General features: G+C 37.2%; 1 protein-coding gene across 5 annotated transcripts; it reads right to left on the bottom strand.

Annotated features, from left to right (window-relative positions):
- Positions 1–17,406: 17,406 nt before the first annotated feature.
- HisT (Histamine transporter) lies at positions 17,407–240,608 on the bottom strand. 5 transcript variants are annotated; one of them, XM_073991479.1, is made up of 12 exons: positions 240,543–240,608; positions 238,825–238,977; positions 134,568–135,432; positions 121,394–121,505; positions 106,722–106,824; positions 106,479–106,607; positions 106,062–106,157; positions 24,849–24,990; positions 24,568–24,764; positions 24,342–24,466; positions 18,154–18,264; positions 17,407–18,045 (listed from the first exon to the last, which is right to left on the bottom strand). In XM_073991479.1, exons 3-12 carry the CDS (start codon positions 134,695–134,697, stop codon positions 17,763–17,765), a joined length of 1,428 nt encoding a protein of 475 aa, XP_073847580.1. In that variant the 5' UTR covers positions 134,698–135,432; positions 238,825–238,977; positions 240,543–240,608; the 3' UTR covers positions 17,407–17,762. The 5 variants fall into 5 exon arrangements, with proteins under 5 accessions (XP_073847580.1, XP_073847579.1, XP_073847582.1 ...); XM_073991478.1 differs by lacking the exon at positions 240,543–240,608 and adding an exon at positions 239,460–240,034; XM_073991481.1 differs by lacking the exon at positions 240,543–240,608 and adding an exon at positions 239,662–239,977.
- Between the last annotated feature and the right edge of the window lie 11,792 nt (positions 240,609–252,400).

Genomic DNA, 252,400 nt, shown 5'->3' with positions numbered 1-252,400 from the left:
AGGGGTGGGTGGGATTTATTTAATGTCCTGTAATGAGGTTACTTTTTGGTGTTGTTGGTTGTTGTCGTCGTCGCTGTTTTTATGTAAAACAATAAACCTTGTTTGCTGTTGTGTATTTTTCGGCGTTTTTATTGTCATGTGTTGCTTATGTTGTTGTTGTCGTAATTTGAGATGTAATTGCTCTTTAGTTATTCATGTAAATGTAAAATTAGGGGGAGATTTTTTAATCAAAAGGTTTTTATGTATTTTTTAGCAACAGTACTTGTTGCTATGTATTATTCTTATCTCGTATGCCATTGCTGTTCTTTGTTTGAGATATTTCTAAAATATATTTGGCAATTTCTTGCAATTTGTTATTTTTTTAGTTTGTTACACATATAGTTAATATTTTTGTATGTATTTATGTATATTTGTTTATCTATATGTGTATCATTATGTCTTTATTTTTGTATATGTATGTGTGTATGTGTGGTATGTTTACTCTATTCTAATTGATATGGTTTATATTTTCCTTTCAATATCAATGTGTTTACAAAAAACTCCCTAAAATTTTCGTATTCGATTTTCACAATTTTTGTTTTAATTGGAGGTTTTGAAATTAATATTTTGTGAAATATTTTTTTTGATTGTTGTAATATAATTCAGCTTACTCTTAATTTTATTGTAAATTTTATAAAACAACAACTTTTTTAAGTGGGATGCAGTTAACATTGATTTATTTTGGGGAATGTCAGAGAAGACTAGTTTCGTCCAACGCCACTTGGACTCATCAGTTCTCTTAGTTCTTTGTATTGAAACAAAGAACGCTTCCCCAATTTTATGACGACTAGAGCTCAAGAATAATATTTTTTCAATAAAAGTTATTTAAAAAAACATTTCCGGAAAAAACAAGGGGACTGATGAGGATTAGAGTTGGGCAATTTAACGACCTAGTTCACTGTCCTAGTTCAAAAACGTATGTGTAACATCATACAAACTAACGTGAAATATTAAGTATACGCATTTTGTTCATACAAACGACAGGTGTCCATTGAACTAGATTTTGAACTAGGTCGTTCAATTTCCCAATGAGGATCAAAGGCTAGGTGCCAAGCAATAGTCTTTCCTGCCTTAACTTTTGGTAAACTATGTCAAAAATGTCCAATGTTCTACCGTCCAACTGCACATTTAGTGTCACTCATCTTTCCGGAGTCCATGGGGTAAATAATTTGGCCATAGTCTTTTATACTGCTGCGCAGAATATTGTATAATACTCCGTCGATATTTGCATACTCCTCGTACATAAGAAGGCAGTTGAAAATGTTGTCGATGATGCACAGTGGATCCACCCATTGGCCAAAAATAAAAAATTAATGTCAAAATTTTGGTACAACATATGGCAACTCTAACAGCTATGACATGGACCTTTTTAAACATATATTAATTTTTGTTTCATTCGAACGCGATCTTCTTAAGAATAGCTTTAAAAGTCGGAACATTTGACTAATATTTTTTGGTGTGAGTACAACCTATATTTTATGTGCAAGTAAATATATTCAAAATATCGCGAAACTAATACGTATAGCAAAATATTATAGTGGATTTGAAAGGAGGAGATAATAGCTTAATTTTCTTTAAAGAATAGTGTTTTAGAGTGTTGTGGATTTCTAGTTATCTGCATATTTTCTTAGTGTATTTTATAATGCCAATACGATCATATGCTTAAATTTGACCTAAGGTTTTAGTCATGATGCTCACCAGTGCCCACTTCGGGAATAATTTTCCAAAGTAGGTCATGGGTTTTAGATTATTCAGTATTAAAATCAGCTGCCATCTAGTGCCAGACTATAAATGGTGGGCTGCTGACTAAAGCTGCCCTAGAATAGGGTTTCTACGGATATATTAGCGTATACCTCTGTTATCTGAAAACCTACATAAAGATAATTGGTATCATTGGCAAGATGAAGAAATCTTCTTCCAAACTTGTCTTACGTTGGCGGTACGTGCAATCCAGAAAGAACGCTATAAGATCTATATTAAGAATTTTACCAATTTTCAGACAAAAATGTTGATTTTTTTAATCCGCTAAATTGGTTGGATTTTATGTTGTTTTGGAGATTGGTTTTGTTTCCCCAAGCCTATTTTCGCATCATAAGATAATCGGGACCTTTGTTCATGTCATTTTGTATTAACAGCATAAAACAATTCTTACCGTTTACCACCTCCAGAGGGGAAAGGAGGGGGGAATGTTACGCTCGTGGGTTCTTAAAATACTCTTCGCAGCAGCAAAAAGCTGTAACCGGCGCATTGGCTTGATTTTTACACTCTAAATATTTTTGGCCACTTTCTCCATACAAACGGATCCACTGTGTGATGGGACCCTTCGGGCACTATGATCGTGCAATTATCTGCATATGTAACAATCTCTGTCTTTTGGATGTCTTGAGATATAGATGGGTTAAACAGTTTCGGAGAGATCAATTCGATTTCTTCATACTGAATTCCACGCGCTATTGGCGTCAACACATATAATTCATCGACTTTTAGACGTTTGTGTGTGATGTCCTCAAACAGAGTGGCGTGTATGACGGTACTAAAAGCTTTCGTTAGGTCTACCGTCACCGGCACTATTCTTCGACTAATATTAGAGGATATGGTCAGCGAAATTTAAGCTGATAATCAGAAACTATATAAAGAGGAAAGAAGGGTCTTTGCTATCGACGATCAAACTGTTCTATGGCACGTTTTGTTGTGATCAAATCTTCGACTGATATATGTTCAGAAGGTATATAGTTCGGCAGCCGTACTGATAATAGCGAACTGGATAGATATTTCTAATGGAGTAAGGGCTAAAGAGTCTTGCCAAAGCGTTCTTGCCTGTCTTCACCAACAGGATCGATGGAGGTTGCACTCCATAGGTTCAGAACTTCAATAAGATACTAGACTATAACTAACTACCATCGAGGATCTGTCCGGGACCAACACATTTTAAACTGCCATGAAACCCCTTCGGCAGCGACAGATCTTATGCGACCTGTAACTCTCGGGTTGCTCTAGAAATTGTCGGTTAAAATAACTTCTGCCGCTCTTCAAATCAGTCAGTGTGACGTTGGGAACCGTGAATCTTTTTCCCGAGGATCGATATTTATTAATTCAAGTTTTTTTTGTAAGAAGATAGGAAGATTTTCTATATCTTCCTATACAAGGTGTTAATCAAGAAGACCTTACGGTTTACTATAAGAAGACCTTTTGGTCTTCTATATGAAGGCCTTTTGGTCTTCTATAAGAAGACCTTTTGGTCCTCTATAAGAAGACCTTTTGGTCTTCTATAAGAAGACCTTTTGGTCTTATATAAGAAGACCTGTTGGTCTTCTATAGGAAGACCTTTTGGTCTTATATAAGAAGACCTTTTCGTCTTCTATAAGAAGACCTTCTGGTCTTCTATAAGAAGGCCTTTTGGTCTTCTATAGGAAGACCTTTTGGTCTTCTATAAGAAGACCTTTTGGTCTTCTAAAAGAAGACCTTTTGGTCTTCTAAAAGAAGACCTTTTGGTCTTCTAAAAGAAGACCTTTTGGTCTTCTATAAGAAGAACTTTTGGTCTTCTATAAGGAGACATTTTGGTCTTCTATAAGAAGACCTTTTGGTCTTCTATAAGAAGACCTTCTGGTCTTCTATAAGAAGACCTTTTGGTCTTCTATAGGAAGACCTTTTGGTCTTCTATATGATGACCTTTTGGTCTTCTATAAGAAGACGTTTTGGTCTTCTATAAGAAGACCTTTTGGTATTCTATAAGAAGACCTTTTGGTCTTCTATAAGAAGACATTTTGGTCTTCTATAAGAAGACCTTTTGGTCTTCTATAAGAAGACCTTTTGGTCTTCTATAAGAAGACCTCTTGGTCTTCTATAAGAAGACCTTTTGGTCTTCTATAAGAAGACATTTTGGTCTTCTATAAGAAGACATTTTGGTCTTCTATAAGAAGACCTTTTGGTCTTCTATAAGAAGACCTTTTGGTCTTCTATAAGAAGACATTTTGGTCTTCTATAAGAAGACCTTTTGGTCTTCTATAAGAAGACATATTGGTCTTCTATAAGAAGACCTTTTGGTCGTCTACAAGAAGACCTTTTGGTCTTCTACAAGAAGACCTTTTGGTCTTCTATAAGAACACCTTCTGGTCTTCTATAAGAACAACTTCTGGTCTTCTATGAAAAGACGTTGAAGTCTTCAATAATCTGGTCTAGGATTCTATGCGAAGTTTTTAGGACTTCTACAAGACGATCTTCTGGTCTCCTATAAGAACTTTCTGGACTTCTATAAAATATCTTCTGCTCTTTTATAGGAACTTTTTGTTCTTCTTTAAGAGGATCTTCTGGTCTTCGTTAAGACGACCTTCTGCTCTTTTACTAGAAAATGTTCTGATCTTCTCTGAGAAAAGCTTCTGGGCTTCGATGAGAAAACTTGTCTTCTATATGAAGGCTTCCTGGTTTTCTATAAGAAGTCTTTCTGGTCTCCTTGAGAAGACTTTTGGGTCTTCTATGAGAATACCTTCCGGTAATGTATATGAAGATCTTCCGGTAATCTATAAGAAGACATTCCGGTCTTCTATGATATATTCGTACGGTCTTCTATGAGTAGAACTTCCTGTCTTCTATGAGAAGTCCATCCGGTCCTCCATGGTTATTTCTTCCAGTCTTCTAGGAGTAGATGTTACGGTTTTCCGTAAATAGATCTTCCGACGTTTTCTACGAAGACCCTCATATCTTCAATGAAAAGACCCTCAGGTCTTCAATAAGAAGAACCTCGGGTCTTGTATGAGAACACCCTCAGGGCTTCTATTAGTACATATTCGGGTCTTCCATGAGTAGTCATCTATGAAAAGTCCTTCCGACATCTTCTACGGGGATCCTAAAGTCTTCTTAAAAATACCCTCAGGTCTTCTATAAGAACATCCTCATGTCTTCTATGAGAAGACATTCGGGGCTTCGATTAATAGATCTTCAAGTATCTATGAGTAGACCTTCCGGTCTTTTATAAATAGTTCTTCTGGTCTTCTAGAAGTCGATCTTTCGATCTCCCATGAGAAGACCTTCCGATCTTCTATGAGTAGACCTTCGGGTTATTTATGAAAAATCCTTCCGAATTTGAATAGTTCTTGTGGTCTTCTATGAGTATACCTTCCTGTCATATAGGAGTAGATCTTTTGGGCTTCCAGGAGTAGATATTTAGGTCTTCTATGAGTAGATCTTCCAGTCATATAGGAATAGATCTTCCGGGCTTCCAGCAGTAGATCTTCCGGTCTTCTGTCGGAAGGCCTTCCGACGTCTTCTACGAAAGCCCTAAAATCTTCTATGAGAATACCCTCAGGTCCTCTATGAGAACACTCTCCTCTATGAAAATACCCTCTGATTTTCAATGAGAAGACTCTTCTACGAGAATACCTTCAAAGCTTCTTTCAGAAGACTTTCTGTTCTTCTGAAAGAAGATCTTAGGTTCTTCTATAAGAAGACCTTCTGTTCTTCTATAAAAAGACGTTTTGGTGTTATGTTATAAGACATTCTTGTTTCTTATGAAAATACTTTCAAGTCTTCTACGAGGAGACAATCTGGTATTCTATGGTTTTTAGGTTTTCAGAAGGTCTTCTGAAAGTCTATATGAAGACTTTCAGGTCTTCTATGAGAAGACTATATGGTGTCTATGAGAAGACCTTCTGGTCTTCTATGAGAAGATCTTCTGGTCTTTTACATGAAGACTTCCTGCTCTTCTATATGAAGACCTCCCGGTATTCTATGAGAAGATTTTCTGGTCTTCTATGAGAGTACTTTCTGGTCTTCTAGGAGAAGACTTTCTGTTATTCAATGAAAATACCATCTGACCTGACCTCTATGGGAAGACCTTGCGGTCTTCTACGAGAAGACCTTCTAGTCTTCTACGAGGAGACCTTCTGGACGTCTATGAGAAGAAATTTTGGCCTTCTAAAATGTGATTTTCTGGTCTTCTAAAGGAAGACACCCCTGTCTTATGAGAAGACCCTGTGTTTTCTGAAAGGATACTTATTGGTCTTTAAATAGAACAGGTTCTGGTCTTCTATAAGAAAACCTTCTGGTTCTTCTGATAAGACCTTCTGGAGTTTTATAAAAATCCCTCTGGCCTTTTATAAGAAGATCTTCTCTTTATAGAAGGGATTTGCGTTATTCTATAAGAAGAGTCCGATCTTCTAAAATAAGACTGCTGCTCCTAAAATTGTTGAAAAATTCACGTCTGTAGCCTTCTTAGTTGTTCCTAATGTTTTTGAAAAATCCAAGTCTTGTAGCCTTCTAACATTTTTGAAAAAATACACGTCTTGTAGCCTTCTTAGCCACTCTAAAAATTGTTGAAAATGCAAGTCTTGTTAGAAAAAATCTACGTCTTGTAGCCTTATTAGCTGCTCCCAAATTTTTTGAAAAAATGCATGTATGGTAGACTGCTTAGCAGCTCCCAAAACTGTTGAAAAAATGCATGTGTGGTAGACTGCTTAGCTGCTCCTAAAATTGTTGAAAAATACACGTCTAGTAACCTCTTTATCTGGTCCTAAAATTGTTGAAAAATCCACGTCTTGAAGCCTGATTAGCTGTCCCTAAAATTGTTGAAAAATGCACGTCTTGTAGCCACCTTAGCTGCTCCTAAAATTGTTATAAAAATCCACGTATTGAAGCCTGATTAGCTGCTCCTAAAATTGTTGAAAAATTCACGTCTTGTAGCCTTCTAAAATTGGTGAAAAAATCCACGCATTGAAGCCTGCTTAGCTGCTCCTAAAATTGTTGAAAAAATCACGTCTTGTAGCCTCCTTAGCTGTTCCTAGTGTTGTTGAAAAATCCAAGTCTTGTAGCCTTCTAAAATTGGTGAAAAAATCCAAGTCTTGTATCCTTCTTAGCTGCTCTAAAAATTGTTGAAAAAATCTACGTCGTGTAGCCTTTTTAGCAGCTCCAAAAATTGTTGAAAAAATTAATGGAATGTATACTGCTTAGCTGCTTCTCTATGGATAGCAGATGTTCTACAAGTCTTCTATTGAAAGAAGACGTTCTGCAGGTCTTCTAATTTCTTTTATGCATAGAAAAATTCTATGGATTTTCTATACATAGAAGGCCTGTTACGGGTCTTTCTATGGATAACAGGTCTTCTATGGACAAAAGACATTCTGCAGGTCTTGAGAGAAGACGCTCTGTTGGCCTTCTAGTGTCTTCTATGGATAAAATACCTGCTGTGGTGTTTCTATTGATAAAATACCTCTATATGTACATACATTCTTTAGATCTTCTATGGATAGAAGACCTTCTGCAGGCCTTTTATGGACAGCAGATCTTCTACAGGTCTTCTATGGGCAGAAGAACATCGGCAGGTCTACTATAGATAGAAGATCTTTTACTTGTCTTCTATGAATAGCAGACCTTTGCCAGGTTTCCTATGGCTAGAAGACATTCTACAGGTCTTGTATAAATCGCAGATCTTCTGTGATTAGCAAACTTTCTACATGCCTTCAACGGATATATGACATTCTAGGGTCTTCTATGGGGAAAAGACCTTCCACAGGCCTCCTTTGGAGAGAAGACCTTTCACATCTTCTATTCAGCTGCCTCTTCTTTAAAATTTGGCTTCTGTTTGAGTATTCGACCATGAGGTACGGGTATATAGCGAACGACAACATCAGTGAGGATATCCCAAAAAAATTGTTCGAATTTGGGATAAGTATACTTTCTAATGGCAAGTGAAAGTCGCCGTACTTTCAAAAGCTGCGACGTACCCAGGTGGTCCGGTCCCCTCGATATGGAAAATATTCATACATTTGTTTTAAATTTTCGCCAAATAGCCATTGGAAATGAATTTCTGGGTACGTTGATGGTTCAGTGGGGATTTAGTCGAATATGACTGTCAGAAGCTACTTTACCATTGCCTGATGTAACAGAGTCTCCATCGCTGTAATCCCGCAAGCCCGTAGCAGCCCCTAAAATGTGCACATTCCCTATATCGATTGCATGCCATCGATTTGTTGTGGAAGCTGATGTGACAAAACGAGCACATCAATACTGATCTGAATTTTTACTCGATCCGGTCTAGGCACAAATGAACCTGAAACTGGTACTTCCAATACAAAAACCAAGGCGAAAAAAACCCTCCGTATATTTTTTGTTTTATTCTTCACTTCCATCCTACTTCCCTCTTTCGTTATATGTATTTTTCTCTCAGATATTTTTATATTTATATTTTTATTTAACCCAGATAAAGCCACTGGTCGTTTAAACGCCACAAAAAATGGTTGCAAAAATTGCCGTAAAGCTCTGGTTTTTTCGAATATATTTGTAAGGTTTTTTGCATTTTGTTATAGTATTGTCAGTTATCTGTCATTTCAGGCTTATAAAGCTTCATTTGACCTATGCATTTCCACGCAATTGGCCTAAAACCCAAGCTACTCAAAAAAAAGTAAGAGTATGTTCTCAATCAAAAACCAAGGGATTGGCATATAAAGATACACCTATATCATCCTCGAAAGTTTTTTGCACTTTTAAAAGATTGCTGGAAAGCTATACGTTTTAGAGAAAAACGTTTTTTTAAGAAATGCTTAGAAAGTCTTCAAAATATATTTTTTATAAACAATTTTAAGTTTTACCGCAAACAAATCTCGGCGCTAGGTGGGTTAAACGAATAAAAATCAACCTCCAATTTTTTATTGTGAAAATCACATACATTTAATATTTTTATGAATTATATTTATATGTTTTAAGATATTTTTTCTACTATGTATTTATATATGTATAATGTATAATTTAGTTGTTGTTATTGCATTATGGCTTATTTTTTAAATGTTTTTTTTATACGTTATATTTTGTTTCCTTTCATTACTGTGGAATGTTAACATGTTTTTTATATTTTTTGTTGTTATCTTTCTATACTTATATAATTGTCACAAAACTGTCGATACATCACATTTCTTTGGTTGCTGCTTATCTAAACGTTTTTTTACCTTTTTGACGTTAGTTTTCTTTGAGATAAGTTTGGGTTGCAATAGTTTTTATTTTTATAGGTTGGAAGATGGATAAAGATAGAGAGGGGAGGGGGTTTCCAAAATCATTTCTTCCTTAATTTCCGTTAATGCCCTTAACATTTTTTGATATTTTATTTATATTTTCAATTTCAACAATATTCAACCAAGTTTTTTTTTTAAGTTTTCTTAAAATAAAGTTTTTTTCTAACACTTTTTTCTCTAATTTTCAAAAATAAAAGCTCTAAACATTTAAGTGACAGTTTGTTAATGGCCATTTTCTCCTGTTAAATTGTTGTGCCTTAAAGTGCCACTCTTTTTGTTTTGGTTTTTTTTGGTAGCTTCTTTGTTTTTGTTGCTTTGTAACTTCGATTGGCAGTGTGTAAACCTAAAGTTTTTGTTTTCGGCAACACAATTGTCTAAAAAACAGGGATTACTTGTTGCAGTTGTTGTTACTGTTTGTCTGGGAGTGAATGAGTGAGGACTGAGTGCATAGTGTTTTAGTAGTGAGTGTTGCATACAAAAATATTTCTAAAAAAATATTATAAAAACCATGTTTTTCCTGTTGTTTTTGTTTGTGTAAAATTGTGCCGCTACTTGGTTTAGGAAATCAAGTGCATATTTCGCATTGCTTTTTTGCATTGGTGGTGCCGTAGAAATCTTTACATTGCTGTTGTTGCTTTTTACTAAATGAATTGAAATTAATCTAAAATAATAAAATTTATATACAAACGTTTTTTTTTGTTTTTTTTACAACCATTTTCATTGACTAACTAAAATTTAAGAAAAAGAAGGGGGAAAAATCAAAACTTGTTGTTGTTTCAGTAACTATTTCAGAAGGTCTGCGTATATTTTTATTTGAAATTTATAAAAATATACCCAGTTCTTAGGAAGTTAGGCCTCGGAACATAAACGGCTGGATTTCTTGCTTAAGCCATTTATTGTACAGGACTAAAAAGAAAAGGTCAAGCAACCAATTTCATATTTGTCTCGGTCGTTCTATATTTTTTATCTCAGAAATGACTTAAGCAAGAATATTATTCTGCTTATGTTCCGAGGCGTTTACTGAATCTAGCGAATCTAGCTGAATTCTTAACAATATAAAAATCAAAATCGCATATTTTTTTTTAAATAATATAACATTTGTCTATTTAAAGCGGTGCACAGAACTGCGTGAACATTTTGAATCCATTTTCTGTTGAGGTTAATACTTACTTCTAAATATTTTTATATAAATGTAATCAGTAAAATCAATTTAAAAAGTGGAAAAAGGAGTGTCCAGCATTTTTGCCTTTCCCTTTAAGAACATCCTTATTTCGCTACTGAGTTAACAGAGTGATAAACAATCATTCCATGTCTAGGGGTGTCATTAAGCGTACTTGGTTACGCCACCACACTAACCGTATAAAACTATAGGAGAAAATGACTTCCGTAAACATTGGAAACGATGTTATACATACCCGCCTTGCACGCTGAGTGACCAGGTCCGATTCCCAGGTCAGGCAACATCAAATTTTCAACGGTGACAAAATACTCCTCAGTGTAATGTTGGCAACATTTCCTGAGTATTTCAGTCATGTAGAACTTCTTTACAAGTGGTGTCTTAAAACACGAACTCAGCGATAAACAGTATGTTCAATATCACTGATGTGAGAACTGATGTGAGAGAAGTCCCCCTTGTTTTGTGGAACAATTATTAAAGATTGGAAACAAAGTTAGCGTTACAGAATCAATCAATATATCATCATGCAGATAGTTGCTCTCTATCTGAAGGAAAGACGATAAGCATTTGCTTTGAACAAAGTCATAGGGGGACTGATAATAGGGGACCGATACAGCTCGAAAACGAAGTTGTGAGATAGGAATTCGATATCAGAGAAGATCAGAATAAACAAAACGAAGATGACATAAAAGGGTCGAACCGAATGAAAATGAAATTCAAAGAGGGAAATATCTGCATTAAAAGTGGCAAAAGGCGATGGATTTGTAAAAAAAAAAATCACAAAAAGTTGAGAGTTTGTTCGGAGGCTGGAAGTTCGGAATGGGTTGGTTCGGAGGTTGGAAGTCCGAAGTGGGGTGGTGGTTCGCTGGGTCTAAGTTCGGAATGGGGTGGTTCGGAGGTTGGAAGTTCGGAATGTGGTGTTACGGAGGTTGAAAGTTCGAAATGGCGTGGTTCGCTGGATCAAAGTTCGGAGTGAGGATCTTCGGAATGGGATGGTTCGGAGGTTGGATGTTCGGAATAGGGTTATTCGCAGGGTGGAAGTTCTGACGGCGATGGTTCTTAGGGTGGAATTTCGGAGAGGGGAAGTTCAGAGGAGGTGGTTCGGTGAGTGGAAGTTCGGAAAAAATAATTCGATCGTTATAATTTCTTGTCATTACCGTGTTTTCAGTATTTCCGAACAAAATCTCCAGTCGTAACGTTTTAAAAACTTTACTTGTTTTAACCAATGAACGGAAACAAACAAAACGATTCCCGTACCAATCACACAAAGCCACAAAATTTTCGACTTCTCTGAATAGTTTCATTCTCACAACCAAAACAATACCACAAACTTTTCAATGTAAAACAAGTATAAAAGTGTCAGTCGACTTTGCCGACAGATAGATACCCTCAGCCAATGTGAAGCGAAACTTTCACCTCCGGACAGATCGAATGTATTTAAGGTCTCTTTAGAATTTTGTGGCCCTTTTTGGACATTTGAACTTGCCGACAAAAATGTTGATTAGGAATTAACTGCACTAAGACACAAATGTTGAACTTTTGTAGGGCAGGTACCCTTAGGGAGGACCGATATGGGCCATTTTAAAAGTTAAACTAAATTTTGACAAAATATTAGGAGATCCAAAGTTTGGACCAAATTGGTTGCCCTATTCAAGTGATATCGTCCTAGCATTTTAGTGACATTTAAATATTGGGGAGAAGTACCGAAAGTTGTGGACTGGTATGACCCATGAAACTAAGTTTGGATATAATATGACGAAGACCAAATTTTGGACCAAATCGGTTGAACAGTTCGAGAGTTATCGTGCTCTCCGACCGCCACATATGGTGACATAGGGGTTTTTTACACCTTTCGGGCTGTTTTCCCAAGAAATGTGGACTTGCCCCTGAAAAAACTTTTACCGTCGTAATGGAGGTAGCGAATGCAAATTGCTTCAACAAAAATCAAAGTGATTCGAGAGCAGGTCTTAAAGTGAACTTATCCGAAATTTTGTGTGAGAGGTACCAGAAGGAGTAGACAAATATAGTCCATATTCGAACCTGATCTATATCTGTTAGATATTTTAGGATGTGCAATGTATGGATTACATCGGTCGCTCCCTTCAAAAGTTATCGTGCGCAAAATTTTTACGAACATTTTTGAAGTTTTGTGGGGGAGGTACCTGAAGGAGTGGACCAATATAGCTCATCTTCGAATATAAACTATGTTTTGATAAAATATTACGAAGGCCAAATTTTGAACCGAATCGACAGATCCGTTCGAGAGTTATCTTGCGCTCCAACCACTACATAAGGTGTCATAGGGGCTTTTTGCACCTTTCCGGCCATTTTCTCAGGAAGTATGGTCTTGCCCCTGATGAAACTTTTACCGTCGTATGGGGGGAAGTGAATACAAGTTGTTGCATTAAAAATCAAAGCGATTCGAGAGCAGGTTCTAAACTGAACTTATCCGAAATTTTGTGTGGGAGGTACCCGAAGAAGTGGGCCGATTGAGTCCATATTGAAACCTCATCTAAGTCTGGTAGAAATTTGACGATGTGGAAAGTATGGACCAAATCACATTTCGTCCAAACATACTTGGGGTCTAAAACCATTATTTCGATGAGGCACATTTTGCCCGTATGAAAGTGTATATACCCTTTCTAGTCTAAAGGCTGAGGGTATAAAAAGGAGTCTTCTGGAGATAAAAGACCTCTCCAAGGATCTTCTGTAAATAGAATACCTCTAAAAGGAGACTTCTAAAGATAGTAGAACTCCCAAAAGGGGTTTTCTAAATATAGTAAAATAGAAGAAATAAATAGAAGACCTCTTTTAAGTATAGAAGACCTCCCGAATGGGTCATCTAAAATTAGAAAACCTTCCAAAGGCATTTTCTAAAAATAGAAAACCTAAATCTACGACCGCAGGGTGTCCCAGAAAAAGTTCCTTTTTATATTGGAATAGATTTTCTCCAATTTTTCTATTTGAGCGTCGGCCCATTCTATGTACCGTATAGATCTGAAAAGACATAGACTTGGAGCCCTCACCACTGTCGTGGTCGTCTATATTTTTATTATGTTATCGGTATGTTCCCATATGCCTCCTCCGTATTCTTCTGCTCCGCACCGGTATAGAAAGTAAATCAACACCATAGTTCGGCTCCGTTTGTCACAATTTCATTCACCATAGTCGGTGAAATACAACGTCAGCCGTAAATGGGAACCTTTTAGGAATTGTTCAGACCATTTTGCGGCAGTAAAGCGATAGAGATTATGTTGCTTCATGCTGCACCAACTAGATCCCTAGTGAGTCTTCATCCTCGCCTTCAAATTATGCAACTCCCCCACAATTTCTACAACAGCAATACCAACCGCAATCGCTAACAGTCTGTCCAGTATAGAGCTATATCGCTAGAGTTTGACTCAATTCAAGTGCGGAACCGGCGAAATATAACAGCTGAATGTCTATATCCCGTCGATCAACAACTACGTTCCGCGTTATTCGCTTGACATCAGACCACTGTTGGAAGCCGATAACCGACAGGTTCTGGGAGATTCTAATGCGCATCATGAGCTACGGCAATCAATCATAAGAAATTACCAGAGAGGCATATGGCTGGCTGAGCAGAAGGTAGCTCCACATGAACGAGGATGCTCCCACCAGGCCTTTATGGAACTGTGGATATCGTGTCACCTTGTCCGACGAATGTCGTGACTTGGCAATCCATCATTTCCCTTGGATCGGATAGGGAGACATCCTCATATCTATCAATATACCACCCGACTTCATAACCTCTGAACGACAAATTGTGCTTAACCATGGGAAAACCAATTGGTAAGCATGCCGAGAATTAACCAACCAACTCTGCTGAGAACTGCCCAACCAGTTTTATGTTTGGGTAGCAAGTGGAATTTATGGGACATCATCACTGATGCAGCCGCTAACAATATTCCCGCCGGTGGAATATCTAAAATAAAACCTAATTTCCCAGCAGAGGTGCAGGGATTAGCGAATGAACATGATGAGCTTAGCGTACGAACAATAGTGATCTTAAAGTCAGAGCTGACATAAGTTAGTCGACAAACATAAGCGGAAAATGTGGTTAGAGCTTCAGAAATGCAGCAACATCGGAACCGGTAGTAGTAAATTTGAGGACAACAGTTAAGGCGTTAGATTGATGGGATTTCTATGATGTTTACGCCATGGTTGTGTCAGATCCGAAGAGGTGCTCGGGCTATATTGGCCGACAATTTATTGAACATCCGATAGCGATCGGACGAAGATAAGTGTTTGCATCGTTTGTGATCTCTTCCAGCCGAGAAGGAACCATCACAGTTTATGAGGGGTGATGTTATTCGAGGTTCAAAATCACCCAATGTGCTTGGACATGATGGAAACATATAGGTGGATCTCACTTTTGTTACCAGTTTCGAAGGTTATTACTCATCCTCAGCATCAGAGCGTGCGGATCATCTGCACGGGATCTGGAATTCGCATAGTACCACAGCAACACTACACGCCATTTTCACACATTTTAGTTGAGATCTCAGTCAGAACAGGCCATAGCATTGAAACCGATTTTAATAGGGTCAGCTATGCTAGGCTGTTGGATGTTGTCTGAAGTACTATCCTCTTATGTTATTAGAAACGTTGGGTCACCAGTGTGATCTCCAGGCACAGAAACAAATCAAACCCGTAGGGTGATATCGCTGGAACTATTTAACTTCTATATATAATTGTTCCACAAACATCCCATAAGGGACAATGGAGACTTCTCTCATATCAATGAGTGCACCCCGATTCATACTACCTCAATGATATGGGACCTACTGTGTATCGCCGAGTTCTAACAGCGTGTTTTACATGGCTGAAATACTCAGGAAGTGTCATCACTTAGATGGACACCGTAGGATTTTTTAGAGCTCTTGAATATTTATTCAGGAAGCATGGACTTTTCCACGAACAAAAATATATATGGCTGTAATCAGAATCACAAGGGCTTATTTCGATGAAACAACTCTCGAACGGCCCTTAATCGACAATAAAGCGAAAATTTTGAATTTTGTAATTTAACGATTTTGCTTGGAAACCGCAAGTCCAATCAAAATGGGTCTAAAGAAAATGTTGCGGCTATAAAAATTCTCTACATAATTGTCCTTTATGATAATTTCGTAGGTTTTACCGTTATTGAGATATAGAAGTTCAAATTGGGACAATGGATTGACTGTATCGCCTCCTTATAAAACAATGTCATAACTGCAATTTCCCAACTCAATCTTGTAGAGAATTTTCACAGCCTTGTTTTTGGATTTTTCTCACATATGAGCATTGCTGTTTTAAAATCCGCAAAAACTTCCCAGGTGTAAGCGGTTTCCAGGTTATAAGGTAGCGATACAGTCAATGCATTGTCCCATTTTAAACTTCTACATATATCTCAATAACGGTAAAACCTATGAAATTAACATAAAGGTCAATCTTGTAGAGAATTTTCATAGCTACAACATTTATTTTAGTCCCATTTCGATAGGACTTGCGGTTTCCAAGCAAAATCGTGAAAGCCTAAAAAACCCCTATAAATGTCAATTTGAATCGCGATTTATTTAAAAAGCGCTCCGGCGATTTTTTGATTTTTCTCATCTATGAACATTGTAGTTTCAGAATTCGCAAAAACTTCCCAGGTGTAAGCACCTTCCATTTAAAGTTACTTCAAGAAAAAAGTTATGATGTGCAATGGTTGAACCAATGTCGGTAACTCCTTATCGCGCCCACTTTAGAGATTTTGGGCCATTATGTCAGGAAGTATAGACTTGCCCACGAAAAACATATTTGGGGTTATTTTGAATGAAAACTTCCCGTGAGTTTTCTGATTTTCTCCGTTAATTTGGAACTGCAGGGAGACACAACTCACGCGGAGTTTTCATTCAGAATAACTCTTATTATCGCTATTAAGGTCCACAAGGAGTACGTACTGTAAAAATGTCCTGAGGATGCTCAAACAGCCCTTGAACTGGCATTTAAGCGAAAATATTTAACTTTTTTGTTAGGGGTGTACCCGAAGATGTTGGCCGATAAAGACCTGGACTTTTATGATGTTCAAAATATCTGCCAAATCGGATACTCAATTCGTATATTTTTCGTGCTCAAAAGCACGAAATTTGGTTTTTCCCCGAAAAAATGTACCGTCTCTATGGGGACCCAAGTAACATAGTACCTGCATCAAAAAAAAAAAAAAAAAAATAAATAAAATAAATAAATAAATAAAATAAAAACTGCACTTTTGAAATTTGTGTGCGACGTACCCGAAGGAGTGGACCGATATAGTCCATACTGAAACTGATATATGCCTGAATGAAATATTACGATGTCCAAAGTTTGGACTAAATTAGCTACTCCAACCAAAAAATTTTGAAATTTTGTGGGTAATACCTTACCCGAAGGAGTGGAGCGATATGACCCATCTTCGATGTAAGTTAGGAAAAAATATTACTAGGTGCAAATTTTGGACCAAATCTATTGAACAATTCGTTATTAGTGTGTCCAAAAAACCGGGTTTTTGAAAGAATATGGTTTTCGGTTAACCGAAATTTTTGCTTTTTTCAAAAACCGGTTTTCGGTTATTAAAATTTTCAAAAATCGGTTAACCGGTTTAACCCGTTTAGGTTTTTAACCAAAAACAGGTTAACCGGTTTCGGTTTTGGACACCCTACAAGTTATCGTGCGTTCCAGCCTGCCAGACAGGCGGACGGGCAGGGTTACATAGACTCTAAATTGTCTGAAACGAATTTCTTCTAAAATTATTTGGGGTATAAAACCAGTATATTTGCCTTCCTGAGGGTGTAAAAATAGCTCACACATGGATTCAAAATGTTGTGCATTGTGAAAGTCAAGGCGTGATTTTTGTGCACTAAGCGGTTTGAAATTCAACATCTATAACTACCCCAATTTCATTTAAAAACTTCTCCAAATTTAAGAACTTTGAGGAGTTTTTTTAATAAAATTGGTGTATTTGCTACGAAACCAGTACATCACGAAACAAAATTGAGTTTTTGTCTTTGGGGAGAGGGGACATGAATGAATCCCCTCCTTTCTTAGCCATTAACTCAGCAATCTTTCATGATATCTTCGGTATCTGGCTTCGAAGTTAATAGCATAGTTTTTCCTACTAAAATTCAATTAATCTTAATTTTAAAAACAAAACAACACAATAAATCATAATTATTTTTTTAAACTTATATCATTTATACACATATATACAAATTAACAAATTAAAAACAACAAAAATTGATAAATTAAAAACACAAATCAAAACTACATTAAAAATTAGATTTCTTTTGTAGTCCATTATTTTTTTATAATTAACGAAATTGCGATTTTGTTCGAGTAACACAATCAGTAAAAAATTTCAATGCATTCCCATTTTAAGCTTCTTAATTTCCCATGCCAATTAGCAGCCGGCGGCGGCGACTTCATGTTTATCGAAATGAAATTTTTTGCCTTTTGTTTCGTTGTTCCTTTCCGCTAGCGAAAAGGAAGAACAAACTTTGTGTTACTTAAACAAAATCTATACGATCCTATGGATTTCCTGTGTTGCCTGTCGCTTGGGCATTTTGACGTCTCAAATCGGAACCGATCAAGGCTGTTATAATGGTGCCCACTATCAGCATGACGGCCATGGTAACATTGGCCGTGATATCACCATAATCACCCAATAGCCATGAATACAACGATGTAAAGATAATGCCAAAGACTTGGGAGGCTGCATTCAGCAGACCCGATGAGGTGCCTTCCGGTTCTGGATAGGTTAGTTCGGCACCAAATTCAAAGCCCACCGGCAAATAGCCGGTCATAAAGAAGCTAAAGAAAAAAAAAACAAAAAAGGAAATAGTAAAATAAGAAAAAAAAAATTGAATTTGAACGCTTATTTATACATCTATTTGTGATGCTTGTGATGATGATACTTACCCCAACAAGGATGCCGTTACATAAACGACAGCAATACTTCCGGTATCTAAAGTAAAGGCAAACACCCACATTCCAACCATGGAAAATGCATACACAGCCAATGTAGTTTCTCTGCAGAATACAAAAAAAAAAAATGCAAAGAAAAATAAGTTAGAACTACCATTACCAAAAGAGAAATACCAGCAGACACAACAACGACAACATAAAAGGAAAGAGAGCTACCACACCACAGCAAATAATGTAGTTTTCCCTTTGGATAATATTTGTGTTGTAGCCTCACAAAACATAAACAAAAACAAAATAAAACGTAGTTCCAAACTGTGAAAGCATCTCAGCTTATTTTGGTCGTCCGCCTGTTAGAGTTCTTAGAAAAAGTTCCCTTTAAAGCTGAAGCAATGTTATGATTATGACTATGGTCATTTTCTGCTATAAATTTGATATCCGAATCTAAGATTGTGTTTTCGTTTGGACACAGCAGTCTGTCTGCTTGTCTGTGTTCGAGTTTTGTGTTCTTAATTAAGAAACGAAATTTAATTTTTTTGGAAAAGCTTTTAGTCCAGTCATATTTTTAGTTGATTATCAAATTTAATTAATATTGCATTTTATTTTTCGCAATTTCATTTTGGGAAGACGAGGGAGGGTCTACAAAATAAATTTATTATGTGGATCTTATTGTAGATGGATTTTTAAATAGGGTATAATTGGTCACTGTAGAATTTTTTACAGTTTTTGGGTCACTATGTCAGGAAGTATGTATGCACTTGGCCACGAAAAAAATATATCGTTGACAAATCGATCCTCGAACAGAACTTAAACTTCATCTAAGCGAACATTTTGAACTTTTGTAAGGGAAGTACCCGAAGGTGTTGTTCGATATAGTCCATCTTTGATCTATAAAGTCCATATTATGATGTGCAGAGGTCGGGCATACGTGACTAGTTTCGATTGTGCCCACCAGTCATTTTAGTTGGTCACTGTAGGATTTTTAGAGCTTCTGGATCAATATATCTGAAAGCATGGACTTGCGCACGAAAAACGTTAAATCGCTGTAAACATGAACCTAAAGAGTAACTTCGGTCAAAATTTTAAAATCCATTCCAAATTGTTCAAAAAGGATTTTGACTTTCGGATTTATAAGGAGCCTGAAAAAGTAAACGGGATGGAGGGAGTCTATATGGACGAACTGGAGAGAGTCTTTAAAGACGAGCCGGAGGGAGTATTTATAGACGAGCCGGAGTGAGCTTTTATAGACCAGCTAAAGTCTTTATGCTGAAGAGCTGAAGAGAGTTTCTATAGACGATCTGAATGAAGTCTCTAAAGACGAGCTGAAGGGGCAAATTTTTTTCAATAGAAAAAAGTGTACTCAGTAACCTCAGTCCTCAGTAACATGAGGAACATTTTTCTAAAGAAAAAACTGTCCTCACTAACTTGGGGAATTTTTTCCTATAGAAAAAAATTTTCCTTTTTCTATAGAAAAAACTGTCCCCATTTGAGGATTTTTTTTAAAGAAACAGTTTTTCTCTGCAACCTGAGGAATTTTTTTCTACAGAAGTGTTCTCAGTACATGAAGAATTTTTCTATAGAAAAAAGTGTCCTCAGTAACCTGAGGATTTTTTTCTGTAGAAAAAAGTGTCCTCAGTAACCTGAGGAATTTTTTCTATAGAAAAAAGTGTCCTCAGTAACCTGAGGATTTTTTTCTGTAGAAAAAAGTGTCCTCAGTAACCTGAGGAATTTTTTTCTATAGAAAAAAGTGACGTCAGTAACCTGGGGAATTTTTTTCTATAGTAAAAATTTTCCACATTGACCTGAGGAATATTTTCCAATAGAAAAAAGTGTCCTCAGTAATCTGGGGATTTTTTCTATTGAAAAATGTGTCCTATTATCTGAGGATTTTTTTTCTATAGAAAAAAGTGTTCTCAGTATCCTGAGAATTTTTTTTCTATAGAAAAAAGTGTCCTCAGTAACCTGTGGAATTTTTTTCTATAGAAAAAAAGTGTGCCCAGTAACCTGAGGATTTTTTTTTCTATTGAAAAAAGTGTGCTCAGTAACATGAGGAATTTTTTTCTATAGAAAAAAGTGTCCTCATTAACCTGAGGAATTTTTTCTATAGAAAAAAGTGTCCTCAGTAACCTGAGGAATTTTTGTTCTATAGAAAAAAGTGTCCTTAGTAACCTGAGAATTTTTTTTCTATAGAAAGAAGTGTCCTCAGTAACCTGAGGAATTTTTTTCTATAGAAAAAAGTGTCCCCAGTAAAAAGTTTCCTCAGTTACCTGAGGATTTTTTTCAATAGAAAACTGTATCCTCAGTAACCTGAGAATTTTTTTCTATAGAAAAAATTTTCCTCGGTAACGTGAGGAATTTTTACTTTTCTATAGAAAAGTGTCCTCCCTAACCTGAGGATTTTTTTCTTTTCTATAGAAAAGTGTCCTCAGTAACCTGAGGATTTTTTTTCTATAGAAAAAAGTGTCCTCAGTAGCCTGAGGAATTTTTTTCTATAGAAAAAAGTGTCCTCAGTAGCCTGAGGAATTTTTTTCTATAGAAAAAAGTGTCCTCAGTAGCCTGAGGAATTTTTTTCTATAGAAAAAAGTGTCCTCAGTAGCCTGAGGAATTTTTTTTTCTATAGAAAAGTGTCCTCAGTAGCCTGAGGAATTTTTTTCTATAGAAAAAAGTGTCCTCAGTAGCCTGAGGAATTTTTTTCTATAGAAAAAAGTGTCCTCAATAGCTTGAGGAATTTTTTTCTATAGAAAAAAGTGTCCTCAGTAGCCTGAGGAATTTTTTTCTATAGAAAAAAGTGTCCTCAGTAGCCTGAGGAATTTTTTTCTATAGAAAAAAGTGTCCTCAATAGCCTGAGGATTTTTTTTCTTTAGAAAAAAGTTTCCTCAGTAACCTGAGGAATTTTTTTCTATAGAAAAAAGTGTCCTTAGTAAGCTGAGGAATTTTTTTCTATTGACAAAAGTGTGCTCAGTAACCTGAGGAATTTTTTTTATAGAAAAAAGTGTCCTCAGTAAACTGAGGAATTTTTTTCTATAGAAAAAAGTGTCCTCAGTAAACTGAGGAATTTTTTTCTATAGAAAAAAGTGTCCTCAGTAAACTGAGGAATTTTTTTCTATAGAAAAAGTGTCCTTTTTTCCTTAGGAAAAAAAGTCCTCACTAACTTGAGCAATTTTTTTCCATAGGAAAAAATGTCCTCAGTAGCTGAGGATTTTATTCTAAAGAAAAAAGTGTCCTCAGTAAACTGAAGATTTTTTTTATAGAAAAATGTCTCCTCAGTAACCTGAGAAATTTTTTCTATAGAAAAAATTTTCCTCGGTTACCTGGGGAATTTTTTCTTTTCTATAGAAAAGTGTCCTCCGTAACCTGAGGAATTTTTTTCTATAGAAAAAGTGTCCTCAGTAACATGAGGAATGGTTTTCTATAGCAAAAAGTGTCCTCAGTAGCCTGAGGATTTTTTCTATAGAAAAAAGTGTCCTAAGTAACCTGAGGATTTTTTTTCTATAGAAAAAAGTGTCCTCAGTAACCTGAGGAAAATTCCTCAGGTTACTGAATACACTCTTTTCTATAAAAAAAAAATCCTCGGGTTACAGAGGACACTTCTTTCTATAAAAAAAAATCCTCAGGTTACTGAGGACACTTTTTTCTATAGAAAAAAATTCCTCAGCCTACAGCGGACACTTTTTTCTATAAAAAAAAATTCCTCAGGTTGCAGAGGAAAATTTTTTTCTATAGAAAAAATTCCTCAAGTTACTGAGGACAGTTTTTTCTTTAGAAAAATGTTCCTAAGTTAACTGAGGACACTTTTTTCTATAGAAAGAAATTCTTAAGGATACTGAGGACACTTTTTTTCTATAGAAAAAAATTCCTCAGGTTACTGAGGACACTTTTTTCTATAGAAAAAAAATCCTCAGGTTACTGAGGACACTTTTTTCTATAGAAAAAAGTGTCCTCAGTAACCTGAGGAATTTTTTTCTATAGAAAAAAAGTGTCCTCAGTATCCTTAAGAATTTCTTTCTATAGAAAAAAGTGTCCTCAGTTAACTTAGGAACATTTTTCTAAAGAAAAAACTGTCCTCAGTAACTTGAGGAATTTTTTCTATAGAAAAAAATTTTCCTCTGCAACCTGAGGAATTTTTTTTTATAGAAAAAAGTGTCCGCTGTAGGCTGAGGAATTTTTTTCTATAGAAAAAAGTGTCCTCAGTAACCTGAGGATTTTTTTTTATAGAAAGAAGTGTCCTCTGTAACCCGAGGATTTTTTTTTTATAGAAAAGAGTGTATTCAGTAACCTGAGGAATTTGTTCTATTGAAAAAAGTGTGCTCAGTAACCTGAGGATTTTTTTCTATAGAAAAAAGTGTCCTCAGTAACCTGAGGAATTTTTTCTATAGAAAAAAGTGTCCTCAGTAACCTGAGGAATTTTTTTCTATAGAAAAAAGTGTCCTCAATAACCTGAGGAATTTTTTTCTGTAGAAAAAGTAAATAAAAGAGTAATCTGATGATTTTTATAGAAAAAAGTGTCCTCAATAACCTGAGGATTTGTTTTCAATAGAAAAAAGTGTCCTCAGTATCCTAAGGATTTTTTCCTATGGAAAAGAAAGTGTCCTCAGTAAACCGAGGAATTTTTTCTATAGAAAAAAGTGAACAATTTTTGTCCTGGAAAAACTTTTCCTCAGTAACCTGAGGATTTTTTTCTATTGCAGAAAGTGCCCTCAATAACCTCTGAATTTTTGTCTATAGAAAAAAGTGCCCTCATTAACCTTAGGATTTTTTCTAAAAAAAGTTCTATAAATAAAAGTGTCTCAGTAACCTGAGGATTTTTTTCTATAGAAAAAAGTGTCATCAGCAACCTGATGCAATTTTTCCTTAGAAAAAAGTATTCTCAGTAACCTGAGGAATTTTTTTTATAGAAAAAAGTCTCCTCAATAACGTGAGGATTTTTTTATTGCAAAAAGTGTCCTCAATAACCTGAAGATTTTTGTCTGTAGAAAAAAGTGTCCTCAGAAACTTGAGGATTTTTTTTTTTATAGAAAAAAGTGTACTCAGTAACCTGAGGATTTTTTTTTTTTTATAGAAAAAAGTGTACTCAGTAACCTGAGGATTTTTTTCTGTAGAAAAAAAGTGTCCTCAGTAACCGGAGAAATTTTTTCTATAGAAAAATGTGTTCTCAGTGACCTGAGGAATTTTTTCTATAGAAAAAATTTTCCTCAGTGACCTGAAAAAAGTGTCCTCACTATCCTGAGGTACTTTTTTCTATAAAAAAAAGTGTCCTCAGTAACCTTAGGAATTTTTTTCTATAAAAAAGTGTGCTCAGTAACTTGAGGAATTTTTTCTATAGAAAAAAGTTAACTGAGGACACTTTTTTTCTATAGAAGTAAATTCCTCGGGTTACTGAGGACACTTTTTCTATAGGAAAAAATTCCTCAGGTTACCGAGGACAATTTTTTCTTTAGAAAAATTCCTCAGGTCACTGAGAACACATTTTTCTATAGAAAAAACTCAGGTTATTGAGGACACTTTTTTCTATAGAAAAAATCCTCAGGTGTCTCTTAAGGACTTTGGAATAAATTGCACAAACACTTCCTGCTCCCTCCCTCATATCGTCTGCTGCCTATGTCCATTGCAATGCAGAAATATTGTCCATAAAATAATAAACAATAATTCAATTTCTTTTTGCTTTATAATGTAAACAGACGGGTTATTGCAATAAACATGGTTAGCATCTGGTCGATGACAGGTCAGAACGGAAAAACTGCTGTTGTTGCAGCATTTGATTTGTATTATTAATGGGAGGATTTTTTCTCTCGCTTGGAGAAGAATCATTGACAAGGGCGGCAGCCGGAGATGGTGGAGAAGAAGATAATAAAATAGCAAAAATAATGGCAACAATTTAAAAACATTTAAAAAATCGGTTTCTAGAACTTATTACTTTTCGAATTGTGAGTATGATTAATATTGTGGAAATAATAAATTATACGCCTAGGCGTATTAAAGTGCATTATTTAATGCGGTACAATTGGGTGTATACATTACATCGTGAATAATATTAATCATACTCTAGCAAATAATGTTTATTTTGTGGAGCAACCCCAAGATATGAAAGTATGTTTTGAAGGTGTTTCTTTGAGGTTACGGTTTATTTCCACATTATTTTCTATGGCTAAAAAATAAGAACATTAAAAACGCATTTTACGACTTACTTAAATTTATGAGATTTATCCAAAACAATGCCCGAAACAACTGAACCCATCATGCCAGATAAGACAATGGCCAAGCCAATGCGTCCCGTATCCACTTCATGGCCAGGATAATATTTAAGCACCACCTACAAGAACAGAAATAAAGGTAAAAGGAAAAAGAAAAATTTAGACATAAATACAAAGGAGTCAGGACGAAAAGTGTTACAGTTGCGAGGACAAAACTTACCGGATTCAGTAACGTTGATATGGCATAGAACACTCCCACATTCATGCCATATGAGATGAGCAGCAGAATATAGTTGCGATTTAGCATTAAATTCTTTAAGGATGTCTTAAATGAGACTTGATTTTGTGCTTCAATTGAACCGGGCAAGGCCACCTTTTGGGCAGCTGAGGGTGGTGTTGGTGGTTTATCTTGGAAAACTGTAAACACAACAAACAAATAATGTGTTGTCGGTTAGATAGCAGATTAAATTTGTTGTTATTGTAAATTTTTCACACACTTACACAAGACCATTAAAATGGCCAAAACGGTTGTTACGCCGGCCACATAATTGAACATCCATTGCAAATCGTGACCAACCAAATCTTGATCTTCATTATTTGCAACGAGCATTGGAGGCAAAACAAAACCCAAAGCAACGCCCAGCTGGAAAAAAGACAAAAAAAAAAACGGGGTATAATTAAAATTTGTCCTTCTGTTTTTGGATAAATGTTGCCTTAAAAGCCATAATTTTTGGAGGAAATAAAAACAAAAACACACACAATACAAAATGCCAAAAGGCTTCTACCTCCTCCTGCTTCTCCGCTTTGTCATGACAGGAGTGTGGATTAAAAACTGTTGACTATTTTATGGCTTTGCTGCAGCTTCATGGCATTTAAATTTTTGTTGTTTTTTCTGCAACGAAACAAAATGCGTTATCGTCCGTTTCCCTGCTGCTTTGAAACGCATTGCCACATTCCGCTTTTAGCCTCCTGTGTTCGCTTTGGTTTCACGTTGGTTATTTTTTATTCTTCCCACCATGTTCTTCCTTTGGCTCTCTAATGTTCATTGAGCTATTGTAAAAAATGACAGTTTTATAGTTTGGCAAATTGTTGGGGGCACATGAGTGACACATCGTCCGATAGTCACAGTTCATAAAGAATAATGGCCAAAAGTAGTGCGGCCAAAACAAAAAAATTCTTTCATAAAAAATGAGTTAAGTTGCGAGAACCATACAACGAAAAAAAGCAAAACTGACCAGAGAATTTTATTTGACACTGATGTAGTGGTCAGTCAGTTGTGTTGTGATGTGGGTGAGGCTACAGACAAGACAGTTTTACTGGAGAAATAAAAAAACAAGTAAAGCATGCATGTTTGGAGGCAGCCTCATCATGCTGCACTAACAAAATAAGAAACCTATCAATTTATTTATAAGGTAATACAAAGTACGGTGGAGTAACACAATAAGCAATGGAAAAACATAACTGAAGGCTAGAAGAGAGAGAAAGAGGCAGAGTTCAGTGAGCTGATGTTAGTTTTTTAGATGAGCGGAAGGGAGTCTTTTTAGGCGAGTCAAAAGGAGTTTTTATAGACATGCCGGAGGGAGTCTTCATGGGCGAGATAAATTGAGTCTTTATAGGCGAGCTGAAGGGAGTCTTCATAGACGAGCGGAAGGCAGTCATTATAGACGAGCTGAAGGGAGTCTTTATAGACGAGCGGGAGGTAGTCTTTATAGACGAGCTGAAGGGAGTCTTTATAGACGATCTGAAGGGAGTCTTTATAGACGAGCTGCAGGGAGTCTTTATAGACGAGCTGAAAGGAGTCTTTGTAAACAAGTCGAAGGGAGTCTTTATAGGCAAGTCGAAGGGAGTCTTTATAGACAATTCGACGGGAGGCTTTAATATACGAACCGGAGGGAGTCTTTCTATAGACGAGCTGAAGGGAGCCTTTATAGACAAGCGAAAGGGAGTTTTTATAGACGAGCTGAAAGGAGTCTTTATAAAGGAGTCATATGGAGCCGTTATACACGAGCCGGAGGGACACTTTATAGACAAGTCGAAGGTAGTCTTTATAGACGAGCTGAAGGGAGTCTTTATATACGATCTGAAGGGAGTCTTTATAGACGAGCTGAAGGGAGTCTTTATAGACGAGCTGAAGGGAGTCTTTATAGACGAGCTGAAGGGAGTCTTTATATACGAGCTGAAGGGAGTCTTTATAGACGAGCTGAAGGGAGTCTTTATATACGAGCTGAAGGGAGTCTTTATAGACGAGCTGAAGGGAGTCTTTATAGACGAGCTGAAGGGAGTCTTTATAGACGAGCTGAAGGGAGTCTTTATAGACGAGCTGAAGGGAGTCTTTATACACGAGCCGGAGGGACACTTTATAGACAAGTCGAAGGTAGTCTTTATAGACGAGTTGAAGGGAGTATTTATAGACGAGTTGAAGGGAGTATTTATAGACGAGCTGAAGGGAATCTTTATAGACGAGCTGAAGGGAGTCTTTATAGACGAGGTAAAGGGAGTCTTTATATACGAGCTAAACGGAGTCTGAAGGGAGTCTTTATAGACGAGCTGAAGTGAGTCTGCATAGACGAGCTGAAGGAAGTCTGCATAGACGAGCTGAAGGGAGTCTTTATAGAAGAGCTGAAGGGAGTATTTATAGACGAGCTGAAGAGAGTCTTTATAGACGAGCTGAAGGGGGTCTTTATAGACGAGCTGAAGGGAATCTTTATAGACGAGATGAAGGGATTCGTTATAGACGAGATGAAGGGAGTCTTTATAGACGAGTTGAAGGGGGGCTTTATAGACGAGCTGAAGGGAGTCTTTATAGACGAGCTAAAGGGAGTCTGAAGGGAGTTTTTATAGACGAGTTGAAGGGAGTATTTATAGACGAGCTGAAGGGAGTCTAAAGGGAGTCTTTATAGACGAGCTAAAGGGAGTCTAAAGGGAGTCTTTATAGACGAGCTGAAGGGAGTCTTTATAGACGTGCTGAAGGGAGTCTTTATAGACGAGCTTAAGGGAGTATTTATAGACGAGCTGAAGAGAGTCTTTATAGGCGAGCTGAAGGGAATCTTTATATACGCGATGAAGGGAGTCTTTATAGACGAGTTGAAGGGAGTCTTTATAGAAGAGCTGAAGGGATTCTTTATAGACGAGCTGAAGGGAGTCTTTATAGACGAGCTGAAGGGATTTTTTATAGACGAGTTGAAGGGAATCTTTATAGACGAGATGAAGGGAGTCTTTATAGACGAGCTGAAGGGATTTTTTATAGACGAGTTGAAGGGAGTATTTATAGACGAGCTGAAGGGAATCTTTATAGACGAGATGAAGGGAGTCTTTATAGACGAGCGGAAGGGATTCTTTATAGACGAACTGAAGGGAGTCTTTATCGACAAGCGGAAGGGTTTCTTTATAGACGAGCAGAAGGGAGTCTCTACCGACGAGCTAAAGGGAGTCTTTATAGAGAGCCGGAGGGAGTCTTTATAGACGATCTGAAGGGATTCTTTATACACTAGGGGTTTCTTTATAGAGGAGTCGTATGGAGCTTTTATATACAAGCCGGAGGGAGTCTTTATATAGACGAGCTGAAGGGAGTCTTTATAGACGAGCTGAAGGGGGTCTTTATAGACAAGCAGAAGGGGGTCTTTATAGACAAGCAGAAGGAAGTCGTTATAGACGAGCTGAAGGGAGTCTTTATAGACAAGTGGAAGGGAGTCTTTAAAGACGAGCTAAATTGTGTCTATACAGGCGAGATGAAGAGAGTCTCTATAAACAAGCTGAAGATAGTCTCTATAGACGAGCGGAGTTATCGTGACTCCCGATAACTATCGAACGGATGACTGGTCCAAACTTTGTCACCTCGTAATATTTTTTCCAAACTTAGATCAAGTTTGAGGTTGGGCCATGCCAGTCCAAACCTTCGAGTACCTCCTCCACCCAAAAGTTCCAAATATTTCGCTAAACTGGTGTACACGATAACACCGGCAGTTAGTAGCTAATGTGGTCCCATCATTGTAAATTGTAGTAGTTCTCCCATACTTAGATATCAGGGGTAAAATTGAAAGGAAAAAAAAAAACAAATGAAAAAGTATCAAGGGGTGAGTACATAAGCTGCCTTGCCCGCTTGCCTTGCTTGCTTCTGATAAAAGAATAAAAAAGAAAAGGGCAACCCAGTTCCAAATTTGCTCGGAAATGAAGCAAGAAAGCAAGGCAATCAGGCAAGGCAGCTTATGTACGCAGGCCTTCAATCGGCTTTGCCGACCGATGTATACCCTTAGCCTATGTGAATTGAAACTTTCATCTACGGACAGATCGAATGTATTTGGGGTCTTTTCAGAATTTCGTGGCCCTTTTTGGACATTTGAACTGTTCGACAAAAATGTGGATTAGGATTAAAGTTCAAAAATGTTGCAGAGGAGCTACATTAAGGAATGGACCGACATAGTCCTTTATGGAAGTGTATTTTATTTTGGGAGTCATATTATTTCGATAGACATCGCACCCACTAGTCATATCAGTGGGTCATCGTATAATCTGTCCACGAAAACATAATACTTATCGCTGTAAATAGAACCACAACGAACATTTCCAAAGAACCTTCGGACAGACCCTAAACTGAACTTAGACACAAATGTTGAACTTTTGTGGGGGAGGTACCCTAAGGAGAGGACCAATTTGGGCCACTTTAGAAGTTAATCTAAATTTTGACAAAATATCAAGAGATCCAAAATTTGGGCCAAATTGGTTGCCCTGTTCAAGAGATATCGTGCATACCATTTTAGTGACATTTTTTAAATATTGGGGGGAAGTACCATCTTCGAACGGTAAGTAAGTTTGGTCAAAATTTGATGAAGGCCAAATTTCGAACCAAATCAGTTGATCAGTTCTAAAGTTATCGTGCTCTTCAGCCACAACATATAGGGTTTTTTTTTTACACCTTTCAGGCTGTTTTCACAAGAAGTATGGACTTGCCCCTGAAAAACTTTTGCCGTCGTAATGGAGGCAGCGAATGCAAATTGCTTCAACAAAAATCAAAGTGATTCAAGAGCAGGTTTTAAAGTGAACTTATCCGAAATAATGTGTACAATGGATTGGACAAATATTGCCCATATTCGAACCTGATCTATATCAGGTATATATATTATGGTGTGTAAAGTATGGACCAAATCGGTCACTTCCTTCAAGAGTTATGGTGCACATTCCGAATATTTTTGAACTTTTGTGGGGAAGGTACATGAAGGAATGGACCGATACGGCTTATCTTCGAACTTAAACTAAATTTGCACAAAATATAACGAAGACCAAATTGCGGACCGACCGATTTGTTCGAGAGTTATCTTGCGCTGCAACCACTACACACCGTGTCATAAGTGTTTTTTGAACCTTTAAGGCTATATTCTCAGGAAGTATGGACAAGTTGTTACAACAAAAAACAATGCGATTAGAGAACGGGTTCAAAGTGAACTTTTCCGAAATGTTGTGTGGAAGGTACCCGAAGGCGTGGACCGATTGAGTCAATATTGGAACCTTATGTTAGTCTGATAGAAATTTCAGAATGTGCGATGTATGGACCAAATCTATTACTCCCTTCAAGAGTTATTCGGTTCAGGAATTTTCCGAACATTTTGCGAGCTTTTGTGGGAGTGGTACCGGAAAGAGTGGACGGATATAACGCATCTTTGAACTTAAACAAAGTTTGGACAAAATATTACGAAAGCCAAATTTTGGACCGAATCGGTTGATGCGCTCCAGCCAGACAGACAGACGGATATGGCTAAGTTGACTCCTAATTGTCTGAATCGGATTTCGAACATACTTGGGGCCTAAACCCGTTATTTCGATGAGGAACATTTTGCCCGTATGAAAGTGTAGCATAAATGCTTAGGGTTTAAAAATTATGCAAAAGTTCAGTTAAAAAGAGAATGTCTCGTACAATTTTGATGTTTTGCAGCGGGTTTTCCTCGCGGTGCAAGTTTTTCGGGAGGCAAGTCCATACTTGTAGCGATAATACCCCAGAAGCTCTAAATATCCTGGCGGCCGCAACTGAACTCTCTGATGAGCACGACGACTTACGGAATGAGTTTTCGAGTCGGCCGAAACTTTTCTCTCATCCAAATATACACCAAATTAGAAAAATATCTATATAGGGCAACATCTTATGTACCTTTCTCTCAAATGGCAACATTTTCGTTTAAATGCAGTTTGAGTGCTGTTTAAAGATCGATTTGAAATTTTTACCATGGATACTTTTTGAGATTACAATTACAAAAATATAACAATTACAAAGATATATTTTTTTTCGGGGGCAATTCCGTGTTTCCTGAAAAAATAGTACTGTGGCCAACTGAAAAGGCTGGTGGGTACGATAACTATCGAAAAGAATAACTAACATTGGTCCAAACTTTGAACATCGTAAAATTTATCTTAAAGATAGGTCAAGTTCAAAGGTGGACTGCATCGAACATTCCGGAATCTGCCTCACAAAAGAGCAAAATTTTGGCTTACGTGCAGTATAAGGTCTGTTCGAGAAAATGTATTCAAATGTTCATCAAAGGTAGTCACGGTGCTCTTGAATCAAATTTAAATGGAAGGTGCTTACGCCTGGAAAGTTTTTGCGGATTCTGATACTACAATGTTCATAGATGAGAAAAATCAAAAAACTAAAAAAAAAATCGCCGGAGCCCTTTTCAAAAAAATCGCGATTCAGGATGACATTTTTAAGGGTTTTTTTTATGATTTCACGATTTTGCTTGGAAACCGCAAGTCCTTACGAAATGGGAGTAAAGAAAATGTTGTAGCTACAAAAGTTCTCTACAAGATTGATTTTTATGATATCTTCGTAGTTTTCATCATTATTGAGATATAGAAGCTCAAATTAGGACAATGGATTGACTGTATTGGCTCCTTATAGAACAATGTCATGACTGATATTTCCCATATATCCCATATATCTAAAAAACGGTACAACCTAGGAAAAAATTACGAAAGCCAATCTTGTAGAGAATTTTTAAGCAACAACATATTCTTTAGTCCCATTCGAAAAGATTTGCAGTTTTCAAGCTAAATCCTGAAGACCTATGAAAAAATCTGAAAGTTTGAACTGAATCTCAAAAATGGTAAAACCTAGGAAAATATTAATCAGCCAATATTTTACAGAATTTTCGCTGCTAAAACATTTTCTTTAGTTCCATTTCGATAGGACTTGTGGTCTCCAAGCAAAATCGTGAAACCCAAAAAAACCTAAAAATGTGAACTTTGATCACGATTTATTAAAAAATGCATCCAGCGATTTTTTCTAGTTTTTGGATTTTTCTGTTTCAAAATTTGCAAAAACTTTCCTGGTGTAAGCGGTTTTCATTTAATTTAGTTAAGGTGCACTGTGTATGACATTGTTTTATAAGGAGACGATACAGTCAATCCATTATCCTAATTTGAACTTATATATCTCAATAACGGTAAAAAGTACGAAGATATCATAAAAGTCAATCTTATAGAGAATTTTCATAGCTACAATATTTTCTTTAGTTCCATTTCGATAGATCTTGCGGTTTCCAAGCAAAATCGTGAAAACCTAAAAAACCCTTAAAAACGTCAACTTGAAAAGCGTTCCGGCGATTCTTTTAGCTTTTTGATTTTTCTCATCTATGAACATTGTAGTTTCAGAATCCGCCAAAAATTTCCAGGTGTAAGCACCTTCCATTTATATTTGATTCAAGAGCACCGTGTAGTCCATGTGATTCTGATTAAAACCAATTAAGTTTTTCGAGGGTAAATCTATGATTCTGATATGAAATAGTCCATTCTTCAGATGCCTCCTCCGCAAAGTCAAAACTGTAATAGCGGGTAGTTTAAAACTTTCTATGACATACATAAATATGTTACCATAACATCCCCAAAATGACAGGGATATTGCCTTAAAATGTCCCAATATTTAGGGCCACCCCTTTATACACCTCTCGCACTAAATTTTTTATTAGTCTTTGTGGTTGTTGTTACAACGCTATACTTTTATTACCCATACCACTTTCGATAATGGCCCTAATATTCCAAAAACCATGCACACGGTTTTTTGTGATCCAAGATTATTTAGGTCCACCACTTTTGTTCTTGTTGTTTTCTACAGTCACAGGATGAGAGTATTTAGTTTATTCTTTTTACTTGTTTCAAATGTCATTCGCTTTTTATACTTTTTCACAATAAACTCTAATGAAGTAATAAATGACAATAAATTCCCTTTCCTGGGAATAACACACTCCTTCCAACAACAGATTCGCTCGATACCAGCACCACACATGCGATGAACATAAATAGGAATAAATATAAATTATCGTCTATTGTTTTAGTTCATGAGATAATTAGGAGAAATTGTCTTTCTCTAAAGCATGACTAATGAGGGGACGGCAGAAGAAGCATGGAAGGAGTGAAAAGAAAATATTCTTAAAATTATGTGTGTAAAGGCGCAGGCATGTCCTTGAAAATTTTTTTACTCAAATTTAATACACAAACGGATTTTTTAGTATGATAAATTTCGCCATTTAAGTCAATGACAATTTCCCAATGGTCTTTAACACAAATCCATAGAATTAAAGTAATTTATCATTAAGGATATACCCTTAAATTGATTTGTAATGTAATAATGAAGATGTCGAGCCCAACATGCTGTTGGTTGATGTTTGCCTTATGACTACGTGAGGAAAAAAACAAGACATCAACTGGTTGTTATTAATCAACGGACATAGCGTAAAAGTGGAAGAAAATTAAATTCTTTTGATAATAAATAATAAATCAAAATAAACATAAAAGGGAATAGCCCGCCTAACCTTATTTGATATATTGTTTTGAACTTTTAGCTAAGCAATTCCATATTGTATAACAAATATGCATATGTAAAGGTAAATAATCTTCGCTAACATCATTACCATTTGTTTCCTTTTTCCTCTTTTGCATTATTCTCAAGTGCTTTGTTTATTACTTTTTCTAATGTGAGTGTCATTGTTGTTCAAATTATTATGGAAATTTATGTCAAGTTAAGAAAATCCTACAAAAATCTTACATTGATTACAAAATAATAATTGTCAAGAAGATGTCAGCACAAAATGTTTCCACAAGTGCCTCACTGCAGCCTCATTTCCCATTTGTCTCCGTATCTCTTGTCATGTTTTTGTTTGTTTACCTTCTTTAAGTGACAACAACTTCCTGTAGTGCAAAATACAAAAAAATGGGAAATACTCATACGCTCAAGTGTTCTCAGAAGACATTAACAAATATTGCTTATACGCCTATTGTGCAGAAAAAGAGGGGATATTATTGCTCATACGCCACCACCACTTCGGTTGTTGACACAATAGGAAACATTTACATAATGGGAAGAAGGAACATTCAATTTTGAGATGTTGACAAAAATTCTGAATAAGTATTTTTCTGACATTGATAGGTAATGCAAAGTATTTACTGGAAAGGAATGCGCATTTAAATGTTCTTGAATCCATGGTCTCAATAAAAAATGTAAAGAAAAAAATCGCAGGGAAATGAGATATGTTAACATACTCGGGTGAACATTGCAAGATGTAAAAGCAGTCATTGACATAATTCAGGAGGAGTGGGCCTGTTGGAAAGCTGTTACAAAATCAAATTGATGGTATCAACTGCATAGACGTCCAGCAAACTGGGATTGGAGGAAGGTAATTATACAAAGAATAATCGACACCTGAAGGCTCTTCGTCGATTAAAAGGTCGTCTTCAACGGGTAATTAAGATAAATGTTTTTCCTAACCGATATAAGTTTGGTATTCCTAAGGTAATTAGAATAAAGAAGATGAATGTTAGAATTTACCCTTTTTTGTAGTAGTAGAGAGATAAGAAACAAGTAAGAAAGAATCAGTCGGCTTTGCCATCAAAGATATACCCTCACCCTTTGTAAATTGGAGTTTTCATCTATGAACAGATCGAATACTGGCTACAAACAAAAATCCTTTTCCCCAAACAAATTTATTTCGGGGGTTTTAAGAAATTTGTGGCCCTTCTTGGACATTCGAACTTGCCGATCTTTTTTGAACACTGTGCCAGGAAGCATAGATTTGCCCACGAACAACAGAACCATAAGGAAAAGCATCGGTAAAGTTTTTCAAAGGATCTTCGAGAAGATCCTAAACAGCCTAAACAGCACTAATCCAAAAATATTGAATTTTTGTGGGGGAGATACCCTAAAGAAAAGATCGATATGAAACATTTCCGAAGTTAAACTACATTTGGGCAAAATATTAGGAGATCCAAATTTAGACCAAATCTGTTGCTCCGTTCAATAGATATAGCATATACCATTTTAGTGAAATTTTAAGTTTGTACCAAATCGGTTGATCAGTTCGAGTGCTGTAGCGCACTCCAGCCACTACACATGCTGCTATAGGGGCTTTTACAGCTTTCGGGTTTTTTTTCTCATGAAATATGGACTTACCCTTGATAAAACTTGCACAGCTGTAATGGGGGCTGTGAAAACGAGTCGTAACAACAAAAATCAAATCGATTTGAAAGCAGGTCTTAAACTGAACTTTTCCGAAATTTTGTGTGGGAGGAATCCGAAGGTCAATGAAATAATTGGCCCATACCTATGCGGCTTTAGACCTGGGAAATCCACCATTGACCAGATATTTACCCTGCGGCAAATCCTGGAGAAGACCCAATAGATGCAGATCGACACTTACCACCTTTTTGTTGATTACAAAGCAGCCTTCGACCCCCTACGCTCAAAGCCCCTACGTTCAAAGGTATTCCAAGCCATGTCTGAATTTGGTATCCCTGCAAAGCTCATCCAGCTTTGTACAATGACATTAACTGATACTCGATCGTCAGTTAAAATAGGAAAGAACCTCTCCGAAGAGTTTGGTACCAAAAGAGGTTTCAGACAAGGTGATGACCTCTCGTGTGATCTTTTCAACATTCTGCTGGAAAAGGTTATACGAGATGCGAAGGTGAAAAGAAGTGGCACAATATACACAAACAACCATACGTTACTTGCTTATGCCGATGATATTGACATCATAGGTCGATCGGTAAAGGAAGTAACTGATACCTTTGAAAAAGTCGAAAGGGAATCTGCTAAAGTGGGTCTGGCGGTAAACGGCGAGAAGACAAAGTTAATGGTGTAGACGCGCAATGCGTCCATAGAGATTGGGCCAACTGTTGAGGTTGGTTCCTATAATTTTGAGGTAGTAAGGGACTTCGTCTACCTCGGCACCGCCGTAAACACAACTAACAACAACAGTTGTGAAATACGAAGAAGAATAGTGTTGGCCAACAGATGCTACTTCGGGCTTAGTTAGCAGCTTAGGAATAAAGCCACATCTCGTCAAACAAAAACAACGCTTTACAAAACACTGATACTACCCGCGCTGATGTATGGTTCAGAAACCTGGGTACTTACGCAAGCAGACAAGGCAGTGCTTGGTGTGTTTGAGAGAAAAATTCTTCGAAAGATCTATGGACCAATCTGCGTTGACGGTGAATATCGACGTCGTATGAATAATATGCTGTATCTGCTATACAACGACATCAGTATAGATAAACGTATCGAGATGCAAAGATTGCGTTGGCTAGGCCATATCATAAGAATGAGCGATGATGAACTCGCTAAAAAGGCGTATAAATTCGAGCCACATGGCGGTGCACGCAGAATTGGCTGGCCAAAGAATAGATGGCACAAACAAGTGGATGAATAGATGACAAGGCGCGGCTTATGGAACAAATGTTCTGCAATGGGCCAGATAAGTTAGTAAGTTTCCGAAGGTGTGGACCGATAGAGTCTATATTGGAACCTCATCTACAAATGGTAGAAGTTTCACGATGTGCAAAGTATGGACCAAATCGGTTACTCCCATCAAGAGTTCTCGTGTTCACAATTTTTGCAAACATTTTCGAACATCTCCAGATTGTCTGAAACGGATTTCGTCCAAGCATTCTTGGGGTCAAAAACCATTATTTCGATGAGGCACATTCTGCCCGTATGAAAGAGTATATACCCCCGTTAGCATAAATCCTGAGGGTATAACAAAGAACACAAGGTAGAGATTAGTATACTGATTGGAGGCTTTGTTAGAGGACACCTTGGTTTTCAAGAGCATCTCCACAAAATATGTTTTGCAGAAAATAGTAAAGAGTGGACAAAAATGTCAACACTGTCAACACTGTCCTTCTTTCGCAAACTTTAGAACCCATCTCTTGGGAACCGAAATAATACCGAAACTTAACCAAATTTAAGGGATTTTGTCAAGATCGGCTAGGGCACGTCTGTCGATTAAATAGGCAGAGTAGAGATTCACATCGCATTAGAACTCTTTCCACTGAAGAACCGCCCCAGTTTTTCAGTGCTGACGTTGTAGAAGTCACACGGAAGGAAAGCAACATCATGTAAATCAATTGCCACAGACAGGATCTTCGTGGTCATGTTGAAGCAGTTAGGTGAACATAGAATTGAATATTAAATCAAGGTGTTCAATTTGTCGTTAGCCACAATACTTTCCGAAGTCTGGAAAATGAGTTGGGTGGTTCTGTTCTCTGAAATTTAGGAAATATGTGAGGAAGGCAGAATCTTACAAGCCGATCTCTTTTCTCTCGTCAGTAGCAAAGACTCCTCCCATGCCTTAGAGGAAGTTACCAAATAAAAGATTACCATCATCGTTTCCGGAAACAGCATAGTACAACGAATAACCTTCACGCCATATATGTATGTATCGAAAGCATTAGGAACGGTTAACGATTCTGATTGAGGACATTAATGCCACCAGCCGATATCGAAATGAAGGATCTTAAACTACATTTGCGGATGTCAGTCGTATGTGGAGGTTAGGAATACGAAGTAAGTAAGGAGTTTCCCAAGCCTGGGAATTTTTTAACCTCTACCTCTCTGGACCTCCACAACATTGTATACAAATCGTGCCTTATGTAGATGATCCCACCATAATGGGATCAGATCCAACTATAGATATATGAGATATGTCGCAAACCGTGCGAGTTTCTTCTACTCTAGGTATCTCGAAATATCAGCTAGTTAAACCACGAATAAGGGTAGGTCCTTCAATGTATAGGTATACGGAGTAAGAATTCTGACCACAAATTACATCAAGATTTTAGTGGTCACATTCCAAAATCTATTCTGATCATCTGATCATGCCACAATAATCTGCTATAAGCTAAGGAGAAGGAACAAGGTTCCCATGTCGCTAGGCATCAGCGCTTCGTGTGTAGATTAAGAAATATTGGTGACCACATACAATGCGATACGACAGTCTGTGTTGAGCTATGCGTTACCATTTTGCTTTGTTAACGTTAGCTGAGAAAGAAACTCTAAACCTTCTCATGACGCCAATTGATCACATGCATGGCTAGGCGACGGGGAGACCTTCCACTAAGAAATGTAAATCGAGATCTTCACGATCTACAGAAAGAAGTTCATAGATACAAAACAGAACCTCCAGATCAACATGCTTATACTGCAGGACAAAATGCTATTCCCATAGATGCAGTAAACAGCGCCATCCAAAAACCAGTAAGGAAAGGATCATAGTCGGGCGGGGCCGACTATATGATACCCTACACCACTGTGAATATGGAAAATATAGGAGATATATATCAATTTGAACTGATTTCTATATAATATGGTACACTTATTACTAGACAAAATTCCGTCACACATTCCAAATTTCATCAAAATTGGACAGATCGCGCGAGAATATATATGGGAGTTATATCCAAATCTGAACTGATTTCATTATAATTTGGCACACTTATTTCTATTCAGTAACACATTCTAACTTTCATTAAAATCGGACGTATATAGGGTGTGTAGTGCAGCAAATACATTAAATCGGCCGAAAATATATATTGGAGCTATATCCAAATCTGAACCGATTTCGATGTAATTTGGCACATTTATTTATAGACCGAATTCAGTAACACATTCCAACTTTCATCAAAATCGGACGTATATAACGTGTTTGGTGCAGCAAATACGTCAAATCGGCCGAAAATATATATTGGAGCTATATCCAAATCTGAACCGATTTCGTTGTAATTTGGCACATTTGTTTATAGACCGAATTCAGCCACACATTCCACATTTCATCAAAATCGGACGTACATAGCGTGTTTGGTGCAGCAAATACGTCAAATCGGCCGAAAATATATACGGGAGCTATATCCAAATCTGAACCGATTTTCAGCAAAAGCAATAGCGTTCTTCCTATGGCTAAAAAAATTATATTACCCAATTTTCAGCTGAATCGGTCAAAAAATGCTACCTGTACATTAGGTTGGGTAGGGTATAAAAAACTGTAAACAAATTACTGACTGCTTCGGAAGAAGTACAGCTTTCAAGACAAGAGAGCTTCAATTCATACTGGGATAGAATTGATAATACGACACAAAACATCTGCCCACAGTGAGCTTACGTCACACGATGCGCTATAACTTTTCAACTGCCCAGTAATACACACTCGTCTGAAAACCAGTGAAGATTGCAATCTTCCTGAACCTGGAAACGCAATAATAGAAAAATGTTCATTCATTCTCGCTACAGGAAATCATTATACCCTCAGCATTTATATACGGGCAAAATGTGCCTCATACGGGCAAAATGTGCCTCGTCGAAATAATGGTTTTAGACCCCAAGTATGTATGTTTGGACGAAATGTGTTTCAGACAATTTGGAGTTGATTTAGCCATGTCCGTCCGTCTGTGTGTCTGTCTGTCTGGCTGGCTGGAGCGCACGATAACACTCGAACGGATCAACCGATTCGGCTTTCGTAATATTTTGTCCAAACTTAGTTTAATTTCGAAGATGGATTATATCGGTCCACTCCTTCCGGTACCTCCCCACAAAAGTTCGGAAATGTGCGGAAAATTTGTGCGCGCGATAACTCTTGAAGGAATTAACCGATTTGGTCCATACTTTGCACATCGTGAAATTTCTACCAGACTTAGATAAGGTTCCAATATGGACTCAATCGGTCTACTCCTTCGGGTATCTCCCACACAAAATTTCGGAAAAGTTCAGTTTAGGACCTGATCTCGAATCGCTTTGATTTTTGTTGTAGCAACCTGTATTCACCGCCCCTCATACGACGGTATAAATTTCATCAGGGGCAAGTCAATACTTTCTGAGAAAATAGCCTGAAAGCTACAAAAAAACCCCTATGACACCGTGTGTAGTTGGAGCGCAAGATAACTCTCGAACTAACCGATTTGATACAACATTTGGCCTTCGTAATATTTTGTCCAAACATAGTTCAATTTTGAAGATAAGCCGTATCGGTCCGCTCCTTCAGGTGCCTCCTCCACAAAAGTTAAAAAATGTTCGGAAAAATTGTGCGCACGATAACTCTTGATGGGAGTGACCGATTTGGTCCATACTTTACACATCCTAATTTATCTACCAGATATAGATCAGGTTCGAATATGGACTATATTTGTCCACTCCATCCGGTACCTCCCACACAAAATTTCGGATAAGTTCACTTTATGACCTAATAACGAATCACTTTGATTTTTGTTGAAGCAACTTGCATTCGCTGCCTCAATTACGATGGTAAACGTTTTTTATGGGCAAGTCCATACTTCTTGAACAAACAGCCCGAAGAGTGTAAAAACCCTCTATGGCACCATATGTTGTGGCTGAAGATCCACTTCCATAACGGCCAATGTCGATCCATTCCTTTTAGTATCTCCTCCGCAAAACTTTTGATCTTTAATCCAAATCAACATTTTTTTCGGTTCAAACGCTCAACATTTTTAAACCCCCTAAAAGTTCAGCACTTTTGGGGGTTTAAATCCAGTGTATTGCCATTTCTAGGATTGTGTTGCGATTTGTACCGTTTTTGTTTTTTTTTATTCTAATAAAGAGGGAATATACACTTTGATACGACCAAAATTGTGTTTCATCGAAATAATGGTTCGTATGTTGGAAGATGGACCATATCGGTCCACTCTTTCGGTTACCTCTCCAAAATTTTTCAGTGAAATAGTCACGGTGCTCTTGAACCAAATTTAAATGGAAGGTGCTTTTACCTGGGAAGTTTTTGAGGATTCTGAAACTACAATGTTCATAGACGCGAAAAATAAAAAAGCCACCGGAGCGCGAATCAAGTTGACATTTTTAATGGTTTTTTAGGTTTTCAATTCTCTAGAAGATTGATCTTTGTGATACTTTCGTAGGTTTTACCATTTTTGAGATATAGAAGTTCAGATCAATATTTCAGATTTTTTCTTAGGTCTTTAGGATTTAGCTTGAAAACTGCAAATAATTTCGAAATGCGACTAAAAATATGTTGTAGCTTTCGTTATTTTTCCTAGGTTGTATCATTTTTGAGATATATAAGATAAAGTAGGGAAATTGCAGCTATGACATAGTTTTATAAGGACGCGATACAGTCAATCTATGGTCCTAATTTGAACTTCTATATCTCAATAACGGTAAAAACTACGAAGGTATCATAAAAGTCAATTTAGTAGAGAATTTTCATAGCTACAACATTTTCTTTAGTCCCATTTCGATAGGGCTTCGGTCCACTTCTTCGGGTACCACCCACACAAAATTCCAAAAAAGTCAAGATTAAGAGCTCCTCACCACCTAATTCACTTAAATGAAATAGAAACTACAACAATAGTATCTCCAGATATCTGAATTTGGTCCAGCTAATTATTTTGCTTCCACAAAGTCAGAATAAGATTTCTGGTAACTTTTCCTTACAACTCCTTCAATAGAAAAATTGCATGGTCAGTATTTAAAAAGTTTTACCTCGTCAACAATGTTTCTATAGAGACAGTAAAGTAAACACATTCATCAAAAATGTTCTGATTTATTAACACATTTGTGTACGTTCAATGTAAGTCCGTTTAATTCGATTATAATGGCGGATCATTGTCATTATCATGGCATTATAAGAATAATAGTGTGTGGATACAAAGTAATGCATTTCAATTGCTTAGATTTAAATACACTTTCATACACATTTAGACACATTCGCACACCTGCTTGACATTGCTAAGACAGTAATGTGAGCTACAGAATTACAAAATTGCATTGGATGTCTGTTGTTGATGTAACCAGCCGACAGCCAGCCAGCAGTCAGTCATGCATACATTTACACACACTCATATATATGTTCATCTATCTGAATGCAAGCTGTTACATCCTTGCATTCTCCGACGGCAAATCTGAGTTGTAGGGCACGGAATGTTGGTTCTACCAAGCGTGACATCACAACTTTCAAGTGTTGTTCTTTGACTTTTACAAGAATGTGTGTTAGTATGTTGTGTGTACGTTTGTGTGTGTGTGTGTGAATTCAAATAAGTGTTTGTAACAAATTAACACACATGACTATTTCTTTTGCGCCAAGTTGTATTAACACAGATGCCCTTATGTGACCTTGTGCATTTTTCAATGCTGTTCATGTTGTTGTTATTGCTGGGCGATTTTTGCTGTTTCAAAATCCTTCAATCTTTGGGTTTTTTTCTACAAGATATTCACAGTTGGTGGTTGAATGCTTTATTTTTGTGGTAAAAACAGAGATAACAATGGGCGGTGTAGACCCCATATATGGGTTTCCCCTCTCTCTCTCTCGTGTCTCTTTACTTCATCTCTTTTGTTTTTATTACAATTTTCTATTAATAAAATGCAATCCTAATTCTTTGTAACAAAAATGCATGTTACCACCATGACAATGGCATCGAGGCAAGTTGACTGCCAAAGAGACAGGCATGCATATAATGTTTTTTCCTTCCATACATAAATATGTATGTACATATGTATATATGTATGCAAATGTCGCCTGGTTTTGATATCAAAGTCAACATTAACACATCAATTTATTGTACCATCCGAATGCTGTTTCCCCTCTCTAATTCATTGAGAGAACGTTGTAGGAAAAAATAGCTGTGTCAAATGTCACACACACACCCACACTCACCCACCACACTTGTCTCTTTATTGGTATTTCCTTTCTACTTGACCTTGTTGTCACAGATGTTTCTCAACATTAGTTTTTTTATTCTCGTTGTCAACATTTGCTCTTCATTGCATGCACCATGGGTGTGTCTGTGTGTACGCTCTGCTGTGTAAATATTTCCACCAACCTTCAAATTTGATGCCACCATGGCAGGATAATGACTAGACAAATAATTTACTTTTCCTAATAGAAATTTAGTCAGTAAATTTGTAACAATTATCGACAACAAAAAAAGAAAACACATATCGATAAATTAAAAATTTTGCAAAAATTCTAAAAGGTTTGAACAGTATTGAGCCAAATATTGGGATGTTGGGACGTTTTTTCCCAAAAGTAAATTTGTAAAATTATATTATTATTGGATTCATATAAATCATATAAATAAATTATACATAAATAAATAAAATAACAAATAAATAAATACATAAATAACTAAAAAAATTAATAAAAAATAAAAAAATAAGTTAATAAATAAAATAGTATTTTCGTAGGTGTTATCTCAGGGAGAATTTGTTTTCCCTATTAATAAAAAATAATGTAAAAAAAATTAAGTTTCAGTGTTTTATTTAGAAATGCACTTAAAACTAAAAAATAATTTGTCGCTTAGCCTCAATAAATATATTCTTTCTCATGATGGAATCTCTCAAATAAAACGCTTGCCGTTTAATTTTGCCACCATTTATAATTTAAATGCCAGCGTTTTATTTGAGAGTTTCCATCATGAGAAAGAATATATTTATTGAGGCTAAGCGACAAATTATTTTCTAGTTTTAAGTGCATTTCTAAATAAACAAGTAAAAAAGTGTCAGTTGGCTTTGCCGACAGAGGTATACCCTCAGCCAATGTGAATTTAAACTTTCATCTACGGACAGATAGAATGTATTTAGCGTCTCTTCAGAATTTTGTGGCCCTTCTTCAACAATTGAACTTGCCGAAAAAAATGTGGATTAGGAATTAACACAAATATTGAACTTTTGTGGGGAAGGTACCCATAGGGATTACCGATATGGGCCATTTTAGAAGTTAAACTAAATTTTGACAAAATATTAGGAGATCCAAAGTTTGAACCAAATTGGTTGCACCATTCAAGTAATATCGTCCTAACACTTTAGTGACATTTTTTAAATATTGAGGAGAAGTACCGGAAGTTGGGGACCGGTATTGCCCCATGAAACTAAGATTGGATAAAATATGACGGAGACCAAATGTTGCACCAAATCGGTAGAACAGTTCGAGAGCCACATATGGTGACATAGGGCTTTTTACACCTTTCGGGATGTTTTCCCATGAAATATGGTCCTGCTCCTGAAAAAACTTTTACCGTCGTAATGGAGGTAGCGAATGCAAATCGCTTCAACAAAAGTCAAAGTGATTCGAGCAGGTTTTAAAGTGAACTTATCCGAAATTTTGGGTGGGAGGTACCCAAAGGAGTGCACAAATGTAGTCCATATTCGAACCTGATCTATATGTGGTAGATATATTAGGATGTGCAGAGTATGGATTACATCAGTCACTCCCTTCAAGAGTTATCGTGCGCATATTATTTCCGAAGATTTTTGAATTTTTGAGAGGGGGTACCTGAAGGAGTGGACCGACATTGTTTATCTTCTAACTTAAACTATGTTTGGGCAAAATATTACGAGATTTATCTTGCGCTCCAACCACTACACACGGTGTCATAGGGGTTTTTTGCACCTTTCAGGCTATTTTCTCAGGAAGTATGGACTTGCCCCTTATGAAACTTGTACCGTCGTATGGGGGACAGCGAATACAAGTTGCTACAACAAAAATCAAAGCGATTCGAGAGCATGACCTAAACTGAACTTTTCCGAAATTTTGTGTGGGAGGTACCCGAAGGAGTGGCCCGATTGAGTCCATATTTAAACTTCATCTAAGACTGGTAGAACTTTCACGATGTACAAAGTGTGCGCCAAATCGGTTACTCCCTTCAAGAGTTAATGTGCGCACAAATTTTCCGAACATTTTCGAACTTTTGTGTGGAGGTACCGGAAGGAGTGGACCGATATAACCTATCTTTGAACTTGAACTAAGTTTGGGCAAAATATTACGAATGCCAAATTTTGAACCAAATCGGTTGCTCCGTTCGAGAGTTATCGTGCGCACCAGCCAGCCAGACATACTGACAGACGGACGGACATGGCTAAATCAACTCCAAATTGTCAGAAACACATTTCGTCCAAACATACTTGGGGTCTTAAACCCGTATGAAAGTGTATATACCCTCGTTAGCATAAATGCTGAGGGTATAAACACTGAAACTTAATTTTTATACCCTCACCATTTATGCTAATGTGGGTATATACACTTTCATACGGGCAATATGTGCCTCATTGAAATAATGGTTTTAGACCCCAAGTATGTTTGGACAAAATGTGTTTCAGACAATTTGGATTCGATTGAACAATGTCCGTCCGTCTGTCTGTCTGTCTGTCTGGTTGGTGCGCACGATAACTCTCCAACGGATCAACAGATTCGATCCAAAATTTGGCTTTCGTAATATTTTGTCCAAACTTAGTTTAAGTCGGTCCAATCCGGTACCTCCCCCACAAAAGTTCGAAAATGTTCGGAAAATTTGTGTGCACGATAACTCTTGATGGAATTAACCGATTTGGTCCATACTTTGCACATCGTGAAATTTCTACCAGACTTAGATGGTGTTGCAATATGGACTCAATCGGTCCACTCCTTCGGGTACCTCCCACACAAAATTTGGGATAAGTTCAGTTTGGGGCCTGCTCGGGAATCTCTTTGATTTTTATTTCAGAAACTTGCATTTACTTTCCCCCCATACGACGGTACAAGTTTTATCAGGGGCAAGTCCGTACTTCCTGAGAAAATGGCCGGAAGGGTGGAAAAAGCCCCTTTGACACCTTGTGTAGTGGTTGGAGCGCAAGATAGCACTCGAACGGATCTGACGATTCGGTCTAAAATTTGGCCATCGTAATATTTTATCAAAACATAGTTTAAATTCGAAGATGGGCTATATCGGTCCACTCCTTCAGGTGCCCCCCCCCCACAAAAGTTAAAAAATTTTCGGAAATTTTGTGCACGATAACTCTTGATGGGAGTGACCGATTTGGTCCATACTATACACATCCCAATATATCTACCAGATATAGATCACGTTCGAATACAGACTATATTTGTGCACTCCTTCGGGTACCTTCAACACAAAATTTTGGATGAATTCACTTTAAGACCTGCTCTCGAATCACTTTAATTTCTGTTGAAGCAACTTGCGTTCGCTGCCTCAATTGCGGCATTAAAAGTTTTTTTCTGGGAAAAGTCCACACTTCTTAATAAAACAGCCCGAAAGTTGCAAAAAAAAACCCTGTAGTGAACCGAATACTGCGCTCGTCCACACTTTGGATGTTGTAATATTTCTTCGAATATTAGATGAAATTCGAAGGTGCTACTTATAGGACCACTCCTTCCGGCACCTCCCCCCCCAAAAGTTCGAAAATATTCGCAAAAATTGTACGCGCGATTTCACATGAACGTAGCAACCCATTTGGTCCAAACTTTGAATCTCTAAATATTGTGTTCAAATTTTGGCCTTATCTGGCCAATCCAACATTTTTGTGTGGTTCGAGGATCCTTTGGACATTTTACCGAAGGTTTTCCTAGTAGCCCTGTTTACAGCGATATTATGTTTTTCGTAGGCTAGTGTGTTAAAAAGACCTATCTATCGATATCCCCGCAAATGTTTGAGCTTTAATCCTATTCATACTTTTGTCGGTTTATACCCCAACATTTTGAACAATTTTCAATCCACACAGGCTGAGGGTATATATATCTCTGTCGGCAAAGCCGATTGATAATTTTTTATTTGTATTACTTTCTAATCATATTATTCTTACCAGATATAGATCGCGTTCCAATATGCACTATATGGGTCCACACCTTCGGTTACCTCCCACACAAAATTCGGAAAAAGTGAAGTTTTAGAGCTTCTTTCGGATTGTTTTGAATTCTTTTCAGCAGGTTGTCCTTGCAGCCTCCGTTTGCAACGGTACAATTGTTTCTGGGCGCAAGTCCATACTTTCTTACATAATGTCCTAAAAGCTCCAAGAAACCCGGACAGCACCAACTAAAATGGAAATTCTGCAAGATAACTCTCGCAGGGAGTTTCTGATTGGGCCAATCTTTGCACATCGTATTATTTCATGCAGTCATGTATCAGGTTGGAACATGGACTACATCGGTCCAGTCCTTCGGGTACCTTCCACTCAAAATTTGGGAAAAGTGCTGCTAAAAAGCTGATCTCGGATCGTTTTGCAATTTTTTCCAAAAATTTCTTCTTACGACGGCGCAAATTCTTTTTTTGGGGGCAAGTCCATGCCAACTAATCTGGGTAGTACGTAAGATAACTCTCGAAGGGAGAAACCGATTTGGTCCAAGCGTTGGACATTGTATTATTTTTACAGCCCCGAATAATGTCAGAATTTTGACTACTGGGATCGTTTTTAAATGTTTGGCAACATGTTGTGTATACGGCCGTAGTTAAGATGGTCTTTCGGGAGCAAATCCAAATTTCTTTAGAAATTGGCTCAAACCCTAAAAAACCCGATAGACACCAGAAGTATTGTGTGTGCTTTTTTGCTTTAGGTCCGAGGCTGAGTGTATACATATCTCTGTCGGCACGGCTGACCGATACTTTCTTATTAGTTATATTTAAAAAAGCTATTCTTATATAAGTTGTTCTTCTATTGTTAGCCTTAAACATAGATTTGTTGTGTGGCTGTTCGATTTTATTTTGAGAAACTCCGATGAGCATTCCATCCTCGAGAGAAATATTGCTTTAAAACAGTGTTATTCCATGATTTTGCTTCATATTTAAGTTAATTTTGTAATGGATGAGAGACCTCCCGAAATGGTAATGACATAGTTTCCTAGCTAAACACGCAGCTACTTAGCCCCATTTGTAAGAGTTTACTTTGCTAATAGCCAACTGTTTAACAACCCGTGTTTAGTCACGAATCGTGTTAAGGCTAATTCGAAGAATTGTTTCGTTTTACATTTGATGGCACCATCTACCGAGGCACTGAAGCATTTAGCTTTTGTACACCTCTAATGATTAGCAAATACTTGAATGTGTCGTCTCTGTGTTCAGTTGCTTATGGCTCACAGCTGCCTGTGCACAACTAGTTCGAGTATTTGTTTAAAAATAAAGTTCCATTACGGGGGCAGCTTGAGTTGATGAAGATGTTGGTAACAAACAATTTTCGAATGAAGATATAAAATTAAACCATAGAAAGCATCTGCTGCTATTACTCACGATTGGAATAGCCATAGATTACCTAAGCGGCCTCGTTATGTTAAAGTCATTTTACTTTCTAAAACGATTCAAAATTATGTCCTTGCCTCCATCTGTCTGTCCTTAAAATCTTTTTTGATTCCGAGCATCTTACTTACATGATCTTCTTTAAAGCCAATGATTTCAACATTAGAGATTGAATGTGTGCCTTTCATTCTCTGGTACTCTGCTGCTTCTTCTGCTGTCCATTAGCTATTCTCAACTGCTGTCAAATTGTACCTGACTTCATTTATGTTCTGTTTGAAGCCAATCCAAGCATTTGAAGCATCGATTCAAATGTCGACATTAAACATTCGTTGGAATTTAAAATCGAATTTGTGCCGGTAAATGAACATTGAATGGATTTTGGTTGGGTATTCACATGATTCGAAATGTCCAAATCAGATGACATGCAATTTAAGATTAGCAGGGAAATCTTGTACAAAGTCTGCATGCTCCCCGAGGGTAGCAAATTTAGACAGCGCAATCAAGGGGTATTTCTGAAAAGTCATGGTTTCCAATTTAAACAGGAAAAATGGACAGTTAAAGGTGCACTCATGAAGACATTTGAACATGAATAGGAGAGCAACAGCAATGAGGGTGTTTCCAAATTTAATTGAAGAAATCAATCGAGGTAAGTGAAAGTCATGGAGTATACATTAAGGAATAGGCAGTGATAAATGGAATTAAAAGGGGACAGATTTTATTAACAACTAAAAAACGGTTTTTCCAAATTGGAACTACAAGCTTCAAAATTAATTACCTTACTCATGGAAGAAACTATAAGAAAGTTTTTATTTAAAAGTTAAAAGAATAATTAAATTTCCATTGAACAAAAAGAAGTCATTAAAACTTCCACCACAGAGTTGCATATCTTTTGAGGAAATGAAACTACCTATCTCATGCATGGCGAATGCCATAAAACAATAGATTATATTTTGTGTGTAAAATCCATATAGAAAATGTAAACTAGTCTGCAAATGTGTGTGTGAGTGTGCTATGAAAATATATGCCAAAAGAGACGAGTAGTCGTCAACATTTGACATCAGTGCATGAAATTCCATTGTCCTGAATGCCATTGTTTTGTCACCGTATGGCATGTGAAGCCATTCATTCACAACTATGAAATAATTTATTTATATAGCTCTAGAGAGTAAAAAAAAACAAGAGCGAGAGAGACAGAGTGGAATAAAGAAATGCACCCTGGACATAAATGCATTACACAAACACCCACTCTGTGATATTTGTAGATGTAGCAATCCGTAGACAAACAACATAACTCAGCATCTTATGGCAGCAGCAGCAGCTAACAGTTGTTACCATAAAATCACTATAAACTCATACAAACACATTTCTTTGAGATTTGTAATGAATACCCATGTTAGTTGGTGTTTCACAGTCTGCTCAGGTTGTTTGTGAAATATATAAGATTTGTTTTTACTTATGTGTGTGTTAGTGTAATTACTCTTTTACTCTGACATAAATTTCTTCTCTAGATGTCTCTCCCCAAGATGTTAAAGAGATTTGTTTATAAAACGTTTAAATATAAAAATAATACCAGCAAAGGGAAATACACATAACAAATGCATGAAAGATGTGATGTGGACGAATGTGAGTGCAGTGCTGACTACTGTTTGCGTTGAGCATGAAGAATGCTTACTTGCCACACACACACACATACTACTTAGTTGTAATAATACAACAAGGAATAACAATAATCATGGTTAAACAACACTGACTAAGACATAAATTGAGGAGATTTGTAAAGAAATACATATGAAGATGTATGCTGGAGACTAAAGAATATTAATGTGGTTCAAATTTCAGTTATAAATTACCTTAAAATGATCGTTTAAAAGAATTTGCTTTAAATGTTGTTAAATTTTTGTAACTGTACACTTGTTCGTATGATTACGATCAACACGTATACGACACCCACACCATCATCACCTTAATGACAATATGTGATTAGGGGAAAATTTGTATATTAACTGGTCTCCGTTTGCGACGGAAATCGAACTAAAATGGATGGCAAATCATTTCTATAAAATTAAGTTGACTTTCCACAGCTTTAAACGAGTTAATACTATGCCTCAGGCAAGGGATAAACAAGTACAAAAGTATCAGTCGGCTAAGACGACGGAGATATACCCTCCGCCTGTGTGGATTGAAATACTTTTTTTTCGAAAAAAACTAATGTATTCAGGGGGTTTTCAAAATTTTGGGCGTATGAACCGACAAAAGTATAGATAGGATTAAAACTCAAAAATTTGCGGGGCTAACGAAAGATAGGGCGTTTTTTATCACACTAGCCTACGAAAAACCTAATATCGCTCTAAACAGCGCCACTAGGAAAATCTTCGGTAAAAATGTCCAAAGGATCCTCGAACAGAATCTTAACCATACAAAAAAGTTGAACATTTGTGTGGGTGGTACCACAAGGATCGGGCAGCTAGGGCCCAAATTTGAACATAAACTAAGTTTCGACAATATTTAGAGATCCAAAGTTTGGATCAGATCAGTTACTACGTCTATGAGAAATCGCGCGTACCATTTTAGCAAATATTTTCGAAGGAGATATCGGAAGGAGTGGACCTATAAGCACCACCTTCGAATTTCATTTAATATTCAAAGAAATATTATAATATCCAAAGTCTGGATGAACGCAGTATTCGGTTCGAGCACTCCAGCCACTACATATGGTGCCATATGGTTTTTTTTACAAATTTTGGGCTGTTTTCTCAGGAAGTATGGACATGCCCCTGAAAAACTTTTACTGCCGAAATTGAGGCAGCGAATGCAAGTTGCTTAAACAAAAATCAAAGTGATTCGAGAGCAGGTCTTAAAGTGAATTTATCCAAAATTTTGTGTGGGAGGTACCCGAAGGAGTGGACAAATATAGTCCATATTCGAACCAGATATATAGCTGGTAGATATTTTAGGATGTGTAAAGTATTGACCAAATCGGTCAATCAAGATTTATAGTGTGCACAATTTTTCCGAACATTTTTGAACTTTTGTGGGGGAGGTACCTAGTGGATCGATATGACTTATCATCGAACTTAAACTAAGTTTGCACAAAATATTACAAAGACCAATTTGTGGGCCGAAGCGGCAGATCCGCTCATAGGGGTTTTTTGTACCTTTCAGGAAGTATGGACTTGCCCCTGATGAAGATGATACCGTTATATGAGGGGCAGTGAATAAAAGTTGTTAAAACAAAAATCAAAGCGATTCGAGAGCAGGTCTTAAACTAAACTCTTCCGAAATTTTGTGTGGGTGGTACCTGAAGGGATTGACCGATTGAGTTTATATTGGAACCTCAGCTAAGTCTGGTAGAAATTTCACGATGTGCAAAGTATGAACCAAATCGGGTTTTCCCTTCAAGAGTAATCGTGCGCACAAATTTTCCGAACATTTTCGAACTTTTGTGGGAGAGGTAACGGAAGGAGTGGATCGATATAACCCATCTTCGAACTTAAACTAAGGTTGGACAAAATACTGCGAAAGCCAAATTTTGGACCAAATAGATTCATCCGTATCGTGCGCACCAGCCAGCCAGACAGACAGACGGATGGACATTGCTAAATCGACTCCAAATTGTCTGAAGCACATTTCGTCCAAACATACTTGGGGTCTAAAGCCGTTATTTCGATGAGGCACATTTTGCCCGCATGAAAATGTATATACCCTCGTTAGCATAAATGCTGAGGGTATTTGTTGTGGGACTTACCGGAAGGAGTAGACAAATAGAGTCCATATTCTAAACTGATCAATATCTTGTAGACATATTAGGATATGTAAAGTATGGACCAAATCGGTCACTACCTTCAAGAGTTATATTACGCACAATTTTTCCGAACATTTTTGAACTTTTGTGGGGGTGGTACCTGAAGGAGTCGACCGATATGGCTTATCTTTGATCTTAAACTGAGTTTTGACAAAATATTACGAAGGCCAAATGTTGGACCGAATCGGCAGATCCGTTCGAGAGTTATCATGCGCTCCAACAACTACACACGGTGTTATTGGGGTTTTTTACAACTTTCAGGCTATTTTCTCTGGAAGTATGGACTTACCCCTGATGAAACTTGTACCTTCGTATGGGGGGCAGTGAATACAAGCTGTTGCAACGAAAACCGAAGAGATTCGAGAGCAGGCCCTAAACTGAACTTATCCGAAATTTTGTGTGGGTGGTACCCGAAGGAGTGGACCGATTGAGTCCATATTGGAACCTCATCTAAGTCTGGTAGAAATGTCACGATGTGAAAAGTATGGACCAAATCGGTTACTTCATTCAAGAGTTATCGTGCGCACAAATGTTCCGAACATTTTTGAACTTTTGTGGGGGAGGTACCGGAAGGAGTGGACCGATATACCCCATCTTCGAACTTAAACTAAGTTTGGACAAAATATTACAAAAGCCAAATTTGGAACCAAATCGGTTGCTCCGCTCGAGAGTTATTGTGTGCACCAGCCAGACAGACGGACAGACAGACAGACAGACGGACGGACATGGCTAAATCAACTCTAAATTGTCTGAAACACATTTCGTCCAAACACACTTGGGGTCTAAAACCATTATTTCGATGAGGCACATTTTGCCCGTATGAAAGTGTATATACATACATACCCTCGTTAGCATAAATGCTGTGATACAGTGAATACAAGCTGTTGCAACAAAAACCAAAGCGTTTCGAGAGCAGGCCCTAAACTGAACTTATCCGAAATTTTGTGTATGAGGTACCCGAAGGAGTGGACCGATTGATTCCGTATTGGAATGTCATCTAAGTCTGTAAGACATTCCACGATGTGCAATGTATGGACCAAAAAGGTTACTCCCTTCAAGAGTTATCGTACGCCCAAATTTTCCGAACATTTTCGAATTTTTGTGGGGGAGGTACCTGAAGGAGTGGACCGATATGGCCCATTTTCGAACTTAGACTAAGTTTGGACAAAATATTACGAAAGCCAAACTTTGGAAACAAATCGGCTCATCTCTTCGAGAGTTATCGTGCGCTCCAGCCAGCAGGACAGACAGACAGACAGACGGACGGACATGGCTAGATAGACTCCAAATTGTCTGAAACACATTTCGTCCAAACATACTTGGGGTCTAAAACCATTATTTCGATGAGGCACATTTTCATCGTATCAAAGTGTATATCACCAATATTTTTGAAAATTTAACATAGCTGAAGCCAAGGTTTACCCTTTTAGAATACGCGACTTGTGGTTCTATATTATACAAATTAAATATTTTTGGATAAAACGTATTGTTGTTGGACGTGGAAAAAAATATTGGCTTTAAAAGATAATTTGTGTGGAAGCTGTGGCTATATTTATCTTAAAAAATGGGTAAAAATGGGTTGAAGCCACCATGTCTTTTTTTGTTTTCTCTCGATTTGTGAGTAAACCACACTTCTCTCGATTTTCCTGCCAAAGTAAAAGTAGGAGCAAACTAAATAAGGATCATCTCACTAATGTATTACTTTTCAAAATTTGAACTGCTTCTACCATTAAATGATGCTGACATTTTGAAGCCAGATTTACAGTGTTTTTTGAAATTTTCTTCTAATTTCATTCCGCAAACAGGTTTTTCAAAAAATCATATATATGATTGTAGTACTTCCGATTCTGAGTTATTTGATACGACTTATGTGAATGTAGTCTGCACAGCTTCATAGAAATCTACATCCAAATGCGGAAATTTTGTGTGAACATTTTTGTAAAAAACATATTTTTCGAGCCTAATTTTTACAATTGTCATTCGATTTCCTCGTACTTGATTGCACATTTTAGTTTTTTACGTTCCGGATCTAATAAATCATTCCCCGTGAAAATCCATCCACTAAAACGCGAGTTACAAGAAAATCCAAAGTAGAAAAATCACCTAAAATTGTTTTTGGAAATAGCGCGTATTTTATCGCGTTTTCTGCGGTTCGTTTCCACTGCAATGAAACAACTAATACAGCATCTTTTTTTTATCGGAAACAGAGATTTGAACACTTCACTGATAAGGGAGCTACATTCATTTTATCCCAAAAAATAGTGTGTAATGCTACATCCACGGTTCTTTATTGATCGCCTTGAAATATATGTATATCGATGTAGATTTTCATGGTGGACACTGAAATCGGATGCGGACAAAAATTGTATTCACTTTGCGCAAATTAGCGATATTTTATAGGCATTTTAATGCTAAGATGCAGCTGATGCTACATCTTAGACTCCAAATTAAATTTCGAAAAATATATACAAATTATCAGATATGGTCTTGCTGTACATGAAAATCACATGCGGACAAAATGATTTTGATAATTACGCGATTTAGACGTATTTTAAAATGCATATAAATAAAAATGGGTTATTTGACCTCCATTTCCATTTCAGAAGCTTTGACATATATCCTCATCAACCCAATTAGCTTAGCTAATGGGAAAGTTTTAATATGAATGTCAATAAAGCAAAATCCGTCTATTTTATTGCGAGATTTAAGCAAAATGAAGGAAGTATTCCTATAAATTTTTACAACATTTTCTACTACATAATGCATGTGAAAAAAATATTTTTTCAAACAAAAAATTATTTTTTGACCAAAATATGTGTTTATTTTGGCTGTAACATCCAAACTCTAACACCAATCTGTGTGATTGCAGTCTCATTTGATTCGCCCTGAAGTTTGGATCCACAACAATTTTTTATGTAATTATATGACCCCTAAATGGGCCTTAATTTTGAAAAAAGTAGACTTATATTCAATAATTGATCAATTTTATGTACATTCCGCGAATTCTGTGTAACATTTTGCAGGTATTATGCAATCTACTCGCTGAAGTCACTTCGAGAGAACTTTTTTGTAACAATGGTGCTCATTAAAATAATTAGCGTTTTTATAATATTTTCTTTCTTAAAAAGCGAAATAAAAGCGCCATAACTTTTGTCCGCAACAACCAAAAATTGGCTCGCGACCAGATTCGTACTGGGAATCTTTTTCTTAACCTACATATCAAAAATCGTTGATGTAGCGCGAAAAAAAAATTATCCTTTTTTTCTGAAATGGAATATGAAATAATTGACAATATTCCTGATATACCCTCGTTAGTATAAATGCTGAGGGTTTAAAAAATGTACCGTTCGAACTAGGCCGCATACACAACATATTGCCAAAAATTTAATAACGATCCGAAGTTAGTCCAAACTTTGTGTGAGAGGTAACGGAAAGAATGGTCCGATGTAGTCAACATTCGGACATAATTCGAAGCTGTTAGAACTAATACAATGTACAACGTTTGGATCAAATCGGTTTCTCCCTTCGAGGGTTAAGTTACGTACTACCCAGATTTTTGTCCTCTTTGGAGACTTTGGGGCATTATCTCAGGAAGTAGGGACTTGCCACCGAAAAAATAGCGCCGTCGTAAGCGCCCGCAAATATAAGATAAACTGTTATACTGCACTTTCCCCAAATTTTGTGTGGGGGTACCCGAAGGAGTGGACCGATATAGCCCATATTCCAACCTGATCTGCAGCAATCATAAACTCCCTTAGAGAATTACTTTGCAGATTTGTAATTTTGGTTGGTGCCGCCAGTGTTTCTTGGAGCTTTTAGGCCAATATCTCAGAAAGTATGGACTTGCGCAAAAAAATTGCACCGTCGTAAAGGAAGCCGCAACGACAACCCGCTGAAAAATTTCAAAACCATCCGAGAGGAGCTATTAAACTTCACTTTTTCCGAATTTTTTGTGGGAGGTACACAAAGGTGTGGACCGATATAGTCCATATTCGGACCCGATCTATATCTGGAAGAAATGATACGATGTGCAAATTTGAAGCAAATAGATTGCTCATTTCGAGAGTTACCGTTCACATCATTTTAGGGAAACTTTTTGAACTTTTGTGAGGGAGGTACCCGAAGGAGTGGACCGATATGGCGCATCTTCGAAAGTAAACTATGTTTGGAAAACTTATAACGATTGCCAAAGTTTAGGCTCGAGAGCTATAGTGCGCAGCAGCCAGCTATACAGACATTGCTCAATCGACACCAAATTGTCTGAAACAGATTTGGCACGGTGCTCTTGAATCAAATTTAAATGGTAGGTGCTTACACCTGGGAAGTTTTTGCGGATTCTGAAAATACAGTGTTCATAGATGAGAAAAATCAAAAAACAAAAAAAAAATCGCCGGAGCGCTTTTTAAATAAATCGCGATTCAAGTTGACATTTTTAGGGGTTGTTTAGGGTTTTGCTTTGAATCCGCAAGTCCTATCAAAATGCTAATAAAGAAAATGTTGACCTTAATGATATTTACGTAGGTTTTACAACTTTTGAGATATATAAGTTGAAAGCCGAGCTGTCCAGGACTGGAGGCGACACGCTGATAAGGTGGATGCATCAGCTAGTGCAGGAAGAACGCATACCACATGATTGAAACGTGAGCATTATGTGGCACGTTCACGTGAAGGGAGATAAGCCGGTGTGCTCAAATTATGTTGTAAGTAAGATAGTGTCCGTTATATTGTGTGAACAACTAAAGCCTACAGGTCAATCTACGTTGAAGGTGGATATCGTCGTATGAATCACGAGCTTTATCGGCTGTACAACGATATTAGCATAGGATCGCGTTACAACGGTAGCATTGGGTAGGGCAAGCATTTGAATATTAAGTCCACTCCTCTGAGTATCTCCCCCACAAAAGTTAAACATTTTGCGCTAAAACGGTGCGTGCGACAAGTCTTGAAGGGAATATTTCTTCCAGGATAGATATGGTTCGAACATGGACTATATCTTCGGGTACCTCTCACACAAAATTTCAAAAATTCAAATTTCAAAGAAATGACTCCAAAATTAGATTTACTTGCAAGGAAGTAAATAAGTTTGTATTTCCAAATATCAGTTGTCTGTTATTTTCCAGCAAAGCATATTTGAGGATTGCGAGTTAAACAATTAACATTTCATCTCGAAAGAGGAACAATCACCACACCCTATTATTTATACACAAGAAAACTATTTCTAATCTAAAATAGAAAATATAAAAATATCCTTACTTCCAATATATTTTCTTACAGTGAAGCTAACTAAGTGACGCATGGCTGTTAGTTTTATGAATAGTTTTCTTTTCTTCGAAACTATTTTCTATGTCTGTACGTGACAAGAATAATCTTGTTTTGTGGTTTTCTTATTTTCAATACACATTTCAGCTAGGAGCATTTCCTTGTAACCTTAAAAAGTTAACACATTATTGTAATACAACAGCGACAACTGAGGGGAATCATGAAGTGACGACATCACGACACAGATCTCCTCCCTGGTGACAGTTTATGAGACATGCAAAGTGTAAAAAAGAAAAAGCAAACAAAGACAAAAATGATTATGATACTCATACAGTGGTTGAGATTAAGCATTAATCCCCATCATGATGATGATGGTGGTTGGTGGCGATGATGTTGACATTAACATCGTCAACAACGCGACGTGTGTTGACAAAATGATTTAAAACTGGCAATCACATTTCCATAATAAGGATAATCCAGAAAACAATGAAAATGCTAAGTGATAGCTAAGGCAGGAGGACTAGTTGAAAAAGTGATTGCAAGGAAATCGGATTAAAAATTGATAGGATTTTAAAAGGCTAGCACAATAATTGAAAGGCAAAATATCAAATACAATTTAAGTCTAAAAAAGTACAGGCACAAACCATAAACAAATTCAGATTACTCGTAAGTATGCCAAAACTATAAACTCGAGACTGACACTTCGAGTTGTCAATGGGCTGCAGGCATTCGCGCAGAACTTTTACAAGACAAACATCGCGTTTTTTTGTACACCCATATAATTGTTCCTATTAATTTCTTTAAGTGCCTGCCATGTTTTCTAATATTTTACTTTTCTTTATGATGGAGGATATAAACAATCCGAGATGGTCGGAACTAAATCTCCTATACTCCTATATAATTAGCTCTTGAGTTGGTCTTCTTTAAAACGTTCATAGCAATCCTTTATTAACTGAAATTAAACAAATTCTTGGAACGCACAACCATTTTGTTCTATTTAAAATTATATTTAGAATGACTGTTTTTCTAGGGCATACAATCCTAGTTTACATCTAAACAAACACAATAAAAGAGAAAGCTACATAAAAGTTAACACTAAAACTAAAATAAAACTGCCTGTTTTTGTCATACAATTTAGTAGTCATGCCTTGAAGTTAATGACATTTTCAAAATGTTTTCTTTGTATTTTCTTGGAAAATAAGTTATACCATTACCATGTCTATAGGAGGCATGTAAGACAAGTTAACTATCTTCTGCATTAGAGTATACTACAGATAATACTCAGAAAATTCGTAATTGTTTATTAAAATTTTGTTTTTAACTGATTACACTATGCAACACTAAAAATTCAAACAACTTCTGGTATGCATTTTTTGAAAGTACATATTTAGACTACAAAAGCCCTAGTAGGGTTTTGTTCTGTCAGATCCACTTCGGATTTTATGGCCTCATCTAAACCGGGCTAAATCTACACTTTTTTGCATTTATCAGGCCTTTATCGCAGAAACGAATAGGAATTTGGCCTTGCTGTCCTCAGCACTATTGTAGCCCTAAACTAGTAGAACTTAGAAAAACCCACATAAGAAAAACCCCATCTAGTGCATCAAAATCTATAAAATATAGAACATATTACATAATTGCTGAAATTCTGGTCAGTATCGGCTAAACTATTGGAAATTGAACCAAGTAACCTTTTGCAAAAATCTTCCAAATAAAGTTCTCAACAATTCTTTAAAACATTCTGAAACTATATAATACTTACTTCATGTTGTTTCAGCGGTATTTTGCATCATATCTTTTACAATACAACACAGTTCACTGCAACAGTTTATTCTCGCATTTCGGATTTCACTACATTTTTAATATTTTTATTAAATCGTCGTTGAAAAATGTACTGAAAACAATGGCATAGAGGCATTTTACAAGCATGACATGTTCTGAGTGTGTATTACATTCCAGGGAATATTTTTCCATAAGAAAATATTCAGAAAAAATTAACGGTTTTGGAGATACGGTTCGAAATGTATAAAAATTGTGGAATTGTTGCAAATATTTTGAAGTTTGAGGCAATAAATGTAGTTTTTTGAGTTCATTATTTCTCCAAATATTTTATTCTTGTCCTTATCTACAAATTTGCTTCAGAGGTCAGAAGAAGATTCGCATTGGTTTCAGAGATATAGCCCCGAATTTCTTTAAAATCTCAATATTTATCCATGTTTAGATGGGGCCATAAAATACGTGCTGTTGTTTCATCCTCAGTTCGAATTGTTTACACAATATCACCTTGAAGATGTTGTACAGTGTTACTCTCCTTGTTTGTTCCATGAAGCGTATACATTGTGACGTCAATCATACGACCTCTTATTCGAAGATGATACGAAAACAAATTAGATAGAATTACAGTTGAAATCGACATCGTTTATAACAACATATCGGTTATATCGACGAAATCCAAAAGTTCATAATTTCTTTCCTTTATAGCCCACACAATAGGACGATTTTACCTGAATATTCAGTGTAATGACAATGATAAAAATAACAAGTAAGAAAGTATCAGTCAACTGTGCTGACAGAGACATACAATCAGTCTTTGACTAAAAAAGAAGCAAATATTAGCTTTCTTCCTTTACTTTTTTAATGTAAGGGTGGTAAAAGAGAAAAGTGTCAAAATTGCTCAAAATTGCTCTCTCATGAACATTTTTACCAGAAAAGTAAAGGAACGGAAAAATGGTAGATCTGGCAGCAATGTCAAAAAGAAACATAAAAAAATCAATTTTCGTCTTTTATTTCACAGTTTTTAATTTAGTTTTGTCAGCGTTCGACTTTTTCTTCTGTTTTCTTTTTCATTGTGAAATAATCGTCAAACAAAAGACGAAAAATCAATTCTGCCATTTTTTACCTGCAGAAATTTTGCTGGTAGCCTGTGGTAGAAGAGAACGCCCTTTTCCCTCTCTCTCCACTCTCACTCTCTTAAAAATTGCTTCCAGTTTTGCCACTTTTTTGCAGGTTAAAAATGGTAACAAATGGTAAAAATGTTAACCTCAGGTAAGTAAAGGAACACAGCTATTATAATTATGCCGTATACAAAATATTTTGATTTGATATCACGAGTTTGCTTCAAAATACGTGGGGTACCGCAATCCAAAGAGAACTTGAAATATTGAAATGGGCCAACATAGACCAAGGGGGTGCCATAGGGGGTTTTTACACTCTTCGGGCTGGTTTCTTAAGAAGTATGGACCTGCTCCTGAAAAAACTTTTACCATCGTAATTGAGGCAGCGAATGCAAGTTGTTTCAACAAAAATCAAAGCGATTCTAAAGCAGGTATTAAAGTGAACTTATCCGAAATTTTGTGTGGGAGGAACCGGGTGGAGTGGACAAATATAGTCCATATTCGAACCTAATCTATATCTGGTAGATATATTAGGATGTGTAAAGTATGGACCAAATCGGCCACTCCTTCGAGAGTTATCGTGCGCTCCAGCCAGACAGACAGACTGACGAACATTGCTCAATCGACTCCAAATTGTCTGAAACATTTCGTCCAAACATACTTGGGGTCTAAAACCACTATTTCGATGAGGCACATTTTGCCCGTATGAAAGTGTATATACCCTCGTTAGCATAAATGCTGAGGGTATAAAAATAGTACCCTTGTAATAGGGACCGTTAAAACAACCTTCTGAAAAAAAATCAAATAGATCCGAGACAAGTCTGCAAACTGCACTTTTCCTTAATTTTATGTGGGGTCACCCGAACGACACGATTGATGTAGTCCATATTCCAACCTCATATATGACTGGATAAAATGTGCACCAGAGTTATCTTGCGGATTTGCCTTTTTAGTAGGTTTCATCTTGTAGTTTTAGGCACTTTATTTCAGGAAGTATGGACTTGCCCCCAAAAAATATTCAACTTTTGTGGGGGAGGTTCCCGAAGAAGAGAACCAATATCCGCCTTCGAACTTAAACTAAGTTTAGGTAAAATATTACGAAGTGCAAAAATTTGGTTCAAATCATATGATACGTTCCAGAGTTATCGAGTGCACAATCCAGACAGAGAGACGGACGGACATAGGTAAATCAACTCAAAATTTTCGGAAACGAATGTCGTCCAAACATACTTGGGGTTATTTCGATGAGACACAAATTGGGTCCTATCAAAGTGCATATACGCTCTTTAGCCTGAGGGTATAAAAATCAAATTTGTTTAGATTATCTTCTTCTTCTTATCTTCTTCTTGTTTAGATTATTATCCTCTTAGATTCTCTTTCGTCGGTCCCCTGACCGTTACAAGTGATTTCCAGTGTACTACCAAACTCCTGTTTTGATTCATTATAACCTTAGTTAGCAAAAGTTGTGCTTCATCGAAATAATGATTTTGTACCTTATATATGTATGTTAAGGTGAACTACGTAATTCGATCTAGCCCCGCCAGTCCAGCTGCCTTTATGGTTGGTTTTATCCTGCGCTTTAGTCCAAACTTTGAACATGTTAATTTTGAAGGTGGACTCTTCTATTGGTTCACTCCATTGGGCACGTCTCTTAGAAAAAAATCGCTAATTTCAGACTGCATTTAGTGCTGTTCCAGAATTATATTTATTTTTTTATCGAATGTAAACATTGTGATCTTGATTATAAGGAGATAATTTCCAGAGTCCATATTTCCAGATATATGGGTTCGAAAACTCTACGCTAACCAGTAAAATTGGCTGATACGCACGATTAATCTCGAACCGAGTAACCGAAATTAAGTTGGTTGATCAAATTAATATTTCTCCCATACTTAGACTACTTCGATGATGGTCTATATGGGTTCACTGTTTGGGCTATCTATTCCACAACCATACGGCGCACTGTGGTGCCGCTTCCTTGTAAACGTGGACAAAAATGGAAGGAGTTGACTTAGGATGATGAATTTTTGTACAAGTACTTATGAGGGCATAAGTATGAAAAATACCAACTTTGGTCCATATTGGTTCAGATTTCGATATAGCCACTATATATATCATTCCCCGATATTGCTATTTCTCGGTCAATTTTAAAAGAATAGACATCAATCAACATAACGGTACTTTATCTATAAACATTTAATGTAAACTCTTTTGTTCACAAAAAAGAAGCATATTGGCCACTCTTTCATTCCCAATTCAAAAGTTTTAATATTTTCAATAACTTGTTTAAATACAGTTCCTTGAACATGTGGTCCTTCTTTATATAAATGTCAATATAATCTACCTACGAAATATTTTCGATGATTGAGGAGCTATAACTTTATAGTAACACCATATATCGACAAAGTTCTTTCACGATTGTCCTATTCGAAGTGTTCTCTATAAAATAAAACCATAAAATTATAAAAAAGTCGACAACATATTTTTTGAGTTTTGTCCACTGAGGCAACAATGTGCGGCGGCCGGTTCTATGCACCGGATTGACTTTGAAAAATCTTCGACCTAGGTCCGTCACTTCAACAATTATGTGTTGTCGTATTTTTTACCTTGGAAGCGGTAGTATATCCCGGAATACCTGCTCTGAGTTCGTTTGGTCCGTGCCGTCATAGAGAAGCACATAGAGAATCTTTTTTATTTGTCAGATTCATATCCGCCCCCTCAGTCTCCCCAAAAACCAACGCAGCATCTAACACCGAATATTATTGTTTAAAGTCCCTGAAATGCATTTTTCCTGCTCATTATGTGTCGAATCTCACTGGCATCTGTAGCTTGAAACGTAGCGATGGTTACAACGTTTTGCGGAAGTATCGCACAGGAAGCGGAGGAGGAGGTGATTCTTCCTTCCTTATACACCAGTCTGTCCAGTACTGACCTATTTCGCTTGAGCTTGACTCTACTGGCACATACATGGAATGTATGGAGGAAGCAATTAGGTGTGGAAATGCCGAGGTAGAGTTGCGTAATGTGTATATACCGCCTATAAATAGTTGTGCCATGCATTATATGCCTGATATAAGCCCGCTTTGACGGGCAATAACGGTCTGTGGCTAGGTGACTTCAATGTTCATCATAAGTTGTGGAATTTCGTGCTACCCAATGACCAGATGGGTACAGCCCATTCCCTAAGAATTTTCCGGGCCAGCATTACAGCAGCAGCCGCTCGGTACATACGTGCTAGTCGAGTACCCGAAATTAGTCCAAATTTCCCAACGGAGGCATTCCCGTCGTGTGATGATTTTCTTAGTGCGAACCCTGAAGACCCAAGAGTTGGGGAAAATACTCTTCTAGACAACAGGCTAGTAGGTGAAAATAAGTGGAAAAAGTGGCTAGACCACCTGAAACGATGTGGCATTCGTACAAGGATTTAGAAAATTATGGACTTTACAGTCATTTTCGAATCCGGAAAGAAAGATGGTAGGCTTGACAGTGACAGATATGAAGCTGTGCGCGTGCTATTTTAAGCGGCAATTTATAGAGGGACAGGTCGAATGATAGACCAAAGATCAGTGAGGTGATGTATAAGATCACACTCAGCCGAGGAGGTACTACCACAATTTTCGATAAACGCTGTTGCAGATGTTATCCGATACGCGAAATCATCCAACGCGTTGAACCCACACGGAATGGCAATGCTTAAGCAATTGTATGAACCCGGAGTTGAGTATTTGACAAGTGTTCTCAATTTATAGTTACCCACACATATTGTACTGGAAATCTGAAAAGTTGGCAACTAAAGCCAAGAAAGGATGCCAGCAGACGCGAATTGTACAGCTATTGACCTATCGAAGGCAAGCTGTTCGAGGACATTGCGAAGACTTCCCTCCAGCCGTGTTTGAAACGTGGACGTCAGTCGTTTGCAGAATTAAGAAACAAAAAGTATCAGATCCGTAGAGAGAAACAATGAGTTCCCCAAAGCGGGGTGATATCTCCGTAACAGTTTAAATTCTACTTTTTCGGAATTCCACAACCTCCTGCCGGCATAGAGATAATACGATCGGGTTCTACCGTCGATAGTTTATTTGATAGGTTAAATATCTACATATCTGTGCAGTTCTTCCATCGGAAGAATATGAAAATATCCTGCGCTAAATTCTCTGCCACATTGTTCAACATCCGGTTGGCCTTCATTTCTCCCCCTAAACATAGTGGTCGATGGCGTCCTGATTCCGACCACAAACTACCCCAAAATATTGGGTGTATTCGATATCATGTATATGTCGTCCGCGCAAGCCACAGCTATATGCCAGAAGATCAGAATTAGAAACAAGATCCTCAAGTCGGTCCTCGGCCGCACTTGTTGTACTGACAAAGAAACGTTGATCACATCGTAGAAAGCAATAGACCGGTCTGTGGTATGCAGCGCAGGTGTGGTATGAAATGTTAGCGTTACACAGTGGACGATTATTAAAACCTGCCAGAATGCCGGCCTGAGGACTGCAGCCAGTTGCAATGGCAAACACGAGTGGTTTTACACCGAATTGCTGGCACGATATCTAACAAATGTCCTGCATGTGGATTGGAACGCCCAACTCGTTGCATTTGTTTAGCTGCCCAGTTAAGCCCCACTCACCTATCTTCTAATTTTTTATGGACTCATCCAGCCCAGGTTGCAGAATTTTTGAATCTGAATATAGAGGATAACGGAATAAAATAAACGAACGAACATATTTGTGTTATTAAAACAACAACAACTAATGAGGAAGATAACACTATGCAACACTGAAAATTCAAACAACTTCTAGTATGCATTTTTTTAAGTACATATTTAGACTACAAAAACCCTAGTAGGGTTTTGTCCTGTCAGATCCAGTTCGGATTTTATGGCCTCATCTAAACCGGGCTAAATCTACACTTTTTTGCATTTATCAGGCCTTTATCTCAGAAATGAATAAGAATTCGGCCTTGCTGTCTTTAGCAATATTGTAGCCCTAAACTAGTAGAACTTATCTTTTGAAAAAACCACATAAGAAAAACTCCATCTACGGCATCAAAATCTATAAAATATAGAAAATTGTACATAATTGCTGAAATTCTGGTCAGTATCGGCTAAACTATTGGGAGTTGAACCAAGTAACATTTTGCAAAAATCTTCCAAATAAAGTCCTCAACAATTCTCTAGAACATTCTGAATCTCTAAAATGCTTACTTCATGTTGTTTCAGCAGTATTTTGCATCATATCTTTTACAACACATATTTCAAACACAGTTCACACCAACAGTTTATTCTCGCATTTCGGATTTCACTACATTATTGAAATCGTCGTTGAAAAATGTACTGAAAACAACAGCATAGAGGCATTTGACAACAATGACATGTTCAGAAGAGTTGTGTGTTACATTCCAGGGAATATTTTTCCAAAAGAAAATATTCAGAAAAAATTAACGGTTTTGGTGAGAGGGTGCGAAATGTATAAAAATTGTGGAATTTTTGAATATATTTTGAAATTTGAGGCAATAAATGTAGTTTTTCGAGTTCATTATTTCTCCAAATATTTTATTCTTGTCCTTATCTACAAATTTGCTTCAGACGTCAGCAGAAGATTCGCATTGGTGTCAGAGATATAGCCCCGAATTTCTTAAAAAACTCAATATTTAACCATGTTTAGATGGCGCCATAAAATCCGAGCTGGATCTGACACAACAAAACCCAACTAGTGTTTCTTGTCGTTTGGGTCTGTACTTTCAAAAAATCCTCAGTTCGAATTGTTTGCACAAGGTCACCTTAAAAATGTTGCACAATGTAAGTTACGAATTGAGTGTCCAAATTGTCACAGCGCAAATAAATGTTCTTCCAAACGTGCTTCAAATTCCAAGAAGGTATATTTCGGACAACACCTTTGGGTACCTTCCTCACAAAAGTTCAAAATGTTTGCTTAAGTACAGGCTAATGACTGTTCTAGGATTGCTTTGAATTTTTCGACCGAGGGTACTCCTTGTGGTACTGTATACAGCGATATAATATTTTTATACCCTCAGCATTTATGCTAACGAGGGTATATACACTTTCATACGGGCAAAATGTGCCTCATCGAAATAACGGTTTTAGACCCCAAGTATGTTTGGACGAACTGTTTTTCAACAATTTTGAGTCGATTGATCAATGTCCGTCCGTCTGTCTGTCTGGCTGGAGCGCACGATAACTCTCGAACGGATGAACCGATTCGGTTCAAATTTTGGCTTTTGTAATATTTTGCCCAAACTTAGTTTAAGTTCGAAGATGGGCTATATTGGCACACTTCTTCCGTCCTTCCGGTACCTCCCACACAAAAGTTCGAAAATGTTCATACTTGTCCATACTTTGTCCATCGTGAAATGTGTACCAGGGGTCAATATGGATTCAATCGGTCCACTCCTCCGGGTACCTCCCACACAAAACTTCGGAAAAGTTCAGTTTAGGGCCATCTCTCGAATCGCTTTGATTTTTGTTGTAGCAACTTTTATTCACCGCCCCCATACGACTGTATAAGTTTCATCATGGGCAAGTCACTACTTCCTAAGAAAATAGCCTGAAAGTTGCAAAAAACCCCTATGACACCGTGTTAGGTGGTTGAAGCGCAAGATAACTATCGAACGGATCTGCTGATTCGGTCCAAAATTTGGCATTAGTAATATTTTGTTCAAACATAGTTTAAGTTCGAAGATAAGCCATATCGGTCCTATCCTTCAGGTACCTCCCCCCCAAAAGTTCAAAAATGTTCGGAAAAACTGTTCGTACGGCAACTCTTGAAGGTAGTGGCCGAATTGGTCCATACTTTACACATCCCAATATATCTACCAGATATAGATCAGGTTCAAATATGGACTATATTTGTCTACTCCATCCGGTACCCTCCACACAAAATTTCGGATAAGTTCACTTTAAGACCTGATATCGAATCACTTTGACTCAACTTTGCATTCGCTGCCTCATTTATGTTGGTAAAACTTTTTTCAGGTGCAAGTCCATACTATGGTACCATGTTTAGGTGGCTGGAGAGCACGATAAATCTCGAACTAAACAACCGATGTGGTCCAAAATTTGACCTCCGTCATATTTTGTCCAAACTTAGTTTTAATTCTAAGATGTGCAATTCCTATCAACAACTTCCGTTACTTCCCCCTAATATTTAAAAAGTGTCACTAAAATGGTATGCACGATATAATTTTAACGGGGCAACCAATTCTCCCCAAACTTTGGATCTTCTAATATTTTGTCCAAATTTAGTTTAACTTCTAAAATGGTGCATAATGGTCCAAAAGTTATACGATGACCCACTGAAATAACTAGTGGGTGCGATATCTATCGAAAATATATGACTCCCAAAATAAGATCCATTTCCATAATGGACTATGTCGGTCCCTTGCTTTAAATACCTCCTCTGCAACACTTTTGAACTTTAACACTAATCCGCGGCAAGTTCAAATGTTCTACAAAATTCTGAAAACACCCTAAATACTTTCGATCTGAAAGTTTTATTTCAGTAGGCCGGGGGTATATCTCTGTCGGCAAAGCCGACTGATACTTTTTTTACTTGTTCGTAGGTAAGTCCATGCATCCTGACATAATGGTCCAGAAGCTCTAAACAAATTATATACATAAAATTACCTCCAAACCCTTTTTATACTCTCCACCATAATATGGAGGCTATAATTTTATATAGCCCCCCATAGAAGGGTACCTCCCGATTATCGGTACTTTGAAGGTTGTGGTCTTAATATTAGCCTTCGTTGTTGTGGGGATAAACTTTCCATCTGAAATTTGCCGGTATAGGTCTATGTCTTTGTATAGCCCCCATAGAACGCTACCTCCCGATATTCGGTATTTTCAAGGTTGCGGCCTCAGGTTGTGGCCTCAATATCCCATCGAAATGATTGAATTTTGAATTTGTCGGAATGGTTCCACGTTTTCATATAGCCCCCATAGAATGGTACCTCCCGATTTTCGGTATTTTGAAGGTTGTGGCCTCAATATCCCACCGAAATGGCTGAAATTTAGTATTTAGTCTTCGTTGGAGGGATAAAACTTCCCACCAGAAATTTGTCGGTATGGGTCCATGTCTTCATTTCGCCCCTATAGAACGGTACCCACCGATTTGCGGCATTTTCAAGGTTGCGGCCTCAATATCCCACCGAAATGGCTTGCCATTTAGTCTTCATTGGGGGTATAAAACTTCCCACAAGGAATTTGTCGGTATAGGTCCAAGTCTTCATTTAGCCACCAAAGAAGGGTACCTCCCGATTTTAGGTATTTTCAAAGTTGTGGCCTCAATATCCTACAGGAATATGGCTGAAATTTGGTATTTAGTCTTCGTTGTGAGTATAAAACTTTCCACCAGAAATTTGTTGTATACGTCGACGTTTTATATAGCCCCCATAGAAGGGTACCTCCCGATTATCGGTATTTTGAAGGTTGTGTCCTGAAATTTGGCATTTAGTATAGGCTATTCGGTTTCCATATTTTTGCTGTGTGCGCATTTTAAGAGATCTACCTGTGTTTTCAAATAGTTAACTAATGTTCCTTTCCACATCACAACATATCATGGGAATAAAAAGTACACACAATGTTGGTGAATGATAAAAATTATCACTTAATTTGCAAAGTTATTTCAACATATTTACAAGTTGAGTATACTCGTACATACATGTCCCTATGCACACACGCACACATACATATAAAACATGTTAATGTTTGCCTACATACTTTACCTAGAAACTTTAACATTTTACTGGTTTTTGACAGGCATATGAATATGCAAGTGAGAAACTATTTCAATGAATTACAACTTAAATACCTTTACCTCTCCCCCCCCCCCCCCCAACACGCACACATACATAAACATACTAGGACTTGAGTTAAACTTGGAGACATTTACTTTTTAACAACAACAAGAAGAAAAAAAATGCATATATTTAATTACAGCCACTTCCTTCACACATTCCGACTAAGTGAATTTGGGCAGGAGGTGAAGAGGTAAAGAGCAGACTAAAAGCTAAACAACGGAGAGGAATAACTTTTCTCATTAATGCTATTTCGTTTTTTCAGGTTAGGTTTTTCTATTTTTAGTTTCCCCACAAACTTTCCATGAAAAGAAATTGAGTAAAATTGCATTTTGCTGATTGTGGTTTTTGTTTTCCTACGACCATTCACTTAGTCCATTCTATTTTCTAAGTGAAAAGGATAATATCGGCTCAAGAACAGAAAGGCAAATGGCAGGAATAAAAATAACAGAAACTTTGAATTATGTAAAACAGAAACCACTTGTGGTTTGAAGATTCTTCTCAACAGGTATTCTGCCATTCAGCTCTCATAATTTCTTGTTGAGTTTCTGTTTCTGTTTTTTTTTTGAGTATTGGAAAGAATGTAGCCAAAGTAGGTGTTATAGGGTCATAAAGAAATTTACATAGAAAAACTTTGTTTCATGTCAATAAAAATGGGATATTTGGCATTTCGAAAAAGGGCTTATTTGGGGTTAGAGGACAGTTTAAAGTTTTATTTAATGGCATCGTAAGCTGGGAATTTGATTACAGTTTTTAGAAAGTTAAGCTGACAATTCTTCGAAACGACTATGGATTTGGGGTTTAATTTACATAAAGGACTTTTATTTAAATCGATTATGGCAATCACAACAAACAGTTTTTTGTATTAAATTCCAGAAAAAGAAAATATAAAGGCATGAAACATTAAAACAAATCTTTATATTGTTTTTTTTTTTTCAAGTAGAATGAAACACACAAATCTTATATTACAGCTAATTATGCTTAAGATGTGATAAAAGAGTGTTAAATCGCTATGTGGTTCCTATTTATTTAGAACGTGGACCTGTATATTTTATGCAAAATGGAACATTTGGGCATACAATAACGTTCATCATGTTTTCTGAGATCGATATTTACCGCATTTATGGCCTAATCGATGAAAAAACTTTACCAGTTTATCGTTGTGACTAAAAAACTATTTTAACAAAAAATTATAAAAACCGGATCAGATTTTGATATTGCTCCGGTATGCATATTTGGCAAATTAAAAGCAATTTGGCCCTGGTACAAAGTACTATGAAAATAAAGATGGGTCAGGGGGCACGGGTTATTGTTAACCGATCGTCATACATTTTTGTAAAAATCGTTTTTTAGCTACAACAATGAACTGGTAAAGTTGTTTTTATCGATTGGACCCGGCCTTTAGAGCACTTTATAAATATATGTATATAAAACTGTACATACAATAGGGTGGGGCGATTTGAACACCACCACGGGCGCCTGGATGTTCTGATTATTGGGATTGTACTGAGCAAAAAAGTCCACTAGACCATATGTCTACGGTGAAAATCGAGCCCCCGGATTTTGACTTGAAGTTTTTTTTCAAGGTTTTTTTTTGGATATTTTGGCATATATGTGACATCCAAACCACTGAGATTTTCGATCCAATACAAAGACAAAAATTGTAGCCAAGACAATAATTAAGAACTCTCTAGTACACACAAAAGCATTGGAACGCTCCTTCAGGCAGTTATGGCCCCGAGAATGTGCACATTTTTCGGAAAATATCGATAAATTACACTGTGCTACAAAATTTGACTCGAAGTCAGTGGGTGGACATTTCATTTTGGAGATGAAACCCCTTGGTGAATGTACTAAGAACGCAAAATGAAATTTTCAGGATAGGTCAAGTTTCTGAGATATGGTTTGGCCAAAATATCCTTGAAAAAATTTTCAAGTCAAATTCCGGAGGCTCGATTTTCACCGTAGACATATGATCTAGTGGACGTTTTTGCTCAGTACAATCCCAAGAATCAGAAACTCCAGGCGCCCACTATCACTTTTTTCCTTACATACAAATTGCTCCGGCCTAATATACAAGGTTTTTGGATCAAATGCAAAAAAAAGGGGGTAGGTCCTTCAAAAAAAAAAAAAGTTTTTTGGGCCGCCTAATTAACATACTTCATAGAGTCTACGTCGAATATTTCGATGTGGAGAGTAGTAGGTGTAGTAGATGACATGTATAAATATTTTCCTACAAACATCTACGAAGGGACAAGGAGTGCGCTCCCATTCATATTAGCCTAAAGATGTGGGACCTACTTTTTATAGTCGAATCCAAAACGGCGTGTCTTACGACACCACTTGTAGAGAAGTTCTCCATGGAAATGTAGACAACATTATGTTGAGTGGTAATTTGCCACCGCTGTGGTGTAACCTAGGGATACGCAGTGAATTGCAATAATCGGTTTATCGATTATTCGGTTTTCGTGAAAAACTTAAAACTCGATTTTCGGTTAGTCGATTATTTGAGAGTGTTCTAAAAGTCGACTTTCGATTAATCGTTAACCTCCGAAAACCGATTATAATCGACCATTATGTTTATGCGATCTGTGATGGTTATATGAATAAAAAAGTACCGTCGATTATGCGGATTTAGCACACCCAATAGTCTACTACGACTAATAGTCGACCACGATTAATAACCGACTACGAATAATAATAGACTACGACTAATGGTTGACTACGAATAATAGTTGACTCCGTCTTCCGAAAGTCGACTAAGAATAATCGATTATCCGGTTTTCGCACAGTCAATAGTCGACTACGATTTTTGGAAATTTTACAGTTAATAATCGATTAATCGATTGACCGAAATCGATTTTACGTATCCCTAGTGTAACCTGGCCCGGGAATTAATCCCGGGCATACAGTGTACGAGTTTGTTTTATTAACGTTGTCGGCCGTGATTTGTCAATAACAGTTCAAAGTGACCAAAAACGCATCTACAAATAATAACATATGTCAAAAACTTTTGCACCACAAATTACGTTTTCGACCTGAAATTATAGACCATTTAAAAATTATAGACAACGTTCTATGTTGTGAAATATCCCCCATATAACGTGTACAAGGCGGGTGAGCTTACCATTGCACCACGACGTCATCCACCTATGAACAGTCTTTAATTCGACATTGGAGCAAATGGAGATACAAATGTAATGTCACTAATCTTCTTATAGAAGAATAGTTGGTCACCTCATAGAAGACCAGTAGATCTTCTAATAAAATACCATTAGGTCCTCATATCAGCAGGTCTACACACAGAAAACCTGGAGGTCTTCTAACAGAAGACCTGGAGCTCTTCTCACAGAAAACCTGCAAGACCAGTAGATCATCTCAAAGAAGAACAGTAGTTCTTGTCACATAGGACCAGTGAGTCTTCTCACAGAAGCCAAGTAGACCTTTTCCCAGAAAACCTGTGAGTCATCTCATAGAAGACCAGTAGGTCTTCCAACAAAATACAAGTAGGTGTTTTCACAAAAGACCAAGAGCTCTTCTCACAGAAGACCAGTGGGTCTTCTCACAGAGGACCCGTAGATCTTTACATAGAAGACCAGTAATTTTTCTCATCAAAGGACGAAAAGTCTTCTCATAGACGACCAGTAGGGTTTTACAAAGAAGACTAGTAGGTCTTCTTTCAGAAGACCAGTTGTCTTCTCATAGAAGACCAGAATTTCTTTTCACATAACACCAGTATGTCTTCCCATAAAATGTCAAAAGATCTTTTCACAGAAGGTCAGTAGGTCTTGTCACAGAAGACAAATGGGTCTTCCAATAAAGGACCAGTTGGCCTTCTCACAGAAGACCAGTAGGCCAGAGGACCAGTAGGTGTTTTCACAGAAGACCAGTACCTCTTCTTGCAGAACACCAGTAATTCTTCTCACAAAAGACCAGTGGGACAAAATAGAAGACAGGTAGGTCGCATAAGACCAGTAGACCTTCTCAAAGAAGACCAGTAGATCTTCTCACAGAAGACCAATGGGTCTTCTCATAGATGACCAGAAGGTCTTCTCATAGAAGGCCTGTAGGTCTTCTCATAGATGGCCTGTAGGTCTTCTCATAGAAGGCATGTAGATTTTCTCATAAAAGGCCTGTAGGTCTTCTGACAAATGACATTTGGTCTTCTGGCTGACGATCAGTAGATATTATTACAGAAGACCAGTGGGTCTTTTCACAGAAGACCAGTAGATCTTCTCACAGAGATCAGTAGTATTCTTACAAAAGACCAAGAGCTCTTCTTAGAGGAGACCAGTGGGTCTTCTCACAGAGGACCAGTAGATCTTTACATAGAAGACCAGTAGTTTTTCTCATAAAAAGACGAAAAGTCTTCTCATAGACGACCAGTAGGGTTTTACAAAGAAGACTAATAGCTTCTCTTTCAGAAGACCAGTTATCTTCTCATAGAAGACCAGAAGTTCTTTCTATATAAGACCAGTAGTTCTTCCCATAAAATGTCAATAGGTCTTTTCATAGAAGGTCAGTAGGTCTTGTCACAGAAGACAAGTGGGTCTTCTAATAAAGGACCAGTAGGTCTTCTCACAGAAGAGCAGTAGGTTTTCTCAGAGAACACCTGCAGGTTTTCTCACAGAAGACCTGTAGGCCTTCTCACAGAAGACCAGTAGGCTTTCTAACAGAAGACCAGTAGGTGTTTTCACAGAAGACCTGTACATCTCCTCGCAGAACACCAGTAAGTCTTCTCACAGAAGACTAGTAGGTCTTCTCATAGAAGACCAGTGGGACAAAATAGAAGACAAGTAGGTCACAGAGAAGACTAGTAGGCCTTCCCACAGAAGACCAGTAGATCTTCTCACAGAAGACCAGTGGGTCTTCTCATAAATGACCAGAAGGTCTTCTCATAGAAGGCCTGTAGGTCCTCTCATAGAAGGCCTGTAGGTCTTCTCACAGAAGGCCTGTAGGTTTTCTCATAAAAGGCCTGTAGGTCTTCTGACAAAATAACAGTAGGGCTTCGCAAAGAAGACGTTAGGTCTTCTGGCTGAAGATCAGTAGATCTTATTACAGAAGACTAGTGGGTCTTTTCACAGAAGACCTGTAGATCTTCTCACAGACGATCAGTAGTATTCTTGCTAAAGACCAAGAGCTCTTCTCACAGAAGACCAGTGGGTCTTCTCACAGAGTACCAGTAGATCTTTACATAGAAGACCAGTAGGTTTTCTCATAAAAGGACGAAAAGTCTTTTCATAAACGACCAGTAGGGTTTTAGTAAGTCTTCTTTTAGAAGACCAGAAGTTCTTTTCAATATAAGACCACTAGTTCTTCCCATAAAATGTCAAAATGTCTTTAGAAGATCAACACGTCCTCTCATAAAAGACCACTAGTTCTTCACATAGAAGATCGACAGGTCTTCTTATACAAGACAGTAGATCTTCTCATAAAATATAAATAGGTCTCCTCATACAGGACCAGTAGGTCTTCTCACAGAAGATCAGTAGATCTTCTCATAAATGATCAGTAGGTTTTTATACCCTCAGCCTTTAGGCTAAAGAGGGTATTTACACTTTGATACGGCCAAAAATGTGCCTCATCGAAATAATGGTTTTAGACCCCAAGTATGTTTGTACGATATCCGTTTCAGACAACTTTGAGTCGATCTAGCAATGTCCGTCCGTCTGTCTGTCTGTCCGTCTGTCTGGCTGGTGCGCACGATAACTCTCGAACGGATCAATCGATTCGGTTCAAATTTTGGGTATCGAAATATTTTGTCCAGATTTGATTTAAGTTCGAAGATGGGCCATATAGGTCTACTCCTTCAGGTACCTCCTCCACAAAAGTTCAAAAATGTTCGGAAAAATTGTCCGCACGATAACTCTTGAAGGGAGTAACCGAATTAGTTCATACTTTGCACATCGTGACATTTCTACCAGACATAGATGAGGTTCCAATATGGACCCTATTGGTTCACTCTTTCGGGTACCTCCCACACAAAATTTTGCTTATTCACTACCCCCATTACGACGATATAATTTTTTCAGGAGCAAGTCCATATATCCTCAGAAATCAGCACGAAAACTGCAAACAACCCATATAATACCATGTGTCGTAGTTGAAGTGAAGTATGTCGAACGGATCAACATATTTGGTTAAAATTTTGGGTCTTTCAATATTTTGTCCAAACTTAGTTTAAATTCGAAGATAGACCATATCGGTCCACTCCTTCCGGTACCTCTCCCACAAAGGTTCGGCAAAATTGTGGGCATGATAACTCTAGGAGGGAATAACCGAATTGAGCCAAACTTTGCTGTTGGTAATATTACTTTCAGGCATAGATCGAGTTCTAATATGGACTATATCGGTCTACTCATTTGAGTACCTCCCACACAAAATTTGGAAAAAATATAGTTTAACAACTCCTCTCTGATCTTATTAATTTGTGACACAGCATGTTGCACTTGCGGCCCCTGTTACGACGTTGTAATTTTTTTTCCTGGGAAAGTCCATACTTCCTGAGATAATGACCCAAAAAGGTCCAGAAAATCCTACCGGCACCACCTAAACTGGCTTTTTTTCTTCGGGTACGTGGCTGTCGGCTCAGCTGACTGATACTTTCTTACTTGTTACATAGAAGATCAACAGGTCTTTTCATAGATGATCAGTTGCTTTTTCTCATAGAAGACTAATACATATCTAATAGGTCTTCTAATATAAGTCTTATACGTCTTCTCATAGAAGACCAATAGATCTCCTCATTGAATACTAATAGGTCTTCTCATAAAAGTCTTATACGTCTTCTTATAGAAGACCAATAGGTCTTTTACTAGAAGACGTATACGTCTTCTTATAATCTTCTCATAGAAGACCAGTAGTGGAATTCTGTAACTCATTTTTTTAGTTACCGACAAAAATCGGTAAAATTAAAACGCAAATTTATGAATGAAAAGTATCACTAAAAGTTGACAACACTGTTGTTATCGGTAGGACTTAGCGACAGCTTTATTTTGGTTGTTTACTTACCGACAAATTGTTTGTTTTGTTTATTGTTGAAGATTCAATCTCATTTGATTGCTTGAGTTGGAGTATTCCCCAATGGCTCAACTTCATTTATTACCCTCTATTACAGAGAGTAATGTTTTTCAAAACGAACTGACAGTGTTGCAAAATTTGATCGCTCCCAATATCATGATTTCATCCCGGCGAAGGGAATTATCAATTTGCTTCTCAGTTTTTGAAATGATGCCTTTTTAGCGAAAACCCGAACTCTTTAAGTGTCTAGTATTCCCATATGAATGAGAATCACACTCACTTTTCGTCTTTTCCAAAGAAACACAAAAATCAAAATATTCTACAACATGTCAGCACGTATCAACTAAGAATTCATCGAATTCTGTGAGTTGAAAAGAACATCAACACAGTTGCCTGTAAGGTTGTTGTTGGAATTTTGTTTTTAACAAAGTGCCCCTGCGCGTGCCTCCACTGTTTTTTGTTTGTTTTGTTTATTGTTGAAGATTCAATTTACCGACAAATTTTAATTACCGAAATTATGAGCATTTCGATTTTACCGATTTTGTCGGTAAGTCGAAAAATGAGTTACGGAATTCCACTACAGTAGGTCTTCTAGTAGGTCTTCTCATATCATATCTAAAGCTTTTCTTAGAAAACAGCAAATGATCTACGGATAGAAAATCAAAATCTTTTCACATTGAATTAACTTTTTGTAGAAATAAAACTCTTTTTATAGAAGACTAGAAACTCTCTCTTAGAAAACCAAACACTCTACTTATATGATAAATAGCTCTCTCTCTCTCTTTGGAGACCAAAAGTACTTCATTTAGAAAATAAATAATAATAGATTAGTCAGAAGTTCTTCTAATAGAAGACCAAAAGATCTTATAAAAAATAGTTCAAAATATGTTCTTAAAGAAGATCACAAATTCATCGTAGAACACCTATGGGTGTTTTTGTTAATGACTAAACGCTCTTCTGATAGAATTCAGAAAGTCCTTCATACAGAAGGTTAAAGGAATTTTTGAAGGAAACAAAAAGCTCTTCTCATAGAAAACCAAACGTTTTTTCTTTTAAGAGATCAAATTGCCTTCTTATAGAAATGGTATTATATCTTTGTGTGCAAATTAATAATTTAATGTGTAATTATTATTATTATTTATTATGAATGCTTAAAGATAGCTGGGCTCTTGCATCTCATTGAATTGTTGAAGAAAACAAAAGCTGATTGATTTCCATAAATAAAATGCCAGCAGCTCCAACCTAATCCAAACCAAGTTGGCAAGTGGCGTTGATTGAAGCATAAAATTGCAATTTGGGTCTGTCACCCCCCACAATTTTCTTTTATGGTAACATGGGGCGGCTTCGCCACTGGGGCGCCTTCGCCAGCACCGATTTTCTTGATAATTATAACTACTACAGAAATGCCGTTAAAGGAAAAATTGTGAGTTTAACTAAGATCTTTCATCTCCCAAAAATTGGCATTTCTATCAAATATATGATTGCTGATGCACGGGGTCTCATGTTTTTGAGGTATTGCGAAAAATATTTATGGTAGGTATATTTTGTGATATCTTGTATACCTTTTGTGATATCAAAATTATATTTTGTACCGTTAATAGACAACTACTGAAGAATATAAATCCAAATAATTTGCATGATAAAAGTAATTATAAATGTTAATATATTCATATTATGAACTATGTAGGGGGTGGGGCGGCTACGCCATGATAGGGGTGTTGTGGGTTAATGTGAGAAATATGTCAGGTTTAACTTAAATTGTTTATGCTATTGATATACCACGCTATAATGTGAAGTTAAAATCAAATATTGTGCTAAACCTATCTAATTTGGGAATATTTTCATTTTTATTCCTAAATTCAAGGTACCTACTTCAATTAACGGATAGAATATGTTTCTTTTTGTAAATTTTAGAATAATTTTTGATTATTAAATAGAAAACATGTTCCTTTTATGCATAATGTTGATATTTGGGGAGGAAGTATGGTAAATGCCAGTTTTAGAGTCCGTTGATATATGGCCTATGTCGATGGCGAAGCTACCCCATGGGTGGGGAGGCTTCGCCACTTTTTAGACATTTTGTAAATTCTCAAAAATAATATTTTAAAAACAAAAATATAATAATTTATATATCAAAACTTATAGTCAAGACATGCCAATATTCTTACCAAAAATAATATTTGGAAAAACTTTAATGATGTCGGTATGAGAACATTTTGAAAAAAACGTGGCGAAGGCGCCCCATGTTACCATATATCCTATTCTCTGGTAACCCTTTTTATTGCTCTTTTTGTTTTTTTTCGTTTTTTTTTTTAGTTTCAAATGGACTTTATTTGTTTGTAGCCAAGCCAAATGGTGAGTATGGACCAAAAACAATAATCATGTAAGCTGATTTTATGGTCAATGTAATGATGTTGATGATTGTTGAATGTTGGCTGCCATTTGGCAATGAGAGAACGAAAGGCATCAAATACCAAAAAATAAAAAGTCCGGGTGGCTTAGTTTAATCAACTGGATAGTAGTAAAGTCTTTTCTTTCGTTTTTTTGCATATCATTTTACCGAGTCCTTTTGCCAAATGAACTGAGAGGGTTTTTGTAAAGAAATGTGGGTCTCGTTTGGCTGGCTGTGTGTGAGTGTATGGGGTCAATCAATCAATGGTAATTTTAAGAAAAAAAGGTAGTTGGTCCCTTCTTTTTTTTTGCTTTAGAAACTAAGGCATTATTAGCATTTATTGGTTGCAATTGAGAATAATTTTGAAAGGTTTTTGTAATGTGTGAATGGAAATTCCTGGAAATTATTATCACTTTAACGATTAGAATGGTTGGATTAGAATGGTTTCTTTCTTTGGGGAATTCAAATTCTCTGCACTACAAAAAATTCCGCAGACAAAAAATAGGGTCATTAATGAGGAGTTTCTAAGATTACGTTTAGTAACCGAAATGATAATGAAGGGAATTTTACAGTCCTATATTTTTGCTGACACAGAGACATAACCCTAGCGATCATAACAAATTTGTTCATTTTATTTGTCACTTTTGTTGCTGATAATGAATAGCTTCACCACTTGTCCACTTCATATATTTCTGCACAAATATCCCGACATAAGGACTTATGACCAACAACTGATTTCACAGCTAGTTTTACATCGTTTACTGCCCACAAAATCATGTAAGGCCATTAGTCATAGTTGGGTTATGTGACCATAGTCACAATATGGTCCACTTGATCCGCACATTCACACATACAAACACACACATTTTTCTAATGAAATGAATGAATTTGTAATGGAGATTTATTTGTCAATTCGCTTGATTGCTAAACGAAAAAACAAAACTGGAATTGAAAACAAATTGCAGAACGACTAAAAATAAATTGTCGAGAAAATGGATGAAATTTATCATCCGTGTGACATTTGATTGATATCCAATGCAATTTTATATTAACACTCTGTCTGTTCGGCTGTCAGGCAGAGTGCAATTGCCATTGTTTATGTGTGGGATAGAAAATTAGAAATAAATCATGGCAGAACTACCAGGTAGTGGTATCACACCAGCTGATCGAATATGAAAAGTCAAATCCCTTTATAAAAAAATATTTTTGTTGTAATTTCCCCAACAACATAAAGAAAGTTTTGACATAACATATTCAAAATTTTACGATGCCACTACCTGGGTAATTGTGCCATGAAATAAATATTAAACATACAATAGGTCTGTTCTATAACCCAAAAGTTTGTAAAAATTTGTAGAAACTTTTACAAAATGCTGTTATATAACGAACTTGTTCAGTAAACAAAAAATGTGAAGTATTTGCAAGTACTTGCAAGAACTTGCAAATACTTTTTACTTGCGAAGTTATCGAACAGGCATAATATTAAGCACAAATAAAAAAGCATTAGTCGACTTTGCTGACATAGATATACCCTCAACCTATGTGAATTGAGGCTTCGATCTATCAACAGATCACATACCCGCTAAACAACCTGTTCACGTTCGTGAAACGCCGTTAATTCTGAATAAGGGGCGGCGAAACCGATCTGGCAACTTTGTGATGAAGTCTATGTTTTAATATGACAACCCTAAATGAGATGTCACTCGCCGGCATATTTTGAGCGAATTTGGATACATTGTTGCTGTATATTGTTATAGTTGAAGTTGAATTTTGTTGCTCGAGCGCGAAATCGTATTCGTCGAAGATAAATAAAATAACATTCGCTATTATTTTAAACTACAAATATCGTTTGTACTGAACTTGCTATACTTTAATAATAAATACAAATAACATTTTGTGAACTAAAAGCCGATATAGTTCGGAAACAGAAAAAAGTGTTTTTTCTTTCCTATTTTTTCTCTTGCTATTTGTGCCTTTTTTCCATTTTGGTTGTCTCTCATTTTGCTCCACCGAGCCGCTACATTTTTTGTTGTTGGAATTTTGCACAAATTGTTTTGACGATAAACACAACCGAAATCCTTTTCCCCAAGAACTGTTAATGTAGTGTTGTTTCAGAATTGTGTGCCTTTTTGGAAGTATGAGTATGGACGTTCCGTTGCGTGTTCTAAAAAAGGTGAACTTTTGCGGAGGTGGTACCTGCGGGAATCTACCGACATAGCCCATTTTGAAAGTGGATCTTATTCTGAGAGGCATTCCTTTCCATAGTCCCAGCCCACCAGCAAGCAAAAATTATATCGCTGTAAACAGGACTACCTTCGAACAGTCCTTACACTAAACTTAATAGAATTTATGTGAGGACCGTGCCCTTTACAAATAAAATGGTGCTTCTAAAGTCCCTTTCCAGAGGAAAGGGTGCTTCTAAAGAACCTTTCCAGAGGATATGGTGCTTCTAAAGAATACTTTCCAGAGGAAACGGTGCTTCTAAGGACCACTTTACAGAGGAAAGCCTGCTTCTAGAGACCATTTCCCAAAATAAAGGCTGCTTCTAATGACATTTTTTCAAAATAAAGGGTGATTCTAAGGAGCCTTTCCAGAGGAAAGCGTGCTTCTAAAGACCCTTTCCAGAGGAAATGGTGCTTCTAAAGACCCTTTGCAGAGGTAAGGGTGCTTCTAAAGACCCTTTTCAGAGGAAAGAGTGCTTCTAAAGGTCCTTTCCAGAGGAAAGGGTGCTTCTAAAGTTCCTTTCCAGAGGAAAGGGTGCTTCTAAAGGTCCTTTCCAGAGGAAAGGGTGCTTCTAAAGGTCCTTTCCGAGGAAAGGGTGCTTCCAAAGGTCCTTTCCAGAGGAAAGGTGCTTCTAAAGGTCCTTTCCAGAGGAAAGGGTGTTTCTAAAGGTCCTTTCCAGAGGAAACGGTGCTTCTAAAGGTCCTTTCCAGAGGAAACGGTGCTTCTAAGGACCACTTTGCAGAGGAAAGGGTGTTTCTAATGCCCCTTTCCAGAGGAAAGGGTGCTTCTAAAGGTCCTTTTCAGAGGAAAGTGTGCTTCTAAAGGTCCTTTCCAGAGTAAAGGGTGCTTCCATAGGTCCTTTCCAGAGGAAAGGGTGCTTCTAAAGGTCCTTTCCAGAGGAAAGGGTGCTTCTAAAGGTCCTTTCCAGAGGAAAGGGTGCTTCTAGAGGTCCTTTCCAGAGGAAAGGGTGCTTCTAGAGGTCTTTTGCAGAGGAAAGGGTGCTTCTAAAGGTCCTTTCCAGAGGAAAGGGTGATTCTAAAGGTACTTTCCAGAGGAAAGGGTGCTTCCAAAGGTCCTTTGCAGAGGAAAGGGTGCTTGTAAAGGTCCTTTCCAGAGGAAAGGGTGCTTCTAAAGGTCCTTTCCAGAGGAAAGGGTGCTTCTAAAGGTCCTTTCCAGAGGAAAGGGTGCTTCTAAAGGTCCTTTCCAGAGGAAAGGGTGCTTCTAAAGGTCCTTTCCAGAGGAAAGGTTGCTTCTAAAGGTCCTTTCCAGAGGAAAGGGTGCTTCTAAAGACCGTTTCCAGTGGAAAGGGAGCTTGTAAAGTTCCTTTCCAGAGGAAATGATGCTTCTAAAGACCTTTTTCAGAGGAAAGGGTGCTTCTAAAAACGCTTTCCTTTCCAAGGGAAAGGGTGCTTCTTAAGACCCTTTCCAAGGGAAAGGGTGCTTCTAAAGACCCTTTCCAAGGGAAAGGGTGCTTCTTAAGACCCTTTCCAAGGGAAAGGGTGCTTCTAAAGGTCCTTTCCAGAGGAAAGGGTGCTTCTAAAGGTCCTTTCCAGAGGAAAGGGTGCTTCTAAAGGTCCTTGCCAGAGGAAAGGGTGCTTCTAAAGGTCCTTTCCAGAGGAAAGGGTGCTTCTAAAGGTCCTTTCCAGAGGAAAGGGTGCTTCTAAAGGTCCTTTCCAGAGGAAAGGGTGCTTCTAAAGGTCCTTTCCAGAGGAAAGGGTGCTTCTAAAGGTCCTTTCCAGAGGAAAGGGTGCTTCTAAAGGTCCTTTCCAGAGGAAAGGGTGCTTCTAAAGGTCCTTTCCAGAGGAAAGGGTGCTTCTAAAGGTCCTTTCCAGAGGAAAGGGTGCTTCTAAAGGTCCTTTCCAGAGGAAAGGGTGCTTCTAAAGGTCCTTTCCAGAGGAAAGGGTGCTTCTAAAGGTCCTTTCCAGAGGAAAGGGTGCTTCTAAAGGTCCTTTCCAGAGGAAAGGGTGCTTCTAAAGGTCCTTTCCAGAGGAAAGGGTGCTTCTAAAGGTCCTTTCCAGAGGAAAGGGTGCTTCTAAAGGTCCTTTCCAGAGGAAAGGGTGCTTCTAAAGGTCCTTTCCAGCGGAAAGGGTGCTTCTAAAGGTCCTTTCCAGAGGAAAGGGTGCTTCTAAAGGTCCTTTCCAGAGGAAAGGGTGCTTCTAAAGGTCCTTTCCTTCTAAAGACCTTTTTCAGAGGAAAGGATGCTTCTAAAGACGCTTTCCAGAGGAAAGGGTGCTTTTAAAGACCCTTTCCCAGAGGAAAGGGTGCTTCTAAAGGTCCTTTCCAGAGGAACGGGTGCTTCTAAAGGTCCTTTCCAGAGGAAAGGGTGCTTCTAAAGGTCCTTTCCAGAGGAAAGGGTGCTTCTAAAGGTCCTTTCCAGAGGAAAGGGTGCTTCTAAAGGTCCTTTCCAGAGGAAAGGGTGCTTCTAAAGGTCCTTTCCAGAGGAAAGGGTGCTTCTAAAGGTCCTTTCCAGAGGAAAGGGTGCTTCTAAAGGTCCTTTCCAGAGGAAAGGGTGCTTCTAAAGGTCCTTTCCAGAGGAAAGGGTGCTTCTAAAGGTCCTTTCCAGAGGAAAGGGTGCTTCTAAAGGTCCTTTCCAGAGGAAAGGGTGCTTCTAAAGACGCTTTCCAGAGGAAAGGGTGCTTTTAAAGGTCCTTTCCAGAGGAAAGGGTGGTTCAAAAGACCCTTTTCGGAGAAAGGGGTGCTTCAAAAGACCCTTTTCAGAGGAAGGGGTGCTTCTTAAGACCCTTTCCAAGGGAAAGGGTGCTTCTTAGAACCCTTTCCAAGGGAAAGGGTGCTTCTTAAGACCCTTTCCAAGGGAAAGGGTGCTTCTTAAGACCCTTTCCAAGGGAAAGGGTGCTTCTTAAGACCCTTTCCAAGGGAAAGGGTGCTTCTTAAGACCCTTTCCAAGGGAAAGGGTGCTTCTTAAGACCCTTTCCAAGGGAAAGGGTGCTTCTTAAGACCCTTTCCAAGGTAAAGGGTGCTTCTTAAGACCCTTTCCAAGGGAAAGGGTGCTTCTTAAGACCCTTTCCAAGGGAAAGGGTGCTTCTTAAGACCCTTTCCAAGGGAAAGGGTGCTTCTTAAGACCCTTTCCAAGGGAAAGGGTGCTTCTTAAGACCCTTTCCAAGGGAAAGGGAGCTTCTTAAGACCCTTTCCAAGGGAAAGGGTGCTTCTTAAGACCCTTTCCAAGGGAAAGGGTGCTTCTTAAGACCCTTTCCAAGGGAAAGGGTGCTTCTTAAGACCCTTTCCAAGGGAAAGGGTGCTTCTTAAGACCCTTTCCAAGGGAAAGGGTGCTTCTTAAGACCCTTTCCAAGGGAAAGGGTGCTTCTTAAGACCCTTTCCAAGGGAAAGGGTGCTTCTTAAGACCCTTTCCAAGGGAAAGGGTGCTTCTTAAGACCCTTTCCAAGGGAAAGGGTGCTTCTTAAGACCCTTTCCAAGGGAAAGGGTGCTTCTTAAGACCCTTTCCAAGGGAAAGGGTGCTTCTTAAGACCCTTTCCAAGGGAAAGGGTGCTTCTTAAGACCCTTTCCAAGGGAAAGGGTGCTTCTTAAGACCCTTTCCAAGGGAAAGGGTGCTTCTTAAGACCCTTTCCAAGGGAAAGGGTGCTTCTAAAGGTCTTTCTTCTAAAGACCGTTTTCAGAGGAAAGGATGCTTCTAAAGACCCTTTTCAGAGGAAAGGATGCTTCTAAAGACCCTTTTCAGAGGAAAGGGTGCTTTTAAAGACCCTTTTCAGAGGAAAGGGTGCTTTTAAAGACCCTTTCCAGAGCAAAGGGTGTTTCTAAAGACCCTTTCCAAGGGAAAGGATGCTTCTAGAAACACTTTCCAAAGGAAATGGTGCTTCTAAAAACACTTTCCAAAGGAAAGGGTGCTTCTAAAAGTCCTTTCCAGAGCAAAGGGTGCTTCAAAAGAACCTTTTCAGAGGAAGGGGTGCTTTTAAAGACCTTTTTCAGAGGAAAGGATGTTTCTAAAGACCCTTTTCAGAGGAAAGGGTGCTTTTAAAGACCCTTTCCAAGGGAAAGGGTGCTTCTAAAGACCCTTTCCAAGGGAAAGGGTGCTTCTAAAGACCCTTCCCAAGGGAAAGGATGCTTCTTGAAACACTTTCCAGCGGAAAGGGTGCTTCAAAAGACCCTTTTCAGAGGAAGGGGTGCTTCTAAAGACACATTCCAGAGGAAACGGTGCTTCTAGGGACCACTTTTCAGAGGAAAGGGTGCTTCTAGAGACCTTTTCTCAAAATAAAGGATGCTTCTAAGGATATTTTAAAAAAAGGTGCTTCCAAGCACCAGAGGAAACGGTGCTTCTAAGGACCACTTTTCAGAGGAAAGGGTGCTTCTAGAGACCTTTTCTCAAAATAAAGGATGCTTCTAAGGATATTTTAAAAAAAGGTGCTTCCAAGCACCCTTCCCCTTTTCTCTGGTGCTTCTAAAATTCCTTTCCAGAGGAAAGGGTGCTACTAAAGACCGTTTCCAGTGAAAAGGGTACTTCTAAAGACCTTTTTCACAGGAAAGGATGCTTCTAAAGACCTTTTTCAGAGGAAAGGATGCTTCCAAGGGAAGGGGTGCTTCTAAAGGCCCTTTCCAAGGGAAAGGGTGCTTCTAAAGACCCTTTCCAAGGGAAAGGATGCTTCTAGAAGGATAGGGTGCTTCTAAAGACCGTTTCCAGAGGAAAGGGTGCTTCTAAAGGTCCTTTTCAGAGGAAATGGTGCTTCTAAAGGCCCTTTTCAGAGGAAAGGGTGCCTCTATAGACCCTTTTCAGAGGAAAGGGTGCCTCTGTAGACCCTTTCCAGAGTAAAGGTTGCTTCTATATATACCGTGTGTTTTCAGACGACGAGCATCGGCCATCTACACGTAAGATGATGATTCTGGAAGCATATTAAATTGTTGTTCACCGGACAGTTCCTACTGGCATCCCATCTGTCTGGCCATCTCAAGCCGGAAGGACTATAGATATTTCGCAATAGTCGCAGGTGTCGAGGGTATTGGCTTTTAGACAATGGGAGACTTCTCTCATACCAATGATTGCAGCCTGGTTCTGTATTTAGGACAAAGATATGGGACCTGATTTTTAGATGCCGTTCGAATGTCTAAGGACTCTACTTGTAGAAAAGTTTTGAAAAATACTTAGGAAATTTAAGCCAACATTACGTCGAGAGATTTTGGTACAGCTGAAAATATTTTAGCAAGTCGGACATGCTAACAATTGTCACCCATACTGATATAATATGTGTGTTCGTTTACTCAAAATTTGTACAAATTGTTACTGGATGTTGTTCGTTTACTCTACAGTACACTGCAAAAGTCCTTAGCCGATTACAAGAAGTTACTGAACTTGTAGGAATTTGTACAAATTGTTGAGTAAACGAACACACCTATTTTTAGTCCTAGTCACAGATTGTTGTTGTAAATTTTATGCGGAAACGGTAAATATGTTTCAATTTTTTTTTTCCCAATTTTATTCAGAATCAACATCTTTTTGCACTCTTAGCTTGTCGTGAATATTTTAAATTTATTTTATAATTTTAAAATGTATGTATTCAATCCTATAATCTTTTTAAAAAATTCCGGATTAAAATACCCTAAATTTGAAATGCAAATTTGGCAATGTTCTAAGTTTTTGGTCTCATTAATTTTAGATAATTTCCAAATTGTTTACCGTCATGGCAAAGTGTGTGAGTTTGTTTTTTTTTTGTTCGAAGTAGATAATGAAATTTTGCTGTTGAATGCCATTATCAATAATTCATGTTAAATTTTGCACTTAATAAATTTTCATTGTTTTCATGCGAAAATGGAATGGAAGAAACGATAAGGATAACACAGCTGTTAACTATTGAAAATAAAACAAGAAAAAATATTTAACAGCCACAACTGAAAGCGGCAGATGCAATAGAAATTATTGAAATAATGACCTCTTTACAGTTCATTACTTAAGTAAGTGGGCAGAATGGATGGTTGGTTGGTTGGTTGGTTGTCGATAGAGATGTGAATTCATAAAATCGGACGTTTTATTTTGGGATATTTTGAATTCCCAATATGTATACGGAGTGAAGAATTGTTGGTTTTTTATTCCCAGCAAAGAAAGGATTCATGATTTTTCAGCCTATTGGAAATGCAGATGGCAGCATATTTACATTACTTTGTAATGGTCTAATCGGCTCATGTGAGTCCATAATGTTGTTGGTCGGAAATCTTATATCCCGTCTTAAAACAATTCCCCACACTTAAATTCCTCCTCTCTTGCATAAATCGCTCTTTAAGAAAAAAGATGCCAAACAAAAAATCCTCCAATCCTTTTCACTACAAAAGAGAAGAAATCAGCAACACAGACACAAATGATGTGAAAAATAGTTTCCGTTTTGCGGCCGTTATAATTCCCCAAAAGCAAAGCAGAATAACAAAAGGACAAAGTGCCACGATTTTATGGCCAGAAGACGTGAGCAGTTACATTATTCATGTTGCCCTCTTTGGGGAAAAATCATGGAGCCACAGCTCTCCTTTGTCCTCTGTTGCACAATTTTTTCTTCTGTTTACAAAGCAAGCGGATAAAGCTTTCAAAGATACCTCAGAATTATTTTTAAAATATTTTTGGTTTTTTCGTTTCGGTTTTTTTTTGCAACATGGAAGAGTGAGGTTATGTTTCTTTCATGTCACATAATCGAAAGTATTTTCTTTTCTATTAAATATTACTTCTACTGATCGCCTTTTTTTCGGGAGCATCATAAAACCCAATACTAAGCAAATAAAGAGCAATGGTATGGAAAGATAGCGTGCGTGTGTGTGGTGACAGTTTAACCGCAATTTCCATGGAAATAATGATGCTGGCGATAAAGTGTGGTGCGGTTTTATGTATGTATATATACTCATATGTGAACGCATACATATAACAATTGGTTTATTCATTTGGAAAGTTTCAGTACAAAAATTTTCAAAGCTATGGGGTGAACTATTTATTTAAAAGGTTAAGTCCAACGTTAGCCGTTTCCCGAGCATATCAAATAAGCCAAAAAAATGATTTGCAAGTGGGATCTAACTATATGACACTACTTTCGAGAAAGTAGGTACCATATCATACATACAAATACATGTTCCCACAAACATCCCCGAATGGACAATGGAGATTTCTGTCACTTCAATGATTGCACCCCGATTCAGTTCGAAAGGCTTCCACTTGCAGATACGTTTTATTATTGAGCAAATATAGAATTTGGCTGCTCTCGTTAATGTATGAGAAGTCTATCTTTACCACGCCAGTTATCTTCGGAAAATATTTTCTCAAGTAACTGAAAAACGAAAAATAAGAAAGTCGCCCTATGACTCCAGGAAGTAATAAAAATTTTGATCTAAAAAAACGATTGGCAAAAAGTCATTTTCACCCTTTGAGATTCGCAAACTGATTTGCATTTTCAATTTTTTTCGCATGCCATTCAGTCGGTGATTTTTATCCTTTATTTCTTAGCCATCTATCTGTCTATCGTTGACATGTACGGATATTCCAAATGTCTTCCACGGTTGTGGGTGTGTGGATTTGTGCATCTCGCCTGCATATCAAAACAGTTTATCTGACAGACAACTGGCGGTTGTAACTAAAGCAATTGCATATAAATTGCATGTAGGAGGATGTGGAGGAGGAGCAGTAAGAATATGTAAATGTTTATCCTGAATGTAATGGCTCCTATCGTACATTTGCACATACATATGTATGTATGTCCTTTAGTAGATTACTGTGTTACGGATCCTGTATTTAACAAAGTGAAGAATAAACAGGAAGAAGTGTTGTTACGTTAGGTAATATCAAACATTTTATAGCTCCTACCAATGGTAGCGAGAATCACTGGTCCCCAGGAAAGCTTTAGAACTCACATAAACCGAATAACCTATTACAAAATAAAAAAATAGCCAAAACTACTTCTTCTACTCATTTGGTTTATACCTTGCACATCGTAATATTTCTACCAGACAAAAGATCAAGTTCGAATATGAACTATATCGATCCACTCCTTCCGGTACCCCCACACAAAATTCGGAAAAGTGCAGTTTAAGACCTCCGCTCGAACCGTTTTGATTTTCGTTGTAGCAACTTGTATTCGCTACCCCCATTACGATGGTATAAGTTTTTTCGGGGGCAAGTCCCTACTTCCTGAGAAAATGGCACGAAAGCTTTAAAAGCCCGCTACAGCACCATTTATTGTGGATGGAGCGCACGATAACTCTCGAACGGATAAAATAAATTAAGATCTAAGATGGGGCATATCGATCCACTCTTTCGGGTACCTACCCCACAAAAATTTAAAAAATTTTCTCTAAAATGGTGCGCACGATAACTCTCGAAGGCAGTAACCGATTTGATCCATACTCTGTACATCGTGATATTTCTACGAGATTAAGATTCGGTTAGAATATGGACTATATATGTCAACTCCTTCGGGCACCTACCACACAAAATTTCGGAAAAGTGCAGTTTAGGACCACCTCTCGAATCGGTTTGATCTTTCCTGCAACATGTTGCGCTCAGGTCCCTATTACTGTGATACAAGTTTTTTGAGTGGCAAGTCCCTACTTCTTGAGAAAATGACCCGAAAGCTGTAACAACAAGTAAAAAAGTATCAGTCGGCTTTGCCGACAGAGATATACCCTCAGCCTGTGCAAATTGAAACACTTTTTTTCACAAAAAACTTATGTATTTAGGGGATTTCAAAATTTTGGTCCTATGAACCGACAAAAATGTTGATTAGGATTAAAGTTCAAAAATTTTGCGGAAAACGTACTTAAAAGAATGGACCGACATAGACCATGGGGGTGCCATAGGGGGGGTTTTACACCCTTCGGGCTGTTTTCTCAAGAAGTATGGACTTGCCCCTGAAACAACTTTTACCATCGTAATTGAGGCAGCGAATGTAAGTTGCTTCAACAAAAATCAAAGTGATTCAATAGCAGGTCTTAAAGTGAACTTATCCAAAATTTTGTGTGGGAGGTACGGGATGGAGTGGACAAATATAGTCCATATTCGAACCTGATCTATATATGGTAGATACTATGAGAATTTGTAAAGTATGGACCAAATCGGTCACTCCCATCAAGAGTTATCGTGCGCACAATTTTTCCTAATATTTTTGAACTCTTGTGGGGTAGGTACCTGAAGGAGTGGGCCGATATGGCTTATCTACGAACTTAAAGTAAGTTTGGAAACAATATTACGGAGGCCAAATTTTTGGCCGGAATCGGCATTTCCCTTCGAGAATTATCTTGCGCCTCCACCCATAAACATGGTGTCATAGGGTTTGGTTTTCAACTTTCAGGCTATTTTTTCACGAAGTATGGACTTGCCCTTGAGGAAACTTATACCTTCGTATAGTCGACAGTGAATACATGATGTTACAACAAAAACCAAGGCGATTCGAGAGCAGGTCCTAAACTGAACTTTTCCGAAATTTTCTGTGGGAGGTACTCGAAGGAGTTTACCGATTGAGTCCATATTGGAACCTCATCTAAGTCTGGTAGAAATTTCATAAGGTGCAAAGTATTGACCAAATCGGTTACTCCCTTCAAGAGTTATCGTACTCACAAATTTTCCGAACATTTTCGAACTTTTGTGGGGGAGGTACCGGAAGGAGTGGACCGATATAATCCATCTTTGAACTTGAACTAAGTTTGGACAAAGTATTACGAAAGCCAAATTTTGGACCGAATCGGCAGATCCGTTCGAGAGTCATCTTGCGATCCAACCACTACACACGGTGTCATAGGGTTTTTTGTAACTTTCAGGCTATTTTCTCAGGAAGTATGGACTTGCCCCTAATGAAACTTACAGCGTCGTTTAGAGGACAGGGACTACAACTTGCGTAAACAAAAATCAAAGCGATTCGAGACCAGGTCCTAAACTGAACTTTTCCGAAATTTTGTGTGGGGGCTACCCGAAGGAGTGGACCGATTGAGTCCATATTGGAACCTCGTCTAAGTTTGGTAGGAATTACACTATGTGCAAAGTATGGACCAAATCGGTTATTCCCTACAAGAGTTATCGTGCTCACTAGTTTTGCGACAATTTTTGAACAATTGCGGGGGAGGTACCTGAAGGAGTGGAGAGACCGAGTGAAAGAGAGCGTCTATTTACTTGATCTAATTACCCTCTAACTATATTTCGAGATAATAGAAAGAGTGAAAACCAAGCAATTTAGCGCAAAAATGGTGACCAGGAAAGAAAAAAAAAACGAGAGGAGGAGTTTAGTTAGATTTGAGCGGTCATAAGTACTTCGATAATTCTGTACTCCATCCAGCTCCCCTCCACTACCCTCTTCGCTGCACCAACCATTTGCACTACCTACTGTTCTTTCCACGGCACCCTCTCATCTGTCGCTGCTAAAAAATACACCTCTCGGGAACCAGCAGAAATATTTTTTTTATTGTAATAAAACCTATTCGTTACTTGTAATAAATAAAATATTTCAAATAAAGACAACTTTTGCAACCATATCGTAATTTTTCTTCGAATATTAAATGAAATTCGAAGGTGGTGCTTATGGTCCACTCCTTCCGGTACCTTCCCCAAAAAAGTTCGAAAATATTCGCTAAAATGGTACGCGCGATATCTCATAAACGGAGCAACCGACTTTGTTCAAACTATGAATCTAGAAATATTTTGTCCAAACTTAGTTTATATTCAAAGTGGGTGCTATCGGTCCACTCCTTGGGGTGCCACCGACACAAATGTTCAACCTTTTTGTGCGGTTTAAGGTCTGTTCGTGTATTCTTTGGAAAAGTTTTCCAAAGGTTTTCCAAAAGTACTCCTGGCCCTGTTTGCAGTGATATTATATTTTTTGTAGGCAAGTACATGTATGCTCCAAAAGCTCTAAATGTATGTTTATTTACAAATCAAAAGCTCGCATGTCCAGTTTCGGGCAGAAGGCAAAACAAAACTGTGGTTGTGGTGAAATTGAAGATAAATTCTCCTTAACAGTTCTAAAACTAGGACATATATTTTTCGACTTATTTGTCTATAAATGTCCATAGAAAAACTGCATTTTTCGGAGACAACCTCTTTGTAAAAAACGGGTTAGCAGGTTGTGTTGTTGTTATTGTAGCAAAGCAAATATTTTAGTCCGTATGTCTTTTTCTTTTATCTAGTTCTGGTTCGTCTGTGTCCAGACTCAAAAATTCTGCAACCCGGACTGGCTGGGTCAGGAGACTGGTGAGTTGGTTTAGGTCGGCAGTTAAACAATGCAACGTGTCGTGTAGGTCCCAATACACATGCAGGGCATGTGCTGGGTATCGCGGCAATAATTCGGGTGTAATATGAAAAGAGACGTTGCATCGTCCGGATTTTAAATGAGATAAAACTACTCATGTTCGCCTTGACAGCTGACGTTCTTCCGATGCTGTGGATGGGGGGTGACCTTCGATTACAGCATTCACTCTGTACCTTTGAACTTCCATGCGCAACTGCATCATTGTAAATTCAATCCAAGCCTGCCTGATAGGCTCATTGATTTAAAGCTACTCCGTTGTGCCTTCTGACCCCCCTCTCTAGAACATAAAGATCTCTCCTGGCGTGCCTAGATGGAGATGCCTGTCCACTAGATTGTGGCAGGGATACTCACAGCAGTAACACCCAAGCAGTTATTGCAGGGACAACATCTTATTGTGCTGAGGCAGCGGTAAAATCATCGTCTCCCCATGAAGCTGGTAAACTGGTGTCATGAAGAGGCAACCCGTTGCAGTTTTGAGGGCGGCATTCTGGCTGATTTGAATCCACTACGAAACCCAAATATTTGCATACCACACTGATGCTTACCACAGACCGGCCTATTGCTTTGTAAAATATCAACAACAAGGTTTCATTGTCAGCTGTCGGACAGCAATTTGAAAACCTTCTTCCTATTTTTGATCTTGTAGCATGCTATCGAACGTTACACCCAATATTTGAGAATAGTTTGTGGTCAGAATCAGTATACCATTGACCAATATGTTCAAGGGATACCTCATTTCCGCCGTACATGTGCCATTGGAGTTAGCGGCAAATATTTGCATATTCCTCAGATGAAAGAACTGCACTAAGTCAGCTATGTAGATATTTAAAATATATATGTCATCGACGATAGAATCTGACGTCATGGTCGTACAATCATCCGCACACATTACGATTTCTATGCCGTCTGGAGGGTGTGGAATTTAAGGAAAGTAAATGTTAAACAGCTCCGGAGATATCATCCCGCCTTGGGGAACTTCCTGTAGCACTCTACGAACCTTTGAATTCCTATTTCTCAATTCCACCAACGTTTAAAATGCGGCTGCAGGGAGATCTTTTGTATGTCCCAAATAGCTTAGTGTGGTTGACGGTTTCGAAGGTCTTAGCAGGTCAAGAGTCACCATGACGGTTCAGTCACACAACCTGGTCTTGTTCAGTCCTCGATTGATATGTGTGATGTGTAATGCTGTTGTGGTATGGTGCATTTTCCGAAATCAATGCTGTTGTTGGGCAACTCGAAAACTGCTTCTCATCATTGAGAGGAGTACATAGGAGCTGGATCGGTCTGTAGGACTTGCTTCTGCTGGCATCTTTCTATGGTTTCTGTAGCAGGACCACCCTGCCAAGTCTCCTGGCTTGTGGAAGAATATTGTTGGCTAACTATAGATAGAAGACACGTGTTAAATACTCAACTCCGGGTTTATCCAGTTGCTTAAGCAGTACCATTGAGATTCCGTATGAGCCCAACACTTTGGATGATTTCGCGTTTCGGTTGACATGTGCAACATCGCTCTTAGTAAATTTTGGTGGTATTTCCTCGGCTGAGATGACTCACATACATCCCTATTACTCTTCGAATCTGTCACCACCGTTTTACAATCTTTTTCATGGATTCGAGAGTGATTTAACAATTACCAACAATTTACTAATCCTGTACCTATGTTGCGTTTCTTCAGGTGGTGTGGCCACACCTACTAACCTGCTGACTTCAAGAGTACGTTCGGTAACAATTGGGTCTTCAGTGTTCGTACGACGAGTCTCATTTACTCATTTCTTCGTCCCGTCGCTTCCGCTGGGAAATTTGGTATAATTTCGGGTATTCGACCAGCAGGTAGAGAGCGGCTGCAGCTGCGATGATGTCACGAAAAATTCTCTCAGCTACCATAGGATCTGAGGGAATTGACAGCTCTCTGATTGATAAATTCTCTAAGCCACTGCCAATTAGCGTTTCCATGGTTCAGACAGAGGCGGTCAGAGGTTATAAAATCGGGTGGTCTGTTAACGCAGACGATGATCGGAAGATGGTCAGCGCCAAGCAAAATGACAGTTGGCCAGGACATGTCACTTATCAGACCGGGTGCCACAGTTGTTGTTGTTGTAGCAGCATGAAGCCAACATTGAAGAATAGGGTTGATGGTGGGTTGGCAGCCGCTGGCCGAAACCCTATGGTTTCGGGTCAATCCGGTACGTAAGAACCCGCTGGCGTGGGCTTGGGGTGCCACAGTTGTGACGTTTGGCGAACTGTGACAATCTTCTCTTATTTCTTAGAAGCGTCTCCGTTCACCGTGCAAAATATGATGCTATCAATGTATTCGACCAGCGTTGTGTACCTCTTTTCATTGTCTATGACGGCATGCCAAAACTCATGATGGCCATTAAAATCACCTAGCTGCATGTGGTTATTACCCTCCAAAAACGAAGTTATATCTGGTATATAACGCAGGACACAGCTATTCATCAACGGTATGCACACATTAATAACCTCTACCTCGGCAGTCCTACACTTTACTGTTTCCTCCATATATTCCATGAATGGGTCTCTAGAGCGAGCAAAGAGATAGGTCTGTACTGGACAGCCTGGTGTATATGGAAGGTTGTCTTCCTTATATGCTTCTTGTAAGCATCGTAAAGTGGCAAGCTATAGGTGACGGTGTTTTCTGGATTGCGGCGACCATGAGTTTCATAGAAGTCTATCATTTCGCTGACTTTTTACGGAGACCGTTGCAATTGAATAGCAGGAACGATGCCTTCGCGTGGCGCTAAACAACAACTTGTGCTGTAAAATGCTGCGTTTTTGGTTGTTAAAGATACGCTGAGGTACAGCAAGCAGCAACACAATTCCTATCGTAGTAGTCCTGGAGGTGGCTAAGACCATAGAAGACTCGGATGTGCACCTATTCTCTATATTCATTACATCTCACTTATGTAGACATGTGTTGGATGCGGATCTGGCAAACGGAACAGATCCAGATAAGAACTCATATATTCCCGCATGGACCACAAGAACTAGGAGCAGGCATTGCGGGATATAGAGCTGCTTCCATGGTAAAAAATACAGGCGGCGTGGTATAGAGTTCTTGAACTGCCCCGGGATATAATTTCCAAACCTGTTCTCACACATCCGGTAAACCGCACGTAAACCGAATACATCTTCGAACTTTATCTAGGTTCGGGAGAAAATTAAAATTTTTATACCCTCAGGATTTATGATAACGAGGGTATATACATTTTCATACGGGCAAAATGTGCCTTATCGAAATAATGGTTTTAGACCCCAAGTATGTTTGGACGAAATGTGTTTCAGACAATTTGGAGTCGATTGAGCAATGTCCGTCCGTCTGTCTGTCTGGCTGGCTGGTGCGCACGATAACTCTCAAACGGATGACCCGATTTGGTCCAAAATTTGGCTAACGTAATATTTTTTTCCATTTTTTCCAAACTACCTCCTTCAGGTAGCACCCCCACAAAAGTTCGAAAATGTTCGGAAAATTTGTGCGCAAGATAACTCTTGGAGGGAGTAACCAATTTGGTCCATACATTGCACATCGTAAAATGTGTACCAGACTTAGATAAGGTTTCAATATAGGCTTAATCGATCCACTCCTTCGGGTACCTCCCACACAAAATTTCGGAAAAGTTCAGTTTAGGGCCATCTCTCGAATCGCTCTGATTTTTGTTTTGTCAACTTTTAATCACTACCCTCCATACGACGGTACAAGTTTCATTAGGGGCAAGTCCATACTTCCTGAGAAAATACGCTGAAAGTTGCAAAAAACCCCTATGATACCATGTGAGGTGGTTGGAGCGCAAGATAACTCTAGAACGGATCTGCCGATTCGATCCAAAATTTGGCCTTAGTAATATTTTGTCCAAACATAGTTTAAGTTTGAAGATAAGCCATATCGGTCCACTCCTTCAGGTACCTCCCCATATCGGTCCACTCCTTCAGGTACCTCCCCCACTTTGATTTTTGTTGAAGCAACTTGCATTCGCTGCCTCAATTACGATGGTAAACGTTTTTTCAGGGACAAGTACATACTTCTTGAGCAAACATCCCGAAGGGTGTAAAAACCCCCTATGGCACCATATGTAGTGGCTGGAGATCCACTTCCACAATGGTCAATGTAGATCCATTCCTTTTAGTATCTCCTCCGCAAAACTTTTGATCTCTAATCCTAATGAACATTTTCGTCGGTTGAAATTCCCAAAATTTTTAAAAACCCCTAAATACATACGTTTTTTAGGAAAAATTGTTTCAAATATATAGGCTGGGGGTATATCTTCGTCGGCAAAGCCGACTGATACTTTTTTACTTGTTTAGTTTTTTTTTACCTTGACGCACTGTGAAGGGACTCAACTTGGTATGTCGGTACGCTGGAACATTTGCATACATGTACGAAAAAGATAAACCAGCAACAATTGAGCTTCAATCGGACTCTGTCGGTGTTCTGAGGTCTGAAACTACAAAGATATCGTCATCGTTGCTGTTCTTTCTGTAATTTTCCTATCACTGGTTTGGAGAGAAGAATGGTTTGATCGAGTTTATTCTCGCCAGGTTTTAAGTTTCCTTTCCTGATCTTCAAGAGTTCCTCCTCGGTCATCTATGATAGGCCCTTTCTGACTGTAAAAACAGACCACCCCTTTAATATGTACTTTTATTCTTCTTCACCCCAGTCTTTTTGTTGTGTCTATCCGAGGTCAGATGAATCTTTCTTTCCATTTGGCGTTCATGTCTTCATGATGTATGAAGACATTCCTACTTGGATTAGACTAACTATTTATTTTCCAACAGTGTTAATAGTTTCGTCATCATACGACGGGGCATCTCTAGTTACAAGGCTAGGGGGTCATTAGGGTTTTGCATAGAAAAATCAAAGTCTGAGTGACTGCGCTAACGGATGATAACAACAAATAGGGTATAATACCTAAAGAAACTTTAACTCTGTAAAAAAGCTCGATACGTTCTTAACAAGCTTGAAACTGGTAATCTCCTCCTTGTCAAGGTCTTCATTGGTAAATTACCCACAAATTCCGTTAATTACCTATGCAAAAGCATATAAAAATTGTCACTTATCGATAGTTGATAGTAAATCTTTCGGTAACGAGTTACCAAATGGCACTAGTGTCCAAGACTGGGCCTCACGAAGTACATGCAGGGATATGTTTCGATGATTATATTATGTATTCGATGATTATATTAATAAAATTTGCCTCAAAATTTAAGTCAAGAAGCAACATGGGAGCATGCCCCAACTTCTACGGACTAGACCGTCATTCGGACTAGACAAAAATGGACATCTCAAATATTGTAAGAAAAAGGAATATTCTTGAGGCTTCGTAGAAGTTTTACATTATTCCTTTTCATTTTTGTAGCGGCAAAGAAAGTTATCATTAGGAAAACGTGAATTTTTCATATCAATATTTCGAACATTTTCCTACAAAATCATGTGGCATATCGGATGGAAACAGTAAAACAGTAACAAATATCCTGACAATTTTCTTAACATTGCATTCCCAACGATATAACAAACATCCAACAAAATAGGAAAAAGGATGAATGGACACACGTACGACATTGAAACTGTCGACATTGAAACACGAGCCCAACATGTGACTATCAGAGGATAACCTTAGCTTTAAATTATCACATGAATGGAGGATAACGGATATAGCTACATTTTTCTTAGTCAAATTGAGAGTTCTTCTTATACACAAAGAAATCCACTTTTCTTCCACTTAATCGTTGGAAATTGCAACACACGCACACACGCTTATGCGATAATAGAGTGTAAATATCTATTAGATACGTTTATATCTTCATCACGCACCATTAGTTGAGACACAGACACAGGGCTTTGATATTTTTCTTCTCAACTCGACTCATTAAAAAACACTTTAAAATATTGTGCAAGCGGATTTAATATTTTTCGCCATAATAATTTTCCATTGCAATTTTGATTGCATTTTGTCTATTTGTTTTTAAAGCATGAGTTGTGGCAGAAAGGGGGTTAAGAGGGGGTTAAAAGAAATCATCAGATTTCTTATGAAAAAATAATCACTGCATGATGGTAAAGTTTACTAAGAAATACAGCAAAAATAACAGATTCTCAACTCTTTTGCCATAACTTTTATAGAAATGAATTGAAAGAAGACAACAGCAAAACAAACATAGATATGTATGTAAAAATATAGAGAAAAAAAACGTAGAATTTGTAATTATTGCCTTATGTTTAATAGGATGTATTGCAGCAAACGTCGTTAAATATTTTCTTTCTCTGTTCTTTTAATCAGGCTATAAGGCAGAACATAAGACCACAAAGGAAACCATGTGATCATGTGAAGAACGGCTTATCCCTACAAGGTCATAGACCAAATTCGGGAATTTTAATCAAGGCATGAATATTTTTCTCGGAATTTTAAAATAAATTAAAAAGGTGAAATTCTTTAAAAATCAATATTTTAAAGCGTAGAAAGCTACTGGAATCACCTATTTTTGGAAAATTCTTACCTAATCGAAAAATATTCCATTTTTGGGCATAAATACGGAAATAAAAAATTATTATGATACTGCGGAAAGGGAACAAATTCCGCACGGATTTTTTTCATGATTGCCCTGAATATTTATACCCTCCGAATTTATTCTAACGAGGGTATATAATCTTTTATACGGGCAAAATGTGCCTAATCGAAAGTACGTTTTGACGAAATCCGTTCCAAACAATTTTGGAGTCGATTTAGCAATGTCCGTCCGTCTGTTTCGCTGGCTGGAGCGTACGATAACTCTCGAACGGATCAACCGATTCGGTCTAAAATTTGGCTTTTGTAATATTATGTGCAAACTTAGTTTCAGTTCGAAGATGGGCCATATCGGCACACTCCCTCGGGTACGTCCCCCCCAAAAGTTCAATTTTTTTCGCAAAAATGTTGCGCACGATAACTCTCGAAGGGACTAATAGATTTGGTCCATACTTTGCACATCGTAATATTTCTACCGGCCATAGATAAAGTTCGAATATGAACTATATTGGTTCACTTTTTCGGGTACCTCCCACACAACATTTCGGAATACTCGTAGTGTAGTTTAAGATCTCTTCTCGAATACTTTTGACTTCTGTTGTAATAACTTGTATTCGCTGCCGCCATTTCGACGAAGCAAGTTTTTTTCAGGGGCAAGTCCATACTTCAAAGAAAGAAAAACAAACCCCTCTAAAGTTGACGAACCCCGCAAATGTTTTAAGTACCATGATCTGCGAATCTGCACCTGGAATGTTCGCACTCTTTATAGAGAAGGTGCAGTTTACGCATTGGCAGATGTACTTGAAAAGTACAAGGCCGACATTACTGCCATACAGGAAATACGATGGAACGGGAAAGGCTTCACAACAACACTTAAATTTGACGCACTGTTTTATAGCTACAATGACGTAAAGCATGAGTTTGGTTGCGGATTCGTAGTTAGTCGGAGACTAAAACATCTGATATTCAGCTTCACCCCAGTGAATGAAAGACTTGCTGCAATTCGAATAAAAGCTAAATTCTTCAACATCAGCTTTATTTGCGCTCATGCTCCCACTGAAGACAAGGACGAACAGACCAAAGATATATTTTATGAGCGCTTAGAAGAAACTTATGACCGTTGCCCTGCCCATGACATTAAAATTGTACTAGGCGATTTTGATGCCAAAATTGGAAAGGAGAATAACTTTGGCCCAACAGTCGGGAAATTCAGTCTCCACAGTGAAACATCTGACAATGGTATGATGCTGATAGACTTTGCAGCTGCAAAAAATATGGTAGTTAGCAGTACCAGATTTAATCATCTCGATATTCATAAGGTCACCTGGCCGTCGCCAGATCAAAGAACAAGAAATCAAATTGATCACGTTGTGATAGATGGAAGACATGCATCGAGCGTGTTGGATGTACGATCGTTCCGAGGTGCAAACGTAGACTCGGACCACTACCTTGTTGCAGCAAAGGAACATACCAGATTAAACGTAGCAAACAAAGTGCGAACAGACACAACACGGAAGTTGGACAGCGGTAAGTTGCAATTACAACAGATTGCCACAGCATATTCCACTCAACTGGTCCAACTGCTTAATCAAAGCACTCCTCGTCCCGATAACATATCAGGACAATGGCAAAACATTGCCCTTGTTTTAAATAATTAGTAACAAATAGCCCATAAACATGTCTTGCATATACATATAACAATTTTAATATTGAATTTTTAGTTTCACATAAAATTTTTCAACCTGCGGGACTAGAGTATGTGAAATGGTACTGAATTGGCCGCGGGGGTACTTCGGTACTTTTTATAGTGAAATGGCACTGAAAAAAGTACTATTGTACTGAATTTTCCATCCCTGGTAGCAACGCGTAGCGCACGAGAGATGTATCGGGAGAAAAGGAGGGAGGAGAAACGTCTTTTCCGCAGGAAAAAGAGAGAGATGGTAAGGCGGGAGTGTGAACAAATCGAGATGTACAGGAGACAGAATGAAGTCCGATTCTACCAAATTCTACCAAAGAGTGAAACATCAAACTGATGGCTTTGGAACTGGCACATCCTCCTGTAGAGACCAGCAAGGTAATCTGGTAACTTATACAGATAGTGTGCTAAGGATATGGAAAGAACATTTTTCCAAACTGTTGGTATCCAATGGTAGCGAAGTTACGAAGGTACCACAGATCCAATCCCAGAAGATGGTATCGAATGTATACAATCCGGCCAAGATGAGGTAAATACAACAATAAACCAGCTGAAGAATAATAAGGCAGCAGGAGCTGATGGACTACCAGCCGAGCTGTTTAAAACCGGAGGCGACACGTTGATAAGGTGTATGCATCAGCTAGTTAGCTCCATCTGGCAGGAAGAACGCGTACCCGACGATTGGAACCTGAGCATCCTGTGTCCCGTCCACAAGAATGGAGATAAGATTGTATGCTCTAACTATAGGGGCATAAGTCTACTCCCTATTGCCTACAAGATCGTGTCAGGGATATTGTGCGAACGACTAAAGCCTATGGTCAACGAGATAATTGGACCATACCAATGCGGCTTTAGACCTGGCAAAGTCCACCATTGACCAGATATTTACCCTGCGGCAAATCCTGGAGAAGTCCCAAGAGATGCAGATCGACAACTACCACCTTTTTGTCGATTCGACAGCCCGCTACTTTCAAAGGTATTCCAAGCAATGTCTGAAATTGGTATCCCCGCAAAGCTCATTGGGCTTTGTAAAATTACTCTAACTGACACAAGATCTTCAGTTAAAATAGGAAAGAACCTCTCCGAAGAGTTTTGTACCAAAAGAGGTTTCAGGCAAGGAGACAGCCTTTCGTGTGATCATTCCAACATCCTGCTAGAAAAGGTTATACGAGAGGCAAACGTCAAAAGAAGTGGCACAATCTACACCAATAGCCACATGTTACTTGCTTATGCTGATGATATAGACATCATGGGACGATCAGTAAAAGAAGTAACCGATACCTTTATGAAGGTCGAATGAGAATCTGCTAAAGTGGGTCTGGCGGTAAACGGCGAGAAGACCAAGCTGATTGTGTCGACGCGCAATGCGTCCATTGAGATCGGACCAACTGTTGAAGTTGGTTCCTATAATTTTGAGGTATTAAAAGACTTCGTATACCTCGGCACAGCACAGTGCGAAATATGAGCACTTTAGCGGAACTTTGCTAATAACTTTTAAAGGAAAGGGCGTAGATTCCTAAAATTTTGCAAAAATGTATCTTATATTAGTGAATAGTGTTTGGCTCAAATTGGGCCACATAGGCCCGCGGTTTCCCGTAGCGTTCATGTAACTCCTGCTGCCGTTTTTACGTTTTACATTCATTTTTCAATCGATTTTGCTGCAAATTGGTATATTCAGTTTTCAGCGGATAGAAAGCTTATGTACAAAATGTTATCAATATAGGTTCGCGTTTAGGTATAGCCCCCATTGAACGGTACCGGTAGATGGGACCTATTTTAAATGTTACAGACACATTTTCCAATGTATTTGGTTGTATTTTAGCATTTTATGTTCTTCCACTGTGTGAAATATTAGCATCGTAGATACGCGTTTTTGGTATAGCCCCCATATGACGGGTTCCTTCATGTTAGGTATTTTAAATGTTGAAGACAAAAATTGCTACCGATTTTGATGCAAATGTGCATTTTAAGATATTAGCGAATAAACATCCTCCTCACATAAAATCTGTCAACATTGGTCCACTTCTGGGTGAAGCCCCACAACCCTACACATCTATTAAGGAGTAAAATGTCAATTTTTTGGTTTTCATTTGTATCTATAATGTTTATTGGTCCATTCAGCAGGTCTGTACCATTAATTTTGTTAATAATGTCTTTCAGATCAAGTTCAGGTCTGCACTGCATTACAATTTTTAACGTATTTTGATATTTGTACCGCAGCATCTAAAAATGTTGCACTATATGTAAATCACCAACATTTAGAGGTCAAAACTATCAAAAATTGCGAGAGGTTTCTTAATTTTACAGAAATTATCACTGTTAGAATTAGTGAGTACATTTCTTCAAAACACAGTCAACAATGGCGTTCATTGTCGCGTTTACCTTCCACTTTTGGAAAATTCAACAGAATAAAATTCCCGAAGCCTTTTTAGAAAATCTTGAATATCTCCAAAGACCGCGCGATACCGCACCAGTTTTATAGCTTTGCGAACAGAGGAGAATCCAATCTTTCAGATTATATATATCTTAACACGTGAATGTACGTAATTCACTTTTGAAATGACTACGGAAAACAAAAAAATTACAATTTTGAAAACTTCAAAAAATCACTTCTTTCCGACTAAAATTGCACGAAAACAATAAGGGTTTTTTGCATTTTTTTAAAGTGTAAAATATCATAATGGGTTTGTAAAATATTAAGAAAAATTAATCATGGCATACTGAGTTACCATATGTCCGCGCCACGCTATTTTTTTAATGAATCCAAATTACATATATTTCTTAGAAAAACAATTATGAAACAAAAGTGCAACTTTAAGTGCATTTTTAAGTCGTTTCGCGGAGTAAATTGCAAAACTGAGTATGGATCATTTGCAGTGGAGTACTTAGCTAACGAATTCAATTAAAATTTAATTAATTTTATGTACTTCAAAATTCCTTAAAGTTCCACTAAACTTTCCATATTTCGCACTGTGCACAGCCGTAAACATAACAAACGACATCAGTTGTGAAATAAAAAGAAGAATTGTATTGGCCAACTGATGCTACTTTGGCTTAAGTAAGCATTTCAAAAACAAAGCCACAACTCGTCAAACAAAAATAACGCTTTACAAAACACCGATACTACCCGTGCTGATATATGGTTCCGAAGCCTTGGTACTTGCGCAAGCAGATAGGGCAGTGCTTGGCGTGTTTGAGACAAAATTTCTTCGAAAGATCACGGACCGATCTGCGTTGACAGTGAATATCGACGTAGTATGAACCACGAGCTGTACCTGCTATACAACGACATCAATATAGTTAAACGTATCGAGATGCAGCGATTGCGTTGGCTAGGCCATATAATAAGAATGAGCGATGATGAGCCCGCTAAAAAGGCGTATAAATTCGAGCCACATGGCGGTGCACGCAGAATTGGCAGGTCAAAGAATAGATGGCGCAAACAAGTGGATGAAGAGATTACAAGGCGCGGTATTCCAAAAAAATTGTGCTAGTGCTAGAGAGAATTCGAGATCTTTTCTTAGTTCGGTCTATGAAACAAGTGTTCGGTAATGGGCCAGCTAAGTAACTAACTAAGTAAGTCTATACTTCCTGGCCTGAAAACTGTAAAAAACCATGTGTGGTGGATGGAGCGCGCCAAATGTTGACAATCGTAATATTTTGCCCGAAGTTAAATCAAGTTTTAAGATTTAGCTCCCACACCAAATTTCGGAAAAGTGTAGTTTAGGACCTCCTCTCGAATCCTTTTGATTTTTCTTGCAACAGATTTCACTCAAGGCCCCTATTACGGTGGTATAATTTTTTTTTTAGTGGCAGGTCCACACTTCTTGAAAAAAATGACCCGGAAACTGTAAAAAACCTTACGGCTAGAATGTGTAGTGGCTGGTGCTCACGACAACTCCCGAACCGAATACTGCGTTGGTCCAAACTTTGCATATCGTAATATTTCTTCGAATATTAAATGAAATTCGAAGATGGTGCTTATAGGTCCACTCTTTCCGGTACCTCCCTCACAAAAGTTCGAAAATATTCACTAAAATGGTAAGCGCAATATCTCAACAAGTAAAAAAGTATCAGTCGGCTTTGGCGACAGAGATATACCCTCAGCCTGTGTGGATTGAAATAGGTTTTTTGCAAAAAAAACTTATATATTTAGGGTGGTTTTCAAAATTTTTGGTGTATGAACCGACAAAAATATGGATAGGATTAAGCTCAGGGAGGGAGGTACCGGAAGGAGTGGACCTATAAGCACCACCTTCCATCTAATATTCGAAGAAATATTACGATATCCAAAGTGTAGACGAACGAAGTATTCGAACTCTCCAACCACTACCTATTGTGCCATAGAGGTTTTTTGGGGCAGTGAATGCAAGTTGTTTCAACAAAAAAATTTTGTGTGAGAGGTACCCGAAGGAGTGGACAAATATAGTCCATATTCGAACCTGATCTATATCTGGACATTTTTGAACTTTTGTGGGAAGTACCTGAAGGAGTGGACCGATATGGCTTATCTTCAAATTTAAACTAAGTTTGCACAAAATATTACGAAGGCCACATTTTGGACCGAATCGTCAGATCCGTTCGAGGGTTATCTTGCGCTCCAACCACACGGTGTCATAGGGTTTTTTTGCACCTTTCAGGCTATTTTCTCAGGAAGTATGGACTTGCCCTTGATGAAACTTGTACCGTCGTATGGGGGGCAGTGAATTCAACTTGCTACAAAAAAAAAAAAAAAAAAAAAAAATCAAAGCGATCGGAAAGTAGGTCCTAAACTGAAGTTTTCCGAAATTTTGTGTGGGAGGTACCCGAAGGAGTGGACCGATTGAGTCCATATTGGATCCTTATCTAAGTCTGGTAGAAATTTCACGATGTGCAAAGTATTGACTAAATCGAATACTCCTAAGATATCGTACTCTCAAATTTTCCGAACATTTTTGAACTTTTGTGGGGGAGGTACCGGAAGGAGTGGACCGATATAACCCATCTTCGAACTTAAACTAAGTTTGGACAAAATATTACGAACGCCAGATTAGGGATGGAATCGGTTGATCCGTTCGAGAGTTATTGTGCGCTCCAGCCAGATATACAGATGGACGGACATGACTAAATTAACTCCAAATTGTCTGAAACACATTTCGTCCAAACATACTTGGGGTCTAAAACCATTATTTCGATGAGGCACATTTTGCCCGTATGAAAGTGTATATACCCTCGTTAGCATAAATGCTCAGGGTATAAAAACGGAGCAACCGATTTGGTGTAAACTTTCGATCTCTAAATATTTTGTCCAAACTTAGTTTATGTTCAGAAATGGGCCCTATCGGTCCATTACTTAGGGTAACACCCACACAAATCATCAACAGTTATGTTCAGGTTCGGTTAAGGGTCTATGCGAGAATCCTTTGGAAAGGTACTCTTAGTAGCCCTTTTTACAACAATATGAAGATATAATGGTCCTATCGAGAGGAATGACTCCCAAAATAAGACGCACTTTCAAAATGCACTATGTCGGTCCATTCTTTTAGTTGCCTCCCCAGAAAATTTTTTGAGATTTTATCCTTATCCGTATCTCTGTCGGCAAGTTCATACGCCCAAAATTCTGAAGACCCCCTAAATACATACGTTTTTTGGGAAAAAGGTGTTTTAATTCAGACAGGCTGAGGGTATACCTCTGTCGGCAAAGCGGACTGATAATTTTTTCTTGTTTTATAGTGTTTCTGCACCCATCATTGCAAGTTATATATTTATTCCTTCAATAATATTACCTATCCATCAACCCTAATATATTTTCATACATCCATCTAAATTCTCCCCCGCTAAGTAAACATAATGTCAAAACAACAGCATGACATCTAAGTTAAACTGTCAAAATCAATTTCCACATATCAAACACAAGGCAAACAATTGCTGTGCAGATGAAGAGCGTGTTGTGATATGAGTATGGACAAGTTAAACAATATTTAGGAAAACGTTTATTGAGGTCAAACATTCCCACAGAGCTTTTGAAAAAAAAAAAACAACCCAAATGTCAACATTTGTGCGGTTTTATCCGCTTACAGCATTAGCATCATGCTCAAAAATAACTGTTGATACAACAAAATTAATAAATTGTTATGGATGCCTCGCAATGAGATTGTCGAAGAGCAAATGTTTGTCATTTGCCACCTGTTTGGAATAAAGTTGCGGTGGGTTAGGAAAGTACATACATATGTTCCTATGTTCGGTTAGATGAAAGTACTACATATGTACATATGTTCCTACAAACATCCCAATGACTGCATCCCGATCGATATTAGCTCAATGATATGGGACCTTCTTTTTATAGACGAGTCCGAACACCGTATCTTAAGACAATACTTATATAAAAGTTGTACATAACTGAAACTTCTGAATGTTATGTTTGCCAAAGTTGTAAATGTTATGTAATATACATTATTTGTTTTTATATAATTACATATGTATTTACCTTTCAAGTCATTAATTATTCAACCACACTCACACAAGCAAAACTGGAGAAGCGTAGCCATCTACCATTGTGTGTGTTATTTGATGCAATTGCAGAATAAAACTTTAGTTTTCCAAGAAACTCACCTGATTGCCGAATACACCAACACTGCAGGCTGAAGATACTTGATCAGGACCAAACCAAACGGCAGCTAAACGTGCAGGCAGCGATAAAATACACACCTATTTGAAATGAAAGAGGGGGAGGGCGGGGGCGGGATGAAGAGAAAGAATAAAAGGATACCAAATCAAATGTGAGCGAGAACAATGTTGTTGGAATTAAATCACATCGTCACATCATTGTCATCATCAACAAACAACAAATATTGAATGTCAATGGGCAAAGAGTTGACAATTGTTTTAAAATTGTGTGCAGCACTGCTTGAACTAAATGAGGTTTTCATGTTGATGATTTTCAAAATTTCTTTTCGAATGAATGAACGACTGAAGTTGAGGCAGATTCTAAATGATGGAATGTTGAAGTGTTGCGCATATCAAACTCACCTGCGATAATGCCACTATGCTTTGACCAGCAAAGCCAACCATAAATAAATCTGGTTGCACGGAAAACACTTTTACCCAGGCACCTATGCAAGTGCCAAATGCCCCCACCAAAGCTGTGATACGTAATCCCTGAAAAGACAAAAATACAAACAGTTTTAAATCACTCGTATTGTTGCCTGAACAAACGAAAAGTGTTATAATATTTATTTGGTAGATTATGTTGACGTTAATGAAATTCCTTACCATTTTATCTAGAAACCAACTGCCGGGAAATATCAGTGGTATATATAATATCATGTATATCATTGATGTCCAGTCGATCCATTTGTCACTGACACCATAGTATCTGCAAAATTAATAAAATAAACAAATATTGATGTTTAATATAATGTTAATTGTAGTTAAGTTATCTTTATATACAAAATAGCTTAATTTTAAATATGAAATGTGAATTTTAAAATACAAGATATAGAAATTAATATTATACTATTTTTTAACATATATGTATAAAAAATTAAAAACATGTTTAAAATATTAGAGTGCAAAATAAAAAAAAAAAATCAAAATTGAAATAAAAATTAATATTAAATATAAAAATTAAATGCAAAATATTAAAACACAAAATACGAAATATAAAATGTTAATATATAAAAAATTGAAATATTAAATGTAAGAAATAACCAGACAAAATATAAAACATAAAATAAGAAATATAAAAACTTAAAATAGAAGTTATAAAAAATTAGAAAACAATACGTACATAAAAAAATCTAATTATAAACAATTAAATATAAACATTACAAATTCAAATTATAAAAAATATGAAGTATAGAAAATAAAATATAATACATGAAAATGAAATTATAAAAATAAAAAAAAAAAAAAATACAAAAAATGTTGGAAAATACCACAAAAAAAAAAATTAAAATTACAATATGAAATATAAAGAAGTTATATAAAATATTAGACATTAAAAGATAAAAAAATTATGTAAAATAAAAAATATATATTACAATATAAAAAAATCAAATACAAGATATAAGGAAATGAAATACAACATACAGAAAAGTATAAAAAAATAAAATAGAAGTTAAAAAAATTTGAATACTATATATTATATATCTGAAAAAGAAACGCCAACAAATTGCTTTCGCAACCCCAAAAGAACAAACAGGGAGAAATTTAATAGGGTTTTAAAAGATAAACTTCCCAGCTCTCCTCAAAAAGGCGACACTACAACATGTATTGACAAAGCTGTATCTATTCTGGAGAAATCACTAGACACAGCCTTTAAAGTATCCTGTCCAATGACACGATCGAAAAAACACTATCCACCATGGTGGACATCCGAACTCTCTAAACTGCGTAAAGAGTCACGGAAAGCTTTCAACGCCAGCTACCAAATCCTGGCAGTCATACAAGGATAAGCTAAAGGAGTACAAAAAAGCCATAGCCATGGGTTGATTTTTGCGGATCGCTAGAAAATACCAAAGATACAGCCAGACTAAGTAAAGTTATGGCAAAAGGTCATTCGAATCCTACCTATATAAAGAGAAACAACGGCACCTGGTCCGAAAACTCAGCCGAATCTCTTGAAATCCTTCTTACCACGCACTTCCCCGGCTGCTCGGACAGTACCGAAGAAATGCGACCCACTACAGCTGTAGATAATAACAACAGTGAAGTTGATAAGATAAAAAGTCCGAATAAAGTCACGTGGGCTATAAACAGCTTCTCTCCCTACAAATCTCCAGGACCAGATGGAATCATACCAAAAATGCTACAATGTGCAGAGGAAATAATAAATCCCTGGCTAGTATACATCTATAGTAGATGTATATCCCTTAACTACGTTGCAACGAGTTGGAGACAGGTAAAGGTTGTCTTCATACCCAAAGCAGGAAAACGTAGTCACGAAAATGGTAAAGACTTCAGACCAATAAGCCTTTCGTCATTTCTACTTAAGACGCTCGAAAGACTCATCGACGTGCATATTCGAGAAAAGATGGACAACTCTAACATCATATCTCCCAGCAAACACGCTTAAATAAAAGGGCGCTTGACAGATACATCCCTACACGAAGTCGTTAGGACTATAGAGAGGTCCTTAGAGCACAAACAATTTACCTTAGCTGCTTTCATAGACATAGAAGGTGCCTTTAACAACGTCAGTACATCAGCTATAAAACAAGCACTAGATAACTTCGGCGTGGAACCACTCATCAGTAGTTGGATTACCACCATGCTGCAAAGCAGAGTTATTAATGCCACACTGGGAAACAGTACACTGTCAAAGCACGTGAACAGAGGAACTCCACAGGGAGGAGTTATCTCGCCATTACTTTGGCTCCTTGTCATCAATGAAATTCTCAATAAACTTGACCACATGGGGATTAAGGTGGTTGCCTATGCGGACGATGTGGTAATACTCGTCTCTGGTTTGTTTCCGACCGTAATAAGTGACATTATGAGCGGAGCCCTGAGATCGCTAGACACGTGGGCCACAAGATGTGGTCTGGGAGTGAATCAAGGGAAAACTGAGATGGTGCTATTCACCACAAAGACCAAATATGCAATACCTAATCTACCAAGACTGCGAGGTCAGGAAATACCCCTATCAGATCATGCCAAGTACCTAGGAATCATCCTAGATTCAAAGCTGTCATGGAAACGTAACATGGAACACCGTGCTCACAAAGCAACTGTTGCATATTACGCATGTCGCAAATTGTTTGGAAGCCGATGGGGCCTCAAACCTAAAATGGTGTCATGGATGTACACCAGCATAATCAGACCAATTTTCACATATGGAGCACTAGTGTGGTGGCCAGCAGTTGACAAGAAAACAACACAGAAAAAAGAAAAAAGTATACAGCATACAAAGATCTGCATGCATCGGGGCAACAGGGGCGATGCGAACGTGTCCAGCCGAAGCCCTCAATATAATGATGCACATTTTGCCAATTGATTTACACATCAAAGCAACAGCAACATGTAATGCGGTAAGACTCCGAGCTCTAGGAATGTGGAGAGACAGAGCTTACGGACATTCGTGCATGCTTCAAAAACTTCCGAAAGAAATAACAACCACTGCTGATTACTGCGTACCTACATTGGATTTTGATCAGCCTTTTGTAATCAAATTTCCAAGCAATCACGGACGGCTCCAAGATGAAATGTGGAGTCGGATCCGGTGTGTTTTCGGAAGACGCAAACATATACACATCTACAAAGCTACCTGAGTACTGTAGTGTCTTTCAAGCGGAGATACTGGCAATAAAGGAGGCCTGTACTGAACTTTTACAGCATCACACAGCAAACTGAATAGGAATCTTCGTCGACAGTCAAGCGGCGCTCCTAGCACTAAAATCCAACGCTGTCACATCAAAGCTAGTGAAAGATTGTAAAGAAGAACTTGCCAAACTAGGGCGTCTGTCAAGAGTAGTTCTCACTTGGATCCGGGGCCACAAGGGACTTGCTGGGAACGAAAAAGCAGACGAGTTAGCTAGAGCAGGATCCGCCTCTAACGAACTCCCAAAGGCGTCAGTCGCAATTCCAATGGGAGTAGTTAAAGGGGATATCTTCAAACACTATCTATCACTGGCTGAAAGTAGATGGGACAAAACGGCAACATGCAAGATATCAAAATTAACGTGGCCTCAATACAACGCCAAACGAACTAAGTTCCTAATAAATCAAACGCGACGGAACCTTGCAAGACTTATTGCAGTGTTAACCGGTCACTGGGCAATTGGTAACCATGCAAAACGTTTAAATCTACCGCACAATGACCACTGCCGTAGCTGCGGGAATGAAGAAGAGGAGGAAACTGTTGAGCACCTCCTCTGTTCCTGCCCTGCACAAATGCAACGACGATTCAAAGCTCTAAGACAACCGTTCCTTCGTGATATCACAGAGATAACAGAAGTAGGTCTGGGAGACCTTCTGCGATTCCTTAACTCATCAGGCTGGATTTAACTGCCAACATGCAACAACGAAATAGCAATCTCTGAACGAGTGGTGTGGTTTTTCAAAACGGTACCTCTTACATACTAATTGAGGCTATAAAGTATAGCCACCACGTAAACCAACCAACCATATATTAAAAAATTAAATGATAAGAAATAAATATAAACATATAAAATTCAAATTATAAAAAAATAAATTATGAAATATAAAAAATAAAATATAATACATAAAAATTAAATATTAAAAATAAAAACATAAACAATAAATAAAATACAAATAAATAACACAAAAAATTAAAATTAAAAAAAAATTATATAAAATGTACATTAAAATATAAAAAATGTGTAAAATATAAAAATTGAAATAAAAAATATAATGTAAAATTATAAAAAATAAATATAAAATTATAATTAATATAAGATATAAAGAATTTAAATAAAATATATAAAAATTTAAATATAAATTATAAAAAAGCAAAACTCAAATTATAAAAAATTAAAATGTGATTCATAAAGAATTAAAATGTAAAAAATAAGACATATAAATAAAAAAATAAATTAATATATAAAATAAAACTTAAAATATTAATCATTAAAATATAAAATTATAATGTAAAATATAAGAAAATAAACTATAAAATAAATAAAAAAAATAAATTAGAAAAAAATTAAAATGAATATAAAAATATAAAAGAATTAAATAAAAAAATTAAAAATTGAAAATGCGAAAGATAAAATAAAAAATAATATAAACAAGTAAAAACGTATCAGTCGGCTTGGCCGGCATAGATATACCCTCAGCATGTGTATATTCAAACAATTTTTTTTCCAAAAAACGTATGTATTTAGGGGGTTTTAAAAATTTTGGATGTATGAACCGACAAAAATGTTGATTAGGATTAAAGATCAAAAGTTTTGCGGAGGAGATACATAAAGGAATGGATCGACATTGACCATTATGGAAGTGGATCTCCAGCCATTACGGTGCCATGGGGGGTTTTTACACCCTTCGGGCTGTGTGCTCAAGAAGTATGGACTTGCTCCTGAAAAAGATGTTACCATCGTAATTGAGGCAGCGAATGCAAGTTGCATCAACAAAAATCAAAGTGATTCGATATCAGGTCTTAAAGTGAACTTATCCGAAATTTTGTGTGGTTTATTTATTTATTTATTTATTTATTTATTTATTTATTTATTTATTTATTTATTTATTTATTTATTTATTTATTTATTTATTTATTTATTTATTTATTTATTTATTTATTTATTTATTTATTTATTTATTTATTTATTTATTTATTTATTTATTTATTTATTTATTTATTTATTTATTTATTTATTTATTTATTTATTTATTTATTTATTTATTTATTTATTTATTTATTTATTTATTTATTTATTTATTTATTTATTTATTTATTTATTTATTTATTTATTTATTTATTTATTTATTTATTTATTTATTTATTTATTTATTTATTTATTTATTTATTTATTTATTTATTTATTTATTTATTTATTTATTTATTTATTTATTTATTTATTTATTTATTTATTTATTTATTTATTTATTTATTTATTTATTTATTTATTTATTTATTTATTTATTTATTTATTTATTTATTATTTATATATATTTATTTATTATTTAATTTTTTTATAAAAATTAATACATGCAATTTAAAAAATTAAAATAAAATATAAAAATTAAAGTAAAAAATTAAATATTCAGAAACAGTAAAATTTAAAATAATTTAATATTAAATTTAAAGAATTTATTGTTATACATTCTTAAATTTTACCATTTATTATAGAACTTCATTTTCTCTACTACGGCAAAACAAATATGGAACTTATCACGAGAATGTAAAACATTTCATCTTCTCTCCCATTGATAAGTATCATCACATTTCAATTCCTAATACTTTAAGACATCATTATCCTTAACATCAGCATTTCCATCAACACAACTTTGCCATCGTCCTCATCATCATCAGGTGCTTTTGCTACATATTTATTTTTCATTATCGTAATGACGGTGTTATTGAAAAAGTGGCACAAATGAGACAAACATACAGACGAAGTATAAAATATTCACTTGAATCCAACGACCGAAAAATAATATCACCAACAACACCACCACCGCCACAAAATACAATAGAGGACTGATTTCATCAGAATCCACGCAAATACGCAATTCTTCAACAAAAATGTAGCTTCTCGCCCACCTTCGAATTCACAACACAAATAATTGTTAATTATTTTAATAACATCCTTGATGGGAAAGGAAAATGCTGAGCACAAATATTTATCAACAACATTGGCGGCAGGCACTCCGCCCTCCGGCAATAAGAGAAAGTCAAATACGACGAAATGACTATCGGATGACGGTTGAGGAAATAATTAATGCTTTTCAATTCCAATTGTCAATGAAATGTTGGATGAAGGGAGGAGGAGGAGGTTGGTGCCGAAAGATACTCAAATTGAGGATGTTGTTTCAAAATAAATAAACTTCTATCAAATATCATCATCAGTGGAAGTATTTAAATACAAATTATGTCATTTTAAGAGAATCAATGAATGAATGTGGCGCATTGGTGTGAAAATCAATTTGGAAAAGTAACACCTCGATTTTAAAAGGTCCCTTAAATGTGGGTAGTGGAAGACTGTATAAGGGCTAAGCACAGTGATTCGGAATTTGATTTTAGTGGCCAAACTACTGAAACAAGAAGAGGGGAAGAGTTTAAAAAAGCTAAGAGTTTAAAAGCTAGGAAAATGATGAGTATTGGTGGCAAAATTCGAGACTACATACCTTTCTTTCCCTGTTTATATCGAGAGAAAAGTCACTTCAAAAACATTTTTGTTTAAAAATTTAAAACAACAAAACTAAAACTGGTATATATGTCGGATCCAAACACATTTTAGTATAGTCCCTATATAACGCTTTATTTTTATGAAGGCACCTATCAAATATAGTCCTATGCCGAAAAATCTTCGAGGGTGTATTGTTTTGCCTACCAAGAACCCTTAATGCGACTCTATGGGTAGAGATTTATGGTAGGTGGTAAACAATCGAAGGAGAAACCTAAATACAAAAATACAGCCAAGTTGATTGGTATATTTAGTTGAAATATTATTTTATTTCGAATAGTTTGATTTAAATTAAAAACCGTAAATAAATTGTAAAACAAGTAAAAAAGTACCAGTCGACTTTGCAGATAGAGATATACCCTCAGCCTATGTGAATTAAAACTTTCATCTACGGTCAGATCGAATGTATTTATGATCTTTTCATTATTTTGTGTTTTTTTTTTGGATATTTGAACTTGCCGATGAAAATATGGATTAAGATTAAAGTTCAAAAGTGTTGCAGAAGAGGTACTTAAAGGAATGGACCGACATAGTCCATTATGGAAATGGATCTTATTTTGGGAGTCATATCTTTTCGATAGATATCGCGCCCACAGGTCATCGTATAACTTACGCCCGGAAGCATGGAATTGTCCACGGAAAACATAATACCGTTGTAAGCAGGATAACAAAGGATTTTCAAACAGACCTTAAACTGCACTTAAACACAAATGTTGAACTTTTGTGGAGGAGGTACCCTAAGGTAACTCCATTTTAGAAGTTAAACTAAATTTGGACAAAATATTAGGAGATCCCAATTTTGGACCAAATTTGTTCAAGAGATATCGTGCATACCATTTAAATATTTGGGGGAACTACCGGAAGTTGTGGACCGGTATTGCCTATCTTCGAAGTGAAAGTATGACAAAATATCAGAAGGCCAAATTTTGGATCAAATCGGTTAGTTCGAGAGTTAGAGAGAGTTTTTTTTACAACTTTCGGGCTGTTTTCTTAAGAAGTATGGAAATGCCCCTAAAAAACTTTAGCCGTGGTAATTGAGGCAGCGAATGCAAGTTTCTTCAACAAAAATCAAAGTGATTCGAGAGCAGGTCTTAAAGTGAACTTATCCGTAATTATGTGTAATAGGTATCCAAAGGAGTGGACAAACATAGTCCATATTCCTACCTAATCTCTATCTGGTAGATATATAAGGATGTGTAAAGTATGGACCAAATCGGTTACTCCCATCAAGAGTTATCGTGCTAACGATTTTTTCGAACATTTTTAAACTTTTGTGGGGAAGGTACCTCAAGTAGTGGACCGATATGGCTTATGTTCGAACTTAAACTATGTGTGCACAAAATATTACGAAGGCTACAATTTGAACCGAATCGGCAGATTCGTTCGAGAGTTATCTTGCGCTCCAACCACAACACACGGTGTCATTGCACCCATCTTTCAGGCTAATTTCTCAGGAAGTATGGACTTGCCCCTGGTGAAACTTGTACCGTCGTATAGGGGACAGTGAATACAAGTTGTTACAAGAAAAATCAAAGCGATTTGAGAGGAGCTCCTAAACTGAACTTTTCCGAAATTTGGTGAAATATTGTCCATATTCTAACCTGATCTATGTCTCGTAGAAATATTACAATGTCCAAAGTATGGACCAAATCGGTTATGGCCTTCGAGAGTTATCGTGAGCACCATTTTAGCGAAATTTTTGAACTTTTGTGGGGGAGGTATCAAAGGAGTGGACCAATATCAGAACTTTATTTAGCTTTGGGCAAAGTATTACCATTGCCAAATCTTGGTTCGAATCAGTAGCTCCATCCACAACACATGGTGCCATAGCGGTTTTTACAGATTTTAGGTCATTACCTCAGGTAGTATGGACTTGTGCGAGAAAAAAACTTGTACCTTCGAACTGGGGGCAGTGAATACATGTTGTTACAACAAACATCAAAGCGATTCGAGAGCAAGTCCTAAACTGAACTCTTCCGAAATTTTGTGTGGGTGGAACCTGAAGGAGTTTACCGATTGAGTCCATATTGGCACCAAGTCGGTAATTCCCTTCAAGTGTTATCGTGCGCACAAACTTTCCGAACATTTTCGAACTTTTGTGGGAGATGTACCGGAAGGAGTGGACCGATATAACCCAACTTAAAACTTAAACTAGGTTTGGACAAAATATTATGAAAGCCACATTTTGGATCAAATCGTTTAATCAGTTCGATAGTCATCGTGCGCTCCAGCCAGCCAGACAGACACACAGATGGACGGACATGGCTAAATAAACTCCAAATTATCTGAAACGGATTTCACATATGTCGTATGTAGGGTGTGGAATTTCAGAATGGTAGAAGTTAAACATTTGCGGGAATTCCCTGTGTCACTCTACGGATCTTCCACTTCCTTTTTTCCCACCCACCACGAAGGACTGGCGTGCACACTTACAGTTGGTTATTCAACGATTTAAACATGGCTGGCGGAAATTCTTCATTGGTCCTCAACTGAGATCTGTGGATATAATATTCTAGGGCTTAAATCTAGTTTAGTAAAAACTCTCCGATTTTTTCGAAATTTTTTCCATAGGTAGATCTTTTTACGCTGATTACGGGAATGTAAAATTTTCTTGGGGGACGGACCCGGTTACCCGGTTATTCGACCCGAAAGTCCGGGTACACGGTACCCGATAGACCCGGTTCTACTGAACCGATTCTTACAAAATGGGTATCGTTGGAAAGCTTATGAAACTACCTATCCAACAAATGGTCATATGATGGGGTTTTCTCCAGGGGTTCAGAAGTTATAACCAAAATACCTCTTTTTGGACCCAGGTTTTTCCATAAAACCCTCAAAAAGTCGAAAAAGGGCCAATTATGGGTGCTCAATTAATTCACGTAATTTTATAGCTCATACTTCAACCTTTCCAAAATGGTGCCATTTGTTATAATACCTTCACTGGGTCCAGAGATATTGACCTTAGAATGAGAGAAAAATTTAAAATTTAGAAGAAAATGTTGTTCCCATTCCCTAGATTTGAACCTGTCCATAGGAGAAAGTCTTAAATCCCCGGCCGAAGGCCGGCTACTTAGAGAAAATTTATAATTTAAAAGAAAATGTTGTTCCCATTCCCTAGATTTGAACCTGTCCATAGGAGAAAGTCTTAAATCCCCGGCCGAAGGCCGGCTACTTAGAGAAAATTTATAATTTAAAAGAAAATGTTGTTCCCATTCCCTAGATTTGAACCTGTCCATAGGAGAAAGTCTTAAATCCCCGGCCGAAGGCCGGCTACTTAGAAAAAAATTTACTTAAAAAAAGTGATGAATTTAGAAAAACTCTGGACCCAGTGAAGGTATTATAACAAATGGCACCATTTTGGAAAGGTTGAAGTATGAGCTATAAAATTACGTGAATTAATTGAGCACCCATAATGGGCCCTTTTTCGACTTTTTGAGGGTTTTATGGAAAAACCCGGGTCCAAAAAGAGGTATTTTGGTTATAACTTCTGAACCCCTGGAGAAAACCCCATCATATGACCATTTGTTGGATAGGTAGTTTCATAAGCTTTCCAACGATACCCATTTTGTAAGAATCGGTTCAGTAGAACCGGGTCTATCGGGTACCGGGTACCCGGACTTTCGGGTCGAATAACCGGGTAACCGGGTCCTTCACTGGGTCCAATATCACTGGGTCCAGAGATATTGACCTTAGAATGAGAGAAAAATTTAAAATTTAGAAGAAAATGTTGTTCCCATTCCCTAGATTTGAACCTGTCCATAGGAGAAAGTCTTAAATCCCCGGCCGAAGGCCGGCTACTTAGAGAAAATTTATAATTTAACCCAGATATGCCCATTGCTTGATCGTGATCATTTTAAAAGTATTTTTATATTATTTTAGAAGCAAATGTGAAATAATAACAGTATGTTTATATGTTTTTTAAAAATTTTTTGAAAAAAGTGGGTTTTGAGGCCGCTTTTGGACACATGGTTTTATCTTATAACTGGGAGTTATGGGATACAAAACATTTGACATATAGTCCAAAGACACCTTTTCGGCATCTAGTTAACGTTTTTTCGTAGTAGGCTCCACATCGTGTATGTTTTCGTTATAAAATTACCCAATAATTAATCGGTCATAACGCAAATCATTGTAAAAACTAAGCGATCGGTGGCAACTTCGATGAACTAGACCTCAAAACACAAAAATAGTAGCTCAAAATAATGGAATCACATAATATCCCAAGAGCTACAGATGTGTACTGAGTATATCACAAAAATAAACGGTACTTTGATAAACATAACATATCAAATTAGCAAGAACTTTGTGTGTCCTATATATAGGACGCTGGGCATATCTGGGTTAAAAGAAAATGTTGTTCCCATTCCCTAGATTTGAACCTGTCCATAGGAGAAAGTCTTAAATCCCCGGCCGAAGGCCGGCTACTTAGAGAAAATTTATAATTTAAAAGAAAATGTTGTTCCCATTCCCTAGATTTGAACCTGTCCATAGGAGAAAGTCTTAAATCCCCGGCCGAAGGCCGGCTACTTAGAAAAAAATTTACTTAAAAAAAGTGATGAATTTAGAAAAACTCTGGACCCAGTGAAGGTATTATAACAAATGGCACCATTTTGGAAAGGTTGAAGTATGAGCTATAAAATTACGTGAATTAATTGAGCACCCATAATGGGCCCTTTTTCGACTTTTTGAGGGTTTTATGGAAAAACCCGGGTCCAAAAAGAGGTATTTTGGTTATAACTTCTGAACCCCTGGAGAAAACCCCATCATACCCCCCCCATTTGTTGGATAGGTAGTTTCATAAGCTTTCCAACGATACCCATTTTGTAAGAATCGGTTCAGTAGAACCGGGTCTATCGGGTACCGGGTACCCGGACTTTCGGGTCGAATAACCGGGTAACCGGGTCCGTCCCCCAAGAAAATTTTATATTCCCGTAATCAGCGTAAAAATACCTACCTCTGGAAAAAATTTCAAAAAAATCGGAGAGTTTTTACTAAACTAGATTTGTTCCATATTCTAGTACTGTGTATTTTTCTGCATCCGTGCTTCAGATAGGCAACTGGGAAACTGTTTGTTATCATGGGGTGGAATATAGCCTTCTCCGCGTTCCAAGTAGAGTTGGGCAATCTAGTTCCTGGAGCGGATCGATCTTTCTAATTCCTTTTCCCAAAAGGAACTAGTTCCTTAATATAGTTTCATTGTTCCAAATAGTTGCGAGAGCGACATGGTTCAATGAATATTTCTCTTCCATCGTTCCAAATAGTTCCGAGAGTGAAGTAGTTTAACGAATCTTTCTCTTTCTTTTTGTTTTTCATTTTACAGCGATGTGACGAGGATGTGAATGATGAGCGAATCGAACGTGAAAGATCGAAGTGATTGTGGAATTAAATTAAAAAATGAATTATACAATTGAACTATATGAACTAAAGGAACAATACAATTGCAAGAGCCGGATATAGTTTTAATAGTTCCTTGTCCGGAATAGTTCCTTGGAACTAGTTCGTTCCTGAACTACACAACTCTAGTTCCAAGTGGGCCCAAAGCTTTGGATGATTTCGCGTTTCGGATGACATCTGCAATATCGCTCATCGTCAATTGTAATTTTGACTCTATAAATTGCCGGTTAAAATAACACGCACACGTCTTCGGATTTAACCGTTCCCCACAATATTGCATTTTATTTACTTAATCCTGACCATAAGAATGTCTAGTAACTTTTTCCGTTTGTCTAGTATCTTGTTGATTTCAAGAGTGGGTTCTCTATCTCCTTGGGTCTTCTAGGTTAGTACGACGAAGCTCATCATTCTCATTTGATAGTTTAGTCGCATGGATTTGGATAGTTTACAACATCGTTGACCTGTACCGAAAAATTTCTGGAAGAAAGTATCGTAACTCCAACGAAGACTAAATACCAAATTTCAGTTATTCCCGTTGAATAATGTGGCTAAAACTTTCAAAACACCGAAAATTGGGAGGGACCTTTCTATGCGGGCTGTATAAAAACATGGAACAATACCGGAAAGTTTTATACCACCAACGGCTACTAAATATTAACACAACAACCTTCAAAATGCCAAAAATCGGGAAGTGCGGTTCTATGGGGTTTATTTGAAGAAAATGACTTATACTGATAATTCACTTCTGCAATATTTTATACACCCATGGCAGTTTAAATACTAAATTAAAGTCATATACATATATTGAGACCAAAACTTTCAAAATACCGTAAATCGGGATGTACAGTCCTATGTGCGCTATTTGAGGACGTCGACCTATACCGACATATTTCGGGTGAAATGTTTCATACCTCTATCAAAAACTTAATACCAAACATCAGCTATTTCGGTGGGGAGCGAAGACTAACTACCAATTGTCAGTCAATTCGATGGGATATTGAGCAGCAACCTTCAACATACCGAAAATCCGGAGGTACCGTTCTATGGGGTCTATGTATATGTAGACATAAACCTATACCGACAGTTTCAGGTGGACAATTTTGCACCCCAGCTAACACTGAATACCATATTTCACAAATTTCAGTGGGATATTGAGGACACGACCTTCAAAATACCGAAAATCGGGAGGTACCGTTCTATGGGGACGGACATGGCTATATCGATGTAGAATTGCACGCTGATCAAGAATATATTTAGTTTGTGGGGTCTACAATGATTATTTCGAGTAGTTACAAACAGAATGACAAACTTAATATACCCCCCATCTTATGGTGGCGGATATAAAAAGGGTTGGTCAACGATTTTCGTCGCCAGAAGATGCTGTTGAAGCGCTAAAAACAATGTTTTGGAGCTGTCTCGATCAGAATGCTTTGACAATTGGTTTGAGTACATGTAAAAGTGTATAAATCATGCTGGAGAAGACTTTGCAAAGCAATAAAACCATTTTTGATTATAAATATTAGCGTTGTCATTATTAGGCCAGAAACTTTTCTAGTAGCCTTCGTATGTACATCTGGGGATACATGTGATTGCATTTCGTTTGAACATTGCAGAACATCTTAGATTGGGAATTCTTGAACTATTCTCTTCTATGCTTCAGTGAGTGAGTATAAATACAGAAGAATAGCAGGTGAGTTGTAAATCATATCGCGAACTAAAACCGCCAGTATAGTATAAACTAATTCTTTGCTTAGTTGTGCTCAGTAGAGCAAACTGTGTGCTTAGTAAAGTGAAGTCGTTTACGAATAAGTGTAGTAAAGTCAATGAAGCATTGTAGACTCTTAGCCTACAATTAGGAACCCGCGTTTTATTTGGTACAAATCATATAGGGGAATACATATAATAGGATCTACATGGGGTTATGTTAAATCTAATTCCGTAACAACATGCATGCTAGCTGTCAGATGTTTTCGTCAATTTGCCCTTTTTCAAAGATTTTGTTCAATGAAGAAAAAGATTCGGATTCAGTTGGAAAGGTTGGAATTTAAATTGACCATAAGGGCTGATATTGTTTAAATTTTTCGTGGCTGTTATTCCCTTTATAAAAGTGCCTGGGAATATATATGATTTAATTTTTCCACCCTTAAAAATATGCGGATTCAATAAATATCTACGATTACCTAAATTCTGCATTACCTATCTTAACACTGTGCGGCTCAATATAATAATTAACTTGTTTCGCCTCATTAGCCTTGTTGACATTTATGTGCGAAAGAAGTACATAACCTTAAAAGCGATAACGACGACACCCTCCTTGCGCAACATAAACTCAAACTTTTCTTTTTAAAGTTCATCGAGTGTACCAAGACACGACGGAAAGGACCAAGTCGTTATTATGTCTGGAGTGTTTACCAAAAAATGTAATGGTGTTTATATAATTTATTAGGGTCATGATGTTCTATCATCAATTTTAATTTCATTATAGCTTGGAAACTCTTAAAGCAGCTCATGAATAAACACACACACAACACAAATGCAAAGTTTTAATTCTAACAACATTTAAAGTAAGTTATAAATAAGTTGCGGTTCGTTTTACAAGTTTAGTTTTGTTTTTAAATATGGTTAGGTAACAGCCGCTGTAACACGGAAAAACTCAATGGGGGAAAACTTAGGAAAACTTACCGACTGACAATATTGTTGATAATACTGTATTGGATCCATTGCATGGAATTTGAGGCTGAATAAAATGCAAACAATATTAAAACGGCCCAGCGGCGTTTGTACACTTTAAATTCTGGAAAAAACACAAAGAGATAGAAAGAAAAACAAAAACAATGAAACAAAGAAGGAAAGGAAAAGTTTATTCAGTCATCAACAATGATGGTAATACAAATTAAAAGAACATTTTTTATATATAAATATTTTTTTTCAAAAACAATAAGTGAAAACTTTGTTTTTCCAATACACATGCACCAAGCGAATCGTTTCCCATTTGTCCCCTCCCTCTAGTTTCCTACCCAAGAAACTGAAGAAACTTTTATGTCTGCTGGTGCCAGAGTCTGTCTTCGTAATTTCTGTTCTTGAAACACAAGACTGAGCAGAAAATGTTCAGTGAAGCATTACCAACGGCAGCAGCAGCATCAGATAGTCAAGTAATTGCACTTTTTACCCAAAACTAATGTAAAATAACAAAAGCCAACTAAAAGTTATGGCTAACCAGGCATATTCCCAACTATAAAAGCCGTTCTTTTTATCCTTCATCTCCTCAGCAGCATTAGCGTTTTAATATAAACCACATAGGATGGATGGTTGAATGGATGTATGAAAGAAGAAAATGTTGAAAAGATAAAAATTAATTTTGCCATAGATGCGGATAAATGGTTTCTAATTTGTGGAAATTGATTTAACAAGGATTTTCTAGCAGCTGTTTAACAAAGTGATTAAATTAAGGTTAGGAAATTTGGCATTTAAGAGGAGAGCAAATAAGTTTTGCAAGCTTATCAAGATACTACAGTTTCTCTGTTATGCTAATAGCCTAAAGCTCGAAAGAACTCCGTCTCTTCTAAAAAAAAATTAACGCTTGTTAATTAGTCATAGTTTAATTAAGGAAACTTGTTTGGGAAATTCCTTATCAAGCCATTATACCCCACAGCTGTTTAACTAGTGTTTAATTCAAAATGACATTTAACCAAAAGGCCAATAAATTTTTGTGAAACAATTTCCTCATTCGTTTTCCAATATGTATTTTCAAAATGCCATTCGTTTCGAAATACAGCATAGCTATCTGCTATGTACAATCATCATATGATTCTATTTTTGGCACAATGTTTATTTTATAGCAAGTAGTAGCCTAAAAGTATGCAGCAGTCATAGCAACAACCGCGCCACGCCACCACCTTTGCCCACAATGATGAAGGTGATGTACTCGTACACGGTACATGGTTGTGTTTTCTCTTCTTATTGTTAGCTGTTGGTTGGGCTCACTTGCCAAGCAGGCAGAGGCTGGTGGTATGCAAAAGATTACATCTGAAAAGGTAAGGTCAAGTGCTTTTTGATTTCCTATGAAAACGCCAGAAAGTGAAGAACGAAAAGGCAACAAAAGATGCTACAGAGAGGAGAAGAAGAAACAAAAGCTTCAACGACTGCGACATCGTAATCGTCATGGCCAATAATGACAATTTCGTAGTCTTGTTTTTATTATTTTTTTGTTGGTCTCTGTGCTCAGGTCAAGTTTTGTTCAAACAAAACACTCGGCCCGTTGAATAGGACAAATTGAGCAGAACACCAACGAAAAAGCGTTAAGAAAAATGTTGTAACAAAAAGAAAGACAACACTTACAAGCGAGAGGATATCAACGCTTGGGAGAACAGTGGTTTAACGTTAAAATAATAATGAGACAACGAAATAGAACCAGGAACTTGCCATTGGCATATAACTTATATGGAATAATTAATTTTTATAACCCCAACCTTTACGACCAAAATTGTGCCTCATCGAAGTAATGGCTTTAGACCCCAAGTCTGTTTGGACGAAATACGTTTCAGACAATTTGGAGTTGCTGGTTTTCTTCAAATTTTGGGCGTCGTAATATTTTGTACAAACTTAGTTTAAGTTCGCACGGTGCTCTTGAACAAACTTTAAATGAAAGGAGCTTACACCTGGGAAGTTATTTTGGATTCTAAAACTACAGTGTTCATAGATGAGATTAATCAAAAATAAAAAAACAAGTAAAAAAGTCTCAGTCGGCTTTGCCGACAGATATATGCCCTCAGCCAATATGAAGTGAAACTTTCACCTACGGACAGATCGACTGTATTTAAGGTCTCTTCTGAATTTTGTGGCCCTTTTTGGACATTTGAACTTGCCGACAAAAATATGGATAAGAAATTAACTGCACCAAGACACAAATGTTGAACTTTTGTGGGGGAGGTACCATTAGGGAGGACCGATATGGGCCATTTTAGAAGTTAAACTAAGTTTTGACAAAATATTGAGAGACACAAAGTTTGCACCAAATTGGTTGCCCCATTCAAGTGATATCGTCCTAGCATTTTAGTGAAATTTTTTAAATATTGGGGAGAAGTACCGGAAGTTGTGGACCGGTGTTCCCCATGAAATTAAGTTTGGATATAATATGACGAAGACCAAATGTTGGACCAAATCGGTTGAACAATTCGAGAGTTATTGTGCTCTCCGACCGCCACATATGGTGACATAGGGGTTTTTTACACCTTTCGGGATGTTTTCCCAAGAAATATGGACTTGCCTCTGAAAAAACTTTTACCGTCGTAATGGAGGTACCCAGCAAAAAAGTCCTCCCAAAATTATGGGTTTCGTAAGGGATTTTTGGCAGCCGTAATTACTCTCAAACCCCCTTTCTTCCCCATTATTTTTACAAGGACATGTCGCACATTATACAAGCTATGTATACAAACAATAAACTACATGTGCGTCACAACGGAACCACAAGTGATATATTTGAAACAAATACAGGTGTTAAACAAGGTTGTTCGTTATCCCCACTCCTATTCGCCGTAACATTGGATCAAATCATGCTACAACTTGAAACGAAGAAAAGGGGAATCGTCTTTAATTTGCATCTGCTTATTATCGCACAAATTCACCGATATGCAAGAAAAACTCAATGAGCTCGTCGAACTGGCCAAAAATGTGGGTCTAGAAATCAACATAGACAAGACAAAAGCAATGCGAGTAAATAACACCACAAATATGCATATTCACATTGAAAACCAACAAATTGAATACGTATCGGTTTTTTGTTACCTTGGTAGCGAAACATGGAAGACTACGTCACATATAATCCAAAGACTTCAGACATTCGTGAACAGATGCCTTCGTATAATTTGTCGCATATTCTGGCCAAACCGAATCACAAACACTGATCTATGGATAATGACAAACGAGGAACCCATAATCCGCCAAATAACAAGAAGAAAATGGAAATGGATAGGCCATACACTACGGAAGCCACAGTACAGCATAGCTAGAATGGCCTTGGAATGGAACCCACAAGGTAGCAGACGTCCTGGGCGACCAAGAAACACGTGGCGAAGAACGGTCCTACATGAAATCGAAAAGCAAAATATAAACTTAGATAATTTAAAACATATTTGTAACGATAAAGTAAGATGGAATTCTTTTGTAGAAGCCCTATGTTCCCAAGTGGAATAAAAAAAGGATAAAAAAAAAAAATGTCGCACTCAGTTTCTAGTTATTTTATGACCACTAGAATAAGTAGTTATTCTGTGGCCAATAGAAGTTGAAAAGTAAGGTGAAAAAATTCTATTTTTAGAACAGTTGATGTGGAGAATTTGTTTTTAATTTCAACACACTTCTTACTTTTATTTACTTTATTTCATTTCGCTCCCTGCCCGAGTTGTATACACGAACCCTCTGATTTCTAGTCAAACACACTACACACTGTGTCACGCACACGAACATTAAGGGTTGCTTAAGAACTTATTGCGCAGTGCACATGTGCACCACGAACTGTTATTTTTTAATTAACAAAAAGTTTTTGTTTTTGCCAAAAACTCACGTGCGAAGGTGAGCGTTGAACCCGCAACCCGTCGTCATTACTTAGTGAGGAGTAAAGTAAGTAGGTTTACCTTGTACATTTATTAAGAAGTAACCCATTACTTTTCAGATTACTTGTAATGCGAAAAGAAGCTTGTTTACATTACTTTGTAAAGGGTTACGTAATGACTACCGGATCCAAATTTTTGCTGGGTAGCGAATGCAAATCGCTTCAACAAAAATCAAAGTGATTCGAGAGCAGGCCTTAAAGTGAACTTATCCGAAATTTTGTGTGAGAGGTACCAGAAGGAGTAAACAAATATAGTTCATAATTGAACCTGATTTATATCTGGTAGATATATTAGGATGTGTAAAGTATGGACCAATCCGGCCACTACTTTACAGAGGTACCGTACGAACAATTTGCCGAACATTTTTGAACTTTTGTGAGGGATGTACCTGAAGGAGTGGTCGATATGGTTTATCTTCGAACTTAAATTATGTTTGGACAAAATATTACGAAAGCCAAAATTTGAACCGAATCGGTTCATCCGTTCGAGAGTTATCGTGCGCTCCAGCCAGACAGACGGACAGACAGATAGACGGACGGACGTTGCTCAATCGACTCCAAATTGTCTGAAACACATTTCGTCCAAGCATACTTGGGATCTAAAACCGTTATTTCGATGAGGCACATTTTGCCCATATGAAAGTGTATACACCCTCGTTAGCATAAATGCTGAGGGTATAAACAAAGCGGTAAGTTCGGCCGGGCTGAACTTTTTATACCCTCCACCACGAACTGTATTGAAGTGAATAGGAACAATTAGTTTAAATTCGTTTTATTACAGTAGAAGTCTCCCTTGAGAGAAGTCTCCCTTGTCCCGTATGGGATGTTTGTGGAACAATTATTACAGTAGTAGTACATATGTATATCTAAACTGATAATACCCCCTTCAAAACAGCCCATATGGGCGACATTTTTGTTCTTTCCAAAACATGAACCAATATTTACAATTTTCGGAATTGAGCGAAATACATAAAATTGGGCAATACCGACTAGACATAAACCTGGACTTTCTAGATTTGGATAGTTAACAACATCGGGAGCACCGTTCTATATTAAGACGTGGACATATACCGACAAATTTCCGCTGGAAAATTGTATACCCCCAACGAAGACTAAAGACCAAATTTCAGCCATTTCGGTGGAATATCGACGCAACAACCTTCAAAATACCGAAAATAGGGAATTACCGTTCTATGGGGGCTATACTAAGGCGTGGTCCTGTACCGACAAGTTTCTGGGGGAAAGTTTTATACCCCCAACGAAGACTAAATACCAAATATCAGCCATTTCTGAGGAATATTGAGGCCACAACCTTCAAAACACCGAAAATCGGGAGGTAAATTCTTTGGGGGCTATATAAAAGCGTGGACCTATACCAACAAATTTCATATGGAACGTTAAGTACCCTAAATGAAGACCAAATACCAAATTTCAGCCGTTTCGGTGGGATATTGAGGCCCAATCCTCAAAATATCGAAAATCGGGAGAAACCGTTCTATGGGGGTTATATGAAGGCGTGGACCTATACCTACACATTTCTGGGGGAAAGTTTTATACCCCCAACGAAGACTAAATACCAAATTTTAGCCATTTCGGTGTGATAATTAGGCAAAGACCTTCAAAATACCGAAAATCGGGAGATATCGTCCCATGGGAGCTATATCAAAACGTGGACCTATATAAACATTTTATGGTAGAAATGTTTCTTAGCCTCTGGAACAACAAAGTACAAAGTTACAACCGATTCTGTGATCAAATGAGACTAATACATTCAAAATATCTTAAAGTGACGCGTACTATATATGGGGCGTTATATGGGGGCTATAGCAAAACGTGGACCTATATAAACAAACTTTGGTAGAAAAGTTTTTTAGCCTCTGGAGACACAAAAAAAACAAATTACAACCAATTCGGTGGTAAAATGGGACAAATATCTTAAAAATTCCTTAAAATGACGACGCGTCACGCCTCACTTTGTATGGGGGCTATATGAAAAAGTGGACCTACATAGCCCGCTTTCAATAACAAAAGTCCTACGTAGATATAATAGATTTTACCAACATTTCATCCACCTACTTCAATCCGTTCGGACGCTAGAGTGATTTCCACAGACGGACAGACGGACGGACATGGCTATATCGATGTAGAATTGCACGCTGATCAAGAATATATAAAGTTTGTGGGGTCTACAATGATTATTTCGAGTAGTTACACACGTAATGACAAACTTAATATACCCCCATCTTATGGTGGAGAGTATAAAAAAATTAAATAAATCGCGATCAAAGTTCACATTTTTAGGGTGTTTAGGTTTTCACGATTTTGCTATCGAAATTTTATTGGAGAAAATATTGATTGACATTTATGATATTTTCGTATGTTTTACCATTTTTGAGATATAGAAGTTCAAATTGGGACAATGTACTGACTGTATCGGCTCCTTATAAAACAATGTAATGTACGATGCGAAGTTTTTGCGAATTCTGAACAGCAAATTTTATAGATAAGAAAAATCCAAAACCAAGAAAGAATCGCTTGAGGGATTTTACTTGGAAACCGCAAGTCCTATCGAAATGGGGCTAAAGAAAATTTTGTAGCAATGAAAATTCTCAGTCAAAAAGTGTAGCTAATATCTTCAAAATACCTAAAATAGGGCGGTACCGTTATACGGGGGCCATACGTAGTGGATTTAAGTAGACAATTTTTGTGACTTCTAGGAACCTCAACTGTCAAAATAAGTCAAATATAACCTCAAAATAACTTAAATCTGGAAGTACCGTTATATGGGGACTATACCAAAACATGGACCTAATTTTACAATTTTTGGTGGAGAAGTTTTGTGACCACTGGGAACCCCAAATGTCAAATTACAGGTAGTTCGGTCAAAATATGAATCGAAAATGCTCAAAATAAGTAGAATCAGGAGTTCCAGTTATATTGAGGCTTTACCAAAACATGGACATGGCGGTTGTGGAGTAGGTATGATAAACAGCGGGCCCAGTTATTTCACGGACATATTTAAAAAACACAATCTGCCACCCGAAAACCCTTAACCATTATTACTATTGCAAGAATTTCACATGGGTGAGGTTTTTGGAATATTCGGACAATAGTCAATGTCAACCGGTGAAAGCTGAGAATGGGGATCTCTGGATCCTCATTTTTTCCAAAAGGTATTCCAAAAAAGTGTGAAGAAGGCAAAAAAGTTGAAGACTGCAGCTAAATTCTTCGAGACGGTTGCTCTGGGCTCCTCATCTGCCTTACTACCCAAACCCCATACCAGGGTGATGGAGATGTGAGAGTTGCGTTCAGAGAAATCATTCGAGTAGACTGTTCAATGTGGATCTGTGACAGCGTCGACCACTTCAATGATCGCTTGTCTCCTTATCGTCGACTGAGGAACAACAGCCTGCCGCGAAGAAGTTGACACTTTCACAGCCGTTCCATTCGTCTGTGTCATATTCATCGGTGACGATGTAGGTTAGTGAGAGGATCATTACTGGAGAGACCAAAATGTCTTCAGTCAGTGCATGTTTGCAGAAACCTTGCACGTCTGCGAACGTGAGAAAGGTCAGTGTGAAACCCAGTTCTTTCGAGAAACCCTGCTTGTCTAACTCGAAGCATACTGATTATGCTGTGTGACGGTTGGTCTCCAATGAATTGAGGATTGCCATCACTGACAAGGCTGATTCCAATGAGTGTATAAGTGATAGTCATTGGTTGCTGACCGAGGATCATCTCAGAGACATCCTCATCAGCCGTAGCAGTTGCAGAGATCTCGTGTGGGATAATGACCTCAGTATGGGTATCTCCTCCTTCTGTGAAGCTAGACAGGATACAGAAGTTAGTCGAGTAGCAGAACTTCGGTTTTCGGATGAGAACTTGGAGAATTTTAAATTCATTTCCAAAGAATGGCGGACTTATCATAAAGTTTGCCTCCGATCATATTGGGGAAGATTATCTAAGATGTCCTGGGGGATGTTCAACTTCAGATTAGGAAGGATATACCTCCGAATTCCTTCGTAGCACCAGTAAGACGGAAGCTGCAATAGCTTCGCTGCAAAGCTGCATCTACTGAACTCCTCTCGACATAGCTTTAGTCCAGAAACCTTATTGTATAAAAATAAGGTGAGTGGACTAAGCGGCGAGACCAGTGATGTGTTCTTCGCCTCAAATGGGGATACGGTGAGAACGTATATACATAGTTGCTAAAAGAACCTTAACTTAATTTGAAAATTTTGCCTTTTCAGGCGAAAATAATTTTTAGTATTAATTTTTAATAAATTCCTGGTTGGAAATCGAGCTTAATGTTCAACAATGCATCTGAAAAGGAAAGCCGACGACTCGGAAAAAATTTTGGAAAATCTCTCTGGAAAAGTCGGAAAATTGGAAAAATCGAAAATTGAGTTTTTGTATGAAATTTTATTCCTTAATAGCGAGACGAAGTTCGCCGGGTCCGCTAGTATACAATAAAATGTTGGTCCTGTGGCTACTAAAAAATGTATATAACATGGATCCACGGCAGCCCTATAAGCGAGAATAACAACGAAAAGTTTGTTAACCCTGTTTTCCATGCGTCAAAAATATTCGGTTTTTGTAACATTTGTTAAATATTTTCCCAAACAACTGGTCATTATCAACCTTTTTCTGCAATTTTAGTACACACTTTAAAATTGCGAACAGAATCCTGTGAATTGCGAACAGAATCATTGATCCTGTGCGTAAAAATATTATATTTTATAGCAAATTATAAACATTTAGCGCTAAGGAAAAACGCTATCCTAGAAAAGAGAAAACTGGTTATATTTCATTATAAAAACGGTAGAAATAAAATTAAATTTAGCTTATTTTTAAATATTTAGTCGAATATAGTTGAAATCATGTGCAAAAGTCACGAAAATATATGAATAATAGATTTCGTGAAACACATAAACCAGCCAAAACCAGGGACTAGGAGGGAAAAAAAGGAATCTTCTGAAAAATTACTGCTAAATTGCCCTTAATTTTCTTGAAATTGGTCCCCGAGTCCTAAATGACCCTCAGAAGATAGAAAATATGCACTTGCATTCCCAAAAATCGTAAAGTGGAGTAAACACGATCAGTTTTGTCTGTCTGTTTTGCTCAAAACATCGGTTGCTTGCCAGTGTGGCCGTTCATTTTTGTCAGTTATCAGGCATCCACAAAATATTTTGTGGTTGCTGGACAGTTTTACATTTATCGATATTTCCGAAAAATCGACAGTAAAAACTGATCGTGTGTACCACGCTTAAGATTAAAGCTTCTCATATGCTTGTAACACATCACAAACCATCGGTTTATTTACGTAAACAAAAATCTAGTTCAAGTTTCGCCTTGGTGCACATACAAAACTTGATGTACATAAAAAAAATTTGGTGAAATGGAGTTAGTTTTGAATTCCTAAGCAGGAAAATCAGTATAACACCAAGTTTCCGGCCATTCTGTGTACTGCAACATAAAACGTACAAAGAATTTCTAGGATACATGTATTTACTAATGACTTATGATGTGTTACAAGGCTATGAGACGTTTTGTCCTTATGATTTTTTTGGAATGTAAGTGCATATTTTCTATCTTCTGGTCATTTAGGACTCGGTGACCATTAATTAAAATTAAGCTATATTTCATTTTATTTCTACCGTTTTTATACCCTCAGCATTTATGCTAACGAGGGTATATACACTTTCATACGGGCAAAGTGTGCCTCATCGAAATAATGGTTTTAGACCCCAAGTATGTTTGGACGAAATGTGTTTCAGACAATTTGGAGTTGATTTAGCCATGTCCGTCCGTCGGTCTGTCTGTCTGTCTGGATGGTGCGCATTATAACTATCGAACGGAGCAACCGTTTCGGTCCAAAATTTGGCTTTCGTAATGTTTTGCCCAAACTTAGTTTAAGTTCGAAGATGGGTTATATCGGTCCACTCCTTCCTTCGAAAATGTTCGGAAAATTTGTGCGCACGATAACACTTGAAGGGACTAACCGATTTGGCCCACACTGTGTACATCGTGAAAGTTCTACCAGACTTAGATGAAGTTCAAATATGGACTCAATCGGTCCAATACTTCGGGCACCTCCCACAAAAAATTTCGGAAAAGTTCAGTTTAGGACCTGCTCTCGAATCGCATTATTTTTTGTTGTAACAACTTGCATTCGCTGTCCCCCATACGACGGTACAAGTCTCCTAAGGGGAAAGTCCATACTTCCTGAGAAAATAGCCTGAAAGTTGCATAAAAACTCCTATGACACCGTGTGTAGTGGTTGGAGCGCAAGATAAATCTCGAACGGATCTGCCAATTCGGTTCAAAATTTGGCCTTCGTAATATTTTGTCCAAACATAGTTTAAGTTCGAAGATAAACCACATCGGTCCACTCCTTTAGGTACCTCCCTCACAAAAGCTCAAAAATATTCGGAAAAATTATGCGCACGATAACTCTTGAAGGGAGTGACCGATGTAACCCATACTCTGCACATCCTACTATATCTACCATATGTAGATCAGGTTCGAATATGGACTATATTTGTCTACTCCTTCTGGTACCTCCCACACAAAATTTCGGATAAGTTCACATTAAGACCTGCTCTCGAATCACTTTGATTTTTGTTAAAGCGATTTGCATTCGCTACCTCCATTACTACGGCAAAGTTTTTTTTTCAGGGGCAAGTCCGTATTTCTTGGGAAACATGCCGAAAGGTGTAAAAACCCTATGTCACCATATGTGGCTCTCGAACTGTTCTACCGATATGTATTCGTCATATTTAGTCAAAACTTAGTTTCATGCGGCAATACCTGTCCCCAACTTTTTTGTATATTCGTTACAGAACATACAAAAACATAAAACACAGTTTTTTCTGAGCAAACAGGAGTAAATGTCAAAAATGACTATGAAAACGCTACAAAATATACATAGACGGATCCAATAGGAAGTGAGGCACTTGCGCCGGCGTCTTTTGCGAAACTCCCTTAATGAACCACTAATTTAAGCTTAATGATAACTGTAGCGTCTTTTAAGCAGAGATTTTTACTACCATGAAATCAGCAGAGTTGGATAAAGGACTTGAAAGCAGCCTCTCAGGACTCGTGTCTATATATTTACTGGACGTGGGATTATAATCGGAAACGAAACGAATGAACTAGCTCAAGGTGGCTCTACATAAGCAAACTTCGTCAGGAACCGGGATGCAGGATATGCATAGCAATTTAGGCTACGATTTCTCAAAGTAGAACTATTTACCTTATGTTATTGATGAGAAACACTGTGGGCCTTATTACGGATGACTATAGGGTTAGATGTCTAACTTCAAGATGGAATGACAGTGGCGTCGACTACAGTAGATTATGTATTGTCCCTTGTTGCAAACAAGTGTTTGCATTTCTGGGATGAGGTACGCCAAGGAAGAGAGAACCAGGTTCTTCTTTGGGCCATTATGTCAGGAAGCATGGTCTTACCAACGAATTTCCACAAAAACTACTTTTGATGAACATTACAAAAACATCCTCGAAGAATTCTTAAGCGACACTTAAGCGAAAATGTTAAACTTTTGTGCGGGAGGTACCGGAAGGAGTTGTATGATATATGTAGTTCAACTTGAAATTTGATTTAAGTTTGAGAGAAATATTACGAAATATATAACAGGACCATAAGGAATACTTTCGATTAAGCCACTAAGCGAAATTTTTTAGAGTTAGTGAGGGAGGTACGCGAAGTTTTTGACCCATATATAGCTATTCGTGGAATTCGATGTACTTTGGCAGAATATTTACGATTTCCAAAATTTTAGGGCCACAAGGACAATCTGCAGCGAAAAATTCAAAAACTATTCCAGACATGTTTTTTAACTGTACTTCTGTGAAAATTTTTAAAATGTTGTGTAGTTTGTACCCGATGATATAGTCCATATTCAAACCTAATCAATGTTTGGAAAAAATATTGCCAGGAGAAAAGTTTAGACCAAATCGGTTACTTCCTTCGAGAGTTATCGTGCACACCAGTTTAGCGACGCATTTTACTTTGTGTGCAGATACCACGGTGTGCCCTAACTAAATTTAAATGAAAGGTGCTTACACCTGGGAAGTTTTTGCGGATTCTGAAACTACATTGTTCATAGATGAGAAAAATCAAAAAAAATTCGCCGGAGGGATTTTCAAGTAAATCGCAGCCAAAGTTCACATTTTTAGGGCTTTTTTAGGTATTCACAATTTTGCTTGGAAACCGTATCGTATCGTAATGCGACTAATGAAAATGTTGTAGCGTGAAAATTCTCTTCAAGATTGGCTTTTATGACTTTTTCCTAGGATTTACCATTTTTGAGATATTGAAATACAAATTGGGACAATGGACTGACTGTATCGCCTCCTTATAAAACAATGTCATGCACGGAGCGCCTTAACTAACTTTAAGTGAAAACAGCTTACATCTGGGATGTTTTTGTGGATTCTGAAACAGCAATGTTGTTGGATAAGAAAAATTCGAAAACAAGAATACATCGATGTAGGGATTTTAAAAATAAGTCGCGGTCAATGTTCACATTTTTAGGTGTGTAAACTAGTCTGACAGACGTACCGATAGGGCTAAATCGACTGCAAATTGTCCGCAACGGATTTCACCCAAAACGTACTATGGATCCAATTGTTGGAGGTCTAATAATGAGCAGTTTCGGATAGTTGGTCTAATATTTGTACTTCAACTGCGGCAACTTGGGGAGGAAACCAAGTTGTGCGAGGGATCAACTGTTCCACATATCAATGGCTATACATTACTACTGCAAAACTCTGTAAGTTGTTGGAAAAATGTTGTTTTCGCTTATTTTGAGATTTTCCCATTTGTTTGCAGATATTTATTACCATAATGCAGATCAAAGGCTCTTAGAAATATCAGCATTTAATTCGAAAGAATTTTCAAATTAATATTCCACTACGTTGGCTAAATCGCATTCCCTTATCTTTCCAAGATGTTACTTCATAAATCACTCTATTACAAAGTTTCCACAGTACCACTGTCACCAATGAATGTTTCACTCTCCCTCATGGGCCTTGTTATCAAAGGTTAACTACATACATTTTTTCTATAAATTATTCATTCACAGGCAATGACACTGCTGCAAGTCTATAATCCCAGTTCCCTTCTACCCCGTTTTATCATTGATGGCAATTACACTAACATCACCTTTACCCCCATCTATCCCCCCTAGTATTTCCGTTTATCTACATGAGCTCTTTCATTATTACCTTCATTATTCGGTGCTGTTGAAGATGCTTCCTTTTCCAATGCATCCTTTGGCTTTATTAGATCCGTTGATTTGCTTGAGGGTATATATGGATCAGATATTTCACTTATACTTGAGGTTTTCAAATCCATTATGGAGCAGCCAAGTCGCCAAGGCTACAGTGCTGCAGTGCAGTGTTGGCTAGGGACGTCTGCCCGTCGTTGACGGGAAATTCTTCTTCTTTAATTTCCTTTCACTTTGGCTATTATTATTGCGATTATTTTACTAGGACCTCAAGGAGGAATGTGTGTAAATCTTGTACACGACTGACTGTGCGTGTAAGCGGGGTGTGGGAGTGTGTTTGATCTCAGGTAATGGACCAGCCAACAGGAGTATTACCACATGAAAATTGAATTGGATTTTTTTCCTAGTTTCTTTTTCTCGGTTTTACAAAAAAAGATTTCATTCGTTGCGAATGTTATTTGAGCTTCGTTTTCTCTTTGGCAGGCAGTTGGAATGTAGGTGAACTTGCTGGAATGAATGATGGTTGCTTGGTTGTGGTGTGGTGTGCGTTTGAAGAATATTTTCCACTAGCTAGGTCTCAACTTGGGCGGCTATATTATTAATTGACGTAGGTGGTACACCGTGTGGGAACTGTATCTGAAGCTGTTGGTGACTGTTGTAATGTTTCTTTTTTCCTGCAGTCGACCACCTTTTGTGAGTGAGGAGACTTTCTGACTGGTTGTTACTGGTTGTTGTATGCAAATATTTAAGTAATCATTACAAATGTTGGATGCTGCACATCTGTCACAATCACTTGCCACTTTAACACTGCTGCTGGTGTTCGTTATTCTTTCGTACTTTACTGTGCAGCATAAGTGGTGGATCTGAAAGTGGAAAAACAAAAGCGGAAATCTATTGAATAAATTGAATAATTTTTTTAATTATTATATTTATTTCCATATAACACGCTGAGAGTAATAAATTATTACAATAAGACATTTGAGCTATTGTAAAAATTATACAGTGGAACAGGGTTAACATGAATTGTTTGAAAATTTAATTTTAGTAATATGTTACAACTATTGGAGGTCTTGGAAATATTTTTAACAATAATTTTTAATTTCTTATCATGTTCCACTGTAATGTAAATTTACGTTTTAGTTATCTTTAACAAATCAATTACAGTAGTCACAATCGTACAGAAAAAGTGTCATTATTTTTTAATTGTGGCAAATCTTTTCTAATCTGTTGAGGAAATGGCTAATTTTAATCTATGGGATTGACAATTTAATAACCCTTGGGAATATTCCCGTGGTAGTTCTGATTCGTTTTGTATAAGGTATTTAAAATAGCAAGTTGTTAACATGATATCTTGGGATTATTATTATCTAATAATTATAAGAACTTGTTATGAACAAAAATTTGATGACGTCATATTCATCGAGTTGCACTCGAACGAATTACATGCACAAAAGGTAAGCACGAAGCAGGCACGTGTAGACATCTATAATTAAGATGGAAAACATAATAGGGAAACTGAAATTCATTTTGTACTTTGTTTGACATTTCAAATATACACAGATACATTTCTATACAAGAGGTACCTCCTCCGGATCTTTTTACAGAGCCAAAGAGAAATACATCAAATGTGATCTTTTAGATAAAATAGATTCTAACTTTAAACAAATGAACAATAGTTAAACCAAATATTTTCCCAGAAGGAGCAAAATTCCCTGGAAATCGACATCTGTCAAACTAAGATCTTAAACCAAATTTTTTCTTTTCAGTTGAAAGTCTGACATTGACGAAAACAGACCGCTTAACTATCACACAACGCATAAAAAAATATCAAAACCTACTACAAAAATGGTGATTTTTTAAAGTGATTTTTCGTGATTTTTGAACAAATTTTCTTCAGCGATTTTTCGCTCGGTGGGTATGTTAATCCACAAAATTGTTGTATTTGGGGTTCGGAGAATCCTCAAGGAATTGAAGAGAGGCCACTGTTGTGTGTGGGCCATCCCTGTACATTCCCTGATAAAAATCGGTTCAGTAGTTTTTTCAGAACAAGTAAAAAAGTATCAGTCGGCTTTGCCGACAGAGATATACCCTCAGCCTACGTGACATTTGAACTTGCCGAACATAGTCCATTATGGAAGTAAACCTTATTTTGGGATTGATATCACTTGGATAGATATCGCGCACACTTGTCATTTCTGTGGGTCTTCGTATATATTTTGGACCAGTATACCAGGAAGCATGGACGTGTCCACGAAAAACATAATATCGCTTTAAATAGAACCATAACGAACAGCATTGGTATACATTTCCGAAGGATCTTCGAACAGATCCTAAACTGCACTTAGGCACAAATGTTGAACTCTTTTGCGGGAGGTACCCTAAGGAGAGGACCGATATGGGCCATTTTAGAAATTAAACTAAATTTGGATAAAATATTAAAATATCTAAAGTTGGAGCAATTAGAACTGAAACTAAGTTTGAAAAAGCTTTTGCCGTCGTTATTGAGGCAGCGAATGCAAGTTACTTTAACGAAAATCAAAGTGATTCGAGAGCAGGTCTTAAAGTGAACTTATCCGAAATTTTGTGTGGGAGGAACCTGAAGGAGTGAATAAATATAGTCCATATTCAAACCTGATATATGTATATCTGGTAGATATATTAGGGTGTGTAAAGTATGGACCAAATCGGCCACTCCCATCAAGAGTTTTCGTGCGCACAATTTTCCGAAAATTTTTGGACTTTTGTGGGGGAGGTACCTGAAGGAGTGGACCTATATGGCTTATCTTCGAGCTTAAACTAAGTTTGCACAAAATATTACGAAGGCCACATTTTGGACCGAATCGGCAGATCCGTTCGAGAGTTATCTTGCGTTCCAACCACTACACACGGTGTCATAGGGGTTTTTTGTACCTTTCAGGCTATTTTCTCAGGAAGTATGGACTTGCCCCAGATGAAACTTTTACCTTCGTATGGGGGGCCGTGAATACAAGTTGTTACAACAAAAATCAAAACGATTCGAGAGCAGGTCCTAAACTGAACTTTCCAAAATTTTGTGTGGGAGGTACCCGAATGAGTAGACCGATTGAGTCCATATTGGAACCTCATCTAAGTTTGGTAGAAATTGCACGATGTGCAAAGTATGGACCAAATCGGTTAATGCCTTCAAGAGTTATCGTACGCACAAATTTTCCGAACATTTTCCAACTTTTGTGGGGAGGTACCGGAAGCAGTGGACCGATATAACCCATCTTCCAACTTAAACTAAGTTTGGACAAAATATTACGAAAGCCAAATTTTGGACCGAATCGGTTGATCCGTTCGAGAGTTATCGTGCGCACCAGCCAACCAGACAGACAGACAGACAGACGGACGGACATTGCTCAATCGACTCCAAATTGTCTGACCAAGGTATTATAGGAAAAAAATCAAAACCTTCATCGCGCTATATCTCAGAAAGTTGACCGAAAGTTGGCGAAATTTTCCTTTTGGCCTCTTAGTATACTCATCAAGGGTTCTCATATCCAAAAGAAATTTTCCACCCCCCAGACTTTGAGGTCCATTTTGTGTCACAATGTTATTGTTTAAAAATAAAAATATATATATTGAACGGCTTCACCAACAATTCACGTGTCCTTTGAAGTGGAATTAATTATATCGTGATTTTTAATGCATTGCTGAAAGCCGTTGAAACTTTGTTGCTTATTCTCTTTTCTGATATGTGTTGATCATATGTGCTGTGCGTGTCCGATGCTATTTTATTATAGCAAAAATATCAAATAGCATCAGCATCGCTAGCAATATTTTTGTGAAATTTGTTGCTACATGTTGCCGTTGTTCATTGTTGCTAAACATATTTCGAAGAAATTTTTGCAGGCAAAGCTGCAAATATTCGCTGCTTTTGCTAATATTGCGTTAGCATTTTAAACCCTGGTTTTATGTGTTTCATTTTCGTTTACTTTTGAATAAGAAAATTCGATCTCTATTATGGCTAATCCTGCAGTCATTAGAAACACGAAATGCGAAAAAGTAGAGGGAAGAATCTTATTTTCCAAACATATAAAATGAAGCAAGTAAGAAAGTATCAGTTGGTTTTGTTGACAATATTTATCGTCAGCCTATCACAGTAAAAGTCTTCGACCTATTGGCAGAACCAACAGTGACAACAAAATCAAAAATTATCCTTCACTAGCAGACCCCGGTCCGCGTTGCTGAACCATCATAATGAGTTTTAATGACATCTTTTTATGGACTTTGTGCTTGACAATTTAAAAATAGGTATTTTCTACCTCATTTCTTCGGTCCATTGTCAAATCGAGGAGGATTTTAAATTTACCAACAGGTTTTGTTTGTAACCTTTATTTTCACTTACGGACCGTCGGATTTTTTTCGCCCATTGATGCTGTTTATAATTTATTATCGTCCATGTAGCCTGTCTTTATCCTAAAGCGATCTAATTATAAAAGTTAAAAAAAAAAAATGATTACGTCGAATTTTCCCGCTTATTGAGACCTATATAAAAACATGAACCTATATTGACAGTTTTTGGTGGAGATGTTTTGAGATTACTGGGAACCTCAAATGTTAAATTACAGGTAGTTCGGTCAAAAAATTTAGCTACAATCCCCAAAATACCGATAATCGGGAGGTACCGCTATATGGGGGCTATATCACAATATGGACCTATGTTGACAATTTTTGGTGGAGATGTTTTGTGACCACTAGGAACCTCAACTGTCAAATTATAGGCAGTTCGGTGTAAAATTTTTGGTAAACTCCGCAAAATACGGAAAATCGGGAGGTACCGCTATATGGGGGCTATACCAAAACATGCACAAATGTTGAAAATTTTTGGTGCATATATTTTGTGACCACTAGGAACATCGACTGTCAAATTACAGGCAGTTCATGTGGTAATACTCCTTCCTGTTGGCTGGTCCATTACCTGAGCGCAAACACACTCCCACACCCCGCACACACGCACAGTCAGTCGTGTACAAGATTTACACACATTCCTCTTGAGGTCCTAGTAAAATAATCGCAATAATAATAATAGCCAAAGTGAAAGGAAATTAAAGAAGAAGAATTTCCCGTCAACGACGGGCAGACGTCCCCTAGCCAACACTGCACTATAGCCTTGGCGATTTGGCTGCTCCATAATGGATTTGAAAACCTCAAGTATAAGTGAAATATCTGATCCATATATACCCTCAAGCAAATCAACGGATCTAATAAAGCCAAAGGATGCATTGGAAAAGGAAGTCATAAAGGCCAATCTTGAAGAGAATTTTCACTGCTACAACATTTTCATTAGTCGCATTACGATACGAATCGCGGTTTTCAAGCAAAATCGTGAAAACCTAAAAAAACCCTAAAAATGTGAACTTTGGGCGCGATTTACATGAAAATCCCTCTGGCGATTTTTTTTTTTTTTTGTTTTTTGATTTACTCATCTATGAACAACGTAGTTTCAGAATCCGCAAAAACTCCCAGGGGTAAGCACCTTTCATTTGAATTTAGTTAAGGCGCACCGTGATACCCGAAGGAGAGGACCGATATGTCCCATTATCTAACTTGATCTAAGTTTCGACAAAATATTGCGAGGTACACAGTTTGAAACACGTTGATTTGTTCGAGAGTTATGGTGTACACTAGCCTGACAGACATACCGATAGGGCTAAATCGACTGCAAATTGTCTGAAACGGATTTCGCCCAAACGAACTATAGATCCGATTGTTGGAGGTCTAATAATGAGCAGTTTCGGATAGTGGCTGCAACTGCTGCAACTTGGGGATGAAACCAGGTTGTGCGAGGGATCAACTGTTCCACATATCAACCCTGCAAAAATCCTCATTACAAACCTCCTTTCCCACCCATTATTTTAACAAGGGCATGTCGCGTGAAATATCTGGTTATTTTGTAACCACTGAAATAGGTAGATGGTAACCACTGAAATAAGTAGATACTGAGTAGATTCTGACTACTTATTTCAGTGGTTACAAAATAACCAGATATTTCGCGCGACATGCCTTTGTTAAAATAATGGGTGGGAAAGGAGGTTTGTAATGAGGATTTTTGCAGGGTTGATATGTGGAACAGTTGATCCCTCGCACAACCTGGTTTCATCCCCAAGTTGCAGCAGTTGCAGCCACTATCCGAAACTGCTCATTATTAGACCTCCAACAATCGGATCTATAGTTCGTTTGGGCGAAATCCGTTTCAGACAATTTGCAGTCGATTTAGCCCTATCAGTATGTCTGTCAGGCTAGTGTACACCATAACTCTCGAACAAATCAACGTGTTTCAAACTGTGTACCTCGCAATATTTTGTCGAAACTTAGATCAAGTTAGATAATAGGACATATCGGTCCTCTCCTTCGGGTATCACGGTGCGCCTTAACTAAATTCAAATGAAAGGTGCTTACCCCTGGGAAGTTTTTGCGGATTCTGAAACTACGTTGTTCATAGATGAGTAAATCAAAAAACAAAAAAAAAAAAAATCGCCAGAGGGATTTTCATGTAAATCGCGCCCAAAGTTCACATTTTTAGGGTTTTTTTAGGTTTTCACGATTTTGCTTGAAAACCGCGATTCGTATCGTAATGCGACTAATGAAAATGTTGTAGCAGTGAAAATTCTCTTCAAGATTGGCCTTTATGACTTTTTCCTAGGATTTACCATTTTTGAGATATTGAAGTTCAAATTGGGACAATGGACTGACTATATCGTCTCCTTATAAAACAATGTCATGCACAGAGCGCCTTAAGCGCGGCTTATGAATGGTTTGAGGATGTTTTTGAAATGTTCATCGAAGGTAGTTTGTTTGGTAGTTCGTTGGTAAGTCCATGCTTCCTGATATAATGGCCCAAAGAGGAACCTGTTTCTGTCACTTCTTTGACGTACCTTATCCCAGAAATGTCAACACTTGTTTGCAACAAGGGACAACACATGATCCACTGTAGTCGACGCCACTGCCATCCCATCTTGAAGTTAGACATCTAACCCTATAGTCATCCGTAATAAGGCCCACAGTGATTTTCATCCCTAACATAAGGGAGGAAATAGTTCTACTTTGAGAAATCGTAGCCTAAATTGTTTTGCATTTCCTGCATCCCGGTTCCATAAGTCATCCGCGTTGCATTTTTTGAAGGTAAATCTGACATAGTTTGCTTATGTAGAGTCACCTTGAGCTTCACCTTTTATACCCTCAGCATTTATGCTAACGATGGTATGTACACTTTCATACGGACAAAATGTGCCTCATCGAAATAATGGTTTTAGACCCCAAGTATATTTGGACGAAATGTGTTTCAGACAATTTGGAGTCGATTGGGCAATGTCCGTCCGTCTGTCTGGCTGGCTGGAGCGCACGATAACTCTCGAACGGATCAACCGATTCGATCCAAAATTTGGCTTTCGTAATATTTTGTCCAAACTTAGTTTAAGTTCGAAGATGGGCTATATCGGTCCACTCCTTCCTGTACCTCCCCCACAAAAGTTCGAAAATGCTCGGAAAATGTGTGTGCACGATAACTCTTGAAGGAAGTAACCGATATGACCCATACTTTGTATTCATTGCCCCCCCATACGACGGTACAAGTTTTATCAAGGCAAGTCCATACTTCCTGAGAAAATAGCCTCAAAGATGCAAAAAGCCCCTATAACACCGTGTGTAGAGGATGGAGCGCAAGATAACTCTCGAACGGATCTGCCGATTCGGTCCAAAATTTGGCCGTCGTAATATTTTGTCAAAACATAGTTATAATTCGAAGATAAGCCATATCAGTCCACTCCTTCAGGTACCTCCCCCACAAAAGTTCAAAAATGTTCGGAAAAATTGTGCGTATGATAACTCCTGAAGGGAGTAACCGATGTAATCCATACTTTGCACATCCTAATATATCTACCAGATATAGATCAGGTTCAAATATGGACTATATTTGTCTACTTCTTCTGGTACTTCTCACACACAATTTCGGATAAGTTCACTTTAAGACCTGCTCTCGAATCACTTTTATTTCTGTTGAAGCAACATGCATTCGCTGCCTCAATTACAACGGTAGAAGCTTTTTCAGGGGCAAGTCCATTCTTCTTGATAAAATTGCCCGAAAGGTGTAAAAACCTCGTAGCACCATATGTAGTCGCTGGAGAGCACTGATCAACCGATTTGGTCATATTGGCTTTCGTCATATTTTGTCCAAACTTAGTCTCAGTTCGAAGATTAGCAACAACTTCCGGTACTTCCCCCTCAATATTTAAAACATTTCACTAAAAATGCAGAATGGAATGCAAGATGTCTCTTGAACGGGGCAACCAATTTGTTCAAAACTTTGGATCTCCTAATATGTAGCCCATATTTAGTTTAACTTCCAAAATGACCGATATCGATTTTCTGGTCCAAAATTTATGCGATGACCCACTGAAATGACTAGTGGGCGCGATATCTATCAAAAATAAGATCAACTTTCGTAATGGACTATGCCGGTCCATTCCTTTAAGTACCTCCTCCGCAACACTTTTGAATTTTAATCCTAATCCACATTTTTGTCGGCAATTTCAAATGTCCAAAAAGGGCCACAAAATTCTGAAAAGACCCAAAATACATTCGATCTGTCCGTAAATGACAGTTTAAATTAGGATAGGCTGAGGGTATATCTCTGTCGGCAAAACCGACGGATACTTTTTTAATTGTTTTTATTTGAAGTTGTTTAGATTGAAGAGCTCACCAAACATGCAATTTTTTTTAAAGGGACAAATATCTTCAACGAAATTTGTAAGTTCTCATTCACAGAACTGTAAAACATCTCTCTCACTTTTGCTTGATAATTTACTTATCGAACAACATTCAGTATCTGTTTGATAATAATAACGTTTCTCACTACTCTGATTGTTAATTTATATTCTCCCGCCTTATCTGACAAGTGATTTTACAAATAATTTGCAGCGTGAACACTTTTGAAAATGTTTAGGCAGGCCCCTAATTTCATTTTTTTAAAAAATTTATATGGCTAGTGTTCAATGTAACATTACTGTGGTAGGCAGGTGTCATTTGCGTTGCATTCCATTCTATTACAACTCTTTATTGTTATTAACAATTTATGTGTAAAAGAATAAAAATGCCACATGATCTCAGTCTTATTAAAAGGTCATGTTGAATAATAAATTAAAAAGGACTTAAACTGATTACATTTCACATAGACTACACACAAATGTAAAGAAAACAGAAAAAATATACGAACCGAGCGTTGTGACTACAGATGCACATAGGGTAATAACAGAAAAACATATTGATATTGAATTGCAAAAATTGTGTAAGGTTCATTAGAAGTAAAGCAAATGAGGACGAACTATTTTAGTACAGAGTAATATTTATTTACCTCTCCACTATCATCTAAAGCACAAATAAAACAATATAGACTGACTCGAAATTTGTCGATATGGGTGGGATACTTAGAAGCTTAAATGCAAATGTCTCGAAATGTTATCTTGCAATTTCTGTTTTAAAAAAATAAACATATTTGCAATTTTTTTGATATGCATTTACGTGTGTCGTCACTTAGTTTAAATAACTAAAATTGTTGCAAGTTTATCTATTATTTAATAAATTAATTGAACCATAACAAAAAGCATTATCACATTTCACATGAAATTATTTATTCATGCTTGCATTGAATTATTATGGCATTTAATTAAGTCGATACATTTTGTTTAATCCATAAATACTAAACATTTTCAAATTTATATGTGACATACATACAGTGTTGCGCATATCAAAAGCAACAAATCCAGGATTTTGCATTATTTCAATTTTTCGATCGGTTACAATTTTTTAAAATGTAATATTTTGTGCCCAGTTGTTCTTTGTTATGTACAGAAGGCTTTCAACAAGTTGTTTCTGTACTTTATAGTTGGATGGGATAACAACAACAATATTGACTGATCCTCGAGAATGGGAAATGCAAAACAAAAGCAACAATAGAATATTATAAAAATTTTATTGTAGTCGGTGTTAATTAACTGTACTTTTGACTTAAATTTGTCTTTTGGAGCATTGCTGTGTAATTTTAGAAAGAATTTGCATTGTTATCCTAACAGGGTTGCCACTTTCTACCACTTTTCCCATGGTATGGGGAAATATCAAAATACCCTCAAATTAAAAATTTTTCCCTCATATAAAAATTAAAATTTTAAAATGTTCATTCAGAAAGTGGATTAAAATCAACCATTCTTATGTTTGCCGTGTAATAAAAACGCTAAACAACCGAATATTGGTAAACACAATACATCCTGTTGTAAACCCCTTGAGGCCATCGGCACATTGTGGCTAAAAACGTTGGGGAAACTTCAAAAATAATGCGAATAGGAACTTCCAAGAATTAGTTGGGTATCTTATTTACGATATATGGGCCAGGGTACTTCGCAGAAGAAGTTTTGCAAACAATTTGAAAAGTTATACACTGGCCAAGAAACCATTGTCATACCCAAAGGGAAGACAATTTGGGAAACACTTGTAGAAAATGCAATATTTTATATGGTTTAAACGCACAATATGATTTTTTTATTTAATTTTTATTAAATTATACTTTAATATAAGATTTAATAACAAAAAATATAAAAAACTTGAATTATTCAGCCATATTATGACATTTTACCCATTGTTGGTTGAAACAATGGGTTCTTGACCGTTGGGTAGTTTGAGTTGGGGGCTGTGTAGCTTTTCAAATCGTTTTCAAAACTTCTTTTGCGAAGTACTCTGGGCCATATATCGGAAATAAGAGCCCCAACTAATTCTTGGAAGTTCCTATTCGCATTATTTTTGAAGTTTCCCCGACGTTTTTAGCCACAATGTGCCGATGCCCTCAAGGGGTTTACAACAGGATGTATTGTGTTTACCAATATTCGGTTGTTTAACGTTTTTATTACACGGCAAACATAGGAATGGTTGATTTTAATCCACTTTCCAATGAACATTTTAAAATTTTAATTTTAATATGAGGGAAAAATTTTTAATTTGAGGGTATTTTGATATTTCCCCATACCCTGGGAAATGTGGTAGAAAGTGGCAACCCTATTAGGATAAGAAATGCAAATTCTTTCTAAAATTACACAGCCATGCTCCAAAAGACAAATTTAAGTCAAAAGTACAGTTAATTAACACCGACTACAATAAAATTTTTATAATATTCTATTGTTGCTTTTGTTTTGCATTTCCCATTCTCGAGGATCAGTCAATATTGTTGTTGTTGTGATTACATCCAACTACAAAGTACAGAAACAACTTGCTGAAAGTTCTCTGTACATAACAAAGAATAACTGGGCACAAAATATTACATCTTACAAAATTGTAACCGATCCAAAAATTTAAATAATGCAAAATCCTGGATTTGTTGCTTTTGATATGCGCAACACTATATGTCACATATTATTATTTACACACACATACTCGGTTGTGCATACAAATTTCTTCTTCACATGATTTGATTTAATTGTCAAGTGTTTAAGCATAAAAATGTGGTTGTTTGGCATTTAAATGATTACAAATCAAGTTTAGTAAAATGTGAGTCAAGTTTAATTTAATGTAAACCCCTTTCCTCATTGTCTACCTATGTATGCCTATCATTTACATTTCGCCTAACAAGTTCATCTGGCTAAACAAACAAAACCACAAATCATAAGATTTCCATTGATTTCCTCAAAACGCATTGACTTGCCTCCAAAACGTCTCTATCCGTCAGTCTGCCAGTAAGACAAGACGTTCTCGCACAGATAGCTTTATGATAATGAAGACATTACCGAGCATATTGAAATTCATAGCTTTCAAAGGTCATTGGGGAATAGATGTGTGTGGTAATAATAAAGAGCAGAACTACATTAGTGGAGAACTCGGGCAAGTGGTATGTTTACAGATACAATAAAAATACATTTGCTTGGTAAACAGCACACAGACACAGGCATGTCATATAGTATCGAAAATTTACATATGCTTGTGTGAATCATGTTTTTATGTTTGTAAGAATGTTGAGCATTTGTATATTTTTATTAAAGCTCCTTGGAGAGATATTCTCAATGTTGCAAATAATCATACAAATGTCGAAGATATCAACACATAATATTAACACATTTTTGTGTTTAATCTATACACAATATGGGTAGGAAGAGGCCACCGAGTATATGAATATGGAACCAATATTTCATGGTTTTACAAATTATTGCCATTTTAAATTGTATATATTTTTATGCCAAAATTGACAAGTAAAAAAGTATCAGTCGACTTTGCCGACAAAGATTTTCCCTCGCCTGTTGAATTGAAACACTTTTTTTCCAAAAAAAAATCTTATGTTGTTAGGGGGTTTCCAGACTTTTGGGCGTATGAACTTGCCAACAAGGTGGTGCGCACGACAACTCCCGCACCGAATACTGCGTTGGTCCACACTTTGTATATCGCAATATTTCTTCGAATGTTAGATGAAATTCGAAGATGGTGTCTATAGGTCCACTCCTTCCGGTACCTCCTCCACAAATGTTCGAAAATATTCTCTAAAATTTTAATCTCAATATCTCATAAATGGAGCAACCGATTGGGTCCAAACTTTGGATCTCGAAATATTTTGTCCAATCTTAGTTTATGTTCAGAAGTGGGTCCTATCGGTCCATACCATAGGGTACCACCCACACAAATGAGCAACATTTTTGTTTAAGTGCGGTTAAGAGTCTGTGCGAGAATCCTGTAGAAATTTTTACCGAAGGTACTCCTAGTATTCATGTTTACAACGATATTGTATTTTTCGTGGACAAGTCCATGTTTCCTGATCTTTATCCTAATCCATATCTTTGTCGGCAATTTCGTACACCCAAAATTCTGAAGACCCCCTAAATACATACATTTTTTGGGAAAAAGGTTGAGTAAGGTTATACATATGATACTTTTTTACTTGTTTTGATTGGAACTCCCATCCCCTAATTGTTTTCCATTTGACCCAAAAACCTTATATATGAAATTTTATGAAGATCGATTAAGGCTGACCGTGGCAACCAAGCGATCTTTGTTTCCATAGTAACTTGTTTGTGGCCAAAAGTTCATTCATTTTTGTGGCTAAAAACGAATCCTTTAAAAAATTGGCAAAATCGGATCGGATTTTGATATAGCTCCGATATACCGATTTAGGCATTTAGCTATATCGAAATCTGATCTAATTTTCAAATTTTTTTGAAAATCGGATTTATACGACTTCGATATTCCACATCAACGCAGGCAGATCGCCCATAGATCTATCAAGGAATGTTTCTCTCACACACATCAACATGTACAGCTTTCCACAAGAACCCATTAGGGTGGTTCTAAAAAACCGATGTTGGGTTTTTTTATGCGGCACCCCCCTAAAGTGTTTAGTTTTGTTAGATTTTAAGATTGCCAAAGTTTGAGTACAATCGGAATATGTTAACACGTGCCACTGGGGGGCTTCAAAGTTGCCATGGGCCTTATATATAGCTAACTTTAAAATCCGACCCGATTTCAAAATTTGTTGTAGGATTACTTGTTTAGCCACAGAAATGAACTGGTAAATTTTTTCAGCGATTGGACAATAAATGTGGTCTGTAGGTCGATTTGGTGAAGGTCCCAGTGGTACGTGTTAACATATTCCGATTGTGCTCAAGCTTTGGCAATCTTAAAATGTAACAAAACTAAAAACTTTAGGGGGTGCCCCATAAAAAAATCCGACATTGATTTTTTCCCTTTGGGTTAAAACTAGTCTAGTACCCATGCTTCGATCCCACACGATAGCTCGGGAGTAGTAATGTCTCGAAGGGCTCGATGTTTATGGATTGGCGAGATTTGGTTTTATTTCTAAAACTGCTTACTGGACCGGAAAAGAATCAGTTGATTAATATTATACCATAGGTAAAGAAAAGAATAGACACCAAAAACTTTAATTTTCTGTTCCTAACAGATGTCACACAAAGTGATGTTGAGGCTAGTCGTCTAATTCACGCCTAACAGGGGCTAGTGAAATCACTCGACTTCGAAGACACTTTAATCGTTTTTCTACAATTTTGCTCCTATCTTTATAATTTTTTTCAATTTCATCGTGTATTCTACAAGTTAACCCACTTAGCGCCGAGAATTTTTTGCGAGAAAACTTAAAATTTTATATGAAAATTACATTTTTGAGGCTTTTTATGTATTTTTCTCTACAGCGCACACTGGTCCAAACCATTGATCTAGAGGCGCGAAAGTCAAAAAATCAAAGTATGAAATTGCGAAATGTTTTCCATTGTATCGATTACAGACACTCTGCTGATTAAAAATTTGTTTTTACTTTTGTTGTTGTTGTAAATATTCATTCAGTTATTCACTGTCAAGTGCAAGAAATTTTGATGCATCAGATTTTAACAAAATTGTTGCTAAAAACCTGATTTCATATTTGTTTAATTGTTAAATAAATTCGTAATAAAACTAAGCAAAGTTTATTTTTTATTGATAGGGAAGGGTGTAAGTTAAATTTAAGAAAAAAATGGGCCTGAAGTTACATATTTTTATAGAAATAAATTTTCAAAAATTATTATTTTTTTATGTTTTTAGAGCAATATACTTTTGTTGAATGGAGCGTAACTACAAAGGTCCTATAACGTTCAGTGCAATTTTAATTATTAATTTAATTTTAATAATTAACTTGGACTTCCTAGATTCCGAATGAACCCAATTTACCTGCAAATAGCTGCAAATCTTGCTGATAAATGGTATTGAAAAATAGCCTAAATCCTCAAAATAGCCAAAATCTATCGTTACAGTTGTATGGGGGCTATATCAAAATGTAGACTTATGTTCACAATTTTTGGTGGAGAAGATGTATAACCAACGAGAACATCCTATGCCAAAATTCAGCTTATTTGGTCCGAAAATGTAGACAAATTCCTAACAATACCGAATATTGGGAGGTACAGTTATATGGGGACAATATCAAAACGTAGACCTATGTCCACAATTTTTGGTGGAGAATGTTTGTGTCCACTGGGAACCGCAAATACCAAATGACACCTAATTTGGCCGGAAAATGTAGCTTTAAACCCCCAAAATACTGAAAATCGGGAGGTACCTTAAAAGGGGCCTATACCCAAACGTGGACCTATGTCCACAAATTTTGGTGGAATGGTTTAGTGATCACTAGAAACTCCAAGTACCAAATTACAACTAATTTGGAAGGAAATGGTGGCTTAAATCCTCAAAATACCGAATATCAGGAGGTACCGTTATACGAGTATGGGGGCTATACCAAAATATTAGCCGATGTTGTTCATATTTAGTCCATTATTACCCACGGACACATACTACGTTTGTGCAAAATTTCAGAAAGATGTCTCCATTCGTTTCCAAGTTATTAATTTCGCGCCGCCAGATCAGTGATTCGGACCACTGTGCAGCGTATAGTTTTCCTGTAATCGGGCCTTCTTTTAAAAATTCCGAAAACTTGGAAAGGTAATATAGGTGTATTCATACATGCCAATCCCTTGATTTTGATGGGCAAAATACTCTTACTATATTCCTAACAAATCCCTGAATTTATTTGAATGTATCATTTGATTAAATTTATATGGCATATTTAAATTTTTCATTAAAAGTCGAAAATTACAAAAAAGTCGATTTTTTTGAAATGCTTGCGTTATAGGCAAAATGCGAGAAAATGCATTGGCCAAATTAAACTTTATAAGCGTGGAATGAAAAATAATGGACAATACTAAAACAAAATGCAAAAAACCGCACAAAAAATATGCGAAAATACCCGAGTTTTATGCCAATTTTTGCAACCAATTTTTGTGGCGTTTAAACGATCAGTGGCTTTAAGTGGGTTAACCAAAAGATCCTTTTCGGTGAATAATCTTTATAAATAAAAATCAAATGTCGTTCGTTGGTAATGGAATCAGATGAGAACAACTGGACCGATTTGGATAATTCTTATTTAGAGTTGGGCAATCTAGTTCCTGGAGCGGATCAATCTTTCTGGTTACTTTTCATAAAAGGAACTAGTGCCTTTATATACGAGGGCGGTTCGGAAACTTCTTAGCCTATCAACGAAAGAGAATAGTTAGGTTTTCAAAAATATTTTTATTTTTCAATATAATCTCCTGAAACTTCAATACACTTAGCCCAACGCTTTTCTAGCAATTCTATCCCTTGATTAAAATAGTTTTCCCTCAAGGTCTTCAAAATAGTGGTTTACAACTGTAATTGCATCTTAATTTGAGGTAAAACGCTTGCCAGCAAGGATTTTTTTTAGATTTGGGAACAAGTAAAAGTCACTGGGAGCTAATTCAGGAGAATAAGGTGGGTGGTCAAGCAACTCGTACTTTAATTCGTTGATTTTAGCCATTGTTAAAACACTCTTGTGCGCTGGTGCGTTGTCTTGATGAAAAATTATTTTTTTGTGTTGTAAGCCAGGACTTTTTTCTCGAATTTGTACATTTAATTGATCCAAAAGGTTGCAATAGTACTCTGAATTTATTGTTTTACCCTTTTGCAGATAGTCAATCAATAAAACACCTTTGAAGTGCCAAAAAACCGTTGCCATAACCTTACCAGCCGATTGAATTGTTTTTGCCTTCTTTGGGGCACTTCCTCCAGCTTCAGTACATTGTTTGGATTGTTCTTTTGTCTCTGGAGTATAGTGGTGGATCCATGTCTCATCAACAGTTATGAAACGACAGTATTAAAACGATCCAAACAAGCTTGAGAAATGTTCATTCTTATGCGTTTTTGATCGACTGTTAACAAATGCGGCACCCATCTTTCAGAAAACTTTTTCATCTGTAGTTCTTCATGCAAAATTAAATGGACTCGATCATTTGAGATGCCCATGATATTAGCAATTTCACGCACTTTTATTCGTCGATCATTTAATACCATATCATGCACTTTGGCTACAATTTCTGTTGTTGTTGCTGTTTTTGGACGTCCACTACGTGGTTCATCTTCAATGCTTGTACGACCACGTTTAAATTCAGCAACCTGATTTTTTACTGTTGCATATGAAGGAGCACTTTCACCTAACACATTCACCATATCACAATGAATTTCTTGTCCCGATAAACCTTTTTTTGTAAATATTTAATGACAGCATGCATTTCTAATTTTTCCATCGTAAAAAATTGCGGATGCGTCTTTTTTGAACACCTGTTTCTATATGAAGGAGTTGCCAGATCGAAACAAAATTTAACATGTGTTCATAACAGAGATGGAAGTTTCCAGAACACTTAACTTTTTTCTGTTTATACCGAACTGCCCTCGTAGTTCCAAATAGTTCCGAGAGCGATATAGTTCAATGAATCTTTCTCTTTCACCGTTCTTTCTGTTTCCTTCGTTCCAAGTAGTTCCGAAACCGATGTACTTTAATGATTCTTCCTCTCTTTCGTCGTTATTTTTATTTGCTTAGTTCCAAATAGTTCCGATAGTGAAGTAGTTTAACGAATCTTTCTCTTTCTTTTTATTTTCATCTTTTGGTGGATAAATTGACATTAAAACAAGTAACCTGCAGCGATGTGATGAGGATGTGATTTACGTTTATTTGTTCATTTAACAATGTGGTCGCATCTGAATGATGAGGGAATCGAACGTGAAAGATAAGTGAGTGTAAAATTGAATTAAAAAAATGAATTATACAATTGAAAGGAATTATATGCATGACTGAAACAATAGGAACTATAAAAATGCAAGAGCCGGATATAGTTCCAATAGGAATAGGGCGGGGTACTTCCCGCCGTCATAACCCAACTTAGTTTTTTATGGAACGAAAATTTAACTGCGCTCACTTTTTTAAATTTTCATTTCAATTTAAAGTTTTTTTTTGCAAAAACTATTAAACCTATAATCCTAAAATTGTCAGGGAATGTACACGGATGGCCACCGAAAACAGGCTACATATTTTATTGAATTCCTGAGGGGCGGGGTACCTCCCCTATGCGAATTAATCTACAATGTAGTACTTCGTTGGGGCCTAAAAACCCGACCTCGCCTGTTTTTTAAATGTTATATATCCAGTACTACTCAACCGATTTCCATCAAATTTGCAGCAAAAGTTTAGTGTTTGCCGTTGTTATGTACATTTTATGAATTTCGGAGGATGTGGGGTACCTTCCCCACGCCTTTCTTTTTAACGCTATATGTATTAGTCAAACTTATGATTATATCGGATTATATATCGACACCTCCAAATAATAGTATGCTAAGTCTAAAAAGTGAGTTTTGCTGGAGAAGCTCTCAAAGTGTGGAAATTTTTTTGAACTTCAGTACTATGCTAAGTCTATATTTGTTTATAACTTCTGTTCGGATTGACCGACCATTACCAAAATTTGACAGAATTTAAATTAAAGGACGTTCGACACCTCTAAATAATAGTTTGCTAATTCTGAACAGTGAGTTTTGCGGGACAAGCTAAAAAATCGCTAAAACTTTGGAAATTTCTTAGACCTTCAGTACTATGCTAAGTAAATATTTGTTTATAACTTCTGTTCGGATTGTCCGATTATTACCAAAATTTGACAGAATTTAAGTGAAAGGACGTTAAATATAAAAATGTAAAGAACTTGAAAACATGCTAAGTCGACTTAGCTTGGAGGCGTCGATATGATTATAAGTTTTATTTCAGCATACATTTTGGGAGGCAATGGGGTAGTGTGTAAGGTACATATTTGGAGCCAAAATACCGGACCACGCCCACTTTTTTAAATAGGTTACATCTTGAAAACTGATGACAACGCCAACTCTTTTCAATACATTATTTTTCCAAAACTTGCTTACTTAGCTGGCCCATTACAGAAGATTTGTTCCATAGACCAAACTAAGAAAAGATCTCCAATTTTCTCTGTTTAGTGCTTCGCTTTTTGGAGTACCGCGCCTTGTCATCTCTTCATCCACTTCTTTGCGCCATCTATTCTTTGGCCAGCCAATTCTGCGTCCACCGCCATGTGGCTCGAATTTATACGCCTTTTTAGTGGGTTCATCATCGCTCATTCTTATTATATGGCCTAGCCAACGCAATCGCTGCATCTCGATACGTTTAACTATATTGATGTCGTTGTATAGCAGATACAAATCGTGGTTCATACGACGTCGATATTCACCGTCAACGCAGATCGGTCCATAGATCTTTCGAAGAATTTTTCTCTCAAACACACCAAGCACTGCCATGTCTGCTTGCGCAAGTACCCAGGATTCTGAACCATACATCAGGACGGGTAGTATCAGTGTTATTTTTGTTTCACGAGTTGTGGTTTTGTTTTTAAAGAGTTTACATAAGCCAAAGTAGCATCTGTTGGCCAATACAATTCTTATTTTTATTTCACAACTGATGTCGTTTGCTGTGTTAACGGCGGTGCCGAGGTATACGAAGTCTTTTACTACCTCATAATTATAGGAACCAACTTCAACAGTTGGTCCGATCTCAATGGACGCATTGCGCGTCGACACCATCAGCGTGGTCTTCTCGCCGTTTACCGCCAGACCCACTTTAGCAAAAACCTTTGATCGTAGCGGGCTGTCGAAGGCTGCTTTTTATATATATACATTCAATACCATTTTCTGGGATTGGATCTGTGGTATCTTCGTCGACTTCGCTACTATTGGGTACCAACAGTTTGGAAAATGCTCTTTCCATATCCTTAGCACAATATCTGTATCAGTTACCAAATTACCTTGCTGGTCTCTACAGGAGAATGTGCCAGTTCCAAAGCCATCAGTTTGATGTTTCGCTCTTTGGTAGAATTTTCGGACCTCATTCTGCCTCCTGTACATCTCGATTTGTTCACACAAATTTCCATTTCTCTCTTTTTCGTGCGGAAAAGACGTTTATCCTCTCTTCTTTTCTCCCGATATCTCTCTCGTGCGCTATGCGTTGCTACTGGTTCTAAAGTAGCCCTATATGCCGCATTTTTCTCTTCGGTAGCAGCACGACACTCCTGGTCATACCTTTGATTTCTTGGTGGAGGTCTCTGTTATCCAAGTACTGATTTTGCGACTGTTTGCATGGAGAGGGCAATGTTTTGTCATTGTCCTGATATGTTATCGGGACGAAGAGTGCTTTGATTAAGCAGTTGGACCAGTAGAGTGGAATATGCTGTGGCTATCTGTTGTGATTGCATCTTACCGATGTCCAACTTCCGTGTTGTGTCTGTTCACACTTTGTTTGCTACGTTTAATCTGGTACGTACCTTTGATGCAACAAGGTAGTGGTCCCTGTCTATGTTTGCACCTCTGAACGATCGTACATCCAACATGCTTGATGCATGTCTTCCATCAATCACAACCTGATCAATTTGATTTCTTGTTTTCTGATCTGGAGACAGTCAGATGCCCTTATGAATATCGAGATGCTTAAATCTGGTACTGCTAACTACCATGTTTCTAGCAGCTGCAAAGTCTATCAGTCTCGTACCATTGTCAGATGTTTCACTGTGGAGACTGAATTTCCCCACTGTTGGGCCAAAGATATTCTCCTTTCCAATTTTGGCATTAAAATCGCCTAGAATGATTTAAATGTCATGGGCAGGGCAACGGTCATATGTTTCTTCTAAGCGCTCGTAAAATATATCTTTGGTCTGTTCGTCCTTTTCTTCAGTGGGAGCATGAGCGCAAATAAAGCTGATGTTGAAGAATTTAGCTTTTATTCGAATTGCAGCAAGTCTTTCATTCACTGGGGTGAAGCTGGATACCAGATGTTTTAGTCTCCGACTAACTACGAATCCACAACCAAACTCATGCTTTACGTCATGGCAGCTATAATACAGTGCGTCACCTTTGGGTGTTGTTGTGACGCCTTTCCCAATCCATCGTATTTCCTGTATGGCAGTAATATCGGTCTTGTACTTTTCAAGTACGTCTGCCAATGCGAAGACTGCACCTTCTCTATAAAGAGTGCGAATATTCCAGGTGCAGATTCGCAGATCATGGTCCTTAAAACGTTTGCGGGGTTCGTCAAGGGATTTGTTTTCCTTTTCTTTCGTTTTTTTATAGTAGGCTGTTTTTTCTAGGGGAGGGTTACTAACCCGACGCCCAAACCCAAGTTTTTAACGTTCTTATGGGTGAACCCGCGGCACATGTTAGCTCACTACCTTTAACGGGTGTTAAAGGCAGTTCCCCAGGTGACACCACGGGGAGGTCAGTGTCCACTTGAGATGAAAGAGGGACCAAGATAAATCCTGGGCTTTGCCATGTTAAAACCGGTCAGGACCGTTGCTTGGTATCTTCCCTCCCCTACGTCACCCTTTTGAATACGAATTCCAAAACACAGGCATGGCATAAGGGAGGAATTCAGTTTTACTGGAAGTTTCTCTCAAAGAGCGTATTCAAACAAAAAATATTAAATATTTCTTCAGGCAACTAGTTGATATAGTACATCATCGTAATAATTTGTTAAAGTAGCTCAAAAAATGTTGTCGGACCAAACCCCTGCGTACGTCCTTGCTGCAGACCGTACCATTTCATCACCTCTGAACGCCCCTGAACGACTTTATCGTGTATCCTACAAGTTAAATTAACCAAAAGATCCTTTTCGGTGAATAATAACTTTATAAATTTTATTCATTAGTCTATGATTATATTTATTATTTCGCACAATATAATGCTGTGATAATAGCTTTAAAACAAAAGAATATCTCATCCAAAAACTTTCGTTGTTATGGAGCAACTATCATATTTACCGTTCTCCCCAAAAATATCATAAGTTTGCGTAGATTTTATCGCCAAGTTATTTAACATGACGTTTATGTTGATTTATTATCTGAAAATAGTAGCTATTCGCATTCTTTGTTAGATTTTCATTTAGATTACGAATAGACCCGCCGACGCACATTTCTCCCATAATATTTTATCAGCATTTTTGGGAATATTTTGTGGTTGTCATGTTTTTCCCTTTTCTTTTTCAAACAGGTGGTTTTATCGAAATGTTGGTCAGTGTGCTATGCTGGCGGGGTGGGACGACAATGTTACGAAAAATAAACACAAAACAAACTAGGTACATAAAATAAATAGTTTTGATAGCAGTTGTTGTTCGTTCAGTTGTTTTGCCACAACAACAACGGAGCAACAAGTTACAGTTTTGACTTTACTCATAAAATTCAAATCGACAATGAGGTTAAATTTAAATTAAAACGCTGCGAACGAAATTATCAAATCAAATTGAAATCGTCATTTGGTTTAGTGACGAGATTTTATGGCAGACATTTCGTCGAGTGATTGAACACTGGAATGTGTAACCGCACAATCTTATGATGACTTTTGTTTTTGTAACCCTTCTTAAATAGTGTAACAAAGTATTGGCAAATGTCTGAGAGATAAGCAACGCCTTGACAATTGATAGGGGATTTTATGATTTGTTTGATATTAAATTGTTTTATTTCAATTGCATTTATTTTTGTACTTAGTTTTTGATGATTCACACACGTTTCGATATGAAGTACATTATTGAATTAAAATAACAAAAAAATCACCTTTTAAACGCTTTGTAATTTATTCGGAATTTGGTTTTGTGTTATTCGATTTCCCGCGTTTAGTTGAAAACAAAGCGATTGTTTTGTTAATGTAATTAAAATTTGTTAAAACTAAAATACTCGTTTTATTTGATGTCCATATTTTAAGTTAGACGTCTGGCACGTTACTGAGAAGCGTCAACACACCATTGCTTGATTTTTCCAAAGTCACAACAGAATGCCAGAATAAAAACAAAACGAATAACCAGCAGTGGTTGGTGTGAAGTAAAGGGTCGAAGTCGACTTTGTAGTTCCCTGCAATATGAAAGAGTGAGCTGATATTCTAATTGATTTAATGACGAAACGGCTTAACCCGACATCTTGAAATGGTACATGATGGTCTGTAATAGAGGTGATGTATGATGGGATATTAGGAAATTCGTATTGTAATTTTATTTGATATTGAGCAATCGGAACGATCATTTGGCCTGCTTTTTTATATATTGGTCATAAATAGTAGTAAACGTCTTAAACCCTAAAATGTTTCCTAAGATGAATTAAATTCTTTATTGGTTTCAGATGCCTTAGGAGCGGGGCTTTTATATCGTACGCATCCATTTCATGCTTGTTCGACATGAGGCTATTGTGACTCGGTTAACTGAAATGTGAAAGTTGTAAAACCGTCAGCGGCCAACTACAGCTGATTCTCAAATTATGGAATATGACTGCTAGAACTCCCCTAAGGATGTATTTCCTCGATCGTATGTTGAGAAAGGAACTATTTCACACCAGAGTTATCCAAAGGAGTGGCCCTAAATATCGCGACTCATATCTCTCATACCTCTGGATTGGCCTCCCCTAGCAAAACAAAACATCATGTTGTAGGCGTGATCACAACGATTAACCGTTACTAAAATTTCAACACGACCCGAGAAGTGACTGAAGTAGCCTTAAAGTGATTTAAATTTAAACACTCTTCGGAAGTGAAACCTAATGGAATTGACATATAATACATCTTTGAACTGAATCTAATTTTTGGTGTCATTCCTTTCTGTAGTTATTGTGCCAACCAGCCATTTAAGTTGACTACTGTTTGACCACAAAAAATGTATATAGTTGTAATCGGAATTCTTCGATGAAAATTTCAAAACAATCTTCGCTCGTAAACTGCACTTAAGGAAAAATGTTGAACTTTTGCGAGGGAGGTACCGGAAGAAGATGTCCGATATACATAGACTTCTTTGGAACATGATGTACGTTTGGAATAAATTCTACAACGTGCAAAATTTCAATCAAATCGAATTCTCACTACGTAAATTATTGTGCTCATCAGTTGTTGTTGTAGCAATGTGGTTTCTTTGTGCATACATACACATGAATTGGCTGCGTCCATAAAGAATCGGAAAACAGGTGAGTAGTGTGTTTAGCATGGTAGTTAAACAAATGCAACGTATCGTGAAATCCCAGCCCACAAGTATGGCATATTCTAGGTGTCGTGCTGTCAAATCCGGTCCACTTTGAATTGAGGTTGTAGTTGTTGTAGCGGCATGAAACCTACGTCGATGCATACGTTTAATGCTGGATTGATAGCCGCTGGCCGAAATATTTTGGTTTCGGGTCAATCCGGTACGAAAGAACTCCCTACCGTGGGATTGTCAATTTGAGGGATCAGAGTCTGCCAAAGATCCAAAAATGAAAATGCAATCGGTTTCCGAGATATGAAACATAAACTAAGGTTTTTGGAACAAATGGAAAAAAATTGTTGTCGTTTTTTTGGGCCGCCCTATGTATGCGTTTTCAAAAGAACCAAGTTGTAAGCGAAAAATTAAGAATCGTTGAACGATTAAAGTAAATGGAGAACTATGAACTAGATTACTGAACTAGTTCAGTTAAAAAAAAGCTGAACTATATGAACTAGATCTTTCAACTGAACTAGATTTTACAACTCTAAACCACACTATCAAAACAAAGCACATGTGCTTTTATTCGAGTGGCATAGAAAACAAGTAAAAAAGTATCAGTCGGCTTTGCTGACAGAGATATACCCTCAGCCTACGTGGATTGGAACTTTCATCTACGAAAAGATCGAATGTATTTAGGGTCTTTTGAGAATTTTGTGACACTTTTTGGACATTTGAACTTGCCGACAAAAATGTGGATTAGGATTAAAGTTCAAAAGTTTTGCGGAGGAGGGAATGGACCGACATAGTGCATTACGAAAGTGGATCTTATTTTGGGAGTCATATCTTTTCTACAGATATCGCGCCCAGTAGTCATTTCAGTGGGTTATTGTACACCTGTTGGACGAGTATGCCAAGACGCATGGACTTGTCCACAGAAAACATAAATGACTGTAAACAGGACCACAAAAAACATTATCGGTATAAATTTGCAAAGGATCTCCGATCAGACCCTAAACTGCATTTGGACACTAACGTTGAACTTTTGTGGGGGAGGTATCCTAAGGAGAGGACCGATATGGGCCATTTTAGAAGTTAAACTAAGTTTGGATAAAATGTAACGAAGGCCAAATTTTGGACCAAATCGGTTTATCAGTTCGAGAGTTATTGTGCTCTCCACCTACTACATATGGTGCCATAGGGGTTTTTTTACAACTTTCGGGCTGTTTTCCTAAGAAGTATGGACTTGCCACTGAAAAAACTTTTACCGTTGTAATTGAGACAGCGATTGCAAGTTGCTTCAACAGAAATCAAAATTAGTCAAGAGCAAGTCTTAAAGTGAATTTATCCTAAATTTTGTGTGGGAGGTACCCGATGGAATGGGCGAATATAGTCCATATTCAAACCTGATCTATAGCTGGTAGATATATTAGGATGTGTAAAGTATGAACCAAATCGGTCACTCCCTTCAAGACTTATGGTGCGCACAATTTTTCCGAACATTTTGGAACTTTTGTGGGGGAGGTACCTGAAGGAGTGAACCGATATGGCTTATCTTCGAGCTTAAACTAAGTTTGGACAAAATATTGTGCAGGCCAAATTTTGGATCGAATCGGCAGATCCGTCCGAGAGTTATCTTGCGTTCCAACCACTACACACGGTGTCATAGGGGTTTTTTGAAACTTTCAGGCTATTTTCTCAGGAAGGTTTTGCCCCTGATGAAACTTGTACCGCCGCATGGGGGCCGTGAATACAAGTTGTTACAAGAAAAATCGAAACGATTCGAGAGCTGGTCCTAAACTGAACTTTTCCGAAATTTTGTGTGGGAGGCACCCGAAGGATTGGAGCGATTGAGTCCATATTGGAACCTCGTCTAAGTTTGGTAGAAATTTCACGATGAGCAAAGTATGGATCAAATTGGTTACTCCCTTCAAGAATTATCATGCGCACAAATTTTCCAAACATTTTCGAGGTACCGGAAGGAGTGGACCGATATAACCCATCTTCGAACTTAAACTAAGTTTGGACAAAATATTGCGAAAGCCAAATTTTGGACCAACTCGGTTGACCCGTTCGAGAGTTATCGTGCGCACCAACCTCAATCGACTCCAAATTGTCTGAAACACATTTCGTCCAAACATACTTGGGGTATAAAACCATTATTTCGATGAGGCAAATTTTGCCCATACGAAAGTGTATATACCCTCGTTATCATAAATGCTAAGGATATAAAAAGAGTTTCACTCTCTACTTGAAATGGAGCGAGCACTTCGGAGCTCCGGTTTAACCCACTTAGCGCCGAAATTTTTTTTCGCGAGAAAACATAAATTGTTTATGATAATTATATTTTTGAAATTTTTAAAGCATTTTTTTAAAAAAATAACTTTTTTCTCTAGAACGTATAGTTTTCCTGCAATCTGGCCTTCTTTTAAAAGTGCCAAAAACTTTGGAGGGTAATATAAGGTGTATCCTTATATGCCAATCCCTTGGGTTTTGATTGAGAAAATATTCTTTTTATATTCCTAACAAATCCTTCACTTTATATGATTCAAAAGTCGAAAATGACAAAAAAGTAGATTTTTTTGAATAGCTTGGGTTTTAGGTCAACTGCGTGGAAATGCATAGGTCAAATGAAGCTTTATAAGTGTGAAATGACAGATAACAGACAATACTATAATAAAATGTAAAAAAAAACACAAAAATATTCGAAAAAACAGAGTTTTACGTCAATTTTTGCAACTATTTTTCGTGGCGTTTAAACGTCCGGTGGCTTTATCTTGATTAATGAAAGCTAGTGTAAATGCGCTACGATAAGTTCAAAAAAGTAAGAATTGCTGAAGTCTTCCGGAATTTGTATGTCAACTTGAGTAAAGAAGAACATCTCCAATATTGTTATTAGAACTTGAAATAGGGCATACAATATAGCCACCTAAACAATTCAACATCGTCACATATCCTCTGTCGTTGTTGTCAAAATTCTCCCAGAGGATATTCTTCACTATAACAACCCAGCAAAAAAGAAAAAAATCATTAACAAATAATTGGTTTTTATAGTACTTTTAGGTAGTCGTAACTCTTACAAAACCCGTTATTTTAACAAGGGCATGCCGCTCATAATAACTAGTTCTTCTATAACCACTAGAATAACTAGTTATTATATGCCCACTAGAAGTTGAAAAATAAGCTAAAAAATATATGTTCTATTTTTAGAACAGTGGAGGTGGAATTTTGGGTGCCACCGTGGTGCAATGGTATGCACACCCGGTTTGCACACTGAAGGTTGTGTGTTTGATTCCCCGGCCAGGCAACATCAAATTTTCAACGGTGGCAAAATACGCCTCAGTGTAGTATTGGTGGAATTTCCTGAGTACTTCAGCCATGTAAATCTTCTCTACAAAGTGGTGTCTTAAGACACGCCGTTCGGACTCGACGATAAACAGTAGGTCCCATATCATTGGGCTAATATGAATGGGGGTGAACTCACTGATATGATGGAAGGCTCCCCCGTACCGTCTGGGATGTTTGTGCAATAAATATATAGGTATGTAGAGGTGGAATTTGTTTTCAATTTCAACACACTTCATATTTTTATTTTACTTAATTTTATTTTTCTCTCTTCTGATTTGTAGCCGAACACACGAATTATTAAGGGTTGTTTAAACGCTTACATGTGTATCACCAATTGTTCTTTATTTTGTCAACAAAAAACTCGCGTGTGGACGGTGAGCGTTGAACACACAACCCTCGGATATGTATTCGGACACACACGCTCTGTGCTACCGTACTAATTGCTTAGTAAGTAGTAAAGTAAGTAGTTATTTTTGTTTACATTACTTTGTAATGGGTTACATTATTATTAACGGATACGAATTTTTGCTGGGAAGAAACAATTGCAGTCTTTGTGTAGACTAACGGTCCAATAAAACCAGCCATTATAAATATTCGAAGGCTTTGTATGTTCCTAAATCTAATGATTGCTTGATTTGATTTTGTAATATCCGAACTGCAGTCCAGTTGGTTGTTAGGAAGTAAAAAGACTTTAATTTCGGCCGGGCCTAACTTTTTATATCCTCCACCACAAACTGCATTGAAGTGAATATGAACAATTAGGGTCCTTTCACTTACGAAAGTACTAAGCTCTTCCTCTTATTCCTTGCAGGGGCAGAATATCTTAACTGATAATATTTCCTTTAAAAGAGATCATATGGGGCGCCATCGTTGTTCTTTCCAAACATGAACGAATATTTACAATTTTCAGAATTAAGCTTTTTTATCCTCTTCTTCCTTGCGGTAGCATACTATCTTTACGGATAATATCCCCTTAAAAGAACAACACACAATATTAAATAATAACAATCTCGGTTCGAAAGATTGATAAAATTGTGCAATACAGGCAGGACCTAAACCATCAATTTGTATCGCATAGTTTTTTTTCTTGCGAGAAAGTTTCCTATGTTCTGGGAACACAAAATTCGAGTTAACAACCAATTCAGTAGAAAATGTGAATAAGATCTTCAAATAATCTTAAATAGGGCCTACCTTATATGGGTAGTAGGCTAAAACTTTCAAAATATCGAAAATCGGGAGGTTTTTTTCTGTGGGGCTACTTTAAGGGATGGACAAATTTCAAGTGGAAAGTTTTATACCCCCAACGAGGGGCTACATGAAGACGTGGACCTATTCTGACAAAGTTCAGGCGAACAATTTTAAACACCCAGCGAAGACTATAAATTTCAGCCATTTCGGAGTGATAACGAGGCTAAAACCTTCAAAATACCGAAAATCGGGAGGTACCCCTATATGGGGTATGGGGTACAAAAATTGGACTGATGTAGCCCAATTTTCTATACCAAACATTCCAAATTACAAAGCTCTATCTTAAAAATTGCTAGCTGCATCTTGATTTCAGCAGACGGACAGACGGACATTGTTATATCGACTTAGAATTTAATGCTGATCACGAATATATATACTAGGGTGGTTTTTTTTTTTTAAAAAAATCGATGTCGAATTGCTTTATGCGGCAAACCCCTTAAGTGTCTAGTTTTGTTAGATTTTAAGATTGTGAAAGTTTGAACACAATCGGAATATGTTAACACGTGCCACTGGGGCCTCAAAGTTTCCATAGTAATTTGAATGGGGCCAAAGGCGAATTTTCAAGAAATTGTCCTAAAGGCAATAGTTCATTGAAGTGGATAGAAATAAAATCCTAATAAAATTTATTTAAATCGGGATAAGATTTTCACAAAAATGCTTGTTTAGCCACAGAAATGAACTGGTAAATTTTTCTCTTCGATTGGACAATAAAATAAATTTGGTCTGTAGGTCGAGTTCGTGAAAATTCTGCTCCATACAAATTACTATGGAAACTTCGAGTCCCTAGTGGCACGTGTTAACATATTCCGATTCACATCGATTTTTTCCTTTTGAGTTAAAAGCAGCCTAATATATACTCTGTACTTAATTAACCTCCATATTATGGTGAAGGGTATAAAAATGTAAGAAACCGATATTTTGATAGTAAATTGTTACAAATCAAAGCAAAGAACACACAATACATTCACTTTATAGGGTAGCGCACAAAATAAAACAAAGCTAAAAATATGGCTAGGAAGTTATCAATCGCTGCAAAAACAATGCAACACAGTACATGTGTAAATAATAACAATAATAAAAAAATCAAATAATCAGAAAACGACGATTAACACGAAAGTGTAAAATGAAAAAGTGAAGTAATATATTAATCTATAATTATTTTATTAATACAAAAGTTTTGTAATATTATTAAATTACAAACTAAAAAGTTTTAACTGACCTTTTTATGCCCCCTTATGTTTGTCGTGCCATACAATAGCTGATAGTGAGTGACATGTAAGCGATAAGCTTGACATATAGCGATTGACTAAACTGCATTGCTATAGTTTCGTTGGAAATTAATTATGAAAGTGAAATGTTTACTTTTGTTTGACTTCTCATCACCATTATTAGTAGTGTAACGACATGTGGTGGTTGGTCATCTATTAAAGGCTTATCTTGTTCAAGAACTTTATTGCATTAAGATGCATCGCATCCAGTTAATGGTTAGCATGACGATCAATTACCACTGATTGTCACAGAATAGACAATATTTTAGAATCAAATGATTTGTAGCATATCCTCCGAATGAATCTTTAACGCGGCAAAGCCGTAGGAACCCATTACTTCTTTCGTCAACAAAATGCAAGAATGTTCGTATCGAGTACTGTTACCATTGAACACTTCAATAATAAAACAGCAAAAAAAAAATGAAGTGGTTAAGAATGTCACTTTATGCGATTTTGAAAAAAAAAACTTGTGCTCAATGGACGCCAAAGATAAGAGGCCAGATTATATCGCCATTATTTAGTAAACATTGAAACTAACTGTCGGACAGATGTTACTCCACATTCACTTGAAATTAAGACAATGATTGCATGTTTTACTACAGTATTTTTAATTTATATTTTGTCTTATATGAATTTCTTATTTAATTATATACATTTTCTCTGCTTTATATTTATTTATTTATACGAGTAATTGCGGATAACGGAAAAAGTCAATTCCAATAGCCACAAATAAAAACAAGAAACATTACCATTACATATTTATAATTGAATTGGCATTATCAAGCGCATTCAATAAAGTGGAAATCGATTGAATTATTAGTCGATTGCCAACAGATTGGTTGGATTCAGTCAGTCACAACTTGTTGGTCGTTTGTTGAGTTCGTCGTTTATTAAGTTGTGGGGAATTCTTTTAGTCATTCGGTTCTTGACTTGTTTGGTTACTCCAATGTTGTTTACAGCGTTGTGTGGCGGCCAAGGTTCATTTTAGACATTGACGCATGGGAATAATTATTGGTTGGTTATAAAAACAACATAATTCATATATTAATTTACAATATGGGAATTACATTAACACACTATAAAAAAATAAAGTGATCACATAAATAACCTCGATTACCATTTCACCTTCGACCAGATGTGTACCATAACCATAAGCTAAAAGCCACAAGATCGCAGGTCGATAATTATCACTTTTTGTTACATTAGACATTTTAAAGACTTGCTATAAGCAGAATACCTTGTTATGGTCTTCTATGGTCAGAAACCAACTCTACGGTCTTCTATACCCCGAACCCAGTACATAGAAGACGTTAAACAGAAAACGTTTTATAGATCTACGGTAACCAAAAGGCCTTTTAAGGTATTCTGTAAAAAGAAGATTTTATACGATGATAATAAACATAAAACTTCTATCTACAGAAGACTACTTGAAAGTTTTTTATAGACTTAAGAAAAGAGACTTTTTTCAAGGACTTCTATAGACAGACTGTTGAGAATATTCTATAGACACAATACCGCTTAAGGTATTCCGTAGACAGAAGACCTTTTAAAGGTCTTCCATAGACGGAAGACCTTTCGAAGATCTTCTATAAACACAAGACCTTTTAAAGTTTTTCTAGGTCTTTTAAAGGTTTTCTATAGACAAAGGACCTTTTGTCTTCTGTCTTCTGTCTTCTATAGACAGAGGCCACAGATAGAAGAGCTTTTGAAGGTATTGTATGGACAAAAGACCTTGTGAACGTCTTCTATAAACAGAAGAACTTTTAAAGGTTTTCTAGGTCTTTAAAAGGTTTTCTACAGACAGAAGACCTTTTGAGGGTCTTCTTTAGACAGAAGACCTTTCGAAGGATTTCCACAGATAGAAGACATTTTGATGGTCTTCCACAGATAGAAGAGCTTTTAAAGGTATTTTATGGACAGAAGGCCCGGGAGGTCTTCTATAAACAGAAGAATTTTTAAAGGTTTTCTATGGACAGAAGACCTTTTGAGGGTCATCAATAGACAGAAGGCCTTTCGAAGGTCTTCTATATACAGAAGACCTTTCGGAGGTCTTCTATATACAGAAGTCCTTTTGAAAGTCTTCCACAGATAGAAGACCTTTTGAAGGTCTTCTATATACAGAAGACCTTTTGAAGGTCTTCCACAGATAGAAGAGCTTTTGAAGGTATTTTATGGACAGTAGGCCTGAAGAAGGTCTTCTATAAACAGCAGACCTTTTAAAGGTTTTCTACAGACAGAAGACCTTTTGATGGTCTTCTATATACAGAAGACCTTTTGAAGGTCTTCCACAGATAGAAGAGCTTTTGAAGGTATTTTATGCACAGAAGGCCTAGAGAAGGTATTCTATAACCAGAAGACCTTTTAAAGGTTTTCTAAAGACAGAAGACCTTTTGAGGGTCTTCTATAAACAGAAGACCTTTCGAAGGTCTTCTATATACAGAAGGCCTTTTTAAGGTCCTCCACAGATAGAAGAGCTTTTGAAGGTATTTTATGGACAGACGAACTTTTAAAGGATTTCTAGGTCTTTTAAAGGTTCTCCAGAGACAGAAGACCTTTCGAAGGTCTTCCACAGATAGAAGATCTTTTGAAGGTCTTCCACAGATAGGATACCTTTTGAAGGTATTTTAGGGACAGAAGGCCTGGAGAAGGTCTTCTATAAACAGAAGAATTTTTAAAGGTTTTCTAGGTCTTTTAAAGGTTCTCTACAGACAGAAGACCTTTTGAGGGTCTTCTATAGACAGAAGACCTTTCGAAGCTCTTCTATAGACAGAAGACCTTTCGAAGGTCTTCTATAGACAGAAGACCTTTCGAAGGTCTTCTATAGACAGAAGACCTTTCGAAGGTCTTCTATATACAGAAGACCTTTTGAAGGTCTTCCACATATAGAAGAGCTTTTGAAGGTATTTTATGGACGGAAGGGCTATAAACAGAAAACCTTTTAAAGGTTTTCTAGGTCTTTTAAAGGTTTTCTATAGACAGAAAACCTTTTGAAGGTCTTTTATAGACAGAAGGCGTTTTGAAGGACTTTCATAGACAGAAAAACTTTTGAAGGTCTTTCACAGACAGAAGAACTTTTGAAGGCCTTATATGAACATTATACATTTTGAAGGTCTTCTGTAGATATAAGACTTTTTGACGGTCTTCCATACACAAAAGAGCGTTTAAAGGTCTTCAATAGACAGAAGACCTTTTGAAGGTCTTCATTAGACAGAAGGTCGTTTGCACTACTTTTATGGACAGAAGACCTTGTTAAATCCTTCTATAGACCGAATACCTTCGAAGGTCTTCTATAGACATAAGACATTTTGAAGGTCTTCTAAAGACAGAAGCCATTTTGAAGGTCTTCCAAGGACAGAGGACATTTCGAAGATTATCTAAAAACAGAAGTTCTTTTGAAGGTCCTTTGTAGACAGAGGACCTCTTGATGAACTTCTTTAGACAGAAGACCTTTTGAAGGACTTTAAGGTCTTCTATAGACAGAAGATCTTCAAAAGGTCTTCTATACACAAAAGACTTTTTGAATTACTTCTACAGGCAAAAGATCTGTCTTCTATAAACAAAATATCTTTTAAAGGTCAACTATAAGCAGAAGACCTTTTGAAGGTCTTTTAGAGATAGAGGACCTTTCGAAGGTCTTCTAGAGACAGCGGACCTTTTAAAGGTCTTCTATAGACAAAGGTTCTTTCGAAGATCTGATATAAACAGAAGACCTTTTGAAGGTCTTCTCTAAACCTTTTGACGGTGTTCTGTACACAAAATACCTTTCCAAGGTCTTCTATAGGCAGATGATCTTTTGAAGGGCTTCCATAGACAGAAGACCTTTTTAAGACCCTTTTAAGGTATTCCATAGACAGATGATCTTTTGAAGGGCCTCCATAGACAGAAGATCTTTTTAAGACCCTTTTAAGGTATTCTATAGACAAAAGACCTTTTGAAGGTCTTCTATAGACAGAGGCCCTTTCGAAGATCTTCTATAAGCAGAAGACCTTTTGAAGGTCTTCTAGAGACAGCGGACCTTTTAAAGGTCTTCTATAGACATAGGTTCTTTCGAAGATCTTATATACACAGAAGACCTTTTGAAGGTCTTATTTAGACAGAAGACCTTTTGAAGGTCTTCTTTAAACAGAAGACCTTTTGAAGGTCTTCTGTACACAAAAGACCTTTCGAAGGTCTTCTATAGGCAGATGATCTTTTGAAGTGCTTCCATAGACAGAAGACCTTTAGAAGGTCTTCTATAGACAGAAGATCTTTTACAGACAAAACCCCTTTTGATGGTGTTCCATACACTGAAGATCTTTGAAAGGTCTTCTAAGACAGAATACCTTTTAAAAGTCTCTTTTAGACAGAAGACCTATTGAAGGTCTTCTATACACAAAAGACCTTTACAAAGTCTTCTATAGGCAGAAGATCTTTTTAAGGTCTTCCATAGACAGAAGACCTTTTGAAGGTCTTCTATAGACAAAAGACCTTTTATAGGTCATTTATACACAGAAGACCTTTTGAAGGTCTTCCATAGACAGAAGTCCTTTAGAAGGTCCTCTATAGACAGAGGACCTTTCGCAGATCTTCTATAAAAAGAAGACCTTTGAAGGTCTTCTAGAGACAGCGGACCTTTTAAAGGTCTTCTATAGACATAGGTTGTTTCGAAGATCTTATATAAACAGAAGACCTTTTGAAGGTCTTCTTTAGACAGAAGACCTTTTGAAGGTCTTCTTTAAACAGAAGACCTTTTGACTGAAGATCTTCTATATTCAGAAGACCTTTTGATGGTGTTCCACAGACAGAAGATCTTTGAAAGGTCTTCTAAGACAGATGACCTTTTGTAGGTCTTCTATAGGGAGAAGACCCTTTCAAGGTCTTTTATCGACAGAAAACCTTTTTAAGATCTTCTATAGACAGATGCATTTTCGTAGGTCTTCTATAAGCAGAAGACCTTTTAAAGGTGCTCTATATGCAGTAGATCTTTTAGAGGACTTCTGTAGACAGAATACCTTTTGAATTTAAACAGAAGGCCTTTTAAAGGTCTTCTATAGACAGAAAGTCTTCTAGGTACAGACACTTTTTTAAGGTCTTCTATAGGCAGAAACTGACTTTTTTAAAGTTTTCTATAGACGGAAGCCTTTTTAAGATCTTTTTCTTATGGAGACCTCTTAATGTATTCTATACACAGAAATATTTTAAGGATTTTCCATAAACAGACGATCTTTTAAGGGTCTTCTATAGACAGAAGGCCTTCTATAGGCTGAAGACCTTGAAAGATCTAAAAGATTTCGTGAAGTAGTTCTGCGGCACCGAAGCAAAATTAGTGTATACCCGAGATGAAAGCGCCGACAAAATAGCCATATTTTTTCTACCATATTTTTTGTAACTTGCTATTTCGGGATGTCAATGAAAGGATTCTCTTCACGTTTGGGTACAAGCATGGCAATTTGTAATTGTATTCTCAATACATATTTTTTGAAACGAAATATTTTGACTTAATCGGAATTATGTTTTTGGATCGTACACATCTTTTAAATCTTGTGAAATCCTTTGCAGACAATGTGGAGTCGATTGAGCAGTGTCCATCCTACAGTTTGTCTATGTGGCTGCATCGTACGTTTGCAATATTACACATGGAACATTTCCTTCCAACAGAGATCAAATTCAATTTGGCTACATGGGTCCACCTCCCCCTGCAACTACGCCACCAAAAATTAAATCAAATTGCGTGTATTAACTTTTGCCTTCAAAATCCATTGAAATTTTACATTTGATTAAACCCATGACTTCCCACCACCTGAACGCCTCTAATCACCATCATCACACACATGAATGCCTCCATATTAAGTGAATACCTCCAAATTACGAGTGTGAAGTGTGATAATTAACATAATTAATAATTCCATGTAACAGTGGAAGCTCTTCACACACAAGAGCCACCCTTCTCGACATTAACAGCTCACAATCGTAACAGATGAGCTTCCATGAAAATTCCATTCCATTCAATTGTTGGCTGAACAAAATTTGATTTCATGATTTCAGGCAAATATTTAAATGGACAAAACGTCATAATTCACCATCCACTTTTCCGCAAAAAAAAAAAATATGCACAAGGACTGAGTCCGAAGAGCCATTATGCTATGATTGAACGTGATTTAGTCTGACAATTGCAGATTTGTTTGAGTGTTTTCGATTTATTTATTTTTTTATTTGTGCTTAAGAACAAATTTTGATTGACTGGTTGGAAATGGACTACAGCAACCGTGCAAAATGGGAAAATGTGTTGGATAGAATCATGCAATTTTTTTTTTGACAGCTCCTCCTCTATATTTTGGTGGGAGTGATGATTGTGACAGTTGTTATGATATTGGGTTTATTTGTCAATTTAGCACAAATATATATATTTTTACCAGATATGGCAATTTAGGTGTGGTAATGATGATGACTAAATTACATATGTATGCATGTACATATGTATGTTCGTTTATATCACCATTTATAGCGGTAGATAAAACGGTTTGATGGCTGAGGGGTAAATCAATTTATTCCAAGAAACAATTTGTGACACATGTATGGTGACGACATGACATAAAGCCCATTTATTATGGTCACAACCCTCAAGATAATAATAACTGTATTATTTCTATTATAATAAAATAATAATAATAATAATAAATGAACAATCATTTTACTAAGGAAAAGGTGGTATTCATAGGTGATTCTACTCTCGTAGCCAAATTTGTAAATGTCCAAGGGTAAATGTTTGAAATCCAAACCTCTAACCGGAAACCCAATGACGACTTATTGTATATGGTAAAAAACAACATTTGACGTTGTGTTTATCCTACAAAAATTTGAAAATACTTAATCGGGAAAACTTGAACCAAACGAGTTTAATCGTTTAATATTGATAAAAAGTAATGAGTAACTACTTTCTGTCCATTGTTGTAAGCCGAAAGAAGCAGTGTTATCAAGGATACACTTGTTGATCTTATCCCCATGGGAATTCAAGTTTGTTGTGATTCTTGACTTTTAGGAGGTCTCTGCCTACAAAAGATGTTCTAAATATCGTCGTCTGTTTACATACGATTTTAAAATGGCATTATGTTTATAGAAACCCTTTAAGATGCTGTTTGTCTATAAGATACCTTTAAATATATTCTCTGGATATATCTACGGTGACCAATATTTTTGGGTCAAAATAAAGTACCGCTACAAGGGGGCTATACCAAAACATTAGCCGATATTGCTCATATTCATCCAAAAATGATGCTACAGCATCCTCTGGTCAAATACAAAATCACTTAGATTTAAAAACTAGCAAAAGAGCGATTAACAAAAGAACGGTAGACGCCGGCTTATTCAGTCGACGAACAGCAAAAAAATACCTTTCATATCGACAAAAAAATAAGGGAGCCAGACTGGAATTCGCCAAGACCCATTTGAAATGGATTGTAAAAAATGGAGGACTGTGCTATTTTCCGATGAATCTATGTTTAATTTAAAGTATTCAGATGGTAAAAGGAGTGGACCAAATGGGCAACGGTTAAATCCTAAAAATTGCAAAGACACTGTAAAACATGGAGGTCGAACATAATGGTCTGGGATTTTTTTCTCGGGCCAAGGGATTGGACCAATTTATAAAATTAATGGAATATGGATCGTTTCAAGTATCGTAATGTATTAAAAGCCGCGATGTTGCCTTATGCCGAAGAAGATATGCCACTTAGATGGACCTTCCAGGACGATAACGAACCAAATCATGTATAGAAAGTGGTTAAGGAGTGATTCCAAAACAATTCAGCAGAAGTTCTCCATTGGCCTGCCCAATACCCTCAACTTAGCTACTGATTAGGACTTGTGGGAGATCGTTAACTCAAAAATCAACCGAAAAAAAATTGCAAAACCAAAGAAAATTTATTTGAATCCGCAAAAGTAGCTTGTGAAGCAATATCGCCAGCAATCTTTATATATAAAACTCAATTGTCGTTTGTTGGTAATTGAATCAGTTGAAAACGGCTGGACCGATTTGGATAATTTTTTGTGGAAATGTTAGTCATAGCCCAGTTTAGGTTTTTATGCAAAGAAAAATTTGCCACGCCCACTTTTCCGCCCACTTTTATAAATGTGTTATATCTACGAAACTACTCGACAGATTTTCCTGAAATTTTCAGGTAACGTAGAGTGATGGCCCCCTGTTGAAATAGGCTACACATTTGGTTGAATTTCGGATCGGGCGGGGTACCACCCCTATGCCCTATTTTTGTAAAAATGCAATATTTGCAACAATTACAAATGTATCGCTTTGAAAATTAATTTCCGAGTCAATGGCGATTGTGTCTCCGACCTTACGTGCTTATTTGGGGCATTAAGACTGGACAACGCCCACTTTTTTAAATATGTTATATCTACGAAACTACTGAATCGATTTTCCTGAAACTTTCAGCGAATGTACAGGGTTGGTCCCCGATAAAAATAGGCTACATATTTTTTGACTTTCGGATCGGGCGGGTACTTCCCCTATGCCCTATTTTTGTAAAAATGCAATATTTGCAACAAATACGAATGTATCGGTTTCGGAATTTTTTTACGAGTCAATGGCGATTGTGTCTCCAACCTTACGTACATACTTATTTTGGGACTTAAGATCCGACCACGCTCACTTTCTAATTAGGTTATATCTACAAAACTACTGAAGGGATTTTCAAGGAAATCGCGATTTGTCTAAACTTTTAAATCTTTAAAAATAAAAATCAAATGTCGTTCGTTGGTCATGGCATCAGTTGAGAACGGCTGGACCGGTATCGATATTTTTATGCAAAGAAAATGTACGCCCACTTTTTTCAATTTTTAATTTTTATCATTTCTACAAAAATTACTGAACCGATTTTCCTGAAATTGCCAGGGAATGTACAAGGATGGCCCCCGCTTAAATTAGGCTACAAATTCAGTTGAATTTCGGAAGGGGCGGGGTACTTCGCCTATACCCTACTTTTTTAAAAATATTATATTTACAATAATTACGAATGTATCTATTTCGGAAGACCTTACCCACTTTTTTAGGATCCAATGACTTGACCACACCCACTTTTTAAAATATATTACATCTACAAAACTACTGAACCGATTTTCCTGAAAATGTCAGGGAATGTACGGGCATATTTTCTTGAATTTTGAAGGGGGCATATTTGAAAAAAACGCCTTACCTTTATGAATAAAAATCAAATGCTGTCATAACCCAACTTAGGTTTTTTGGAAAGAAAAGTTAACCACGCCCCCCGAAAACAGGTTACATATTTTATTGAATTCCAGAGGGAGCGGGGTACCTCCCCTATGTGATATTTTTAAAAAACGTTATATTTGCAAAAATTATGCATGTATCGGATTAAAAATTTACGGATTAATCTACAATCTAGGTACTTCTTTAGGGCCTATAGGCCCGACCACGCCTGTTTTTTTAATATGTCATAACTCCAATACTACTGAAGGGATTTCCATAAAATTTGCGACAAAAGCTCAATGTTTGCCGTTGTTATGTATGTATATATTATGAATTTCGGAAGAGGTGGGGTACCTTCCCCATGCCTTTCTGTTAAACGCTATATATAAGCCAAATGTATGATTATATCGGTTTCAGCATACATTTTGGTAGGCAATGAAGTTGTGTGCACCCTAGGTACATATTTGGAGCCAAGACACCGGACCAGGCCTACTTTTTTTTAATGTGTTATATCTTGAAAACTGATGACCACGCCCACTCTTTTCAAAACATTATTTTTCCAAAACTACTGAACCTAATATTCAGAAAATGTTCAGGAATGTCCCGTGGTCCAAAATGCTATATATTTGTAGACGAATTTCGGGGCCTATTATTTTATAATCGCTATATTTGCTAACCTTATGAGTGCATCGGATTGCAAATTAGTTTTCGAGGCAACGGTGGTTGCGCCCCCGATCAAGAAAAACTATATATTTACAAATTATGGTGAGGTTCAACGGTCCATCAGCCATGAAGAACAAAAAGCATATAAGTCTCAATAAGCGGGAGAATTCGATTTAACCACTTCTTAACCTTTAAAATTAGATCGCTTTAGGATAAAGACAGGGACATGGACGATAATAAATCCTAAAAGTCATAAATTTGGCGAAAACATCCGACAAAGTCCGCAAGAGAAAAGAAAGGTTACAGACAAAAAATCCTCGGTTTGACAATAGACCGAAGAAGTGAAGTAGAAAATACCTATTTTTTAATTCTCAAGCCTAAAGTCGATAAAAAGTTGTCATTAAAACTCATTACGACGTGCCAGCAACGCGGACCGGGGTCTGCTAGTAATTAATAATTTAATATCCTCTATGCCTAAAAGATGTGCTTGTGTCATCCAGAATAGAGGATTCACAACGAAACATTGATTTCAATAGTTTTTGTTGTACTTCAAATTGACGGTGCTTTAGTTTTGTCAGCTTATATTTACGACCTAAAATGTTTTTTGAATTTTAACTCTTGTTTATTAAATTCTGATTTCCTTATTTTTGTTTTTTCCAATAATAAAAATAAAAATAAATAAAAAGAAAAATAAAAAAATAAATGAATAACTTCGTCTTCTTAAAAAATATCATTTAAAAAAATTTACTGAGGGGGTGCTTTAGTTTTGGCCGACACTGTATGTGTTGAGAAAGAGTGCAGCGCTGTTGTCGTGCTGTGCTGCTTACGGAATCCATGCTGATGATAGGCAACTGGATAGCTATTTCTGACGCTGGAGATGAGTAAAGCCTCCAGAGTCTTTGCTACGTTCGACAAAAGCGAAATCGGTCTGTTCAATTCACATTTGCTGGCATCCTTGCCTGCCCATTCTCCAGATGTGGGTGGCTAGCGACAAGTTGACTCCAGCTGTTTTAGCATTACCATGGAGATTCCATCAGGGCTTGGCATTCGTCATCACCCATTGTAAATTGTGGTGGTTCCTCCTCTGCAGGAAGAGTTATAAATCGATATAGTACTCATCTCTTCGCCCTGTCCCTCGAGGGGTGCTCGACAAATTGTTTATTAACATACCTTACGCTCCTCTTTGGATCAGTCAGCTTAACGCCACCAAACGCGACTAAGATGTTGTCTTCGTTTTTCCGAGGGTTCAAGAGTGATTTAACCGTTGCCAACAATTCACTTATTCCGACTCTAATGTTACAACTCTCCAAATGATTTAGCCACATGATCCTCTTATACTCGCCGACCAGCCTGTTAGTTTCCTGTGTCAGCTCCCCGACTGGGGTCATTGGGGTTGGCTTGACGAAGTTCATTACGCTCATTTACTATTACCACCGCCTTTGCTGGGAAATTTAGTCTAACTTCGAGTATTCGACAAGCAGGTATATGGCGAAATGCTGCAGCAGTGATGATGTCTCGGAACGTTCTTTTTGTTACCCGAACATCAGAAGTGTTGAGAAGATCTATGAACCGGTGATTAGTAAACTCTTACACTAGACTAATTAGCAATCCCATGATTGATGAAAGTGCATGAAATCGGGCGGCCTGCAGATCAATATTATTATGGAAAGATTGTCTGACCCAAGAGACAGGGCGTATTGCCAGGTGATGTCACTGAGACGATGTCAGGTGACACGATGGTTATATCTGACGAACTGTGACACTCTCCGCTAATTTTGTTAGAGGCGTCGTCATTAACCGCGCTAAACGTAGAGCTATCAAATTCCTTAAGACCTCATATGGACGAGTCCAGAGCAACCCCTAAGAAGCAACCACTCCCGGCATCTTTTGCATATCACCGAAGTTTGAGTGTGTTGTATGCTAATGTGACAAACCGAGCAGAAGAATATGTTGCTACCAGCACAGAACAATGATACAAATACAAATATCTGTACACTGAGGTGGCAGCCGCTGACCGGAACACGTGTTTTGTGTGGTTCCGGGTCAATCCGGAAGACGCTCATCAAGTAAGTTAAACGCACTATCGATTCGTGAAGCAAATACCGAGCGTGCCAAGGATGCGAAGCTTTTCCACAGTATATAAACCAGAATGAGTTGAAGACAACTAAAATCCGGCCGAAAAATAATAAGGCAGCAAGAGCTGAAGTTGTACTTACATTTCCTGAGTATTTAAGTCATGAAAAACTTTGCTACAAGTTGTGTCGTAAGACTTCGGATTCGGCGACAAATAGTAGGTCTCATATCATAGAGCCAATATGAATCGAGATGTACTCATTACTATGAGAGATGTCTCCTTAGTCTCTACTGGGACTTTTGTGGGAACTATTATTAGTCACCGTGGTGCAGTGGTAAGCACGTCCGGCCGTGGCAAATCCCCTGAGTATATGTTGGCATAAATTTCCTGAGTATTTCAGCCACGAAAAACTTCGCTCCAAGTGGTCTTACAACACCACACGCCGCCGTTCAGAGTCGGCGATAAAAAGTAGCCGTATGAGTCGGCGTATACTCACTAATATGAAGATTTCTGCCTTGTGCCTACGGCGATGTTGTATATGTGTACGTGAGGAAAGTACCCGAAGTTGTTGTCCATCTTCGAACTTAATTGAAACAAGAGATAAATATTGTCCGGTATGCAAGTAACCAGTAACTCCTGTCGTGAGTTATCGTATCCATAAGTCACTTAAGTTGGTCACCATAGGCTTTATCGGAGCTCTCGGGTCATTAGGCTAGGAGGAATACGTTCGAAGAATATTTCAAAATGATCCATAAGTAGTGAGGTACCAGAAGGATTTGTCCGCTATAGACCTTTTTGGAAGTTGATGTACGTAAAGATCCAACCGAATACTCATTTCGTAAGTTATCGTCCTATCAGATATTTCAGAAAGCTTTCGGTAGTGTAAGCTCACTCAGGAAAAATATATATAACTGTAATACACTGTGACATATTTATTTCACTGACAACTCGTTCAGATTGTACAATTTTTTTTTTTTTTTTTTTTTTTGAAACATCATCTCGTTCTAAACAGTGCAACACGGCTACATTCGGTAAACATATTAAGACGATCTTCGAGAAGCCCTTAAACAGGATACATTTTTCTTTGAAGGTTTGTGGCGGTTGTAACTGAGAGAGTAGACTGAAACTAGGCCGGCCCATGTTGAAACGTTCTTATCAGTCACTTGAAACTACATATTTATTTTGATTACATTACCCCATATAAACATACACACATACATATTTACACAGAAATATTTGTACATGTTTTCCTCTCTGCCATTGAGGTAAAAGTTTCCATTTTATAATTGAAGTTGTCTATCAGAAAGCGGTGATGTGTAACCAATATTTGTTTATGCTCGCATTACCATCACACGCTGTTGAAAAATAAAAGAAACAAATCCATATCACCTTTAGCATTTCCTGGTTCGAAAAAAAAAACACACCTAGAGACATATTTGCTCAGGTTTTTTTACCGCTTACTTTTCGGTATTTACATATAATACAGACATACAAAATCATTCTGCTGTCCTTTGGAAATGGGGAAAATTTCAATTAAATTATTCATCTGCAGCAGATAGTGGAGAAGAGACAGGCAGAGAAAGAGATTTAATCCTTTTGTGGCTGTTGTTGATAGAAGGCAGACACCCACACACACAAATGTTTGGCTGGACACAAAAGTATCCCGAAACTTAACACAGACATGTAATTAAAGTTGAAAAGGAAATCCTCTTAAACAGAGCAACAACAAAAGCAACCATGGACGAGAGTTGGTCAATTCATGTGTCAGCACAAAGTTGAGTTATTATTTTTAACAGGAAACGGGAATGCTGCATTTCAGTCAGGCGGCTTTATTTTTGCTGAGCCGCTTTTCTTTTCATTTTATTTAATTTTTTGATTCATCACTTTAGGTCAAGAGTAAATAGTTTTTGATTTCTGTTTTGTTCAACTAGTTGTCCAGTTAGTTTGAGAGTAGATAGGTAATTACATTTCAATTTCAGTGATAAAAAACAAAAATGATTTTCTTTAGAATTCCAACTTGCATTGCATTGTGTAGAAAATCGTTGTTTTTTTAAGCAATGACCTCCTGTCGGAATTTCTTTAACCGCAAAACATTTGTTGTTGAGCTCATTAGCATTTTAAATGTTCTTTTGTGGGACTTTATTGTATTGCCAGAGTAAGGGGTGAGTAAGGCGAGACAATCTGAGGGGATTTCCCTGGCATCTGGCTCACTTTATCGTTAAATGAATCGTTCGCTTTTTAATTTTAAACGAATGAATGATTATGCAAATCTCTTAGTAACGTGGTTGCTATTGTTGTTGTTGTAGACTTAAGCTGTAAATAAGTGATGGATTAATAAATTAATGTAACTGTATTTATAATGTACATTAGAGTGGGTACTCGAATAATAATTGAGATAAATTTGAGGAAAAAACTGATTTTTTTGTAATATTGACATAGGTTGGGTTGAAAATGTTGCAGCATCAGGCATGTACATACGGTTAAGACAGAATAGATCTGTTATGAGATATGAACTGACCTGTTAGCAAAATTACTAAACATTTTATGCACTCTACCATTAGCCTAACTGTGCTATATACACCTTGATACTATCAAATATAGGTCCCGTCGAAATAATCGTTTTTCATGTATGTTTCGACGAAATCGATTTCCGACAATTTGGAGTCGATTTAATCGTGTCCGTCCGTTTGCGTGGCTGATGCGCATGATAGCTCTCAAACTAAACAACCAAGTTGTTCCGAACTTTGGACCTCGTAATTTTTGTCCAAACTTTGTCGACTCCTTCCGGTACCTCCCAACAAAATTTGTTTTTTTTTTCGCATAAATGTAGTTCAGTTATTACGGTGGAACATTTTTTGACCAAAAAGCCTTAAACAATATCTGCCGGCATCAACTATATGACTGATGATGTGTTTGTGTTCTTACTCATGTTCACCACAGGAACGGTTTTATATCCCGGAATAGCTGCTCTTAGCTCTTTGGTCAGAGGGTGCTCCGGTCTTAGCCGCCTCTAGTACTTCGTTAATCGTTTTTTTATGTACACGTACACTGTACGTGAGAGAGAGAAGCAAATGATAAAACAACTCAGTGGGCGCCCTCACTATACTGTCTTTGCAAAGAAGCGCGTCCTTGCTCTAAATGGATCACCCTTAATTACACTGTGCAGCAGCATTTTTGGGGGGTGGAAAATTTCTTTTGGAGATGAAAGCCCTTGATGAGTATACTAAGAACCCAAAAGGAAATTTTCGCCATAGGTCAAGTTTCTGAGATATCGCGCGATGAAGTTTTTGATTTTTTCCCTTTAATACTTTGGAAAATAGCTCCATATCTCCGTTTGGCGTTGTTTTAGCTTCATTTTGAGGTGACATGTCTTCAGTCAAATCGATTGGCGAATCTTTTTGTAGAAGATTTCATTCTTCTAACTCAATGCCTTTCATGTCCTTTTCGTCCTTTATTTCTTGAACCGTAGTGAAAGTACCACAAGATGAGATTTTTCAGCATCCAAATATTCTACAAAAATGTTGCTCAGAAGATTTTAGGTACGGTTCACTTTGACAACTAATCGATTTTGTCCCGTTTTCATTGTCATTTTTGACATTTAATCGGTTTTGGTTCAGAAATAAACTATGTTTTGTTTTTCTGTATATTCGTCATTGGTTATTTATTGGCATGTAGACATAACCATTGGTCATTGCTTATGTAGACATCTGGGGTGCTTCTGAAATATTTACCACAAATAGCTCTTGTAATGGTGAACACGTTAATAACAAATTTTCTTGGAGGATAGATCCGGTTATCTCAATTTTTGATCCGGATATTCCGACATTAAAACGGTTTTTTGAACCGGTTTTAAGTAACCGATTAAACTTATATGTATACCGTTAAAACGCATATAGAGTTGTCAATCAAATTAAATTAATTCGCTTCTGAAAACTTTGTTAGTTGCAGTTCTAGAACAAAAAAACCGATTTCTTAAACCGTTTTTAGGGAAAAATATCAGTACGCGCAAATATGGAGATCAAAGGCTGGGGGCGAACAATTCTTTTTGCCGATGAAAGTCGATGAAGATAATATTACGAACCCGCAAGGACAGTCATGCCGTAGGTCAAACTTCTGAGTTATAGCGAAATGAATTCTTTCTAGACAAACTTACATACCTACATGACAAAAACCTAACGAAATTTTATCGCGTCATAACTCCGAAGTTTGACCTACGGCATAACTGTCCTTCCGGGTTCGTAATATTACCTTCATCGACTTTCATCGCCAAAAAGAATTTTTCGCCCCCCAGCCTTTGATCTCCATATTTGCGCGTATTGATATTTTTCCTTAAAAACGGTTCAAGAAAACGTTTTTTTGTTCTAGAACTGCAACTAACAAAGTTTTCAGAAGCGAATTAATTTAATTTGATTGACAACTCTATATGCTTTTTAACGGTATACATATAAGTTTAATCGGTTACTTAAAACCGGTTCAAAAAACCGTTTTAATGTCGGAATATCCGGATCAAAAATTGAGATAACCGGATCTATCCTGCAAGAAAATTTGTTATTAACGTGTTCATCATTACAATAGCTATTTGTGGTAAATATTTCAGAAGCACCCCAGATGTCTACATAAGCAATAACCAATGGTTATGTGTACATACCAATAAATACCCAATGACGAATATACAGAAAAACAAAACTTAGTTTATTTCTGAACCAAAACCGATTAAATGTCAAAAAGGACAATGAAAACGGGACAAAATCGATTAGTTGTCAAAGAGAACCGTACCTAAAATCTTCTGGCCAACATTTTTGTAGAATATTTGGATGCTGAAAAATCTCATATTGTGGTACTTTCACTACGGTTCAAGAAATAAAGGACGAAAAGGACATGAAAGGCATTGAGTTAGAAGAATGAAATCTTCTACAAAAAGATTCGCCAATCGATTTGACTGAAGACATGTCACTTCAAAATGAAGCTACAACAACGCCAAACGGAGATATGGAGCACTTTTGCAAAGTATTATAGGGAAAAAATCAAAAACTTCATCGCGCGATATCTCAGAAACTTGACCTATGGCGAAAATTTCCTTTTGGGTTCTTAGTATACTCATCAAGGGCTTTCACATTCAAAAGAAATTTTCCACCCCCCAGACTTTGAGTTCCATTTTGTGTCACAGTGTTATTAGTCACCGTGGTGCAGTGGTAAGTACGTCCCGCGGTGGCAAATCCCCTGAGTGTAATGTTGGCTTAAATTTCCTGAGTATTTCAGTCACGAAAAACTTCTCTTCAAGTGGCGTTGTAACACACGCCGCCGTTCGGAGTGGGCGATAAAAAGCAGGTCCCATATTATTGAGCCAATATGAGTCGGCGTGTATTCACTAATAAGAAGATTTCTGCTTTGTGCCTTCGGCGATGTGCTGAGAACATATTTATGTATGTGTGTACGTGAGGAAAGTACCCGAAGTTGTTGTTTGTTTTTTCACTCAGTTATTACGGTGGAACATTTTTTTGCATGGTCGAGTCCATACTTCCTGTGATAATGACCAAAAAGCCTTAAACAATACCTGCCGGTGTCAACAAAATGACTGATGATGTGTTTGTATTCTTACATTTTTCACCATGGGAACGGTTTTATATCCCGAAATAGCTGCTCTTAGCTCTTTCGAGGGTGCTCCGGTCTAAGCCGCCTCTAGTACTTCTGTGATAGGAATTATGTTGCTGCTTGCTGAGCCAGAATATCTCCCAGCGTCCCTTAACTTCGTCGTCGGCAGGGACGTACGCAGGGGGGGGGGGGGCACTGGGGGCCCGTGCCCCCCACCCCCCGAAATGGTTTGGTCGACTACAATTTTTTGAGCTACTTATCAAATTATTACCATTTATGCTATAAAATATATTTTGTTTTTAAAATTTCAAATGATAACTGATATTGTACTGAAGGTTCTGTACTGAAAATGTACTTTGTCATCAAGTTGTCTAAGAAATATTTAAAATTTTTTTGTTTGAATACTCTTTTTAGAGAAAGTTCCAGTGAAACTGGAAATGCCATGCCAGTGTTTTGGAGTTCTGTAATAAATATAAAGGTCTTGAGGCTTTAAACTCATTTTGTATCCAAAATATTTACAAATTCAGTATTGTGCGGATTAGAAGTACATAAAAGGAAATGTCTTTTGGACAATATATACGACATATCAAGGGTTTTCCGTGGAGTATATCTCGAAAAGCAGTTAGAAAATTGTTTTACTGCCTTAATAAAAATGTTGTATTCCTATTTTATATCAACTTGTTGCTAAACAGTGGGATAAAATAATGGAGAAAAATGTATTATTGTGCATAATAAAGTGATAATATCTGCTATAAATAGCGTGCCCATCTGAATTTTTTTCCTATCAGTAACAAATTTGTAGCAAAAAACTACCGTAAAAGAAATTAATGCTCAAACTTTCGTTATATAGTATTGTATTAAAATCTGCTGTTATTTGTATTGTATATTACGGTGCTCTTGAACCAACTTTAAATGAAAGAAGAAAATCAAAAAACAAAAATTGCATTTTTAGGGTTTTTTAGGTTTTTTCGGTTTTGCTGGGAAACCATAAGCCCTATCAAAATGGAACTAAAGAAAATATTATAGCAGTGAAATTTCTCTACAATATTGTTCTTATATGATATTTTCGTAGGTTTTACCATTTCTGAGATATAGAAGTTCAAATTTAAACAATTCACTGACTGTATCGTCTCCTTATAAAACAATGTCAGGACTACAATTTCCCAACTTAAGCTTATATATCTCAAAAATGGCACAACCGAGTAAAAAAGTTACAAATCCCCATCTTGTAAAGAATTTTCACAGCTATACGATTTTCTGTAGTCCATTTCGACTGTTTTGAAGCAAATCGTGAAAACCTAACAAAAAAACCTAAAAATGTGACCTGAACTTCTATATCTCAAAAATGGTGAAACCTAGGAACAAATCAAACAAATTTTCAAAGTTACAACATTTTCTATAGCCCCATTTCGATAGGAGTTGTGGTTTCCCAGCAAAATCGCGAAAACCTAAAATAAAGCTAAAAATGTGAACTTATTTAAAATTCTCTCCATCGATTTTTTTCTTGTTTTGGGATTTTTCTCATCTATGAACATTGCTGTTTCAGAATCCACAAAAACTTCCCAGTTGTAAGCTCCATTCATTTAACGTTGGTTCAAGAGCACCGTGATATTGAACCCGCAACCATTAGGCTAACGATAAAAATGTACCTCATCGAAATAATGTTCTTAGACTAATCATATGTTTGGACGAAACACGCGTCAAACAATTTGGAGTCGATTTATCCCAGTTTGTCCGTCTGTCTGGCTCGTGCCCATTATAACTCTCGAACAGATCAACAGATTTGGTCCAAATTTTGGATCTCGCAATATTTTGTCCAACCTTCCTTTGGACATCAGACTTCAAAATGTTTCCCTAAAATCTTGAGCAAAGTCCAATCCGATTTTTTCGAAACCTAGAGTAGGTTCGAATGTGGATTATATCGATTCACTCCTTCAGATACCTCCAACACAAAATTTCAATTATCCGATTTGACCGAAACATCCTAAAATAACGTACATATTAAATTCTGAAACTTCTTCGCTATACAATTCATAGAAAAAAATTGGCTATCTTACCCGTATTCGATCAGTCTATATATAAAAGTCTCAACTCACACAGGCTGAGGGTATATCTCTGTAGGCAAACCCGATTGTTACTTTTTACCTGTTTTACAGAAAACAAAAGTTATGAATTTTCATAAGTTTGTCTCCGCTGTACCGACAGAAGTGATTGGTCGTTGGAAAGTTTTTAAGGTCATCGAGTCCATAAACATCTAGTCGTACAATTAAGATAGAAATGGAGAAAAGGATGGAGTTTTTCGTCTTAAGCTATTTTTTCAGGATTTAGCTAAAATGTTGCCGATCTTTTTTGAGAGATATTTTTTCGACCATGTGTTTGCGTAGTCTCAAACAGTACTGCGAGTGGGATTCGGAGTCTATGAGTCGTAGATTGCATAGCCCGGCTCCTGATATTTTTTTCTTTTATTAATGTAATTTTCTGAATTATTAGTTGGCTTTCACGGACTCTATCACTTCTGGTAAAATAGTAAAGTTTTGGTGTTTTTATGCACTTAAAGAATATTATTTTCTTACAATAATACAAAACTTTTTAATGGCACTGAAGTTAGCGTATGATAAAGAAGAAACGGCGTTAGGTTCAGATCGAACTGTTTATATCCTCCAAAAAATATATATATCTATTCGATATATATATCTGTTCGCGAATGCAATCCCTGCGTTCGAACGTGGATCTATTTTCACCACTTTTTGCATGGAAATTCTCCCAACAAAATGATTTCCTAAATCCATATTACTGACGATATTTTTAAAAACTATGCCAATAGCCTCGAATATAGAAAATGTTTCGAAAGCTATTCGCTGCGGGATTTAGAACCCAAAATGTCAAATAAGAGCTAATGTGGTTGAAAATTCTGGGATACACCAAAACGTACATCTATATGGGTAATATTAATTTGAAAGATTTTTTAGTTATTGCTTCAGTTCTGTTGGAGAATTTGGTTAAAAACTTTTGTAAGGAAACTACGCCGATCGTGGTCTGATATGGTTCATCCAAGGACTAATATATTATAATCAGTCCCAAATTTCAATCTTGTATCTAAAATATTGTGATCTCTCTCTTTTGAATGTATATACTTTGTGGCAATATTGAATATACATAAAATCAATTAAAACCCCTTTAAAATAGCTTTACGTAACGACACACAACATTTTTAATTTTCATGATTTTTGGTCAAGTTGGCCCCCCCCCGAAATGAAATCCTGCGTACGTCCCTGGTCGTCGGAATACGAGACGGATCCGCAGTCTCCTCCACAACAACAAACGTAGGATCGTACACCCTCTGTTGTTCTTATGCTTTACGGAAACGCATCATTTCTGTAATTCAATGGCTGGTTTCCGCAGCAAAATCAGCGAAATCGAAGGCTGTATGAGTCGGAGAAACTTCATTGTCGATGAAGGAAACAAAGCTCACCTTCACCTGTAATTTGCAATGTAGCGATAGTTACAACGTTTTGCAGAGAATCTTACAAGAAATGCAGGCGGAGAAGGACTAGCTTTTCTGATACACCAATAAGTCCAGTATAGAGTTATTTAGCTTGAGCTCTACTCGAGTGACCCATGCATGGAATGCATGCGGATAGCTGTATAGTTTGGGAGTGCAGAGGTCGAGGTGCTTAGGGTGTTCATGCCGCCGATGAATAGTTGTGCCCTGCATTATATGCCCGATATTAGTTCGTTTTTTGAGGAAAATAACCGTCTGCTCATTATAAGCCTTGGGCATTCCGTTCTATGAGGGTTAAAGTGCTGGTCGTGGAAATTATAACTCCTATGTGAACAAGAGGAGATTAGTACAGATATCAGAATTGTAGGTCTGATACATTACGAAACATACAACTGGATATTTCGCTTGGCCAAAACCACCTTCCTACCATTGCCTACGATAAAAAATAATTCGACTTCATAACCCATCTCTCAGTTTCTCGGGCACCTAAATAATTATTCGGGTCATTATAACAGCTGCAGCAGCCCGAAATACACCTGATGGTCGAATAACTGGTATTATATCAAATATCCCAGCAAATGAGACGGGATTAGAAATTGAGCGTGATAAGCTTTGTCAGTTCTTCGGGTATCTAAAGAATTATTCGGGTCATTATAACAGCTGCATCAGCCCGAAACACATCTGCTGGTAGAATTATTGAACGTGATAAGCTTCGTCATTCTTACCTTGAAGACCCAAAAGCGATTTAAGCTATCGTTAGCCACTCATATTGTACCAGAAGCCTGGATAATTGGCAGGATGGCCCATCTACTGAAGACAGGCAAGGATGCCATCAAAGATATCTCGTAAAGGCCCATCTCTCTCTTATCGGTAGCGAAGATTCTGGAGGTATTACCCCTCTCCATGCTGAGAAACTGTTTGCTAGTTGCCCAACATCAGCATGGATTTCGGAAAATGCACTGTACCACAACAGCAATACGCACCAGAACAGGTCGTGTGACCGAACAGTCATGGTGGTCTGTGATGCCGCCAACCATGACAAGATGTTCAAGCTCATAAGAAGACTTCCCTCCATCCGTGTTTGAAACGTTGGATTATCAACTATATGTATGTGTTGACGCCAGTTGTTTTGAGAAATAAGAAGTCAAAAATCCGTTGAGTGAAAGGAGTTCGACAAGGCGAGGTGCTTTTTCCGGAACTGGTTAACCTCCACGTTTGCAAAATTCCACACTTAGAGATTGATCTCTACGCTATCCGAAATGTTTAATTTCGTATCATCGGTGATATATGTATGTGATAGGTTAAATATCTACATAGCGGACATAGTGCAGTTCTGCCATCTGAGGAAAATAAAATAGCCCCAGCTATGTTAATTGATGGTGTACCGATTTCGATAACTAAATACCCAAAAAAATAGGGTTTGAAGTTCGATAGCATGTTTGAGTCACGATAAGATCAGAAATAGTAACAAATTTTTCAAGTCGCTGGCCGGCAGCACCAGGGGTGTTCAAAATTTGTCTGTAAAATGGAGTGAACGATAACTCTCGAAGGGAGCAATCGATTTGGTCCAAATTTTGCACATCGTATTAATCCTTCCAAAAGTAGATTGGGTTCGAATATGCACTATATTGATTTACTCCTTCGGGTACCTCCCACACAAAATTCGGATAAAGTGAAGTTTAAGAGCTTTTCACGGATAGTTCGGAAAATTTGTGCGCACGATAAATCTTGAAGGAAGTAACCGATTTCGTCCATACTTTGCACATCGTGAAATTTCTACCAGACTTAGATGAGGTTCCAATATGGACTCAATCGGTCCACTCCTTCAGGTACCTCCCACACAAAATTTCGGAAAAGTTCAGTTTAGGACCCTTTCACGAATCGCTTTGATTTTTGTTGTAACAACTTCTATTCACTGCCCCCTATACGACGGTACAGGGGCATCAGGGGCAAGCAACTTGCATTCAGTGTCTCAATTACGACATTAAAAGTTTTTTTCAGGGGTAAATCCATACTCCTTGAGAAAACATCCCGAAAGTTGTAAAAAACCCCTATGGCACCATATGTAGTGGTTGGAGTGCTCGAACCGAATACTGCGTTCGTCCACACTTTGGATATTATAATATTTCTTCGAGTATTAGATGAAATTCGAAGGTGGTGCTTATAGATCCACTCCTTCCGATACCTCCCCCACAAAAGTTCGAAAATATTCGCTAAAATGGTACGCGCGATTTCTCATAGACGTAGCAACCGATTTGGTTTAAACTTTGGATCTCTAAATATTGTCGAAACTTAGTTTATGTTCATATTTGTGCCCTATCTGTCCAATCCTTGTAGTACCACCCACACAAATGTTCAGCATGTTTGTGTGGTTAAGGGTCTGTTCGTGAATCCTTTGGACATTTTTAACAAAGGTTTTCCTAGTGGCCCTGTTTACAGCGATATTATGTTTGTCGTAGGCTAGTGTGATGAAAAAGCCCTATCTGTCGATATCCCCACAAGTTTTTGAGCTATCATCCTATACATATGTTTTTTTGGGGAAAAAGGTATTTCAATCCACACAGGCTGAGGGTATATCTCTGTCGGCAAAGCCGACTGATACTTTTTATACCCTACACCACTATGTGGGGAGGGTATTATAAGTTGGCTTTGGCCAAAAAGTTTGTAACGCATCGAAATAATGGTTGTAGACCCATACTTATATATATCAAAATGAATGTCTCGACGAGCTGAGTCGATCTGGCTATGTGTGTCCGTCCGTCAGTCCGTCCGTCAGTCCGTCCGTCCGTCCGTCCGTCCGTCCGTCCGTCTGTCCGTCTGTCCGTCTGTCCATCTAAACCTTGTAATCACGCTACAGGCCACAATTTTGATCGGACCCTCACGAAATTTTGGATGTTGATGGGGGTCCCGGAGGGGAAGAAGCCTATTGATTTTGGTGATGGTCGGATAATATTTAGGGGTCGGAAAGGGCAAAAAACTTAGGTGGATAAAAAGACAACGTTTTTTTCCAAAGCCAATATCTCAGCTTCTATATGGGGTATACCAAAAGCAAAACCTGACAATGAAATCAGAGAATATCACCTTTCTAATGATGTAAAGTAGGTGCTCGTAGGTGATCAAACAACGAAGATATCGCAATAGTAGCAAATAAAACCCCAATTTTCACTTTTGCGATTTTAATTATATTGACAAATATCACAGCTTTGGTTGAACATTTTCCAAAAGCAAAGCCTGACTATGAAAGTAGAAGATCCCGTCTTTACAACGATGCAAACTAGGTCGGCGTAGGTAACCAAATAACGGAGATATCGCAATAGTCGGTAATACATCCCATTTTTCTATTTTTTTGGAAATCACGCTACAGGTCGCAATTTTGATCGGATCGTCACGAAAGTTTAGGGGTTAATGGGGGTCCCAAAAAGAAAGAAGCCTACTGATTTTAATGATGGTCGGATAATATTCAAGGGTCGGAATGGGCAAACACTTATTTGGAGAAAAGGTCTACGTTTTATTTCAAAGCCAATATCTCTGTTTCTTTAAGAGGTATATCAAAAGCAAAATCTGGCAAGGAAAGTAGAAAATATCACCTTTACAACGATGTAAAGTAGGTTGTCATAGGTGGTCAAATAGCAGAGATATGGCAATAGTCGATAATGCATCCCATTTCCGATTTTTTTGTAATCACGCTACAGGTCGCAATTTTGATCGGATCGTCACGAAAGTTTAGGGGTTAATGGGGGTCCCACAGAGGAAGAAGCCTACTGATTTTAATGATGGTCGGATAATATTCAAGGGTCGGAATGGGCAAAAACTTATTTGGAGAAAAGGTCTACGTTTTATTTCAAAGCCAATATCTCTGTTTCTTTAAGAGGTATATCAAAAGCAAAACCTGGCAAGGAAAGTAGAAAATATCACCTTAACAACGATGTAAAGTAGGTTGTCGTAGCTGCTCAAACAACAGAGATATCGCAATAGTCGGTAATGCATCCCATTTTCCGATTTGTATGTAATCACGCTACAGGTCGCAATTTTTATCGGATCGTCACGAATTTTTTGGGAGTTGATGCGGGTCCCACATAGGAAGAAGCCTATTGATTGTGGTGATAGCCGGAAAATATTTAGGGGTCGGAATGGGGAAAAACTCATTTGGAGACAAATTCAAAGTTTTATTCTTTGTGAATATATTGGCTTCTAGTAGGGGTATTCCAACGACAAAGCCTGTCAATGGAAGAAGAAAATATTACCTTTACATTGGTGTAAAGCAGGTTGGCGAAGGTGGTCAAACAAGGGAGATACCACAATAGTCGGTAATGCATCCAATTCTTCATTTTTTTTGCAATCAAGCTACAGGTCGTAATTTTGATCGGATGGTCACGAAATTTTGATTGCTTATGTGGGTCCCAGAGACAAAGAGGCATATTATTTTTGGTGGTAGTCGGTTTATATTCCCTAAAAGAAATGTTTACCAGTGAAAAGCTTCTGCACAGGAGTAGTGGTGTAGGGTATCACATGGTCGGCCCCGTCCCGACTATAGCTTTTGCTCACTTGTTTACTTGTTGTTTCTCTTACATGTCTCCTGATTCTTTATGGACGATCCAGTCTACTTTGCAGAATTTTTGAATCTGCACACGGAAGATTATACACGAACGATTATATTTATCTTGCTACAATTACAACAACAACAGTTGCAAAATCTAAGATCACTGATTGGAACGAAAGGAATGATTCCCGACTATGTCGATCCACTCTTCCAGAGTACATTTGCGTATTAACCCATTTCAAGGTCCCTCCTCGGATGGTTGAAATTTTAATATAGGGTAGTCGTTGTGACCTTTGCTACAATATATTTGTTTGCTAGGGGCAGCTAATACATCCTGAGATATGTGCCACGAAATCTCCAAACATTTAGAGCCACATCGTCGTACACCTCTCGCACTAAATTTTTAGTCGTCTTTGTTACAACGGTATAATGTTATTACTCATACATTTCGACATAATAATCCGTATGTCCCTGCAACACCTTGATGGCACCGCCCAAGAATATTTATGTATTTTGGTGTAGACGGAGTTGGTTGGGTCTGTCAGTGGAATAACTGTTTATGATACCTATCCATAAACGCCCCACGAAAAAGCTACATATTTATTTATTTTAAATTTAGGGATCTGTTTATAGTCTTAAACTCCTGTTATTGTTTTTTGTAAAGTCTTGACTTAGACATAGTTTATTGCCGAATTAGAAATCGGATACGCACACTATGTGACACCATTAATCATTACTTTGTAATGGGTAAAATAGGTGGTTTTACCATGCAAATCAAAAATAACAATTTTTTTTTAACTTTTAACGACTGGAAGAATACTTTCTTAATTACTTCGTAATGGGTCATGCGGCTTCCATATTCACTATTTTTAGTTACAATCAAAAATACAAGATTTAGCAATTTTATAGTGCTTTATACATACTTATAGCACCACTGTAGCTTTATAGTGTTAATTAAAAAATAATATTCTATTAAAAAACTAACAGGTGAGCAAATGTTGACAGTAATGATGTTTAGTCACGCATAGAAACAACAATAAGCTTTAATTATAATTATGAATTCTAATAATCATATTTATTTGCATGCGAGAAGATAATGTAATTTAAGTTGACATTGTAAAATCAAATAACACGAGTTTCTAAATGAAAAATCCAATGGACATATGTACATGGAATGTTTAAAATCACCTAATCATCCTAACTGAGTAACTTTCTGCCATACTAGTCCCAGCTATATGAAAATTTAAGGTCAGAACTCATCCGAATAGGGAAAACATTCTTCAGACTTCATTTTCTTTCAAATACCCGCTATAATTATATGGCTAATGCTTTTAAGAAGAAGATTATTTAAACACCTAGTAAAGGCACACTTTCCCCTTTAATTGGCTTTGTACACATTTTCATTGCCATTGTAATACAGATAAAAAGGTGACATATTTAACATTTGCATGGTTATTAATAATTTAAATTTTGCAGCGAATTTAATTGTTTGTTTTATTGTTTGCAAACACAATTTATTGGCGGTGGACATTACAGTCAATTTATTTATGTTTTAAAATTAATTAAAATTTACATTAATTATATTTTAAATAACGCTGCTTCTTCTTCGGTTTGTTTGTCTACTGTCAGTTTAATGAGCCACAAACAAGCGATTGAGGAAAGTGTGTTTTCAATTTGCGGCAAACAAAATAAACAAATAAATTATGCCGCTGAGCAAAAACAGACAAACAAACAATTTTAATGATTGATAATTTTATTTAAATTATATTTTTGTTCATAATTGATATTAAATTTAAATATTATTTGAAAAACTGCACAATTGGCAAGTTGTATAAATATTTAATAGTATTTTGTTTAATATTTATCCAAGATGGAATTTGTTGGTATACTTGTGTATGGAAATGGATCTAAAGGTATGGAACAATTGGAGTTTCAGGCTTCATCATTGATAAGCCTATATAGTTTTTTTAATGATTAAGGGCCATTGTTAAAAACGTCCAAAAGTAAAGGGTAAAATGATATAGGATCACTTAGACGTGTTCACTACTTCAAGTTTACAGTAACAGATAAAAGTGAATTTTTAAATTAATTATAAGCAGATCTTAAAGGTTTTTGTTTCATTTTTATAGTAAGAAACAAGACAAAACATGGTTTTGGTTATAATATAGTGGACGATAAGCGAGGTTTTTTTTTTTAAGATTCTTAGGTAGAGACAAGAGGACAAAAAGGACAATGAACGTGAAATATAAGTAGACGATTTTAATACGTTTTATAACATGGTATTTTTATAACCTCAGCCTTTAACCTAAAGAGGTCTGTCAATACTATACACTTTGATATGATATATGTAAATATGACTCATCGAAATTCAGGCAACTTGGAGTCGATTCAAATAAAAATGGCCCTTGTATTATTTCCTGCATACTTAGATTAAGTTCGAAGATGGACCATATCGGCCCACTATTTCCCACAGTTCTATTCACCGGATTAACTAGGAATAATCCTCGACCAGGGACCGTTACCTCAACTAAAATATTAGGAGATCCAAATTTTGGACCAAATTTTGGGGAGAAGTACAGAAAGTTGTGGAACGGTATATCCCATAAAATTAAGTTTGGATATAATATGACGAAGACCAAATGTTAAACGAAATCGTCGAAACCGTCGTAATGGAGGTAGTGCATGCAAATCGCTTCAACAAAAATCAAAGCCAACGAAACGTCGGGTGGAAAATGAAATAAAATCCTAGTTTTTATTTTCATTTAATCAAAACTGACCAAAAAAGCCCATCAACAAAAATCAAAGTGATTCGAGAGCAGGTCTTAAAGTGAACTTATCCGAAATTTTGTGTGAGAGGTACCAGAAGGAGTAGACAAATATAGTCCATATTCGAACCTGATCTATATCTGGTAGATATATTAGGATGTGCAAAGTATGGATTTCATCGGTCACTCCCTTCAAGAGTTACCGTGCGCAAAATTTTTCCTAACATTTTTGAAGTTTTGTGGGGGAGGTACCTGAAGGAGTGAACCGATATAGCCCATCTTCGAATTTAAACTATGCATTGATAAAATATTACGAAGGCCAAATTTTGGACCGAATCGACAGAACCGGTGGAGGGTTATCTTGCGCTCCAACCACTACACAAGGTGTCATAGGGGCTTTTTGCCCCTTTCCGGCCATTTTCTCAGGAAGTATGGACTTGCACCTGATGAAACTTGTACAGTCGTATAGGGGGAAGTAAATACAAGTTGTTGCAACAAAAATGAAAGCGAATCGAGAGCAAGTCCTAAACTGAACTTATCCGAAATTTTGTGTTGGAGGTACCCGAAGCAGTGGGCCGATTAAGTCCATATTGGAACCTAATCTAAGTCTGCTAGAAATTTCACGATGTGCAAAGTATGGACCAAATCGGTTACATCCTTCAAGAGTTATCGTGCCCACAAATTTTCCGAACATTTTGGAACTTTTGTGGGGGAGGTACGTGAAGGAGTGGACCTATATGGCCTATCATCGAACTTAAATCTAATGTGGACAAAATATTTCGATATCCAAAATATGAACCGAGTCGATTGATCCGTTCGAGAGTTATCGTGCGCACCAGCCAGCCAGACAGACAGACGGACGGACATTGCTAGATCTACTGAAAATTGTCTGAAACGGATATCGTACAAACATACTTGGGGTCTAAAACCATTATTTCGATGAGGCACATTTTTGGTCGTATCAAAGTGTAAATACCCTCTTTAGCCTAAATGCTGAGGGTATAAAAATTAAAACTTTAAAAGCTTTTTGTGCGAAAGCTTTTTTATCGAATCAGTTTATAATTAAGATTTTATGTAATCTTAGGTAAAAACTCATCAAAGTACCATACAGGGATATGACGTTGTACAAAAGTCATAACCCTAGTTCGTATACTTCTATCAGCATGGGAGCAGCAATATATCCTGTAATGCCTGCTCCAAGATCTTTTGGTCCGAGGCGGGATAGACAACAACCCCGGCCCATGGGTCTCTTCCATTTGCCAGAACCGCATCAACCATATGTCAACTTCGGTGAGATGTAATGGATGTATAGAATGTGTGCACCTCCGAGGCTGTTTGGTCTTAGCCGATTTCAGGACTACTGCGATAGGAGTTATGTTACTGCTTGATGCACCAAAGCATCTCCCAGCGTTTCTCCAACATTGTTATCGGAATACGAGACACCCCCAGCCTCACCAACAATAAAAACCGCAGCATCTAACACCCCCAGCTGCGGCTCGCTGGTCGAATACCCGAAAACAGACCACATTTTCAGCAGAGGGACAGAACTAGCAAATGAGTGTGAAGAGCTTCGTCGGCTGAAATCTGAAGACCCACGAGTTAGATAACGTACTCTTGAGTCAACAGGCTGGTAGGCGAACATAAGCGGAAAAGAGGCTAGACCACTTGAGGCAATGCAACATTGCTACAAAACTAAGTAAATTGTGTGTAAACGTTTAAATCACTCTCGAATCCGAGAAAGAAGTATGTTCTATCATTGGTGGCGCCAAAAAGGAATAGGCCGCAGAAGAGCCCCCAGCGGAAGAGGTATCACCACAATTTACAATGGGCGATGTTTCAGACGTCATCCGAAATCATCCAAAGGGCGCGGCCCACACGGCATGTCAGTTTGCATGCGTAAGCAACTGGATAAACCCGGGTGTTAGTATTTAACAAGTGTCCTCAATCTATCGTTAGCCATCCATATTGTACCAGAAGCCTGAAAAGATCGCGGGGTGTTCCCGCTACTAAAGCCAGGCAAGGATGGCAGCAGGTGATGCCCTCTTTAGATTCCCAGTATAGATTCCGAAAAATGCACAGTGCAACCGCAGCTTTACGGGCCATATCCACACATACTAGGGCAGGCAGGCGATCGAACAGCTGTGTTGACTCTATCGAAACCTTTCGATATGAAAATATACGCCACTAAATGCACTGCCACACTGTTGACCACTTGGACGTCTGAACTGACGCTATCCTTACCATATTGGTAGATGGTGCCCGGATTCCGGTCACTAACTATCCCAAGATATTGAGCTTGACGTTCGACAGCATTTTTAAGTCATCCACGCAATCCATAGTTATTTGCGATTAGATCAGAAATAGGAACAAGTTTCTCAAGCCGCTGGCCGGCAGCTGACAAAAACCTTGTTGGTATCTTATTAAGCAACAGGCCGGCCTATAATGATCTACACGGCACCAGGGTGGTATGCAAATGTTAGCACTACGCAGTGGAAGAATATTCAAACCTGTCAGAATGCCGCCCTGAAGAATGCAACGAGGTGCCTTCTCATGACACCAATCTTGAACCATCTTCATGAGGAGACGAAGATTTTATAGTTACATCAGCACACAACATCGATTCAGTACCTGCTTGGGTGTTAGCGGCGTAAGCATTCATGCCACGATCTAGTGGACAGGCTTCTCCCACCCAGGCACGTCAAGAGATATCTTCATTATCTGAGGAGCGAGTTTCAAAGGTATAAGCGATAACCTCTAGATCAACACGCCTATTAGGCAGCCTTGAATAGAATTCATACCGATGCACTGTGGCATCAGCACTGTGTAAATGCCATACTCGTAGACTATCCCCCATCCATCGCAGCTAGAGTTTCTGGTCGGGAATTCCCGACCCGGGATTTCCCGGGAATTCTCGATTTTTTTTCGGACGGGATTTCCCGGGAAATTTTTTGGAAATTCCCGGGAATACGGGTATTTGTATTTTTCATATATAAGTCTTATATTATTTGTCTTATAGTTATTTAATGTTGAAAATATAGTGGAATAGCGATTATTCATGTGCCGATAATTCGTAATTCCCGATCATTTGTAACAAAATCGCGATAATTCGTGTAAAGTACATACATTTTGGTTCTCTTATTAATTATTAATTATTGTTTTTTCTGGAATTCGAAGTCTGTATAACCTCACATAACTCTGAACTATTTGGAGTCATTTCCTTGTTGTTCTAGTCCATATTTTTATTAATGGAATTATTGAAGTATATTAATTTGCTAAGATATAAATTCTGTGATCGATTCGAATTGTTGTTTTCTCCAAAATTATTGTATGTAATATTAAAAACTGTATATTGTGCAAGTAGCAAATCGTGTATATTAGGAATGAAAGTCAGTAATAACTATAGTATGTACGTTCATATAAGTACGCCTCTATCTTTGGTGCCAAGATAGTGGTGGAATTGTGAAGCTTTGTACACAAAAGGTCAACCTTGTAAAAATACTTTATCAACGTATTTATTCTATGATCGATACCCCCTTCGAACCATAAAAAGAACTCCCCATATCATTGACCTAAAAATAGAGTCGCACAGCAATCTTTGATAAGAAGGAAGCCTTTGCGAGGATGGTCGTGGGAAACAGCAATTTATATAAGCTTTGTTCCTTTACGTTAAAGTTTCTTCAAGTTTTACCATTTTTAACTCGGAAAGCGTTCCTTAACCCCAAAAAGCAGTAAAACTGGAAGCAATTTTTAAGAGAGTGAGAGAGGAGAGAGATCCAAAATGGCTTTCTCTTTTACTACTTTCGGCTCGACAAATTTCGTTGTGTAAAAAGTGGAAAATCTGTCAAACTGCTGATTTGACATTTATTTAACAATTAAGGCAAAAGGAAAAAAGAAAACTACGCGCTTTGTCAAAGCAAAATAAAAATAAATAAAATAAAAATTTAAACCAGCGAAATAAAAAACAGTGAAATTTATTTTGTTTGTTATGTTTTTTGACAATGCTGCCAGATCTACTATTTTTCCGTTTCTTTACTTTTGTGCAAAACTTGTTATATGAGAGCAATTTTCACAGCTTTCTGAGAGAAGAGAGAACTTCTCTCGTTTGCTACTTTCACTATTAAAAAAATAAAGGAACAAAGCTATAATCTCCGCAAATTAGTCAGGAAGAATTGGTTGGCTTGAACAGCTGCCATATATGATGTAGTGGTACTTACAAGATTTTGGCGTATCGTCGTTAATATTGTTCCAAAGAGATAACTAATGATACAACTATACATATAAGGAGTATTTCCTTTATGTTTGCTCTCTGTCACGTCTATGCCCCACAAACTCGATTTCTCATAGTCCCGGGAATTCCCGGGTTCCCGGGAATGAGAAATTTGTATTCCCGATTTCCCGGGAATGAAAAAAAGTCGGGAATTCCCAAACTCTAATCGCAGCAGAAGAAAGCCAGCTGCCAAGGCAAACACGAGTGGTTTTAGTTCAGTTAAGATCCGGACGATGCAGCCGCTTTAATTCGTATTGGGCTTGAATTGATGCCACGATACCCATGCATTTGTTTGGTGACCAGCTAACTCCACTCACCTGTCTCCTGATTCTTTATAGACGCATTTAGTCAAGGTTGCAGAATTTTTGAATCTGTATACAGAGGAACCAGATTTTTGAATATAATATACGAACGAGTATATTTGCGTTGCTACAGCAACAACTATAACAACGGATGAGAACAATTACTTACGAATTGAATATCCGATTTGGCTGAAACTTTATACATCGTAAAAGTTCTTCCAAAATTGCATCAAGTTATATGAAGACAGCACCTCCCTCGCAAAAGTTCAAAATGTGTGCAGCTTAAGAGCTGTTTGAGAGCCGTTTTTGAATTATTACCTGATTATTTGATTCGTGAGCAAGTTTATACTTTCTGACATAATGGTCCAAAAGCTTCAGAAAATCCTAAGGTTACAAAAAATTATCGATTTTTGCAGGAAAATGTGCCTGGTCTTTACTACTCTGGTATAATTTTGGTTTCCATTCAGTCCTCTGAACATCTGAGTTTCTTTTTTATTCTTTCTTTTTTCTTCTGAAAATACGATTCTTAAATACTCACGATAGAGCCTGAATCGTACCATGGATTTTTAGGTGGTGCTTTTTGGTACCCAAGTATAGATTTTCCTTGTAGTTTGAATAGTGGACTATTCTTTGCCATAGCTCCTCAACATTATCCGGACAAGGAATGCTGTCATCCAGCATGTGGGTCAGGTGAGCGAAGTTGGCTTGAGCTATCTGCTGTGTTTGCAGCTTTCGATATGTGTCAGTAATTAAGTCACCGTAGGATTTATGGACACCCGTCCTGCATGGAGGATGCCCAGGTTCGATTCCCAGGCCAGGCAACATCAAATTTTCAATGGTGGAAAATACCCCTCAGTAACAATCCTGCGACGGCCGGTTCTATGCACCGGATTGACTCGGAGGAATCTTCGACCAGGGGCCGTCCGTCAACAATTATGTGTTTGTGTTCGTGTATTTTTTTCACCATGAGAGCGGCAATTTATCCCGGAATGCCTGTTCCGAGCTCTTCTGGTCCGTGTCGGAAAAACATCATGGTCGCCGCGATCCAGGAAACAAAGCTCACCGCCACCTGTAGCTTACGCTGTGATGGTTACAACGTTTTGCGGAAGGATCGCACAAGAAGCGGAGGAGGAGGACTTGCCTTCCTAATACACCAGTCTGTCCAGTACAGACCTGTCTCGCTTGAGCTTGGCTCTAGTGGTCCATATATGGAGTGTATGGGGGTAGCAGTAAAGTGTGGTACTGCCAAGGTAGAGCTGGTTAATGTGTACATACCGCCGATGAATAGCTGTGCCCGGCGTTATATGCCCAATATTAGTTTGCTTTTAGAGGGCGATAACCGTCTGGTGCTAGGGGACTTCAATGCTCATTATGAGCTTTGGCACTCCGTCCTAGGTAATGACCAGAGGGGTACAGCGCTGGCAGAGCAAATCGATAGCTCCACGTTTTGCGCGGTGAATGAAGACGCTCCTACGAGGATTAGAGGAAACTGCCACAGCTCGCCAGATATCACCATTGTGGCACAAGGTCTGATAAATGACGTATCCTGGCAATCCGTCATTTCCCTTAGTTCGGACCACCTCCCTATCATCGTCTCCACCCACCACCCGACTTCATAACGTCTGAATGCCGTACTTTCCTGAACCATGGGAAAGCTGATTGGCAAGGTTTCAGAGAATTTACCAATCACCGCTTCGGACCATTGCACACCCCCTCAGATCCTCGGGTATCTGAGAGAACTTTCCGAGACATCATCACTAAACCAGCCGCTCGCTACTTTCCTGCTGGTCGAATACCCGAAATAAGACCAAATTTCCCAGCTGAGGCGACGGGACTAGCAAATGAACGTGATGAGCTTCGTCGTACGAACCCCGAAGACCCAAGAGTTAGAGAACTTACTCTTGAAGACAACAGGCTATTAGGCGAACATAAGCGGAAAAAGTGGCTAGACCATCTGAAGCAATGCAACATTTGTGCAAGCATAAGTAAATTGTGGGCAACGGTTAAATCACTATCTAATCCGGAAAAGAAGAATGACAGAACGGCTGTTACTTTCAACGGCGTGACAGTAACTGACCCAAAGAGGTGCGCGTGTTATTTTAACCGGCAGTTCATAGAGCACCCCGAGAGTGATAGGGCGAAGAGAAGTGTGCTACGCCGTATAAGAAGAGCCTCCAGCCGAGGAGGTACCACCACAATTTACGATGAGCGATGTTGCAGATGTCATCCGAAACGCTAAATCATCATCATACTGAAGCCTGGCAGGAATGTCAGCAGAGGTGAATCGTACAGGCCGATTTCACTCCTGTCGCCAGTAGCAAAGATCCTAGAGGCGCTACTCCTCCCCACGACGAGAAGCTGTTTTCCAGTTGCTCAACATCAACATGGATTTCGGAAAATGCATAGTACTACAACAGCATTAGACGCCATATCCACACCTATCAGTAGAGGACTGAACCAGAAAAAGGCCGTGCGACCGAACAGTCATGGTGGCCTTTGACCTATCGAAGGCCTTCGATACCGTCAACCATGCCAAGCTGTTCGAGGATATAAAGAAAACTAATCTCCAGCCATGTTTGAAACGTTGGGCAATCAACTATATGTGTGGACGCCAGTCGTTTGTAGAATTCCGAAACAAGAAGTCCAAAACCCGTAGAGTGAAACAGGCAGTTCCCCAAGGAGGGGTGATATCTCCGGTACTGTTTAACCTCTACATTTCTGAATTTCCACACCCTCCAGACGGCATAGAGATCATGATGTGTGCGGATGATTGTACGATCTTGGTGTCGGGTCCTATCGTTGATGACATATGCGATAGGTTAAATGTCTACATAGCTGACCTAGTGCAGTTCTTCCATCTGAGGAATATGAAAATATCCGCCGTTTAATCGACAGCCACGCTGTTCACCACATGGACGGCTGAGATGAGGCTCCCACTGAACATACCATAAAATACTGGGTGTAACATTCGATAGCATGTTCTAGTCGTCCGCGTATGCCACAGCTATTTGCAATAAGATCAGAAGTAGGAACAAGGTTCTCAAGTCGCTGGCCGTCAGCACTTTGGTTGCTTGTTGACCACCTACAATGCAATAGGCCAGTCTATGGTAAGCTATGCGGTGCAAAGGTTAGCGCATCGCAGTGGAAGAAGATTCAAACCTGCCAGAATGCCGCCCTGAGGACTGCAACAGGGTACCTCCTCATGACACCAGTGGACCATCTTCATGAGGAGGCGAAGGTTTTACCGGTGCGTCAGCACAATAAGATGTTGTCGATGCAGTACCTGCTTGGTTGTTACCGCAGCGAGCATCCCTGTCACGATTTAATGGACAGGCTCCCCCCACCCAGGCACGTCAGGAGAGACCTTCATGATCTAGAGAGAGAGAGGTCCAAAGGTATAAAAGAGAACCACTAGATCAACGAGCCTATCAGGCAGGCTTGAATCGCATTCACACCAACATGGTTGCGCAAGCAGTGCGAAGATACAGTGTGAATGCCGTACTTGGAGTCCATCCCCCATCCATCGCAGCAGAAGAACGCCAGCTGCCAAGGCAAACACGAGTGGTTTTAGCTCAGTTAAGATCCGGACGATGCAGCAGCCTCAATTCGCATTGGGCCAGAATTGGGACCACACGATACTCTGCATTTATTCAACTGCCCAGCTAACCCCACTCACCTGTCCCCTCATTATTTATTGACGCAACCAGTCCAGGTTGCAGAATTCTTGAGTCTGGATACAGAGGAACTTGATAACTGAAATAATACACGAACGAACATATATGCGTTGCTACAACAACAGCAACAACCCCTCAGTAATGTTGGTGACATTTCCTGAGTATTTCAGCCTTGTAAATCTTCGCTACAAGGCCATATTGAGTAGGTCAAAAGACTACCCGTTGGAAATAAATCAAAATTGAAACAAGTAAAAAAGTATCAGCCGGCTTTGCCGACAGAGATATACCCTCAGCCTGTGTATATTGAAACAATTTTTTCCCGAAATACGTATGTATTTAGGGGGTTTTAAAAATGTTGGGCGTTTGAACCTACAAAAATGTTGATTAGGATTAAAGATTAAAAGTTTTGCGGAGGAGATACTAAAAGGAATGGATCGACATTGACCGTTATGGAAGTGGATCTCCAGCCACAACATATGGTGCCATAGGGGGTTTTTACACTCTTCGGGCTGTTTGCTCAAGAAGTATGGACTTGCCCCTAAAAAAACTTTTATCATCGTAATTGAGGCAGCGAAAGCAAGTTTCTTCAACAAAAATCAAAGTGATTCGATATCAGTAGTGCGATTCTCTAACACATTTTTTGAGTTACCGACAACAATCGGTAAAATTAAAACGCAAAATTATGAATTAAAAGTTCAAATAAAAGTTGACAACACTCTTGCTATCGGTAGAATTTTGCGACTACTTTTTATTCGTCGCTAACCTACCGAATAACATCGGTAATTACCGAAATTATAAGCATTTTAATTTTACCGACAATTGTCGGTAACTCAAAAAATGAGTTAGAGAATCGCACTACAGGTCTTAAAATGAACTTATCCGAAATTTTGTGTGGGAGGTACCGGATGGAGTGGACAAATATAGTCCATATTTGAACCTGATCTATATCTGGTAGATATATTAGGATGTGTAAAGTATAGACCAATTCGGCCACTATCTTCAAGAGTTACCGTACGAACAATTTTTCCGAACATTTTTGAACATTTGTGGGTGAGGTACCTGAAGAAGTGGACCGATATGGCTTATCTTCAAACTTAAACAATGTTTGGACAAAATATTACTAAGGATAAATTTTGGACCGAATCGGCAGATCCGTTCGAGAGTTATCTTGCGCTCCAACCACCTCACACGGTGTCATAGGGGTTTTTTGGAACTTTCAGGCTATTTTCTCAGGAAGTATGGACTTGCCCCTGATGAAACTTGTACCGCCGTATGGAGGGCAGTGAATACAAGTTGCTAAAACAAAAATCAAAGCGATTCGTTAGATGGCCCTAAACTGAACTTTTCCGAAATTTTGTGTGGAAGGAATGAGTCCATATTTAAACCTTATTTAAGTCTGGTACACATTTCACGATGGGCAAAGTATGAACCAAATCGGTTACTCCCTTCAAGAGTTATCGTGCGCACAAATTTTCCGAACATTATCGAACTTTTGTGGGGGAAGTACCGGAAGGAGTGGACCGATATAGCCCATCTTCGAACTTAAACTAAGTTTGGGTAAAATATTACGAACGCCAAAATTTGAACCGAATCGGTTAATCCGTTCGAGAGTTATCGTGCGCTCCAGCCAGCCAGACAGGCAGACAGACAGACGGACGGACATTGCTCAATCGACTCCAAATTGTCTGAAAGACATTTCGTCCAAACATACTTGGGGTCTAAAACCATTATTTCGATTAGGCACATTTTGCCCGTATGAAAGTGTATATACCCTCGTTAGCATAAATGCTGAGGGTATAAAAATCCCTGTAATCTAAAATTCCTCTTAACTCTGAATTGAAAAATGTCATCTGTCGAAATGAAAATAAAATAAAATTTAAAAAATTTACAGATTTTTGTCAGTAAGATATTGTTAATGGCTTTATCATACCATATGCATTTTCACATGTATGTTGTTACTTTGGGTATACAAATATACAGACCAGCTGATGTCATACATGTGGGAACTAGGTATAATATACGTACTACACGTAGTGGTATAACATACTAAAATACAACTCTACATGTAAAATATAAAATGTAAACCCGCCCTCTATATTTCAATAGTAGTTTTAAAGCTTTTGTATTTTTATTTGTCATTGTGAATTAATAGCTTTTAATATTGTGATTGATCTTAAAATTTAAACTTTAACTGACGAAATGCAGCACTGTAAAATATATTTAATACTACTAGTTTAAGCAACTGTAAATTACTAATTAAAACATATGGTTCTAGAGGATTCTCATGAGTTGTACTTAAATAGAGTGAATCTCAAATTTAATCACTTTGCAATCGGCAGTCGAGCCACTTGTAGTCTCGTCCATTCTTGTAAAATACATTTTTGGCAGCTACAATGGTTTCCATTGTTGAACAAGCAAAGCAAGGAACATCAATTCCGAAAACTAATTGTTAGGATTTTATAATAAATAAAGCAATGTTTAAATAATTCACTAAAATTATTACATGTGTTTTAATAAAATCCTACATACATGTGAAAAAGCATATGGTGTGATATAGCCATATGGGAAGACTTATATTATTGCGGCGGAAACGGAATGGGGCTGCACTCCTTGATAGATGGTCGTGGAATTTTTTAATTCTGTATTAATTGCAAATTAGCTTCAATCATTGCATTTTTGTACTTAAGAAAAAAACATAAAGCTAGTAATTAACGATTCGTATAGCATTAAAAATGAATTATACACGAAGTGCATATGTATTTCAATTATCATTAAATTGCAATGTGTCAATTATTATCTCACGAGTTTTTATCTTACTTCGACAAAATTGTGGCAGAGTCTGAGCAAATTCTAAAATAATTTATCATTTTGAAAAGGAAATGCACAATTACAGAGAGAAACACCGCAGCAACAACAGCAGCTATATCACCACCGCACACATTCGCACTATTACCAGTGGTGGTATTGCGGACTTGCCTGAATAGACGGCGTAATTTTACAGTTCACAGATAGTTTTTCTTCGACTACATTTTAAAACAACGAAAAAAGAAACTTTTTAAAAAAAAAGTTGGTTGGCATTTCTCTCTTTAGTCCGCATTGAACAGATTTGAAACAAACAAGTAAATTGCATTGAAGAGAAAAGTGAAAAAGTTTTCTGTTCACTTTTGTTAGTTTCTTTTTTCCCAGTATTGACTTGTAATAAAATTGTATAAATTTTTATCGGCATCAGCACAAAAACACAACTGTGGCGGCAGTGAGGAGAGTTTCCTTTTTTTAAAATCAAAATCAATTAAAATCCCAAAACGGAAACGGAAGTGGTGTAACGGCAGTGAGGCATTGATGAAAATGGTTGGGGAATAGGATGGAATGAATGGATATTGAGGTTGATTCTTTTTTAAAACTGTAGCAGTTAACGTACATATGTTAAGGTTAATCAATTAATTAGGGAGGAATATAAGCGTTGAGGACATTAAGATTTTTTTTTTCGTTATTTTGTTTCATTCTTAACATCATATCAGCGATATTTTTATTGGTAAATATGTATGTCAATCGCTCAGCCAAAAATACGCACATGTTTTTCTCTCTTTTGAACTCTTAATACATAATTGCCAAAGATTTCGAGGAACTACCCTAATATGTTGCTTGTCTATTTAAATCCTGAATTGCAGAAACAAGAAAACAAGAGCAGCCATATAACACAAGTGTTGCATTTTTATTGCTGTCCCTCTTTTTATTCCCTGAATGGAAATGTATATGAATAATTGTAGCCTGTGGCAATTATTTCCTGTAATGCCTTTTCTTCCTTCCGTCCTTCCATCCATTCATCTTCTTCTTTCAGTCAGCATTCAACACTTAATAAATTTACATTGCATAAAACCAGAAAATACAGTTTTATTAATGAAATTACGAATAACAAAATTAATAAACAATGACATTGTTTGTTGATTATTTAAAATTTCAAAGTGTTTCAAAATCCTGCCCCGGGCCTCCAACACACATAACCCCAATTTTAAACTCATGCATCAAAAACCTTTTAATGTGATAATAATTAATTTAGGACAATATTAATTGCATACAGACGCACTCAAACACACAATATTATATTAAGAGTTTTCATAGAATATGGTTTTGTTCGCATGCCACTTTGCCAGCCTCCGCCTACCCACCTACACCCACCTGCCTATTATAAAATCACCTTAAGTTTGTGCGGCATTTTCCAAAAGATGCTAATGTTGGATGCACTTTGTGGCCCAAACGAATTTTTATAAACTACTAATCCATTTATAAGTCTTGCACGTACACACAGAATTACTAACCCACACACACACGTTTACACGACTTAACTTAGTCTCTGACTATACTTGCGGTTCTTTGTTGCTGTTGTTGTATGCAACTTAAAATGTTTTATACTTTTCTGTGGGAAAATTTTTAATTTTTTGTTGAATATCAAAGTGCCATTGGGATTTTCATAAATTAAATTGCTTTGAGAAGAAATTTTAAAATTTTATATGAAATGAAAAATGTTGTTGTGGCCGATTATGTTGCAATGACAAGAAGAAGAAAAATAAAACAACATCAACACAGAAAGAAGTTTGCATTACATATTCGAAATATAAATTGTATTAATTAATTAATTAATAACTAAATATATAAATAATAATGGTTCCACAAACATCCCACACGGGACAAGGGAGACTTCTCTCATATCAATGAGAGCACCCCGATTCATATTAGCTCAATGATATGGGACCTACTGTTTATCGCCGAGTCCGAATGGCGTGTCTTAAGACACCACTTTGTAGAGAAGTTCTACATGGCTGAAATACTCAGGAAATGCTGCCAACATTACTGAGGGGTATTTTGCCACCGCTGAACATTTTGATGTTGACTGGCCGGGGAATCGAACCCATGACCTTAAGCGTGCAAGGCGGGTGTGCATACCATTACACCACGGTGGCACCCAAATAAAATATAAATATATAAATATCAAGTAAAAAAGTATGTGAATTGAAACTTTAATCTACGGACAGATCGAATGTACTTAGGGTCTTTTCAGAATTTTGTTCCCCTTTTTCGAATTTGAATTTGCCGACAAGAATGTGGATTAGGATTAAAGTTCAAAAGTGTTTTGGAGAAGGTACTTAAAGGAATAGACCGATATAGTCCATTACGGAAGTGGATATTATCTTTGAGTCATATCTTTTTGATAGATATCGCGCCCACTAGTCATTTCAGTGGGTCATCGTATAATTTTTGGACCAGTATGCCAGGAAGCATGGATTTGTCCACGGAAAACATAATATGACTGTAAACAGGACCACAGCGAACATCATCGATATGCATTTCCAAAGGATCTTCGAACAGACCCCAAACTGCACTTAGACACAAATGTTGAACTTTTGTGGGCAGGGTCCAATAAGAAGAAGATCGATATCTACCATGTTGGAAGTTAAACTATATTTGGACAAAATATTACGAGATCCAAAGTTTTGAACAAATTAAACGGGGCAAGAGATATCGTGCATACCATTTTAGTAACATTTTTTAAATATTGAGGGGGAAGTATCGGAAGTTGTTGCCCATCTTCGAACTGAAACTAAGTTGGGACTTAATATGACGCAGACCAAATTTGGTACTTAATCGGTTGATCAGTTCGAGAGTTATAGTGCTCTCCAGCGACTACATTTGGTGTCATAAGGGTTTATACACCTTTCGGGCAGTTTTCTCAAAAAGAATGAAAAAAACTTTTATCGCCGTAATTGAGGCAGTTCATGCATGTTGTTTCGACAGAAATCAAAGTGATTCGAGAGCAGGTCTTAAAGTGAACTTATCCGAAATTTTGTGTGGGAGTTACCCGAAGGAGTGGACAAATATAATCCATATTCAAACCTGATATACATCTGGTAGATGTATGTATTAGGGTGTGTAAAGTATGGACCAAATCGGTAACTCCCTTCAAGAGTTATCGTGCGCACAATGTTTCTGAATGTTTCCAAACGTTTTTGAATTTTTGTGGGGGAGGTACCTGAATGAGTGTACCGATATGACTTCTCTTCGAACTTTAACTATGTTTGGACAAAATATCACGAATGCCAAATTTTGGACCGAATCGGCACATTCGTTCTAGAGTTATCTTGCATTCCAAACACTACACAGGATGTCATAGGGGTTTTTTGTACTTCTTAGGCTATTTTCTCAGGAAGAATAGACTTGCCCCAGATAAAGCTTGTACCGTCGTACGGAGAGCTGTTCCTAAACTGAACTTTTCCGAAGTTTTATGTAGGAGGTACCCGAAGGAGTGGACCGATTGAGTCCATATTGGAACCTCATCTAAGTCTTATAGAAATTTCACGATGTGTAAAGTATGGACCAAGTCGGTTACTCCCTTTAAGCCTTATCGTGCGCACAAATTTTCCGAACATTTTCGAACTTTTGTGGGGGAGGTACCGGAAGGAGTGAGCCGATATAAGCCATCTTCGAACTAAAGCTAAGTTTGGACAAAATATCACAAAAGCTAAATTTTGGACCGAATCGGTTGCTCCGTTCGAGTGTTATCGTGCGCTCCAGCCAGACAGATGGACGGACGGGCATGGCCAAATCAACTACAAATTGTCTGAAACACATTTCGTCCAAACATACTTGGGGTCTAAAACGATTATTTCGATGAGGCACGTTTTGTCCGTATGAAATTGTATATATGTACACTAGGGTGGGGCGATTTGTGTGGAAGGAAAAAAACCTTAATGAGCCCTTCGCGTTTCTGATTCCTGGGATTGAACTGAGCAAAAAATTCCACTGGACCATATATATACCGGATATTTTGGCATATAACAGCCAAACCATTGAGATTTTCGATCCCAGATTTTCACTACATTTGCCGTTATAAAAAATAAAACAAAGTGACCCTAACGAACTAAATGCATTGTCGTTGTCCATGGATCCCAACACGATATAGTTTTGCATCAGGACGCTTGAATATTTTTCTGGTCAACTTTTGTAGCACAGTGTCATTTATCGACATTTTTCGAAAAGTTTGCACCTTCTCAAGGCCAAAACTGCCTGAAGGAACGTTCCAATGCTTTCGCGATGTATTAGAGAGTTCTTAACTACTGTCTTGGCTACAATTTTTGTATTTGTGTTGGATCGAAAATCTCAATGGTTTGGCTGTGTCAACCAAAATATCCAAAAAACGTCAATAAAAAACTTAAAGTCAAAATCGAGAGGCTCGATTTTCACGGTAGATATATGGTCCAGTGGACTTTTTTGCTCAGTTCAATCCCAGGAATCAGAAACGCGAAGGGCTCATTAAGGTTTTCAAATCGCCCCTGCCTAATGTACACTCGTTAGCATAAATGCTGAGGGTATAAAAAACGGACAAAAAATATATGGAGGCTATGTCAAAACATGGACCTATATTGACGATTTTGTGGTGTATTGGTTTCGGGACCACTGAGCACCTCAAATGTCAAATTACAAGTAGTTCGATCAAAACATTTAGCTAAAATCCTCAAAATACTTTAAATCGGGAGGTACGGTTATATGGGGGGGCTAAACCCAAACAAGGACATATCTCGGCAATTTTTAGAGGAGAATATTTTTGGTCATTAAGAATTTTAATGTCAAATTTTAGCTAATTCTTTAAGAAAATGTAGCTAAAAGCCTCAAACTACTTTAAATTGGAAGATACCGTTTTATGGGGCCTATACCAAAACGTGAACCTATCTCCACCACCAAAACTTTTTTGATCTCTTGAAAATTGGGGGGGGGGGGATGTAGCTAAAATCCTCAAAATACCTTTAATCGCTAGGTTATATAGGCTATACCAGAACATGGACCTATGTCGACGATTTTCGGTGGAGAACTTTCATGACCACTGAGAACCCCAAATGTCAAATTGCAACTAGTTCGGTAAAAAAAATTTAGTACAAATCCTCAAAATTCCTTAAATCGGGTGGTACCATTATGTGAGGCTATACCCAAACGTAGAACTATATATAGGCTATATATACCATCTTCGAACTTGACCTGCCTACGGAAAAAAGACACTTGGGTGCGTTCATTACAACAGACGGACATTGCTAGATCGTCTTAGAATATATGGGGATTTCTGAGTGAAATCGGAAACTTTTCAGAATGAGGTTTTTGATCTGTGATGATGCTGCTCATCAGCAAAACATTTTAGTATATATTCACATTTTTTGACTAACGGTTCCAGAGCTATATGCAAGGAAATGCTCATTACTTACTTACTTACTTAGCTGGCCCATTACAGAACATTTGTTCCATAGACCGAACTAAGAAAATATCTCCAATTCTCTCTGTGCAGTGCTTCGCTTTTTGGAATACCGCGCCTTGTCATCTCTTCATCCACCTGTTTGCGCCATCTATTCTTTGGCCTGCCAAGTCTGCGTGCACCGCCATGTGGCTCGAATTTTTACGCCTTTTTAGCGGGTTCATCATTGCTCATTTTTATTATATGGCCTAGCCAACGCAATCGCTGCATCTCGATACGTTTAACTATATTCATGTCGTTGTATAGCAGATACAGCTCGTGGTTCATACGACGTCGATATTAACCGTAAACGCAGATTGGTCCGTAGATCTTTCGAAGAATTTTTCTCTTAAACACGCCAAGCACTGCCTTATATGCTTGCGCAAGTACCCAGGCTTCGGAACCATACATCAGCACGGGTAGTATCAGTGTTTTGTAAAGCGTTATTTTTGTTTGACGAGTTGTGGCTTTGTTTTTGAAGTGCTTACTTAAGCCAAAGTAGCATCTGTTGGCCAATACAATTCTTCTTTTTATTTCACAACTGATGTCGTTTGTTGTGTTTACTGCGGTGCCGAGGTATACGAAATCTTTTACTACCTCAAAATTATAGGAACCAACTTCAACAGTTGGTTCGATCTCAATGGACGCATTGCGCGTCGACACCATCAGCTTGGTCTTCTCGCCGTTTACCGACAGTCCCTCTTTAGCAGATTCTCCTTCGACCTTCATAAAGGTATCGGTTACTTCTTTTACTGATCGTCCCATGATGTCTATATCATCAGCATAAGCAAGTAACATGTGACTATTGGTGTAGATTGTGCCACTTCTCTTGACGTTTGTCTCTCGTATAACCTTTTCTAGCAGGATGTTGAAAAGATCAGACCAAAGGCTGTCTCCTTGTCTGAAACCTCTTTTGGTCAAAACTCTTCGGAGACGTTTTTTTTCTATTTTAACTGAAGGTCTTGTGTCAGTTAGAGTCATTTTACAAAGCCGAATGAGCTTTGCGGGGATACCAAATTCAGACATTGCTTGGAATACCTTTGAACGTAGCGGGCTGTCGAAGGCTGCTTTATAATCGACAAAAAGGTGGTAGGTTTCGATCTGCATCTCTTGGGTCTTCTCCAGGATTTTCCGCAGGGTAAATATCTGGTCAATGGTGGACTTGCTAGGTCTAAAGCCGCATTGGTATGGTCCAATTATCTCGTTGAGCATAGGCTTCAGTTGTTCGCAAAATATCCCGGACACGATCTTGTAGGCAATAGGGAGTATACTTATGCCCCTATAGTTAGAACATACAGTCTTATCTCGTTACTTATGGACGAGACACAGGATGCTCAGGTTCCAATCGTCGGGTATGCGTTCTTCCTGCCAGATGGAGCTAACTAGCTGATGAATACACCTTATCAGCGTGTCGCCTCCGGTTTAAACAGCGCGGCTGGTAAGCCATCGGCTCCTGCTGCTTTATTATTCTTCAGCCGGTTGATTGCTGTTTTTACCTCATCTTGGCCGGGCGGTATACATTCTATACCATCTTCTGGGATTGGATCTGTGGTATCATCGTCTTCGCTACTATTGTATACCAGCAGATTGGAGAAATGTTCCTTCCATATCCTGAGCACGCTATCTGTATCTGATACCAGATTACCTTGCTGGTTTCTACAGGAGCATGTGCCTGTACCAAAGCCATCTGTTTGATGTTTCACTCTTTGGTAGAATTTTCGGACTTCATTCTGGCTCCTGTACATCTCGATTTTTTCACACTCCCACTTTTCCATTTCTCTCTTTTTCTTGCGTTTCTCTTCTCTCCTTTTCTCCCGATATCTCTCTCGTGCGCTACGCGTTGCTACTGATTGTAAAGTAGCTCAATATGCCGCATTTTTCTCTTCGGTAGCAGCACGACACTCCTGATCATACCATGAATTCCTTTGTGGAGGTCTCTAGTATCCTAGTATGGATTTTGCGGCTGTATGCATGGAGTGGGCAATATTTTGCCATTGTGTTGTTATGTTATCGGGACAAGGAGTGCTCTCATTAAGCAATTGGGCTAGTTGAGTGGAATAGCTGTGGCTATCCGTTGTATTTGCAGCCTATCGATGTCCAACTTCCGCGTTGTATCTGTTAGTGCTTTATTTGCAACGTTTAGACGGGTACGTACCTTTGCTGCAACAAGGTATTGGTCCGAATCAATGTTTGCGCCTCGGAACGATCGTACATTCAACACGCTCGATGAATGTCTTCCATCTATCACAACATGATCAATTTGATTACTTGCTCTTTGATCTGGGGACAGCCAGGTGTCCTTATGAATATCAAGATTATTAAATCTGGAACTGCTAACTACCATGTTTTTTTAGCAGCTGCAAAGTCTATCAGCCTCATACCATTGTCAGATGTTTCACTGTGGAGACTGAATTTCCCGACTGTTGGGCCAAAGATATTCTCCTTTCCAATTTTGGCATTAAAATCGCCTAGAATAAATTTAATGTCATGGGCAGGGCAGTAGTCATAAGTTTCTTCTAAGCGTTCGTAAAATATATCTTTGGTCTCTTCGTCCTTGTCTTCAGTGGGAGCATGAGCGCAAATAAAGCTGAAGAATTTAGCTTTTAATCGAATTGCAGCGAGTCTTTCATTCACTGGGGTGAAGCTGGAGACCAGATGTTTTAACCTCCGACCAACTACAAATCCGCAACCAAACTCATGCTTTGTGTCATGGCAGCTATAATACAGTGCGTCACCTTTAGGTGTTGTTGTGACGCCTTTCCCGTTCCATCGTATTTCCTGTACGGCAGTAATGTCGGCCTTGTACTTTTCAAGTTCATCTGCCAATGCGTAAACTGCACCTCATAAATTCTTTAATATGGGTCTAGTTTAAAAAAATCTTTTTTTATATATTTTTTGTTGATATATAAGCTATTTAATAAAAAATAGAAAAACATTCTGCACCGTGGGTTTTGATACAATTTTCTCGATTTAATATTTAAAATCAATTTTTACCAATGATCGTACTCTTCGATTTTCTTGAAATATTAATTACAAAAATTTTAAGTCCTATTTGGTAGTGGGATTCGAATGAGTAGAATGAGTCAATTCAATTTTTCCTTTATACCATTTGTTATTTTACCAAAACAAAAATACAGCAAATATAAAGAAAGTCAGAAGCCTCCTTTTGAAAAATGTCCGATTTCTCTCAGAAATCCCCATATATACTTTATATGGTCGCAAATGATTAGTTCGATGTGTTATACACAGAAAAAAAAAACTTAATACACCCTCTACTCTATGGTGGAGGGTATACAAATATTGATTTTCTCATAGTGTATTTGTAGGATACCATATTGTCACTTATAATCAAAAACATTTTCTTTTACATTCCTGAAAGAAAAATCTATATGTGTCATAAAATATTTATCACAATTTGTTATTGTAGGTGTTGTTATTTTTATACATATGGTAAATTTCAAATTTCCTTTACAATTACATAGAAAAAAATTAAAAACTTTTTTGGCGAGCACATCCGCCATTTTTGGTACATGGGTTACGAAAAAAATTGTGGTTTCAAATCTGTTCGCGTTCACAAAATTGGATGCTGCACTCAAAAGTTATGTGCGGTTTTACTCTCTTGTAAAGAAAATATATTTAAAAATTCCTATTGTGTTGTAATATGAACATTTATATACGAATCGTTAGCAGCATTTGATATCTATCCGTAGATGCTAAAATATTTGCAAAATTAATTTTTATTTTCGCGGAAAATCAACAAATATTGAAGAAATCTTGGAATAAATTTTATTTATTCTAAATCAGAGTCCAAAAAATCTCTAAAAAAATAATTTAAAAATACGTACAGAATCTAGACAACGCGTAGAAAAATGTTAGACCAAAATTATAAAGATCGCGTTTATAACTTACATATTACAGCAACAACAAAGAACGGAAACTTATTGTTGGAAATTATTTCAAAAATATATTTTTGGTTAAATACGAAAAATTTGAAAAATAAATGTTGGGAGTTATTCTATTATTTCGCTAAATTTCCAAATCCTGAAGTATTTTGCTTAAACTTCTACGAGAAAAGTAATTAGTCATCGTGAAAGTATATTTGCTTTCTGTGATAAGCAATAGAAATAAGAAGTAGAGAGTAATATTGAAATTAAAATCAAAGAAAAAACATAGAAGTTAAAAACCGTATAATTCGCGAATTTGTTTAAATCGGTTGAGGTGCATGTGCTTTTCGGATACAGGAAGTCCATGTCTATCAATATGCATGGATTTGCCCATGTTTCATTCAGCGGCCAAAGTGTGCCACCAGTTGCATCTTACTATTCAAAAAACCTTCAAGTGGGCAAAAATTACGCGATGTGCATATGATTATAAGGTGCATCCGATTTCAATGGCCCCCTATTAAAAATACGTCAATATAAATTATTTTAGACAGATTCGTCAAGAACTGCGGATGTGCCACCACATTCTATTTTAGGATAAATAGGGATATTACTCCCAAATCTTTGTAATTTGTGACACACCTTTTTGGCAAATATAATAATCGCGTATAAAGGATTACATTTATGTAAAAATAATCAAAGAAAATCGCGGTTCAATTCGCGGACTTGTCAAAATATATTTTTGCAGATTTTCCTACTTTCAAGGTATCTATATCCGGCGTTATAGTGGATGGATTCAAACGCGGAAGGGCTTATTAGATCCGGCACGTAAAAAAACTAAAATCACGCGGGGTTCAGGGGTACCTGTACGACAGTTGTAAATTTTAAAGCCAAAAAATAGGTTTTTTTCAGAAAATTTACGCACCAAATTTTCGCCTTTGGACTCCTATTACTAGGAAGCTGTATGGAGCACACTCATGAGATATACATCGAACGACGTGGAATCGCGAGTTCTACAATCCTATAAACTAGTTTCGATTATTATCTAGTTGCACCATCTAATTATAAGAAAAATTCGAAAAACACTGAAATCAAAACTTCAAAATGTCAGCATCCATTTTAGGGGTATGCAGTGTATATATCGAAAAGTCATACACTAGAACCATATTGCCTAAGGGGTATTCTTTAGTTCTTTCTTTGAGCACAGGTTTGAATTTTCCGTGGTTTGGCGAGAAATCAAGAAAGAACACAAAAAAACTTGTAAACTTCAACACATTTTTCCCATTTTTTTATATTACCACCAGCGCAGCTTCCACGAAAATTATTTGTTATGGTCCATATTATGAGATCGTAGCTAAAACACTTCAATATATATAAATGTATTCATATTTTATAAAATATATTAACAGTTCGCGACTTATTAAATGATGAACCTCAACTTCAACGATTGTAAAACTTTTTTGAATATTACCATATACATTTTCATAAATGCATTTATCGAATGACGTTTTAAGTCGTTTGTATATTTAATTCAAATGAAACGTTTAATAATGTTGATTTGTTTAAATTCAGTTTTTGTTTAAATTCTGCCCGAAACGGAAGACAATTAAAAGTAATTGAGTGAGAAATATTACACATTTATATTCGAATTAAACATTTATGATATTCTGCCAAAGGAGAGTATTTATAACAATAAAGTAATAAAATGTGGAATGGAAACATACATACATGCTTATTTATATATTGAGTATGGAAAAGTGGTCCACAAACATTCAAGTTCATAAATCTTAAAACAATTTAACTACATACGATCTACTTGTGTGAATAAGTAACTGCAACCATAAATACTTTTGTAGGAAATTAACATTGAAACATTTTAGCTGCAAGTTGAAATAAATTTAGAAAGTTAAATAATGGTGCACCCTCAATCTCAAGATTTTTGCTTTGCAAGATTGCAGAATCCGCATCCTTGCAATGACACCTCAAAAATTTCTCATTTAACTACGTGACCCACTGTATTGAATTTTTTGCTACTTTTGTTTTATTTTTTATTTTTGGTTTGTTTTTAATTCCCACTGCACACTTATAACGCAAACAGCATTGTGCCATTTCTTTACTAAAATCACAAAACAATGCTTTCACATACTTCCGACGGAACAGCTTTGCAAAAAAAACGAAGAATAAAGACTGATAAAGAGTTTATCTCCCACGTGTTATTTTCAACAATAACTACAAAATCGTCAATAATCTACAAACAAAAAATTCTTATCGCAGATACAATTCGAAAAAATGTCTTGCAAAAATAACAAGTAAAAAAGTATCAGTCGGCTTGGCCGACAGAGATATACCCTCAGCCTGTGTATATTGAAACAATTTTTTCCCAAAAAACGCATGTATTTAAGGAATTTTGGCCGTTTGAAGTGACAAAAATGTTGATTAGGATTAGAGATCAAAAGTTTTGCGGAGGAGATACTAAAAAGAATGGATCTCCAGCCACTACATATGGTACCATAGGGGTTTTTTACAACTTCAGGGATGTTTGCTCAAGAAGTATGGACTTGCCCTTAAACAACTTTTACCATCGCAATTGAGGCAGCGAATGCAAGTTGCTTCAACAAAAATCAAAGTGATTCGAAAGCAGGTCTTAAAGTGAACATGTATCCGAAATTTTGTGTGGGAGGTACCGGATGGAGTGGACAAATATAGTCCATATTTGAACCTGATCTATATCTGGTAGATATATTAATATGTGTAAAGTATGGTCCAATTCGTACGCACAATTTTTCCGAACATTTTTGAACTTTTGTGGGGGAGGTACCTGAAGGAGTGGACCGATATGGCTTATCTTCGAACTTAAACTATGTTTGGACAAAATATTACTAAGGCCAAATTTTGGACCGAATCGGCAGACCTGTTCGAGAGTTATTTTGCCCTCCAACCTCCTCACACGGTGTCATAGGGTTTTTTTGCAACTTTCAGGCTATTTTCTCAGGAAGTATGGACTTGCCCCTGATGAAACTTATACCGTCGTATGGAGGGCAGTGAATACAAGTAGCTAAAGCAAAAATCAAAGCGATTCGAGAGATGGTCCTAAACTGAACTTTTCCAAATTTTTGTGTGGGAGGTACCCGACGGAGTGGACCGATTGAGTCCATATTAAAACCTGATCTAAGTCTGGTACACGCTCCACGATGGGCAAAGTATGGACCAAATCGGTTACTCCCTTCAAGAGATATCGTGCGCACAAATTTTTCGAACATTTCCGAACTTTTGTGGGGGAGGTACCGGAAGGAGTGGACCGATATAGCTCATCTTCGAACTTAAACTAAGTTTGGGCAAAATATTACGAAAGCCAAAATTTGAACCGAATCGGTTCATCCGTTCGAGAGTTATCGTGCGCTCCAGCCAGCCAGACAGACAGACAGACGGACGGACATTGCTCAATCGACTCCAAATTGTCTGAAACACATTTCGTCCAAACATACTTGGGGTCTAAAACCATTATTTCGATGAGGCACATTTTGCTCGTATGAAAGTGTATATGGTAACATGGGGCGCCTTCGCCACTGGGGCGGCTTCGCCAGCGCCGATTTTCTCGCTTTTGTGTTTTCAGGGTATTGGGAAAAATAATTATGGCGGGTATTTTTTGTGATATCTTTTTTACCTTTAGTGATATCAAAAACCCATTTTATACCTTTAGAAGACAACTACTGAAGAATAAAAATCCCAATTATTCGCATGAAAAAAGCAATTGCAAATGTCAATATATTAATATTATGAAATATGTAAGGGGTGGGGCGCCTACGCCATGATAGGGGCGTGGTGGGTTAATGTTCGAAATATGTCATGTTTAACTTAAATTCTTTATACCATAGATATACCACACTATAATATGAAGATAAAAACAAATATTATCCTAAACGTATCTTGTTTTAGTTATATTATGATTTTTGTACCTAAATTCAAGGCACCTACTTCAATTAACCGCTAAGATCGGTCACTTTTTGTGAATTTTAAAATAATTTTCGATTATTCAATAGAAAACATGTTCCTTTTGTGCATAATGTCGATATTTAAGAAGGAAGTATGGTAAATTACAGTTTTAGAGTCCGATTGAGAATGTTCAATATCGATGGCGAAGCTGCCCCATGGGTGGGGAGGCTTCGCCACTTTTTTCGCATTTTGTAAATTCTCAAAAATAATATTTTAAAAACAAAATTATAACCATTTATATATCAAAACTTATAGTCAAGATATGCTAATATTTGTACCAAAAATAATATTTGAAATAACTTTAACGGTGTCGGTATGAGAACATTTTGAACAAAAACGTGGCGAAGGCGCCCCATGTTACCATATACCCTTCATAGCCTAAAGGCTGAGGGTATAAAAAGAAATTGTGATAAAAACTTGTGTTTGTTGATTGACTCTTCTTTGGTTTTTGCTAACACAATTAGAATGTGGGCTAACATTAAGTGTAACTTGGTAGTTATATCAGATAAGTTAATTTGGTTGGTAGGAGCACTGTCGAAGAAGAATGCCCTACAGCCGAATGTGCAATGAAATGCTTGTATCGAATTGAAGGGACCAACTTTTTATTATGATTTAAAAGCGGTAATATTGTGGAATATTGATACACAATTTGATATAGGTATAATAAGCATCAGTAAATTACTCAATGTTCGTTTACCCATGTAAAATGCCTTCTTTTACACTTGACTGTATTTATGCAAATGCGCATAATAATTGGCTGCGATCCTATGTTTTCCACATCCCTATTCAACAGATCGATTCTGTGACTAGTTAAGGATTAAATTACGCACAATTATCGATAAGTAGTCATATTTATTGTAATGTTGGTCATTATCGAAATTTTCCGGTAAGATAACAACCAAAATAATGTGGCGTTAAGGACTATCGGTGGAAGTATTGTAACAATTCTAAATTATGCATTTTCATATCTACCAATTGCTGTATTTAACTGAACATGGGAAGGCCAACACTATGATCCCTCCAAACATTTGGAAGTTAAATATATCTTCTCTTAGCAAATGAGTCTCTTAAAAGTGCCTAAAATAGCGTTAAAAAGCGACTGTTGTCATTTTCCAAAAACAATTTTATTGAACCATGCTTATTCTCTTTTTTAACTTCTTTACTCCTTGTGCAGAATCCCTTGCGTACCTTACTTTAAATCAAAAAAGCGATTGTTTACATTTATTTATTTTGTACATGCTGTCAGTGCGTTTTGTAAACATTTTTCTCTGCAAAGAGGAAAGTGATGAAGTTAAATGGGGGGATACTCCAGACTTAAACAATCATTTTGTACAACGTTGAACATATAAAGCCCATTAGGCCATCGGAGTATTATTTGGAACGGTGGTGCAATGGACAGCATGCTCAGCTGGCATTCTGCATACCCGGGTTCTAATCCCGGGCCAGGCGACATCATATTTTGAAAATGGTAATATTAATAATGACGACAACTCCTGAGTAATTCAGCTGAGTATGTAAGGTAGTAATAAAATATAAGAAATAAAAGTAAAAAAAAAAATAGAAATATGAAAAATTACAATTATAATAAAACAATAAAAAAAGAAATAACATTTCTTTTTTCGTCAATGCCAATTTTATCGCTTTTAAAACTTTCAGTTGTGACGGAAGCGAAAAGCCAGTTGGGGCCGCAAAATTTGAACAGTTTCTTTAGTCATTTTTATCGCAGCAGACACCACCATCGCTTTTAAGTGACCTTTCCGTCAAGCAGGCGATAGAAAATGTTAGCCGGGATACAACACATGAAATAAAAATATTCAGGTATTCGGTTCGTATGATTGTTATTATAAGCTTTCAATTTATAACAATCACTCGAAATAGAATGTACAATGTTAAGAAATAGAAAATATTGAAAAAATAACAAAAAATTAAAAGTCAGTTACGAAGTGTTGTAAAAAAGGTATTTCATCAGAATACATGAATAATTTTAAAGTAGCATAGTGTAATTATATTAATAAAAGCAAGTAAGAAAGTATTAGTCGGTTTCGCCCACAGCCTGTGATTATATATGTAAATAAACATTAACATGATAAGTAAATTGCATTTTAGTAGGTGACAAAAAAGTTTTGGAATTTTTCAGCTTAATTATGCCCTCAGCCTTTAGACTAACGAAAGTATATGTTAAATTTCAAATTTTCTTTAGAATTCCATCGAAAAAATATTAAACACGTAAAAAAGTATCAGTCGGCTTTGCCGACAGAGATATACCCTCAGCCTGTGTATATTGAAACAATTTTTTTTTCCAAAAAACGCATGTATTTAGGGAGTTTTAAAAATTTTGGGCGTTTGAACTGACAAAAATGTTGATTAGGATTTAATATCAAAAGTTTTGCGGAGGAGATACTAAAAAGAATGGATCTCCAGCCACTACATATGGTACCATAGGCGTTTTTTAGAACTTCAGGGATGTTTGCTCAAGAAGTATGAACTTGCCCCTGAAACAACTTTTACCATCGCAATTGAGGCAGCAATGCAAGTTGCTTCAACAAAAATCAAAGTGATTCGAAAGCAGGTCTTAATGTGAACATGTATCCGAAATTTTGAGTGGGAGGTACCGGATGGAGTGGACAAATATAGTCCATATTTGAACCTGATCTATATCTGGTAGATATATTAGGATGTGTAAAGTATGGACCAATTCGGCCACTCTCTTCAAGAGTTATCATACGCACAATTTTTCCGAACATTTTTGAACTTTTGTGGGGGAGGTACCTGAAGGAGTGGACCGATATGGCTTATCTTCGAACTTAAACTATGTTTGGACAAAATATTACTAAGGCCAAACTTTGGACCGAATCGGCAGACCTGTTCGAGAGTTATTTTGCTCTCCAACCTCCTCACACGGTGTCATAGGGGTTTTTTGCAACTTTCAGGCTATTTTCTCAGGAAGTATGGACTTGCCCCTGATGAAACTTATACCGTCGTATGGAGGGCAGTGAATACAAGTTGCTAAAGCAAAAATCAAAGCGATTCGAGAGATGTTCCTAAACTGAACTTTTCCAAAATTTTGTGTGGGAGGTACACGACGGAGTGGACCGATTGAGTCCATATTAAAACCTGATCTAAGTCTGGTACACGCTCCACGATGGGCGAAGTATGGACCAAATCGGTTACACCCTTCAAGAGTTATCGTGCGTACAAATTTTCCGAACATTTTCGAACTTTTGTGGGGGAGGTACCGGAAGGAGTGGACCGATATAGCTCATCTTCGAACTTAAACTAAGTTTGGACAAAATATTACGAAAGCCAAAATTTGAACCGAATCGGTTCATCCCTTCGAGAGTTATCGTGCGCTCCAGCCAGCCAGACAGACAGACAGACGGACGGACGGACATTGCTCAATCGACTCCAAATTGTCTGAAACACATTTCGTCCAAATATACTTGGGGTCTAAAACCATTATTTCGATGAGGCACATTTTGCCCGTATGAAAGTGTATATGGGCAAAACTGCCAATAATTTCATATTCCATTTCCAAAAAATTGAATTTTTTCTTTTCGCGCTACATTAACGATTTTTGGTACATAGGTTAAGAAAAAATTCCCCAGTACAAATCCGCTCGCGAGCAAATTTTTGGTTGTTGCGGACAAATGTTATCGCGGTTTTACTTTTGCTTTTAAGAAAAAATTATTATAAAAACGCTAATTATTTTATTGAGCACAATTGTCACTAAAAAGTTATCACGAAGTGACGTCATTAAGTAGATTGCATAATATTTGTAAAATGTTTCTCAGCATTCGCGGAATTTACAAAAAATTGACAAATTTTAAATGTAATCCGAATTTCTTGAAAATATAGGTCCATTTACCCGTCAAAAATTACAAAAAAGTAACAGTTTTAAATAAAGACTTCACGGGGAATCAAATGAGACCAAACTTATAATCATCGGGATAGTAGTTAGGATATTATAGTCAAAATAAGCACATATTTGTGTTACAAAAAACTAATTTTGGTTTGGAATAATGGTTTTCACATGCATTCTAGAGTCGAAAATATTGGAAAAATTCTATAGGAGTACTTCTTTTATTTTTCTTGAAACTCCCAAGGAAATGGGCGGATTTTGCTTTATCTACATTCACATAGAAGGTTTCCCATTGAGGACAGTTATCGGGTTGTTGAAATAAATCATTAGACTTCTTAAACGGAAATAGAATTCAAATAAAGCGCTTTAACTTATATGCATTATTAAAATATGTGTAAATCGCTTAATTATCAAAATTGTTTTGTCCGCATGTGATTTTCATTTACAGCAAGACCCTATCTTTTAATTTGTATATATTTTTCGAAATATAATTTGGACGCTAAGATGTAGCATCGGCTGCATCTTAGCATTAAAAAACCTATAAAACATCGCTAATTTGCGCAAAGTTCATACAATTTCGTTCCGCATCCGGTTTTAGTGTCACCATGAAAATCTGCATCTATATATACCTATTTCAAGGCAATCAGTCAAGAACCGTGGATGTAGCATCACACACTATTTTTGGGATAAAATGAATGTAGTTCCCTTATCAGTGAAGTTTTTAAATCTCTGTTTCCGCAAAACAGAAGATGCTGCACTAGTTTTTTCATAGTAGTGTAAGCGGCCGACAGAATACGCGATAAAATGCGCGATATTTTCAAAAACAATATTAGGTGATTTTCCTACCTTGGAATTTCTCCTATCTCGCGTTTTAGTAGATGGATTTTAACGAATAATGATTTATTAGATCCGCAACGTAAAAATCCAAAATTTGCAATCATGCACGAGTAAATCGAATGTCAATTGTACAAATTAGACCCGAAATATATGATTTTTAGAAATTTGTTCGCACAAAATGTTCGTATTTGGATACAGATTTCTCTGAAGCTGTGTAGGCTACATTCACGACACATATATCAAATAAATCAGAATCGTGAGTTCTTCATTCCTATATATGATTTTTTGAAAAACCTGTTTGCGGAACGAAATTATAAGAAAATTTCAAAAAACACTTAAAATCTGGCTTCAAAATGTCAGCATCATTTAATGGTAGACGCAGATCAAATTTTGAGAAGTTATACACTAGTGAGATGATCCTTATTTAGTTGCCTTCTACTTTTACCTTATCGGGAAAATCGTGAAAAGTGTGGTTTAATCACAAATCGAGAGAAAACAAAAAAAGACACGTTGGCTTCAACCCATTTTTACCCATTTTTTAACATAAATATAGCCACAGCTTCCACGCAAATCAACTTTGAAGGCCAATATTTTTTGCCAAGTCTAAAAACATTTCATTTTATCCAAAAGCATGTAAATTGTACAATATACAACCACTATTCGCGAGTTATAAACGGGTAAACCTTGGCTTCAACGATGTTAAATTTTCAATAAAATTGCCCATATACCCTTCATAGCCTAAAGGCTGAGGGTATAAAAATTGTTTTGCTAGGACATTCACGATTTTTGTACATGGGTTAAGAAAAAATCGTGGGTTCAAATCTGTTCGCGTTCACAAAATTGGATGCTGCGCCCAAAAGTTATGGGAGGTGTTATTCCTTTAAAAAGAAAAAATATTTTAAAATTCCCTTTGTGTTGTAATACAAAAATGTATATAAAAATCGTTAACAGCACTTAATATCTATCCATAGACGCCTAAATAGTTGATAAATTTAGTTTTATTTTCGCGGAAAATCAAAACATAATGAAGAAATCTTGGAGTACATTTTTATATTCTAACTCAGAGTCCTTAAAACTCTCTAAAAAATTAATTAAAAATACGTACACAATCTGGACAATGCCTAAAAAATGTGAGACCAAAATTATAAAGATTGTGTTTATAATTTGCATGTTACAGCAACAACAAAAGACAAAAACTTATTGTTGGACTATTATTTCAAAAATACATTTTTTGGTTTAATGCGAAAAATTAGAGAAACATTTTTAGGAATTATTCTACTATTTCGGAAAGAGTAGAACCGTCTTTTCCGCAGGAAAAAGAGACAAATAGATAGACGGGAGTGTGAAAAAAATTGAGATGTACAGGAGCCAGAATGAAGTCCGAAAGTTCTACCAAAGAGTGACATCAAACTGATGGCTTTGGTACAGGCACATCCTCCTGTAGAGACCAGCAAGGTAATTTGGTAACTGACATTTCTCCAAACTGTTGGTATCCGATAGTAGCGAAGACGGCGAAGACACCACAGATTCAATCCCAGAAGATGGTATTGAGTGTATACTGCCCAGGCAAAATGTCATTTTATCCACCTAAGTTTTTTGCCCTTTCCGACCCCTAAATATTATCCGACCATCACCAAAATCAATAGGCTTCTTCCCCTCCGGGACCCCCATCAAAATCCAAAATTTCGTGACGATCCGATCAAAATTGCGACCTGTAGCGTGATTACAAGGTTTAGATGGACAGACGGACGGACGGACTGACGGACGGACACACATAGCCAGATCGACTCAGCTCGTCGAGACATTCATTTTGGTATATATAAGTATGGGTCTACGACCATTATTTCGATGCGTTACAAACTTTTTGGCCAAAACCAACTTATAATACCCTCCCCACATAGTGGTGTAGGGTATAAAAATGTATAGTTATTGCCATTTTAAAAATTGAGTGCATATCCAACTGACTCAATTCACACTCAATGAGAGAATTTAGGTGAGAGGATTTCTCTGTCTATACTTTTATTAGTCAATGTTCGTAGTATTTTGTCCAAACATTGTTTAAGTTAAGTTCCCCTTTACAGCGATATTATGTTTTTCGTGGGCAAGGCCATGCCTCACTGCATAGGTCTCTAAAAGCTCTAAGTTATACGGCGCACAGTGGTTCAGAATCGTTTTTTTCCTGGTCAAAACTCTGTTACTTTTGAACGGATAGAGATATTTTCATTTCGGTGCAGTAGTTGCTGAGGGATTCAAGGTCAAAGTTAAAAATTTGAAATTTTTTTCATATGTTGCATAATAATATGAGTGCTTTTGTAGTTTTTCATATGTTCTAACTATTTAAAAAATTTTAAACACCAATAAACAAACCATAAAATACAAAAAAATAAAAAAAATATTTTTTGGGAAAATTTGGTTTTAAGAAATATTTTTAATTTTTTTTCACAAAAGGTTGCCAAGGAAGACTTCTCATTGAACTTTTTTCTTTGCTTACCTTTATACTTCGAGCTGACGATTGATGTTTGGGTATAAAAAGTTTCTTGTTGAAGAAGTTATTGAAAAATAACTTCGGTGGAGAATATTCACAAAAAATGCTACTAGAGTTTTCTTAAAACTCCATAACTCTTATAAAAACACATATATTTAAAAAATGTCCATAAGTGGGAAAAGCCAAAATTTATATGGGAAACGGTATGGAAAAAAGACACACATTTTTACCCATGTAATTTCAAAAAATTTAAAAAAGTGTTAAACGGACGGAACGGTACCTGTACACAAGTATATATGTATAAGCTGAAAAAAAACACTCTCGAGCATCATTCTGTGAAAACGGAACATTGTTTTGAATTTCATTAAAATTTGGTACCTGAGGAAAAATAAAATAGCACACTTCGTGTAAACGCTACGGTAATTTATTGAAACTGTTCTTAAAGACAACAATCCTACCTAACAAAAAACAATGAACACAATATCTGTTAAAGTTTCCGAGTAATAGCTATTACTTTCTTCAGAAATTTGCAAAAATGACATATTTTCCAAAATGGTCGTCTTTAGGAGCACGCCACTCCCACACCTTCCAATATTTTGACCTAATTTTATTGGTTTCCTTAGTTTCAATATGTTTACTATAGAATACCATACAGAAATTAACAATTAGTGACGTCAAAAAATTGGGGTTTTGGTCAGAAAAATCGATTCATGAACCACTGTGCGACGACCAACTGATACGATTGGTGGGCACGATATCTATGGAAAGGAATGACTCCCAAAATAAGATCCACATCCAGAATGGACTATGTCGGTCCATTCCATCAAGTACACCCACCCCAAAACTTTTGAGCTTCAAACCAAATATGTATTTTTTTGTCTGTTCATACTTCCAAAAAGAGCCACAAAATTTGCGTAGCCGGTATTAGATTCGATATTGTCAATTGATAAACGTTTCAATTCACACAGGCTGAGGGTATATCTCTATCGGCAAAGCCGACTGATACTTTATTACTTGTTTTTTAAAGCGTTCCTAGGGTAGGTATGATAAACAGTTGATTTAATTATTCAACGTATCAACAAGTCTACACAAAAAACATTCGGCCATTTCGAAAGAAGTATAGTAACGACTTCTCTCATATCAATGAGTGCACCCCCTATTCATATTACATAGCTCTTTGATGTGAGATCTACTTTTTCTTGAGGAAGAATGGCCTTGGTGAGTATATTAAGAACCCCGAAGGACAGATCCGCCGTGAGTCGAACTTCCGTCATCTTGTGGTACTTTTATAGCGGCTCTTACAATAAAGGACGAAAAGCACATTGAAGGAAGCGAGTTAGAAGGTCGAAGTGCTCTACGAAAATAATCCTCATTCGATTTGACTGAGGATATGTCATCTCAGAAATAAGCTAAAACAACAGTGAACAAAGATATAACGCTAATTCCTGATGCCTTACAGGGTCTCTAGCAAAAACTTCATCACGCCATAACGCGAAAGTTCGATACACGATGGATCTGTCCTTTGGGATTCTTAATAAACTCACCAAGGGCTTTCATCTCCAAAAGAATTATCTCTTCCCCAAAATTTGTGTTCACAGTTTTATCTAGCACAAAATATAATAAAATTTCAACACAATTCGAGAAGTGGCCTTTAACAAGTCGATGATCCCTTCAAGAGTTATAGTGAGCTCCATGCAGCCAGACAGACGTAAATCGACCCTAGATTCATGTATTCCCTCGTTAGCCTAAAAGCTGATGGTAAAAAAACAAATTGAAGATGATTACTAATAGCACGGTATTCGAAATTAATGGGGCAAAGTAAACGAACATCGCTGTTAAAAATGTTTGTATGTTTTGTAAAATAACTTTGTACCTTTTGGGCGATAGATAATTATTGCCAAATATACTTATTTTATTTCTCTCGCATAATCACTGTTTGTTATTTTGTTTTGCATTAATATTAAATTGCCCTTGGCTTTTTAACGCTTCAATTTCATATTAAAGAAAAATATCCAAACAGAATGGTCTAAAGATATTTGTTAAAATACAAACAAAGATGCCAGTTTGTAAATTACATATTCATATTAAGAACGTACATACATATGTGTTTATATGCAAATGAGATGTGAGACCCTTGTCAAATGTTAACTTTTTTAAATGTTGTTTTTGTACTGATATGGGAAAGATTTTGCCAGTGATTAATTAGCTACTTGTAAGAATATAAATATGCGTGAATTAGGTAGGATCAACTTTCGAACATAACGAAGAAATATTAGGCTGTACAAAATTTGGTAATGAATCCGTTACTCCAATACTGTAGTTATCGTGACGGCCAGATATTTTAGTGGGTCCCGGTAGAATTTTTTGAGTTTCCATGTCATTTTGTTAGGAGGCATGGACTTACCCACAAGAAGCATTATATCATTTTATACTGTACCCCAAGGACCTTCAATAAATTTTTCAAAACTCCCCTCAAAAAACCACCAAACTGTATTTAAGATAAATTTTTGAGCCTTTCATGGAAAGATACTCAAAGAAAGTTTCCAAATCTTCAAACTTGGTTTATGCTTGAGAAAAATGTTACAATGTGCAAAGTCAGGACTAATGTCAGTTATTCCTTTCGATGGTTATCATGTCCACCAGCCTTTTCGGTTTATTACAGTAGGATTTGTTGCTGCGTTTGGTGCGATATCTCAGTAAGTTAAATTTGCTCACGAAAAATTGGTTTATAGTAATCAGGACCACCACAAGGACTACTTTCGGTAAAAATTCCTAAACAGTCCCTAAACTCTACACAATCAAAATTTTAAACTTTTCTGGGGGAGGTACCCGTAGAAGTGGACCAATATGCTGTATATTCGATCTTGATCTACATTTGGAAGAAATATTACTATGTACGATGTCGGTTACTCCCCCAAGAGTTGGTTGACACAGCCAACCGGACAGACGAATGGGCGAACATGGCTAGATTGGCTCCAGATTGCCTGAAGGGCAGTTGGTCTTAACATATGTGGGGTCTGAAATCAATATTTCAAGGAGACACGTTTCTGATCGTGACGAAAGTGTATATACCCTCTGTAGCAGAAATGCAATGGGTGACGTAGGGGATGGAAGATAACAAGGAACGGTCCTGATTGGCTTTAACATGGCAAAGCCCAGGATTTATCTTGGTCCCTCTTTCATCTCAAGTGGACACTGACCTCCCCGTGGTGTCACCTGGGGAACTGCCTTTAACACCCGTTAAAGGTAGTGAGCTAACATGTGCCGCGCGTTCATCCATAAGAACGTTAAAAAACTTGGGTTTGGGCGTCGGGTTAGTAACCCTCCCCTAGAATAAAACAGCCTACTATGAAAAAACGAAAGAAGAGAAAAACAAATCCCTCAAAAGTTGACGACCCCCGCAAACGTTTTAAGGACCATGATCTGCGAATCTGCACTTGGAATGTTCGCACTCTTTATAGAGTACTTGAAAAGTACAAGGCCGATATTACTGCCATACAGGAAATACGATGGATTGGGAAAGGCGTCACAACAACACCTAAAGGTGACGCACTGTATTATAGCTGCCATGACGTAAAGCATGAGTTTGGTTGCGGATTCGTAGTTAGTCGGAGGCTAAAACATCTGGTATCAAGCTTCACCCCAGTGAATGAAAGACATGCTGCAATTCGAATAAAAGTTAAATTCTTCAACATCAGCTTGTTTGCGCTCATGCTCCCACTGAAGAAAAGGACGAACAGACCAAAGATATATTTTACGAGTGCTTAGAAGAAACATATGACCGTGTCCCTGCCCATGACATTAAAATCATTCTAGGCGATTTTAATGCCAAAACTGGAAAGGAGAATATCTTTGGCCCAACAGTCGGGAAATTCAGTCTCCACAGTGAAACATCTGACAATGGTATGAGGCTGATAGACTTTGCAGCTGCAAAAAACATGGTAGTTAGCAGTACCAGATTTAATCATCTCGATATTCATAAGTGCACCTGGCTGTCTCCAGATCAGAAAACAAGAAATCAAATTGATCACGTTGTGATAGATGGAAGACATTCATCGAGCGTGTTGGATGTACGATCGTTCTGAGACGCAAACATTGATTCGGACCACTACCTTGTTGCAGCAAAGGTACGCACCCGCTTAAACGTATCAAACAAAGTACGAACAGACACAACACGAAAGTTAGACATCGGTAAGCTGCAATCAGAACAGATAGCCACATCATATTCCACTCAACTAGCCCAATTGCTTAATTGAAGCACTCCTCATCCCGATAACATTTCAGCGCAATGGCAAAGTATTGCCCACTCCATGCAAACAGCCGCAAAATCAATACTTGGATACCAGAGACCTCAACCAAGGAATCCATGGTATGATCAGGACTGTCGTGCTGCCACCGAAGAGAAAAATACGTCATATAGGGCTACTTTACAATCAGTAGCAATGCGTAGCGCACGAGAGAGGTATCGGAGAGAGGAGAAACGTCTTGGTATCCAATAGTAGCGAAATCGACGAAGATACTACAGATCCAATCGCAGAAGGTGGTATTGAACGTATACCACCCGGCCAAGATGAGGTAAAGACAGTAATAAACCGACTGAAGAATAATAAGGCAGCAGGAGCTGATGGCCTACCAGGCGAGCTGCGACACGCTGATAAGGTGTATGCATCAGCTAGTCAGCTCCATCTGGCAGGAAGAACGCGTACCCGACGATTGGAACCTGAGCATCCTGTTTCCACTCCATAAGAAAGGAGATAGCAATGTATGTTCCAACTACAGGGGCATAAGTCTTCTCCCTATCACCTACAAGATAGTGTCAGGGATATTTTGCGAATGACTAAAACCCATGGTCAACGAAATAATTGGACCATACCAATGGGGTTTTAGACCTGGCAAGTCCACCATTGACCAGATATTTACACTGCACCAAATCCTGCAGAAGACCCAAGAGATGCAGATCGACACATACCACCTTTTATAAAGCAGCCTTCGACAGCCCGCCACGTTCAAAGGTATTCCAAGCCATGTCTGAATTTGGTATCCCCGCAAAGCTCATTCGGCTTTGTAAAATGACTCTAACTGACACAAGATCTTCAGTTAAAATAGGAAAGAACCTCTCCGAAGAGTTTTGTACCAAAAGAGGTTTCAGGCAAGGAGACAGCCTTTCGTGTGATCTTTTCAACATCCTGCTAGAAGAGGTTATACGAGAGGCAAACATCAAAAGAAGTGGCACAATCTAAACCAATAGCCACATGCTACTTGCTTATGCTGATGATATAGACATCATGGGACGATCAGTAAAAGAAGTAACCGATACCTTTATGAAGGCCGAAGGAGAATCTGCTAAAGTGGGTCTGACGGTAAACGGCGAGAAGACCAAGCTGATGGTGTCGACGCGCAATGCGTCCATTGAGATCGGACCAACTGTTGAAGTTAGTTCCTATAATTTTGAGGTAGTAAAAGGCTTCGTATACCTCGGCACCGCCGTAAACACAACAAACGACATCAGAAAAGAAGAATTGTATTGGCCAACAGATGCTACTTTGGCTTAAGTAAGCACTTAAAAACAAAGCCACAACTCGTCAAACAAAAATAACGCTTTACAAAACACTGATACTACCCGTGCTGATGTATGGCTCCGAAGCCTGGGTACTTGCGCAAGCAAACATGGCAGTGCTTGTCGTGTTTGAGAGAAAAATTCTTCGAAAGATCTGCGGGCCGATTTGCGATGACGGTGAATATCGACGTTGTATGAACCACGAGCTATATCAGCTATACAAAGACATGAATATAGTTCAAAGTATCGAGATGCAACGATTGCGTTGGCTAGGTCATATCATAAGAATGAGCGATGGTGAACCCGCTAAAAAGGCGTATGAATACATGCCACATGACGGTGCAAGAAGAATCGGCAGGCCTAAGCTTCGATGGAGCATACAAGTGGATGAAGAAATGAAAAGGCGCGGTATTCCGAAAAGCGAAGCGAAAAACAGAGAGAATTGGAGATCTTTTCTTAGTTCGGTCTATGGAACAAATGTTCTGTAATGAGCCAGCTAAGTAAGTAAGCATTTGGGCGTCTACTACAATACTATTTTAGTAAAATGTTTAAACACACATTTCCAATATGCATGCACTGAATAAATCTCTAAAATTTTGTATTTATCCAAATGTAAATAAAGAAATTAAATTTAAGAAACCATCAGTGTCTCCCCCCACCTTCACAATCAAGTCTCCTACATCCTTTGTTTTGCCACTAACACTTTTACGACAATGTTTACACATCTTTTTATAGATAGCTTCTTTTCATAGACCGAAGAGAATAAAAAAACAATTTAAAGCAAAAAAAAATCGATAATTTCCCACAAATACACAAACACACCCACACACAAGCCACAGCCATTCAACAAAGCAAACACACACTTTGCCAATTCTGTTGACCGACTCTTTCCCAGAGTGCCAGCAAAATCTTTTTAAATAAATTAAGGACAATTTCCTTGCCTCCGAGAAAATAAATAATTGAAGTCTCCGAAGGATTAGACATACTTTCCTGTCGAAGCAATTTAAGTCATTGACATTTGCTTGGCTTGTTTTGTGATTTTTTTTATTTCTTTAGCATTTGTTTTGCTCTATTTTGCATTTTTCACTTTTGCTTTCATTACCAATGATTTTTCTTCTTATTTTCATTTGCATTTAAGCGAAACTAAAGTCGTCATCTTTACCTGGCTGGGGGCAGGACCTCCTGACAGCCAACTAAAACAAAAAATAAAACAAAATCATGAATACAAAGTACCAGCAATTGCCACAGCAAACAAAAGAAGAAGAAAATTACTAAAAGCCTACTAAGTTCAGAGAGAGAAAACGGAAACGGAAATGTTTTTTGCCAAGCGTCAGAAGGAAGCAGGCATTCGCATAACAGGCGCTCAGCTTAGTTATGAAGGTAGTTGAGAACAACAACAATGCTTACCAACACATGGCATTTTATTAACAGAGAGGGTGAAGAACGAAGGAAAGAAGACCCTTGACGGCGGAGAATGGGTTTCAGGGAAGGAAACAAAATATATGTATGAACGTACATTTTTGTACGTTTGTCTGAATGTGAGTCAAGTAGCAGACAACAGTGAGTGCCAGCCAGCTACGGTGCCGTGTCAGTTGTCATGGCGGACATGGAGGTTATGATTTGATTGTTGTTTTTGCTGTTTCTGCAGTTTTTTGGCGGCAAATGAAAATAAAATGCTGGAATTAACATTGGTGGTGGTTCGAGCATGGATAAAAATAGAATCAGTCAGTCATGAATTTTCACCGTCAATAGTTTACCATTGTTTTCTTAGGTTTTTATTTTCTCTCATTTCCCAAATCGTTCAACTTTTATTTTATGTGCTCATGGCTTAAAGCCAAAAACAGAGAAAATTATTGGAATGTTTTAGAACAGTGGGTTGGAGAGATGTTTAAACTAATATAGAAGATTTAAATTTTTCACAGATGTAGAGATTTACGTTGTTGTATGATAAATATGAATTGATTTGTTTGAAATATTGCTCATACGCACAAGAGTCATTATAAGGATGTGTTAAAAATTATGAAAATATTATGGAAGTATAAGAATTTCAATGAAGGGAATTTCAGTGTTTCGCATAATATCATAGGCAGCATGCAATGATAAATGGATAGGTTGTGATTTATTGTATTCCGATGGATTTAATAATTGTCATAACTAAAAAAAATCAGTCTCATATCTCTCCATACTGCGACCGGAGACAAGATAAGGAGCAGTGCTATTTTATTTATTTATTTTTATCAACAAATGTTGCTAGAACCCTCAAAGCCCTAATGGGACAACCAATACAAATTGCGTTTTTTTTTTGTGTGGGAGGTACCATATATAGTCCATATTCGAACCTAATTTATCGCTCGTAGAAATATTATGATGTTCGCAGTATGGACCAACTCGGTTACTACCTTCGAGAGTTACCGTGCACACCATTTTAGAGAAAAGCTTAGAACTTTTGTGAGGGAGGTACCAGAAAGAGTGGACCGATTTTCTCAGGAAGTATGGACTTGCCCCTGATGAAACATGTACCGTCGTATAGGGGACAGTGAATGCAAGTTGTTACAACAAAAATCAAAGCGATTCGAGAGTAGGTCCTAAACTTAACTTTTCCGAAATTTTGTATGGGAGGTACCCAAAGGAGTGGACCGATTGAGTCCATATTGGAACCTCATTTAAGTCTGGTGCATGATGTGCAAAGTATGGACAAAATCGGTTATTTCCTTCAAGAGTTATCGTGCGCACAAATTTTCTGAACATTTTCGAACTTTGTGGGGAGGTACCGGAAGGAGTGGACTGATATAACCCATCTTCGCACTTAAACTAAGTTTGGGCAAAATATTACGAAAGCCAAAATTTGAACTGAATCGGTTCATTCGTTCGAGAGTTATCGTGCGCTCCAGCCAGCAGACAGACGGACGGACATTGCTCAATCGACTCCAAATTGTCTGAAACACATTTCGTCCAAACATACTTGAGGTCTAAAACCATTATTTCGATGAGGCACATTTTGCCCGTATGAAAGTGTATATGAGGAAAAGTCAAAATTTTTTAGTTTCCATGAAGCCAAGGTTTGCACTATTATAATGCGCGAACTATTGTAGTTTACCAGTAACTATGACTATTGCTGGATTAATTTAGATGTTTTTGTACAAAGCTCAAAAATTTAGCAAAAAAATTTAATTTACGTGGCAGTTACGACCGCGTAAAGGAAAAAACATAGGTAAAAACACGTTGAAGCTAAACAGGTTTTTTACATTGCTATTCGATTTCTGATTAAACCATTCAAATGACGGACATCTGTCCAAAGTAAAAGTAGGAGAACACAAAATGAAGATTACACTTCTAAGGTATCACTTTCCAAAATTTACACTGCATCCACCTTATATGGATGCTGACATTTTGAAGCCGGATTTCAGGTGTTTTTTGTATTTTTTATGTAACTGGGACGCGCATTCGGATATTTCGAAAAACCAATTATAGGATTAAAGAACTCGCTATTTCGCATAATCTGATATGTATATTAAGTATGTAGCCCACACAGCAGCAGAGTAATCTACTGCCAAAAGCCAAAATTTAGAGCGATATTTTTTCTAAATAACCTATTTTTTGGGTACATTATTTACAATATCGTTTTGAGAGTGCTGGTACCCCGCGATATTTTAGTTTTTCGACGATCCGGATCATATGAATTACAGATCATAAAAATCCATCTACTAGAACGGTGGAAATGGCTACTGCAAAAATTTAAAAATTTGCGAAAAATGTTTTTCAAAATATCGCTGACTAATTCGCGTTTTATGTGGATCGTTTCCATTTCAATGAAGAAAGTGAATCATCACTCACGTTTGTGCGAAAACAGCGGTTTGAAAAATTTAGTGGCATGGGAGCTGTATCCGATTTATCCAAAAAATACTGTGTGATGCTACATCCACGGTTCTTGATGGATTTTATTGAAATATGTTTAGATCGATGTATTTTTTCACGGTTGATAGTGAAATCGGATGCGCAGAAAAAGTGTATGCACTTTGTGCAAAATATAAGTGTTATACAGTTTGTTGCACACTAAACTGCAGACGATGCTACATCTTAGCGGCCAAAGTAAATCCTGGCAAATGTGTACAAATTAAAAGAGAAGAATTCGCTGTATTGGTAAACCGCATGCGCATGAAGTGATTTTGAGGATTTCGCGATTCACACGCATTTCAAAATGAACATTACCCGATACAATTTTATTTCAAGATTATACCCCATTTAAAGGAACCCAACATTTATTTGAAAGATATCCATATATTCTGCTAGATGTTAGCGTGTTTTCGAGAAGTGATTAGAATAAAAAATGTGATTTATTGCGTGAAATTTAACTAAAATAGAAGAAAAACTCCGACCTATTTTTCTTAAATTTTGTTCACCTAACTCACAAAATAAATTTTAATAAATATTTTCTCTTACAAAAATTTTATAAATTTCCTCAATATATTTTTTGTTTTTTGCTATAATAAATTTGTATAGTTTTGGTTTCATTTGAATCTTCGCGATGTTTAGATTACGTACATATTTTTTATATATTTTTCAGATGCATAAACAGCTTGAATTTTATTATAACAAGTTGTAAACTACCAATTGTTTTGAATGCTTTCCTAATTTCCGCGAAAATTTAAAACTTTTTCACTAAAGTTATGGGACCTCAGTAAACATATAGTATGTAGGGAGCCCCTAATTAAGAGAGTTTCTCAATGTAATGATTAGAAGATTTTTTTCTTTTTATCAGAATTGAAACCGCCATAACTTTTGCGCGCAACAACCAAAATTAGTATCTCGAACAGATTTAAGAATGGGATTTTTCCCAATCTGTGTACCAAAAATCTTTCATGTAGCTAAAAAAAATTTTAATTTTTTTTTATGGAAAACTAAAAAATTTTGTCTTTTCTTCATATATCCTCGTTAGCATAAATGCTGAGGGTATAAAAAGGGAAAATTGGAAAAGTAAAAAGTTCTGTAATGAATTTGTTTTACTTAGTTTTGGCTTTAAATGGGGAAGCACAATGAGAATACGGTAAGAGAAATTATAAAAGAGCGATTTGTTGGCATTTATGTTTATACACTAGCAGACCCGCGTTGCTGGCACGTCGTGATGAGTTTTAATGACAACGTTTTATGAACTTTATGCTTGACAATTCAAAAATAGGTATATCTTAGTTCACTTCTTCGGTCCATTGTCAAACTGAGGAGGATTTTTGTGCGTAACCTTTCTTTTCACTTACGGGCTTTGTCGGATTTTTGCTCCAATTTATGCTGTTTAGGATTTATTATCGACCATTTCCTCTGTCTTTATCCTCAAGCGATCTAATTATAAAAGTTAACAGAATGGTAAAGCCGAATTCTCCCGCTTATTGAGACTTATATGTTTCAGTTCTTCATGGCTGATGGACGGTTAAACATCACCATTTAAGGAAATTTGTCAATATATCGTTTTTCTTGATCGGGGCGCAACCACCGTTGTCTCGAAAATTAATTTGCAAACCGATGCACTCATAAGTTTAGTAAATACATTTAGCGACTATAAAAATAGGTCACCGAAATTCGTCTACAAATATATAGCATGTTGGGTCACGGGACATTCCTGAACATTTAGTTTTGGAAAAATAAATCATTGGAAAGAGTGGGCGTGGTCATCAGATTTCAAGATGTAACGTATTTGAAAAAGTGCCTCCCAAAATATATGCTGAAACCAATATAATAATAAGTTTGGCTTATACATATTGCGTTTAAAAGAAAGGCGTGGGGAAGGGGTACCTCCTCCGAAATTCATAACATATACATAACAACGGCAAACATTGAGCTTTTACTGCAAATTTGATGGAAATCGGTTCAGTAGTATTGGAGATATAAGATATTTAAAAGACAGACGTGGCCGTGTCTTTAGGCCCCGAAGAAGTAGCTAGATTGTAGATTAATACGTAATTTTTTAAACCGATGCATGAGTAGTTTTTGCAAACAGAGCGTTTTTTTAACTATCACATAAGGGAGTTACACCGCCCCTCTGGAATTCAATAAAATATGTAGCCTGTTTTCGGAGGCCTTCCCTGTACATTCCCTAACAATTTCAGAAAAATCGGTTCAGTAGTTTTTGCAGAAAAAAAATTAAATTGAAAATTATAAAAGTGGGCGTGGTAAAATTTTCTTTCCATAAAATCCTATGTTGGGTTATGACGTCATTTGATTTTTACTCATAAAGATATGGCGTTTCTTTTAAACATGGCAAAGGGAAGTACCCCGCCCCCTTCGAAATTCAAGAAAATATGCATCCTATTTCCATTCCTGTACATTCCCTGAAAATAGCGGGAAAATCAGTTCATTAGTTTTTGTAGAAAAGATTAAAATTGAAAATTGAAAAGTTGGCTATATCTCAAAAACGGTGAAGCCTACGAAAATATCATTAAGGTCATTCTTGCAGAAAATTTTTACTACTACAACATTTTCTTTAATCCCATTTCAAAGGGACTTGCAGTTTTCAAGCAAAATCGTGAAATCCTAAAAACCCCCTAAAAATGTGAACTTTGACCGCGATATCTCAAAAATTGCATAGTCCCAATTTGAATTTCTATATCTCGAAAACGGTGAAGCCTACGAAAATATCATTAAGGTCATTCTTGCAGAGAATTTTCACAACTACAACATTTTCTTTAATCACATTTCGAAAGGACTTGCAGTTTCCAAGCAAACTCGTGAGAACTTAAAATACACCTAAAAATGTGAACTTTGACCGCGATTCATTTAAAAACCCTCCTGCGATTTTTTTATTTTTCTCATCTATGAACATTGTAGTTTCAGAATCCGCAAAAACTTCTTAGGTGTAAGCATCTTTCATTTAAAATTAGTTAAGGCGCACCATGAGAGGGCATACAAATAGAAAAAGGAAGTGTAAAATCGAGATTTATAAACAGGAGTCAAAACTATGCAAATTCTGAAACTACAAATTGATGTCTTTGATACAGACACACACATCCTCCTATAGAGGTGTTTTTATATTTGTTTGTGTTATGCAAGGAATACTTTTTTAAACTTCTGATATCTGTATTAAATTTATACCTCTGTCGGGAAAGAGGACAACTTCTTAAGGTATATATAAGGTATATGAACTGAGCAAAAAAGTCTACTGGACCATATCTCTACGATGAAAATCGAGCCTCCCGATTTTGACTATAAGTTTTTTTTTTTTTAAATCTCAATGGTTTGGCTGTTATATGCCAAAATATCCAAAAAACGTCAATAAAAAACATAAAATCAAAATCGGGATGCTCGATTTTCACCGTATATATATGGTCCAGTGGACTTTTTTGCTCATTTTTATCCCAGGAATCAGAAACGCGAAGGGCCCATTAAGGTTTTTTCCTTCCACACAAATCGCCCCACCTTAATATACACCACTAGCAAAAATTTAACATGTTCGTTTATGTGTAATTTAAGGGTTTTAAAATTGTTCTACCGTTCTAAGGATGCTATATTAAAACGTGCACCGATATAGGTCATTTTCAGTACCAAACATGTTAGGAGTAATAGAAACATATGTACCAACAACAAACTGATATGGTTATTCCGCAAGGAAAATCTCCAAATGTAAATATGGCTTTTGGATAAAATGAAATATTTTTAGACTTTGCAAAAAATATTAGACTTAAAAGTTAATTTGCGTGGAAGCTGTGGCTATATTTATGTTAAACGAGTGAGCCAAGGCTATAGTCGGATCGGCGCCGACTATGTGATACCCTACACCACTACCCCCGTGCATAAGCTTTTGCCTAGTAAAATTCAAAATATTAAAATTGGAATAGCTTAGTGTCTTTGCTCTGAATGCCATCATTAATACAGGCCATTTAAGTGCATCGTCAGTACAACTCAAATAAAACAAGTAAAAAAGTATCAGTCGACATTGCCGACAGAGATATACCCTCAGCCTGTGAGGATTGAAATACTTTTTTCAAAAAAAAAAAAAAACTTGCGTATTTAGCGGGGTTTTCAAAACAATATGAATAGGATTAAAGCGCTAAAATTTGCGGGGATGTCGATAGTTAGGGCATTTTTTAAACTGAGTTTCGACAATATTTAGAGTACCATTTTAGCGAATATTTTCGAATTTTTGTGGGGGAGGTACCGGAAGGTCCACTCCTTCCACCTTTCATTTCATCTAATATTCGAAAAAATATTACGATATCTAAAGTGTGAACGAACGCAGTATTCGGTTCGAGCCCTCCAGTCATTACATATGGTGCCATAGGGGGTTTTTTACACTTTTCTGAAACTTGTGCCGCCGTAATGGGGCCAGCGAATACAAGTTGTTACAAAAAAATCAAAGCGATTCGACAGCAGATCCTAACTGCATTTTTCCGAAATTTTGTGGGGGGGGGGGGTACCCGGAGGGGTGGACCGATTGAGTCCATATTGGAACCTCATCTATGAATGGCTCTGGCCAGACAGACAGACGGACGGACATGGCTAAATCGCCTCCAAATTGCCTGAAACGAATTTTATCCAAAAACATTATTTCGATGAGGCACATTTTGCCCGTATGAAGGGTTATACCCTCGTTAGCATAAATGCTGAGGTCATAATAAGGTTTTTTGAAAAAAATTTTTTGTCCGAATAAATATGGAACTTTGAAAATATATTGAAATATTCAAAAAATTTAAAATCGAAAAACTACCGTAATGTAAAAGCTATACCAAAACGGGGTCGGATATGGACTTAAATAAATTTGGAAAAAATATTACACTGTACACAATTTGGACCGAATCGCACAACATCAGACAGACGGACAGATAGGTCTAAGTCGACCCCAAAATATTTGAAACGGATTTCGTGCCAACACGTCTAAACTATTTTTAATCGTATTAAAGTTAATATACCCCCGTTAGTTTAAAAGCTTAGAGCATAGCTGGAGTGGTAAAATACTAACACAAATGCGAGAGAATATTGTCGCATAATACTATATGAAATATTCACTTTAAAATCACTATGTACATATAATATTCTGAAAGTGATTATCCTTTAATTCTTTATATATTTATCATTTTGTTCGAAACTTACCCACTGTTCAAAGAAAAGTTCAAAAACCTTCGGTATGCTGATGATGATGGTGCCAAGAATAAAAAGGCTTTTTTTGTCTGCTTGCTACAGCTGTTCACATATACACGCACACACTTTATTCTATGTCGCACTTTGTAAATAAAGTCACTTTAACTGGAGTTTGAAATTTAAGAACAAAAAAAGGAAAAATTGAAATTAAAGTCACAAAATGTTATTCCAAAAACGAAGAAGAAAAAAAAAACAATACGGAAAAAACTGCGAATTACGTTCAAACACGTTAACACTAAATAAATCACAGTTATTTCTTGTAAAAACGTTAATAAATAAAGCAAATTTTTTTTATTATTTACGTTGGAACCTTTGCCGGTGTAAAATGGAAAAAGAAATACCGAAAAAGAATGCTGGTTCAAACTAAAACCGTAATGAGAGAAAAATTCTACACGTGCATTATGCTTTTCAAAAAAATGGAAACCTCAACCGTCAAATTGGAAAAGAGAGTATGAAAAAATCAATTTATGGATTTTTTGTGTTATTATCACGAGATTTCTTTTAGGTGTTGTTGTAGTTGTTGTTGTTGGTGGAATGAATAAAATTACGTAAAACTTGTATGAATATGTAAGTAAAAAAAACACTACCGATGTTGGTATTGGCTTGGCGGCAGTGGTGGGATGAAGTGTAAAAATCGTATAAGCAGCCAAAGAGAATTTAGGTGCTTAAACACGTTTCGTCGTTTTTTTGTATTTTTTTTTTGTGTTGAAGATGATGATATTTTGCTGTTGATGTCGGAACAATGACAAATATTTTGACTTTGGCTTTTCTTGTGAATGGTTAACCGACCGACCGTGTATGGTATGTTGACCCACTGACTGTTTACACAACACTGAAACAGCTGTTCGAAAAAACAGCAGACAAAATATTGGAGAGACGGCACGCACTTGCAAAAAAAAAAAAAAAAGAATTTCAGTCGGTGGTTTTGCACACTGACGTGAAATCTGTTTACGACTACCACGATGATGGGAGTCCCTTGATTATCACTGAAAACGCATTCACTCACACACCCACGACACTCACTGGCTCACGGAGAACCGTAACAAGCGGACAATTGAACAAAAAAAAAAAGCAGGCCATATGATTTTGGTTTTCATTGACTGTTGGCTGGCTGTGTGTTGTGCGGTTTGTTTTGAATGAAGTGACAATGTGATGTTGTGACGTGTTTGTGTGGGCACATCACTGGCACTCTAAATAACGGTAAACGATGGATGGCGGTAATAACTCAGATTATGATGATGGTGATGATATGATGAGGTTTGATTTAAACTAAACAGCTTGTAAATCGTATTAAATTAAATAATTGCGGCACTTTAGGTGAATTAATGTGTCAGGCACACACAAACGAACACAAACACTTTAAATGGGGGCTGGCTTGTTAAACGCGTAGCGCGATATTAATTTATAAAACAATACAATGATTTCCATAAACGTTGAAATATTTAAATACACGCATTTATTTCGAAGCACAAAAATAATGGGGGAAGTTCGGAATAGAGTAATTCATTTCTATTTGCTTAGCACTCAAAACTGCTAGAGTTCTTCAATTAGATTTTATTTCCTCGTCTATTTTTATTTTAACAATAATAATGTTTAAATGTCATCTCCATTTGCCACTTGTTTTCTTCCTTCCTTCCGTCCACTTAGCCGTGAGGTGAATTTATTCTTACATTTCTTTAATTTCCAGCAGATGCTGTTGCTGATGATGTTTCGTTGCCGACAGTTCAATAATAACTGAGCTTTTGCCAGCGGTGCCATAACTATTTTATCCTTTCTGCTAATGTTTTGTTGCTTCTTTGTTTTTGTTATTGTGTTGGTTTTGTTGTTGGCTGGCTGGTTGGTTTGTTGCCTTTGTATTCAATTCCAACAGTGCATAGCTTGTAACATTAGATTTGGCGCCATCTTTAGTTTTGCTCCGCATTCGCATATGTAGATACGGATACGGAGGTGTAAAAGTGTGGCTGCCACAACACACACACATACATAGAGACAGTGAGCATTTCAGCTGATGCTGCAGCAATAGTAACATCCTTTCTCTTTTAAAGGAACACAGGTTTACAGGATTTTTAAAATTTTACATCCTCAGGATAAAGTTAACAAATTTGAGTTAAACTTTTGCACATCGTAATATTTGTATGGTAGACACCTTCTTCTACACTACAATTCAAAAGTGCAGTTGAAGGACATGTCTTGGATTAGTATTTTGTTCCTTCAGCAGCAGGATTGTCGCCGCTCCTAAACATCCTTAGAAAATGCACGTTTATTGTCCTCAGTGGATCCTTTCAAAAATCTTTAAAAATCCAGGTTTATTGCCCTCAATGGGTCTTTCTAAAAATCTTTAAAATATACACCTTTATTTTACTCAATGGGTCCTCTTTAAAAATCGTTATTTTCTTCAATACTTCCTGAGATAAAACCCTGTTGGGCTGCACGAAAACTATCTGGCCTAGGCAACACCGGCTGTTACCAGGCGCCATATGCATTTTTTTGGACAGCTTGACAGTTTTCTGCCTATACGTCATGGTAGAACAATAAAAGGTAACAGCAATACCCAGCTGACTGATGTGGGCTGTAATGTTAGTGTCAAATTCCATACGACATTTGTTATATTTATTTCTCTGTTCGATGTATATTAGGGATATATATTTTTGAAGAAAAAATATATTCATAAGAAAAAAAACTATTTCCAATGAAGACATTTTCATAGCAATGACATTTAACCTCCTCCAAGTCCACGCGACTTGCCGCACACTAAAACACAGCTTATAGAGGCGGTACAACATTTGTTAAAATGTGTGGTATTTTGTTAAGTTTGAAAAAAATAAAGTCCTAATAAATATGTGCTTTTTGATTACAAAAACAAAAGATAGAAACAGCTTCTCCTTTTTCAACGAATTTTTAGCGACCCCTTTTTTAACTTCAAATAATTTATAGACATTTCCTTATTTTGTTTACATATTCTTTTGACACTAGCGTTACAAACAAAAATAAATTTCTATGTGGTTGTTGTTGAGTTGTATTTGTTGTAGTATTTACTTTATCTTCTTTGTTCTACCATGCCTATACGTACTCAGGACAGGACAGTGACTCGAAATAATCACTTGTGAATATTTAAGTCCGATTAAGGCTAGAGTGCACCGATTAAATTAAATATTTGTATGTTGATAAAGGGCCATCCTATAGTACTATGAAAAACTGCTTTAATGAATTCAATCGTGGCCGACACTAGCCACGAAACGAAGGTTGTGAGGGTCGTCCAAAATCGGCCGTTGTGCTAGAAAAAATTAAGCCGTTCATCAATGGATAATGCAAGATCGTCATGTTATATACGGTGAGATAAAGGCATCCTTGGGCATTTCTTTCCCCAACTAACATTTGATATTGCATGAACACCTGGCCGCAAAAATGAATTTTTCTCGTTAGGTCCAGCAAAAGCTCTTGTGGATTGGTGCAAAGAAATTGTGAATAAAATCGATCGTGGTGCTTCAAACGACGTTTATAAGATCGTTATAGACGACAAATTTTGGATCTATGCTTAGGAGCCCGAAACAAAACAGGTATCGACCGTTTAGACCTTCGAAAACGAGCCAAATTCAACGAAAGTTGTTAATGTAAGAAGCACTTCGAAGCAAATGGTCGCCTTTTTCTTCGGCAAAACTGACCGTGTGGCGACTAAACGGCTTGAGAAATGTGGGTCGGGTAATTCTGAGTGCTACACTACAATTTGTTTGCCCGAGGTCTCCTGAGAAATTGGAAAAACGAACAAGAGAAGACGAACCTTCTGCATCAATATAATGCGAGCTCTTACACATCGATTAAAACCAGTGCCTGTTTGACGGGACAAAACGTGGTTATCCGCCGTACTGCCCTAGCTGGGGAGCCAATGACCTTATTTGATTCCAGCATATCAAGAAAAAAAGGCGTGGTCAACGATTTTCGTAGCCAGAAGATGCTGTAAAAGCGTTCAAAAACGATTTTTTTAGCCAGAAGATGTTATAAAAGCGTTCAAAAACCATGTTTTGGAGGTGACTAAATCGGAGTGGAAAAAGGGATTAAACAATTGCTTTGAGCGCATGAAAATTCGGATTTATACGCATATAAGAAAACAATAAGGCTATTTTTGATGGTAAATATTCCCGTTTTCATTGTTAGGCCAGATAGTTATCGTTCAGATCTCGAACAATGACAAATGCACACGAAAAATTACGAAATGAGTACCCGATTTGGTCGAAACGTTGAAAATCGCAAAAATTTGTTCAAAGGAACATCAAGTTCCAAGAAACACCTTCATCTAGGGATACGTAATCGAAGTCAATAGTCAACTTTTCCATCGTCCGAATTTTATGTTCAACTGAAAAGTCGATCTATCGTTTGTGGTTAAAGTCGACATTAATCGATTGATCATATAAAGCTCCCCATACACTATCAAATTGGCTTGTCCAGTCGATGAATTCTTTCTGTCCGTGTGTGCTGGATAATTGTGTAGCTACACATTCAATCAGCTTTCAATCTTCATTTTTTTCCCTCAAAAAATCAACGAATTTAATATTTTTGTTATTCCTTCACAAACAGAATTTTCTATTTTTCAAAATTGTTTTTTGACAATTTTGAAAATAAACCATATTCATCGGATTGACTGGGGTTCATTTTGAAAATCAAATCGATTTTGATTTTCATCAAGCATTTCAAACTCACACACACATTCTCAGATTTTGAAAAATTTACACATACAATTACAAGTATTGACAAGCCAATTTGATAATGTATGGGGCGCTTTAAAATTAAGGGTAGGATTATCGAAATTCGACCATGAAAAGTCGACTTTTCAATTTTTACTATAACCAAAAGTCTACTTCGTTTTTTAAACGTTACAAAACAAAAGGCCTCCACTTACCTATCAGTCATGCTGTCGGGTCAATGAACCCGTTTTGTATGTGTGTGCATGACAAGTGTGTAGCCAAGTCTTTAGTCAATTCTCGAAATCTTGAAAATTTCCCCCAAAAATGCATTAATTTAACATTTTTCTTTGTTCCTTCACAAACATTATTATTTGTTTTTGAAAATTGTAATTGATAATTTGAAAATAAACACAATTCACCCAGGCTGATAGGTGTTCATTTAGGAATCAAAACTATTTTGATTTTCATCAGTCTTGAAAAACTCACACATACATTCTCAATTTTTCGAAAATTTACACATACTATCACAAATGCTGTCGGGCAGACTGATAGGAGAGTGGACGCCTAAAAATTCGGCAATTCGAAAGTCGACTTGCGTATCCCCCAACCTTCCTCACAAAAGTTTAAAAATTTCGATTAAGTGCAGCTTAAGGACTGTTCGGGATCAACTAAAAAGTCTGGAGGGCACCATAATTATCGACATCGACATAATTATCAAAACCCTTGCATCCCAACTAGCATTTGGAAGACTGTTTTTTCAAAAATCACATTGCGGAGTCTTTTTAGAGTCCTTTTGGTGATCAAAAACTGATTAAGTCGCTTGTATGATCAGAAAGGGACTCGAATGTGACTCCCTGTAATGATTAAAAAAACTTCAATTTATAATACAACAACAAATGTGTAGCAATCAGAAATAAATCATTGATGTGTTTAAAATGTGACCATTTTTTTTATTTATTGTCACATATTAATCATCTGGAAGATTGAAAAATGCTTAATCAAAAAAGGGTCATGCAGGTGTTTGTAAAGTGATTATAATTATGTATCATCTGATCATATTTTGAACAGATAGGTGATTAAAAACTGATTGTTTTGTTTTATTTTTGTTTGGCTGTAAATAATTCTCATATACACTTTCTACAAAACTTTGATATAAATGTAACGTATAATATTAAAGGTATAGACAAACACAACACATGTTCAGGTTTTGCCAAGTGAAATGAAGAAGCAGTATACTAACCACCGCGCAACATAAAGGATAATTAAAAGACATAACAAAGCAGAAAAGACAACAAAACAAAGGAAAGAAACAAAAAAAAAGAATAAAAAGAAATTTCTTTTAATTTATTTCGTCTAATAAAATGACTCATAAATGACTCCCTAAAGACTCATAAATGATTACAAACATGACTCAAAAAAGACTCGAAAAAGAGCCCCACATTAATCAACAAATCACCAATAAATGATTGAAATACGACTCGAAAAATACTTAATATTCCATCAGAAATTGGTCAAAAATGACTCGAAACTAATGCAGAGGAAGACTCATTTGTGATTTGTTTAGAAGAGTCGCCTGAGGTTACGTTTTCCTCCCGACAAAGGAGTCATTTATGATCAGAAAATGAGCTCATATTCCAGCTTTTTAATTGTGCAGTCGGATCAAAAAAGACTCGAATTTGATTACAATTTTCAAAAAATGCTGGCTGGGATATCGTACCATTTCTTCCAGGCATAGATCAGGTTTGAATATGGACAATAATGGTCCATTCTTCCGGGTACCTATCACACAAAAGATATAAATTTCGCTTAAGTATCTTTTAAGGGCTATTCGGAATCAACTAGTGCTTGGAGATCACGATATTTATCGACATCGAAGTGACTGTCATTGGTCCAACCCATACACATCGTACCATTTCCTCCGGACATAGATCAGGTTCCAATATATGGACTATATCGGTCCACTCCTTCGGGTACCTACCACGCAATAGTAAAAAATGTTCGCAGCAGTTAAAATCTGTGCAAGGATTGTTTCGACATTTCCATCGAAACAATACCAACATATGTATATTGAGGTGGCAACCGCTGGCCGAAGCACGGGTGTTTTGTGAAGGTGAACACTGAGTTGACAATCATGGTCGATGGTAGCAGAAATCATACCACTAACTATACCAAGATTCTAGGGGTAACATTCCATAGTATGTTCACTTTGTCCGAGCATGCCACAGCTATTTGTGACAAGCTGAGATGTAGGAACATGGACCGCATGTCCCTAACCGACAGCAATTGGGGTGAGGAAAAACCCCGAGGGTCTGTGTTAAGCTATGTGGCGCTAGTGTGGTCAGCGAATATAAGGGCAATACGCAACAGGGTGCCTCCTCATGTCTTCAGTAGACCGTCTACATGAGGAGACAAAAACTCTTCCACTACAGCAACATAACGGTATGTTCTCCTTGCAGTACTGGCTCGGTTGTTATTGTGAGAGCCATCCTAAGCAGGAAGAAACTTCATGATTTATATAGAAAGAGATGTACAACGTTATAAGAGAGAACCACTACATCAGCAGGCGCAAATGCCATAAACAACAATCGTGTGAATGGGGTCTTTGGAGAACATCCCTAATTATCGCAGCTGAGGAACGTCATCTGCTACGACAAACCAGAGTAGTTTTGGCTCAACTATGCTTGGGATAGTTCAGTCGTCTAAATTCCTACAGGACAAAGATTGATGGCACCGTGCAAAACATCTACCCACATGCACTACATACTGCACCTTTTTAACTGTCTTGTCAAACTTACTCAACTAACTCCAGTAGCCTTTTGGTTACAACCCAGAGCCACATTAAGCAGAACAAGTACGAAAGTGTCAATCAGATGTGCCGACTGAAATATACCCTCAGTCTCGGACCAAAAGAAAAGAATCAAACACAATACTTTTGACATCTACATATAGGGGTTTTTGAGTTTTTGGGCCAATTACTCAAGAATTGTGGATTTGCTTCTGAAAAAATTGTACCATCTTAACTAGGGCCGTATACAGAACACGTTACCAACAATTTAAAAACGAACAGACGAATTCTTAAACTGCATTCTTTTCAAACTTTGTGTGGGAGGTACCCGAAAGAATGGTATTATGTAGTCAATAGTCGGACATAATTCGAGGATGTAGGAAATAAAACGATATACAACGTTTGGACAAGATCGGTATCTCCCTTCGAGGGTTATCCTACGTTCTACCCAGTTTAGTTGGTGCCCGCAGGCTTTTTTCGTAAGAACGTTTTGCAAGAAAATTCAAAACGATCAGAGACGAGCTATTAAGGTGCACTTTTCCTTAAATTTTGTGTAGGAGGTACCCGAAGGACGGGACCAATATAGTCCATATTCCGACCTGGTACATGACTTAATTAAATTATACTATGTGCAAAGTTTGGACCAATCAGAATCTCCCTGCGAAACCAATCTTGCAGATTTGCCATTTTAGTTGGTGCCGTTAGGGTTTCTTGGAGCTTTTAGGTCATTATCTCACAGAGTTAATAAATTGTACCGTCGTAAAGGGAGTCTCAATGACAACCTGCTGAAAAAAATTCAAAACGAAGCTTATAAACTTCACTTTACCCATTTTTTGTGTGGGAGGTACCCGAAAGAGTGGACCGATGTAGCTCATATTCGAGAGTTATCGTTCACAACATTTTAGCTACATCGGTCCACGTTTTAATATAGTCCTATATAACGGTATTGTCTAATTTCAGGTATTTTGACTTATTAAGTTAAATTTTCAGACCGAATAAGCTATAATTTGACATTTAGTGTTGCCAGTGATATAGAAACTTTTCCACCAAAATTGATGAACATAGGTCCACGTTTTGTTATAGCCCTCATATAACGGTAACGCCCCATTTCAGGAATTTTGACTGCTTCAGCCACATTTTCTGGCCAAAATAGTTATAATTTGGCATTTAGGGTTCCTAGTTGTTCAAGTAATTTATCCACCAAAAATTGTACCCATAAAAAATAGCGTTTTTGCCCTGGAACCTATCTGCAAACTTTACATGGTTTTCCATAGAAAATCTGAATTCGCTTTGCGTCTTTTCACTTTGAGTCACGTTTCTTGGAACGTATAAGAAGTAGTAGGTTTTGTCTTTTTTATATAAAAACGCAAATTAGAAACTTCCAAAAATACCTTTTTCACCTACGAAATTGCCTTTTTTACTGTCATTGGCTAACAGTCGGCAAATCTGACTGAATCTTCTCTACTTTTTATTTTATATATGATTTTTTTATTGGCTGTATTAATTTCCAGAGAACAACATTTTAACTACAGCCACTTTATTCCAAACCTTTCATAATCGCTGTAAACTTGTGTAATGGACCAACGGTGGCGGCAGCAGCAGCCGTTTTGTTTTCATTTCTACAACAAGAATCACTCTTCACTACGGACAGCAGCCAACATTTATAAACATTGCAGTGGCTGAGGCACAAGAGTGGTGAGATTTAACACCATTACCACCCACCCCGTATTACAAAAACAAACACATGCTCACTTACCCGACTGGTTGTGTTTCCTCATTATTTGTGTTATCCTTACAAATCTCTTGGGTGGTTCGTTTAGTGGGTTTTAGGTTTTTATCGTTCATCTCAAACCAAAACACATGTCAAATAACAACAAAACCACTTGCTGTGAGTTATGAACTACTCTCTGGTAATACGAAAGAGAGTAGAGATAAAACATGTTTGAGAATTAAATGCAAATTGTATGCATCTTGTGCGCAAGTACAAACAAAGCAAACATTTAAACAATTGTAAATATTAATAGTAGTACAGATTTAATATAGAGTATTCATGGTTTAATTATATTATTTAAATATAAAATAATACTTGCAGTAATAGGTATAAAATTAATACTCTTAATGTGTTGAGCATTAACTCACCTGGGAAAATAGAAAGCCGGCCGGCATTTTGTATGAAAATGTCAGCCCTCATTTCTTTGATAACTGTAAAGAGAATGAAAAAGAGGCACACATGAAAAGACGTTGAATGCAATGCTGCCAGATTATTATTTTATAATGAAACATCTGACAGTAGTCGTTACATTTTGAACTTGAATAACAAACACTAAATAAGACTAATTCGACATGTTAATAAAACCGACAAAAATCTATTAATAATAATGAAATTAATTTTTTTTTTATTTTTTAGAAATTCGATTTCGTGTGGATCTTATTTTTGTAAATTATATTCCCTTTGGAAAGGCCGAAAGTACTTTCGTTCTATTTTGATTTTCATATTTAAGGTAAACCAGGCGAATAAGTAATGGTACAAAAACTAGTTAATATCGATCATACGTAATTGAATTTTTGGATATATGTATGTATGTATAGTTATTGGTAGTGATCTCACAACTTGTTTAGAAGTGGTCTGCGCCAGGGTTTCCTAGTCGGAGTCGTGAAAATGTCCACTCCGACTCCCGCCAACAACCTGTTCTGCATTTAATTAAATTCATAATTTTTATTTCTCCTTAATTCTAGAGATTTGAATATTAAATTTGTCAAATTTATGCATGTTATAACTATGAGAGAACATGTACGTTAAAATAAATAAAAGATTACGCTTTAAATACTTTAATACTTATTCTGATCAGAAAGTGCATATCGGAAACATTTTTGGGCCAATTGGTTGTACATTTTCTAGGCGAAGCTCTGCTAAAATTCCAAATGATCATCTCATAGAAGCCCCAATAGTCTTTTCTATTAGAAGTCATTCTTGTCTTCTATGAATGACCTTGTGGAATTTTAAGTAAGATCAGTAGCATATCTTTAATAAGAAGACTAATTGGTTATTGTTTTTGTAGCGGCGTATGATACGTTTATCCGGCTGTTTTTATACTTTATGCCACCGACGGTACTCTTGAAGGGAGTAACCGATTAGGTCCATACTCTGCACATACTGAAATGTTCACCAGACATAGATGAGATTCCAAAATGGACTCTATCGGTCTACTACTTCGGGTACCTTCCACAAAAAATTTCGAAAATGTTCAGTTAAGGACCTGCTCCAGAATCTCCTTGATTTTTGTTGTAACAACTTGTGTTCGCTGTCCCCATTACGACGGTACAAGTTCAAGTCCGCACTTCTTAAGAAAATGGCCCGAAAGCACAAACCATGTGTAGTGGTGGATGGAGCTCACGTTAACTCGAACGAATCAGCCAATTAGGGCCAAAATTTTGTCTTCGTAATATTTCCTCCAACATTTATCGCCAGTTCTATGAATGTGGCTTATTCGATGGGTTTTAACCACAAAGCTACTGGAGTTAGTTGATCATCAATACTTGACTGCACAATACCCAGGGTAGTTGAGCCAAAACTTCTCTGGTTTGTCAAGACAGCTAACGCTCCTGAGCAGCGATAGATGGGGGATGTTCTCCCAGAACCGCATTGTTTATTCCATCTGACGGATATTTGCAAATTCTTCGCGTGGAAAAAGGTATTAAGATCAGTCAAATAGGAGTTCAACTTTTCGCAGATGACATCAGGGAAAATACCAGAAGTTTCAAACTTGGTCGCAGGGTAGTCTGAAGAGTTGTTAAATTTAGTGAGCTAGTTAAGTACATACAATATTGTTTGCGTAGGAGTTATTTCGTACGTTCGTTTCTATGAAATAACATTTTTTCATACCAACGACCGGAGTCCATTGCACTAGTGAACTAGGTCGTTCAAACGACCTAGTCTTCCCAATGTCCTCAAACAGCTTGATTAATTGCTTAAGTTTCCCATACACCATTTTCGACTTTTTGAGATACAGGTGGTTTCTAGGGTTTTTCGGTATGCCCTTTCAAAAATTTTCGGCTTTCTCCCATTTGCACTAGTTTCCGAAATATCCACGCTTCGACGCGAAAGCTTTAATTTTTTTTTTCAGTTATGAAATTAATATTTTAAAAACTTACGTCTTTAAAAATATATGTATTTCAAAAATCAGAACTTCAATTTTCGTTTTAGAAGTTTTTAATTTATTAAGGTAAAGATAGGTTTTTTTTTGTCACTTTGTTCCATATGGTGTACAATATTCCAAATTTGCGTCATAAGTGTGGATAAAACAAATTGTGGATATGGAGCAAATGGACAAAAATTCTATTTTTTAAAAAATTCTCTATAACTTTTATTTTTCAATGTATATACCTCTATATTTTTACATATCCGTCCTACATACTATAATTAATAATTCATGTCAAAAATATAAATATTTTCTTAAGTCAGTTCCACGCAGTTGCGACGCAAACCTTTAAATTGCGATTATCTCAAAACGGGCAAATGTCGTATGGAACACTTAAGGATGACACCGACGTAATATGTGTGGAGATGGCGTACAACGTTGTTGTGGTGCTGGGCTACTTACGGAACTCTTGCTGATGATCGGCAACTGGAAAGCTATTTCTGACGCTGTGGAGGAGTAAAGCCCCAAGTGACTTTGATACGGGTGACAAAAGCGAAATCGGTATGCACGATCGCCTTTGCCTTCAATGGCGGGACCAGTCTGACCATTTTAGAGACTACGGAAACAATGTGGGAAGGTTGCGACAGGTTATGAACATCGGCAAGATACTCGCCTTCCAGCCCATTCAGCTGTTTCAACATTGCTTTGAAGAGTTCATCAGGTTCCAAAGCGATGGATGATCTAGCGTTCGTGATGGCATTCTCAATATAATCCATTGCAAATTGTGGTGGTTCCTCCCCAACATGTAGAGATCTTTTGCGACGCAGTGATCTTCCATTCGACCTGTCACTTTCGGTGTGCTCGATTTAAATAACTTGCGCGGTTGTCCGGATCAGTCAGTGTAACGTTGCGAAACGGGAATGACGTCATATTTTCCTTCTTTCCAGTGTTCGACAATGACTTAACCGTTGTGCACAATTCATTAACTCCGGTTGCAATGTTGTAAATCTTCAGATGATTTACCCCTTGTTCCGCTTATGCTCACCACCCAATCTGCTAATTTACAGTGCCAGCTCCCAGAATTTGGAGTCACTGGGTTGGCTCGAGGAAGCCCATCACGCTCATTTGCTAATCCCGTCACCTCTGCTGGGAAATGTTGTCCCACTTCCGTATTCGACCAGCATGAATATAGCACGCGGCTGCAGCAGTGATGTCTCGGAACGTCATCTTTGCTACTCGAACATCAGAAGTGTAGATCTGTGAAGCAGTGACTAGTGAACTCTGTGAAAGCAGGATAATTAGTTTTCCCATGATTGATTGAAATCGGACGGTCTGCTGATGGGGACAGCTTTGGGGAAATGATCTAACCCAAGAAAAACCATGGGTTGCCAGGTAGCGTCATTTGTCAGACCTGGCTGGATTCTTGTTTTATGAAAATTTGAAATGAAAAATATTTCCTTTATAAAGTTAAAGTTTATTGAGACTCATAAAAAACATACAATGCAATGCATACAATATAAAACAGAGAAGAACTTAAACTATAATGTATTATTTTAATTTTAGTAATTTGGGTGAATTAACAAATTGAAATTGTGGTAAAAGTAATATTTTAGTTATTAATTACACTGGTCAACAGGACTTTTGTTTCAACCGAAGTTGCAGTTGTTTCTAGATGAAATCGGCGAGTTATTTTCAAATCCGGTCCCGGTTTTTCTCCATCAGCTCTTGTATTTGAGATATAGCTCGAAATCGGTTTTTACGAGTTTAACCCAGACTTTCGTTATTTTCGGATACAAACAAATATTTTTTTGTGAGTTTTCGACAGTAATATATTAAGAAGATGTTGTACGCTCGATACAAATCGTTTTTGAAATAGTTATGGTGAGTATATATCAAAAAAATATAGAAAATATACGATGGACCTT

The sequence above is a fragment of the Musca autumnalis genome, unplaced genomic scaffold (genome assembly GCF_047663935.1).
Source record: "Musca autumnalis isolate F117 unplaced genomic scaffold, ASM4766393v1 scaffold_5, whole genome shotgun sequence".
NCBI classification, from domain to species: domain Eukaryota; kingdom Metazoa; phylum Arthropoda; class Insecta; order Diptera; family Muscidae; genus Musca; species Musca autumnalis.
Note: the sequence above shows the minus strand (reverse complement) of the source record. Positions and strands in the feature narration are given on the sequence as shown.

Excerpts from the sequence above, each read along its gene's own strand:
- HisT (XM_073991479.1), bottom strand. The coding sequence starts at position 134,697 with ATGGATTTGAAAACCTCAAGTATAAGTGAAATATCTGATCCATATATA. Across the intron at positions 106,158-106,478 it reads GCATAGTGGCATTATCGCAG|GTGTGTATTTTATCGCTGCC; the intron begins GTGAGTTTGATA and ends CATTTCAAATAG. Across the intron at positions 18,265-24,341 it reads GATAAATCTCATAAATTTAA|AGAAACTACATTGGCTGTGT; the intron begins GTAAGTCGTAAA and ends TGTATTCTGCAG.